The 256,071-nt window shown below is 42.6% G+C and overlaps 18 protein-coding genes and 1 non-coding gene across 34 annotated transcripts; 11 read left to right on the top strand and 8 right to left on the bottom strand.

Moving 5' to 3' along the window:
• Positions 1-14,452: 14,452 nt before the first annotated feature.
• LOC110975837 (uncharacterized) lies at positions 14,453-20,366 on the bottom strand. The gene is made up of 6 exons (XM_022228670.2): positions 20,059-20,366; positions 19,207-19,246; positions 18,571-18,791; positions 17,182-17,337; positions 16,341-16,625; positions 14,453-15,688 (listed from the first exon to the last, which is right to left on the bottom strand). The coding sequence occupies exons 1-6, from the start codon at positions 20,143-20,145 to the stop codon at positions 15,503-15,505; spliced, it is 975 nt and encodes a 324-aa protein (XP_022084362.2). The 5' UTR covers positions 20,146-20,366; the 3' UTR covers positions 14,453-15,502.
• A 4,513-nt stretch (positions 20,367-24,879) lies between these two features.
• Positions 24,880-31,015, bottom strand: LOC110975737 (outer dynein arm-docking complex subunit 3-like). Its single transcript, XM_022228483.2, has 11 exons — positions 30,800-31,015; positions 29,526-29,725; positions 29,055-29,234; positions 28,702-28,929; positions 28,157-28,279; positions 27,546-27,689; positions 27,050-27,210; positions 26,620-26,776; positions 26,237-26,392; positions 25,990-26,074; positions 24,880-25,822 (listed from the first exon to the last, which is right to left on the bottom strand). The coding sequence occupies exons 1-11, from the start codon at positions 30,879-30,881 to the stop codon at positions 25,695-25,697; spliced, it is 1,644 nt and encodes a 547-aa protein (XP_022084175.1). The 5' UTR covers positions 30,882-31,015; the 3' UTR covers positions 24,880-25,694.
• A 105-nt stretch (positions 31,016-31,120) lies between these two features.
• LOC110975738 (uncharacterized) lies at positions 31,121-41,345 on the top strand. Of its 2 annotated transcripts, none has more exons than XM_022228485.2 (7): positions 31,121-31,667; positions 36,630-36,756; positions 37,155-37,364; positions 37,468-37,535; positions 39,242-39,431; positions 39,654-39,819; positions 40,422-41,345. In XM_022228485.2, the coding sequence occupies exons 1-7, from the start codon at positions 31,422-31,424 to the stop codon at positions 40,654-40,656; spliced, it is 1,242 nt and encodes a 413-aa protein (XP_022084177.2). In that variant the 5' UTR covers positions 31,121-31,421; the 3' UTR covers positions 40,657-41,345. The 2 variants fall into 2 exon arrangements, with proteins under 2 accessions (XP_022084177.2, XP_086999301.1); XM_087143175.1 differs by lacking the exon at positions 31,121-31,667 and adding an exon at positions 33,963-34,186.
• Positions 41,346-41,471: 126 nt separating this feature from the next.
• Positions 41,472-61,320, bottom strand: LOC110975743 (DNA repair protein SWI5 homolog). 3 transcript variants are annotated; one of them, XM_022228496.2, is made up of 5 exons: positions 61,188-61,320; positions 45,094-45,169; positions 44,798-44,919; positions 43,839-43,933; positions 41,472-42,432 (listed from the first exon to the last, which is right to left on the bottom strand). In XM_022228496.2, the coding sequence occupies exons 2-5, from the start codon at positions 45,151-45,153 to the stop codon at positions 42,368-42,370; spliced, it is 342 nt and encodes a 113-aa protein (XP_022084188.2). In that variant the 5' UTR covers positions 45,154-45,169; positions 61,188-61,320; the 3' UTR covers positions 41,472-42,367. The 3 variants fall into 3 exon arrangements, with proteins under 3 accessions (XP_022084188.2, XP_086999303.1, XP_022084187.2); XM_087143177.1 differs by lacking the exon at positions 61,188-61,320 and adding an exon at positions 45,685-46,600 and having other exon boundaries at positions 43,839-43,964; XM_022228495.2 differs by lacking the exon at positions 61,188-61,320 and adding an exon at positions 45,685-46,600.
• Positions 46,667-63,028, top strand: LOC110975736 (uncharacterized). 2 transcript variants are annotated; one of them, XM_022228482.2, is made up of 16 exons: positions 46,667-46,859; positions 48,125-48,315; positions 48,682-48,884; positions 49,458-49,637; positions 50,597-50,796; positions 51,409-51,536; positions 51,744-52,755; positions 53,184-53,318; positions 53,672-53,788; positions 53,982-54,049; positions 54,474-54,559; positions 55,457-55,539; positions 57,397-57,491; positions 58,438-58,509; positions 59,106-59,176; positions 61,936-63,028. In XM_022228482.2, exons 1-16 carry the CDS (start codon positions 46,806-46,808, stop codon positions 62,067-62,069), a joined length of 2,829 nt encoding a protein of 942 aa, XP_022084174.2. In that variant the 5' UTR covers positions 46,667-46,805; the 3' UTR covers positions 62,070-63,028. The 2 variants fall into 2 exon arrangements, with proteins under 2 accessions (XP_022084174.2, XP_086999300.1); XM_087143174.1 differs by lacking the exon at positions 53,184-53,318.
• Positions 63,029-65,331: 2,303 nt separating this feature from the next.
• Positions 65,332-66,844, top strand: LOC110975747 (adenosine receptor A2b-like). Its single transcript, XM_022228499.2, has one exon. It carries the CDS (start codon positions 65,513-65,515, stop codon positions 66,842-66,844), a length of 1,332 nt encoding a protein of 443 aa, XP_022084191.2. The 5' UTR covers positions 65,332-65,512.
• Positions 66,845-71,968: 5,124 nt separating this feature from the next.
• Positions 71,969-78,860, bottom strand: c12orf57 (chromosome 12 open reading frame 57). Its single transcript, XM_022228497.2, has 3 exons — positions 78,725-78,860; positions 75,763-75,939; positions 71,969-73,180 (listed from the first exon to the last, which is right to left on the bottom strand). The coding sequence occupies exons 1-3, from the start codon at positions 78,768-78,770 to the stop codon at positions 73,029-73,031; spliced, it is 375 nt and encodes a 124-aa protein (XP_022084189.1). The 5' UTR covers positions 78,771-78,860; the 3' UTR covers positions 71,969-73,028.
• On the bottom strand, positions 78,765-184,364 carry LOC110975742 (phytanoyl-CoA dioxygenase domain-containing protein 1-like). Of its 3 annotated transcripts, none has more exons than XR_015427165.1 (13): positions 183,985-184,364; positions 181,617-181,757; positions 179,912-179,987; positions 179,365-179,468; positions 178,836-178,920; positions 177,685-177,810; positions 177,008-177,127; positions 176,289-176,415; positions 175,591-175,676; positions 169,259-169,349; positions 134,391-134,457; positions 118,737-118,805; positions 78,765-83,015 (listed from the first exon to the last, which is right to left on the bottom strand). XR_015427165.1 is itself a non-coding variant. In XM_022228493.2 (9 exons), exons 1-9 carry the CDS (start codon positions 184,009-184,011, stop codon positions 175,625-175,627), a joined length of 858 nt encoding a protein of 285 aa, XP_022084185.2. In that variant the 5' UTR covers positions 184,012-184,362; the 3' UTR covers positions 173,001-175,624. The 3 variants fall into 3 exon arrangements, 1 of the variants encoding a protein (XP_022084185.2); XR_015427164.1 differs by having other exon boundaries at positions 82,903-83,015; positions 134,391-134,454; XM_022228493.2 differs by lacking the exons at positions 78,765-83,015; positions 118,737-118,805; positions 134,391-134,457; positions 169,259-169,349 and having other exon boundaries at positions 173,001-175,676; positions 183,985-184,362.
• Positions 79,079-85,429, top strand: wdr38 (WD repeat domain 38). 2 transcript variants are annotated; one of them, XM_022228489.2, is made up of 10 exons: positions 79,079-79,219; positions 80,351-80,429; positions 81,005-81,125; positions 81,598-81,714; positions 82,081-82,178; positions 82,298-82,453; positions 82,887-83,018; positions 83,932-84,081; positions 84,259-84,306; positions 84,504-85,429. In XM_022228489.2, exons 2-10 carry the CDS (start codon positions 80,352-80,354, stop codon positions 84,648-84,650), a joined length of 1,047 nt encoding a protein of 348 aa, XP_022084181.2. In that variant the 5' UTR covers positions 79,079-79,219; position 80,351; the 3' UTR covers positions 84,651-85,429. The 2 variants fall into 2 exon arrangements, with proteins under 2 accessions (XP_022084181.2, XP_022084183.1); XM_022228491.2 differs by lacking the exon at positions 82,298-82,453.
• Positions 95,118-95,337, top strand: LOC147797243 (small nucleolar RNA U3). Its single transcript, XR_015427283.1, has one exon. It is a non-coding gene; the product is annotated as a small nucleolar RNA U3 (small nucleolar RNA).
• On the top strand, positions 113,136-173,003 carry LOC110975739 (LIM homeobox transcription factor 1-beta-like). Of its 2 annotated transcripts, none has more exons than XM_087143176.1 (7): positions 113,136-114,219; positions 119,532-119,718; positions 167,900-168,123; positions 168,725-168,846; positions 169,277-169,354; positions 170,484-170,583; positions 170,910-173,003. In XM_087143176.1, exons 1-7 carry the CDS (start codon positions 114,159-114,161, stop codon positions 171,329-171,331), a joined length of 1,194 nt encoding a protein of 397 aa, XP_086999302.1. In that variant the 5' UTR covers positions 113,136-114,158; the 3' UTR covers positions 171,332-173,003. The 2 variants fall into 2 exon arrangements, with proteins under 2 accessions (XP_086999302.1, XP_022084180.1); XM_022228488.2 differs by having other exon boundaries at positions 113,137-114,219; positions 167,900-168,111.
• A 552-nt stretch (positions 184,365-184,916) lies between the features above and the next one.
• Positions 184,917-190,466, bottom strand: LOC110975746 (notch-regulated ankyrin repeat-containing protein-like). Its single transcript, XM_087143539.1, has one exon. It carries the CDS (start codon positions 189,700-189,702, stop codon positions 189,370-189,372), a length of 333 nt encoding a protein of 110 aa, XP_086999665.1. The 5' UTR covers positions 189,703-190,466; the 3' UTR covers positions 184,917-189,369.
• Positions 190,467-194,442: 3,976 nt separating this feature from the next.
• Positions 194,443-203,900, top strand: LOC110975772 (uncharacterized). Its single transcript, XM_022228547.2, has 3 exons — positions 194,443-194,597; positions 198,746-200,795; positions 201,576-203,900. Exons 1-3 carry the CDS (start codon positions 194,493-194,495, stop codon positions 202,388-202,390), a joined length of 2,970 nt encoding a protein of 989 aa, XP_022084239.2. The 5' UTR covers positions 194,443-194,492; the 3' UTR covers positions 202,391-203,900.
• Positions 203,901-203,910: 10 nt separating this feature from the next.
• On the bottom strand, positions 203,911-211,602 carry LOC110975771 (uncharacterized). Its single transcript, XM_022228546.2, has 5 exons — positions 211,173-211,602; positions 209,197-209,316; positions 208,451-208,625; positions 207,888-207,997; positions 203,911-206,973 (listed from the first exon to the last, which is right to left on the bottom strand). The coding sequence occupies exons 1-5, from the start codon at positions 211,581-211,583 to the stop codon at positions 204,676-204,678; spliced, it is 3,114 nt and encodes a 1,037-aa protein (XP_022084238.2). The 5' UTR covers positions 211,584-211,602; the 3' UTR covers positions 203,911-204,675.
• A 123-nt stretch (positions 211,603-211,725) lies between these two features.
• On the top strand, positions 211,726-229,875 carry LOC110975794 (caspase-3-like). Of its 3 annotated transcripts, none has more exons than XM_022228582.2 (8): positions 211,726-211,852; positions 220,838-221,174; positions 221,355-221,480; positions 222,229-222,378; positions 224,020-224,237; positions 224,584-224,671; positions 225,641-225,811; positions 226,008-229,875. In XM_022228582.2, the coding sequence occupies exons 2-8, from the start codon at positions 220,865-220,867 to the stop codon at positions 226,211-226,213; spliced, it is 1,269 nt and encodes a 422-aa protein (XP_022084274.2). In that variant the 5' UTR covers positions 211,726-211,852; positions 220,838-220,864; the 3' UTR covers positions 226,214-229,875. The 3 variants fall into 3 exon arrangements, with proteins under 3 accessions (XP_022084274.2, XP_022084273.2, XP_086999269.1); XM_022228581.2 differs by having other exon boundaries at positions 211,737-211,894; XM_087143143.1 differs by lacking the exon at positions 211,726-211,852 and adding an exon at positions 219,993-220,145.
• LOC147797242 (uncharacterized) lies at positions 213,634-217,448 on the top strand. The gene is made up of 3 exons (XM_087143144.1): positions 213,634-214,620; positions 215,844-215,953; positions 216,181-217,448. The coding sequence occupies exons 1-3, from the start codon at positions 214,509-214,511 to the stop codon at positions 216,301-216,303; spliced, it is 345 nt and encodes a 114-aa protein (XP_086999270.1). The 5' UTR covers positions 213,634-214,508; the 3' UTR covers positions 216,304-217,448.
• A 958-nt stretch (positions 229,876-230,833) lies between the features above and the next one.
• On the top strand, positions 230,834-240,351 carry LOC110975842 (caspase-3-like). Of its 6 annotated transcripts, none has more exons than XM_022228681.2 (8): positions 230,834-231,099; positions 232,585-232,915; positions 233,073-233,171; positions 233,629-233,748; positions 235,215-235,432; positions 235,812-235,899; positions 237,747-237,914; positions 238,641-240,351. In XM_022228681.2, the coding sequence occupies exons 2-8, from the start codon at positions 232,612-232,614 to the stop codon at positions 238,874-238,876; spliced, it is 1,233 nt and encodes a 410-aa protein (XP_022084373.2). In that variant the 5' UTR covers positions 230,834-231,099; positions 232,585-232,611; the 3' UTR covers positions 238,877-240,351. The 6 variants fall into 6 exon arrangements, with proteins under 6 accessions (XP_022084373.2, XP_022084367.2, XP_022084371.2 ...); XM_022228675.2 differs by having other exon boundaries at positions 230,835-231,025; XM_022228679.2 differs by having other exon boundaries at positions 231,015-231,148.
• Positions 240,073-245,488, bottom strand: gtf2b (general transcription factor IIB). The gene is made up of 9 exons (XM_022228577.2): positions 245,332-245,488; positions 244,201-244,311; positions 243,808-243,994; positions 243,290-243,376; positions 242,767-242,896; positions 242,167-242,276; positions 241,936-242,030; positions 241,665-241,741; positions 240,073-241,222 (listed from the first exon to the last, which is right to left on the bottom strand). The coding sequence occupies exons 2-9, from the start codon at positions 244,302-244,304 to the stop codon at positions 241,089-241,091; spliced, it is 924 nt and encodes a 307-aa protein (XP_022084269.1). The 5' UTR covers positions 244,305-244,311; positions 245,332-245,488; the 3' UTR covers positions 240,073-241,088.
• Positions 245,489-245,634: 146 nt separating this feature from the next.
• Positions 245,635-254,676, top strand: LOC110975790 (arylacetamide deacetylase-like). The gene is made up of 6 exons (XM_022228576.2): positions 245,635-245,793; positions 247,970-248,140; positions 248,612-248,846; positions 249,959-250,022; positions 250,403-250,644; positions 252,218-254,676. The coding sequence occupies exons 2-6, from the start codon at positions 247,970-247,972 to the stop codon at positions 252,772-252,774; spliced, it is 1,269 nt and encodes a 422-aa protein (XP_022084268.2). The 5' UTR covers positions 245,635-245,793; the 3' UTR covers positions 252,775-254,676.
• The last annotated feature ends 1,395 nt before the right edge of the window (positions 254,677-256,071 follow it).

Here is a 256,071-nt window from a genome sequence, read left to right as displayed (position 1 = left end):
AAATTCAACTGTGTTGGTTGAGACTTGAACACATAACTTAGAGACAGATTCTGCTAGGATTGAAATGTCAGGTCCTCTGAATTTTTCAATTTAGAGAATATTTCACAATTTTCGGTACTTTGCTAAAAATATTAAAACTTGTCAGCTTTTCTGGATGAGTGGGGGCGCTACTGCTGCGATGTAAATCAGGGAATTGAGGCAGTATTCAGTTCTTTTCTTCCTCTTTCCATTACCATGGTAACGATTAAGCACAGACCATTTACCCAGGGATGTGCAACTTAAGCTCAGAGCTGGTTCAGTGCATGTTAGAGCTGGCACAATATCAAAGCAGAAACTAAGTTTGATTATGTAACACTTTCTCTAATAATAAAACATATATTTCTGTCTACCACTTTGTTTTCTTGTAATATTTTAAGTCAGGGTACACCCTTTCTAAAAATATGCTGCTCAAGATATTTCATCCTATACATTCCGAGAAAAGTGTACTACAAAATTGGGGAATTTTGCCTTAAAAACTTTGTTTCTCCTTGCAATCGATAAAGATTTTTTTTTTCTCGGCATAACCACGGCTGCACTGTACATGCTACAACGCGTGTCGTGGTTGCGAGTTTTATCGAGAAAGTCGAGAGCGCCTGCGGGTGTAATAACAATCCGTAACACGCATGGAACCAAGGTCGCACATGTGTTTGCACTGGGGCCGCTTGCGTTTGCACATCCCTGGCTAAATGGTCCGTGGATTAAGGCAGTGTTCAGTTCTTTTTTTCCTCTTTCCATTACCATCGTGCCATTAAGGCGGTGTTCAGTTCTTGTTTTCCCTTTAATCTTTCCATTACCATTGTGTGATGTAGAAGGTTTCATGGAATGGTAAAAGCGCCCTCTATGGTTGGTCAGCATTTTATAGCGGAACCTCTGATGCAGCAAACACAACGGAAAGTCCTCCTGCCAGGATTGCTTGGAGTAACCAATCAATGTCATCAAGTTCTGTCAATTTTAGTCCAGTGTTGACCCTGAAGTTGCTCGGTTATTTTGTATCATCTCACAGCCGAGATCTTGGCTGTCCCAAGCCCGATTTTTTTCAACACTCGGCGTGCATGTAAAACACTCCTGGAGTTTCAAATCAATCTGACAGACAACTTATAGTAATAGGCCTACATGATCATGGATGAAGGCCTACTGAAAGGTAGACCCGTAAACAGGGCCCGACGTATACTCCTCCGTCATATACTGGGCCCTTTCCCGATTCATAGGAATTTCTTTCGAAAAACTTTATCCGGGATTTCCGAGGGCATAACTAAACATTGATTGACTGTTTTTATGAGCTGAAATTGCACCGGTATCTTCACTTCTTATGGGGTAAACTATCCCCTAGGTTGCTAATTGCAGAAAACTCGCCTTTTCCTTATTTGGAGGAAAAAATGTTGCCTTGTTGTTGATGTTTTCCCACTCTGGACAAATTTTGCCCCACTTGCACAAAACTGACAGCTGTTTCGTCACTTTTGTGTCAGGTCACAGAGTGCGAGCCACGCTACTAATGATTTGCCGCAAGCAGTGTGTGACTGGACAGGGAACCAGCCAAGGGCGTTGTGTATTAGGTGCACATGTCAGTATAGGACTATAATGTGTAAATATAGTGTACAGCAATGTTAGAATTCTGGAAATACTTATATGCCAAAGTTTGTCAGTCTGGCAACAAAGACTAGAATTTTGCCTTCTCATCTGTGGTAATTAATGATACATCCAAGTGCCCGCCCTTCCCTAATTACAAGGCCAGGCATCTCATGCACATGTCAGTAAATTTACATGAACAGTACATGCAATGTTAGAATTCTGGAAATACATCTACTTTAATACATTAAAAAGCTTAGAATGAATGCTAAATTCTAATTCTAAATGCTTAGAATTATGCTAAAGTGTGTTGAAACTAGCTTGGAAGATTTTTATTCATGCTGCAGCCATGTGCCTGGCTTCCAGAGTTGACGAGACCGAGTTGACTTGGGACCAAGTTGACCTGAGATGGAGTTGACTCAGAGTGAGTTCATTCCATTCCAAGTTGGTGACTTCACACTGATTAGTATACAGTGTGTTTACATTGCCATGTTTGGCCAGACCATATCCGAATCTGAGTCTAAGTTGCTCAGACTATTGATCTACATCATCCTGATGCAGTCGCGTCAATTATCATGTCAAAAATTCAAATGTGCGCAGCATGCCAAGTGAAGTTGAGCTAGCATTCTGAAAATTTTATTTTTGATCTGGTTGGGCTTTTATCATGGAATGGCCTAGTGTTACAGCTGCACCTGAGCACATCATCAAACCTAATGACTTGCATGGGAGGGATAAAAAAAATTGCAAGATGTGATCATGGGCCATGCACATGTACTGCAGGCAGTGAGTGTAAGCATGCCTAGTGTTGATGCCTAGTGTTAATCCACTAATATCTCAGTCCCTTAAACTCATCCTGCCGACTACGCCAGCGTAGCGGGAAGAATATTGTTACATACAGTTCGATGCTGCTCAACTGGACTGTAGACATCAACGGGACAACAGACGAACTATTAAGATTAACACTGAAAGGTTTTAATCAATCATCATCATTCACTGTCAGCCATCTCAACATAATTAACATAACATCTGTCAATCCCAGCATGCATTGATAACGGAAGTTGTAAAGTATGGAGTGCCTAATTAACAAAATAATATACATGTACTCTGCCGCTACACCCCCCGGCCGAGACTATATCTGGGGGTAAAGGAAATAAAGGCGCCCCCAAAGTACAACTTAACCCAGAAACTTTTTTTTTTAAGTTGTGTCCTATAGTCTCATCTAAAGGAACAAAACAAAACACTTGTACAGAAAGTAAGGATTAGTCTCTACAATTTTCACTCGTGTCCGGAAAAAGATAATATTTTTTCTTTCTTTCTCGATCCTTACACAGAGAGAAGCATAATATTTAAGTAGTCAAAGCAGAAAAGGTTACCAATAAGACACTTCTAACGTAACATGGCAAGATAAATACTGGCTTTGACATACAAAATATAAAAGGCTGCTGTATGTAACAAACGAATTAAAGTATCAAGGCCACTTCTGCTGTTGGTCTGTACTGCAAAATAAACCAAAAAGAAACCATAATTAATACACATATCGATAAAGTGCACTCATAATGAAAAACAAAAGACTGTGGCCGTCCCAGTTGTCTGGACATTTGCACATACATGTTTACACGTACACACACAAAAGAGACCACATAAAAATGGGCAAAATTAGAAAAAGGTCTTTTTTTAAAAAAAAAATGATCAGTGACAAAAACAGAGTTACATGCTTCCTTAGATAAAATTGGTCGTACAACATACAGGATATACAAACAAAGCAAGATTCTCTTAAGTGCACAGGTCTACAACACTCCAGCACAGCTTGAAAAGTGCAATAAACCTAGACTGCTTAAATCTAACAGTTCAGTAAAGTTCTACTGTGGGACAGGTTTGATTTGATCAATATGCACTACAATCTCTTTGTGGGGTTGGTTAATGTCGGCCAGTTTAAGATTGACCGACGTGAGAAGTTCCTTGACCAAAAAAGATCCTCTCCAGCGGGGTGCCAGTTTCGCACCAAAGTTCTTGCTAGCTTTCGACTGTGGGTCAGTACGAACCATCACCCTATCACCCACGGTCAACAGAAGGCTGTTACGTGATTTGTCGTAGTTCCGCTTCCGTTTATCATGCGCATGTGCACGATGTTTGTCAACGTGATCGGACAACTGCTGTACATGTGATTGTGGATTAGGCAGACAATCAGTTGCAGTGCCGACCCTCCAGGTAAAGACGCCATCTTTCGAGGGCCCAAACCACGGCCAAACATTCTTTCTCAGTCGCGCTGTAGTTCCTTTCCGCACCAGAGAGGGCTCGGCTAGTGTAGGCAATTGTGCGTGGTCCATTTTCCTGTCGTTGAAGGAGGACGGCCCCAAGTCCAACGTCGCTCACATCAGTGTGAATGGAGTACTGCAAGTCAGGAAAGGCAAGAATTGGCCGAGTTGTGAGTGCAAGTCGTAAGCAGTCAAAAGCTTGTTGGCATGCCGTTGACCACACCCAGGCAACTTCCTTCCGGCGTAGCTGGTGTAAGGGTTCAGCAATGTCGGACAGGTGGGGAATAAACTTTTGGTACCACCCGACCATTCCCAAGAATCGTTCAAGTTGCTTGCGAGTCTGGGGAACTGGAAAGTCCTGAACTGCAGCAATCTTGTCTGGATTAGGACGTATGCCCTCCTTACTCACAACATGTCCAAGATAGGACATCTCAGAGCAAGCAAAGTTGCATTTCTCAAAGTTCACCGTAAGCCAGGCTTGTCGCAACTTGGTCAACACTTCAGTAAGTCAGCAAGATGTTGGTCAACAGTCCGCGAGTAGCAAACAATATCATCAAGATACACGTAGCATGTGCGACCAATCAGGTCTCCCAGCACCTCCGACATAAGGCGCTGGAAACTAGCGGGCCCGTTGACTACACCGAAAGGGAGCACTGTGAAATGGAAGAGCCCCTCTTCACAAGTGAAGGCTGTTTTTTCAGCATCCTCGGGTGCAACAGCCAACTGCCAATACCCACTACGGAGATCGAGTGAAATGAATATCATGATCCCATGAAGTGAATCTAATGGGGTGTCGATAGTGGGCATCGAAAAAGCATCGATCTTTGTGACTGAATTTAACTTCCGATAGTCCACACATAGACTGAACTGGCCGTTCTTCTTGGGAACCATCAACACTAGTGATGTCCATGGCGATTTGGACTGCACAATTTTTCCCATTTGGAGTAGTGTGTCCAATTCTTTGCGCAGAGCTTGGCAGCGTTCTGGTGAGAGGCGAACCAGGGGAAAGCATAGAGGTGAGGCATCACCCACGTCAATGTGATGTTGCGCCATGTCCGTCTGCACTGGTTCATCGGACATGACGTCTGGAAAAGCATTCAACAACGTGTCTATGCGATGGACGTCATCACCTGTGAAAACTAGTCGGTCAAGTTTTATGGAAGACCGTGGAGGCATGTCATCATCATTTGTTGTGACAGGCTCTGCGTGATGAGGGGGAGGGACGGGTGTACCCAACATAGGATACTGGACAGTTTGTCTTCGCAGACAATCCATGACGGGGACCGTCCAATAACAATTATTGGCAAAATCCAGTGCCAAATTGACGTTGTGCACAAGGTCCATACCAAGCAAGACAGGGGTCGGTAGGCGGCGGACTCTGTGTAAGTGAAGCATAGTTTTCGCTCCGCCCACACCAACCTTCGTCTCCACCGTTCCAAGTGTGGTTAGTTCAGACCCATCCACCATAACTAATGCCTCTTCAGGTGTTCGGCCAAGTGGGAAGCCCAGTTCATTACAGAGTTCATCTGTGATCAACAAGAGACTGGAACCCGTGTCTATGAGGGACACAACCCTATGGCTATCGTTGATGGTTGCCTCAACTAACGGTCCACCCTGACAAGTTTTGTCTGACTGCAAGAAGTTTACCTTGTTAGGCTTTGGGGGCTTGTCACTGTCTTTAAGCACTGGAGTTTGTAGGTGACTGTGGGTTGACGTCTGGCTTTGGCAGTGGCATCGGGCAGTCTTGTACCCTATGACCAATTTGTTTGCATCTGTAGCACACACTGGTATATTGCCGAGGTCGGTTGGGCCGGGGAGGGAGTGCCGATTTGTTCAGTGCCGGCTTGTTTCCAGACATAGGCGGTTTGTTTGGTGAAGGCACAGTTTTTTCAGGAACCGAAGGTACTGGGTTGTGTCTGAGGCTGTTGTGGGTGGATGGGTTGTTGGCTCGTTGATGGAGCAAATACTCATCTGCAGCTCGTGCGAGTTCGGACACAGTTTTAAATGTGCGTTCTTGCGATTTGAGGCGTAGGGCATCATTTCGCACTGTGGACAGAAGCTGGTCCATCATGATTATGTGGAAACAATGCTTGACTTCTGGAACTTCAGCTGTGGCTTTCTCGGTTTGAAGCCACTTGAAGAAATTGTGCTCAAGCCTGTTCGCATAGTCCTCGAATGTTTCATCACCCTTCATGAAGTCTGACTTGAATTGCATTCGGTAGGCTTCTGGGGTGCGAAAATATTTCCGCTCTATCGCAGCTGTGATCTTGTCAAAATCCTGTTTGTCCTCCTCACTCAACCCGTAGAAAACTTTCTGCCCTCTACCAGTTAAGTAGGGTTCCAGTTGCCTTGGCCATTTCATTTTAGGCTTTTTTGCGGCAGTTGCTAGGCGCTTGAAGGTGGCCAAGTAACACGTGATATCATCATCGCTGCTTAGTTTATGAAAATCCGGGAGCTTAGGGCCCAGCTCAGGTTTCTTAGTCGACTCAGTAACAGCATCGACCAAGGATTTGCACAGTTTTTCTGTCTGTGACTGGCGTGTGTGTTCCATTTCCTGGATGAATTTCACGAGTTCAGGAACTCCAAATCCACTTGGTTGTTTTTGTGGTGTCTCCTCAATCATGTGAGGGAGGTCGCACAGGCTTGCGACTCTTTCTTGCATCGTCCTCACCTCGTTTGTGTCTATGTGATTGAGTTCACAGAGATTGGCAATGTGATCGGCCGTAAATCGATGTAGATAGACCGCTCTATCAGCCATTGTTCATGGTATCCTGATTTATGCAACACAGTTCTATAATTTAGGTGCACATGACTATGATGTTGGCACCATACAACACGATAATCCCACGTGAGCACTGGACGGTACCCAGAAGGGCACCGATAAGAGAGGGAATAGTGTACCCAAAAAACTCTGTAAAATACAGTTCGGCATATATGAAGTTAGTTAAGGGTCACACAACATCCTCTCACTCTGTAAAGTCGATAGTGGATTGTTAGAAAACACAGAATGCGATTCATATCTGATCATGTCGAAACGGTAACGGCGATGGCAAAAAATCACATGGACATGAAACTGAAAAGAGTTTGTCATAATCCACTAATATCTCAGTCCCTTAAACGCATCCTGCCGACTACGCCAGTGTAACGGGAAGAATATTGTTACATACAATTCGATGCTGCTCAACTGGGCTGTAGACATCAACGGGACAACAGACGAACTATTAAGATTAACGCTGAAAGGTTTTAATCAATCATCATTCAGCCATCTTAACATAATCAACATAACATCCTTCAATCCCAGCATGCATTGACAACGGAAGTTGTAAAGTATGGAGTGCCTAATTGACAAATACATGTACATGTATTCTGCCGCTACAGATTGATCCTAGTCCTACATGTCCTGCTGACATGTAGGATTAGTCTCAACATGGTCTTGTCCGTTCTCCATGGCCTCAACATGGAGTGCAGATATTAAAAAAGGGCCTATGAATTTTATTCCTGTATAAAAGTGTGGAATAATAAAAGCAAAATGCATTGTACTTATGCCTACTCTAGCCCAGGTGGACTCTTTACCATACTATCGTAATAAAATGAAGACAACGTCCAACCCGGGCTATGCCTACATCATGTACTCGATTGTAGGTCAACTCGCTCCCTGGCCGACTCGCCCCTTACCAATTCGCCCCCTAGCCAACTCGCCTCCTAGCCAACTCGCCCCCTTACCGACTCGCCCCCTGACCGAGATGCCCCCAAGCCAACTTGCCCGCTAAGTTTGCCAAGCACGTATGGCCGGCCCATTCACCATTTAAAAAAATACAATCAGTCAGAGATGGAATTGGTGATTGCTGCCCTTAAAAACAGGTTGGGGTTTGCAGCGGGCACTCAAAGTTGATAATTATGATAGTTAAAATGTTTAAAGCTTGGTGGATATTCCCTTTCTGTGGAATTTGGGGGGTAACAATATTTTTTTGATATTGGTAAAACTAGTTCAGTATTATTGTGTGTATGGGCCATGGTGCAGCGTTTCCTGTGTATTGTCTATGGGATTTTGTGCGCCACAACACCAACACTCTACCATATTAATTAACTTTGCTGACTATTTCGGATAAAAAAATGGTACATATTAGGCATAACGTCCGGCGACGCAAACCTACGGAAGTGTTAAGTAGACATGATTTATGAAAAAGGGTGTAACGGTCGTTACACACTTTCAGGTTCCGATAACTTCACAGGATGCAATTGTTAGTTCACAATTAACGCTAAATACTGATTTATTCGGCGAGTACAGTCATCAAGGATCCCATTGTTGATCGGCCATATTAAAAAATGTCCAAGCATGCACCGTCGGTGCCATGACGTCATGGAAAAACAGTCATGTCATCTGGTGCACGTTACTAGTAAACAAATTAAAAACACTCTCAAAGACATTCAATTCCAAAAAAGGAAGAAAAATTACGCAAATAAAAAAATTAATAATGGGGGCGTTAAAATTGACATTAGTGTACCACTATGACTTTATACATCACACAAAAAGCATATATCCAAGAACCTAAATCAATTTTTGCAGTATATGTGAGATAAAATCACTCCAAAAAATATTACAAAAATAAATTTAAACATTTTGGGTCGACTCTGCTAGCACTTATCTGAACCGGGTACATAACAACAGAACTGGATATCGGGTCACTACAAGAAGATTAGCCTACTTGTTATCTGGTCCCCTTACTGGTAAATAAATTAAAAACACTCTCAAAGATATTCAATTCCATTGGGCCGGCCATATTTGCTAGACGTTCCTTGGGGGCGAGTCGGTCAGGGGGCGAGTCGGCCAGGGGGCGAGTTGGTAAGAAGTGAGTCGGTCAGGGGGCGAGTATAAGAGGGGGCGAGTATAAGAGGGGCAAGTCGGTCAGGGGGCGAGTTGACCTGACACCATGTACTCCATATCACGTAGGTCAGGCGTTCCATCCAGCGATTCCTTAGAGACTAATTAGTGATTTCTTAGCTTACGTGTTGTCTTGATGACACACAAAGTCGGGAAAATAAACGGATTAAAGCGACCGCCATGCGCTCAGTATACTACCGTCACTCCACGTGCCACCGGAACCGCACCCACGTGTTGTTTGCAGCGTGTCTGTCCGTTGCCGATCCGCCATTGTCCGTGTTCTGTAAATGGGTTTTCGATGCAGCGTGAGTTCTGCGTAGTGACGTCGTGCACATGTATTGTTTAACATGTTACTGCGAATACAGGCCTCGTCCTTCACATAGCGCCCTCTGTTGACTGGCAAAACTTACACGAACACAGCTACAGACAATAACGTTTTGCAACCAAGACCAATACTCCACGGGCTGCGTACGTACGTGCGCATTCCTTCACTAGCCTAGCCTTGGTCGTGTAGAATATAGAAACTGACGCTGATTGGCTATTCAGGAAGAACGTACATGAACGTAAAGTCAGTCGCGTGCGTATTTCAAAAGTTGCGCAAGGCATGGTGGGAACAGCCTTGGAGTGGTTCAGCAGTTATTCGTCAGCAGTTTGTATCTATTAATAATATTCAGTCTCAATCCAGTACAAACTGTTATGGAGTTCCACAGAGATCTATTCTGGGACCACTTTTAATTTTCAGTTTACGTCAATGATTTTGACAAATGATCTGTTTTCTTTTATTCTATTTGCTGATGACAGCAGCTTTTTTGTAGTCATCCGGCTATTTATATACTTTATGGATATGTTAATTTTGAGCTTCAGAAAATCTCCAACTGGGTTAAAGCTAACAGACCATCCGTCAATATTCACAAGACAAGTTTTACGTTTTTCATCAATAAACAATGTTGTAAGTTGGCTCATGTCTTCATTGACAATACACAAATTCTAAAAGCTCAATATGTGAAATTTCTAGGTTTATATGTAGACGAGAGACCCTCATGGGAAAAACACATTAATAATAATTATCTGTGCAATTATTTCGAGAAACATTGGTGTTATACGTAAACTGAAAACATTCTTCCCTTAAGGCACATTGCATATACTTTATAGTACCCTAATACAAGTATTACCTAACTTAACATATGGAGTATTGGCTTGGGGCAACTGTGGAATTCGTCAAACAAACAGAATACTTAAATTACAGAAAAAGGTCATAAGAATAATCAACTGTACCACCTACTTCGTCCTCTTTTTTTATAATTGCAAAGCACTTAAAAAGGATGATATTTATTCTTTTCATCTTGGGACGTTCATGCATCAATCATATAATAATTTGTTTCCTTTTAGGTGTGGATGGAGTGTATGATCACTTCACTGGACAGTACCAAATTTCATCAATCTTTTGCTCATAGGGCCTACCACTGCTACTCAAAATACAGTTGAGCATCAGCGTCCCAAGCTATGGAATTCCCTTAAAGTTTCTGTAAAAGTACATGTATACTGAATTTTCGTTTACTCAAAAGGAAATTTAAGGCTAAATTACGCTCTACTTATGTATACTCTTAATTAGTCTAATTCTTTACATGTCTCACAGGGTTACTGCAGTATACTGGACCTACAGTTTTGGTTTAGTCCTGCGATGTTTATGTGTATTAGGTGTGCTATGTGTTAATATGTGATGTTAATTAATGTACTGGAGGATCCTGCTCGACAAGCTTTCGCTTCTTGCGACCCCCCATCTTTATTTTTATATATTTTTTTCTCTTATATAATCAGGACATATTGTAATTGACAGTTATGTGGTAAAATAAAGAATGAATGAATGACCATGGCGCGGCAAGATCGTTGCAACTTGAACGAGGCTGGGTGTCTTTAGCCGGTTCGTAAGTATGACGTCACTTCAGTTTAAACCACGCCTACTGCACGTGCACTGCACATAGCAATGATCGCCGTTAACGTGGAACCATGGAACCGGAAGTTAACGCACAACTTCAGCGATCGTCCAATGGGCGAGCCTGAAAATCGTGGCGCGTCCGCCTTCGTGACGAAGTCACTTACGAACCGGGTAGGCCCTAAAGTTGCACTACGCCGAATACGCACCCTTAGAAAACAGTGCAAAATCGAAATGAAATGGCACTGCCTGTTGACTCTCGTGAAGAGTTTGGTCTTAAGATTATTCAAGACTATGGCCAGCAGATCACTTTTCGTTTCAATTTTATGGGGGTTAGCCACGAAATACTTTTGTTTCACCTTTTCTGGAAGATACCCCTAATTTAGCGCTAAATCTGTGCGCTCAGCTGTGAAAGTAGCCGCCCGCCTCTATCCAAAACAGGCTCGAAATTTGGGGCTTTTTGTGGAAGAAATACCCCGAACTGGAAACTATCAGTCCCAAATTCGGAATTTATAGAAATATTTCTATGATTCCTCCTGAATGTAATGACGTCATCATTCTGGAAGTTATACCGAATGATAAATCTCCCTTGTTCTTTGACGTCATCATTTGATGTAAATCTTCTTCTTCGGAGATGTTCCACAAATATTGAGATGGTTTACATTTTCATATGACAGGCATCACAATTCTGTCTGCCATCAAACCAGATAATCTATACCTAACCCCCATCTTCTTATGCCTGTAACTAAAACAGACACGTCTCATCTAGCTGTTTGATTGATTTCACATAGCAAATCATTTCATTTACCGTATTATCTGCGCAAGGGTTTCATTCATAACCAACTTAATGAACTAATATTAATATCTTTAGGATGCATATTGTAAGTTCTTCGAGGTCTCATCGGGTAAAAGATTTTCCCTCATGCCCAGTGTCAGCATTTCCGTAAGCGCATGACAACGTGCGCCGTGTGCGTACCTGCCATTTTGTTACCAGAATAGGTTTAGTTCATTCTCCAAACAAAGCTGTAAGGATTTTCTGTACACATGTTCCCAGCCACAAAGATAAATATGACATTCGACTTGCATACAGTTGTAATCGATCCACCTGTCGCATGTACATCATAAGGTGTGGTCTTCAACGCGTGCCATATTGTACTTCTCACCTACCGGTATCACATAAATAACGAGTAGGCAGGCAATGTGTCCATTGAATGTAGCGATAACAAGTTATTCGTTATGATGTGACATAATTTTATATTCGAGGATTTGGCCTTAAGGGTGACCTTTGCATCGAGGACCAAAGGCTTTTCTCAAAGTAAAAACATTAACACAACAAGCACAAATCTGGACGGGTGTTAAACGGTCACCCACTGCTCATCGCCATTTTTAGGAGGCCTAAGCTACGTCTGAATGCTAGAGGACCCGTAGAGAGTAGGCCTACCATCATAGGCCTATATCAAACTAACGGTTGATGGTCAATATATTCTGCCCTCGTTTTTCTTCAGTTTGTATATTATGAACTTGAATGCTAGCTGTTAGAAGTCTAGTTTCTTGAAAATTTTATTTCATTTTCAGTTCATTGTAATTACATTGATCCTACAATTAACCCCACCCATGTTTGAACTCTTATAAGCTTTCGGAGAACTTGTCTCTACAGGGTAACTGGAACACCCATTTCAAGTTTGTGACATCAGAATGTGGAAAAAGAAAGGCAGTTGGTAAGCTAGAAAAACTTCATACAGCCCACTTCCAAAGGCCAACAGAAAGACGCAAAACAGTAAAGTTAAGCACACATAAAAGCAGAACACTTCGTAGTACCGGTACGTATCTTTATCAAAAAGAATCCATCTGATAAAACCCAGTAAATTAATACTTGCGTAATAACTGCGTCAGTTCAAAATTTGTCCTGAACACCATTAATTTAAAGGCGGTGACACTAGCGCCAGTACACGCTTCCTGGACCCCGTTGAACCGTAGACCGTATTCGCGGCGTATTTCAGTCGTATTCCTGAACGTACAGTATAAACTTGAAACCCGTATTTGGATGGTACCAGGTGATTTTGGGGGTCAGAATGAAATCTTATATTGTAGTATGGTTTTTTAATTTAACGTTTTCAAATAAATACACTACGTTAAGGAATCTGACTGAAATAGGATCCCCCGCTAATACGGTCTATTTCAGCGCGTATTAGCAATAGGCCTAAACAGGTCGGGGACCAAACCACAATTTAGCGACTACGCCAGACTATGCATACGCCGCTCGTGTGTGCAATGATAATGTAATTATTCAACTATCTTTAGATCACGGTTCGCAGATGACATCGATCTCTTTATCGGCCCAAAACATCAAAACGAATTCCTCTGATTGATCAAATTTACAGGAAAAATGCTACCCAACAAGATCTAAATGAAACTTTCCTTTCATTTCGTATCTATAAAAGAGGATCGAGGAGATTTTTCGGTCGAATCTTGCATTGGATGTGTCGAAGTCGGTAGGCAGGCGAGTCCAACTCTGCCGATGAAAACGTTTTTGCGAAAAAATGAAGCTTTGCCGAAGTTTACTTTATGCATGAAAATGTTGCCATTAAACATCTCCATCGATTCACCGCGTGTGACAAATTTTATGTTTACCGTGGCGATTTTCCAAAATAGCGATTGGATACAATTTTGCCATAGACTTCAACGGTAACGGCAGCCATGTTGGCCACCCAAAATCGCAAGGGAAAATTACATCATTATCACGTGACCTGATAAAAATGACGTCATTGCCGCTTGAACTAGCGACATGAGCAGAAACTGGGGACGTCACCAGATTGTGATTTGGTCCCCGACCTGCTAAATGCACGTAAAATTCAACAGAGCACTACATACAAAGAACCCATTCATTGCAAAGCTGCCCTAGATTCTGTACCTAGCACACTATCAAATGTTTGCAAAATAGTATAATTCTATCAGGTAAAAATGTAGTTAATGGGTACGAGTTCGCTCACCAGCACCAGTCTCAGACCTCCTGTCGAAGTATTACAGGTTACTACTATTGGCCTCGGGAGGGCGTCCTATTACGAAATCGTCGCCGTTGAGGGCTCTGCCTGATTTTTAACCCCTTGACTTTAAGTTGATAGTTCAGTATTAAAGCAGGTAGTCCCACAGGAACATCTGACTTTTCGCATCTGAGTCAGATACTGACGTATTCCTACCAAATTTGAACACTGAAGGCCTATTACATTCGAGGATTAATTTTAGGGACGGCGGCAAGAACTAGCTAAAATGTACTGAGAAATCGTGCCCACAATGAGTTGGGAGAACAAACAGGTGACGCCTTGTGGCGCACTTCAAAAACTTTGCACAGGAAAAACAACATGCAAAAACCCAAAATTCATATATTTCGGTGCATTTATAAAATGGACTTCCAGAAAAAGCCCTTTTTAAATCACAGATATGTGATTATCATTAGGGATTTTCTTTTTTGTTGAAAAGACGGTCGTTTCAAGCCATGGAAAAATTATCTTCGGTTTCATCCGCGTAAAATAACAGCCATTGATTGGGAGCGAATTCGGACAGTTTCTGTCTCTAATAATTCATACATTTCTTCACGTAGCACTTAATCCTACTCCAAAATGGCTTCAGCCATTACAGAAAGACAACTACATCAAGACTCATCCACGTGACGCGAGTAAAAGGAAAGGAGAAGCTAACAGGACCAACACCATTAATCACCAAAGAACAAACAAAAACAAGCAAACAAAAATACATATACAAAAAAGACAAACAATCAAGTAGGAAATCATGCTCTCACCAAACGTTTTATTATAGAAGTAACACTGCACTTTTAACCTTTATGACACTTGACGGGATGGGCCCTTAATAGCTGCAACCATAATTATGGAGTAATCTGATCTCGTACACTTTAAAATAGCTGCGTAATAAAAATTGCCATTCTTCAGAGGAAGAGATACAACAAACAGGAAATAATCAATTTTAGGAGAACTTTGGATTTTCGGGGACGTAGAATACGTCGACAAATTGAAGCTCTGAAATCAAAATTTGTCAGGATGCATTAATTTAAAATCAGTTCGTTAAATTTAGGGTCAAGTGAAGTTTCAGTTCTGATAGGTTCAATCTAACATAACAGGTGCTTGGATCATTCTACTTTAAACAAGCGGGCAATGTATCTACACTTTCCAACTGATAGACTATAGGACTATGTTTTTTATCATCATTTAATCACTACGAATCATGTTTCATTGTTTCAATGGACAGTTTAAATCTCGCTTGGTTGTGCAATAAAGTAACGGTGGAGACAGCACGTGCGTTTTTTCCGGCAAACAAGGCGAATCTAAGGGTTTGTTGTTAGAGCGGGAACGATATCGACACATGTTAATCCCGCGTTTTAATCTTTCAAAAATAACTGTTTATAAAAACCCTCCACCCACAAAAGTTATCAAACAGTAGAACCCTTTCACCAAACAAACCACATGCATTAATCAATCATACGTGTATTCGTGTGCCCTTCAAACATTTTCACAAGTTAACGGTGCTTATTGTTTTGTACGTGTTTGTGATCACACAATGTATAGAGTGTGTGTGATATCGACTAAAACTTGCACTTCAAAACTTCTACAAGGTTGATGTAGCCACTTCTAAATTAACGTTATTACGAAACTACATACGCTATGAAGCCATTGATTCAATTTGGAAAGTACGCTGAGTATGATACATTTTGTTTGTCTGTTCAGTTGCCTTGTTATTGAAATCGGCCATGTTTGTCATGCGCACTCGAAAACCGGAACACCGAAATGACTTGTTGGGAAGTATCCGAGCCGATTCTTAATAGTATCTTACTTGGTTGGCGTTGAAGAAAAAATTGCCAATATATTTGTTGGCTTCTTCGTCGTATGGCCCTCCCCAGTTGACGACCACGACGTACAGGTTCTCCTTGCTAGTCATGGGATCTGTCAGGACAGTATTGCTCGGGAGTTGGTCGCCATTGTGAGCGATGTTGTTCACACCAACCTGTGTGAGAAAGGCAAGGCATTGACAAGTAATGACTGGATTCACGATTAATAGGCCAGTGTTCAGTCTCCATGATCTAGACAGTGCGTTGTGGCTATTTCGTCTTGACATTTTATTTTTTGCACTGATTCCCAAACCTTTTATTTGTGACAAATATCTTTAGGAAGCACATTCAATTCTTCGCGCACTCATTGAGTAGATTTATCCTCGTCCCCAGTGTCAACACCTCCGTATGTGCGTGATAACAGCTTTTGTCCATTAATTTCTTTCGGCAGTGTTACCTCCCCTCCAGGGTAATGAGGCGGGCTGATAACTTTCCTAGATTTTGCACAGGAAGTACAGAGTTTGCAAACAGTTGGGAGTCGCTCCATTCTTGATCTCGTCAAAATGCATTTATTTAATGCAACGCAGCACGCGAACAAAGCAATGTTAAACTTTAATATCTAACGGTCAATCGAGTTCTGTCTACACTGGGTCCAAAATCTATAGGTCATTCAACATGAAGAAATTGTGCCGCTACCAGAACCCTGTAAACGGCGATAGGAAGGAGCCAGTGTCTGATAGGAAATTCCAGTTACCATCGTCGCTAGAGGGCGTTAGATGCGAGGGTAAAAAAAGAAGGAACCAGTGGCCGGTTCGATTCTGGACTTACGTCGCACGGAAGTGTTTTACACATGTACTGTGCGAAACTACTCTCCCCGTCCACTGATGTGATAGTCGAAGCCACGGCGAAAATGTGCGTCTCTGTGTTGCCACACCAGGTGAAGCTGATGAGAGCCTCCTCCAGGTAGCCAAGGGAGACGGAAGGGAACGTCAACACCGACTCGGTCAGGATCACTGGTTTCCTGGAGAGCTCCTTGACTGATGCACCCAGGTTAGAAGGTGCATGGCGACGCGCTGGTAAATTGGCCTTGACGTAAGAAGCTGCTTCGGTACCCTAAAGATTTAAAGAGGCAAAAAATAATGGTATTTCTGCCACCTGTCACCTTTTGGCGGGGTGTGAGTTTACTGAGAGGCAGCTGTGGTCAAACAGAAATGCTTAAACATGAAAGATAAAAAATGAGTCTGTGCCATAAGACGACAATCCTCGGCTTATTCACAAGTTGAAAAACTTGAATTGAAAGTAAGGCAATCCAAATGTTTTTTTTTTACAAATTTGGGACTGTGGGAACGAAGATGCATGCAAAGGGTGGTAAGATAGATTTCTACCCTCGTGCTCTAAGGGGTAGTTCCAAATTTTGGATAAATTAACACGTCACCCTTTGGGCTGAAATAAAAAAAATATCTTGCAAAGTGAAACAAACCTGCAGTACCACTGCAAGATAATCAGGTAACCGTCTCGTTAGAGTGCTCAATAAATCCAATGGATTCGGGGACCAGGATCTTCAGTGACCACTTCTTGATTAGAAGCCCATGTTAACTTTGAGCCAAGTTGTCATCGCATTAAGAGGTAGGAGAAAACATGGCCTTTCAAAGTGCGCGTTTAAGTTTACCTCATCGTAGAACTCCGCATTCAAGGTGAAGGCGATACCAGACACAGAGCCTGCAGTGGCTATGATAATAATATCATACTTGTTGGGCCAGGATTCGATCAGACAGTTAGGGGTCGCGTAGCCGTTCGAGTCCTTGTTGCTGCACAATACACCTTCCTGCCTCAGCAACAGATATTTTTGATTTGAAAAGATATAAGTATAGATTCAAAGGCACCGTTGGATTTAACCTTTAAAAAAGACAAAAAGATTGCCAAATAAGTCTTTCATAATATGGGGGGAAACGTAAACAAATGTTCACACTGAAGCTGCCAATAGCGGGATTTGAACCTGCGACCCTGTGTTGTGACTTTAAACTTAATACGATAGATGGCTGACGACTGGCGCCCCTTGACAAAGATATAGTGTATGACAAAATGAGAATTATATAACAAAATGTGTGAGTAGTTGAGTTGGTAGACGACCCGTACAGCTTTCGGGAGATCACATGTTCATATCCTGTTCTATTCTTAGGTCGAGTTCGGGCGGTCTGTTCTTGACACGGGTTTCTTGTTCTCGCGCTCGAACGGCGGGAACACGACTCAAGAACACTGATCTCGGAACAGGATCACACACCACCTCCTCGTCAGGGTTTTACAGGAACACACGGAAAAACCAGTGAGATTTGGATTTTTGAACAGCTGCAAAAAGTGGAGAGGTGGCTTCCAAAGCCATAGACCATGTAGACAATGGGAAGTTTTGCAAAATTAACATTAATTATTTTCCCAAACGCAGAAATGAATGTTCCTATTTATATAGAAAAGAATTCAACCCATCCAAACCTTAACTCTCAAGTAACGTACATGGACGCCGCCATGTTGCGTGTTGTTTGTTTCTTCTCGGTGTTCGAGCGGTCGACCCACGAACAACAAATTGAACTGTTCGTGAACATACGGGAACAAGCCGCCTTAGTGTCTTTGCTGATGTCAACAATACCCAAATCAGTAAACAAGGCCGCTTATTCCCTTACAACAACCATCCCCAAAGGAAAGAAAAAAAAAAGACACAAAAATATAAGGCAGGAAAACCCAAACCCAACTAATCAACAAAAGAAAAAAAACAAAAGCAGCCACCGTGAAAACAAACAAATAATTAATAACAAATAACGTTTTAAAGAAGCTAAAACATTTTTTGGGAAAACGCCTATTTGGATTACTTTTAAAAAACAAAGATGACAAAAAAAATCAAGTTGCCATGACGTTTTGTAACAACTTGAGGTTGCTGATTGATGCACCCAATCTGTCATGAAAATAAAACCGTTCTCATTTGACATTATCTTGGATTACTCAGTTAGTAGCTTTACTGTAAGTAGTGGGATGAAGCATTTTAACCGAAATTCGTGGAGGAACTCACCTGATAGTTGGAATCGATAACGAAGTACTCCACCACCCCTTTGACGGGTTCCCAGCCAGGGTTGTTGTTGAGGAGTACAGTGACGTTCACGGCGTCCCCGACCGATTGACCGCAAAGCCGTCCGATGAATACCCTGCTCTCGTCCTGTTGGAAAGTCTGGACATCCACGGTGCTGTACCTGGAGATAGTGGAAACAGCCAGCTGGCTCGAGGTGGCCACAGCTGGAAGCAAAGCACACCTGGGGGCGTTTCAAAGCGTTACTCTCTAAATTATTATTTAAAGAGTGACATGGCAACGATATCGATTGCAGTGAAACCTCGCTAGCTGCCACGAAACTTCCATGGAAATTGACTCAATCAATGTAATATCAAAATTTCACTCAAATTCTCTGCTGGGAGTTGTTCTTTTCAAAACTATTCAATCGAAATGTAGAACAATTTTCAGTGTACATCACATTTCACTCTCTGGAAATCGATAATGTTTTTGCCTTGGTCTTACATTGTGGACACCGATGAGTCTCTGGAGTACCAATCAACCCACCAACAAATACACAATATACGATAAATAGTTTTCTTTATTTTCTGAAATGCGGCCTTAGGAGAAACTAACTTAGAAACTCAGACTGAAGAAACTTACCGCTACCCCCGTGTTTAAGCCGCATCAGATGTTCTTCCCACTAAAAGCAAACAAAATCAATATGCAAATTGTATCCCTCTGAAATATTTATTCCATACTGTATTCTACAACATTAGCCGTAGATTGGGGGCCTGGGAACTGCCTCTCAAGATAGAAAAATAAGTTACGAAATTAATATTAAAACTACAAACCAAAACTTTCTTGTTGAGTTAGCATGAATATGTTAATGTACAAGTACAATCTCAGTGTAGAAAGTGTGAAATAGATGCTACAGAATCAAAATACATGTAATAAAGACATTAATCGTTCAGGCTTTGAATTAAATGAATACGTTGCATTTTAAACGAGAGAAATATTTTCACTGAGCCCGTATCTCAAGTCACAAAACCTGCTTATCTCTGTTGTCTGTAGTAAAACAGACAACACGGTCTACAGTTGGACCATTCCGCTCTAGAGAGCGAGCATTATCAGAGTCGCGTAGTCAGCTAGCAAGTCGCCCTTTCAATATCGCGCGCTTGCGTTCAAAGTTCGCAGTAGTTCGTTTCACTTGCAGATGTTTGTTACGAGCGGTTTGGTGGTGCACGTACCCACGGCCTTTCTAGTGGTAGTTGTGAGTGTCGGTCAGGCTAAATTCACGAAAATATTATGAAATAACGGAAAGCACAGTGGGTAACAGCTTTCAGCTGAGATTCGCGAATATTCCAGTCGCAGTCCTCTGAGAATACGTTCACAGGGACCTAGCCCGCAGAAAATCCCCCCAGATTCCCACATTTGTCATGAGTTTGCCAGTAATCATGTTACTGCTACATTAGCGTATCTTTCATCAATTAAAGAATTTTGCTTTTTTAATACCTGATAGCCACGGAGAGACATTGCAGAGCATGTCACCATCTGACCAAGCAGAAAGCAGCAAGAGGCAAACACAGTCAGCGCATTCATTTTGGCAGTTGTCGGATGGGCTTGTTCGGCGAAAAACGCAGCGTTACCTCGGCGTCATGGAAGCTGGAGCAAGTAGAATGCCCAACCAGCGGAGGGGCCTCGTCGTTTAAAGCTTCGTTCTGGCCCCCACAACTCCGCCTTGAATTTGAATTACTGTACGACAGGCCTGGTTTGCCACTGATCAACAAACGTGACCTGGATGGTGTGATGTTTGAAATTTGGCCAATCACGGACTAAGGGCCAGTAAGGCTATATGAGACAAGAATGGATACCTCAGTGAATCCAAACCACACGTGAAGAGTGTAGGGTCGTAATGGGTTGGCACCGCTACGTCATTTGGGGTTCACGTGACATTGTAAAGAGAGTCTGTACTGAAAATTAACCAATCAGAGTTGTAGTTTGCGAAACAAAAAGTTTCACCGTGGAGAGTAGGCAATCGTAACATGATAAGCAAATAAAACCGTTCTAGTATAAAACGGGCACGGTGTAAATACCAACCACAAAACGATTTAACGAGGACACGCTATTTTGGTTCACCAGTCTTTACTTGGCCAAGCCTCTATGCAACAGAACATCAGCTACTTGGGGCTGGAAATAATATACGCCCCTGTGGACATGCGTGCTATTACATCCTGGCTGTGGCCAGCGATTGGGAAACGCCCCCCGGCCCCATCTCCTCAAAGCTTCAGGTTCTGAATCGCGCATGCGCGATACAAGGCCTCGTCGGTTCAATAAGCCCACAGACATGTCTGTGATTAATTAAGCCCCGCCTGTATGGACTTTTGACCAATCACAGCTGTACTTCAGACAAGCATGTATGCACCAGGTAACAATTACCTGTTCCAGGTGACAAACAAGTCTGGTACTACCACAGTCACGTGTGTGTCGTATACCGAGGAGCACGGTTTATGGCATTGAGACGCCCAAGAGTGGCCCCAATGTGCGCATCGAGCAGGCCTCTTTTTGACCTGCACTTTCGAATGACAAACCACATCTCTAGCTCTACAAGCAAAAACCATGAAGACTTTAGCTTCTGCGGTATACATGTACATGACTGTATATATGTTCAACGCGAATATCTGTAGAAGGAAACTTCAGATTTCCAACTGTTGGAGCACCACGTAACACATACATTTAGGGTTGCATATTTCATTATTTTACATACATACAGTACATAGGGTTACATACATTTCTGCTGCAGAAAATGGGAAAATTCGGTAATACGCCTTTTGGCCTTCAGAGCAGAGGAAGTGAATTTTTTCAATAAGTTGACCTCCAACGCCAGAGGTCAAATAACAGCACACACTGCAAAACCCGGGTGTTAAAATCAACACTTTTGGGTGTTATCAGATGACCACTCCATAGGGTGTTACTTTAACACTGATGATGTTACTTTGCACACCTATGAGTGTTACAGTGCACTAGAAGGTGTTACAAGTAACACCAAATAACACCAAAATTTTACACCAGTGAATAGTGTTGGTGTAGTCTTCTGATAACACCGCGGGTGTTAAATTTAACACCCCAGTTTTTGCAGTGCACTGACCAGCCAGGTACTTTAAGTTCGTGTCCAAAAATCTCCAGGGCCCCATTTCATTAAGTCATCAGAGACACATTTTACTTATGTGAAAGGATGTACATGTATGTGCTAAGCAAACCAGGTAACGGGCCAGACTGTCTGGCATTGGGTATCGTTTCTTTCCCCATGGCTCACTCGCTACACAGTATTCTCTGCCCAAAGATCACTCTCATTAACATGGACGGTTGGCGTTTGCAGAGAAATTACCCATTCGTTGGTTTTGATTTTACCCCAATTTTGTTGGAAATATACAGTCGTCCAATTAATCTTGAGAAGGGTTGTATTTTCATTCAGTAGACCTAATACTTATATCGTTATCTGGTATTGTGGTAGCTACTTTTGGCTTTTGAATTATCCTTTTACTGAAGGACAGCCATAGTTTGAGCAGCCACTTTTGTAGGAAAAACACAACTACGATGTAATCAGAGAAGACCTGTTGAGGTATTTCGGTATTTCAAATTGGTAGGGTATCAAGGGTATCTACGTCTGTAAGCATGCATCCCGATGTTTCGGGGTGCATGCTTACAGACGTAGACAAGGACGGCTGAATGGATGGACAACATAGGGCTCAGTTTGAAAGCTTTTTGGTCACATTTATCCACCGTGGGGAGCTGGGGGTGACGTTTCCGCCCCCTTTGTGGGACATACACCATTGATTGTCGTGTGTGAGAGCATATCGTTCCGTCTAGCCTACAGCATTCACTCTGTGATTGCGTGGACTTGGGAACAATGTCCTTCTCCTATATCTGCAATGTCACGAACATCCATGATTGATTATAGATGTCGCATGGCGCCAGTGAATTGTCAAACATTCATGATTGATTACAGGTGCTGCATGCATGCATGAGATTGATGAATCGTAAGTTCTTGGTGTCTGAAATTTTGTAAGCTTGGTGGGTCTTTTCTTTGCAAAACGGTATTTTTGACGCCTGCGTGGGTGTAGCGACAGACGTACTTGTTCGAAACTGTAAGACTCCAAGAACCGATGAATACATCCTGATTTTCTCTACAAAGGAGACAATTAATAATGGATGCGAAACCTCATTTTGCTAATGACCTACAAACGGTAGAAAGGTAGGGGGGAGTAATCGGTTCAAGGTCAGAAAAGGGTGCGTGACTCTGGTTCTTCCAAATACACTTCATCAGGAGTTGAAGACGGCACCGTTCCCTCCAACGACGAGTGTACATGTACATGTATTTAGGAAAGGCTGAGAGTTGCGGACTGACACCACGGTCAAAAGAAATTCTCAGACACTCTAAACTTTTGGCCGTTAAATAAGTAGGTTTCAGAAACTTTATGAGCCATAAGGGTAAAGTTTATCCGAGGATAAAATGGTAAAAATGCCACATAGAATAGGCATCTTACCTCATGAAGAACATGAGATGACGAACAAGAACAGTTCACAGCTCTGACGATTGGGACACTTGACATCCTGAAAATGCCGCAGAGCTCGGCATAATTACAGTTCAATAATTGTCTTTGTTACAGGCAACAGCAACTTTTCGGTGTTTTTGGCAAATCCATAATTTTATGAACTTGTCAAAACCTTTTTTATTCTAAATGAAGCACTGATGACTTCTGTGGAAGCGTTGTATTAACACACATCTTATAGTTACATATTAAAATACATCTTACAGTTTCCTTTTTGTTTCTAGGATCACAAGGTATGAAAGCATATAGGTCAGCGCATAATGAGGTTTGTCTCCGTAATCCGGCGAGGTTTTAAACACAGGTGCAGACGCATGTACAAACGAACGACATATGCGAACACATTACAGTAAACTGAATTTCTTGCTCTAAACAAAAATTTCCACCACATCGTTGATAATAACAACCAGTTCTTTCTTAAATTTGTTTTAAATGAGAATACGCTAACCAACGACACCTGCGATCGAAGCTTCCCTTTCAAATTATAGCCTAAAACCGACAGAAGACGCCATTTCTTTTCGATCTGATTTGTGTGAATGTTTCCACGAAACAGACATTAAGATTTCACAAAGAGTTAGGAGTGTTCAACCAATGGAAAAGAAAAAAAAGTTTCATTGGCCTTGAATACAAAAATAAAGTTGAAGGGCTGTCGTCAGAGCTGATGAGTGATGACTTCTCCCACAAAAAAGGCTATAACACACTTTCCGTTGTCCCCCAAAAAAACATTCTAGTAAGTGGTTCTAGTCGGCAGATTTCGAACAGAAGGTCGGCAGAAAAGTTTTCTGCCGAGACACTAATACATGTAATTGTTATCGATATACAAGGCCCGGTGTCATAAAAGACAATTTTAAAAATCATTGTGGACTAAAAATAAAAATCAATAGGGAAACTCATTCCTGAGAGCCGCGCATTTTCAGTTGTTGTCATTTTTCCTACAATAAGTTACGGCTGATGGGCCAGGGCGACCCATCACGAGACCAATGAAACTTGCGTCCCATGCGTTATTTAACCTCGCCGAATAAAAGCGTGTACACTGTACATGTACAAAAACGGAAAAAAACCTGGGTTTTTCCACTGTGGACACAGATGTGCGCCTTGTCCGTTTGTAGACCCATTCAAGGAGACGTTTTTCTGCGATGGCGACATGGGCGCGCGTTCTTAAACTTGGCGTTCGTGTGATTACGGCAAGATACAACCACTGCTCTCAATAATTCTAATATAGAGATCAGTTGACACAACATCCTATCCGGTTCGTGACTTCGTCACAAAGGTGGACGCGCCACGACTTGCAGGCTCCCAATGGACGACCGCTTAAATTGCGCGTCAACTCCAGGTTCCACGGTTCCATGTAAACGGCGACCAGTGCATGTAACTCTATATGCAGTGCTTGCGCAGTGGGCGTGGTTTAAACTGAAGTAACGTCACACGAACCGGATTGATCGAACAGGAATGTAACGCGCGCGTACCACCTAAACTGTTCACGTGGATACACATGTTCTTTAATTTTATTACGACTTTCACCATCCAGAACGGCTCGAGTTAACCCTAACCCTCCTCAATCCTCCAACAGGTGAAGGATTGAGGAGGGTTAGGGTTAAACGTACTTTTGTGATGAAAACATCAAGTCTCACAGACCACTGGAAATACATGCAAAATTTCTTTATGTTAAATAAAACAAACTCTGCGTGACTTACATGATGATGACTCGCGAAGTAAAAACATCAGGTCGACAGCAACATATTTTCTTTTATTAAAATCTTTTGAATGTTCAAAGCTGTAGGCTTACGTATGTACATAAACACAGACCTGAATTCTGTCATCGCCATGGACGGATATTGTCACAGCATTCACGCACAAATACATGTACATGCACCTGCATGCAAATGTACGTCCATAACAAACCCTGCTACATCCTGTATGCTTACACCCCAAAACACCCATTTGAAATACATTTATGCTTATTATCGAACGACACTTTCCACGAATTTTTTTCGATATTTACACATTTGGACAAAAGCACTTTCAACTTGTTAGACGCAACTATTTTTATAACAAAATATGGGTGTCACACAATGGGGAACCACGCTTTCGGAGCGTTTTAAGACATACAAATGTTTATGACTGAATGATGTATCCTCTCCTACAACTCCGCCTGTCAAAAAATGTAACACCCAAACCACAGAACTGCGAAATCGTTAGAGAAGACCGACAACAAACCTTCGCGCTGGCAAAACAGCCCGGCAGAAATTCTTGGCTCAAATTTACTTCCCATAAATCTTGGTTTTTTTTTTTTTATAAATGCCACGATTGGGAATAGAACTACACTTTGCAAAGTAAATGTTCTAGTCATGTCTCAATTCTTACAGATTAATAAAATGTACATGTGATCATTTTAACACTACAGTATATACACAATAGAGGCAACAGAACTGGGCAAAACTTTTAATTCCATGGGAGAGAAGCTGAGAGGTGATGGACAAGTCTGGTGCCCTGGTGACTCAATGTCAGTTCTGCTTGGGGAAGGAGCATTCGTTGAGGGCTCTACTTGCCCTTCTTCTTGCGGGCGCGGACCTTGTGTTTCTTGGTCTTGGAGTCCACTAGTGTTTGGGCCTGCTTCTTGAGTTGGCTCCTTGTGATGATGTCTTCATCATCGCCGCTTTCATCATCATCTGCACGTTCAAAAATGTATTGTCAATTTTCGTCTGACAATTCAGTTCATGTAGATGATGCTCTCATTATGTAATATATTGCATTTAAAAGAATGAAAATATATAACTGAGCAAATTGGGTCTTTTGAAATTGGTTGAAGCATTAAAGGCAAGTTAACAGCACCTACCATCATATGCAGTGTCTCTTGAGATGGCAGCAAGCTTGATTCGTGTGTTGTATTGAGGCATTTGGCCCTCGATACCCACATGGAACTGGAAGAAATTGTGTCAAGTCAGAGAAGAGAGTAAGAGAAATGACAGCATTTCTAAAAAAAAACATGGAAGAAAAATCAGATGCTAGATAGTTTGAGGCAACACTGCCCTGCAGATTTCACCAAATTGCCGATAACTGATAAATTGGACAAAACGTTTTACCTCCTCTTCTTCCATTTGCTGGAGAGTCTCGTCCACGTCTTGCCCATCGAGGTCCTCCATCAATTTCAGGAGCTTCTCCTCACAGGTCGACAGGAGGTCCAAGACAAACTCATCAGATGTTGGAGATAGCTGAGCCTGGGGAACGTGACCTTTGCTCTGCGGGAAAAAAATGAACAGATCACAGTCACTGACACGTCATTGGTTGTTTGCAAAGAAAGGCACTGAGTTTGTTGTGACAGAAAAAATTTGTCCTTGAATACTGAGTTTTCTAGGGTATCTGATTGACTGCTCTACAAACAGTTAGCAGAACATTATTTCAATCATTTGAAATCAAACTTAAAACAGATTTGGCAGAATCAAAGAATAGCGAACTATTGACGTACAGCTTTGAGGTGCTGCAGTTTGTCAGCTAGATGCTCCACTCCTGACTTGACGTTGACCAGGATCTTACTGGACTTGTCCAGTTTGTCTTGGGAGGTCGTCCTTCGGTCCTCCTCGTTCTTCAAGTGGGCCTGGAATTGCTCCAGCATCCTCTGTCCACTGTGACAAAAGAAAGAGCCAATTTAATTACAGAATTATCTTTCCCATTGGACAGTGTAAACCAAGTTCTCTTGTAAAGTTTTGAATAGAATTCTATGGGTTCACAGAGTTAGGAATTATCAATTATTTCTTCAAAGTAACAGCCAGTGTACACTTTTTTTGTCAGTTGTTGCAAGTAACGACAGACCGTCATCATTTTTCATGCATACCATGTCGAGTACATTTTGTTACTAACTGTGAACAGTAGAATGGGGGGGGGGGTTGCTAACTCACCTAGATAATCTCGCCTCCCCTGAGTACTTCATCTCCTCAAACTCTCGCTGTAGCTTGGCCTTCTCCTCTTTGAGACGATTCACCTGCTTCTCCCCGCTGTCCTTGAGATCCTCGAGGTGCTTTGTGGTTTCTTCTTGCGACTCGAACCGCAACACAACCTCCTAGTGCAGCAATGAGAGGTTGGCCATCAGTTCAAGTTTTCTTGCATTTCAATTGTGACTCAAACAGGTTCTAAGGTGTCTTTGTTTAAATGTGAAGACTTCTGTCCACATAAGAAATTTGATCTCGCAATTCGAAGCCGATAAAAATCAGCTTCAAATGCCAAGCTGGTACAAGAGTGATTTAGTACATGTATTTGATACAGCCACTTGGATACTGATGTGTTTGAGACTTTGCATTTTATGCCCAGTACAGTAATCGCTAGGTACCCGCTAGGTATGTAGGGATGGTAGAAAGCACCCAGTTGACAGCGTCTGAGGACAATTAAGTGACTAACCTGGAGGTCACTGACCCCTGTTGCATCCTTGATGGCAAGGAAGGCTTCCTCGTAGGAGCCAATCTTCTTCTCCTGTTCCTCTCCACTGATCAACTGCTTCTGCTCAGCAGTGAGCTCATCGTGCTGGATGGAAGCTCGGTGAAGCTGTGGTAAGATGAAAAGACGTTGCAATCAGTGAAAAGCTAACTGGTTTAGGGGCTTTCAATTCCCGGCAACTGGTTTCAGTTCTTGAATTATAATCCTTGAAAGCTAAAGTACTTTTACTCATGCTCTTTGTGAGACAAAAATGGTCATTCTTTGACCTCATGGAATTAATTATTCATGAAAACTTCCAAATACGCATTAACATAATTTCTGATCAATCAGATTGCTGTTTTGGCAGACACTTGATTTATACTTCCAGACTCGTGTGAATTTCATGCCTTGGAAGGCCGAAGGCAGACAGCTTCATTTGGTGCTGATGTCCAAACAATTGATATAGGCGCCGAGTCTGCTGAGATCAAGTTGAAGATGTTCACAAGCCAGGTCACCCTGGACAGTGAGGCTTGCAATTTTATGAAAGCAAAAGATCCTCGAAGACAAGACTAGACTAGACTAGACAAGACACTTACCCGTCTCTCCACTCTCTCAGCGTGGGCTTTTTTCTCTTCGGCTTGCTTCCTGAGGTCAGTCAGGGCTTCCTCTCGTTCTCGTTTCTCACGGTAGACGGTCTCCTCATGCTTGGCGAGCTCGGCCTGCATACAACCAATTAGAGATGGGGACATCTTGAATTAGAACTTGATTGTTCCTTATTACCTTGGTGCTCATATAACCTAAAAATGAGTTGCTCTCCCTGTGTGGTTACTATAAAGTGAATAATTTTACATATTTTGGGAAATTGATGCAGATATGATACATCTCAACCATTAACAGACAGAAAATCTCACACTCAACAGATTACATTTTTCTGGGCAACCTTTGATTCATGACGTATGTTTGATTTCAGGTTTAATTTTTCAAATTAAGGTTATTTTAAGATAGTGAAAGAAAAATTAAAACCTTTACAGATCTAATCCTTACACATTGGTTTAATTTTTAAAAGCTCTTTCGTGATTAGGCTAGAAAGCTGTTGTTGCTAATTATGAAGGGTCTTGCCAGCACTCTGAACATCACTCACCTTGGCTTGGTCACGGGAGATCTGGGCGTCGCGGTTCATAGTCTGCAGGTCTTTCAGCTCTTGCTTCTGCTTCTCGATCTCCGCCTCCATATCATCCAGGTCATTGCCAAAGGTCAGGCTGTCCTTGACCATCTGGTCCTTGATGGCCAGGTAGGTGCGGTTGATGTGCTCCGCCTCGTGTAGCTTCAAGAGGGCCTTGTCCAGACGGTTCTCTAGTGAGCGCAAGGTCTGTTTTTTTTAATGAATGGACAGACAGATGATGAAAACAAACACCTACCATCTCAACGAAGACAGAAGCTACAGGCTCATGAAATTACAAAAAGGTAGGTAAGACATGGGAATCCTCAACTGACCATTGCTTCCTCCGAGGTGCCCGCATCCATGGCCTCTGCATCCGAGGCATCTTTCCTCATCTGGGCCAACTGTGTCTCCAGCTCAGTCAGTTTCTTCTGCATCTTCATTGTCTGGGCATTCTCGTAATTCAATCGCTTCTTGGCCTCGCACACCTTCTGGTCCATGTTGAGTATCGCTTCCTGTTGTGACAGAGATGTTTAAGAAACAATGAAAGCAACTGCTAGGCTTGATGATGCACCATCAAAAATGGAAACACAGTGTTAACTACCCATTTTTTGTAAGCAGGTGCTTTGGTTAGTAGAAAGTAGGCTTGTTGTTTAAACTTGTCAAATGTACCAATAAATCCCCACAAAATGAGTTTGAAGGAATTTTGGCAATTTTTTTTTCCACTGCATTAAAAAAAGTATGTCATTCTAAATTTGAGATTAGATGAATTTAAAACCAATAACTGAGTTTCTGACTTGAATTACCTTTCCTGATTTGCCTCTGAGGGAAGCCCTCTCAACATTGCGGTCCTTGAAGGCTGTGTTGATGACCCTCTCATCCCCAGCCTTGCTGTCGGCTAGACGCTTGTGCAGCATCTTGTTCTCCTTGCGTAGTTTGCTGATGGTCTCTCGGTTTTGGTTGATTGTCCATTGCGAGCTCTCGTAGTATGCTTTACGATCACCATCTGGTTGTGCAAAATAATTAGTTGATGGTCACAGGTGAATAAACTCAGGAAATGAAATTCGTGCAACATTCTTTTTCTAACATATCCAAGAACTTATTTCATTACAAGTTTGTGCAAGTGCTTAGTTTTTCCAACAATGAACTACAGTAATCCTGCTGAAGGTTCTCTCATCGATATACATCTGTTGTAAAACCAAAAATGGATGGGCCTAGGCCTAAGCCTTACTCATTTGACCAGAGGAAACTTTATCTTTGTTCATATTGTATGCAGACCACTTTTTTAAGGAAACTATGAAAAGATGAGTGGGCATAATGGATGAATGAGAATAGCCTTTAAGGCGTAATCTGAAAGTTAACTTGCAGGACTTGGTTCATTCATTTCTTTCTTTCTTTTTCCACATAACTATAGGTATGTACAAAAGATATAACAAGAAGGATGAATGTGGATGGAGTCCCTCAGAAGCAGTGCTTGTCGAGTAGGAAGCCCAATTAGGAATAATACACATCATTACAACAACACAGTGATTACAACATTAAACTAGACACTAAGAAAACAGTAGGACTAGGCTCTAACCCTGTAAGACATACAAACGGAATATAATTAAGCAGAATTTATATAGGCCTAGGGCCTACCCAGTTAATAAGTTAGCCTTATATTTTTGTTTGAATATTTGTAGATTCCATGAGGCTCCTATCCTTTACAGAGACGTGTAGAGAATTCCATAGCTTAGGACCCTCATTAGGCTCATGCTTGATTGTATTTTGTGTAAGAGTGGTGCAGGCAAAGGACACAGTGGGGCGTAGGCCTAGGCCCAATAATTTGTGGAAAACACTTCTGTACGTACAAACATGTTTTATAAATTGACAATGAATAAATTCCAGCCGAGTTACAGGCCAGTCATGGGCACATTGAGTAAAAATGAGATCTACATGTATCTCACACAAGTAAACAGGTAGGTTAATATAACTGGGAGTAAGTCCTACATGTCCTAGGATAGGAAGTACCAAACATTAAATATCAATACGAGCATGACGACAAGGCCTGAATCAGTAAAATGAACAAAATCGTACTCACCCAGCAAAGCTATTTTACGAGTGATTTCTGAAATCTGCTCCGTTATCGGAGCATTACTCTGGTTTTTGCCAGTAACTGGCATTTTGGTTCACTAACCGTCTTCCAAAGTCAATAATTAAGACAGGTTTTGGCGTTCCCAACTCGTGATGAGCAGCAACTCAAGCCACAAAAAATCTTCACGTTCTTTGTGCGCAAAGCAGAAGTTGCCTACTGCGCAAAATCAGAATAGGCGTTTGTTTACGTATACACTTGGTCCATAGCAACTACTGTCAATGTCATTTCCATTAGCTAAGTGAACGAAACGGTTCGATTTTCATCAGTAATCAGTTTGACTTGATTAAAAACCTATTTGCACGCAAAATTTACAATACAAATGTCATTTTTAACATTTTAACAGATTTTCAGAGGAAATCGAGCATTATTCTTCAAGAGGGCGTTTTTCATGTGGACCACACACACGAGGGCGCTGCTCACTAATTATATGCAAAACAGGCATCATTGTTACCGCGCCGAACTGTCAACAAAAGTTTACTTTGAGGATGTAGATGCATAGCGCAACTTCCAAAGAGGACCAAAAAAACCTCTCAAACATCTCCGCGGTGAGTGGATTTTGAGGGAGACAATGACTGAAAAGACCAACAACGAGAAGTCTAGTCCAGTGGAAGCTACAGCAATGGCCAAGCAGATCCGTGAGCAGCACGAGAGCAGCGGGTCCGTGCTGTTCCGGCCGCGGAAGACGGGGAGCGGTGGGTATTTTACCGAGCGCTTGGCCAGCATCTACGAGGTGGACTATTCCCCGAAGACCGTCAAGCCATCACAGCCTCGACCATGCTCCGTCACCAGGAGAAATAACCCACATCCATCTCACGTAAGCTTCTTTCTTAAATAGGCCTACAGTAGGCCTATATGTAAGAATCATGCACTTGTTACACTTGCATGTACACATCGTGCTGGTGCCTACTCCCAGATTAAAGAGTAGGCCTACCGCCGAGGTGATTGATACGAAATCGCGATTCACTTTGTATCAACTAGCTTTATGTTGAAACCAGAAACTTACAAAACTCATGTTTAAGTCACAGTTAACCCACTGTGACCATTATGCTATATTGCAGCTTCATCAGTTCTGAATAGCTTATTATTATATAAATCATCTTTGGTGCAAAAAGCCGATTTCTGCATGCGCGCGTATACATATTTGTTTGTTGTACTGTATTTTGTCCTCGTTCTAACAATTTAAGAATGGAAATGGAATTTCCTCTATGACACTCTTTATTGTAAACGCCAAGAAGGGCCCACTCTTTTCGAAAATGAAACGAAAAAAAAAATTAACAGCTCTACCTGTGACCTCTCACATCATTTTGAACCAAACTAAATAGGATCAACTGGAACCTGCGTTGCGCGCGGAGGTAGGCCTGTAACGTTTTAAAGCCAATGCCAAAGCTAAACTTGATTCCAATGAATTATCAAATTGCAAAAAAGGCTAGAAACGGCTGTGCTCACTTGAGTAAAATGTACGCAGCAACGAGGGGCGTACACGATGCCATGCCGTCCATCCCCAGCCCAGCCATCTGATGCATGGCCAAGTTACAGACATCATACACCACTGTTTACAATGGTTATTTGTTTATTGTCAGATCAGCAGCGTCGTCTTGTGTAAACTCGTGTTCTGTATTACAACCCCTTTAAATATACATTGCATATAATGAATATTTGATTAAACGGATTTACTATGGGGTTAATAGACGGCAATGGCACTGCCTCTTGATTGTGGCCAAGCTGTTTTACGAGATGAAATAAACTTCCTATACTGAAATGCATCTTTGTAGGAGGCAAAGACACTTTTTTTCCATGCAATCCTGATAACATAATACCAGAACCGAATTACTTCAAGGACATGGGACGTATAGTAGGTAACAGATACAGTTTTTCATGGCTATAAAGCAATTTAGGAGGCAAGTCACTTCTCACGTAAATCATGCAAGAATGACGATAATGATGGCGCCATATAACAGGCCGGGGAAGGAGAGGGCTAGGAATCGTGGGGATTATGCAACAAGACTTTTGGAGGATGGCAACGTGACAGCGGGATACGGGACTGGTGTGCAGCAATACTGATTCGTGCATTATCGGTCTCCGTAACAGTGGTCAAAACTTTAGGACACCTGGACTTAATCAAATCCATTCAACTAGATACTCCCGAAAGTTGTACACAAAAAGGACTCAAACTATGTACGTAAAACTCCAGATGCCAGGACGCTTCCAACGAAAACCATCTCAGTCGATATCATGCGACCATGATGCAACCATTTTAAAAGGCCAAGAGTTAACTGACATAAAAACAAATTTGGTCACTGAGTAGGGGGGAGGATCAATTTTGATGCACTCTAAGAAAGAAAACAAAACGTCTTGAAAAATGAACAGATATCTGTACCCTGTATAAAAACCTACAGACGATAAAAACATCCAATCAGAACAACAGTTTCATGACGAAATGAAAAAAAAACCAACATAATAAAACGAAAAAAAAATACAGACATTTCAATACATTCAATGAATGCAGAGCACTATAGTTATCCAATATCGACGCTGATAAAGGCGAATAAACACGAATTTGCAACCCACTGACCAAATCATTATTTTTATTAATATAAGGTTCCTGAAATGTCATTTTATATTTTTGACGAACTGCTCATTAGTTCATTTAAATTGCGTGCAGAAAACGGGCGCGAATATTTTTCTTTTTAGTATACTTGAGATGCGACCAATTTGCATTTTGTAATACCAGTAATAAGAATAAATCTCAAGTTTTACAGTCCTAGCCAATCAATGTACAGGAGTCATAATTTAAAATGCCTTCGATAACTTTTAGGAATAAAAACATTCCGTGACAACGTTTTGAAATTTTAAGTTAAAACATCCAAAGTTACACGGAGCATAATTTTATGCGGGACTGTAGTAAAGTGAGGGGCCACTGACCACCGTAACAAAGAAAAACAAGAATAAGTAGCGAATAAAGAATCACTGAAGTTCGATCGACTGCATCTGCTCGAATTCAAGGATTGTTCCCCTCGCTTCAATGCACCCATGACCCCACGGAGTGCATGCCCTTCATTCACCGCCGACCCGGGCCAACGCACCGTACCCGTACCCCTAGCAACGGGACCACAATTACCCACCGACTCGAACAGCTGGATCACATTGAACGTTACGTACGTGCGCGTGCCTTGATACGACTACATGGTTTAGAGCTTCGAATCAAAAGCTTCAACTAGGTGTGCGAAAAAAGTCCGTTTTTGACACAGAATGTGACCACTTTTGTGGATTTGCTTTTGGACTGAGTGACTGCAAACTTGACTGACGGGTGTAATGGCTACCGCGCCCGAACCGGTAGGTGGTGTAATCTTTGTAGATTACCAAGTTATCAGCTGTTGACCGTGGGGTCGTGTGCTGTCTTCTTTTGGTTGATCATCGATCATCCATCTTGCACGAATTGGGACATGCTAGATATTGAACAAAATTATACTGTTTTTGATGCGTGTGATATATGCATGGGAACATGTTAAAGAAATCAACATTACACCTCGTGATTGATTTATACAAAAGAATTAACGTGTCTTTAAATTGTGACTTCTGTTACCGATGTTCTTTTTGCTAATAAATACAAAATCAGTTTGGGAAAACAGGAAAGTCAAGGTTTTCATCAATAACCCAACTCTGCATGAATTTTCAAGAAACAGGACAATATAATAATAAGTGAAAATCAACAAAAATAAATCACATTTATGCAATTTTAGTTCCTTTCTTGGAAGGCATTTACTACCACAAAAACACACAAACAAAATAAATATCTGACAAAACCCATTTTTGAAACTCAAATTAAAACAAATGTTGACAACAACCGAAGAACATTAAAAAGTACAACATAAATAAAACAAAGCCAAAGCACACAACATGAAGAGGATTTACTGTTCACTGTAAGTCTTCCATTAAAGTCTGGGCGTATTTTGCCAAATACATGTACATTTACAATATATATGCAATCGGATGTTGAAATTAACTCGTAATTTCCATTATTTGTCTTTGATCTACTCCGTCAGGTCGCTAAAACAAGGATGGATATTTAAAATGCACGGTATTCAGTTTTCACGCTTTGATATGATTCTATTGTGCTGTATGAACTTTGCACATTTGCTATCAGATTAATAAATTATAAATGGCAGTGTTGGAAAGGATACATTGATACGGTTTTTGTGAGTGTCAAGTAACACTCATGACGGACAAACCGGTGAAGTGCAACATAACAAAAGATCTGTGAACTTTGGGACTTGAGGTCTTTCTGTTCTGGATAAATCATGTCAATAATTTCCTCAATCCAGCTGAATAAGTGGAGAGGTGTATTTCATTACTTGGAGGGGTTGAGATAGAAACCCTTTTCATTTCCAAACAAAATAATTATGAGCAATGACATCTCTGGTATTGTTTAAGAAAGTGCCCCAAAGAACATGCCGGAGCAGAAATCGTCATTTCATAGATAAAATAAAACAGAGAATTTGCTCCCTCACCCCTTCAAAAAAAAACAAAACAAAAAAAACATATAAAAAAAAACACACAGAGTTTGACATTTCAATAATGTAGGAATCAAAATGGAGAAAAATAGTTGCTGCATTCAATTACAACCTCCAGTCTGTTTATACACAGAGAGAAGAGTGTTCTTTGAGCCTGTAAACCAGACTACGCTTCAAAAGTTGAGTGTAAATATTTGTATGTTTGTACAGACGGGCCCCAGGCGGGGCTCACCTGACAGTCAGGGAGTACACTGTACAAGTAGTCAGCTACCATTGTGATATATAAACAGAATTAAGTGGGTGGGAACCATGACAACTGGTGTACAGTGAACCAGTGGCTTGTTGTGGTCTGGTTCCTAAGACACCGAGTGGACAGAACAATTCAAGGCTAAATAAAACCCCAAAGTTGGGAGGGTTGTGACTAATCAACTCCAATCCAGCCAATACTGCAATGATTTGTTATCAGAATGGTGCAAAATACTGCATCTACATAACATTTTCGCCAAAACGTGTCACAGAATTTGGTTGAAGTCAATCTGACCTGCAATTACATTCCTCAAATACACTTTAATCTGGCAGGCACATACATGTTCCTGAAAAACCTTGACATTTACTGTGAAATTTACTCACAGAAAACTACAAGGATTTGCAGTGAACCAGAATGCTCTCTTTTCATAGTGGCACACAATAGAGTACCGAAGTGTGACGGCACTGTGAACCAGAAAGTGCAGTGCAAACGAATGGAGTACGCGCACGTGTTGGTTCATGCGCTCATGCCTTTTACACACTAAATGTGCGCGTGACGTATTCACCTCGGTACTCTATAGGACTTCAGATCAAATACAAGACAATATTCAACTGATTATCTGGGATTCCAAAAAGGCTGTGAAGTAGCTGAGTAGATGTGGATCATATCCCGTCCCAACCTCAAGTTGTTTGTTTGCTGACAGACTTTTCCTGGGTATGCAACAGGCAAACTGGACAATAGCAGGATTTACTGTCGCTTTCCAAAAGCTGTTTCCGCAGCTGGTACCGATGTAAAGATGTAAATGTACAGCACGGATTATCCCTCTTTTGTTGCTCATGAACTGACAAGCAGAAACCATAATCCATGTCCCTCGCAGGATAAAGTTTACCCACACCGGTATAGACTGGTTCTCTGTCTGCGAGTACATGTACTTACACTACAGGGCTAATGCCTTTTACTTCGAACAAATTTTACAAAGCAACTGTAACTCTGACGTATGACCTTTTCTTTGAACTAGATGTTCATGAACTGGAAGGTACCTACACGTTTAATAGTGGACGATCCTTCCTACCAGCAGCAGCAGGAGAGGCTACTGTTGGACAGCAAGCAGCGCTTCTATGAAGACATCAATGGTGAACGGAAATGTATGTACATGTACCTAAATACATGTAGATACATGTATGCTGTCCAACCTATATTGAACTGTTCACTATAAACATACTTTATTTTAGACGGATTGGGCGATATGATTTAGACAGTACCTTCTAATCTGTCTTCCAATCGATCTTCAAAGTCAACTGGTGAACAATTTAAATTGGTGAAAAATCATTATTCTGCACTAAAGGTTACGTGTTAACACGGCCATTAAATAAAAAAAAAGCAGCCGTGGAGATGCCATTGAGATGTCAGCAATGCAGAACCTCCATTTGACTAATGCAGGATGACACTGATCGGCCAAATCTTCTCCTAGGTTTTTGGCTCCAAATTCATAATTACTCCTATTATGTATCCAAACTCAACTTTTGACATGCATATCTTACAGACACAAGCACCAGCGGCAATGATGTCCTGAAGGAAGTGGGCAAGCTGCGTGGGATGAGCCCGTCCCTCCTGCCGTCTCGTCGGATGGCACGCACCTCCACCACCCACCACGTGCCTCCCTACGGCATGCTCAAACACTCCCGGGAGAAGGACATGGAGGAAGAGTTGAAGCAAGCGTCAGCTGCCGGCAACAAGGCTCCCACACCTGGAGGCGAGTACCTGGAAGATGTGAAAGATGCATGAGACGTTGAATTTTATAGGAGGGATGTTTTCTTTGCATGTTGTAACATTTCTTTGGTTTGTTCCTCAAACAGTTCCCAAGTTACCTGCTGTGCCCCGATCGCCGATGAAACAAGCAGGGAACTCAGACTTCAATACCCAGGTAAATGAAACAAGTCAAATCCCGATTAGATGTAGATGTGGATCATATCCCGTCCCAACCTCAAGTCGTTTGTTTGCTGACAGACTTTTCCTGGGTATGCAACAGGCAAACTGGACAATAGCAGGATTTACTGTCGCTTTCCAAAAGCTGTTTCCGCAGCTGGTACAGCTGGTAAATGAAACAAGTCAAATCCCCATAGAAAACTCGCATTGGACTCAAACCAACCACCTGGGGCCAATTTCATAAAGCTGCTTAAGCTCAGAATTTGCTCAAGCACGAAAAAACCTTGCTTAATAAACGGAAGTTACCAGCTCAAATTTATGTGATTGTCATGCTGACCAAAATACAGGTAAATACCATTCCAAAGCAATATACATGTACATCACAAGGCTGGCAACCTGATTTGTCAAGCAAGGTTTTTCACACTTAAACAATATTTCTTTGCTTAAGCAGTGCCATGAAATTTGCCCGAATGCTGGTTAGTCATGTGTTAGTGAGGGTAGATGCCATATTCACTCAACCAGAGAGGTTGCTTTGTATCTCAAAAAGCACAGGTACATGTAGTGCAATAACTCAATCAGTGACATACAGTGACAAGTTGATTTTGTAACTAGATAACAGCAGCAAACAAGTTATAAATTAAAGGCAAAGCAGAATCTGAAAAGTCTGCCAGGAGCAAAGTCAAGGTCTTTGCTGATTGCAACGTGGGAAGGTGCTGACAAACATACACAGCGGTAACTCTGGGAGCCCATTTACAAAAGGCTTCTTTCAGTATAGGGTACATGTACCATGGTCCAGTGGTTATGGACCCTGAAACATATTAGGTGTGTGGGGGCTTGATCCCGAACAACTTGTAATCCTATGGCTTTGTTCCTGATCTTCTCCATCATGGAATGTAAATGATTATCTTTAATCATTCTAGTTTAATGAAGACTTGCAGGGACAAACAGTGATTCCATTTGATTCTGGTAATTAGTTAGGGAATGAATATGTGCTTGGCTGGACCGGATAAGACCAGCTCGGGAGAATGGACGGGACTCATGCTCCAGGCAGGCGAGGGCATTATCAGCATTCTGTCTCCTGAGCAAGGTCTTAAACGTTAGTCTAAGACTAGTCAAGCACATGTTAATTCCCATTCATAAATACATGTACCTTTTTATTTAGAGAGCCAAAAGAAGTGTTTATATGATGGATTTTGAACGATTTCATTCTACAATTTCACCTTCTTTTTCTTGAACACCCCCATCCATTTTATGATATATTCCTTTTGCAAACTGTCCAATAGAATCTCCTGATGTATTGTTTAGTACGCGCGTGTCACGTTCTGTGTGCTTCGTTGTACGCAGATTCTTGACCAATAGGGATGGAGTAAACTGTCTCGTATCCAGGTGTGAGAACGTTTTTTTTAATGGAGCGAGCATCATCACTTCTCAGCGGGCATTATCAAATGTAAATGCACGCTCAAGTTGCGCGTTGTTAAATATCGAGAGTGTCTGAGGTATTTATGAATTCTGAATAAAATTGGGAAACGGAATATTTTAGAGGACGATGATCTTAACACTGCTGCATATGGCCTGGTTAACAGAAGTAATATTTGTGAATTGATTTGAGACATCTGTATCTTTTTTGGCTTGACTTGTAAGCAAAAGTTTTTCCAGTAGCACAATGTCGAATTTGAAAACTTTTTGTTCCATTCTCTTTTTCAGCTGTCACGTAATCTCAAGCCCAGGGCCCTGCCTGCAGCCCAGAACTGGTTGAAAACGGCTGGGATAAGTGACACTAAGATCATCAGCAATGCCATGACAGCGGCTGACCTGGACAGGACACTTGGCCACACCCTCCAGCCTGACGCCAAGAAGGCTGTGGAGAACTGGCTTCAAACTGCCAATGAGAGAGGTATTTGCCCTTCACTGACATAAATGCATCACACTGGATGCTTTCAGAAAGCTTTCGAGAATGACTGTCTTGGCTCACTTGGGTTGCATTCAAACCCAGGATCCTTTGCATCCTGCATTCGCGAATACTGTATCTGATGTTGATAAATACAAAGTACTCTCTTTTCCAGCACCTTCAACCAAACATGTGTTCATCGCTTGCAAATAACTGCTTTGTTCTCAGATCGAGAGGTGGCCATTGAGTTTTTCGGTTCACTGGCCGGTAGCAAGCTGATGGGCGCTAAGAAAGTGATCTCTGACCACCAGATCCATGCCGATGACAAAGGCCAGGGGACCTGCAAGATCTGTGATGGGACGAGACTACAACAGGTCATGGATGCCCTCAAGAAGTAAGTTAAGTCAGTGCATGTCAGCCCAATTAATCCTCTCTCATAGTCCCTCTAGACACCCTCCCTTATCCAATTAAGTCAAACAGCGAGGGAAGCCTGCTGGTAATGGCACAGAGAGCTGCAAGAAGCAGAACTATTGGCGCTTTTGGGGGTTTTGAGCAATGTTTTGATGGCACAGGTCAAGTAGCAGTGGTTGAAATCTACCTTCCCCAGTCCTACAAAATCTAAATATCCTAGTGACCTTGGAGGGGTCTGAAAGAGTTCAGTTTAAGATCTTAGAACTGTGGAGATTTGATTCAATTTTGATTTGAAGTTACATTAAAAATACATGTAATAAGCTATGTACAAATTTAATTATTTGACTTAAGCAATTCTTGGAAAATGGCAAAAGTGACATGCAAATTAATCAAGTTCTACATGAAAATGTAATGAAATAAAACAGTGCATGTACATATAAGAAACAGGATGTGTCTTGGCAGAGTATAAATTTCTTAGAGAAAAAAAGAATTTCACATACCACAGGACCGTTAACAAAACTACATTTAGGGCCAAATACCGGACAGTTTACTAAATACCCAATTTCTTGTTTCTCTCAATTTTAGAGGGAAACCTGTGGCCTCGGTCACCTTAAAGAAGGACAGCAAGCGGCCAGGTCAGGTAGACCGGCGCCTGCAGCTGCTCACCCCATACACCCGCAGCCACAAGGATGAGTACCAGACCTGGCATCACCTGCCTGTCTTCAAGCACACAGGGCCTGTCTCTAACACCATTGCCTTGTTCACCCGCCCCCATCGACCCATCCCCAGACACTTCACCATCCACCCCGAGTGGGAATAGGGATAGATCTCCATATAATGTTTAGTTTTAAACAGTTTTCATAACCACTTAATAAAAAAATAAATGTTTTACTGCCCGGGAGTAACCTCATCTTTCTAACTGCATGAATTACAAGATATTTTGGGGAATAAAGAAAATTAAATCATTTCATTTGCCATCAAATGCAAGTATGCTAGCTAATGATATAGAATGCTTACAGAAAATCATTTACTCAGTACTCAAAATTATATTTGTGACGGAAACACTGCACTAGGGAAATAATCTGGATGTACTTTTCAACTTTTTACTAACCTTGTTGTAAGAAGAAGACCAGATCGTTTTGGCAGAGGATACTTTTTAAAGGAAACATTACTTTTGTCTATTTTTTAGTCTTGTAGATAGCTGCTGGCATGCTTGTGGTACACATGCTTGTGGGTTTTTGCTATTGCAAGTTCTACAATGATTTTATTTAATTTTCAGCTCTTATATCTCTCTTGCAAAACTTTTTTCCAGTTAATAAAAGAAATAGTGAGATGATTTGTCCCTAAACATGAACTGGCTTATCTCAACATCATCATTCATCACTCCTGTCACGTTTTAGGCCTCTGAAGTGGTTCTGCTTGGGGCAGTTCATTTAGAATTGCCATTTTTTCTGGCTTGTTTTTGAGTTTGTAAAAAAAGCTTCTGCACAATAAATACTTAACCCACTACGCCGTTCTTTGTCTAGTACCCTTGGTCTTTTATTCTGGAAAAAGTACGATTCACAGCCTAACCCTTTCCTTGTACATTTTCTGAGAATTTATTCTGGATGACATTGAACTAATTTTTCACGGCCCATTTCCCTCTACTGTTACTCGGAGCGGATAGTACATCCACTTCTCAAACAATCAGATGTCAGAATTTACCATCTGCTACTGCTCTTGTACTCTTGTCAGCCACTTGTTACTCAATTGTCTCATAGGCTAACCCTGTTAAGCAGTCCCTTTTCTAAATATTTTTAGCTTACTACCTTCTCAAGCATTATGCCCTGTTGAAAAGAATGCTTTCATTTGCCACATCTGCAGTAGTTGTGGCCTTGATAATCTCTGCAAAAACTTGGTGCAGTGTACATGTTCATTCACCTGACATGGCCTCTTTTAGTTAGGTCAAGCGCACAGGTTCATGCGTGTTTTGCACAGGGCGCAATGAGTACGTGAAACCAAGTTACGTGGGAATGTATGGTCTTTGTGTGTCTGCTGGGTGAGCCCACAAGCTCAGTTGAAAACTTCCTACCAGCTTTTCTTACGTCTGTTACCACATAGTTGCCAGGCTCCTTATTTTGTCACTTACTGTGAAAACCAATCTAACTTGATAAATAAGTGGCGAAATTAGGGACCTGGCAATGATATGGTCAGGAACCTTACTTTGTTGTTGAGGGCACATTGCAACTCAGGGCGAACACATGTACATGTATGTGACCATGAAGAAGACATCGGCAGTGTTGTCTATTGACAAGTATGGATGACATTAGTGGATTAACACAACAGCACAGCATAGTCTCTGGGTCCAAGAATGCATTGTGTTCAGCACAACATGACATCATTATGTCATAGGTCTATACTCAAAACCTACATTGAAATTAGGTGATAACAGAATGGCTTTTGGGAACAAAATATTTGCATGATCAGAACTTGGAGTTACAGATGCACATAAGACTCGCACTTACATAACTTTTCCGTGAGCTGCTCCTGGATCAGTCACTGAGATCAAGACTGAACTGCTCGTAGAGATCTTTGGTTGTCACACCTTTGACCAATGCTGCCAAGGACAACAGAACAAGAAACAGTGACAACAGTGAATAAAAAACCCACTTCAGCAGCCTCCCAAAAATCCTCCGAAAGTTCAAGTCAAAATGAAATTTTCAGTGCTTTAAATGATTCAGATAGAAATGGAAATCAATAAGCCTTTTGCGAGTTAACTTTGACCCAAATATGGTACACTGAGTTCTTTAAATTCATGTGAACATAACAACTTGAATTCTCCATACTAAAACCACTGTTGCTATACCTCGTGATTCGGGGCAAGCTTTTGCTTAGTTACATAAGAGACGCCTTGCAACAATACACTGTTCTCAATGGATAAGAAGGGCACAAAGGAACCAGTCCATTCCAGAGATGGTGGTCGCCATGCAAAAGCTTGCCCCGAATCACGAAGTATAGCAACAGTGTCTATAGTCTGGGGAATTCAAATCATTATGTTTACGTGCAGTCAGATAACTCAGTGCACCAGATTTTATTCAAATTTAACTCGCAAATGGCTTATTCCACAGGAAAATGAAACATATTGTAAGGGAGGGGTTAACAATCTACATGTGTTTTCCATAAAAGGTGCAACTGACAAGTACATTGTAGCTTCTAGTCATTATCATTTTAGTCATGAGGCCATAGGAAAACAGCATGCTTTGCATGCTTGTGAAAATAATCAAAGAAAAAAACTGTTGCTACTGATTTGTTGCAGTCAGGTTTAGAATAAAAAAAAAAATAACTTTCTTGAAACAGTGAAATTAGATTTTATCCATTCACTATCATCGCATTAGCCATCGCACAAAGTGCCGTCATGAGGAAAACCAGTTTTACAGGGGAACAGCCAAAATTAATTTTGCAGAGCTGATCAGCATGGAAATTTTGCTTCGCACAAAAGTATCTGCTTGGTGGGAGCAGGTTACTGGCCATAATGTCATGCATAGAAATAAATGCATACTCCTTGTACATGAATTTACTGATGAGCTGAGCTGAATTCAAACTGGTGCCACAGCCAACGGAAAAGCAAAGGGCATACAGAGAACATCACAAATTCAATCTTCAAGTTGAGGAGTCAGACTGGCCAAGTGGTTCACTCCTTGCCTTTTTTTTACCTCTTACCACCCCGGTTCAATGCCTGGCTCGGATGACATGTGGATTGGGTTTTCAGTCCCTACCTGATTCCGTGAGTTTTACCCAGAATATTTATCTGGGGTTTTCCTACCACCTCTAAGACTGGAGCTGGGTCTCAATGTCTCCTCTCCACAGGTTTCTTTAGGCTTACAACCTACATGTACAGTGCCCTGGGCACTAGTGAGGAATCTTTGATTAACCCTAACACTCCTCAGTCCTCCAACAGGTGAAGGATTGAGGAGGGTTAGGGTTAATGAAGAAAAGAAAATGTTATGGACACCAGAGTCATACCTATCTTGCCCAGGAGCATCTGCCCAGTGTCTTTCAGCTCATTGTATTCATGCATCTTCTCAATGTGGGTCTGCAGCTCCTCTTCACGGTAGCCTCTATGGATTGATGTTTGTGTTGGTACGGTAACTAGATCAGGTTACAGCAAACATGGTGGTTACCCACCCCAGCGGGTACATGTGACCTTAAATCAATTCATCGATACTCATACAACAAGCAAGGAGTACACAAGGAACTTCAGAAATTTATATTTCACTGAATAACCCAAGAAATGTTGGTCCTTAGAAAGCCGTTAGATAAACCCACTCACTACAAATGACCAATCTGGTTGTTACATATGAAGCATGATCCACTGCTAGGTACATATATGGTGATCTAGTCAATATCGTGTAACACTTCACTGGCGTTTCTGCCTTGAGCCCAAGCACCCCCTCATTGGTTGAAAAGAGCCATGTTGGTTGGGAGTGTTCATGTTGTTAGAAGCGAAGCAACTGTAACAACTGCATTTCATATTCGTTAGTGAACCAGAGAAGTGCAGAGCCACAAAAGGAACCCCCATTGCCAGGAAAATTGCATCCTCTCTCGGTCCAGCTTGGGGCCATAGGAGAGGGATGGCTATTGTGAATGGCCAATAGCCTGAGGGGTACAATTCATGGGGTCGTCAACTGGTGTTGATTGTGGTGTTCTCTTTTGTTGACAAAGGGTACAATATTTGTTGCCAAAGCTGAGGGGGAGAGGGGCTTAAATCACCCTCCCTGGTGACGCTCACAGGCAACTTGCATGATGACCTCCAATAAAAGCCAAGCCATGGATAAACCTGAGAATTATGAATGAAGGTTAGTTTTTGGCACAATACTTTCTGAAAAGAGGAAAATGTGCTTTAGACAAGATTTCCTCTGCCAATATTTTCACGGAGGTGATGGGTGGCGGAGTTGGGGATGCGGAATACAAAACAGGCTTACTCATTCGTTAGGGCAACAATTTCCACTTGTAGTTCATTTGCGATTTGCTGCAACTGTTCAACTCCTTTTGTCAAACTCTCCACTGTTTCTAGTGGCTGTGTTGATTCCACTTGATTTCTCACCTACCAATGAAAAGAACACAAAATAGACATTTTGGTGGTACATGTACAACTTTAACTTCCATTGATGTACTTTAATTATAACAGAGCTTAACGGCACGTATCTTGTCTTGTGGAAATTTACGTCACTTTGTAATAAACATCAACTTTATGAGAATGTGGCATATAGTGACTTACTGGTGATTTAAAATCGTCATTTCTTGGGCGTTTCCTCGCTGAATGTCTGCCAGAGTGCATGTATCTTGGTTGAATTCTACTTTGAAGAAGTTGAAAAGACTAGCTGCTTTAGTAAAATTCTGTCATCTTGGTCAAATATTGCCATGGTGTAAAAACTGTTACGGAATCCCTAGCTTGCGGAAAATGAGAAATCATGTCCAAAAAATGCATGGTTGACGAGTGACATCCGCACCAGAAGACTACATAGGCTTCAGAAACAAACAAGAACTAGTCACACAATGAAACACATTTTTAAAAAGAGGTTTTTGTGAAAAACCACAAAATACAACATTGGGTCTAAATTCAGTACAGGCATGGAACTTGGACTTTGACAAAAAATGAGCAAATTCAAATCTTTACAAGACAAGTCTCTGTGCAGTGTTTTTCAATTTTCAATCGCATGAATGTGAAGTGAAAAATGAGCAAATCAGCTGATCCGTGGAAAAGTTGCATGCCTTATTCTACTCAATCATGTCAATATGTCCATTTCATATTAGGCCAATTACTTAGCCATGTGAAATTAATTTTAACCTGAAGTTTTTGAATAACTACCTATGAACAGGTGTTGAAAGTAGATTTGTTGATGAAGATGATGACGTCATGCCCATTCCAACATTTGCATCAACAACATCAGCCTGTACCGGCTTTTCACTTTCATGACTTCGATGTCGTTTAAATAATCTACTTCTTTGGCACGTTTGAGCTTTGTGAGCAGGCGTATGAATGGAGTCCGGCTCTGGTTGCTCGTGGGGTTTTTTTCTTGTGCTGGCGGTCTCGCCATGTTCACTTTCTCTTGGAATGTTGGGTTCCTCTTCTGTAACACTAGGATTTTCGTCACTGCAAACTTGCACGTGGTTTTCCTGTTGTTTTGAGCAAATTCCTGGCGAAAGCATGAAAATTTCATTGACTCTTTTTCGTCTAGCTGATCCCAAATAGCGCCTTTTGGTCCCTGTAGCTGGGGTTCGGCTTGTGTTTGCTTCACAAGGCGACGACATTACGGAAAATGGAGCACAAAAAACAGAATATATTTATTTGAGAAAAAGTACAACCTCAGGCCTCCCTCGCTGCACAACCGTAGATACTGCAGCAAATGCTGCAGCAGACGAATTTCCCGCAACGTTACTTCCGGTTGTACTTTGACAACCGCGGCTCAAGTGTTGGGCGATGTTTTCCACAAAATTGGGCGCTTTTTATAATTAATCTTATCAATGTTAAGCTAACAGCGGCATTGGGCGATGAAAATAGCCGCCAGTAACCACAGACGCTGGAAAACCCTCGAGTTCATAGGAATTCGTCATTAATACATTAATGGATTTCTCTCAGTCTGGCTTTCATTAAAAATTGATGTTTTAGACTTACTGAATACAAACATAGTTTTTATGTAAAATGAAAATTCAGTGTTAATTCTCGTCATCAAAGTTAAATTTTACAGAGGGAGTGAAATGATACTGACCCACTCAACTTTATTTTGGGTAACTTAGAGGTTTTCCTGAGTGAAGAGTGAATTGTTAACTAGCTGGAAAGTGCGAAGTATACTATGGGTACGGAATGTCAACAAATGTGACATTTTTAGTGGTTAGAAACCAAGAGATCAGGTTGCGGTGCACCCGTACGGGTGAACATGAAACACTACCCTTGTCTAGATTTTTACCTCCAAGTGAAAGAATCGCAACATGGAAGATGCACTTGCCCAAAAATACGACCGAATTCAACAGTTCGCTACCCGCGTAAGTTCGCTACCTTAGGGGTGCAGACCACTGATTCAAGTGAGAATTTCTGGCCAGGTCATACTATAGCATTAAAAGTGCCCCCTCAGTATCTTTTGAAAAAGGAGATTGTTTGGCCCCCAAAATGGTGAGATTGTGTAAATCGTTGTCAGGATCAACTCCCTGGGTCTTTGAGCTTTCATATGAGAGCAGAATGGATAAAAACTACGGTTGAAAAATGGGCCTGAGTCAGTAAGTGCCCGAGAAAGTTGAGGGTTGCCACTTGAAAAATGGCTGCAATCGGACTTCGGAAAAATCCCTTTTCGGGGGTGATTTTGTTTTGTGGGAATAATTAAAAATGTAATTCGTTAACCCACAAAAAATTGAAAAGAAATTGAAAGATTAGGGACTACACAATAATTTATTTGTGTTTCTGAAATCTCAGGGATGTTGGTATGCATGTTATTTGGCCCTGAACAGTGCTGATTTGACTCTGTTTCCGATGGGGCTTGAATCAGTGAACTGTACCCTTATAGCGGTAGGCAAGTTCCTACCTCTAGACCCCTAGCAGCCTATAATGGGGAAGTAGGCCTACTACTAGGCCTACATCATAGTTGGGAAGCATTCCACATGGATATCACTAATGTTTTTCCTGAGGGCCCATATGATATTGGCCCCCCCCCCCATATATTACATAGCCGTCAGAAACATGTCCAAGGCCAAGGAAGTATTTTTCAAGTGTCAAGTCAAGTGGGCCTAATGAAAGTATGAGTTTCATCGTGCTCATGCTGTAGGCCTAGGCCTATATTGGCCGAAGCAGATCGTCGTACTTTTGTTGTAGGGATTTCTTGACTGGATGTCAAGTGACACTGATCATATTTCATATTGCATGTAGGCTTTTTTCTGAAGTGAAATGGTAATGTTATTCTGGACTAATACCATTCAAGACCTAGCTGGTTCATGAGTGCTTTGTGTACGCCTACATACACCAACCTATTAATCATGTTATTCATTTCAAACCATTCCAAGGATATAGTGCTGGCAGGAGTATCCCAGCCAATGAAAACGTATTCATTTGCATACTAGTTCTCAGCAGGTGACACCACTCAGCCCTCCACAACCACAAAGTAACCGCGTCGAAGAGATGGGTTTGCAAACCACTATGATGAGAAAAAATTCCATCATATCTGCCCACACCCGGCTGTCATCATCAAACTTTTCTCTAGAACTCCAGGCCCCCATCCCATCAATCATGATGTTAATTGTCATTTTCTTTGTGTCTGCAGGACTGGTTAGGACCAAGCAGTGCGTCGTTAGCAAGGTTGGAACGCGTCAAGGCCAATGTGCATAACATCACACCTACGCTGTCCAAAAACCTACGTCCAACCTCCGCCAGCCGCACCCACAAAACATACACCGAGTTGGACACAGCTCCACCTCTTGCATCCAAGGCACTCCATTCCACTGCATCAGCATGGTAAATCAATTAAAATGTTTTGCTGTAATACTAGTGAGAATGGCTAATGTATGAAATGTCTGGTATCCTGATTTTTTTCATTACACTTGCCCATATTCAAATGTGATTTCTCCAAACTAAATACAGTTTTTGCAGTATTGCATGACCAGTACTGCCTGCTTTGATGCTCAACAACCGTCAAATCAGGATTGGTCTGGTGTCGGTGTGCCACCCTAACCCTCACTGAATGACAGGACACCAGTTGTCTCCTACATAATTATTGAAGAACTTGCCACTGGATTATGAGATGGAATCTGATGATTTTGAGACCCTTTAATTCCCAGCACTGAGGAGAACAATCCTAACTCTTTATTTGTTTGAATACAGGGGCAGTGATGCTTCCATTCCAGAGCTCATCAAGCAGCAAGGGGAGAGACAATCCCAGCGGCAGGAGAGCACCAAGGGGCCGCGCCGTCCCTGGAGTGGTCGCAAGGTGCCCTCTAGCCCAACCCAGCGGAGGCCCAGCTCGGAGAGCAGTGCTGCTGAAGCAGAGAACGAGTCTCAGCGTAGGCTGAATGCCTTTATTAATGGTAAGTAAGTGAAGGGGTTGTAAATGACAGAAGACAGGGTGTGGGCACTGTGAGCAAGTGTCCCTCATCAGTGGTTCATGGAACCATTGGGCCAAGTGGCTGACCATCTTATTCCCACTTCAAGAAATTATCCAGAGCTGGAAGATACAATCTATCCAAACTCCCCTGATTTTAAAAACAGTGTGCCCTGAGCCATCAGGCCAGCGTTTATCTCTGGTTTCCTTAGCACAAAAACATATTTCGTCAGCTAATGCCAGTGCCCATGCACACTCCTGGGTGGAGAGAGGCACGCAGGGTTAAAATGACTTGCTCAAAGCCACAAGTTATGGCTAGCAGCTGGATTCCAACTCCTCATCCTCTGATCAGAAGTCCTGAACCGTAACCACTAGGGTATGTACCCTCCAACTCCCAACATATTTACAGAGAATAAATGAGGAAGACCTCAACCCAAATGATGTTGTTGCTAGGAAACTACGTATCACTGGTTGTTGATTACACTTTTATTTATTTCATTTTGATGTCCTCTTATCAACATGATTTTGAAGTTCAAATTTTATTGGTGGACTTTTCCAGTGAAAGGAGCCAAGTATGACCCAAAGAGCCGCCCACCCAGTGGCAGGGGTCCCAGGCAGACCACGGGCACAGCCTTGGCCGAGCTGATGGTGGGCTTGGAGGAACTCAGTCAGCAACAGGTGGAGAGCACTCTTGAGGAGTTCATCAGGCACCAGCCCAGCCCCAGAAGGCATGACCTGGGTAAGTTGGAGGGGTGGTGCTGGCATCTGCACATCATGATATTGAGATCGGAACATTGGGACATTGAGACACCAAGACATCAAAACCTTAAAGGCAGGATGATAAGGGATATGTTTTGTATTATTCATGTATAAACCAGTAAATTGTGATCGACGGAATGATATGTCTCGTGATGTGATACTTGGTTTCTTGGATAAGTACGAGAAAAATACTTTGGGCTCAAACATGTACGGTTGAGCCCCTAGTGTAATTTCTTCCTTGTCTTCGCTTGACGCAATATCCAAATTTTAACTCCAAATTGGAAGAGGACAAGTCAGATACATTATTGTCAGATCTGACTTTAGAATTGGCTGAATACGACGATGAAGATGACACTTCTGAGATTTCACATTCAGCCATTTTGCTCAACCGATTCTGTCAGCGTGCACATGTGGGATCTACATGTACAAGCATAGGATGTTTGCTTGCAGACAAATATGCAGTGCTGCGGCCCAGCTGATTTGTCTGGTGCCCAGGTGTCATTTCGTGTGACTGATTTTCTGTGCCTCTGTTTGTGGCTACGGAATTTAAACTGCAACTGAATCCACAGGGGGGAGGGGAGGGAAATTGGGGGGCCAAATAAACACACAAATAATGAACACAAATTGGTTTTGCTTTTATTTTACATTATACGTATATACATCAGTGTATTTAGTGATTAAAATGGGTTATGACAGATTTTGGTTGCCTGCACCCTTTTAAGTCATCTTGACACTAGTTATATATCAAGGCATTACAATATCATGGCATCAAGATATCAGGACACCAAGAGATTGGGGGTGGCGGAGGGTCCAATGAAATCTGCACTCTCCATCTATTTTTGGATGGATTATAAAGAATTTGGGTGAGGGGGGTGCATGATGTGAAAGATTTTTGTATGATTTTAGTTTCAAGACAATGCATTGGTACTTTTCACTTAGCGCGGCTTTCCGCTATGTATGGTGACCATCCATCACTGGTGGTCCCTCCCCCTGCCCCTCATGGCTCACCCATTCCTGATGAGCAGGTGCCTGGTGAAAATGTTGATGAAGAGATAGCAGTTTCCGAGGACGAGGACAATGCAGTTGAACATGACAGTGATAGTCATGGGACTCCGTACAAGGAGATATCAGTCAAACAGGTGAGAGTGAGGCTATTGTATGCAAATCACCTGGCTAAGGCATGATGGAACATGCGCCTATGGAAGCTTCCAAGCTAACGGCTGTGTGCATTTCCCATTGACTTATGTATTAATTCCAGCCGTAGCCATGTACTTTGGACACTACTTGAGTCTATGGACTGTGTACATTAATGAGTTTTATAGGGGCTTTGCTACTGAGCATGAATGCTCCCTTTGGCTTTCACAACTTGAAGGCCTGCACACATTGGCTGGTGTACGTATGGCAGAGACTACTTGCAGGTAATATTCATCAATCTTCTGATGGGCGTACGGCACACTACTGCAATGGACAAATTTGATCAGCAACCATCTGTCAACAACTGGTTGATTTTGCTTGGTGCCCAGGGTATATTTTTTTCCCACAGGTTACCATGCAAAAAATTGACCAGTGGTTGACAGATTAAACTGAACTTGGCCTATGATGGGCAGGTTTTTGCCCAGCCTACCTCCTTTTTGACAATGAGGGGGTACTTGTTCATGTAATCAAATGCATTCCGAGACTGAGACTTAAAACAGTTTATAGAGTGTCCACACTGAGTTCAAGGCTGGTTTCGTCCATTTGGTTGGTCACAGCCAGCCGTCCCTCAGCTCTTGCGACGTCCCACCCCTGAACCAGTGAGACTGTCCATGACAATACCTGCTGTGGAGGATGATACAAGTGAACCTGAGCAGGAAGTGGATGACTTCATTGATTCTGATGGGTAAGAACAGCTAGGTCATAAATGAAATGCTCTAGTTTGTATTCTACTTTGTAAAGGGGAAGAAATGTGCTCAAATCAACAGACATAATGTAGGGCAAATCAGATTTCTGGGTTTGCTCAACTCGGTCAAAAACATGAATTTCAAGTCTTGTCTTTTGCTGTCTAATGCTGGCTTTGGCCTTCTTTGTTTGGGGCAAATGAATGTAGACCTCAGGAGGAATCATCAGATGGCAAGCAGCCAACAGATCTAGAGCTTCAGAGTGTGACCAGTGAAGTCTTGTCTCAACTTGAGGAACCCTCCAACAGTCCCTCTGAGCTGCCCTACCGTGACCAACCCACATCCTTAAACTCTGAGCAACAGGTCAGGGTGGTTCTTCGGGGCTTGCCAGAAAAAAAGGACAAAGTGGCAGATGGAGAAGTTTTGGTGGGTACCTCCGATCCCGAAGAGGTCATTGAGAAGAAGTCCCAATATAAACCTAAAAGCAAACATTCGGTCCACATCATGGAGGAGCGTAATGTCACAATTGATATAACGCCCCGTGATATCTTGAAACCGTTTGTACCCCACCCGCCGGTTGGAAAGAGACAACCCCAAAGTGCAGCCAATGCAAGTAGGAATGTTACTGAGACAGCATCCAGTGCTCCAGGCTCCAGAGCTACAAGTGTTTCCCCAGCCCAAAAGATACCTGCTAGAGCCAAGACTGCAAGACCCCGATCAGCAAAGGTACCAATTGTTGGAGTGGAGTACGGGGATGATACGGAACAGTCTAAGATGGAAGGTCCACAGTCCAAATCGGATGGTGTTCAGCACAGCAAGACACAGCCGGACGTTGAGACCATGATGTCACGGATGGCTCTATCAGACGAGGAAACTGATGATATTAAGCCGGCAACTGGAGCATCGTCGGTCACCAGACAGATATCCCAAACCTCCTTCAAGAGGAACTACTACGAGTTGTCAAGGGAGTTGACTTACCCCACCCAGGCAGCTGTGCTCACGACTAAGACCATCCAGTTTGGAGACCAAGGGCCCACGGAGGAGAAGTCGGTCTCCGTCATCAGACAGGCGACAGAGCCTTTCCGGTCTGCCTTGCTGAGGCAAGACAAGAGGAAAGACATGGGTGAAGGACTGAGGGGGAGAGCCGGTAGCACAAGCAGTGACGATGCCTCTTGTCGGACGCACAGCATTATCAGGAGACCAACCAAGCCTGCCAATAACGTGAGTATCACGTGCAGCTGCTCTGAGAGGGTGCCCTATAGCCTAACAAGCCTGAAGTAGGCTGGTTTGTTGGCTACATTTTCTTCAAGATTCTGAAAGGAGTATGTAGACTAGGACTCAATCTCACAGCGCTTTCTAGAAGGAAATTTATACAAGCACTTGTTTATGCACTAAGCACAATTCAGCAGGGAACCAGTTACAATATTAGTGCACAGTGTACGACATTCTGGCTGGTGACCTGTTTTTCTAAGCAAATACTTTCAGTGCTCAGTGAATTTCTGTGCTTGAAAGCTCTGAATCGGACCTAGTTGACAAGTGGGAACAATTAAGAATACACATGGTTAATAACAAGCCAAGTATATTTGAGATTCATTCTGAAGGAACCTTTTTGTTATTCATTCGTCCTTGACTCCCAACAAAATGCTCAGGTCGGCATGACAGCTTTGCCCAGACCTGAGTCAAGAATGAGTCACAGACAAGGAGATACCGATATCAGCACAACCCCAGGGGAGATGGAAATGACTGAGCAGTCAGAGCCAGTCACTAATGGCAAAGTATCTCTCGTAAGAAAATAACACAGTTCATGACCCTGTATTTGTACTTTCCATAAACATAAAAATTCCACACAGCAAGACTCGACTTCATCCAGTCTTGAAGACAAATATTTTGTCTATAAGGGATATCAGGGGATCGTTTTAATAGCATTATGTTGCTGAGCCGAAGATGGCAGCAACTGAGACACATGTATCCATACAGAAAACAAAGCTACTCAGTCTGTTTTGTACATTTCAAATTTTCATACATGCACATCAAACGGGTCAAAGTTTGACATGTCACTTTGCATCGAGAATCTGTTGACATTATGGGAGATTGTTCAGACAAACATCAGTGTGCAGCTCTTGTGTCTCATTTCCAGGTGCCAACAAGGCCGGTCTCTGCTCCGAGCAAGGGACATAGTGCAGAGATTGCTTCTGGAAAAAAAAGTCCAGGGAAGATGAGAAGACGTCCGCATTCGGCCAAACCTCCTGCAAATGTATCGTATACGTTGTTACATTTAGCTCTTTGGCCACAGTAACTTTTAAAGTCAACCACATTCAGCCATTTCTTTTGTTATTTCTGAGGATGTTAAGTTTTAATCTCGTTATCGTCTTTTTCTGTCATCTTTGTTTTCAGTTGGTGAATGTTCACAAATTAATATGATGTAATTTACATTAATGATTATACAGATGGGATCTGACGTTTGTAAACTTGCCAGCAAATCTAGCACAGCCATTGTGGTCACACCAAAGAAACGGTGAGTGAAAAAGAAGTTACATACTCTCATTTCCATAAACAAAATTATGAAGCTTACTTTAAAAAAAAGATTAGTTTAACAACATTTTCGTGTTCAACGGAGGAATGTTAATGATTGTTATCATATTTTAATATTTAATATGATACAGTATAATTTCATTTGTAAATGTATTTTTTTAATCATAATACCTGCAAATGGCAGATCTCTGCTGTTGGATATCAAATATTAAATAACTAAACAAAATTAAAATACTAAAGCGACCAGCAGCAAAGGACTTTGTCCCAGAAACTAACGAATATCATGCGGACTTGTTTGCATAACTAGAACATGCAAAGGGACCAAATGACATTTAGAATTGTTGAAGTCAGTCAGACGTTACTTTTTTGAGAAAGTTTATAGATCCTTTTGTGTCCTAATATTGCAGTGCTATTGACTACAAGAGGAATCGAGAGGCAGTGAAAGCATTACGAGAGGGCACCCTCAACAAGGAGAAGAAATACTCCAAGCTGAGTTAGTCCATAGCCGGATATAGAGTTGTGACAACCATGGATTAGAAGCAATTTTGCTGCCAAAGTCTGCACTGTGTGAAACAGTCATTCATCTTTTGATCTGTTCGTCATGTCACCTTGAAGCATCTGCCTAATTGAGCAGAAAGGAGCCGTGTTGGTCGGGAGTGTTCATTTTGCTGGTAGCGACACGACCGTATTATGTGCATTTTATAGTCATCTGTGAATCAGTAAAGTGCAGTTCCGACCAAGGCTGCATCCGAATCTCTTGTCTAGAGCTAGGTCTAGGTCTTCGCTCCAATGGAAATGCGTGGAGACGCGCAGACAATAGACCTAGCCGTAGCTCTGGAAGCCCGTTTTGGACACGGCCTAAAGGAGCCTCCGTTACTTGGAAAATTGTTGGTTGGAAAATTGTGCCCTCCCTTGGTCCAGCTCGGCGCTCATTGTAAAAATGCGGCCATTTTTACATCCGTATCCTGCATACAACAACCCACCAATGAGCAAACAAACTGGCGTCATAGTCATACACCACGATGCATACCATCTCATGTCACAACTCTGTAAGGCTCTTAGTATAGTATGTGCACCAGTAGTCAAATGGTGAAACGTACGGCAAGGTGGAGCCATGAGGGGGCTCGTTGGAGATTCCTGTCACCGCACATTATTTTACAGTTTGAAATGGGAAACCCACAGCATCACGTAGGAGCTCAAAGCCAAATCCACGCATTGGCCTGGATGGGATTTGAACCCAAGTCACAGAAGTGGAAGGTTAGGAAAGAACCATCTTCTCATCCAAAACTCCTGTTGGCTTAGTGAGCACAAAATTGTCCATGACTGCTTTTCATCTTGTCCTGGTGATCACATTTTTTTGCATTGATGGTCTTTTCATGTTTTGCGTCAGTTGTTGCAGCGGACGAGCCCAAGCCAATTATCCGAAGACCAAGGAAACCGGAGTCGGAATCATCCGAAGAAGAGGAGCCACAAGTATGGAATTCATTACCAACCCCACCAATACGAGACTTTTCCTTACAATCAAACATTCTCATGCACTTTTTTCAAATTCGTGTTAACATTACACCCCTAACCTTTCGACCTCAAACAAAATTCTACCTTTTAATAATAATAATAATAATTAAATAAAATAATACAGAATAAATACAGAATTCAGTTCAAGATCCTCCTTCTCACATTCAAGACACTCCACGGCTCTAGTCCCCTTTATCTTGCAAACATGCTGCAACTCCGCTCTGTCAGGCCGGGTCTGAGGTCAACAAGTAATACCCTAGTTGTTCCCCGGACTCGGCTGGCCAGTGCCGGAGACAGGGCTTTTTCTACAATTGCACCACGCTTATGGAACTCACTCCCGGATCATCTAAGACAAGAACATGACATCAAGCAATTTCAGTATCATCTAAAAACATTCTTCTCACAAGCTTATTCACTATGAATGCACAATTGAGTTTTTCATTTTTCCACCTAGACCGGTGCCTCTGAATGCTTTGCAGATATAGTGCACCTTATAAATGCTTTATTATTATTATTGTTACCTTTTCCCGCGGGCAACTTTTCAGTTAAGTCTCACGAGGACATGTCTCTGTGTGCAAACCCAAACTGGCAGATACCAGGACAAGCCAATAGATATTTGGAGTATAACATGACTTCAACAGTTAAACTGCTCTGTAGTAATATGCACTCAAGTTTGACTAGAATTCAGTAAAATTTGACTAGCGCTTCAGGGTCAGCTGGGTGCAAGTGGAAATTAGTCAACCTGACTAGATTTTTCAGTCAGTTCATTGACAGTCCAAAAGGCATCGAATAGGAATCTTGTCAGAAAGCATGATTTGCCAACGTCAGCGCGGCGGATGTTTGACTGAATCTGTAGTCAAGTTTGAACAACTAGGAAAATCACTCAACATTTTGATTTGGTTGTTTTGAGAGTGTGAGTGGTCAGAAGAGGCATTTATTTGTAATTTTGTTTACAGTGAGCCCCACAAACAAACCTTTTCGCGACTGTGGCAGGGCAGAGGACATACTGCGAGCACGGCCGATCAGTGCATTCTTGCAGTAAAGCCAGTAATTCAGTGACCCTACTTAAATCAAATAGTGCTTACTACACTACAGCATTAAGTTTCATTTTACCCTGCGCTGTAAACCGATACCTGTGTACCCCGGTGCCAAAACTAATACGTTTTCACCCTCTAGCATTTGACAGAAAAATTCCTAAGACGGAGGTTGCTGTTAGTGCTGACATTACCTGCCTGGCCCAGAAATTATCGCACTGAAATCAATGTAGCTTCAGTTACGAATTGTGGATCAGCATAAATTTGTGACACTGAAGTTTCTGGATCAAGCTTGTCGATGTGGTGACATACATTTTGTCGGAAGAAGTGAAATTGAGCCAATGAGACAATCCTCCAAGATACATGCCCACCATTTTGAGGGATGGATAGTGTCTAATTTTCACTAGAATCTCGTCCCGTATTATTTCTTACATTGGACAACTTAGCTATCGCTGCAACAGTGAAACACCTTTGCGTATTCCGGTAAGAAATCGTAAGATTCTCGCATGGACGCCTGCTCTTTTCAGTTTAAAAGCAACAAACATGAGATGTTTGGAACTGGACCGAGAAAGCTCCTTAAAAGGCTCCCGGCGTTGCCTTCAGATCTGAAAATATCTCGATATAATTTTCAGCGTGCTGTGCCAAGCCAGTGCAAATCCTTTTCAATGCTGTTTTGCTTGGGACGAAATTCAACTGTGTACGTTAATAATGAACCGGTAAACAGAATGATTGGCTTATTTCTCGTGAATGGATTGTTGTGATTTCCTCGATTTGGTTACAGATCGTCCCATTAAGCGCTCAAGAACAAGAAATGGAAGACATGCATCAACAGCTGCTGGAGAGGGGTGTCAATGTGTCTGCACATACCCTGGCAAGGTGGGATAGTATGATGGTTCCATTATACACCGCAGAAGTGGTTTGGAATACACGACCAGAAATTAGGGGGCCGGGTAACCGGGACCAACTTACAGATTTATACGTAGGAAATTTTCCAAATTGTAAAGAAAAGTTTTGAAAGAGTTTTGTTGTGATATTTTTAAATAAACGGGCCACACAGAATGTTATTTGCACAATAGTGCACTTCCAAGAGTTTGCAACGCACTGGCCAATTATAATGCGCGAAATCTGTCGAGTTTGGAAAGGGTCGACAGATTTCGTACATTGTGATTGGCCAACACGCTGCAAACTCTTGAAGGCGCACTATTATGAATTGCCCGTATTCGTCAACATTTAAAGTAAGGTTGTCATTAGATGTACTGAAATGACATATTAAAGGCACGGTCCCATACTTGCAGCTGTCCATAAAGGAACTAATTGTTGAAAAGCACTGGTTTAAAGATAGCTATGGGAATAAGCTCCCTGTGAAATATTTCTATCAGGCAAGATGTCAAGAAGAAAAAGTGATAGTAGGCAATTTCTAAAGATATGTCTACAGACAAATTTTGGGATATTACTATCAGGAATTTGTTTTTAATTAATGAAGTCCAAGCAAGTGTAAACTTGATTTACACGGTATGTGCAAGCGGTTGCTATAATTCGTGGGGTCAGTGTGCAACATTGCTTAGCTGCAGTCGGCCGAATGAGAGCATATCCCAGACGACGAAGTTTGGCGCAGTTCAAAACATGACTGCAACTTCTAATTTGAAATAGCGATCCCAGAATGTGATTTTTCTCGGAATGTATGGCACTCGCACTTCATGAGGATTTTTGGAAAGCAACATAATGTACGTGTAAAAATAACATGAGCAAATGCACCGGGAACACATTCTCTTATGAAAGTATAATAATGCATTGACGCCAGTTGGCTTTTCTTGCCTGACAGGGGACTTTTACCTCCCACCCAGCGAGGTTATGATGACTGCTTGTTAGAACTTCCAGAAAAATCCTCCCTCGGGTAAGGCCCGTGGCAAACGTGATAATGTGATTGCGTGAACCAAGATTGACAGAGTCCACCCTCTAGGACTCAATGCCCTCGCCTTTCAGACCTCAGGCTCAGCTAAACTGGTTTAAGTCTAGCCTATGTCTCTCACGTGGAAGTGGTCAGACAGCGGTGGGTTGGGATTCTTTTGTCAATGGCTAAAATGCGCCTGCGGAGAGGGTTTGCTGAACACTGGCGTCAGCAGTAACAGAGAGTCCCACGAGGCGTAGGCCCTTCTGTTAATACTTAGGACATAGTTGTGACATTGCACAATAGTAAAAAAAACATGGGCAGTAATAACGAATAATGCTAGTAGCCTTTTTGGAAATAATTTGTTTGTGGAGAAAATCCAGGGCCCAGAGGTTACATTTTAGACGCTCAAATATCGGAAAGGAGTTAGAGCTTTGTAAAAACTGTCAAAATTAAAAGTTTGTTTTTCTATTTTTGCCTGTGGTCCTGAAGTTGATACGTGCAAATTTTATAGTTCATGATGTGTGCCTGCACAGCAGCATTAGCTGTCTGTGGGCGTATTAGTTTTCTTCCTTCTACGTTTCTTTATTTTGATCTTACAGATTGTTGAATCAGCCAGAAGTTTGGCTTGGGAAGCTGTTCCGAAAATACAAATTGGCAGAAAAAGCACTAGGTGAGCAGAATTAATAACAAAGGGCCTATTCATAAACACATGTACCTCAGACATTCTCCCTATTCAACAGCGTGCAACTTAACTGTGCATTAACATTTGATAACGCCCGCTGAGAAGTGACAATACCCGCTGCGTAAATCACGCGCTGGCATCTTGGACACAAGGCAGTTTAATCGATTCTAATTGGTCAAGAGTCTGTGTGCATGCGGCTCGCCACGCACGCGCCAGGTCCATATCAGGAGAGTCTTTTGGACAACTTGCACAGGAAATATACCATAATATGGACAGGGGTGTTCGGGAAACTGGAAGTAAAATTCTAGCAGAAAATCGTGGGAAATCCATCATAATGGACTTCTTTTAACTCGGACTAAAAAGGTATTTATGAATTGGAATGAATCTGTGCAGCGGCTCGGGCATTAGTCACGTCCATTCTCCTGAATTGGTCTTAAACGCACGTTTAGGACCGGCTCATTTAAAGAAAGATAAGGCATTCATAAACAGGTTGCTGTTATTTTTCTGTGGATAAAATGGCTCTTATTTCAAAAGATGCATGTTACAATCAACCATTACAGGCGCATGTTATGCAAGCATTTTAGTAAGCGAATCAGTATTAAAAAATAAGGACATCTCTGACATAATAGAGAAAGAAACAAATCAGAATTTGGAAGTTTTGGGGTTCGAAATTAAAAACTAGAAATGAAATTATCTGCTTCCAAAACGGTGTAATTTGTAAAAGAGACAGGAGTAGATAACACTAGATATCAAATATCCTAACTGAATAAACTTTAACAGGCTGCAGCATCCAACAGTGTCACTGTTGAAATCATCTATGCTTTGCATAGGTCAATTATGCATTTTGTAGCAAGCCAAAGAGTATTTAAGAAAATGGATAACATCTGACCAATAGAAAAGAGCAGTCCTTAAATCAAATTAGACTTCCGCCAATGCAGAGGTTCTATGGCAGGAAACCAAGTCAAAATTCTTCGTTTACCAAGTAGGGATCAATGGTGTCGCAGTTCCAGTTGCATCTCCGTGGGGGAAAAATTGACCTGTACCAAATGAAAAGAGCCCCTGGAGATTTGAGTCCATTCAAATGGCGCATTTCCCTCCTCATATAGCCTCCCCGTTGCCATGCAGGAGACACTTACCGTCGGCCGTTTACGACAAATGGCCCACTGCTGAGTCTTTCATTGGTCTTATTCTCGTTATAGCATCGCCATTTACAAAGATTGTAGGTTCTAGGAATAAATGTAGTTGCAGGTGCACAACTCCTTAATTGCACTGTTACCGAGACTCGCTCTCAAGACAAAAGAGCCCCCTCATCATCCAAATGACATGTTTGCTGTTGAAATTTGTTTTTAATGTCTGTATTCAGTTGAATATAAATTGCATCAAATGGAATTCTGCCACGAAGGATTCATAGAAAAAGGTTTGGATAGAAAAAATAATAAAAAAAACCAAAAAAAGCCTACCACACTTTGTGGTCTCACAGTAATATTCATTGTGTTCTTAAAACTCAAAATATGTAATTTTTTTCTGCATTAACTAGGATTTACATATAGGAGTGATACGCTTGCGATCTGATGTTGTGTTATTGATTTGTTTTGTGAAGTCAAGAATTTAGTGCATTATTTCAAAAGTTGTCCCTGTCAGCTCAAAGGCGCAGACACAACTGTGCTGTTAAGTCAGGGGACCAGATCTCCAAGTTATGTCTTTGAATCTTGGATGGATTATCTTAATTTCCCCTCAGTTACTGGTCAGTCACAATCTTCCTAATGGGTTCAGAATTTATTGCAAAACTGAAGCGATCGGTACATGGAGCTGCATACTGAGCATGAGAAATCCTGTTGCTTCGTGGAAGATATATTTACAAGTTACAGAAAGTCACTGGCTTAATTTCCTGCAAAGTGTGTTTTTTTGGGGGGGGTCAGGAAGGTTCGGGTTGGGTTATCGAGCCATGGGCAAGGTTAGAAGCGGACCAGGATTATGACAAGAGTCCATTAAATCCTACCTGTGAAAAAGATCGACGTGGTCTCCTTAGGTCCGTACTCATCAGCTGTCCGTCTGGATGTGTGCTTTTAGCTCATAGCTCCCGGGGGAATGACAAGATGGACGGAAAGCTAAGCCAGGAGAGGAAATGCAACTACGAGAAGGAGCAAATTTTGTTGACACATTCACTCTGGGGACAAAAAGAGAGAGAAAATGGGGAAAAAAAACTAGTGGTGGCTGGACTGGATGGGTATATTAATACATTTGTTGTAGCTCACATGCTTCAGGAAGCAGGAATTCGTAGATATAGAATTTATCTATGCAGCATCTTGGACACTACACTTTTTTATGTTTGTACATTTTTGATGAACATCTTTTTCTGTCATGGGCAAATTAAAGAAACATGAATGTGTTGGTTCTCAATTTGCCTGGAATTAAATAATGTGTCGATATTGTGTCTTGAAGTGGAAACAAAGGAACTGCATTAGCGCAAAAAATTGAGATCGGATGACCGTAGACCAATCTGACATGTGAATGTTTAATCATTGTTACAACAATCACATTGGGTTGCTGATACAACACAAACGGCTGGGACTGGTTTTCCAAGAAATTTGGCATGTTCGAAGTGAATAAAAATACATGTACATGTACATCAGGACTGCTGACTTAACGTGTCAGCGCCGTGTTAAAGTACGGTTGTGCTCTTTGACGCTGAGAATGGAACATTTTCAAGCCTCATCATTTTTTTTCTATGGGTACCTGTCTTGCAGCGATAGCCAACGAAAGGATGGCCATTCAGGCAGAGGCCGAAGCCAAGCTAGCGGCCAAGGGTCCGGCCAAGAAGAAGAAGAAGAGTGGGGGAAAGAAGAAGTTGAAGCACAAGAGGAGCAACACGGTGACGTGAACAGCGTGACGGACAGTCCCCAGTCACCCCCTGCCACATTATGCAGCAAAACACAGATGTGCAAAACTAATGCCGGGGCTGTATGGGAATCGCCAAATGGATAGGCCACTCGGTCAGTCTTTGTCCGAGATGGTCAGCCCAACTCTGGCACCCTTAAACCTGAGTGCACCACCAGGATTATAGCCTCATAAAGTCATTCTTAAAGGGTGTTTACTTCATAATTATAAAGTGAAGATGTGGCAGTTGGCAGTTTCAAGCCACTTTTTCCCTTTTCTTTGTGGACTTTTTTTTTAAATAATGGGAAGACTTTCTCCGCTCTTAAGAAAGGTCATTAAAAAATGAAATAGAGCTGGGTTTATAGATATGGATTGAACGCATCCATCGTGCGAAGCACTGAGCGAATTTATGTTCATGTGAATTAATTCATTGCTGTGTGAGAGTGTAGTTCAAAACTCCGCTATAGCCAAATGCAAGTCACCTGCCCTGGAGCGGTTCGATGGTCTGGATCTTGCAGATACCAACTAATCTGAAGAGATTTGCTCGAAATTCATGAATTTTGCAAATTAAAAAACAGCGGTACGGGAAGATCATCCGCATATTTGTTTTGTATAAATCGGTGTTTCCACAGCAATCTGTAAATATCACACCACAAAATAACACTGACCTCCTATTATTCATCAGAATGACGAAATGGAAATATCTCGATAAGCTAGAATAGGACAGGTCATCAGCTGGGAAGAGATTCTGCTATGAGAAATGCACACCATCAATGGAAATATCAGATTACTGATTCCCCCCCGGTCTGTGGGTAATTTTGCTGGGTAATCATTTAAGTGCATATAAGATTTACCTCTAACAAGAAATGGCCGCTTGGTCTTAAATAATCCTTAGTTTTTGTGGAGTGTGTCGTAAAAATCATAGGCCTACTGAAAAAAAACTCTCTGAAATTTGAAGAATAATGAATGACTACATTTTTATTCATTCGTGTGTGAGTAATTGTATAAGTGGCGTTTCCTTGTTTGGAATGGAACAGGGAATAGACCTATTCTTACAGTTTCACCCCATCATCAGGGATCAGATGACAAGTCACAGATGGATCCATGCAGTGTAAAAAAGTCTTAAAATGGCTTTTGTCACAGAGCATCCATCATCAGGCTGAAAAATAAACGTGATTGGTCGGCGTGGGGTGCGTGGGCTTTCGATTCTGGTTGGCGAATACTAGCTCGCTGACATTCATGGTCATAGTCGAACAAACTGATGTTCGTGGCAGAGACACCCAAAAATTATCCTTTTCGGGTAAGCTTCGAAATTAGGTTCTTGTATTTAATTGTTTCAAAATCTTCGATGCAACAATATGAAAAGACGTGATTTAGAGCATTTTAAAAAGCCGAACTCGTTATGCGGAGTAAACCTCTGCCTGCGTGGACATACACCAATTATACCAAAGCTCTCGAAAGGGCCGTAAAGGCAGTGGCATAGCCGGTGGAAAGGGGGAACTCCCCCCCCCCCCGCCGAAGAGCCTGGCTACGACACTGTTTGGAGGTAAAACATTCTTGTTTTTTATTATGGCTCGCATCTTAAAGTATTATTATAAGTGAAACTGAATATTGGCAAAGAGATTTAATTAGTGCTTCCATCATCACACACATTTTCGGCTGTTAGTCTGTTCACGAATGGTGGTCTGCGGACGCTTTCGCTGATTGAAATGCTTCTTAACGACGGCACTCAACGATCCCATAATATTTTAACGACCATTTGTCATATTAATTTGGTCCCAAATGACCAAAATTGTCCAACATTAATCTCTCAATGTTTCCAAGCAGCTAAGTAGCAGTCGACATTAATATTAATCCGTCAGAGATATTCTGGAACTAAAATGTGGAAATGTACGGCATTTGATCTTGGCCTAATTGATACTCGAACACTCTGGGGAAAGCATAAGCCACTGGTTTATTAGCTGCCTATATACATTAAGCACGGTGCACCTCGACCGTTTATTCCTTTAGAAGGGCAAATCATGACAATTTTGAACCAACCTAGAAAAGAAAACGATGTCGCCCGCTTGAGAGCAAACATCCTTGCCTTTCTGCATTAGGAACAGGACAAGACCCTCGCTCGTCACACTCGTATAAACGCATAGCTACGGGTGGCCCCCATGGTAAAGTTGACAAGACATTGTAATCGTACATGTCGTGTATGCATTTAAGGGGAAAATGAAATATCCTCAATGACAGAGATGCAAGTATACGCAGAGTTCAAAATAAAACGGGATAAACGTTTAGAACTCAAAAGTTTTTTCAGATTATGAAATCAGGAAGGTCATAGTGACGTCACGGGGGCGTTCGAAGCCTTAATTGGCCGCCTCCCTTGTATGTTAGGAAACGCTGTATGTACGCTGTGATGGCTCCTATACCAATGAGACTTCAGCCAGCAGTTAGTGTCAAAAAGCTTGGCTTGCGTGTTTTGCCTAATCTACCCCTATAGCCTTCAGTTTTCTCATTTTTGGCCCTTAAAAAGAGTTCGTGTATCGAAGTGCACGGACCGACCTAACCCGCATGCGCTTACAGCTAGCTCAAAAATCAGACATTCGCTGCACAAATCTATGGGAATGTCCCATGTCCAATATCAAACTATAACTTTACTGTCATGAGCACACAACCCAGTTCTGCACGGATTGCCTTCCCTGAACAGCATGCACGCAAGGCTGCCCACGACACCATCAGCAAAGTGCGGCTTATACAAACGCTACTCGGAAACGTCGCAAGCGAAGTATTTTTATCAGAAAACGTATTCATCGTATTCATATGCAGCACATCACTTGACGCATATGAATACGTAACGCCACGAAGTTGTGCAAACAACCGAATGCTTTTCCACGCTACGTACAAGCACCAGAGATAATAAAGCATCCGAGACGACACAGAAAGCGGTGTTTTAGTAACTGTCGCTCAGCGAAAACACATTTGCATTATTATCACCGTCAGCATCTCGCCCATCGGCCGTGCGCATGCACTGAACTGACGCATGTCATGCTTCACACTCAAGGAGAAGCATTCGCTGTGCGCGGGCCAGGTGAGTTATTTTCTCCTGAATTCAACCGTAGCTTTTTTGGAACAACTCCTTTTCTTGCAATTGCAACAAGACGCTAACTGTGATGAAGATTCTTCCAACATTTTGAAGGGCTAAAGTCTTGTCCGCATTTGGAAACCACTTCTTATCATTTCCCTCTCAAGACTGCGAGTTTCGGGTGTTGTCTGAGTGAAGAACATACTCTCAACATCTTGACACACGGCACTTCGACACACGACATTTTTTGTGCGTTGCTAATCTCTTATTTGGAGCTCTGACAGGGAGATGTGTTCATTTCTCTCAGGTACATTAAAACTGAATTGGGATTGAAGCAGAACGTCAGAACAAAGCACGGGGCAGCACGAATATCGCTTATGCAACAAACGTGGCCGTTTGGTAGATTGAAATATTCTGAAACCATCTATTGTGGGAACGACAGTCGTGAATACCTCGAAATGGAGACGGAATGCGTTTATACGACAGTGCGTCTTGACGAGAGGGCTATGCCCTGCGGTGTATCTACTGCGAACTCGGAGATCCTGTCTGTACAGAATCACACTCTGTCAGGTTCCACTGAAGACGACCCTGATCTTACCTTCTTCGTGGTGTACGTCTTTGCGATATTGTTGCCTCTGTCGCTCTTCATTGTCACCGGGAATAGTGTGGTTGTTTTCGCCGTCTGTAATTCCAACGCGTCAGTGGTACTACAGAAGGCCACCAACATGTTTGTCGTGAGCCTAGCCGTGTCGGATTGCCTGGTAGGCGTCTCACTCGTACCCGTGTTCTACCTCGGCATCTTCATCGACAGCCTGAAGTCCAGTTTCTACGTCTGCTTGGTCATTACGTCTTTCCTGCACGTGTCGTGCGGAATCTCCATGTTGCACGTGCTGGGCATCGCGGGCGACCGTTTCGTGGCCGTCATGTACCCGCTGTTGTACCACAGTCATATGACCCAGCGTCGGACTGCCATTGCAGTTGCTCTGACCTGGTGCCTAGCTATCGGCGTGGGGCTGACGCCATATTTGGGCTGGAGGAAACCAGCACGCAAACTGGAGTTCTGCTACATCGACCAGGTGCTTCCTTTCAGCTATGTCTTGTTCTCGTTCATTTTGACGTTTGCTGTTCCGCTCTTTGCGATGGCGGTCATATACACAAAGATCACGCTGGCGGCTCGACGGCACGTTCGACGCATCGCAGCGCTTTCAGCTGCACCGTTGAGCCGGTCCGTTGAGTCCGCGTCTCGAAAGGGAGATGGCCAAAGCAGTGTGGTGGTCAAATCGCAGAAGATTTTCTCCGTTGGGGACATGAAGGCCATCACGACGACGGCCATCGTGGTGGGTGTTTTTGTCCTGTGTTGGTTGCCCGCCTACGTCTTCAACTTTGTCATGCACCACCGCAACTCCGTCAGGCCGGCTGGTTCGGAGTTGCTTCGCTCACCCTTAGTCGAAGCAGCTCTCAACACACTGGCCTTCAGCAATTCCGCCGTCAACCCTATCATATACGCCTATCGCTACAAGGAGTTCCGACGGGGAATCAGGAAGGTGTTGGCAAGATTCTGCCGTCGGGTTTGCTTCAGTGTCTGCGCGATAACCGTCGATTCGAGACAGAAAAGACAACCCACAGTGATCAACTTGGAACAAATAACCGTCAACCCGTCGTCGGAGACGATCGGACACAGACAAAACTCTGGATACGCGTTCTCGTAATTAGATTCGAAACCTCTACAAATCTACAACATTTTACTGATTGAAATGGGAAAAATTACATTCACAGTCCGTGGTTTAAGGACAGGTCATACAGTTCAGGCAAATGTGAAAGCGCAACGACTTTGACATCACGAAAACTTTGCAGCAAAATTCCGCTCGACGTTGAGAGGTGCTCAACGTTTGCGAATTCGCAGCACGAATATACAAACTTTTGATCCGACGTCACATATTCGCGTTTGTGTTCGCTTTCGCGTCAAGTACAAACTGGCCCTTTACACTTTCATAATTATTACAAGATGAACATTTCGAATCTGCTTATCATCATTCAATTACTCCCGAATTAGCTTCAACATTACAAGGTAGAGACTGCAACAGAATAACTAATTGCATTCAGGGGCTAAAGTACTGTTATTGAATCAAAGAAGCTCCATGTTCCGTGTTGTGCTGGTGTTCATCTAATCCTTGGGATCTACACTGACTGGTATTGTCCAATATTGACTCTAAGGTTGTTGTTATAAATTTTGGTATTTTTGAATTTGAATTTCAAAGAAGTGAACACGAGTGGCGCAAACGGCTTTTACCGCACACTACACCTTACTCATTAATTACGCATTATGCTGATTATTGTAGTGTATGTATAATTAATTTCTACTCAACCAAAATATATAATAATTGTATTGAAGGAAGGAATTGCAGAAAAGAACAAGGGAAAGACGGATAAAAGGTGAATCAAGTGTAGTGGTAACTTGCCGGGACAGCAGATAAATGAGTGGAGCATGAAATGAAGGTAACTAGGAGATCGATAGTTTAATCTTCATGTCAAGACGAATTTTGTACAGGTGGGAAATGAGATGAGGTGGTATGATGGATTTGAGCGGAACTAGGCACTGATGTGGACTAAATGGCATGGGAATCAGATGGAATGGATGACTTGGCTTGATATGTGAATACGTCGTCGGTCTTTTCATGAACGGACGAATTTTTGATATCACTAGAAAAAGATTTTTCGAGAACTTAAATCGCATTTGAAGTTGGTCTCTATTTTAAACGCTTATTTCCCAATGCTACTACATGAAAGAGTGGATCTTAAATGCCTCAAAATCGCCGAACAATATTTATATAAGTCAATTAAAATTGTTTATTTTGTAAACAAACAAATTCGTCTCTTCGTAAAAACGCTAAAATTCATGCGATTTTTGTCTATTTGTGAAAACGCAAAATGCCGTAAAGCACGTGCCAGGCGCAAAATTGTTATAATTTTGTGTACATTTCCAGAGTAAAATTCGTCTCTTCGTGAAAACGGCGAAACGAGTTTGCCCATGAATTTGCCCTTAAATGCTAACGCTATATATTTGGAAGGAAAATTTGCCTCTTCGTGAAAACGCAAAATGCGGTTTAGTTAAAAATTTGCCCCGGGTAGATCCTCACGTGATTTGGCTGATTTCAATAGACTTGGGGAAAATGATTACACCAAGTTGTAGGAATTGCATAGCTTATTTAATTTTGCCAAAAAAACAGAAATTTGAAAAACTCATGATTTGGGGCCAATGTGTCTCTTCGTGAAAACGGTGACGACATGACATTGTACAGTTTATTATTAGTACGAAGAGTTCGGTCATTGAAGAGACTTCAGGAGCCAAGAAGCTGCTAAGCACAAAAAAATGCTTAGCAAGAATAGGTTACCAGCCAAAATGCCATGCAAAGTGTCTTACTTGTGGTGGCTCATTTTGCTCAGAACAGAAATTAGCTCAGCAACATTTCCTGCTTGGTACCTCCATGGCATTTGGCCCAGGCATGGGCACGGAGAGTGGGTGCTGCTCCCCAAAGAAAATGTCAAAAAAGGGGGAAACGTTGAAAACTCAAAAGCCAAAGAGATGACACGGGGATGAATATCACCAATTAATTTGCTTGAAAAAATACCGAGATTGACCCTTTCGATCTACTGTTAATCGTTTATCAGTTCCTTGCTGGAGTGCTTCCAACATCCAGGAAAACGTGCTTTGCTATCCCCCTAGAAAAATCCTGGCGACACCATGGACCGGGGGCGTTTCATGGTTTGTGCCAAGCACTCAATATGCAAGAAGCACCGAAACTGTTCACCAGCGACATAAGCCAAACACACTGTTATGCTTTACATGAATATGCTTTCGCGTCAGCTTTCTTGCAACTGTACAATAATTTCTATAGGCACAAATGATATTTCTGTGCTCATGAGCGCTCTGTGTAGAACTCTATCTCTGACTTTCACAACGGGAATTCAACGGCGGTATAAGCTACTATAGAGAAAAGTGGTTGGATGGTTAGATCAAAAAATTACACGGATGGTGGCGGATGAAGAAGAGTGGTGAAATCGAGTGACAAGGAGCAAAGAAGGGCCTGTTCTCACGGGAAGGCAAAAATGGCGTTGGCAGGACGACTTACCTAGGAGAGCGGAAACCAGCTTGGTAATGAGATTATAAAGGTAGATGCTGTATGTCATAATTAGTGGAGTGGCAATGTGAATGCGTCGTGGGATTGAGTTTGAGAGAATATGTTGCAAAGAGGAGAAAACTTAAAAGGTGATGAATTTAATACATAAACAGGCCCACAAAGGTTATAAGCGCCATTCTAGTCTGAATAAACGATTTCAAGCTTTCCACAAATAATTCAAGATCATCTTATTGAAGGATTCACCTTCTATTTAGAGCGACAAAGCTACCAACAATACGAAAATTCAAGAGTCATGCATCGGCAACTCAATATTAAAATTCCTTTCGAGTGACCCTATCTGCTGACCCAATGCGCGTTTGGAAAGGGTCGACAGATTTTGCGCATTGTGATTAGCCAACGCGTTGCAAACTCTTGGAGGCGCGCCCGTATTGACTCGGATATCAAGAATTGGTGTACACGTGTGCTTCGTTATGTCCCACACAATGCCGTTTTAAGGAGGGGGTTTTCTGTTCAAATTAACGCTAAGCCGCGCATTGCACCTGCACCAAGCCTTTAACTTCTGAATATTAGATGGTCTATTCAAGAACACATCTACAGCAGGGAGGGGGCGTATGCTTTTTCCTAGGAAGGTTAGGGGTAATTAACATATACGGTCGTGGTTAACAGCAAATGGACACTGAGAAACTTAAGTGCTAAGGTAAACGTCGGGCTTTACTTTCCTATTATAAAAACATCCTCCAACCAAATTAAAAAAAAAAAAACTACATGTAGACTCGAACCCTCGGCTTGTTGGATCTACGTATAGAGGGATTTCACATTAGCGCCGTCTGCGCATATCTGCATCGAAACCGAGGCTCTCTGTGTTGAACTTCGTCGCGCGCGCGCCCGCGGAGTCCACAAAATACATGGAGTCTCCGGTTCGTAAGTGTGACGCCACTTCAGTTTAAACCACGCCCACTGCACAAGATACACGACCATCGCAAGTACGTTAGTTCGCGGTCAATTGTCGTTATTTTTTCTTTTGAGTTTACGTGTCGAGTCATCCACAAAAATTTTCAGCCTGAAAAGTCTGAATTTAACATACCTTTATGCATTTTGTGTTTTGAGTCCTTACTTTCAATCGTCTGATCGTATTAAAAATTGAAGCCGACACATAGGCCCTCCAGCCTCGTTTTCAAACGCGGCAGTGCGCAGGTCGACTCTAAAAGCGTCGTATTGGGATCCCTTCATTATGCTCTTCTAAACAGAGCTACCACGCAAGTCGGCAAGAAAGGCAATTTTTTTGTGTCTTATACTTAAAAATTCGTGTCCACCATTTGTGATCATGGGCGTCAATGGGGGGCCTTGTCCCCCCCCCCCCCCACTTTTCCACGTGGGGGGATACTATATCAGTTGTCCCCCCCTCCACTTTTCCCAAAACCTAAATGAAAATGTATAGCTTGCCAAAGCATTTGTTAAAAAAATAGCTAAAGTATAGCCAAAAATCGTCTCAGATCACCCCACACAGAGCACCTGTATTCCAAAATCTTCTGGGGCCCTAGAGCGGGCCATAAAATCTTTGGGGTCGCGGCCGTAAAAGGGAGGTTGGGTACAAACCGGGAGCATAGGTATTTTTTTTACACCTTTGTCACATTTATGGGTCTGACTTTGCCCCTTTTTTTCTTCCCCCACTTGTTTTTCCTCTCTCTCTATTGATTAATTTTTTTGGTGAAAAAAGCGGACCGTGAGCCCCCACGGCCCCCCAGATCCGCTGCTGGTGATTTCAAAAGGGGACCGGGGGCGGGGGTCAATCTGCTGCTCTGACACACAAAAAAAGGATAAAATGAAAAAAATAACGACATCCCGTACGAGTTAACATTTGTAAATAAGTAATTGATTGATTGATTGAAGGCTCATAAAAACATGAGGATAAAGAGCGCTGTGTCTTTTTTAAGAGAAGGGAAAACATCCAGATCCATCAATATTTCAGAGGATGACATGTGGCCCACGGAAACGCTAAATGGGTCTTAACTCTGACTCAAGCGAGGCACTCAAAGGATAAGGTCTAATGAAATCCTCGCCGGACAGATTACAAAATAATGATGTACTCCGAATGGACCCGCTCATCTTAGCTGTGCGCGTGGGTCGACATCCTTTTGTGGCAAGTGTGACCCGACGGCTGGTGGATTTTTCTACTTCATCATGACGTCTCCAGATGACACTTACTGGGAGAGCTAACTTTATGCTTCTATTACGCCTCGGGCTACGGCTGAATCTGCTATCTGAGTATGTCTGGGTTCTCGCGTATTAGAAATACGCGGGACACACTGACAATAGACGTTAAACCGTACAGCTCTATCGGACTTGACCAAAGTCTGGAAAGGAGTGGCGTAACCGGGGTACATCTTGCAGGGGGACACTTGTGGGCATTCAATTTCTAGACGGGGCATTCAGTGGGTTCAGTCACAGTTAAAACACTGATAAAGACGGACTACCAACAGATCTTTTCCTTTGTCTAATATCTGCGCGGGAGGGGGCGGGCCTCGTGCGGGGGAGGGCCTGCTCCCTTCCCCCTAAGTTATACCACTGCTGGCACGGCAAATTTGCCTACAATCTGTTACGAGAAAAATACAATATTCACTGTACTATCTTCATTTACCCAGACAAATCTCAGGCAACATCGAGCTGATGTGGAGTTTCACACCACACTGCACATTTCTATAAAAGCTGAACATCATTATCACCTTTGAGATTTATTGTAAAATCTACAACATGTATTAATTCAAAACTCACGAACGAGGAAAAACTCACTCCAGATGAGGTGACTCCGTTTACATTTGTATATTGGACACATGCAATATCCACGTGGTAACTTTGGATCAAGTGAAATCGGAGAATACTATTAACAGTTTTTCATTTTGACAATAAAACATTTTGAAAATCTCAAAATAAAACAAACCGGACCCAACAGCCCCAAAGAGAAGTTATAAAAAGTGCGAAATGCAGTGTTCTTTAAACGTTTGAAAAAATGCATAGAAAGACTTGCCGTTTGGGACGACGAACACCGGAAGTAAAAACTATACTTGGACACTGCTTCTCACAGTTGATTAAATACCAATTAGAGTCCAGTTAATTATCCTAAATTTGCTATAATTTTCCTTTGAAGTTTAAATACAAATGTATTCACATATTTTAAGCCACTAGTGTGCATATTTGTGAATATGTTTGCATACATTATGCTTCAAAGTACTCAGGTTTTAACTTTTGTAATTTGTTTCTTTTAGGGGGGAATGCTTTTAAATCACAATTGACCCCCGTGCAACAAAGTAACTATACTAAATATTTCCCAAAATTGCACTTTCTGGGATTTCCAATATCCTCCCAGATTCGAAACTCCACCTGCTAGTTAAAAAGGGTGGTCTTGCATAAATTGGCAAGTATTTGAGGAGCTGCGAGTTGCAAAGGAGTTATTCAGAAAATTAAAATAACAGACGAGTGCCAACGTCAACAAAGGAACTGAAAGTTGAGCCCTAGCAGGCTCTCATCAGGGCTTAGAATGCTTAGATATATGTGAAAATTTCCACACTGAAACTACAAAGGGCTAGTGGTCCTGAACATACACCCCAGTTTCTCAATGGCATTCAAATGCCAATTTGGTAAACCCTGACAATCTGATCCGGAAAGCCATTTTTTGGACAGGCTGCTACCAGAAACCGCGGACAGCCTTTTTGGTCATTCGGCAGGATAGGGTTGCCTTTCGATTTCTTTGTAATGATCACGAGGAAGATGCTACCGACGCTTGGCTTTGTGTGGGCACAGGGGGCGGCAATGGGGGCAAAAATATGGCCTTGAGTTGGGCGGAGAGATCAGCTACGGTGCTGTCCATTGTCTCGTAATGTCGGATGAGCTGGGCAAACTTTACTGCACCTGAGAAAGAAAGAATTGAGAACCACCAGAAGTATCAGAAATGATGCTGGTGATTTACTTGAGGAAAACACCTACCACGACTATAGACAACTCAGGTGACCATTCTAACACCATCACTGGTTATTTACAGTGGCCCCCTTTAATGGTGGTAAGCATTGTGGCAGCTATTGTATAAAACCACCGTTTCGTGCCAGTCACTACTACAAAACCCAGCGCAAGGCTAACCGCCCTTCATGGGGGCCATCAGGGGTACTCCATTGAAACGTCAGTGGATTTGTCTATTACTCCAGTAACGGCAACATCCAACCCAACTTAGCTGCCCGAACCAATCTGACCCGAATCAACCTGATCTGACCCAACCCGATCTGCAGTGAAATTTTATTTTATTGTTTCTGTTGCTACTCTCAACATTCAAAAATGAAGATTAGCCTCACATCCAATTTCAAGAAGGCCGAACTATGACTAAAATGTATTGTTCTGCTACCACTTGGTCACTATCGTGACGTTTAACACAGAAGGCACACAGAGGTATTCACGTGTTCTGCGCAGCAGGACACGAAACTGATAAGAGCATGGCTAAGAGAAGGTTGTACAGAAATAACTATGATTTCAGTACCTTGGGGATATTATACCTATCCTCTTTATATGCATATGAGGACAGGCATCCAGTCTATTGCACAGGGGATGTGCCTGTTCATTGTAAGTCGACTCTACCATTTTGACCTGAGAGTTCAGGTGTATAGGAAGTTCACAGATTCGTATATGTATGGCACCTTGTTAATGAGAGGTCCTTGGGACTTGTCAGATTACCTTGTTATAACAGGAACCCTGTATTATCAGGAATACAAACAATGAAAAAAGTACAGATTGGGACCTAAAATGTCCTTGTTATGAGCAGAATCTTGTATTAATGGTGCTCTTATTAACAAGGTTAGACTGTTTATTGCAAAGAAAGCCTGGAGGATATGCATCCCTGATGCACTTGCTAAAACCATTTATGTTTGTGGACATCCTGCTAAAGCTCCAGGTTGCTTTATTCCTAGTATGCAATGTACATGCATTCTGTGCGGATCTACTTGTGGACAGACCTGTTAGCACTACCTGCACGGGAGGAAGCTCAGGTTGCCAGTTAAAAAGCAAATGGGTTCATTTGAGGTTAACGGCTTATGGAGTCAACTGCAACAGTACAAATAATGCAGTTCCCAATGAACGGCGCACACCGGCTAATATGTCAGGTTCTGGCAAACGACCGGACTCGAAGGACTTGAGGAGCATATTAAACGTGCCTTGTGTCATTTACTACTTGTGATAGAAATGGACAAATAAACTTCTTCAGAAGTTTCACAAAGAGTGTAAAATGTCATCTCCTTTTGCTAAGCTCTTAGTTTTCCCAGTCCTCTCCGAGGTGCACAGGAACTTTTTGATGGCATATTAAACGGACACTTGTGTTTAAAAAAGGGGGTTTGGCAGATGGATGTTAAAAGACACCTCTCCCTAATTATCTGGTGGAGGATACACGTGGCCATAGAGTCCAGGGCAATTATGGTTGTGGCATGGTGGTGAAATGAAAGAATGTCAAGTTCCGGAGGTACTAGGTGTGGGATATGGGGGGGGGGGCCAAAAATGCTCTTATGGGAATTGATTCTGCAAACTGCACAAGGTGGAAACGGGTCCGGATGACTGCAACATGCGAATATTGAAATTAACAAAATGCTGAGGCTCGATCAAAATGAAAAGAGCACTGGTTGAGTTTTAGAAGACCTAAAAACCTCCTGCCAATGACAATTCAATTGACCATAATTCCAAAACATGCATCAGTTTGATATTGTGGTCGTTTATAGTTTGATGATCATTTGATATTGAATATTTCTCTTCATAAAGAAAAAAATAAAACAAAAAGTTAATAAGGTCTACCCTTCCTGTTTTTCTAAAGCCTATAATTTCTGTTGACATTTAAAGCAATTGCTCTGGTTGTGCCTTTCAAATGTAAATAGTAAATCCACCAAATTTGCCCTGGCAACAGTTCAAGGTACAAAAGTACCATCTAGTGCGTGGGATGAGGCCACACAAAAACAGGTTAGGTTACCTAACCCAACCTTGCAAAGTCATATATTTTTCTATTTGAAAATCAGAAAATACTTTCCTGTACTTTTTACAGTTTTAATATCAGTTCCAAGCCATTCTGCTTGAAGACAGTGGCTGGCTCTTGTGCATTTGTACCCCACACCTCTGCTTCGGAATTCAGCCAGTCTTTAACCACTCAACCAATGAACATACAGAGCCGCTTTAAGCATGTACTGTATAGTATAATATTTGTTAATCACTTATTGAAAAAAAAAATTAACCATCATCCCACTGATAACAATTTTTCCACTTAACTTTTTTAGAATCAAAAGAGGGTCCTCTCACTCTTCACCAGTGCATGTATATTTCAAGCCATAATATTCACCATTCAGTTTGTATTTTATATTAGTGAAGTTCATCTTACATGTATCTTACATATGTATTTCAGTATCAAAGGAAACACAATTCATTTCTAACATGGCCTGATGCATTTTTATCAAGTGAAAGTTTAAACCTACCTTCACCATCTGCCGAGAAGCCGTATTTCTGTATCACTTCCATCTGGATTTGCGTTGCCACGGGAAACACGACCTGCATCATCTTCATCATGTCATTGCCCGCCGCATCCTTTACCTCCTCCATACGAGTCTTGTTCTCCGGGGTCAGAAACGCTTCCAAGACCTTCTGCAGGACGGCTGGAGAGGGCAAAACAAGAGTTGCTTTGACATGTTGTGTTACCTGATACATGTACGCAGTGATTGTTGAAAACTCAGCACTTCGACATAAGATATACCTCCATGTCATCCAATCCAATGATTTCACCAAGAAGGTTTAAAGTGACAAGTCCTGAGGGGCCAAGAACCTCTAAAATTTAAAGAGATGTTCAAGAGATGCTTTCTAAGTTTTCACACTGAGGAGGCCAACTACAACCTCAGGTTTTGAAGTCAATAGTGGTTTGTGTTTAGAAGCTTACCCTGGGTTCCTGATGAAAACCTTCAACCTTACCAAAAGGAAATTGGAAAAAACAGCTTGCAGCATTGATTTGTACACATTCTGATGAATGTTCTAGAAAGTCTTAGAGACCTCCAAATACAGGTCAAGGTAATCTCTTTTTATCCAGTGCCTGGTGTGGTGCATTTGAAGTGCATTGTCTGCTCCAGGAATGAATGTGCCATTTTTGTTAAGTGTGTTTGAGATGACGTTAAATAATCAGTCTAAAAGTTCAAACCATTGGTGACACGTATGTCTTATACGTCATCCCAGCTTCAAGTGATGAATTTCCCCATGCAATGAGCCAAAGAGCTGGAGTTTCCAGCTTGACTGACCAATTAACTGTGTCAGTTGTAGCCCTCTCAGTAAGAGTTTATATGCACTTGTTGCAGTACTGTAGTTTATTAGCCATCAGAGAGTGATACGATTTCCTCAAAAACAAAGTTAGCACTGAACTATTCACTGAGAAAACATAGTTTTGCAGACCAGACTCGTAAGGTGTCTAAAGATGTCCCCATAGGGAACTCTTTTCCCCGTTATATAAAGGTCCCCTTCACCAGTTATCGAGTCTAGTTACGGCAGTAGGCCTACACAAAACAAAATACATGTCGTTACTGTACACCTACATGTACATGTCATTCACATGCTGGAGCAAAAATGTAATGTAAAAAAAGAAAGAAAACTTTGTGAATAAAGACTTTCTTTTAACTAGCCCATATTGTGTTACTGTTGGGTGCAGTCTTCCAATATGTGCAATTGCCCCATTTTTGCGTGATCGGTCCATCTTACTGCAAGATTTGTCCATAACTGCACTATCAGCCAATTGCCCTTTCTTTGCGATTTACTGTTGTGGAAGATTATTTCAAAAACGGAAGTGACGGAGATTGGGCGACCGATTGTGTAGATCTACCGATTGCGCCCAACATCAAAGATCACGGAGCACCGCATAGCGGCGCAAGGTGGGGAACTCTGCCAAAAAGTGTAATCACCACGGGTGCCATTCAAGCAAAGAATACGCAGGCCTGCACAGTACATGTTAATGCAAAGGTGCAGGCACCAGGCATGCACACCAGGGATGGATGTCCCTCCTAATGTTATGGCTTACATCTGGATACTTTGTCCACACTTTGCTTGCTCAACATGCTCAAATGGCACCCTGGCGACTTGCTTTTTACACATATTCGCGGAGAAGTTCTCCATCTTGTGCCGCTACACGGCGCAAATTGATCTTTGACCAACATATCGTTGCCAGGTTGAAGCGCTTAAAAAATACCCTACAGTTTCTTTTGAAAAGATGTTCGTGTGGCACAAGCAATTGTGGGATTGTGTAAATGTGACCAAGGATCAACTGCCTAGATTCAAGGGCTCCCATCTGGGGGCAAAGCAGACAAAACTTTTATTAAAAAATTGCCAGATGAGCTTGAGAAAGTTGAGGGATGTCATCTAAAAAATGGCTGCTGACAGACTAGGGAACATTCACTTCTTTGGGTGGGGGGTGAGTTTGTTTTAGGTGGACAATTGGTTAAGCATGTGGTGTTCATTACCTTTAGCACCCTGTTCCTTTAATAAAGAAACAAAGTGCACTTTCTCTAACTAACATTTTGACCTTAACGAAACATTACTCAATCCTGATATGCCTAGTTTTAGGTTTTCCCTTAAAAACCAAAGCCCTGTTCTTTTTCTTTCTGATATGACACAGGACATCAACAACTTGTTTAGATAAGTTGTGTCGAAAAAGTAGAATTTGTTCCCCTTATTCAAGGAACAGGGTGCTAAAGGTAATGAACACCAGGCACGTTAAGCCTAACCTAGGCCTAGGAGTAAAATTTGAAAATTAAATAAATGAAATCTGACATTTCTGAAGGACCTGACAATACATTGTTTTTGGTTTGACAGGCCTCAGGGACTTTAGTTGTCCACTTTGGGGCTCCGAACTTTGATTGATTTTGTTACGCCCCAACTATAGCGTCTGTACCAACTTCAGTTGGGACAGTCCCAACTGTTTAGTAGTAGAAAATTTCTCATCCTTACCCAAGTTTATACATCTCACACTTGACACAATTCATCTGAAAATGGCACTTCATAACATGGCATTGTATATAACGGCTTTGCCCTTACCCAACGTATATTAATAAACACTGTATCTCCCCAATGCAAAAAAAATACATTTTGAAAATGGCATTGTATATAATTATTGTAAGCCACATGACTTTGGCACATGGTGGGCACATGCACACTGGACCTCTGTGTTGAAGTTGGGCCGGCCCAACTGTAGCACTCTAGTTGGGATGGGCCCAACTATTGTTGGGACTGACGCTACGGTTGGGGAGTAACAATTTTACACTGTTTTCTACAATCAATGGGACTTGAATTGCACCCCGCACTGGCACACAATATGACAGCGTCCTCTAGCGTCAGACGTGGCCTACCTCCATGGTTATGTGAAGAGAATGATACAAACATTACAAACAGTTCTAAAGGTTTTTTTACCTTTCGCATCTTCCAGTGACAATCTGGACTGTGTATCTTGCGCCATTACTGCGAGCCGCAATATCTCCTTCCAAGAAACTGCGAAGTGTTTAGATAACGAGTCACAAAAGCCGTGATCAAACAGCGCAGAACACTGCAGAAAGTAACAGCGCCGACACGAGTTCAACTCTTTTCATTGAGCTGTCAGGAACTCAGACGACGTTGAAATAAACGCAAACGGTGCACGAATTAGGAAGCCCGACTACTAAGTGCGGAAGTGATTGATAGTCTGTGTGCATCTCAGAGCATGAACGTGATCACGAAATACGTAGAGGCGGACTCCAGACCGTGTTGCTACAGACGCTCAAGATTGGTTGATCGATCGTGTCGAAAACTAACTAGGCCCTACCTTTATTTCCTGGGAAGTGTACGATGTTGACTTAAAACGAAGTTACGTTCGGCAAGGAACGCCATCGAGTGAAGGGCAGATTAGGCCTACCTGCCTGCTACCAGAACGTGAGTGACAGAAAATGACATAAATTCCAGTCGTAGTCGTCAGCATTGAACATGCATGGACAACAAGGCCGAATTGAAGGGCAAAGACTAGGAAATACTCAAATAGGATAGGCTCAGTGCATTCAGCGTAACTAAATTAAATCACCAAGAACAGCCACCAAGGCACCAGCAATGCATAATCCCCGTTCTGAATGGAAAAGAACCTCAGGCTTATAGCGTTACCTCATGGTCATAGGTTATGACTGTAGTGCTACAGTTGGGCTGGCCCAACTATATTGTTGACCAATTTCTGTGGAAAATTTCTTAACCTTATCCAAGTTTATGCATCTCACGCTTGACTCAATTCATCTAAAATATGGCACTTCATCTGTGACAAGACATTTTAACACTTTATGAATATGACTTTGGCACATGCTGGGCACATGCACACTGGACCTCTGTGCTGTAATAGGGCTAGCTAAGTTTTATTGAGAATGATATGTTTGGACGATCGACGCAATGCGCAGGCTTGTGTGATGTGTCCTGATGGACATTTATTTGCCAGCTCCACTATACAGATAGCACTCTAGTTGGAATGTTGGGATGGGCCCAGCTGTAGCTTGAACTGATGCCATAGTTGGCACTGATGCTATAGTTGGGACTGATGCTATACATGTAGTTGGGACTGATGCTATAGTTGGGACTGATGCTAGAGTTGGGACTGATGCTAGAGTTGGGACTGATGCTATAGTTGGGACTGATGCTAGAGTTGGGACTGATGCTATAGTTGGGACTGATGCTATAGTTGGGACTGATGTTATAGTTGCATAACAGTTACAAAGTCCCCGGCCTCATATTTGACTCGTCAGGAAAGACGAAATAATAATGCCTCTAAATTAACCAGAAACATTGAAGACTCAAAATAAGTTACATTGTAACTGATAACAGGACATGTTAAAATGGCTGAAATTAAAATTTGGTGAGGAAAAAGGAATAATCAGAGGCATCACTGTATATGCTGGTTTGTTAATAAGAGGCAATATTTGGGGGATGTCAGTCACCTGAGCCTAGCAGGAAAAATCTAACTTCATTGCTCAGAATTTAAAGAGTTGGTTTCTGGTAACAGGTTAAGTAATGTCTCTCTTTGCTCAGAATGTTGTCAGCTCAACTTGAGCTTGATGGAACTTTTGACCACGCCCGCAAGAAAGAATACAGCAAACACAAAGATGAGGTGGGTTATCAGTGAACAGTAAAAGTCTGTGCACAAAAACGTCTCTAGACCCTGAGAATATTTGCTTGGAACCTTTTGAAATCCCCGGATATTGACCATAACACAGAAATCCGGTGGGATCAAGTTCCACAGTGGCTGAGTGCTACCATGCTAACCTCCTTCAAAGTTCTTGAAAACCTTCAATTATGGAAAGTTCTGGAAAGACTAGGATTAAAATTAAACTTCTTCCAATGACACTCATCTGATTTAAAACCAAGTTAAACAAAGCCATCTGTGTCTACACTTGTCCGATCTCTGAACTTGGTGAAGATCAAGAAATAACCTCCGAGTTATGAATGAAGTGGCATAGTGTACATGTAGTTCTAGGTTTATCAATATTTCAATGACTTCTGTGTTTTTAAGGATTCCTGTCGGCCTACAAATCCTATGTGCTGCAAATTGAAGCCTTAACCTTGAACTGCAACATTTTCCAATGCCAAAGGTGACTTGACGGTTTTATGTGGTCAACATAGTTCGTGTCACCACAAACCTTGGTCCTACTCTCCATTCTGATTGAATCTTTTGTTGTATGGCAGGTGAATTGTTGTGCCTTTTCTCCTGATCTGGAGATGATGGTGACAGGTGCGGATGATGGCAGAGTCCGAGTGTTCAACAGACTAAGCGGCCAACTGGTCTGCAGGCTGATTGAGCACAAAGGTCGGGTCATTAGCCATGCTTGTAATCCCAAAATAGCAGTAATTTTCCAGGTGTGACTGGAAAAAAGGAACATTTGCTGTTACTTCTTGACTTGATAGCCAAAAAAGATTCACTCAGTGGTACAGGTCCAGTGGAGTCATGTCATCAGGTATTGAAAGCATCTGTTCATCCGTACAAATTTTCATTGGTTGCCATGTGTTATCATCCGGTACTCCAGACTCCAGATGCATTCAGTTTCAAGGACAAAGGTCTGGGAACTAGATATGGAAATTAAAGAAGTTCCTGCATGCCCATGCCATGATGTGTTGATGTGACAGCTCCCTATGGATGGACTTCTCAGAAATTGGTTGCTATCGTTAAAGTCTCTAATTAATAATGTTAATTTGATGGAAGTCCTTCAATTTTGTCAGATTGCCACGGAATTTCTGCAAATTCAGCTCTTTCAATATCAAGTTCTGCTCTTAATTAACAGGTGCAATCAAGAGTGTTGCAGTTTCATCTGACAGCAAATTCATTGCCAGTGCATCTTATGACTCAACTGTCATCGTTTGGAGGACTGCTAATGCATCTGTTGTGTACAGGTTGACAGGTAAGGGATGTACATGAAGTCTGTTTCCAAGTTGAATGACTTTGGACATATCACACAGTAAGAGACAGCTCAAAAATCTGGTCCGAGAGGGCACAAGACTTGCTTTTGCCAAGTGAAATAATGACACTCAGTCTTGGGCATTCAAATTCAGTTTGCAGAGATGCAACTGGAAAGAGCTCAGGATATTGGCCAGAACTGTGGAAGTGTGACATCCAATTTGTATTAGAAATCGTCATTCATTCAAGTCGATTGATCTTCGTGAGTGGTGATATTCTGTGGTTTGGTTTTCAAGCAAATTAAGATGTGTGAGCAAGTAAAATGTGGGGTTAATGTTTTAAATATTCGTTGTTGGTTTTTTCTTTTTAGGTCACAGTAGAAGTGTAGAGACCGTTGCTTTCTCTCATGATAGTCGGCTGCTATGCTCGGGATCCTGGGACAACACCGCCCTCGTCTGGAACCTTAAAGTAAGGGCCCGTTGCTGAAGAGATGCAGTTGCATTGCACATGCACTCAGACAAAGCAATCATATTTGGCATTTTCAGCAGTAGTTGAAAAGTTACTGATATAGGGGTTTTCGCTTTCAGACTGGCACGGCTAAGAATGTTCTCACTGGCCACAAGAATGTCGTGCAGTGCTGTGCTTTTTCTCTCAACGACACGTTCCTGGTGAGTAGTATGAAGTACAAGAAGTGCTCTGCACAACATAAATACAGTGTTCCAGTCGAGTACACTTCAACGATTGTGAGTAAAGGAAGAAAGTACAAGTACTGTAACACTATTTATAGCTCTAGTCGAGTACATTTCTATAGGATTGAGTACAAGAATGGAAAAAAGACTCGAGTATGAGTCCCTAACATGGCAGGTGTTGTCCAGTACATTTACATGTACATGAGTCTGAGAAAAAGCACACAAATAAAGCACATGTACTCACTCATGAATATTACAATACTGTAGCTGTCTTAGAGTACATATCTGTGAGTACTCTAGTAAAATATGAGTACAGGTTGAGTACACTGTGTGAATGTACCCACTTAACGGTGGAAGTACTCAAACTAACTGATACAAGAAAGAGATGCCTTGTACACAGTGCATGTAAAGATACCAAAAGTCCTACCTGAATGGAAGCTGACTCTCTTATCAAATGCTACTCTACTCTCTGTTGCATATCTTTCAGGCAACTGGTTCTTGGGACCACACTGTACGTCTGTGGTTGATGATCCGAGATCCTCGTGTGGAGCAGTGTAGAATCCTTAACGGACACACAGGCAATGTCTACGCTGTCGCCTTCTCAAGCTTGGGCATGCTGGTAAGAATGGAGAAAAAAAATTGTAGATTATTTGATGTGCATTGTGAGATTGAAATGCTGTGTCTTATGCACTGCTGAAGCTGGGAGTATGGCTCATGGAGGTAGGGTGGTAGAGTGGTTGTTCCAGGCTTTCCATCTCTGTGATCCAGGTTCAAATCCCACTCAGGCAAACATGTGGATTGGTTTTAACTGTGGATCTGCTGAAAGGATAGCTCTGGGCAGAATAAGTTTGGCATAGGAGGCAGGAAATAATGCCCTCTTTATTTGATTTCCTACAAGCACTGATAAAATGGATTCCTCCAAATCGACACTTTCCCTCTGAATTGCAAGCTTTAAGAAACAGAAACAAGAAGACAATAAAAAAATGACCTGTTTAGAGAAAGAGGTGCAGACCAAGGATGTTTACTCTCAGAAAACCCACAAAAATTTCAGGATGTGAAAGGCTCATTACTCATGCTGTACTCGATGGAATCTCACGTGGTGTTTCCAGTGCAATATTCTGAGGTTCCAAAGTTCATTGATGTTTCCTGCTCCATTCTCAGGCAGTATTTCGAGTGCAATATTCTGAGGTTCCAAATTGTAGAGATTTTCCCTAACCTGTCCTAATGCAGTGTTTCGAGTGCAATGTTCTGAGGTTCCAAATTGTAGAGATTTTCCCTAACCTGTCCTAATGCAGTGTTTCTAGTGCAATATTCTGAGGTTCCAAATTTTAGAGATATTCCCTAACCTGTCCTAATGCAGTGTTTCGTGTGCAATATTCTGATTGTCCCAAGTTTTAAGATGTTCCCTTCAACCTGGTTCCAACCCTTTGGCTGGCCGCGACCACACACAGTTCAATTGTCACATGCTCACAGCCAGTCCTACAGCACCATAGAGCAGTAGTCAGCAGGTTACTTGTTTGTACCCTTGGTAGGCCTCAGGCTCGTGGGACAAAACTATCCGGTTATGGCGGCCTCGAGACGGCAGCCTGCTCTTCATTCTGGACGACCACAGTGGATGGGTGAGGGCGCTAGCATTCTCACCAGATGGGACTATACTGGCCAGTGCCAGCGATGATGAATCGGTAAGATATCAGCATTCGCAATGGTCTCCATGTGTGAATGAGAAAGATGGCTGCATTCCCTTTTAAAGAACACAGAGTTCCTTGTTACATGACCTACTTCATCTTATCCAATTCAACCATCTTGCCGAAAGATCTTGGGTATTGTATACAGTGATGTGTTTATCTTTGGATTTGCAGGTCAAAATTTGGGATACACTATCAGGAGAGTGTGCAAAGACGCTGCAGGTGAGAAGGAGACCAAAAGCTGCAGAGCTTGTACTTTTGCCATTGCACCATGCCAGCCTACTGTTTCACCATTAGTTCACAGCTATAAACACAAGATGACAACAGCTTGCTTGCTTTCCCAGTAATGAGTTTTTTGTGCCGAAAGTTTAGGCTCAACGTCAATTACCAGATGCCCTGTTTTCAATCGCTGGTTTCAGGGCAATATGGAGCAGCTGCAGACCTGTATCTTCTCAACAGAGGGCGCCCTCCTAGCATCTGGTGCCGCCACCATGCCCAACCTGACATTCAAGACCTCAGCAGCTGACAACAAGGCACCCTGTGCAACAAATCTCAGTTTGGAGTAGTCGACAGATGGCGCCCTTCTGCTCCTCCGTAAATCTGGAGATTTTTTTCTTATTCAGTCCTGAATGATTCTAAGGGATCAAACAACTGTGGGAACTGTAGGCTACTAATGTAGCTCGATGCCCCTCAAAGAGAACAAAGAATATGCAACTGGATTTCTGTACCGTACTGTGATTGATTGCTGAGGATTTGGGAAAGTTCTAAGCAAAAATACACAGGATTTTAGAATTTTTTTCAAACGCACAGAAATCTGCTGTCCATTGTTAACCCGCCTCATCTTCGCGTTTGCTCTTCTCTTTCTTGCGTCCGTGGACAAAGGTTCCTGCAAAGGTGACAACTTTCAAAGCAATGAAAGAAAATACTTCATCTCCACATTAGTAGCGGTTACTGCTCCTGCGCGCAAAATGTTGAAAATGATGGAAGTAGAGTGAAAGCCCGTTGAACATTGGTGCTTTTGCTCTGATGACAGAAATGTGACAAATCTCCTCAGTTTTTTTCGGCTGTGTATCATGCTGGTCCACAGGGTATTGTCAAATAATATTAATTTCTACTTTCTCATGATGATGGGCATATCTACAGATTGTAAGATTCATATATGTTGGAAAATTGACAGAAACTGCATGCAATATAGTACTGTTTCAATGTCGAACAGACCTCTGTGTGCTTAATGAAAAAAATTCTGAGAGATTGGGATTGGTTATACTTTATTTACATGTTGATTGGTGTGTTAAATATTGTTGAACAATGCGATTTTGTAAATAAAACAATGTTATAAGATTAATTTGACTGGTCAGATCAAATGTCTTTGTTATTCTTGTTAGTTCTTAAAGTAATGTTTCAAGGATTAGCACAGCTGTTAAAGTAGACAGCTCCGAGACAAATAGAGAAAAATGAGGAATTTCTGTCCGGATCGACTTTATGCAGAAAGAATGTTAACACAAAATACCAGAACAAGGACAACGGAGTAGAAACGATAAGTTCAAGTGATCACCGCACTGCATGTGTTATGGGCAGTGTTCAGCCTATGACGACTTGGGGCACTATTTCCCGCTGCGCTAATTCTGTGTTGACACTGGCCCAGTAATCTCCTGGCTTTTGAACAAAGGGCCCCCACCCCATAAGAGAGAGAGAGAGAGACAAACTCAAATCACACCGGCTGTTCCATCTTTTGTTGTCTGATGTAGATATGTATCTCTTACTGTTTGTGTACTTGTGGTGTGGGCGCGCGGTATCGGCCAAGTGTGTTTACACCGGGAATGAACGCCATGCGGGCCACTAGAAAGACTGCGTTATACTGCAATTCAAATTTGGAGTGGTTGGGAAGGTGGATTTATGCAAATGAACATTCCGGATACATTCGACAAAGATTCGGCAGTTTTTGACTCGGATTATTTCCATGGTAGATCGACCATAAGAAAAAATCTCACTCTTCTGAAGCGCAAGGGTAATTATCAACTACAGTGTTTCCTTCAAGCAGACGCTACGTTCTTGTCGTTACCTGAATACTGAGTAATGGACGGTCGACAAAAGACACGTTGATATCAAGCAATACTGCGCTGTAATTGGAAAGGGGAAATAGTTTTTGTATACATTGTTCTTCGGTGTTTTGGTAGGCCTGGGTCCATTCCTAATTTGTATGCGAGAAAAGGGACATTATGTAAAAAGAATAGAGCAAGTTTCCTTGCTCTATCATGGTATGGTAAAAGCCGCTCACAGTCCTTGAAAAATGATATTATTTCTGAAACGAGTACATGGAAGGTGACAAAGAGCTTACAGATTGGCTTCCTGAGATGTCGTATTGGCTGAGCGTGCGGCCGGCTTGCGCTGTGATTGTTTGTCAGTCACGCGCGGTGGAGCGAGCCAAACACCGAGCCGAGTGCCTCGTCTCGGGTTGCCCGCCGCTGGAGTGCCAATATCCCCGGTGGAGAGAGCCGATGTGGGGCCGGCTGGGGTATGGGACCCGGGCTTCCGGTCCATCGGATCGCCGAAGTTGAGACTATCTAGAGACAACGCTGGGCCGGATTCGGATGACCGGCGACCGTGGAGGGCCGGGTTGGGATGACGGGGAACGAGAGAGTCTGGGGCTGGTTGAGACTTTTCTTATTATTTTGGAGGACAGGCAGACGAGGATACGGCTCCATGGTGACGATGAATAATACGAGGAGATGCTCGACTCTGAAATATTTGGCAACAAGGGTGCTAGTACAATTGAGGGGAATGGGTCGTGTTGGAGATGTACAGAAATCTCTCTGCCAGGCATTTGCATGCAGTTGTGAGCTTGACCTAGCAACTTGGAACCCTAGCCCAACTCGAGTTGCTGGTGTTATAATATCAGCTAGTCGTGATGCTAAGTTAGCCCAAACACAAAGATCCCGTAGTTGGCAGATCAATGTTAGTTTCTTGCTCTTTGGTGACACTGACTCTACTTCTGAAGGGGATTGTGATCCGTAGGGAATGTTTGCTTGAAAAGGAAACTCCTTGAAATTTCCGACGGAATAACAAACATGCATGACATTCGAATTGAAATGCCCCATTGTAAAATACGATTCCATTAAGGCCTGTTCCACAGCCCAAGTGGGAATTACAAATGAGACCCCCCCCTCGCCCTTTGAATGGGCGTAGGCCTAAATATGTCATCGCCTTAATATTGTCGGGGCAGTCCAATGCAATATATCACTCATCGCGCCTCAGAGTCGCAGGAGAAAGTGTACAGTCGACGGTGCGGACGACCAAGCGACGTATCGACACGCTATGTACCACCACTGGGCACGGGTTGTGCACAATGCGCGCAGAGCGTGAAGCAGAACGGACACCCAAGCTGGCGAGGGGAGACACGGTATATCCAATCCGGATGTTGAGCCAATTAATTAAAAACTGGAGCGGGACGTTAAAGGGATGCAGAGTCGAATTCACTTCTGATAGTAATGGTTTGTCTATTTTCTTTGTTTTCTATCTGAATCCTGGCCTCACGCTATTTTAAGATAAACTTTTGGAGGTTGACCATGATTTCGGTGGTTTCATTATTCAAGAGTTTCCAACTTCATTTGGAACTTTTCCTACCGTTTTATTTATCCTTTGTCTATTACATCGCTCAAATTTTCTTTTCCTAATCAATTCCTCTCAGTTGGCGTGTCTGACCGGCTATAGTCTTCCCTGACGACCCCCTCTGTCCGGACCGACCCCTTTCAGCCCCCCCCCACCCACTGAAGACCCGTGCATGCCATGCATGCCCGATGCACATCCGTCAAGATCTCAGCGTTCATGATCCATGTTGAGCCGGAAGCGTTCACCGCTCGGCCAACCTCATCCACGCCATTATCTTCGATCACGACGCGCGTCTTACCAACAATATCCATCCTTTTGAAACAGAAAGCAGACCCCTGCTCGCAGGACACACTCACCACTAAATCTCTGTCGAATTCGGACTAAAACTTCCCGTTGAAATGGGATACATGCGGGCAGCTAAACCTGATATCCAGGATCCAGGTTTATATAGGCCTATACCAGATCCGCGTAACTAAAGAAGGATACCACTGACGGAGAGAGAGAAAAAAAATCGCTGTTTGACGAGCACTTGTGACCGTGCCGGGCCAGGTGGCGCTACGGGGCTTGAGTGACAATATGCCGGCATATGGTTCCGGTCCGACTCGCTGCAACTCGAGTCCCGCGTCCCTGATGATATTACCTCCAGAGGGGAGGATTCATACGATCGAGCCCTCCTGACTGATGCGTCTCTGTGGTAACAGAGGAGGGGGGAGACAACACGTCATATTTTTGCCAGTTAGAGAGTCCCCGAGATGCTTCTAGTGAAGCTCTACAGGCGTCTGACGCTTCTCTGAATTTGGAGGGACCTTTCGACTAGCAGTACCTAAATTATGTCCCATGAAAACGAGGGAAAGGGGAGCTGGGAGTAGACGGGACTTTTTTTTACTCGATTTGATGACTGGATTACACGAAACGGAGACAGCAGATTGAGTTTGACTTTTAAGGCGCACGTCCACTCATCTGGGACTTCAGTAACAGACGCTGCATGTATGAATTAACCAAAATCCATTGTACACTACATTCATAACGCACATAAATCCTTCTACAGTAGAGTAGACATCGCTGTCACATGACTTTTTAACGCAAACGTTATTCAGAGAAATCGTCTGTACTAAAAAACGTAGAAAGTGAAATATTGGTCGGTCAATTTAAGCTTTATATTCCACGTTAATTGTATGCATTCTCTATGAAAATCGCAACATAACGTTACATAAAAAGAAAAGAAATCACCGAGCGTTCGATAACTTGTTCTGTTGAAGGTGTTTAATTCTTACGAAGTAAATGAAACTTGAAAATAGTTGTCAATTCTTTGGTTAATCATTAATCAAACGGTGAAACAAACAGAACACTCATGTGAAAAGGTATCAATGGCCCAACGTCTTCAAAGTTCGGGTGTGTGCGTTGTTGTCAAAGGTTGAAACAACAATAGGATTGCTGTACCTTGTTTACAGCGATATAATTTCCCGAGCGGAGTATGTTTCCCCTGACAAAGGGCGAGGGTGAGTGTATAAAGGGCTTGCCGCGTGTGAGCCGGTCGGTAAGGCGGGATTAAGGGTCGCAGTCTCGGCCCGTTTGATCTCCCAGACGGAACCGACACCCTGGTCGGTTTTCGGAACATTCCTGAGGTCGGCTACATAGAGCTTGGCCGCCGCAGGTTTGCAAGGAGAACTTGTCGGCGGCAAAACTACTAGAACACGCTCAAATTCATTTTCCCGTAGTGCTCACGAGAGATTGGGCGTTCACTTGTTAACATGATCGATTTGTGAATCCAGAATTTAAATGGTTTAAATATCACTAAATTTGGAAAAATCTTGTTAGTATGAAATGTTTGCCAGCCGCCTCATTTGAATCATTAAAAACTTTTATTCTTGACAATCTTAAAGCCCAAATTAATTGCACATGGTAAACAACTTCTCAGCTGCAGCAATGAAATTTTTATCATTCAAAAGGCCCAATAATGTTATCTCGACTGCACGCGGTAAATTCTTCCATAATGACAATGGGTTGATTTCTACTGAACGGTGTTGGGAGAAAACCAAATTCATTTTTTTCCCTTTCCTTCTTTGTGACCAAACAACCTTGACATTTCACCAGAGGACTGGCAAAACACTAACGCAAAACAGTCGTCGGGAAGACAAGTGAAACATCAGGCTTGAACTTGAATTGGGCGACGGCTCTTACCGAACGAGATCACCTGCTTCTTAGTTACCGTCTAGACTCACCGTTGCCCCGACTGGAACTTTTTCGTCAGGTGAAAAATACAGCCAGCCCGATGACGGGTCCCAACAAGAGACTTAATCTCTCTACTGACAAGCACTTTGTTTAAGACCTTATCCCAACATTCGCTATACGTGTTTCGCGGAGCCGTACGCCACACTATTCTGTAATGATTCTTTAATATTCAGATAAACGGATTTCATCGATTAGAAGAATAAGCTAGCTTGATAGTGTTAAAAGCCGACACATGTAACCACAAACAAAATTCTTCCAAATATGTAACTGTTGTCACGTAGATCCTAATTCCATCATTGTTAACTCCATCAGTGTGTGCTCGAGGCAATGCAGAATGAATTGGTATCATTTTTTTATTTGAAAAATTTGTAACAATGTTTTCATGTTATAAGACATTAAAACATAATCTAGGAACATCAACTGATTTTTATGAATTTGTTTCGTCTGTACAACTGCTTATCATTTATCCCTTTATAAATCGTTTTAAAATGAATTAATCTTACAAATATAAGAAAGTACTGGAAACGTTCGTCTTATATTTCGTTCGAACCTATCACCAGAATTGCACAAGCTCTGTTCGTTGTGATGTTTGCTATGATCGGGGGAGGGGGGTTCGTACAAACTTTTCGTCAGGCGGCGACGTGGACCGCGTCAGTGCTGACGGGGGCGGACGGGATCCAGTGCAGCTAGCTCGGACCTACTCCCCCACGCACGCTCCGCAGAGTGGCTGTTTGCCAACACCCGAAGATTACTCGCAGGCAGGACCACTTCTGCCAACTTCCAACAAACACTAGCCGGGGGAAGGCCAAGACAGCCCGCCCGGCAGAACGAACTTTGACACGGTGGATGTGAGGCGCGAAATCGGCGGAACGCATCGCCCACTGATTGGGGAGAACTTGCTCGATCGAAGACAGACGCAGCAGTTCTTTTGTTTGTTTGTTTCAATACTTCGAAATAAAACCTGTTAATCCATCGTCTATAGGATATCGTGGGGAGTGTGTTCGTAAATTGCGAGTTACATCTGTCAATCAAGAACACATTTTGTGCTGACCAATGACGAAAGGTAAGTTGAAACAGAAACTTACGATTTTTTTAAACTTAGAAATGCTATGGCTAAATCTTTCAAATAACTTTTCAAATAACTTATGAATGAAGACATTTTTTTAGATCATGGAGAAATAGGGTTTCAAATAGCGAAGTAGTTTTCTCTTAATGTGTTCCGCCCTGTGTACTTCTGATTATTGCAAGTTCTGTGGGTTGCATGTTGGATCAAACCATTAAATAAAACACTGGGATGCAAAATTTGTTGGAAGGTATTTCGTGTCACTGAAAGTTGACCTGTCGTTATAAGGCTGTTTAATCAAAGTTAAATTACTTACATGAATGTTGGATGTGCTTTAAATAAACTATTGGGATGACATGACAGAAACTCTGCGACAAAACCCAACAGTCGTGATCAGAGAGTAAAGAGGCGATGTCACAACAAAAACAGCAAGGAACCCGATCATTATGGCTTGTCACGAACTTCATACGCCCGCACAAAGACATGCGAATAATGGTGTGATTTTCCCCGATTCTCTGAGAAATCCTTATACCCCAAGAGTCCAAGAAATGGGCTAACATTTTGCTGAAAATTGACATCGTGACATTCGGCGAGATGCAGCTTAATTGTGATTGCTTGAAGGCACGGCATGCGACGAACGTTGTTTGGATTGCCTGGTTTGTTAACTGCTGCATGCATGCATTTTGCCATTTCTTTTTCGGAGCGTCAATTACACGCATACGGGTAAGTCCGAGAGAATGGATATGACCGCTGTGTCACACAGCGAGTGCATTAAGTCTATTTTTCGTATTGTACCTGAGACACCTTAGAATTTATGTTACTCTAACAAAACACTAATACTACTTTTGAAGCGGTGTTACATTAACACTTCAGTATACATGTAGCTGTAACCAAACAGTTGTCCTATGTGAATACCCAATTTGTTCAATTCACATTACAGTTTTTGACAGTGAATTCACCGATCAGTTGTTTTCCCTTCCTTTCCACCCCCGCGGGGAACGGGCCACTTTTTCAAGCCCCAGGGTGAGGATTTTTTGTTAACTACTCTTGCACTAGATGACACAGCAATCAGTCAAGTGAGTCACATGTCGGAGATCGTTGCTGAAGTTTGGCCGCAGGTGTAAGGATTTTCGTGTCACTTCAGATATGACAATCCCCATGTTGTGGGTGGAGCAACTTAGGAAAATAGTGGGGGAACAATTCACAGGAGAATTAGTCTCTGGTAGCAAAAAAAACCTTAGATTTAAAACTGTAAAAAAGGCAACGGTTTGTATGCCCTTTCACCTTGAAAAAAGACTATGGATTATTGGAATTGTTTAAAATAGTTTCTATGCCATATCAATTAACGCCACAGGTTTAGCGGTGCGTCTTGCCCAAAACATAAACATGTATCAGTCACAATATGTGGATACATTTCTTCGTCTTTGGGAAAAACAAGTGCCCATCACTAGTACAAGTTCCAAACTCGGGGCACAACAACATGTTTCTGACGTTATTGAGATCAACATGACATGGACATCAACAGACAAAATGACGTAAATACTGCACACGTGAGTGGGTGTAGACAATTAATAAAATAACATTAACGCTGACAAATATCAGGCTCTCTGATGTCAGATGTCACAACAAAAGTCGAAAACATGTCCGTAATACATGAATCGTCCATTTTAAAACGAATGGAGATATTCTTAAAGATAGTTTTAAGAATAGGTGTAGGCTTACCGGATTACAAAACCGACAGCATACGACCTAAACATTCAAGGATTTCGGAACATCATTCCTATTTGAAATAATGAGCTTAATACGGGCATTTCACAATAGTGCGCCTCCTTCTTAACGCGAAATGTGTACTATGAAGAGATATACTGAACAGCTCGATCTGTGGATTTTAATGAAAATACAACACAAGGATGTAATTGCAATGATTAGTCTTAAAATTTTCAAAATCCTTACAGGCCAATTTCTGTTAATTTCAGCACTGTACTAAGTTTATGCCATTAGAAAATGGCAGGCACGCGAACAAAAAAGCACTTACGACACAACTAACTCCACAAAACCAAACCAAACTAAAAAAAAGAAAACAAAAACTACCGGTAGGCCCTAAACATTACAAGCTACTTCATAGCGTATTTTTAAATTTTTATGTTCTGAGCTTTTTTAGGAACTTGCGTGTGCTGTTTTTTCTTTCTTTTCTACTCAAACATTAAAGCGACTATTTAAGCATTCCCAACATTTGGAGACTGGGCAATGTTTGCCATCTATCATCCTGACCCTAAATGGGAATTCCCTAGCGGACACTCGCTAGTTCACGGTGCAGTGGCGCTCTCGATCATCCTGATGGCTCGCCAATTCTCGGTCGGGGACGAAAACAGGAACTGAGGAGACTGAAGACTGAACTCTTGCCACCGTGTCCCTTCACGAAGGCCGTGTGTTGGAGAGGTCGGTATGCTGAATTACGACCTACCGCCCAGGAAGAACTAATAGCATGACAAGGAAAACAAGGCAACAGAGTAACAAAACGTAGAAAGCGACTAGCCACTGCAGCAAACACAGCGTACATCACTCACCGTCCGGGCCAGGTCAATACAAAGTTGTGTTACGCATGAAAAAGCGTGTGCACATTTCATGTTCGCTTTATGTTCAAGACAGGACTGTCTTTTCCCCGACTGATTAATAATGCTGCAGGGAAAATGTGATCTGTCCCAGTATTATATTTCCAAGTTGCAGTCTTGAGAAATGGTTAACAAAATACCGGTCTTAACTTGAACTGTTTTTGAACCACTAGACTGGGTGTCGCAGAGGGCAGCACAGGGTCGAGCGGGTTTAATATGAATTAGGTGCGGTTTCGTGTGACTGGGTGGCACCGCGGCTCATGCATCCAAAGGAATTGGGAGCCGTCGGAATACTTTCGTGTTTTAATTGTTGCTTATTTTTTTAGTCGTTTTTTTGGTAATCTGGCTGTTTGGCTGTAGGGTGTGTTGTTTCTTACCTTCTTTCATTTATGGTTTTTATTATTGAGACAGATGAAACCATGATTTCAAATTATAACACAATGCATTACTTATAAAGCAGAGTTTACAAAAAGGACTGTACGTAGGCCTATTCAAGTAATGTCTTACGACCGATCCACCCTTTGGGAATAGAATACCGGAAAATAATCACTCGCCACAGAACTCAATGAAATAAATTCATTCAATTCCACTTAAAGAGGAATGCTTATCACAGCTTCTCCATTTATTGTATTTAATAACATTCCTAATTGAAAATCGTATGATTGATACGCTATTCAAGTCTGGTTAACCTTCAAGCCCTAGAAAAAAGAAATTTACAGTGGAAATCACAGGTCAAATTCCGTTGCACTGTCGTCTATACGGTGTCCTTTACGAACACGATACACTATACAAAGACAAGAAACAACGCGTTTACATTGCACATGTACATGTACAGTACATTACCGGGTGAACAGTATTCATGCACTGTACATGTGCAGTACATGTGCAGTGGTATACATGTACAGTACTTAATTATACAGGAACTACTGTATATGTACATGTACAATGTACGTTCAGTGTGAAAACATGCGCGTACGTACATGTACAAGTACTGTACATGTACAGAATACATGTACGTGCATGTGCAGGTACACGTATTATTCCCACCTGCACAATAAAGCACAACGCATGTACATGTACTGTACTCAGTGTACAGTTCTTGTACACTGTACATGTTCAGTACATGTACTGTACATGTACATGTAGAGTACATGTAGAGTACAAGTATACGTAGCTTTTCATGCATGACAGACCCTTTTCAAAACGAGCGCCAACGTTTTAGGGGCGGGCGTTCTCTCATCTGATTAACCTTTGACCAGTGACGCATAGCGCTTGGCGCTCCACAAAGGACCAAATCTCGGATAAGAATTGCTGATTCAAGCTCCTAAATACTAAATACGAAAACACAATCGGATTAATTATGTAGAGTTTCAAGTCGAATTCAGCGTTTAATAGAAGCAAAGGATTAGATATAGAAAACACGCATAATATTTATAATTTAAAAGTATCACAGACCACACCGTGACAGCAAATCTAGTAAGCCCGTTACAAGTACTACATTAATACTCACCTATTTCAAGATCATACTTTTAGGGATCATTTCTATAGTATGTATCTCCTTTCGCGATCGTACACTTGTACGGTGCGACCGTAACCACGATGACGAGCTACAGTGCTCCCCTCTGAGCGCGAAGCGGGTCTCGGGTGTTACCCTCGGGTTTCCAGCCCTTGACCATTGATGAACGTTCCTCCTCCCCTTAAGTGGGAGTAGGAGGAGGGGAACACATTCTGAGTGGTTAGAAACTTTTTAACACCAAGTAAAGATAGAGCAGAAGTAATATACAACCAATCAACTATGTGTGTGTCTTCTCTTGATGGGTGTGTTTATATTGATTGCTGGAATGATGCAACTAATTTATGGGAATGAAGTCTAGAGACCTTGAATAATAATGTTCACCATGAAGCTGAAAGCCACATTTGAAAGAAAATTTAACAAAACGAGAGAAATCAAACCTATACTAATCCCTACAATAACATTAATAGGCAGTCAGTGGAGTAGGAGCTCGAATTTTACTCACAAAAATGGGCAGCGTCCACAATGAACATTCAGTTTCGCATCTGAAAGTTCTTATCTTCTGGCATTGTGTATCATAACAAAGAACTAAAGCGCGAGGGCTGCGATTCTGGTGACGGCAGTGCAACAATACAGTAACCATATCGGGTACTTTCAACACATAAGGCCTATATTTTTCGAACTCTGATGGGTTCAAGGCAACCTGGCTGGAATTGTTTGCGGTAATTACTAGACATGTAGGAAATATTAGGTTTGTACGGGTAGTGCTTCGTCCTGAGAAGGTTGTCTTTGTCATTATTGAGCGTAAATTAAACGTTGCGCAGAAACTTTTAATTTTAAACACACTGCAAAAAAACCCAGTGTTATCAGAGGACCATGCCAACACTTTTCACCAGTGTTACAATGATTGATGTTATTTCAACACTGTTGGTGTTACTTTGAATAACTTCCAGTGCATGGTAACACTTATAGGTGTACAAAGTAACAACAGTGGTGTTAAAGTAACAAATTTGGTGTAGTCATCTGAAAATACCAAGAAGTATTTTTTTGAACATCAAGAGTTTTTGCAATGCAGTATCTTCAATGTACTAAACATTCAGAGGAATGGTGTACCCAAGACATTGCATAGGTTGAAACAAAAGCCTCGGTGCCTATGCAAGGTATGCGACATTTGTATTTCCCAAGCGGTGTATACTGGGTTCATAACGGGTCCCAGGCCCGCAGAGGTTCCACGCAAGAGGGACCATCGTGCCACCGGGGGGTTGCAGAGGACCCAGCCGAATGACGCGCCACCGACCCGGGGCCACCACCCTTAGCACACACCACCCCAACCCCGGGCGTGAAAGCGGTATTCGCGGTATTCCCGCCGAGTACCGAAGAAGGTTCGGAAATAAATTACGCTGGTGGGAACTGAAGTCGAATTTGTAATTTATTTGTGCTGGGTTCGAATTCGGCGAGGGGTAAGGGATAACTTGGCTCCCCCGAAAGATGAACTCGGTTCCAAGAGGTCATCTTTATGGGTGATTTATTTTGCAGGCTCGTCTTTCAAGTTACTTTGAAACGGGACATCTGTGACTTCTAAAAACATTAACTGAAAAAGTGCAGTATGAACGGTCAGGGTCAAAGGTCGGGCGTGGGTTTCAATTTTGTTGTGGCGACAAACCTAACACTTTGATAACGAGCCAACCTATGGCTACGGCTGATTACCGCGGTTGAAAAATCCAAAGTTATTGGCTGCTGCAATCGTTACGGGCACAGGGGATCATCGTGATTGGCTGTCGAGAATTGTAACTGGCACAGGGGATCAATGTGATTGGGCGTCGAGAGTTGTAACCGGCACGATGCATCAATGTGATTGGCTATCAAGAAGTTTAACTGGCACAAGGGATCATCGTGATTGGCTGTCAAGAATTGTAACCGGAACGGTAATTCGACGTGACAATGATAAAGCCCATTGAAAGGAGAAAAATGTTCAGAGTTAGAGCTTGAAGAAAAACACTAAATGAAAAGACACAAAGATTGAAATTCTAGAAAAAAAATGTACCAAAACAGGCAGGGGCTCAAAACTCAAATCCACATATTGGCCTGAGTTGGATTCGAACCCCAGTCACAGAGAGTATGGAATTAAACACCACGTCTCAAAGGTAGAGTACACCATTGATAAAAAAACAGAACTTTCAAATGCTTACAAAGTCTCTTTACCGATTGGAAGTTAAAACGACTCCAAACCAACCTGCAAAAATTTCCACTGTTGCTCTTCCATTTTGAAAAAGCCATTTTTTGGCTTTTTTTTTTCAAAATTGGGAAAAACGTAAATTGGAACCATGAAGCAGAGAGCAGCTACGAGGTAGAGTCCTCGCAGGGTATGGTGGAACCACGCTGGCACGTCAGACACTCCAGAGTAACAACCTCATCTGTCAATTAGGGCCAGCCTAACGAGATAATGAGGCGTTAATTGCTCGGCGATTACGGGACCACAGTACCGCGGCAAGCCGGTCGTGTCCTCCGAAGGACACGACGTTGGGCCCCCTGCCGGCGAGGAGGGAAACGGGACGGCCCATCGCCTGCAACCTTGGAGGATTGCCGGGCCAGCAGGGAGGGGAGGGAACCTGATGGGGAACATCTGATCACCAGACGGTAGGACCGAGGGGCTGGAATCCACGGTCTGTACATCTCTCGTCATAAAATAAAATTGTTATCTGGTAGCGAGTTCTCTGGTCGGCATGGCCAACTAGAAACCTTCACGCTCAAACCTAAAGACGATCTGTCTTCTTCCTCTAACATATTCTTCCTTTAAACCCTCGCCGACTTCAGCATGACAAAGTGGAACAACAGCAACATTTATACCACCGATGCCAACGTGCTGTTTGCAAAGCGTACTAGTGGTAGAGTAAAACACAGGAATGATGAATCCCTATGTAGTATGTGAACCCGCGATGTCTTCTCAACGTTGGACTCGCGGCTCTGCAAGTTGTATTGGGAAATTGGAGTTTGTTTGTACACTGGAACTTCACAAGTTACACAAGTTGGGACAATGTGTGACTTTCCCACTCCACTGTAGACAACGAACGATGAGGACGGCACAAAGACATATAAAGTGTATTCCTTTTGAATAGCTGCAAATGCTGAAGTAAAAAAAAAAGATGCGGACAGCGAGTTTATAAGATCAGCAAGAAAAAAAAAGTATGAGTGATATTATCTTACAGTACACTGACAAACAGAGGGGAGAAATTTTAGTGTCATTTTAGGCATGGGCCTAAAGCTTTCCAAGCAGGAATATGCACAATAATAATGCAATACGGTGACACATTTCAGCCCCAGGGGACGCATACGCCTGGTCATCACCGGTCAACGCGTGTGGACCATCTTCCCAGCCCATCCCTGACGGGGGACCTGCCACGGCCCGGGGCTAACCCCAAAGGGTGGTCTTGCCCGGTCAATGGAAGTCTGTGAAAGGGGGGGGGGGCGCATCCGCTCGCGCAACGTGGGCATACATGGATCGAAGGCTGAGCTTGAGACGAGGCTGTTGGCGGGGTCCTTGAGGGTGTGTGTGTGTGACGTGCGCGCCCCTAGTTTGTCTCTGTGGCTCCTTCCTGTGGTCGTGGGAGAGAAATGCTGGACAGCTCCCCGAGAGGTCACTGTGTCCCCTTTGGGGTGTCCTGTAGTGTTGGCCTAAGCAGGAATTGCCACTCTGAATAGCTCTTTTGTTTCATCATAAATATCAGAATTTATACAGAAAATCTCTTTACACATGCTATATCCCTATTCCATAAATGATTAAACAAGCCGATGTGCAAGACCGATGCAAATATAATTTTCCCCAACAGATCATGGAAACATGCCAGTCCAAAATAAACCGCGTTCACAAACACACGCAGACTGACAAATGTCACGTACGTGGATTCTGGGGGAAGAAAAACAAGGGCGTTAGGTAGAGCAAAGGTCAGTCTGTTCAACTGTCTATGGTGTTTGGATTGGAAAAAAAATGTTGACATTGGTCATCCTTTTCAGGATTGACACTGCCGGACGTCTCGATACAATGATCTCAGTAGCGTGGGCGCGTGTTCTGTGCCGAGATTTGGTCAAGGCGCGTGTATGGCATTAACATATCTTTCGCTTTGGACATAATTATTTTGACAACCAAGATACTAAAAATAACATGTGAGTAAGACAGACACGACACTTTGGAAAATGACAACAGAGTGATGTCACTGCTTAAAAAGAAACTGTCACGATGTTTGCAGAAATGTAAGAAGTCCGATTGAATAATACTCTAAAATCGAGAAGCTAATCACAAAAGTGAGCAAAGTGGGCAACCTATCAGCAATACATGACATTTTGTACACAGCATACCACATTCTGTGGGTAAATGCTTTCGTTAAGCTAGTTTTAGCACCGTTTTTTCGTACAGATGTTCGCAGTGCTCCATTATCGGCCTGATAACTTCCTATTTTAAACAGGGAGAAATGTGACGTGTGGAAAATACAGTAGGGCCTAGGGAGAATTGTCTCCATGCACGAAGCATCTTTATGGAAAAAGCTGTGTCTGTATTTAATTACCGTAATGTGTAAAGCCGAGTCCCAAACGGGCTTCAGTGCTAGGGCTACGTCTATTGCAAGCACTGTCGTGTCTTTGACAGCCATAGTCCCTGATTCACTTTTTGGCAGCGGCTTTGTGGAGTAAAGCAACTGACGGCTGTGTCCACGTGTCAAGTTCAATGTCGTAGAGCTATAACATCAACAGCGCCATCTCTTGTCGAGATTCCATAATTAGCTATACAACAGTGATTTCTTATACCAGTTAAACAAAACGCCGATAAACAATTTCACAACGAGGTAACAATGGTTTTGGTATGCACAAGGAAATAAAAGCACAACATTTCACAGACAAACAGTGCTGTTTATTAAGAAAGTGTTGCGACTGTTGTATAGCATTCCAGTATTTCCTTGCACCAAAATGCAGTTGGCACAGACCTATACGAAAGCCCTAAGAAAGAATGTAACCTGGGAAACGTCACACCAACTTGCAGAAAGGACACAAAGCGAAGCAGTTACAGTTTCAGAGCTGGGGGAAAAACCCAGAGGAGGATTCTGGGTAAAACTCACAAAATCAGGCTGGAACTGAAAAACCCAATCGAACCCGGACCGCAGAGGTGGAAGGCGAGGAAAGAACCACTACGCCAACACGAAGCTGCAAGACCCAAAACTCCCGTTCATTAATCTCAAACAAATTCATGGGTAGAAAGTAGGTCTATTTTGATCATAAAAACGCCGTGGTAAGGTTAACTAAATGCTGTTAAACTTCTGCTCCGTAGAATGGGCAAGTACTCTACGAATCACCTCATGCCGACGGGCGAGAGATTCGAACCCGATACATTTTTGGTGAGGCCCTACAGCAAACGTACGGGAGTCGGGCAATACAGCTTTCAATCGAGGAGTTGCACGCTTTTTAAACCTCGACTCAACTGTGAACACAAAATTACTACATGGACTTGAAACTTCCCACTTCAGTTGACATGTGTCTGTAGATATCCCAAAACTGAAGGTTACAGTTTAAGGGATACTATTGTTCTGACACATTTTTGCAAGGAATTTAGAGACACCTTTTTGGTACATCAGGCTTGCCATGAGAGATCTTTTGTGTACAGAGCAGTGCAAGTCTCACCTTGAAAAAAGTTCGCCCACAACATGAGAGTGACAGGTTTTATGTTGGGAGATATTGAATAATACGCAATGACGGGAGGGAGCAAAATAGCCGTCAAAGCTGTGCATCCCATTACGCATCGCCCGTAGGGAGTTACAAACGCCGAGCAGAAAAAAACACAGGGCCCTTTCTGGAAAAATATCATTCCGCTAAAATATCCACACCTTTTCCCTCCCCTGCACAAAATCGTTACAGCTGCACCGCCCGCGGTCAAACGGGGCGCTAAAATGTTTTCGGCGGCACGCACGGGCTGCTCGGGGCCGGTAGAAACTGCTCATCCCGTCCCACTGCGAAGATCGCAGCAAGTATGGCCGGTGAACCGGCAAGTTCCCATCCCGCTCCGGCAAAGACAGAGAGAGAGAGACTGAATCAAGAAAAAACAAATTCATCACCAACAAACGGTATATGAAAATACTACCGCCGAGGTATAGATCGGCGCATCCACGCATGGCTGGATGGGTCCGGATCACTTGTTATTTTCCAATTTCGCCACGATAATGCGTCAATTAGGATGACAAAAATCGGAGGATTTATAACCAAAAATCGGCAGTCGGGCGTGTGGCGTTGCAGGCGGTGATGGGCTCGCCAGCCGTGAGAAATGAACTCGCATGATAGTGCTGGCCATGCCATGCGGGCAAGCGAACAAACCCATTCCAGGGGTCTCGTCAAGCTGCTCTTCGCCCAGGTTATTTTTCTTCTCCTTCCTTTCTTGAAGGCGGGATAAGTTCTGAGTTGCGTGTGTAAATTGCGTGTCAGCTTTATTATTTTTTCTTACAGCGCTCATCGATTGATTTGCTTTCCGGCGGCTCACAAACTCTCCCTCCAAAATGACAACCATGTGCCGAGTGCATGAAGCTGAGAAATGCATGAATGAATCCCAAATTCATCCTCAGTATCCGAGAGACTGACAAGATACAAACAACAGCTAAAACAGGCATTTGTGCAGCAGTAAAAATTAATGATTCAAACAGCGTAATGCTCTCGGGTCGTTGAACCGAATGGATAAAATTAATAGAAATATACCGGCATTGAGCTGCTCAAAGCAACTTTTCGTTTGTTTCAGAAACATCTTGACGGCATGCGCTCGCTTAATTCAAACTATTTTAAGCCTATCCCACGTAGCCCAAGCGGCAAAGATATAACGCAGTAACGTATGCAAACTGACGTTATTAACTTACTGAAATTTTTCTCGCGGCAATCGCTTCAGGAAAAGAGCCTTCATAAACTTGAAGATGGATTGATAAGAGAAGCAAAAACAATAACTAAAAAAAATATGAGGACGAAAGCGGAAGAGTATGAGATGCGACCGCTGGACATGTCCACACACAATCACACACACTTTGGCAATCCCTCCAGCGCAATGTGGTGAGATTCAAACGACGCCCAACTGCAATATGACCCGCTTCATTTTGGCGCGCTTTCTTCTTCAGTCCCCGGGTTTGGGCGCGAAATTGAACTGTATCGAGGTTCGGGGGGAAATTGGAATGCGTTGATAGCATCTCGAGTTTTTCGTTATCTCGGTATTGTTTTATCGTGCTTGTCGCTAGTGGCCGGAGGGTAAAATATCGCGTTATGAGAACCAGCCATGCCATTGCACGTACAGACTATGCTTCAAAGGAAACTGATTCAAATTACATTGGGCCTTCAATATGTCACAAAGCTGTGGTAAAAAAACTGTGAATTTAAGCCTTTTGCAATGAAAAACAGTGGCGTCGACAGCTTCGTATCCTCACATCCACTGCACTTTACATCACATCCGCCACCGTCTTCTTACATTCCGCCATCTTTGAAGTCGGTGCATTTCGTGGCTATGACTTCAGTTGCTGCCATCTCACCGAACAGCCGTAGCTGTAGACGTTAATGCTCCTTTCTGGACATAGCTTTACTACGTACATAATTGTGGAGCCTTCAAAGCAAACGATCTGTCACTGTGCATAGGTGATTGGTTCACAGTTGAGTCCACGTGGTGTTTACACCTAATTTTTTTTAAGTGTAGAAGAGGAGTCGTCTCGGATAACGCACATAGGAGAATTTGCGAGGCAAAAACACACAGCATCAAATTCATTCTGGTATATTACACATGTACGCTGATGGATTCACGGGTTATCGTCTATAGAGTGAGAGTACGAACCTTGCTTGGGGATCTTGAGTCGAAAGAAACGCGGGTACCAGACGACATTGTCGGCCTGATATTGTGTGACGGCATGACCAACTGGCTGAATTTGAACCCATGTTCTCATGTCACATGGGCCAAGTCGCATGAGAACAATAAGATGCACATCGATAACAGTTATTAGTCATGCGCAGTAATTGCTACATTGCGCCCTCTACTGTCTCGAAGCAGTGAAAGAAATGTTCGCAATCTTCCAGGATAAAATTGGCTCGTACAATGAAACTAATCACTCAAATTTATTCTTCGTGTGTGAAAGAGGGTTTATCCGTTTCGGCCGCTTGATAATCTGATTTTGTCCCAGTCTCTGTGCTCAGTTTTCCTAGCGATTCTCGGGTTGTTTGCCCTCCCCCCCCGGCAGCGGTGAGGTTCTTCAGATTACCACCGTAACAAGGACGGCTGGCTGGCCCCGAGGTACCGCCTCAACAGCCCGAAGCATGCATGCCTCCCATGCAAGCCGAGCACAGCGTGCGTGCAAGCCGCGCACAGCCCATCGTGGAAAGTAGACACCTTGCCCTTACGTCTGGCCGCGCCTTGCCTACCTCGGGCAACGTTTTTTCCCTTTTTCTTTTTTAACCCTTCTTCCTTTTTCTAAACCTTTCTTTTTTTAAACCCCTTTTCTTTTTTTAACCCTTCTCTCTTTTTTAACCCTTTTTTCTCTTCTGTTCATCTTGCTGCGGTGTTGTTCAAGAATAGATCGCAACGGTTGATCATCTCTGCAGCTTCGTCCGGGTATGTGTCTGGTTTTAATGAAGCATCGCCAACAAAATAACAAGACGACTGACAAAGAACCTCGCGACCTTTATACATTTCTGTCCCTAAGAGTTGGGTGATAATAAACACAATTCTCCTTATTTTCTTGAGTTTTGATCGTTTTTCATTACCTAGATAATTATACTACTTCAAACTTCCAATTTATTTCTTTTCTTGCTGTGCACAAATTTTGCAAACTTACAACACGCCAACACTTGCTTATTCTCATAATCATTGAAATTCATGCCAAAACTCGGATAATATTTCAACAAACGTTCACCCTATCATTTTACAAAAAGGCTGCTTTATATTTTTTGTCTTTCTATACTAAAAAAAACACAAAAGAAAAAAAAGGCACCGCGTTTCTGCAAACATTCAGCCCAGCCTTTAAGAGCTCGGGGCAGGTATTATGGCTCCAAACAACCGACTTCCGCTCGTGGAAAAACCCTCACAGCACGGCCTGGCTCTACAGATCCCGGAACCGAATTCTGCCTAGCAGACCGCGCGTTCCCACCCCGGCTTAATGCATCCGCGCCGCTCTCCATTCGCGCTCTGTTTTTTTCGTGGAGACCTGCAGCGGGCATCAAAGGAGCCAGTCAGACGGAATGTAATGCGACCCCACTCCCCCCCCCCTCAGCCCGCTCCAACAATCCCTGGCCCCCTTTGCTTCGCTCCACAACCTAGGGGGTCGTGTTCCTCTCGGATTGGTCCGATCATCGCCTGATCAGTCTGATCATCATCAGCGATGACAGAATAACCGGCCGTGGTCCACAAGCGCTTTAGACACTACTGTAGGGAAAATGCGAAGTAGCATCGAGCGCGCATCAAACAAAGCAGCCGAATCACTGGCACACCCTGTACAAAGATAACAACATAAATTATTGTGAACAAAAAAAAAAGAAAATGTATTCCTTAGGCACGAAAAGTTAACCGTCGCGTTGGTCATCCTGACCGAAATCATGATGTACTCGGATACAGTAAATTAATATGCAAGTACGTACATAATAAATACATTTCGATATTTGTATTGAAGTAAGTACACGCTGCTCCAAATTACCGTGCTAGCGTAACAAGGGGACATCACCTGGGTTATCATACCAGTCCATTATGATATATTACATTAAATTCATCCCGTGGCTTTTGTAGAGTGGTTGGCTATAGAGACGTACTGTTTCCATGGCGCCGACAGTTAGAACTGCGCCCCCTCGTGTTTTTCAGCGTATTCCTCACTTACTTCCATCGCCATAGTTGAAACCGCATCTGTAAAAGGGCATAATGACAGCCCCAATCTTACATGGGTGGTCACTCGGGAAAAAAAATGCCCTGTAAGTTTAACATGTAAGCTACATTTCATCTGAGAGCCAATAACAACACCATAAATGGACATGTATAAACATGGTGATGTTTTTCGTTGGTAGTCTGTTTCTGCTATTAAAGCACAAACCAGTGGGCTTAGCAAACCAGTGAAACGGACCCGCGATGTGTCGCGCGGACTGAGCACTATGACCGATACAGAATCGACTTCAAAAGCCGCGTGAATTTCAGCAAGATCTTACCCCTACGCATTACAGAAGGTTGCCGCGACTTACAAATGCACGCTCCTATTTGCACAGCGTAAGAGATGCCATCTCTACGTTGGGTGCCGCAACACCCTCTCGCTGATGACACGCAGTAACGCTCTATTAGCAAAAAAGGAGGAGGTTGTTTGCTTATGACCGGGCTAGCGTACTAGGGATGCATGGCCTGCCCGGTACTCGGGCACCATTTTGCAGGGGACATGCATGTAGAGTGGACCACGAGAACGGGAAGGTGTTTAAGTGTCCGAGATGGGAAGGGACGGGAGAGGGAGATAGAGAGAGCAGGTCAGAGGAGTGTCGGTGACAGAGCATAGCACGCTGAGGACCCTTGGCTGTCCTGAGTCACGGTCTCCTTGCTATAGGATGGGGGTGCTCGCTGCATGAGGATTCCTTGATAGGTCGGAGAGTGTTTGCTCGTCTGCTCCTTGTCAGAGAGATGGAGGTGAATGGGGCTAGTAAAAGGTGCCAGGAAAAGGAAGTCCAAGTTGCGCTGATGGCGCATGTCTTTGTAGAATAGACCGTGCAGCTCGTTTTTGATCTTGGGTTTGGATTGAAGTTTCTACATGAGTTTTAGCACTTTGTATTAACGAACACTTCTAAGGAAAACACTTTTTTCCGAGCTTATCTGTTCCAATAAATATGGAAGCATCTAAATCGAATGCAGTGTTATTTGTTTTCAAAGCTCAACTATAACAAGCTTAAAAGGGCTTTTTTCTGTTCATGCCAAAATGCGAATTCTGTATGTAGATTGCGTCATTCAGACAAAACAGAGAAAACGAGGGGAACCCTCGCCCTGTGTTCGTAGTGGATAAACCCGTGCATGCCACACAACGGCTACAAACAATGGCCAATGTTTAAGTTGCCAATTTAAATTGAAGTTGTAGTTTAACCATTACTTCGCATGATACTGACTGAAACGTAAAGCAGGAACTTAGCCGTTTTTCAGAACAGAAATTCTAGGTTGACAGTCTAGCTTGTCTAAATGCAGATAATTTTACGGGTCAACCGTACAAGGACAACACAAATTCCAAGCGCTTCGGCAGAGGAATATCATGCAGAGCTGGTCCACGTATTTGCATCTCCTGCAAATTTCCGCCCGCCTTAAGACGACTTTGCAATCGACCAACAAAATGACAACAGACAGTGCCCGGGGCCGGTCCCCATCTCCCGCGTAGCTCCCCCCCCCAAATGTAACAACAGAGGAAGGTGCTGCCAAACCGCCGCGAAGCCAGAAAACAAGGAGCATCCTCTTGAAACACGACACCGCGTGCCGAGCCGCACCGCTCGATCCACGCTCCACAACTCCCCGAGGGAGCCAGCAGATCCCCCCTCTGGTCGGCCAGGCTCAAGCTCGGGACACAAACTATAGCCCCCGGTGCTCAGATCCACATTGCTTTAAAAAAAATCTCAGAAGGAGATGGAAGAAGGGGAAAAGACATGCCAAAAGATGGGTCATTTCGAATTCCCCGTCCGGCAAATCCGAAAGACTACACCGAGAAACGCTCAGGAAAATGTTACTCATTTTGTCCAGGGCCGTGCACCACCGAACGGCAGTGACGGGACTTTAGGCAGCACCGCCGGGGCCAAAGCACAGTACACCTCCCGCATCCATCGAGTCCTGGCAGTGCTCACCTCTGCGTGCCATTTACAATTCATTGCCACTTCAGGCTTTTTTCCCTTACCGTTCTGTCTCTCTCCTGCGAGGCTCTTGAATAATCGCTCCAATTCAACCCGTAATTCGGGAATTAGCGACAGCGTGCCCGCTACCTGAGACACAATTTTCCATAATTATACCAGAAAAATTGGTAAGATTACCAGAAGGCAGGAATGGATCCGGATACGAATGCAATCCGCTCAGAGGTTGAATCCATATCCCGACTCTACATTTATAAGAGCAAAGCGTCAACAAGTGCAGAATGTGCACATGAACTTCAGGAAATCGCAAAGACGTGCTCATCCGACCGTGATTTTATGCTACATTGTAAATGCAGCGCACTTAATTTGAGAAGCAATAGAATCGGAAATATTAAAAAAAACTGTTTAAATGCCAACCTGAATCAGAATGTTAATGAATGAAAGCTGGTTAGCAATCTTTCACGACCTTTTCCCTTGGAGTTAAAACCTTGATTTTAATACACTTTGCAATGATGCACATAAATCGACGTTTTGCTTGTTTTACCTGAAGTCTAAGGGTTAAGTGTTAACTTCGCGTTTTTTCGGTGACTATAAACAGCTGTTGCTTTAGGAACCGCCGTGTAATAGGCCTGTGTTAACATCTTTCTGTTGGTATCGTTCTGGCAGTAGATTCTGCGCAGATTCCCTCATGTCACAACCTCGCAGTGCACGGAATGCTGTGAAATCACGGGCACCAGACTATTTTTGCAACACGTCTCGTTCTACATTCCATTTTGCTTTGGCAGGATGGCAGAAGCTGTTTTCCAGAATCTGTTGCAGAATCGATTTTCAATTGTTATTCTTCTGATAAAAACCTACGACTGAACAGAAATCGTCAGAGTGTGACTTTATCTAAAACAAACGTTGCTGATCATGTAGGGTTGGAGGGCGGGAACCAGTGAGACTCTGAAGCCAATCGAAAGGTGTCCAAGGGAAAAAAAAAAATCGGTCGCTGGTTGACTGACAGGGTGGAGAGGGAAATGGAGAGGATTGTCCTCGTGCTTGTATATAGGCTTTCTGCCAAGACGAGTGCGCGCTGATTGAATCAGCGGCGCGCTTGTGTGTGTGTGGGGGGGTCAAACCGAAAAATCCACCGCCACTCTTGCGATGGAGCTGACAGCCAGTCACGGTGCCGCGTGGAGGAAAGATTACGGAGACAGAGGGACAGTTGTCGAGTTCTGCAAGAGTGACAGAGGGGATTGTGCAGGTCCCCCCAGCCGAGACTCGTAGAGACTACTTGAGGCTTGATCGAAGAGGCGCAAAAACGTGCAGTTGTCGATTCCCATCCTCTTGTTTCCCCCTATAGTGATATCGAACTTTTTTGGGGGGGGGAGGGTTCCGGCAGTGACAACAATTTGGTCAAGTAGGCTACGCCTCGGGATGTATGGGGGATTATTCTCCGGTTAAAGACACATTTTGTACATCGGGAAAGAGATTTCCATCAAGAGTGATAGGGATGAGACAGCACGGGTTGCCGATTCACGTGCACTAAGTCTACAAGTCCTACACCAAGAAAAACGCAGCCTATCCGCTTCGAGCAGAAGCACCCCCTCGTTGGTTTAAAAGAGCCATATGAGCTTCGAGCTGGACCAAGAAAGAGCGCAATTTTCTTAGCAACAGAGGCTCCATTGGTTGGAACTGAACTTCGCTAGTTCACGAACATCTATGAAATGCACACGTAGATATGATCGCGCTGCTACATACAAAATGAACACTCCCCACCAATATGTCTCTTTTGAACCGATGAGGGGGTGCATCTGCTCGAGGGGATTGGACGGGAGTGTTCATTTTGTTGGTAGCGATGCGACTGTAACGCGTGCATTTCATAGTCGTTCATGAACCAGAGAAGTTAAGTTCCGACCAAAGGAGCCTCCGTCGCTAAGAGAAATGCTCCCTCTCTTGGTCCAGCTCGAGGCGCCTATACACGTTTTTATTACGCTTTGTCACAGCAAACCCACGTTCATCAAAACCGCAGCATTAGAAGTTAAATTCGCCTAGTCCTAAGCCTTGTGATGGTGAAGTCATGAAAGTTGCCCAGTACTGCGCAAAATAATCATCCATTCAAAACGAGCATCACAGCACCAGAGTGGGGCATAGGGCTTAGTGCTTAGTCTTTGTAGCTTCTGATCAAAGGGTCTGGGGTTCGAATCCAGCTGATGGCAGCATGTTGTGATCTTGGGCAAGTCACTTGATCCCCATGTGCCTCTCTCCATCTAGGAGTAAATGGGTACCTGCGAGGGCAGATATGGTTATCATCTTCAGCCATTTGTACCTGATATGGCAGCATCTGACCAGTATACTCCACGGGAGCTGAGATGCTTTATTATAATGATAAACCAGCGCACAGAGACTTCATAGTTTCAAGCACTTTATGTTTATTGACGTAAATTACAGGATCACGGATGACATTTCAATAAAGAAATTCTTATGGGCGTTTCACACACTGCGGGCGAATGCGACAGGGAGACGAATTTGACGTCACGAAAAATTTCCAGCGAAATTTTAGCTGCGTTCAACTTTTACGAATTCGCAAAGCGAACCTTTGATCTGACGTCACAAATTAGCGTTCGTATTTGCTTCCAAGCTAAGTACGAACTGGCCTTTATACGTCCAAATCTTCTTCTGAGCGGGTTTTCAACGCCCCATAGTGATTTCGTCCCACAGTCATGAGCGACAGCCTAATATAGCGGTTCAAGAGATGCCCTATTGAATATATCATCGCCAGCGCTGGAACCAATCAATACAAATACGTGTATAATAAAACCATGTCTTCATCTCGCTGGGAAAAAAAGACTACAGAGAGAGTGGCATTGTATACCGATATGATCTACCGGGCTATACTGGGACTCGGTGGGCGAGAGATGTTATACCAGCCCCGGTAGATGGACCCCCCCAGCAGATCAATGCGAAACCATAACGATTGCAGGCTCATGTTTAGACGGTGCTGGGACGGAGGGATATAGGGATAGGAAGAAAGAACAGGAAAGAGAAGGAGAGATGGTCGACAACATATCGATTCCTGGCGATCGATTGCACAGGCTGAGCCGGCTGAAAATGTGTACAGGCCGATTCTGGGCTCGTGCCCCATTAAGAACACTGGTAGTTACTACTCGAAATCACATCAAAATATGCAGATCCCCTCAACTTTTTTAAACGCATTCTGAAAGGAAAGATCTGGTACCAGTCTAGTTGTCAGAGGAGGCAAGCAAAATAGCAGTGATAGCAACGATCAGCTGCTGCTAGCTGTTCAATTTTGTTACTTTTTGTTCAATGACAAGCCACAGAACCAGGGTAAAGACGTCCATGTCAAAGTTCGTCTTCAGCTGAGGCAATCGAATAAGGGAAACCCCGGAAAACGTCAACGAAAACTGTCTTGATCGTGGAGATTCTATACCATCTCATTTAACATCTGCGGTTTCATCTTCCGTTTTCCGAAGTGGTGAATCTGTAAAGCACACTGAGAAAAATGCCGAGTCTTCCAGCAACTCTTAACAATACTACAAATAAATGACACAAACAAATGCGCTTGACAAGTGATTACGATCAAACCAGAGCCTGCGCCGGCCGAGCCCCTTCATTATTTCCTATCTGACGTTTCGGCGTACCACGTGACTTAAGGTTGTCCTGGCAACCGTCAAAGGGGCACCTGTGCCAACAAACACTTGTCTCCCCCTTGCCATTCCCCCAAACGGGCCACGTGGCTCCCGTTCCAGCACCTCACTTCGCCCGGGATTTGTTTACCATGGCAGTGTATAACTCGTGCCGGTTACTGGGCCCGTGTGGAGACGGGTGAATTGTTGTCCAAGAGGCCGTGCAGAGGGGCGGGAAAGACAATTGACACAAAATCGGGGGGAAGATATTTTCTCCTCTTGCTTGGGCGTGCACTTTTTCCCCTCCAGTGTTTGAAGTGGAGTGGAGTGTATCGAGTAGGGTGGTTGGAGAGGGCGTGTACCGCGGTGAGGCTGTAGCTTGGACCGCCGCGCCGGTCTCGCGCGTTCCGGTATCTGGACGCAGTCAAACTTCTGGTAGAATATAGAAAAGAGAAGGAGTCGGTGCGTCTAGGCAGACTCTTGAAGACTCGGGCATACAGCATCGACACCATCCGAGGATTATGGGATGTGAATTGAAGATCATCAATCCATTTCCACATAATGAGTATATCAAACGTTTATCACAGACTTTCGTGACTGAAGCAGCCGGCCTTGCTGTGTCGGCCCCTGTGCGAGTCATTTCCCAGTCAGCCATACTTACGTCACATTAAGCCTTGACGAAGATCAACAGAAGTTGGAAGGAGATGAATCTCAATGCCGAGGGCAAAGCACATAGTCAGATTTTGATTTTACAATCTCACCAATACCAGCAACGTTAACTGAGGTTAGGTGATCAGTGCCCTAAATTTGTTAACTAGCCCCCTTTTCCTCAAACTCGAGAGTAAACTGCAATGAAGCCAGTTGATCAGTCTGCAATGCAGAGGTATCGATTGCCAAATGCGGGTCCCCCCTTTTTTTCTGAAACGAGAGTAGCCATTGCCCCGGCGGACGTATTGCAAGGCCCCTCCCGGCTCCACACCCGGCCAAGCTTCAACTTCTCCCCGCCGTTTGGGGCCCGTCCTGCCCGCAGCGAAGCAGCTGCCACGCCGGACAATAGACGCCGCGCGCTAGGCAGTGGTGCCCCAGGCCGCCGAGAGACAAAGAAGGGGGTGTACGCGTCCGCAAACCGCGGCTGCTGCACGGTTCGCGGACAGTGGTCTAGCGAGCTTGGCACAGGGGCCTCAGCAGTAAAACAGCTACTTTGGCTGTACTTTTTTTTCTAGGGGAGGGGGGCTGTTTGCAGTGTAACCGGTGTTTGTTTGGATACATCGTAAAGAGATTGTTGTCAACGTTTACGTGGGATGCATTTTAATTCATGTATAGACGATGTATGTTTGTTTCGATGAGAGATGACGCCAATTAAAAGTAAATTAATTCACTACACTTGCTCCAAACTCTTTCGGCATGCAGTAGAAACCTTCCTGGACCCTGCAAAATAGAGACCTTCAAGTTGTTCCAAAGAATTCTGGAGAAGCGAGGTTAACATTAACAGTCGAAGTAGAAAGAAGGTTACACGAAAAATGCCACTTTTAGGTTAGGGAGGTGATTTCTCACAGATGACCCTTGTCATGGCGCAACCCATGACAAAATCGAACCTATAACTCCAATATCGAAAGAGAAAAACTGACCCACACCGGCGTACACATCACTGACGCATTGTAAGTCAATAACAAAAGACGAGAAAATAACTTTTTTTTACTGCTGTTGTTTTATATTGGCTTCCTATTGGAATGATTTTTTAACTTGCGATTACAACTCATTATGATTACAGTAAATGCAAAGAGTACAGTGTGCTGCTCGTCTCTCACAGACAGAAAAGGTCAATACAAAATCGACATCCCACAGCTGTGAATCTTCGCCCATTGTTCAAGGTGTGTGTAAACCGTTTCCTGCCAAGGCCTCTGTACGAGAGTAACTTCCGAACCGGGTTAAGAAAAACATCTACAGAAGCAGAGCCTAATACGAAGCATTCCGCAAACATGTCAACAGAAAGAAAAGCAAATGCAGGTGTTACGGTAGCCGACTCTGCGTGATTCGCGGTACATCGACAAAATTCTCTCCCTTGTTCCCGGTCGGTGCAATATCGCGGCGCAGACGGTTTTGGTCCGATTACCCAAATAGTGTTCGTGCGTCACTGGTATATAGAAAATTAGTCTTTGCACACTTGGCGTTTACAAGGGAAAGATAGACTAGTGACATGCGCAATACTATCTTGCTTTTTATCGGAAATCGTGGAGGGAGAGCATTTATTTTTCTTCCCACTCCACTGTCGCCACGACCGAAAATCGGGAACTGATGCTTTTGGGCATCAGAACACGTCACAGTAACTGTCATGCGTACAGAACCAATTGGCCCCCGCGTGGCAGTGATGAATAATTCATTAAAAAAGTGGTGAGGAAGGGACCTACTCTGCAGGCTGCGGTCCAGGGTGATTCAGCGCGGCAGTGACGTCATCCCACTGGCTGCGCAAAATGAGACGAGGCGAGAGTAGCACCGCGCAACTGCACTGTGTCCTTTTTTTCTTTCTGGATGCACGAGGGAGCAAGCCCGCATCATGGAGCGGTTAGTGATGTTGGCAGTGGTGGTATAGAGAGGACAGTGGACTACGCAGCTCAGCCTTAAAAAAACTGGGGTATAAAATATCTGACGAAAGCACCGGGAGGAAGGGGTGGACTTTGATTTGGTAAGGTTCCCGTCCTCTCCTCGTCACAGTTACTGGTATTTACTAGACGGAGCAAGACCTACTCAGATATCAGTCTGGTTGGATTAATTAATGACGAACGGAGCGTGTGAGGCAAGACGATCACAACGCGTCCACGGTGCAGGAGGATAACAGGTGGAAACCGATAGCAGTTTCGGGGACTAACAGAGGGAACAAGAGAATTGTTGTAATTCTTAAAGATTCTGACCGTTCTTCGGCGGGGACTCTGACCTGACTAGATCAGGCTAGCTATCATTATCTGTTGTACAGTCGGATAGACAAGGCTGCCGGCCGGCAGGGGTGGAGGCACGGTTTGTCACACACTTCCAGCGAGGCGTCAACCACACTATTACCTTACACCGGCCCAACCACCAGTTGAAAGTGAGAGCGCGGCTTACGGTTGAGATAATAACAGGTGTCCAGCCCGTCACGGGCCAGTCTCACTGCTGCATCAGGGCTGGTGACACATACTCGAGGTATCCAGCGTGCCGCATCACTAGGATACACACATGCAATCCAACCAACCAACTAGGACCTAACTATACAAGGTGGACTCCATATCAGTCTTGGTATCTTCGCAGCTGACCAAGCCGCAGAAGACTTGTCATCATCGATCTACTTGTTTGGTCACACAACCACTCTTTGACATCTGCTCAGCCGTGTCGTCGAGAAACCGTGAACGCCGTCGGGTTACATAAATAAAAATTTGTGAGGGGCTTATTATCACCTGAACCAGTCGTCGCAAGTGCATTTTTGACTCCAATTTCTTCATCTTCATGCCCCTCCCCTTTTGGTCAGACTCTCCCGTCACTGTCATCTTCGACACCATCAGCAGCCGCAGCGGAGTCGGTGCTGTCTCAAAGGAGAAGACCACAGAATGGACATGAAGTTGGAGCAGGCAATAATCACGGGACCGGAGTGCAAACACCTGCCGATGGGTAAGACGCCCGGGCTCCAACCGCCCGCTGCTTTGATTTTCAAAAACCAAATTTCTGTTCAGAGTTGATCATCTCGTGCACCTGATTTTTCTCAAGAGACTCTGACCCGTGCACATTTCATTTTCACCAATGAAGCCGGGGTTTGATTAAATCATTACTGACATGTTACACTGTAAAAACTGCGGTGTTTAATTGTTGTTAATTTAACACACTGAGTCAGAGGACTACACCCAGTCTAGTGCAGTCCTCTGATAACATCAAGGGTGTTAAATTAACACCAACGTGTTTGCAGTACCGTCCAAACCATGAACCTATTGCCGCTTTTTAGTAACACATTTGAAAATCGGGTGACATCACAGCGTGATCAAAAGAAAAAACATGTAAAAAGAAAACAAAAACTAAACAAACTCGCACTCAGTGTCCGGGTAAAAATAAAGAGCATTGAATCAGTATAAACATACAAACCAATAAACCACAAATTCCAAGATTTAAGACAATGTCAGGATAAAAGGATAATTCCGACTTTATCATAAGCCCCAGTGTGAAATGAACGACTAGTAGCACCGTTTTAAGAAAGCCAACAAATGAGAAAATTAAACTTGGACTTGTTAATTTCTCGGCATGACATGACTTGTGAGCAACATCCATCCAATCATACAAAATGAAATCATCAGTATGAAAAGAGAGTTTTATCCATCAACGCAGACTCAAAAATGCTTCATTCTGTGGATGTTTAAGACAATTCTATGTACTGTACTTTAATTCCACATGATATTTAAAGCGCTTTGGCCACGTGGAATAATCGTGTCAGACATTTCAACAGTCATTGTCGGTGAATCTGATTAAGAACTACGAATCCAAAAGGAGCAGAGGGAATAAAGCCCCAGGACAGATGCACATAGAATAATTAAAAACATGAAAATCAATGCCGATGTATGCAGCCATTGTGGATGTTCCGAGGGTAACATACGGTTCACGTACGGTACGTCATGATACGCCAGCCGGACCACGCCGCGCGGCCCTAGTGCTACCTCGCTTCGTGTCCTTGTCGTGTCGGACAGGGTTGTAATCCTAATTATACCAAAAGATCCCAATGCAATTTGCAGCTAAACGCTCCCAGCGGGGAACGCAGCTTGCTTCTGGACAGCGCTTAGTCCCAAGATTGAATACGAATTGGACGGCCCATTTCGAGAAGGGGTTGGGCACCTAATGATACACGTGGAGAGTATTTTTCGGCGGTCATTGCATTTATTGTCGTCCTTCAGCTTTAAAACGTTTATCACCTTCGTACGAGTGTGACCTTTTTTTTTACACAAACTCATTTCGGTACCTAGCTTTCAAGAATATGATTAAAAAATCTCTTTGCAGCAATCATTTCTCGGTTTAATGATTGAGTTCCGCGAACAGACGACCAACGATGAGCTCGGGGAAACATTCATTTAAGATGTCCAAAGTTAAAAAGTGGATAATAACACAGTTAATGAATATCATGGTACACAACATTCACGTTGATACAGCGCGGGTTGAGCAACAACGGAGGATGTTGCCATGTCATTTTAACATTGTAATGATAATGCAGAGAACGTAAACGTTTTCTCATATTTCAGATGATCGTGTGTGATTTTGTTTTTAACTGAATATTTTGTTATAAATAGATGAAGAAAAAAAAGCCGCAGGGTATTTAAAGTTATCTAACTCGCTGTATGTAATAAACGACTGTTTAGACATGGCGGTGACAATCAACTCATTGAGGTCCTGGCTATTAATTAATCCCAAACAATGATTCATATCTGCAATCCAAAATATTATATTAGATAATTATGTTACCACTTTACTTTATAAAACATTGTGCGGGCGAACGAGCCCCACTACTCCAAAACCAAAGCGTGCAATGCACTTCTGAGTAAACATCAATTAACTTGAGGCCAAATTCTCGCGCGAAACATTCGCATATTTTTATTGAGGGCAAAACTGTACATTGATTAATTGTTTCACAGAAAAGAATGGTACCCACCACTCCCAATACGACACGTACTTTCACCACTTTTGGTGTGCATGTGTCCTTACCCTTGCTCGAGGCGGGCAATAGGCCTACAGATAAAATGTCCACAGGAACACTCTGCTTTCTTCACTGTCCACACAATAATCCCCCCCCCATAAAAAAATTGTTACCGATATTTTCGTGGCTTAGGCATGCCCCAACGCGCACCAGCGCTAAAGTGGACCAGTCTGGTTTTTTTTTTCAAGGAGAGCAGACAGACGGGAGATTAAGAAGGATTAGGATGATAGAAATGCGGAAACGGGACAGTTTGCCAGTATAGAAGGGATTATATTTTGGTAGCAGGTGTACCTCGAAATCAAATGGATGTAAAATGGCAGGATAATGCAGAGAAGACCGGGTGCCCTGCGCTTTGTATACTGGTACTTGACGCCAAAACAACTATAAAACGCTCACTGACTAGTGTGTCTAGATTCTGCAGACTGTATTTTTTGCCAACGGACGGCTACATGGTTAAGTTGGGGATGTGGATCCAAATTGGTAAGCACTCAAATTCCAAGGAATGCAGCAAATCTCATCAGGCCAATACACCGAGAAATTTATGGAGTCTAGAATCCAACCTACATTCTGGCAGAAAACGAAAGAAAGTAACTAATGATATTTATCATTTAAAAAAAAATGGGGATTTTCGGTGGAAAATATAACAAAAAGATTTCAATGCTGATATGATATTGTTGTGCAGATTAGCCAAGGAACGGTATGAAATTATTTCTTAGCATATCTCGTGACTCATTCTGTTCATCTGCACAGCGTGCCTTCCGTAAATATTTGATCTTTTTTTCTTTCCTTTCAATAAATTTCGGATGTAAAATATTCCTTGCATTGATTTCATACTGCCTGTCCGGTGCGTATGTATGATTTGAGAGCAAGCTGCAGACCTATTCAGTTTCCAACCCGTGTCGTCCAAAATTCGTCTTGCCGCCTCAGACTTTCAACCACGGAGGAAAAAATAATAGTCGGGTTCCGCAAAGTAAACACAGCATCTCATTAAAACTCATCCGGCGTTTGGCATACATTGCCCGATAACATCGCAGTAAAAGACATGCACGATTTTTTTCCTTTTCTTTTCTGTGGCTCTCTTTCTCTGCCGAAGTATCGTGCACTGTGGGTTTAAGGGTCGATGTGGTACACAAGACCGGGGTGGATTTCTGTATAACAGCGCCACGCGAGCGCGCCGGTATAGATGATGGAGGCCGCCGTGTATAGGCGAGCCTCTCCGTTGCCGTTCCCGCCGCGGCCCGCCGCATCCGGGACGCGCGCCGCCCCGTCTCCCGCATCTCCTAAGGGATGTAAGAGAAACTGGCACGTCTCGTACCTCGCCACCTGAGTACACAAAGCCCACCAGAGGCCCACAGATCTGCGTCGTAGGAACCGATGCACTCGTCGTTTTCGGAGCGCTCCAAGGCGAGATTTTACCTCCCAACCTCCTCTCTAGTTCTCATTCTGTCCGGGGCCACGCAATGCACGATTATAACGGACACGTGCTCAGCAAGTTATCGCAAGGTCTCATGGGAAATCGGAGCCTTGCCCTTCGTGGGCTGATTCAGTAATTGCCAATATTGAGTGCGCAAGGTTAAGAAGACTGTTTACAAAAACCGACCAAATTGTTTTCATTTTTGAGATGACCGGTATGAAAACAACCATGTGTTACCAAATGTAGACAATTTTTCAATCTGTAGCGTAGTTTTCCCACACCAGTACACACCGTATCACACAATGAACTTCACTAGAGCAAAACGTCCCTATACTCGTGCTACACATGTTTGGACACTGCTCGAATACCATAGTGAATGGTGCTTATGGAACGCTCAATCAGTTTGCCAACAAACACGTGGAGGGTCCCCTAGTCAAACAGGCTGTTATCACTTTTATACCAAGACACTGGTAAAAAAGAAGTTCAATAACCACAGTTTAACGCCGAGAAACCACTTTCCCACACAACCACCGAAGATCCAATTGATGGCGGTCGGGAAGAGGGCCAGGACCCAGCCGCTGATAGGTAGGAAAACTCGCCCTTTCCTCAGCCGGTCTCAGGGTACCATCCCATTGTTGGAAAACTAGATCCCGGGTATGAGCGCAAACACGCGCATATAGACTGCGGTGTATGCCGTGTACGCGCGATCCGGCGCGGACGGGCCTTGCCGCGGCGCTCTCTTCAAACAATAACCCACCTATCAAACGCTGGGTAAACATCGATAGCGACTGGCGGCTGTCACAACATGGCAATATTAGGACTCATATTAGAATGTCTAGGCCCGGCCTCTCTGTGCATCGCTCCTGCGTTGACCAGACTATGATTGGTTGGATCTGCTAAAATGAACAGTCCCTTACGATCATGTCATTCTGACTTACCCTTGTTTACGAAGATTTTAATCCTCCTTGCCCCCGACTATATAAATTTGCCAATGTTGAGAGTATTCTCCATTAAATCCTGATATGGCAGAAGTATCATACTCACAGAAATTTGTGTTCTACACTTGCGAATCGACATCGGCGGGTCTTACTGTTTTACCCCTTCTGGTTTGACCTATAAATAAAAAACATCAGCAAAACACGATTTTTAAAATAAAAATGGCATTGAATTCGAAATTGGTCTTTCTATAATATCATCACCGACACCACGACCTGGCACTTACCTGCAAGTGAGTGTCACAATACAGCATGAAGAAAAATGCTTCGAAAAGTTTGACATGAACCTAATCCATCAGTATACTTGGAGCACTGCACCAAACCTCTTTGAAACGTCGTTTCAACTGGTGAAATTACGATTGGTATCAGTTCATGAAAACGAAAATGCACGGAGTGCGCGTTAGAAGTGCTGCACTGCATATGGCCGGGTGCCAGTTCGTAAAAACGAAAATAACTCGGTTCTCTAAAAGACGAACAAATTAATGAGATCACCCCACGCACAACTAGGTGTCAGTTCGTGGTGCTGGTGACGACATACCGAAAAGAGTCACCCTGAATAAATGAAACATTATATATCTTGTTTCTTCGACCAACAATCACACAAAATGTACACAAAGGAAATTACAATATACTATATTATATATTTTATATTATTTTGGCTATGAAAACATTTGTGATCTGTAGCGTATTCGTATCAAGCTATCATGTTACCAACGCACAGGCTACCAGCTGACACGTCATGTAACATACATGGGTTCTATTATAGTTACCAAATCCCCAGGTGGTTTATATTTGGCCGATAAAAACCTGTTCAACGAGGCTCTCCCATTCCTCAATTCAACAGGTATCGGCCGGACATCGAAGGAGGTGTGTGCTGGGTGTGCCCGGCCCATCGAGGACCGCTACCTGATGAAGGTGATGGACCACTGTTGGCATGAGCACTGTCTACAGTGCTGCGTCTGCCATTCCCCACTCTCTCATTCCTGTTTCGCCCGGGACCGGAAACTCTACTGTAAACTCGACTACGAAAAGTAAGTCCGCTCTTTGAACTTAACCTCAATTGTCCGAAGGCTAAAATGTGACCTATAACCCCAAACCTGTAGGCTGCAGTGAAGTGGATGAATAGGTTTATGACCGCTTCCAATCAATGAAAGCTACACATTTTTAAATTAGTTCTTGAAACTTACACCAAAGGTTCCTTTTTGCAAAGCTTATGACGGCTATGAATTATGGTACAAACCTGTGCCGATTGAGTGCTGTAATTCAACCATTCAAATGCGTTTCTGCCTCCTCAATTAGAAATGGTGGTTCAAAGTTTCTTCTTTTGATCCGAGAAGGGTCAACGCCAGTTTGCTTTGTCCAACATGAGAGCTTGAACAAAGTTCTTTTGTCTGGAAATGCTCCACTGAATATAACGAATTGCAGTGACGTCCGCAATGTCACAATTCATGTTTAAAACCTGTTTTGTGGTGTTACATAATAGACATAGAATGTTGCCCACGCAACAATCTATTCATACTACCCCATTACTGCAGCTTTTCTGGTCTTTTTGTGGGTTTGAAATCAGGGATTGGTGGATTTTTATTTACTATTTAGTTTATTAAATTATGCGGATGATTTATGTTACTGTGATACTGTCTTTTCCTGTATTGACGTTCGGATAGTGTACATACAGATGCAACGATTTTTTTTAGACACAGTTTTTCATTCATAATTCATTCATTCATAATGGTGTATTTAAAACATTCAAATCTCGCGGCACTAGGCCGAAGTACATTTGAACTTACATAAAAGTGGACACGTTTAGTATTACATGTATAAAAAACATATATGTATATATGTATATATTTATGTATACATATATAAAAACCATTCGTCATATTAAAACTGCAGGGGGTTGTTCAACCTACGTACACAATAAAGAACGTTAAAAGGATTAGAAAAAACACCTCTACTGGAACTCTGCATCATCTGCCTTCATCAATGTATGGCATACATCGAAGTGTGCACTTTTTAAACATTTAAAATTTTCCGTGCTTTCATTTATGACTGAAGGCGCTGTTGCTGTGATGTCATCCAGGGAAGGTATGGTTCAGTGATAGGTGCTACTGCTCAAATTCTGATTCAAGAATTTGCTGACTGAAAAGATCTCAAAGAAAAACAGTAGTCCAAGAAAATCTGAAAAAATGCAGAAGTACTTTTTGGTACAAGCAAAATGTAATTTTGAGTCTTTCTTCCATGAGATGACATCACAGTCTGGCTTATGAATATGGAAATATTCATTAGCATACCTCCCAAAAGAAAATTGGCCTCTGAAAGAGGGAAATAAACATTGAAAATGAGGTTAAATGAGACAAAAGGTTCATTTTGAGGTTTGTATTTTATAAATTCCACTGCAGCTTTATAAAGTTTATAATATGTGAGCACGGTGAGTCATCGTTTATAAATGATGTTTATAGTCCACATATAGCTTTATATGCTAACTTTAATTAAGCGCCGTACAAAGTGTTTTTTCTATAAATTGTTCTCATCTCTTGAAATTTATGGGGCCTGTGGAAACTCAAGGTAAGTTGTCCCAATCGAATAACGTTCATGGAAACCATTCTACTAGACTTAGCGTGTACTCTCATCTCCACCATACGGAATCCATATCAAACTGGTCAAGCGCGTCTCACGAGCGCATGAGCACATCAAGGACGTTGCCAAACGCAACCGTCTCAGTTTACCTAGAAACTGAAATATTGCTTCACCGACTACGCTTTGATCACCACATTAAAACCTAACACTGCAATGACTGGAGTCCACAGGAGAAGGAAAACGCACGCACAATTTGTACCTTCCATTTCGAGGGGAAAAAAAACACTGCTCCACAAAGTGGCAACTTGTCGATTAAACTGACAGTGTGCACCATTACAGCATGGCCCTGCATTGAAACGCCGAAACCGGAATGTTTTTCTTGCAACGTGATATACAGGAATACAAGAACGGCACTCAAAGAGATAACGATATAGATGCCGAAAATGAATTACCTCTAGCCGGCGGTGCCATGCAATATAGGAAAACATATACGAGAGTGTTGCATTGTGGAAGTCGTCGGGTTTTAATGTACAGTAGATTTTTTTATTAATAACAGTCGTGTCCCACCTGACTACGCGAGTATGTATGAATTTCTTCACTGCTTTGAATTGAGATACGTCCTGGAAATACCCGGTTCTTGATGTAGATTTCGAGTCACGGTACAGATTTGGGACAAATTTAGCGGACGCACCAAAAATTATGCTTGCCAAGACACAGACCAGCAGCCAAATACTGTCAAGCATGCACATAATAAAATGAGCTGATGAATTCGCAAAACGGTAAGTGTATTTTTCACGCAGGAACGATCACGCAAACATTTTACAAATATACAATTCGTTAATACTGCAAAACATATCTTACAAAAATAAACCCATAAAAATCATGAATATTACAACTCATACACACAGTCAAACAAAAATCACCATAATCTGGAATGATACATCCCAGATCTCGGGGTATACTCGTCTCCGTCTCACCAGAAACATCCATTTATAACTCATCAATTTGTCCAAAAAGTGACAAAAACTGATGGCTCTATGACGGACGTTAAAAGCTAGCGATGGAAGTAAATCAGGCTTGTTACACTCTGTCTGTGTTTTCTCTAAAAAGAAAAAAAGAGAAAATTTCCAGCGCTCCCCACAGGCTAACTGAGCTATTAAGCCCAGCGCCTAGCGTACCACTTCTGGCACGGGACCCGTCTATTTTGTTTGTTTTCCCGCGAGCGAGTGACTTAGAAGTAAAGCCCGGACCTTTGGGAGCATTTTGCGGGGAGCTTCGAGCCGGGGCTCTACGCTATAATGCAGAAAACTACAATAAGGAGGGACGGCGGAGATTTTTTTCCCCTCTTTTCATCGAGGTGAATTATCTTTAAAGAACCGCGCGGCTGCTAAACGCTAACTTGTATCCTAGGCCTGTATAAACACAAGGGATTATAAAAAGACAGATTGAACGTGTTACACCCAGAACGTGGGTCACTGTGCTTTTTTCTCTCCCTTTTCTTGTCTTTATTGGTTTATCACTGTGGCCGTTTTTTGATATTAGGCCCAGCCTTCATCATTTCATGCCGGCTTATCGTTCAAGTCTGTCTTTGCGTGGCCGATATTGGCCGGCCAGACTCGACAGCGCCGACCGATATTGGATGTTATTATTTCATATTTCACTCGTGTGGGTAACAAGAGGGAAGTCAGCGCTTGGCATTGGACGAGAGCGGGTATTATGTAAGATCGTTTTAAGGCGAGTTGTGCATTTTTATTAATCTGTTAATATGCGAATATAACGAAGCGGGAGCGTGTTTGGTCGAGACGCGCCAGCCAAAGTTCCCGCTAACATAAATACATGTAGGCCTATACCTTTGACAAAGAATTGCAAAATGTGACAAAATAATCATCGATCGATCCATTTTCATTTTCGAATACATTTATGAGCCTTGACAAAGATTTGGGAAAAACCTTTTTTGTGGTGGTATTAAGCCACTCAGAAGTATATAAACCCAGCAATTAATCGCTTCATATAATTTTGAATATTACACAGACGGTTTTGGGGATGTAAACATACACGGCAAATATAATTAACCATGTCAAAAAAAGACATTATTCATAACTATATTCAAGGCCTAATCAAAAATATGACAGTACTTACCAAAAAATGACCCCCCCCTTGGAGAAGTAAGGAAACTTAAAATTCACGCAGTTTCTATGAGAGGACACGGAGCAATTTTTATCAGTTACATCGATATATATATACCATTCCTGCTAAAAGCCTTAAAATTCACTTACAATATTATCAGAAGAATTCGTTGATGCATAATCATAAATAATTATGGTGATGTCGACTTGTCTATTGCACACTGTCATGTCTGAGTCAAAATGGCAGACGAGCGTAAATACACACCAGTGAAAATAGAAGCTATGACATATGAGATACAACGTGAATAATAAATAACTGATATATTATATAGGAATATTATATACTATATTATATTAGAATATATTTTACCCAAGAAGAAGTATACTGTAATGAAAACAAAGCTACCTAATGTTAGAAGTTGTATTGACAGTCAGTATCCCATGTCAGGTACGACTTTGCAGCAATGTTCGTTTTATTTTGAGTTATTGACAATGCTGCTAGGATTTAACGTCGAGTGCCAATGACCGTTACCGGCCATCCGAGACGGGCCTTCATCCGCAGTTTTATTGGTCACTGTCAATAACAAATAACAGCCGAGGATACACTTAATGGAGAAAGATGAAATTGGCTTCTGGCTATCGGGCGATCCGTCATTTTTCCCCCCGTGCGCAGACAAACGCGCTTATCACCGCCACGCGCATAGCTACGAGCGGCAGTCTGCAATCTGGGACGCCGCGCTGGATGATAATGAAGACGATTCTGGCCCCCTCCTCGTGCCGACTCGGAACGTGAGGAGAACAGAAGAAATCTGGGGCAATTTTCCCGGCCACCGATATGCGGGCTGAATGAAATGGAACAGTCAATGTTTGGTTTCTCCTTGTGCAGGAATTGTTACAGTGTTACAAGCCGACCATGCCCTTGCTTGAGTGTAAAGCGTGAATTATTCAGAGGGCAGAAAAGGCGGGGGACATTCGATACCGATCCGGTACCGCCGCGAGTGGCGAGCCGGCGCGACCGGCGAAAAACTTGAATAAATAGCGCTGAAAGGGGTCCTCTCTTTTTCAGGTTTAGTCTGAACCGGGAGGATAAGGAGACAGGGAGATAATTCAATTACGTAATATCGGTTTACTGCTGTGTTTGCACAGACCTGAGGTAGGCTGCATTTGGCTAATTAATGGGTTTCGCCCTGCGAATAATGTAGTCAGTGTCGTGAATTCAGCATTGTCATATCACGCATGAATCTGTACTTTCAGCAGACTTCAGTTCAGATTTCCGTCAAATATCGATCTGTTCCAATTATGATTTAGTATCGTCCTTTCACATTTTACAGTATGGAATTACGCCACTGCCCGGCATTAATTTTACACCACTGTATTCTTAGATTTATTTATTTAGATATCTATTAATGCTAAGGCATGTGAGTGTTATTTTCAATGGCATTTAACACCGAGCTTAAATATTTTTCGTTATCTTTTCAGCAAATGAAACATGAACGTAGTTTTTAGGCGAATAGAGTTCGCTTCGAATATCAACATTCAACAATGTTTCTAAATCTGTGTATCTGTGTTAAGGCAATTTTTTGAGATGGGAAAGTTTCATGATTTGGATTACTCTGTCTAAAGTATAATCATTGATTCCACTCATTTCGTCAAGAATTCAAGTTTAGAAAAAAAATACACTGTGTTCAGTAGTCCTCATACGATGACTCTGCACAATGACTCCGTTGACAAACACGGAGTGATAAAGACAAATGGGTAGCGGCCCCATCATGAATATTAGCCAGCGGAAGCCCTCTTCTCGGGCTGGCCCCGCACGTGGGCCCGTAGTTCCGGTAAGGAACGGTTAGCCGCGTTTATAGTCAGCTCCGGTCCCCAAGGAAGAGCCGACTCTCCCGGGCCCAGGCTTAGTCAAGATGGATGGCCCGCTGAACGGTGATTATCGCTTGTCCTTCGGACCAACGCTTCCCTCTGCTCGCTTTTTATTAACACATTTCTTTCAATTATGCGGGCGGCACTGCTGCAGCTCGCTGCGTTCCATTTTGTAAAGAAAGAGAAAGAGAGAGAGAGAGCGAAAAAGTAACAGAAAATAGAAATTTTTATTGATGGGTTGGCATCGAAGAACTGTTTTTATGGTTTGTTTCCCGGTGTTCAGTTGATGGGAAAATGTGGGACAATAAGAGCGGGCTGTGTTCAAGGGACACGCGTATTACGGTTAAACAATTAAAGAGTTCATTCATCATTTTAAACTACAAAGCGCTCAGTCGTAAAAAAGGTGGTCCACGTACGTGGGTTCAATGTACATGTACATGTACGTTCAATAATAATATGCTTCGCAAATAGGGGTATGTGACAACGAGATATTACGCTGATGCTGTGTATAGGGCTCTCGCTATATAACAGTCTAATGACTGTCTATACACAAAGACTGTACTTTTGTTCTTGAATACTGGATCATTCCTTTGCAAATGGAAATTCAAGCACGTATTCACTCGACTGATGAATCAACAGATGTAAAAATGGGTCTGAAATCAAAGCATGGTTTCAATCACTTTCGACACTGAGAATCTCAGGTATTCAGTGAGTGTTCTGTGGTCGAATGGGAATATTTACAGACCACAACGCAAACCTCAAGACAATACGGAAAAGGGGGCCTATATTTTGGAAATCAATGTTAATATTACTCCCATCCAAACAAAATTCTTTTCAGCGATTACCAGAGTCGTAAATTCTCCTTTATATCATCAAGATGTTCCTGTCTACCTTTTTTTCAAAAAGGTTTTGTGTGTGTGCGCGTGGTAATGTGAGGCATTAGGCCGACTGTCATTGATATCTTATAACAGGCCAAGGAAAACGAGTCGTGCTATGTTTGATGGTTGCAGGGAATCTGGTTTTATGGGTGCAGACTGTGTGTAAAGTGATACTAGAGAACACTCCAGCGGTTCACTGCGTGTCTCTCCAAGTGCTGGTTTTTATTTCAGACACACGACTTATATGATAATGATAAAAGAAAAAAAGGAGCGAGTGAATTTTGTTTGCGGAGGTTGTCGAGCTGATCTGAGTGTGCACAGAGACGGTGCCGCGTGCAAAGCGAAAGGTGTGTTTTCTCCCCGACACGGGAGATCGGAATACCGCTCCGGGCCCGCTCCGCGTGTGAGCGAGGGGACGGTCCCGGGATATCCGTAACAGCGCGCCCGCTCCCGGCAACAAGTTCAGCGTGCAGGTGTCAGCGAGCAGCCCCGTTTCCTTTCTGAAAAGCCGCCGACTTTCACCCTCCAGAGTCCCCTCCTCAACCCCTTCGAGGCAAAATCGACAATGTTTAGGGCCGTGGCCCGTCTTGTCTTTCCCTCTTTTGAAAACGCGGTATCGATCGGTTTTGCAGTTATGGCGAAAGGAGAGGTAGAGAAAAGAGGGGAGAATGAAAGAAAAAATCCAGTATTTGTGGAAGCCTCCAATTATTACGCATGAATAGGATTATGCCACAGTGTTTTGACAAGCTCCAATGGTGCAAGCTTTTAAACCCCTCTGTTCCAAGGCCTCAGAAGGCCCGTCTCAGGGAGCGACCGGGCACTCCAGTTCTTTACGGGGCTAACCACTAAGCCTCCCCTTACTTGTATGGATTCCCTCACCGCAAAGCCCACCGCGCCACGCGAGCGATCGACCGGCGGGGACAATGAAGGTCCACGCGACCCGCACGAGCGGGCCGGACAGCAACCTTTTGTCTGGGCCGAGCCTGCCTCGATAGGCCCCCCTCCGCTTGGCCGATTTCGGATCCGCAACTTCCAGTGTGCCGTGTAATCCCCGCACAATGCGGCCAACTTGCACGCCGTCCCGGGCAACAAGTTTGCACTCAACCCGTATTCTGCCGTGTCTTTCTGGCAACCTGTTGGCGGCCGGCCCAGCAGGATGTTGTGTTGCAGAGAAGAAAAGAACACAACACCACCACTTTCTTCTATTGAAGGGGAAAGCTACCGCGAGGAACTCGAGGCCTTTCAGGATGGTTGTTCAGACATCCTTCATCCAATGAAGCGAGAAGCACCAGGGCACACAAAGAATCCAATTGTAACACGGCAACTTGACGAGTTGTCAATAAACCCTTAATAAAATACATCTATGTATGTACAAGTCGCAGCACATCATACACAACAGCCTATGAAAAGCACTTTTGTACCAAAGACACCTCGCAACTTCAGCTTGAGCTGCATGGAGTATTTCTACATCTGATTTGTTAACCACTAATCTTATATCAACTTATCTCTGTAACCTGAAAAAATGAAAGACATTGACATAGATAACTTGAGCTTACGTGTGGATGTCCGACACATTATGTTAATATTATGTGTTATATTTCTTTGCAATATTTCAATGAGGCTCTTTTTGCAGAGAGTATCATTCTGAAATCCATTCAGAGAGGAAACGGTGGTTATGGTTGCAATCGACATCAGATTGAAGTGAAGCAGAAGAAGAAAACAAACTAGATTGACCAGTCTGTTGCCTTCGGACCAGGCGGTACAAGCCAGTAAGTTAAGAATGGTTGTGACAGACAGTTTTCACATCTACCATCAGATGTCAGAGCACGTCCGATTGAACACTTACAAAGAGGACAATACTCACGCTACATCTGGAGCCATTCGAAAACACACTCCGTTTTTGTCATGTAAATTTTTCAGGAGATCGATTCGAACCCTCTTTGTTTAAAACTGGCCTCTGATTGCCTTTGTTTAATATCGGGCTGGTCCCACGAGGCTGGGTTTATTGTACGCACAACCATGCCAACATTTTGTTACTTAAAACAGTCCATGTCTCCAATCAACAAACATGCAAACACACTGATAAAATGTTTGTCGGTCAGCATAGTTTTTGGTACCGCATGTGCCATATCAGGAGCAGGAGGGAACAACATGTGACTTGAATATTAATACACACTCGTCTCATTTGCATAACATTCCACCAGGAACCGGTAAATTGGCTCCCGTGCGCCTGTTGCCCCTTTACGCGCGCTCCCGCCTCACAATACTGTATTAACACAAAATGCTCATTTTCAAAGCCGCCCAATCGTGCAATTATAATAATCGATGAAATGAGAATTCCTTTTATAAAATATGCACAAATTCCGGCACTTTGGAACTCGATAATGCCGCTCACACACGGCACTGGTATTTACTCACATTTTCTTTCATTAGCCAATAACTGAACCCGTAAATTTTTGATCATTTGTTTGTCTTCAAACACGTCAGTGGGCACAGTGGTTGACGTGATGGTCTTGGCCGGTATACCGTTCCCGAGGACGGGAGAGTCCAGTCGATGGGTTATATCGACTTATTGACCCATCTACTGGCAATATGGATGCCGCAAACAATGCGGGGCAAGGCGGTGCGGATTTCTGTTCAAATTAGGACCAGACAGGCTGGCGAAGGGGGCGTTACGGGGGGGGGTGTTCGCCGAGGCGCAAATGGCGCAGGGGGGCTCTTGGTCGTTTCTCGGTAGACGAACTGACGACATCTTCATTTGTTTGCCTGTCACATAGACCCGCACCTGAATAAAGAAAGACAAGAGCGACACCCTTCCAACACGGACAAGGAGATAGTAGGAAAGAGGTGCACGTACGCCTGCATAATACGTTTGTGAATACAAACATTGCGGATTGTCCACTGTAGAGACGGCAGAAAAATATGGGAAAATCATGCAACAGCCGTCGAGTCATAAATAAAACACAAAATAAAGTGCCTTCAATCAACAACTAAGCAGTTTCATCTACACGGTATTAACATTTAAAGCAGACCTAACATTAAATGCACAACTGGCAGAAACTAACGTGACAGGCAATGATAGAATCTGGGCCACAGGTCATATCCGAAACCGGCTTCCAGCTATGTGTAGAGTCAGCGTTTGCCAACACATTTACAACCACGGATGACCTAGATCAAGCTCTAAATAGACACAAGATTCAGGAGCAGCTTTAGTCAGCTTCACCCGAGATGATGAATTAAGTCTTATTTGGTAGGCTAGATTTCAGAAGATTGAGAGTAATCTTGATGCAGACTTCGTCTACATCTATGTGCTACGTACATTCAAACTGTTACACTTGTCTTATGCTCCGGGGCGCCATTTTGCACGTTAAGGTGTCTCCGAATAGTCACCATTTAAGCTTAAACCGATTTTTACCGAGTACCATTTACTGTGATGTTAATGGATGGTGCAAATGTTAGTCATGTAATTCTACTGACCTCAGGGCGAACCAGTTCTGAAAGCTCAGTTTTAGAGTTTGTTCTAGAATGCACCTGCAACACTGCGCTTCACTTTGCCGAGTAGATATTGGATGAAAGACAGATGTTAGGAATTTATGCTTGCGCGTGACAAGCTTACCTAATAACTTCCATATTATAGCCAGTGTGAATACTATTTTGTACCAATCAACATTTTTCCTCCCGTGAATAAAAGACGAAAACAGGGCCATGGACGCGGAGCGAGCTATCAGGAGCGTTTAGAGGCTATTGAGAGAGCAGTCACCTCTGTCCGCGTTCACCTCCGAGACACAGACCTCTTGAGGAGGGGAATATCAGAAGGCCGACACACTGTTGCAGTTTTCTTGAAGAGACAGAGGGGGCCGATGGTGTCCCGCCGGTGGAGCAACACTTGGCCCACTCAGCCCGCCGCGGACAAGTACTGGTGGGCTCCAACACTTTGGGACGCTGTTTCAGCGAGGGCCCGCCGTACCGCCGGCGCAGGAAGGTCTCCGTTTCAAGAGAGCGGCCGAGTGCGGAAGATGAGGATAGGGTGACTCGGTCCGGGAGTTATGGGATGTGTGTCAGCCGAGAGAAAGGAAAAAAGGAGAAAGAAAGGAGTTCGCTGGACCGACTTGTCTCGAGCGCCGAGCTGTGAGGTGAGGTGACTTTCAATGGATATCCTAGATCGCAGTAGGTAGATCAGGTCTGACTCTGTGATGAGGCAGTCTTCTTGCTTGGAAACCCCTCATGGGCAGAAAACAAGCACAGGTCCCAGCAAGAGGCTGCCCGACAATGTGGTGCAGCAAGCCTATGATAATGCATTACAACCCTGCATAGAGTATCACCGCTTCTGGTTAAAAACATTAACATTCACAGACTCCTGAAACTCGAAGTACAGTCCTGTGCGTCCCCGCATGGCATGGCTTGAGAAATCACCCAATGCCAACTTGGAGGGCGAGTGACTGAGAGACTAAACTCTTAACCGTGGCGTCGCTTTCGTTCCTCGTCCGTCTTCCACGCACCACGCTACTTTTTTTTCTTGTTCCTCGGTTTTGTTCACTTCAGCTATCCTCTGTGTCCCGTCCGTCTATGCTCGTGACGCTGAATGTGCGGAAATCAAATATTTAGGTACAATGTTGTACCTTGACTAACTCGTTGCCTGTCAACAATAATTTGGTGCCACGGGTTTTACAGACCTCAGGTAACCTTTTTGGTAACTTTTTTTAAATCCAGTTCGTAAGTGTGACGTCACTTCAGTTTAAACCACGCCCACTGCACATGCACTGCACATAGAGTTACATGCACTGATCGCCGTTTACATGTACATGGAACCGGAAGTTAACGCGCAACTTCAGCAATCGTCCTATGGGAGCCTGCAAATCGTGGCGCGTCCGCGTGTATGACGAAGTCACTTAATACGAACCGGATTACTAAAGGCCATGACCAAACAGACGGTTTTTAAAGAAGATTCAAGTTCAAGAAAGGAATCTGCATAATATGAAATCCACTGGTTCTTTATAAGTGTAATGAATGAGTGAGACATTGCGTGGAAGAGTGTTTTGGGCACCTGCACCAAGTCAAGCTGAATCTGGAGACCTTCCTACATTCTGCAGGAGTTGGTTTCATAGTATTGGGAGAGTGTTTGGCCTTTGAACGACACCCACAAACGAGGTACAAGGCGGATTTGGATCCGGTTCATTGAGTCACACGAACTCTGTGTGGTTCCAGATGTCAAGGCAATAGAATGAGAGGAATCGCCACGGCCGGGCCGTTTATAGATCTCCATATTCTGACGACTGAATTCGATTCCGCTTGCCGGCTGATCCCGGTTCCAGATGGCGAGAGATGGTGAGTTTACCCACGGAAAGCCCAACGGCTCAGCTATCGCCCGCTCTAATGAAGCACTGACATAATATGTGAAAACCACAGAACCGTGTACGAATAATTACCCAGAGAGTAATACCGATTTCTCTGCATTTCAATAGCAAATGTAGGTACCTAATGTGATATAACGTGATGGCATGAAAGAAAGTTCGACGGTACTAACTGCGCATAAACTCATGCATGACTTGTGCATAAAATCCCATTTCATACATCTCTTCGACTGTGCCTTCGTGTTTGTCGTTGGCACAAATTACCAAATTAATATGAAACTTTGTGGCAGAATGATTGTATATTACTTCTGACAAAAAAAGGCATTGCACTGAAGATGTTAGTTTTCAATGCACGTAATTAACATACCATTCTGTTTTACGTGTAAGATCCATTAAATGTGTAACCACATTTAGTAGAATACTTACAGGCCCCCTATTGTGTAATTATATTTTCACGTACGATTTGGAAGACCAAAATAAAATTTCGTACTCGATATATCACATCTTTATTTTCAAGTGTTCAGTTCAAAAATTTCTAAACCACGACCTTGCTCACCTCACTGCAAGTGGACAAGTGGTAGTCAATAAAAACACGTTAATTAGCCAAAAGTAAACGTAGTTTGACGATGCCGCCAAGTGCCCCCAAATGATAATTTATGATTGTTGCGCGGTGTGTGTCTATTTAGCACAGCTGCTACATGAAATTACCATGTTGAATAAATTGACTCGGGGAACAGATGTGGCGGGAAACAACTCAAAACACATCAACAGCTTGGTTGCACCATCTCCTGGTGGACAAATCCAGCTCCTTCTTCGTGTGTGCTTGAATGCGTGTGGCGCATGGGCACGTGCTATTACAAATCGCCAGGTACAGTTTTATAGTCTTGACTAAAGCCGACAAATGCAAATACAGTTACAATCATTGGGCGAATTTAATCCTGATTTTTGTTCTGTGAGATTTCGAATGCAAAACGTGATACGATGTAATCGTAATTATATCCAGGGAGACGAAACGATAATTGCTGGACGGTGCAGCGATTTTCCAGATGAGCTCAAACAGGTTTAGTAACTGGCATTCTTGACGATAAATTTTGGAGACTAAAAGATGTGGCGGGAAAACAGTTCAACGGCCAGACCATACTGGGTCCAAGATTATTACGACTAGCCAATGCAAGAAATTAGAACGAAACATTCACATTATACTGTGCTTATTAATTGCGTAAACCTAATTTTAATGACTGACGTATTTGACTGCTGTGACGACCGAATCACCCACAGATCTCCGAGTCTTGCGATAGATTGGTACTTTTGAACCTCCAAATTAAACCATGACGCTTTGCAGGGGACCAGACAAAATGGCCACCGCATTTTAAAAATCGTAAATCGCCCTGATCATCTGTTTACTGATGTGAAACGGAACCCCACGAAAGAATCTTGGGGCCTGAAAAGAAAGACCCACCAATTTTGCGCCAGCTTCATTCGCCTTACACCTTATCAAGGGTGCTCAAGGCAGCCTTGCCACCCATGTCGTACACGTCCATAATTACATTCAATTACCCGGTGCGACATCACCTTTGACCTTGGCAGAATAACAACATATTTCATTGAGAGACATTTCGGGTCGGCCTTTTACAAGTGAATTTTTCTCTTCAAGTGGGCCCTGACTGGTTGCCAGGGAGCGGCGCGTAGTCTGGTGTACTGAATGTTAGTAAACGTTTCGATTTATTGTGTGGGTGCGCGGGGGAGGAAACTTCACGGGGGCCACGTGCCACGCACAATACGCGACTTTCATTGAGCTCTTTTTTGGCGGGAAGGATTTTGTAGCGAGCGAAACCTCTGCAAAATGTTGCGGGTAATAGTTTTACCCCGTAACTGCGTTCTTTTTTAACGGGACGTTAAGAAAGTTTATAGGCGTGTGGATCGGTGAAAGGGCTGTACGTCGGGGCTTGGTTGCGGTGTGGCCTGGGCAAACACAAAGCGGTGTCTCGGATCCTGGGATACAAGAGACGCGCACGCGATCGCTTGTATAAATGGGGGTTGACTTAGGGAGAGGGTTCCGGCCCGATGTTGTCTTGGTGTATCTGTCACGGGGGGACCTGGACTTTACTACCGCGTATGCGGTAAAAGCGGACGGATGGATGGACGAGGCTGTTGCAGGTGCATGGGTCGATCGAATAGACCTCGCCGAGGTAGGAATTCGGAGGGGGTGTCACTCAAGATAGGGCCCTTTATAAGTGGTGAGAATCCGTTTCAAAACCTCATACAGACTTGGATGGAAAAGAAGTCTGTCGCATACCGTCATTAAACCATACCTATAACGTCATTAACCATACGTATATCAGTCAATATATGTCTTGGCCTATTGGCGGATGATACCCTCCATCGAGTTTACCATGAAGTCCGAAAATATGGCAGGCGGCAAAGATACTCAGACAAATGTGAGTTCATGTCTTACGAAAGACAAAAAGCTTGCTTGATGTCTACAAGCAAGAACTATTGAATCTGATGCAAGTACATGTAGCTGAAGTACATTTTGCTGCATGAACAGCTTATGCAAATTTTATGCAAATTTACCGTAAGCTCATTGCCAAACTAAAAGCTCCATTTACAAAACGTACATTCAGCTAAAATGAGATTAAAACAACATAAACCTGATTGCTTCATCCTGTCCTGCTTATTTGGTTGTCTTAAGTTCGAAGTTACGACCGCTTGGGATCGAATCCACATACTGTGAGAGTTAAAGGTCTAAGCGTACGCTACTGGATAAGGTAAATATGCATATTCATATGGCTGAATGCTCATTGGACGAAACTTCGACTGGGGCGTGGTAACAGATCCTAGATTTGTTTCACCGGTCGTAAATACTGAAAAAATACAGATTACATGTATAATGAAGACTCACCTCTTGGCAAGGGGTACGGGTAGCCTGATATATAGTCCAAACTTTAGAGTTCAAACTTTCACGACTACTGAAAATAAAAGCAAAAGTGAAAGTAGTTAGATCGTCCTATGGGAAGTACATGTAAATAGTCTATAAACAATTTATTATTTTTTCCTTTGTTGGTGATTTGGGTCTCTTCCACTAACGAGGGAAGTAAATAGCCAATTGATAAAGTCGGCTTCTCAATAAATTGAGAATATCCACACGTGGACGACCACATGCACAGTACTGTCAATCATGGAAAGACTTCTCAGTGTCTCTTCATGTGTGCTGCTTGATGTGATTGCTGTTTTTCGGTCTTTCTATATTAGATATGGCGTTAACATTGGACAGTGCTTATTGATCGGTTTACTAACGCGGCAGTTTTAGGGAGACCTTTCATTAAAGTCGACGACCCAAAAATTTGCGTCATATTTTAATTCGATCCTGGATTGTGGTTTCTTTTTCCTCTCATTCTTTTCTCTTCAACCCAGGAATGAAATCCCGATGTACTTTTTCTTCTGGATCGTGAATGCTCCAGTGCAGACTTGTCAGGCTTGCTCGGTCGGTCGTGCGTACTGACCCTAGCAACCGCTGAGGAGCTTCTTGATCTTACTGGCAGCCTAGCCTTGCATGGCAAGAGTTTTATTTATTTGTTGTTTTTTTCGCGCTTTATCTTGGCGGGAAAAAATTGCGGTCAGCCGAATTGTAAATCAACGACAGGATGGGCGCTGACAGGGATTTATGGGGAAAAGAGAAGCCTGGGAAAGCTGTGATCGGGGAGGAGAGGGAACTACGTTCAGTTTGCATATTTCTTCTATGAAGATTGAGTATGACTACACCGCGTTGTCCACAAGGTTTCCACAATAGATATAACATTAAGAAATGTCTCCAACCATTTGGATTCTACATGTGTGGTCACATTCGGTTGACGTTGCACTTAACGCACACACACGACCTGCGCATATAAACGTGGTACCATTCCACTTTAGTTTTGGATACTCCTTAATGTCTTTTTCCCTAAAACTTTGCCACTACCGTTTCATGTAAATTGGGGGGGGGACTTTACAGCACAATCGCTGACAGGAAGAATGACCCAAATTTCTAACTCAAGCAATAAAGGTCGTACAGGCTTGAGACCCATACTCATCGATTAAAAAACACACACACAGAACACTGCTTCAACAAAATGGGTCAAGGATTATACTGGTGTTAAAGTAATGACGTCATATCAGGGGGACAGACGCTGTCTTCTGGAGCTTACAGCCAACTATTTGGGTAACTAGAGTAAAGTTTCCCTGTCGGCTGAGTTCCTAGCCACTTATCTAAATGGTAACGTTTTGACTGATGTTCACTGCAGGTGTACCAACAATGTGTAGAGTAAAGCTGAAAGTGTCCTCAAAGCCAAAAACAAAGACCCAGTGGTTGAGGCTAATAATATCTATCGGTCCGAGATAAGGAATTGCAATTACCCTCAACACTCACACGTACACCCCCCCACGAAAAAATCAAATCAAAATATGAAATTAAAATGAGGTCTCTGGAACGTGATTATACATTGTGGGTTGGTGTAGTGTATACGTTCGATAATCCACTCGACACCGCATGGGCCCAAGTCGGCGATTACGGGGCCCGTAATCAAGTCAGGCAGTGAGCGGTGGAGTGGCCGGCCCTCGACTCGCCCGGCAATTGCGCGAGTTGCAATAAGCCGTCGTTCTGTCGGTCCGCACACCGTGTTTGCCAAGGACTCGAAGCCGCTGGAACGCGGGACTAGCGCGATGATTAGTTGGTTGGGTATACGGGGAGGGCTGGGTGGTTTTTGTTTCTCGTTCCCCGGACGGATCTCAAATGTCGTGAACTCCCTTCCAACAGTATACTCTTCCCGTCTGAATGACGGGAATGAACCCGTCATGACGGGAATGAACCGGTCATATCAAAATCTTGTGTTATACTGGCTTCAAGTCAATGTACGCAAAACGGTAGCTTCCAATTTTAGGATGATTTTTATGATGAAATCCAAATTCGCTAGCTACGCTGACAAAACTTTGGTGTTTATCTAACAACGCGTAATATCTATATTCGACAAAATGATGAATGTACCGAGCGCTGTGGTACATGTATATATACAAATTGTGGTGTCTGTACCGAATTCAATGTATTTTGGGCAACAAACCTGTAAGCCTTTTTTCCAGCTCATTTGAAAGCTCGCCGAAGTTTTGAAACTGTCGAGAGGATCTACAGAATACGTTACGTTACGCAATAAGACAGTGTCCCTTGTTTGTATTTCCATCTGAATTTCCAGTAGTTCTCTCTTTGACTTTTCAGTCTGCACGAACATGAAGTGCAGAGAACGAGACGTTTTGCATTCTATTTAGATACATGTACTTTCTTGCAAGAGCCAGAGTTTAGTCTTCTCCCCTCTTAAGGTTCAAAATCAGAGCTGGACCAACAGTTTCCAGGTTCAATGGCATCAGTCTAGTTAATAACAGCATGACACACCGAGTTGTCGGTCATAATTGACCAATAATTATCGAGTATGTAAATAGCTCAAGCGGAGCTCTGTGTACCAAATCGCGGGCACAGAAGACAGGGGACGTCGAGAAAAAAAACCTTTATTCAAGCTCACCAAAATGATGGCATGAACTAGGCAGTTAATTGGTGCGTGCATGGTCCGTGTTATAAGTAAGCTTAGCCAATCTAACAGTGACTAATAACACACATTACAGAGCGATTAATGTCTATTAAATTGGCAGTGTTGTAGTACGTTATTGGATTCGCGTGAAGTGAGGGGTACTGACAATTAGGCGGGAAACGGAGAAACATCACTGCACGTGGTCGAGTTTCTTCAACTACATGTAATGTACTACTTATCTCGGCTCCTGTCAAACTGTACATTACACAGTTGAGGCCAGTAAAATCAACGTGGCGGTCATGTCTTATCATTCACCATAAGACATAAAGGTAGAGCGGCGTTACAGAGGTTTATGTACGAACGATCAACAATAAGGATGTTGACTGTCTCCCCAACAACTTCATTCTTAACAGCGGGAAGCATCGACTCCGACCCAGACCCGCTGCGGTTTATGCAAACACGAGAAGCCGGATCACAGTACTGATGACTGTCATATTTCAACATCACTCACACAATTACCCGTCCGTGAGTCGACGGATCTTTTGGACCCGAGCGAGCGATATTACTTTCTACAGCGAACCGGTAATGACACCCGGAATCCACTGGTTCAACATGTCCTTTGTGACAGACCCGATCCTAACGACCAACTAAACCTCAATTACAATACTACCTCCAAAACAAGAGCAAAGGAGAACAACCGTTTCTTCATAAAAACAAGAGTTCAAAGGGAAGCATCAACAAGAAGACAACCAGGAAGGAATTTTCTTTTTTTAAAAGAAGCATTTGAACTTTAGACGAGGAACGAGATCTGCTCGGCCACAACAGCTAGGCCATTTAAGAAGATTAATCAAACAGTTCGGATCTCCCTCTCGTCTCTCCTGGTCTCTTTGCCCCTCATCAGCTGTTACACAACTCGCCAGAGTCTCATTACCCGTGTAGACCTTGCCACTCTTGATTACCAAATGTATGCACGATGCACCCGCGTAATTGAGATTATATGAGGAGATGTCAGAGCCCGTTCACGGGCCCGTTTGTAATACTTCCCTCGATGTTATTACTGCCATGGCCTGATTTTTATTTACTTTTAAACCAAAAAAAAGTCGCGGGGAGGGAGAATCTTGACAGCATAATTCCTGGATACTTTACACTTGAGACTAGCAATCAGTCAGTGCAACCTTTCAGGTAGATTCAAAATTTGGAATTTGGAACTCAAAGCTGTCAGGAGAGTCAAAAAGACTTTTCGGGTGACGTGGACTGTGGAATATCGCATGGTGCATCTCCTTATACAGCTATACCTAGCGGTAAGACCGTGACGACTTGTTTATAAACGCCAAGCCACGAGTACCCAAAGAATGTGAAGGATCCCAGACGTGGGGAGAAAGTGCCACGCTTTGGTAAAATGTCTACACCAAGACAAGTCTACATTATGACAAAAAAATCAACGGAAGATTTCTCACAGTGTAAGGAGATCCCCTTTGAACGATTTTTTTCCAAATGCGAAAAAAACCAATATTTACCCGGCCGGGCCATATTTATTCAAAGATATCCTTTGTAGATAAAATAGCCCGAACTGTTCGAATACTAGGCATTGACCGAGATGTTAGAATGAGGGAAAACTGCATAGCTTTGGTAAAAAATATGAAACCGAATATGCTGGTAATCTAATCCGTTGGTTTCCATGCCGGAGTAAAGGATGTATGGCACAAGTAGTAAAAAAAAGTCTACCCCTTTTTGGAGTGAATTCACGGTCTTTCCTGCCGAACACGGCGAGATATCAGGCCAGACTTTGATAGCTGAGTCAACAAGAACCGACGGGCAAGGGGGGGGGTCGAGTCAGAAACCGGAGCGGCTCTTGCTTTCTCAACGGCAGAGAAATCTGACAGCGGATGGAAGGGGGGAAAAGGAGGCACCGATCAAACTGTGTTATTCCAGCGCCCGGGCTCTGACAAGAGAAGAGCAACTCCCGCAGAAAATTCTCTCGGCGGTGAGGGTTTTCTTGTGAGTGTGGACATTTTTTGGAAGGCAGGTTTCATACGGTTGAGCTGGTTCTGATCCGCTTATTAAAGTCCTAATTTGACGAAGAGGAAGTCGGGCGAGGGAGCTCGGACACGGAGAGGTCGTGAACCCCGTCTCATAAACGGTCTTTAAGTCTCTCCACGTTGTTTCTTTACATTTCCTCGAGGATTGGTGTGAAGTTGACACGAGGTCACTGTAGTCTTACTCGTCGATGATGGAAATGCGTCTGATAACTAGGAATCTCTTCTGACTGACTACGAGAAGTGATTTTTAGAGTAACTTTCCGTCATTACACAGTTTATTTCAAGAGGCATGATACAGAGCATCACACATGATAGGTTTTTCCGGGCCAAAGTGCACCATCGTTTCGAATTTCTATATCACTGGCATTTTTTTGAAAAGTTGAGGTACGTCCCATCGACTAAAGTTTTGCAAGATCAGACTGCTTGAAATCAGAAAGCCGTGTTTCTCTGTATTAATGTTTTGCTCGAAGTTCATGTAATAAAGTATTCTCTGAACTTTTCTCTAAATAGCTGCAAATAATCTTCGCCGTCTCCGTTTGCGGTCGGCTGGAGGTCACTTTGTACGCAGGCAGGCGCGAACCGTGCACACCACGGTTCAAGTGCACGCCGACTCGACTCGATTCTGAACTGCAGTCTGGCTCCCGTCAACAGAACCCCCAGACAAACGGCATTTAATTAAAAAATCGCCTGCTCTTTTTCTCCCTTTTTTTCTGCGAGGAGCAGGGATTAGCTCATAAAAACAAACCGCGACCACTGAAGAACAGCGGAGCGGAGAGCCGTTTAGCGTCAGCGGGCATCCACGCTAGAGACGGGGTACATGCTCGTCGCGCGTGACAGGGATGTCTCGGTCACGGGTTGTTGAGGGTCTGGTATGATGATGAACGCCGTCCCTTGGTTGGGGGGGGAAGGAGCTTCTTCTTCTTCTTAGGGTGTGGGAGGACATCTCAAGAAGCTGACGAGGCTGAACCACCGGACCATCTGGCCGCCAAGGACCCGCCACTCGTCATCTCCAAGCTGTGCCCAGCCTAGTGTGGATAATTAAAGAGTGCCCGGTGACAAGGGGAGATATAGGGAAGATCGGGGAGGATAGACCGGGGGCTGGTTGGATGGATGGGTGGTCAAGGGGGGAAAGAGAGAACGATGGCTTTCTTGGTGCCTACCAAACCGCGTGCTCACGGTAGAGAGAGCAGCGGGATCGACTTACACGCCGCCTCGACATGCGCCATAAACCTCAATGATTCAAGCAGAGCGAGGCGCACTGCTGGGGGAACTCTTCTGAGATAAAGGGAATGCACGGGCCCTCCTTGTTTTAATGGACACGCTGTGTACATCACCACAAGGCTGTTGGGAATTACCCAAAATTAAATCGCCGTTTAGGCCGACGCCGTAGCAACAACGTGCGTATTTTCAACTCTCCCCGTCATTTTAATAGGTGTCACATTCTCGGCTGCGTAAGGGATAACCGGATCAGACAGACTGACAGCCGTCGGGGAATCTGGGAGTTCCTGCATGCCAGCCTGCACTTTAATGTTTGATGTTCTAAAACAGCAAGTGTCATTTGGCTTAATACGGACGTCAGACTTCTCGATACGGACACTGAAGCTTCGGCTATATCTTACCAATCCTTTTTAATAACTCCTTGATCTTACTGCATACATTACACTTTAAAGGCAGCAGTCTCTTGGACTGGGTGCTGTAGGCCAACATAGTTGATTTATGTTTATGTTGTTCGCTCCATTCCCCGAGCTCAACCCAAAGCGTGATAACTATCACGGTTCAGATGGATCGGAATATACAACAATCCGTTTTCAAGCGGTTTCCTCGAAAAAAATATAATTTGCGCCGACAGCCTAACTGCATCGGCCTTGCACGGCCGATGACCGACCTTCCGAACCCGACTGAAGACGGCGAAGTTCAGAATTTATGCAAATCTGGAGAAAGCCCCCCCCCCTGCCCGCTGTATAGTGCAGGCCGGCCGTGTCAGATCTCAGAGCAGACCGCGTCTCAGGGGCTGACATGCAGCCTCTCATTGCGGCACTGGACTCGGCCCGCTCTTGGTCTTTAAACCAAAAATCCTCCCGCAAATCCACCAAAACTTTCCAGATTGAGGACTCAAGTAAGAGAAATCAGATGGACCACCCACCTCCACCTGCAGGGGATCTGCATTCATTACTTGCTGGGACAGCAAACGGCTTAATATTGGAAATCAATACAAAGTTTTTTGTTCCCCTCTCTGTCTTTCTCCCTTTTTGGGGGGGGTCGTTTTATATCTCCCCTTCGCTTTTTTTTATTCATAAATTTGAAACCCAAGACTGTCGAGAGTCTACCGTTAAGGCCGTTTGCTCTGGCAATTTATGACAAGTCGTATTAGCGGCCGAATGTAATTGTCGTCAGCATGTTGGGTAGCACCGAGATTGTAAATCAAAAACGCGACACACTGAATGCGATGGGAACGGCGCTTCACTGGCGAAAGATATCGCGCCTCTTTTGTGTTTTACGGTTAATTTATTGCATCCCGGGTGACTCGTTTTTTTCAGTTTGGATACAAGGGCCGCCAAATCAAAAGTGTGAAGGATATCTTTATTCTCCACTCGCTCCATGTGATTTGATCACGTGTGTCGGTCTGTAATGACAACTAATTCACTTGCCCCTGCCGAAGAAAACAATTCATATCTTGGCTAGGATTTTCTAAGATGCGGACTTAATTTTCATCTCTTCATCAATGAAATTTTAAATTGAACTATAATTCCTGTGACCTGTTGACATTTCAATTCTGCGGCAAAATTCACAGAACTCGAGATTTAAGATACGTCTATGCTTCCTTTGTTAGTATTCACCCCTGAGCAAAAAACACCACCCTCCCCCAAAACCCCTACACTGTTAAAATGACATACCATCATTAGGCCTACTAAATCACGCGTCAAACTATCAATACCACACCCTTTCAATATCGATACCAGCAAGTATTAAATCTACAAGCGCAGTTTTGGTCAGCAAAGTGAAAAAATAATGAGAGAAACCTCACACAAAAAGTCAAACATCACAAAATGACACATTTATTGAATGCCTAGGAGCAGATGTTGGGCTGAATCCGCTTGTATATTTTTGACATTTTCCTGAATAGAAGGATTAGGACAAATCGCCCACCTTTTGTCGTCCCCCGATGGATTCAATCTTAATACAATAATGAAAAACACGTATCATGAAACGCATTGAAACCTGGGTAGAGAGAATTAAGCACATTGTAATACCGTGAAACAAATTATCATGCCCAAACCCTAGTGCGGATCATTGCCGACCAAAATGTGGTTCCGCGGGCGTTCTTTGTGGTCGGTTCACCGCGTGCAGCACGAGAACCCCTCGGGGTGATGCCCATTGCTCACGGCAGTACCACTAAAGCGCAGCACTGCTCACAAGCCCCAGTCCACGCAAATTAAACAAAGCCTCCCCCATGCACACACACACATTTTTCCTCAAAATAAAATTCCCATCACAAAACATCTCACACGCGGTTTGTTTTCAGTTTCCTCCCATCATTCTACCTTTCCCCCCGCTCTCTCTGACCCCCGTTCTCTCCACTTCTTCTCCAAAGCCAACTATCGGTACACGCTTCAGCGCAAATATTGTTTTCTGTAGCCCGGAAATTACCCACGGAGCACGGCATAAAAAAAAATCGCCAATCTGACGGGCACGAAAAGGCAAAGCCGGCAGCTATATAACACAGTCAGTTTCAGTCACTGGCTTCGGGAAGAAAGGGGGAAAAAAGACTATGCCTTCCAAGGCAGTCAGTCCCTTTTACTTTTCCCTTTCTCTCAGCGAGCAGCGAACTGTGCTTGATGCGAGCTGCATCCGGCCACTTTCGGTCAATTTCGTCCGAATGATGGCTTCCGAAAGCGCGCGCACCGTCTACAAGAAACGGCGCATTCACTGGCATCCGTCCAGCACTAACACCCACCACGCCGTAAAATACAGACGGGGTTTATGGGTTGGTAAGCTCAAAAGAACGGAGAGGGGAAAAAGGAAAAAAGAAAAGACTCCTATCTGCGGTTTCCTCGGTGAAGAGGAAAGAAAAGACGAGATCGTTGGACAGTTAGAAAGGTTGGTAATAGCCAAGAAGTCGGTTGAAGCCAAGATGCTGGCGGTACGGTGTTGTAGAGTATAGCTTCATCAGGAGATAATTGATCAAAGATGCGGCGGCTTGGCTCGGCCGCCAACTACAGTGCGGAGTAATGCCACTCAGTTTGACTACATCCCGCAGAAAGCGGTCCGGTCTCGGCCTTAAAGCGGCAGTCTTGCAATCTCCTTTCCCAAATCAAAGATAATCCTCATATTCCGCCTTATCACAGACACACAGCTTTTCAAAAATGTAGAAGAAAAAAAAAAGCATCGAAGTCGGAGAGTCTGTTCCAGTGATGATGGTATGCCTGATTGGTTCTGATATGTTATGCCTTGCTTCCACTCAGGAAAAAGCCACGATAAAAGAATAATCTAAAATGGAATTTTACGGTTGAGCAATTTCTGATTTAGACCCATGCATAAAAACACCACAACAAAAAGCCTGGAAGCAGGTGACACGACAACACTGGCTCACGAAGGAATTGTCAGGTTAGTTGAACCAACAGCTCTATCCCCGAGTGAGTTGCACCATCATGTGGTCCGTTTGCAATGTCACCATTTCTCTACGAATCTCTTCAATTCACCATCTTAGAGGTCAGGCTGTGTCCGAAATGAGCACTTTCCTTGCTGGCTGTGGATGGTCGTATGCCATGGTAGGATAGCTGAACCAATTCCAAGCCACAAACTACCAGATTCGACCCACGACATCATAGCAGTAATGACGGACCGAAATGGGTCTATGGAAGACGACACACTAAACACGCCATATGCTGCAAAGCATAAGGGTTATGGTGCATTTTCATACAACCTTGTTTGGCAAGCATGTTGTTGGAAAATTTTTCATATTCGTTGCAAGGAGAGTGCTCCTTTAAGTGGGACCTCACTACTTTGGTTTGGTGTTAATGAATCACCGGCAGAGAGTAGGCTTTAAAGCGGCATCCGCTCTCACCCATCACCGAGAATCGGTAGTGATTAACGCCCGAGCGTGCTGGCAGCCTGGATAATAAAATAAAAGGTTGTGTCGTTAAAAGTTATGGCGCTCTGTCAGGACATATTACCCAGTGATCGGCTCTTCGTCGGAAGAGCTCGGTCACTTTCGGAAATGCTCGCGTATACCCGCGTGCCACGTCTACACTGACTGAAGGCCTACTAAATAGCTAATTTAAAACTGTGCAGAAGCCTGCTCAAGCTAAAATCAATTTGGCATAACTACATTCAGAATATCACTAGGTTCGCCGTGAATTGCTTTTTTCTTTAACACGTATACAAAACTGCACCTAACAATCAACAAGAAAAATTAAGGTTCTTTTACACGATGAAGTAATGCCGCTCATAGTCTTCGTGTCTGGCGTAACACTTATAAATTAATGTTCAGATACAAATCAACTTCCCTTCATGATGGCACAACTGCCTGCTATGCATAGTAAAAAACCCAATTATTAACATAAAGGTGACAATAACCCCGTGAAAATCAAGAAGTAGTTACCAATTAGTGTTAGACACCATTTGCAACGTGAATGTTACGCCATCAGGTAAACCATTTAATTTGGAGTAGCCTAAAATGAAAATTGAAAGATATATGACGCACTGCAACCTCCGAAACATATGCATTTGGCTATTGTCTGTTCATACTCTGGACAGCAAGACAGCAGAGCGGGCTCGTTCAACCCTCCCCCTAAACAATCCCCACCCCCTGGGGCTGCCTGCACTACCCCTAAGTTCATCACTCCGGTTCTTGAACCTGCACACAACCACCACCCCCTCAAAAAAGTTGTACTTTTTGTGTCCGATTTGACGCGGACAATCAAAAAGCTGCTTGTAAATCCGGATTACCGTGCTGGGGGCGTCAGTAGGAACACGTGGCCCTAGTCAGTGTCCCACAATTAATATCCAATCGACCGCGAAAACATCCCGGGAACAACACCCGATCATCGGACAATGCCCCAACAATTTCAAAACATTTTTTCCCCAGTTTTTTGTTTTCTTTTGAGAGGGAAGGTTTGCATGAAAAGCCTGGGCCGATCTCTCCCAGACGTAGATCGCTAACACGCGAAAACAATGTGCCGTGTTATGCCAAGCAAACAGGCTTTTCAACCTTTAAAATTACACACACACACATATATACACACACACACATCTGAAACCATTTACAATTGAATTTTGTAAAAATCGGTCTGAGAACCCCACGTAAATTCTGCAGAGGATAATGAAATGAACGTCGTATCAAAGAAAACAAACAACCATGAAAGAAAAACAAATCACAAAACCAACTAAATGAACAGAACGTAACTCACTATGTGAGAAATCAAACCCATAAACTGAGAATGTTTTTTCACGTGACGTCACATGATGGGCAAAGGCATTTCAGGAAGCGTACCGCGACAGTGGAGGCACCTGCATTTTCGAATCTGTGTGTATCTGTTGGCAGTTTCATAATATGCCAGAGTGTTGATTAGAATGCGCGTGTGTGCGCACATCTGTGTAAATTGAACGCTGACCGTCAAAAATCACCGACTGAAAATCCTCTATAGCTTGGCCTAACGGCAAAGAGGTATTTTAAAATTTATTTTAGTTTTATTTGGGAATAAGACTGCGACATGACTTTCTCAAACTTACAAAATGCACTTGCTGGCCGAGTACTTTGAAACTCTCGGACAAATTTTCATACGAGAACAACCAGGCAGGAACATTTAAGTCTCCATGCACTGTTTGACTGTTTGGGCGAAACAGTCCTGAGGACTAAAATGTTCCCGAGCGGCGCACTACACCATCACTATGTTCCATATCAACCCTGAACATACCGGATCTCTGCTCGCTCCCACCGTACACGGCTCGCCGTCAGACTGCCGGCCCTATCAATTTCAGCTTCCGAACGGCCAGCGTGGATGCAAGGCCATTGTTCATGCCCAGGCACCGTGAGATTGAGCTCTATTGTTAGCCTAGCCCGTAATTTAATTACAGGTCAGGATTAGACGCAGGGAGCTGTGGGATCGACGCAAGGCGCGCGTGGAAGTCACATCTAATAACCATCAAACTTTCATGAAATTTTGACCGGGAGAGAGTGGTCTGTAATAAGCGCTATACCCGAGGGACGAGTGAAGTCATACAATTATTTTAAGAAACAACCCATTTAAGAATATTACAGGATCATTTGAAACCTAAATGTGGAGTGTCTCTGACGGACGTAATTTGACAAGCTTGTGTGAACAAACCAAAAAATGTTGCTATGTACATTAACAACCGACTGCCAAAGTCATTTGAAGTGTGAATACTGCCCAGTAATTCACGATTTTTTACATGGACGAACTACCAAACGAAATGGTAGTGTTAGCAGCCACCGATTATGTAAATACATGAGGTTCAATTCATGAACTTGATCGCGTTAAGTTTTTTTCACGCTCGAAACTGCACGCCAAGTTTCCAGATTCCTTCTTTCTTACGGTCCAGCGGTCCCGCCAGTATGTGGTTCCATTTAGTTATGGTATAATGTTACCATATGGCAAGCAATATGGGGGGGTATTTTTCTTGCCCGACTTCGTCAGAACCAAAAATAACAACAGTTGCCAATGCTGGGCGACTCCGGGCGCGCGACAAATCGGATTGCGCCGGCAACATTTGGTTGAACGATCGCAGACGATGGCCCGACAAATCAAATTGAAAATTCAACAGATACACCACATTACGCTGCGTAATTCCATAACATCCCTGAAAGATTCATACATGCAAACGTGTAAGTTACACGGCAGGTGGACAGCGCAGGGATGCGGAGGTAGAGGCGATCAGGCCAATATTGCCCGGCAATTACTGCGCGCGTGTGGTTCGTGAGTCCTGCGCGTGGTGCGCCTGTACTTTGTGAGACAAGTCATACCAGTGACCCAAGTGATGTTGTGCAAGAGAGGTTCAACTGGGCAGTGACATCGGGGAACTCAACATTACGTTTGAGCAAGCGCCTTGGCTTGCTGAAGCGCCCTCTGGTGGCATCAGTCAGGAAAAAATTCGGGATTAGGTGCATTTCTACAACAGCGCTCGTATCACTATCTGCTGACAACAGTGACGATTGCTGAGATGACGTAATTCTACCTAGAACATTTACGTGGCAATTGACCGGCTCCCGTTTATACATGTATTACAACCAAATTACTTCAGTGAGAAGATCTTGTCACACATCTGGCCACACTCACATAATAAACATTCATGGTGCTATACCAACACCCTTGATATGACTACAATAAATGAAAAATAAGACCACAGCCAGGTTGACATTTTGCATAACAAACAGCGTGAATAGTTATGATACAAACTGTGACTTTGTATCACCGATAGCGTATAAGCGGTTCAAAGTGTGTCAAAGTGTTGACGACTATAAGTTACCAGATTCTCACACCGAAGGTGTGTTTTTGTTGCCCGTTTTTGTTCGCCACTGTAGCGGTGTCACAATGTAATCTCCATTTTTAAGTACAGTCAATTGTGAATTCGAATGTACACTGGAATAGTTGGATTAAATCGCCGACGTTTTGGTTCTTTCATGTGAATTTAACCGACTGATTTGTGCTTTACAGCTTTTTAGGTGGGATCAGCGAACAGTCCAGATTGGGAAATGAAGTAAATGATAAGTTAAACATGGGAATGACGTGGGGTAGTGAATTTTTATCAAATCTGCGATAGTCCGTGGTAATCTGTGACAGCATAGACACAGTGGAACTCAAGACGTATTTCCTTGTGTAAAACGATTAGACCTGCATAAAACATGGAGGTCAGCACATACTGCCACAGATTGTGACTGTTCCCTTCACAGCGACAGACGACGTCAAGACTCGGCAGTAATTAAATTCTGGTCACAGTCGACCAAGTCTCCATCTCTCTGCAAGTCGATGTTCTCGCCAAACATGCTTCTAAAATCCCGGCTCAATTTGTTCTGTTTGGACTGTTCCAGAGGTCATTTGCACGCATGCCAAAGAGGGAATAGATCCAATAATGAGGGGGGTATCACGTCACACAGACATCTTGGTAGCTCGTCTCTGAGCTCTGAACAGAAATGCCCCTCTGTGCGTTACACGGAGGCACTTGTGCAGAAGTGGTCTTAATGAAATTAACGCGGCCAATGTTGACGCCGACTTACCGGATCAAACTGGCCCAGTTATTAGAGACATTATCGAAATAAGCTGGGTATTTATCATTTTTTTTCGTCGTCTGTATTTTTTTTTTTTTTGAGGACGAAGGTCCTCCCCTCGGTAATATGCCATCCCCCGTTGAGGGGATTTTAATGTAGGCACGACCGTTCTTGTTATTGCTACATTAAACACGATCAATGCGGGGGCCTCGGGCGAAACACGAAGTTCACACCGGCAAAGCCTTGGCTCGGCATTGACACGAGGCAAGGCGAGCAGCGGACCGGAAAATTGGGTCATACACATGCTGCATGTGGTAGGCCGGTCCCCCCCCCCCCTTCACTGTTTTCCATGGCAGAGGCCTTCCCCCCTCCCTTCCCGCTTCCTCTCATCTCTTCTGCCTCTCTCTCTCTCTCTGCCTGTATCTCGGGGGCTGGGTCTGGAGTGCGCTGTTAAGGCGAGCCTTGCCTTGCTATCTACTTTGGGGGGAGGGAAGGAGGTCGGTTGGCTGGTTGGGAGGAAGGAAGGGGGGCTCTTTTTCCTACTCTTTCGCTCCACTGACCAAACTCTAAAGGTTTGGCGCACGGGGCTGAAAACTGATCAGGAAGGGACGCTCTGCGGTGCAGGGGGGGGGGGGGTTGAGGCCAATGCACCAATCAGGTCGCAGCGACTAATTTTCAGCCTGGAGGTTTTTTTCTTGTGGTCTCGGTCTGGGTGCCTTGTGGGCTATTGCAAAGGTGATGAGAGGATCTTTTCATACCAAAATACGGCTCTTGTAAACAAACAAGCCAGGAACTTCTTCAAAAGGAACCCCTTTCATATTGATTGAGCACCTTGATAGTAGGTTCGTTTGGTTTGCAGTGAATAAAATAGTTTAGTTTCTGTTCGATTAAGACAAATATGCCTCTTTCAAAAATCAGCATTACTTCACCTTTTCACATGTAGTTTTACTTGACAACATCCACTAACCCCGAAAATGCACAATCATCGATGTCACAAACGACAGCAAACTTTATGGGTCTCCTGGCAAAAACATTGCATCGTTTCTCCACAAAGAGCAGTCCTCCAAAATAATGACAATTCGCCCCTAAATTCTGATGTTTACAAGACAAGCTGCTCTTACACGCACCGAGACAGCAGATCTATACTCCAAAACCCGCAGTCAGGGCAAAATTTATTGATATTTTTGGTTGTCCTAATCACAACGATAAATAACCCCGTTGTTTGTCAAGCGATACACGGTGACAGCGGCATCACCCAGCAACCGTAGTGACTAGCAATCTCCTGGCATGCCTTCTGCTCTTAAGAAGAATAACAGAGAGCGGGAGCTGAGAGACGAGAGGGAGGCAGGCACCAGACTGAGACCGAGATGTGCCTCCGTGGACACCTGCTTTTAACTAGCCCCGTCAAAAAATATGGCCCCAATACACCGATCCATCAAAGCTGTCTCCAAGACGGGTACAAATCACTCGTGATATTGCCCTCCCTCTTTGATAACAATAAATAAACACAAACTAAATATGAATAGAATCGTCTATTCTATTGCCCAATTAACGATCAATCTTCCACAAGTTTGAGTCAAGTTCCATCCGCATCAGTGACACAATACTGGTTGTTAGTGTGGCTGCTGTAACCCAGGGACTAAATTGGTGAACAAAAGGGCAACCAAGTTTGTACTGTATCAACACAACAAAGCCAATCAAAACGATTGTTGTAACAGTTTTCACAAAGGTGTTTTCCACTTTTAGGAAATGAACCACACCACTATAACCAATGAAATACAGCGCTCAATACAATCCATAACCAGAAATATATATGGACAGGATAATTTACTGTCAAACGTGCAGAAATCTGGAGCGAATAACAATTAAGAGATAGGTTTGCCAGTTAAGCGGGACATCATAACCGAGTGGAAACCGATACTGAAGAAAACCAGGTAAAGATCTGGGTCGACCGGACCCTGGCTGTAATGGAAGGTCTGCCTAATGGGGCTTGAAGGAATTATTAAAATCGAAGGGTCTTCTCGTTAAGAAGAGGCTGTGATGCGCTTCAGGATCGAGTTTAAAAAAAATAACGAGTCGAGAAAAATATACAAACTTGAGGATTATAGCTGGAGTGAACTGTTGAATATCTGTTGCCTGTCACAGGCAAGAAAAGGTTGTAACATAAGTAATGATAACTCTCATTCATGCACTAAGTTTCATGTGATTTTAGTGACTTGGTAGGTCGTGTAATGTGTAGTTACATGTTAAATGTAACTTGCAGCGAGAATGAGAGACAAAAGAAATAGGTTGAGTGTAAAATGAGTAACAATGCTATGCTGCAAGTGTAACAGTGTTTCTATTACGTAATGGGTCTGTGTATTATGCAAGTTGATAATGTCGTTAGTCATTACACTAAATGAAGTATGCGCCGCAGCTTTATGCACGCAAGCTCTCATAATGCTGAATGAGGAATCATTGATTTGCTGTGTTGTTGACGATCAACAACGTGAAATGTTTCGGGTTTTTTTCCGGTTGGTGCATTGCTGAGTCAGAACTGCTCTGGGATCCAAGCTTCTTTATGAGTAAACATTATGAAAAATTTCAAGTACAGGGTTGAAAACTAATGGAAATGTTGGTAAGAAAAGTTTTCTGGTTGCAATGTTGTTTGACACGTCAGTACATTTATGCGAACAACACGAATCTAGAACACTGACTTTTTGCTGAATTTCTGAAGAGGTCAAGTAAGGAAATAAAAACCAACTTCAATTGTTTTTCCTTTTAGGCAATAAGCGATGAAAAATGGATTTTATTTTAAAACCTCGAATTTGAGGCTAATTTACTTCTTTCGCCCGACCACCATCGCAAGCTAACCAGGTTGTCCAAGAGGAGAGGCGCCGTGCTTAATCCGTGGCAATAAACAGATTTATTGTTGACCAGCCATACAAAAAAAGAGAGAAAAAAAAAGAAAATTGCCTTTGTCACCGACCCCAAATGACTACATGACTGGTTAAGCTCATGAGGGGGACAATGCCAGTCGTGTGTGGGAATTAAAAAGGGGTGATTTTTAGTGGGAAGGGAGTAGATGGAGAGTATGCCACAGGGCAAACTGTGTCAGATTCCCCCTTTCCTTACCCTTTTTGGGTTCCTGTCTGTTGCCAGTGAAGGGAAGTTAGTTAATGGATTCTCAGTCACGGCGCTCCTGAAAAGTGGAGTGAGAGCGGTCCCGGTCTATTGAAATTCATGTGGCTAGTAAAAATGTCATTTTTTCTTTGGGCGCCAGTCCATCATTCGGCTGTTGCTGTGATCCCCCAACGTGTGCTTGGTAACTGTGCAATAAGTCCCTTACCTTGGGGGGCCTGGGGAAAGGGGAAGGCCATAAATATCGGCCCCAAAAATGTAGACGCCAACATGCAATATGGATACAATAAAGACGTCTTCCGGTGACTACAGTGGAGGTTGGCGAATGAAACAAGAAGGGTGTGGGTAGGTTAGTGTCAACCAGCAGGTTGAGGAGCTGGACACTTCAACCACGATCTGTAAACTTTTCTAATGAGACCAGAGGAGTCTCTATAACTCCTGCAACTTCCAGTAAAAGAGTGATACTGTGGTTGCTATTTTACCTGTTGTAACCTACGTAAAGAGTTTCCATATCTTGCAACTTCCTGAAAGGAAAGACTTACATTGCCCGTTGTAACCTGTTCTTGCAGCTTCCAGAAGGGAAAGAATATTACCCTGTTGTAACATGTGTGAAGAGTTTCCATTATCTTGCAACTTCCAGAAGGGAAAGAATATTACCCTGTTGTAACATGTGTGAAGAGTTTCCATTATCTTGCAACTTCCAGAAGGGAAAAACACTGTGGGTCACAATACTGCCCGCTATTACCCAGACGAAAAATTTCAATGTACTGTTACTTCCAAAAGGAAGAGAATTTTGTCCATTGTAACCTGAAAAAAGCACAACTAAAGAAGAAAAAAACACAAATATGAGCAAAGATCCTTGACAGAGAGAACACCATTTGAGCAAAAGAAGCAAAGAAAGTCAAATCCTTTCTCTGCATCAAAGCACACAAGACAAACCAAGACAGAAAAAAAATGTTTATACATACAACTCCAAAAGAACCATGCAAAAGAATAATTTTTTACGCTCTCTACTTTTCACAAAAAAAGAGAAAGGAATGTAAATGGATGGGGCGAGACGAGACAAGAAACGAACAGGAAGGTGCCGAGCGAGTGAGGGCCCAGAGAAAGAAAAGAGCCAAATGCAAATATTGAAATAAGATTATGGGCTCGTATTGTGCTGATATTGTAGGGGGCAGCTTATAAGCCCCTGGCGTGCGGCCATGAATGGATGGGCCAACGAGGGACGGTATTTGCCGAGCCCGTGTTGACTGTGTCAACAGACCGGGGCCAGCCCAACAGTAGCGGGGTGAGAGTGTAGAACAAAAGCAACAATGGACACCCCCCTCGTCGAAAAAAAAGGAGAGAGTTCAAAAAAGAATTCCCTGATGAAGACAATTCGCGAGGTTGGCCTGCCATACATAAGCAAGCACGGCTTTGACAGGGGGACAACCAAAATCAGCAAGGGTAGTCCCTCTCCTGCCTTGTTAGCCTCAAAATACGCCACGCTCATCCAACCAATCTACGTAGAAAGGGAGGGAAGGGGAGGGAAGAGACAAGAATGGAACAAAAAAGTTTCCTGAGGGTGAAATATCAAAGCAAATAATCAATCCTTGTCTGATATTTTACCCCCTCCTTTTTTTTAAGGCAATGAGGTGGAGCCATCCACTCGGCACACAGTGTGAATTTTGTGACCGAGGGATAAGGGTTTGCGAACACCTTGTGGTGCATGGATTCTATATGGGCTCTACTTTGGTTCATTGAGAATGAATCACACTAGGAGGGCATTTGTGTGTAAACAGTCAATCTCAGCTGAATGGATGTAGTCACACCCTACAGACCATTCCAACACTGTGGCTAGCTGTCTTACAAATTATCTATCAAGAACCTCAGCTATGCTCATGTCGATTTACTTTCTTTAATCCTGTACCCAGTACAGTATATGATATTGGAAGGCATCTCATAAATTGGTGCACATGTAGACAATAGTTTAGTTTGTGGGTGTCATAATTATTATAATTATGATCTTTCTGTAGTTATGAGAAGTGGCAGCTTAACATTTGAAACAGTACTGTGCTCTCTTTGTCAAAGGTACCAAATGTTTGAGGCTGTTTTACATTCTATAAAGACCCTTGGTTTAGACCAAGATACTGACATCTTGCCAACCAATGACAAGCTTGGCTTAGCAAACCATGGTTACCTGGCCAAATGATGTGGACTAGCTAGTTGTAAGGAGTTACCATCATGCTGCATCTGGTTCCTGCTTAGTTTGGGAGACTCAAACAAGGAAAAACACGAATTTCATTATAAGACAGTCAAGTATTGCAGATTCTGTTACGATTACGAAAATCAAGGTCACGTCCGTTTATGACTAACAAATCTCATGGGATGGCATCTGAAGTGAGCCCTGCCCACATACTGATGAGGCCTTAAACAGCATAACAATTGACCTTAATCATGGGGCAGCCATTTTTATCTTGTTCCTTGAATTATCACATTCAGTGTACTGTTAAATGGCCACTGTGGAGCCAGACTATTTTGAGTTCCAAACCTCACTTTTTAAAATGTGGCTTAACACATTCAGATAAAAATCATCACAAATTTGAAACTGTTCTAGACAAAAATTGGCATGAATTTGTACTGGACATTTATTTTATGACTGATCGACTTAAGACTGATCAAGTAACTTTGCTTTAACTGTTTAACACCACACATGAAGGTTGAACGATCTTCAAACATATGCCACACATCAAATTAATACCCAACAGTCAACAAATTTATGACCACGCAGAAACTGTGTCGGCAATACCAAAGTCTTCCTGGAACTGCTTAATGGCAAGGGGGGGGGAGTGTTTTGTTTCACTGACAGAATGCCAAGAGAGAAGTTCACACAATAACTGCACCAGATGTTCCTGCTACACCTGAGGCATCCATGGGCAAGACTCCATATGGTGTCATCCTTGGATGTTTCCGCTCCAATGATTTCCTGACAACAACTTGCCCCTGACCTGCTGACTGTGGCTGACCATGTTACTAAACTGGCCACAAACCAGGGGGGCTGAGCAGGCCGGATGTTTGGGCCAAATTGCCTCTGACAGGGATGGACTAGAACAGTTTGGTTGATATTACAGTCCAACTGTGGAGCGTAGGGCTTGGTTTCTCAAGAATGGAATGAGTTTATAATGATCTGCGATATTACAACATAACTATGAGCCCTGTATGAGGTTCCCTGTTGTGGGAGGGGGTAAGGTGGTAGGGGTAATGATAACAGAACCATAACACAACACTGCCTAGGTCCCTCCTTGACCGACCAGCTTTCCCTAGTCACAACTGTAAACATGCAGGTTTACAGTGCGAGTTGGTTTTGGCATTACATTATGTGAACAGAAAAATATGGGCTATGGGTCCCTTGTGGAGTCTACAGGTAATTTTGATTGTTTTCAAACATGGAGAATTTCAGAAAACCTTGGAAACAGTGATGACTTCTCGGCCTGTATGGAAGACACGCCCACATTGGCGGTACATAAAGGACTACAAATGCATGAGAAAATCTATACACGGCATGTCTCCGCGCTGTGCATGTGCCGCAACCACAGCAAACAAAAGGCAAATTTGTCTTTAAATGCAGGGACCTTGTGGTGGAAATAAAGTAATTATTCACGCGTGTGATGAGGTTAGTGTAAGTAGGCAGAGACCTATGCTACAAGGACGAGGTTGCATGCGTCTGTGACGACACAAAATACTGTCCATGGCTGTACGCAAATGTGGAAAAACACTGGAGGCTTGTCCTTTATCACTGCAACTCTTGCATAAATATCGGCGTCATAATTATGGTCTAATTGAGCCTCAAATTGCTAGAAAGGAAACATTTGGTGTTTTGTCGGGGATGAAAAAAATGTGGGTTCACTGCTGAAAGATACTTGAGGGAATATGAGGGTATTGAAACACAATGTACACATTTCCAGGTGTACAACTTCTCTAGGAGCTACTATTGATGACGTTCTGCTGATGTTGTTTATGACTTTGAAGTGTTGTGATGATTCCCGAAAAGTGTATGATAACCCAATTACTAGCCCAGACTGGTTGACAGCTGATGAGAGAGGAGTTCAAAACTAGCGCTTGAATCATGGAACATGCATGGCAGCCAAAATGCACCTACATACATCAACTTTGGAAGGAATTTCCCCTCTCGCTGCTGGACTGTGGGGGGGGGAGAGTGATGCAGAAGAACCCGGGTCCTCTTGTTAAAGTGTTATCACTGAGAACCAGTTCCTTCATTTGCGCTGGTCTCGCCTCAAGGCGCTATCATTATTCTCCGCAGGTTATCTTACCATTGCCATTTTCCCTCCCCCTCCTTTGACAACTGGGCTCTACCCAGTGCAACATGCACACTGACAAAAAAGGCACACGGGCCCAGATCAGTTGTGGCCAAAAAGAGGAGCGAGTCTCTCCTTCCCTTACTGAGGACCAGACAACAATGAGGCCGTCCAACCCGCTCATCCCCCACACATCAACTCGACTCACTAGTGATTGAAAACAAGAACAAGAGCACAGTGCACCCTGTAAGGTCCCTTAAATTAGCACTCTGCAGAAAGAGGGAAAGATCTGTTTGGCATGTCGATGCATCCGTTCCCTGCAACCAAAGTACAGTATTGCATTTCACAGCCAGCTCTTGACAGCTTTGTATTGCACTCTACATTCTGTGAGTGGACCAACACACCACAAAAAGAGAGACAGAGAAGGAGAGAGAGTGAAAAAAAATAAAAAGATGGCTGCCTTGATCACGACTCATTCAAGAAACAAAGGGATGAGGTTGCCATGGGAATGGACCACAAGTATATTTTGGGGGGGGAGGCTTTTCTCCTCCCTTTCGGGCAAGCGACTGAGTAAACATGGCCGAGCAACCGAGCGGTGTTTACCTAGAAACCTTGGGCGACGGAACGGTGTGCCGTCCACAAAAAATGTAACAAAAGCTGGGGTAAAAATGATATAGATACCACTACGCCCCCCTGGCGAGTCACACAATAACTGCGTATCGTGGCACGGGAGGAGCGGGCTGAACGGACAGAAAGAGAAATGGGACTGTATTATGACTCAATGGTTAGGCAATTGAACATAGATCGCTATCAGTTGGGTAACAAAAAGCTGCACGAGATGCTCACAATGGCCCTTTGCACTTCAATTTGCCTGGTGTTGAAATGAGTCAGTTCCCAGATTTTCCTTGGCTTCGTTGTGTTGGTCAATGCGGTGCTTCCAGGCATACTGTGGGAGTACAGAGCCAGACCGTTGTCAACACTGGCCATTATAATACAGGCTCGTAATGAACAGGACTATGTTTTTTCCCTTGTCACAGGTACAAAGGACACATCAGATGTATACATCGAAAACAAAGATGCCAGTCTAGAATTCTTGAAATCAGCAAAAACTGAAATGAAACAAGCCAGAACCCTGGGGTGTAGTCAGGAAAAGAGTAATACAGTGTGAAATTAAAATAATCTTCTTAGACAACAACAGGATGTAATACACATTCAACCCACACAGCATTATTTATAAGCTAGACATGGAAACTGTTTTAAGGACTCTTTCAAATATTAAACAGAAATCAACTACACCTCTGTCCTAAAAACATAAGCACAACTGAGCCTTACCCACATGTGAGCAAAAGCCTTGCTCTCTCACCAGACAAGACAAATTGGTTTAAAATGTTCAGCATGAGTAACTACATGTGCATTGTTTCTTGTTTTGCCATCTTTTCGATTTGCAAATTTCATGAAGACTTAAAAAAATACCCAAAGTCCAATTCGTTATTCCTGCTCTCTCCTGCTATTTGCGTAGACAACCAGAACGTGAGCCACATGAAATGCCGGACAGCCCCTTGGAAATGATCTATGGCCAAAACGCTCAATATCTCTGGGAAGGGTTCCCACTGTAAATCTGTTTGAACAGAGGACTCAGTTTCCCCCTCTTTCTCCCCGCGGTCTTGAAGATTTAAGAGGTGTCGTCGGCTTTTCATTTGTTGGTCCATCGTCAGTGGGTAGTTGTTTGGTTCTTTTCTTTCTGTTTTTTTCCCACAGTCTTTATGCCTAGAGGAAAAATATCAAGCTCTGACTCAACTAGAATGTTCAAAAAATTTGGGAACAAAAAAAATATGTCAAGATTGAGATTCAACAGAGTCTTTATTTTTCCCCCTTATTTATAAATCACCGAGGAAAGCTGAAATGCGGCTTTGCTGCTGTCATGGCAGTGAACCATTTCAAGAACTGGAGCAGTGTCTGAAATTCGGACAGACACAGTCATCGCTTGTAATGTGAGAATTAGGTCTGGGTTTCTACAATACTCGACAGGCCATTTGTAAATTATCCCCGTAACAGACCTTATCTAGAGATGAGTTATTTGGGTTTCATACACAAAGAGAGGAAAGGTATACGTTCACGTGTTGGTAGAGTTGCTTTATCCCTAGGTAGACTTTCCCATCAAATGGAAACATATGTCCCGATCACTTGGCAAACTATATATACTTCATTGACGGTAAATCGCTCAGGTTGTGACAACGAGGAATAATTTACTTTCAACGTTAGACGTGGTTTAGACTAAATGCGACAATTATTCAATATGAGCTAACATTCATACATTATTCAGCATTTATACTTAGAAGAATTCAAACATTAGCAATTAACTGGGTCACTATAGCTGTTAACAAAACCTAGATAGATTTTTTGGGGCTTCATCAGGGAGACACCAGTTTAATGTACACTTATTTTTGCATCTACTAGAGATACTACAAGCAGTTAGTGTAGTCACCTACTGTACGTCAGAATAGAACTTCCTATGATTTTTGGTATACATCCCATTTCTGGTCCTAATCCCACCATCCTTGATTAGACTTGAATCAAGAACTCACAAGACCTATTTATCTGAATCACATGTTCAAGTGGGACTTTTTCCTCAGTTCTGGAGCTTCAATTGACTCCTTTTGTGCACTTAATAATGCCCCGAACAAAAGCACTGATAAACCAGTATCGACTTGGTGGTGGAGAGAAAAACCACAGACTCAAAATTGCACCAATAATACTGAAGCAGAGGAAAGAAAAAAAAAAAAAACAATCACTCCTAAATCTAATCTCCGAGCATTACACAAAGGAACTCTACCGGCAGTGCGGTATAGATGGAGCAGATTTAATAGTCCACAATAGCATAACTAGCACTGACATCTGCCCTACGAACTAGTCAATATCAGGCAGACGGGCATCTCTGAGGGAAAAAGGAGAGAGAGAAAAAAAAAGCGCAAATTTACGGCAAAATGCTTCTGATTTTAGTCGCGCCCTGGGCTACCATTATTTCGGAGCTGGGTCCCCGTAGGGACGTATTTGGACTGTCTTGGGAGGTTAGTGTTATTCCTCGGTTCTCCCCTCGCGCCGTTTCCTTTTAAGATGCCGACCGGGCCGATTCTGATACAATTCTGCGTGGAAACAATCTGTGGGGGGGGGACTCACTGCCCCCAGGCTCAACTGTCCTTTTATTTGCATGTGTGAGTGTTCATTTCTCCCCTGGTCCTTCTCCGTCTCTTCTTCTGTTCTTGTCTTTCTTTTCTATCCTCTCTTTTCTCCTCCCCCCCTCCATGCGGCAAAGGTACACGTAGATGTGCTATAAAATACTAAGTACTTCTCTTCAAATAGCTGGGTAATTCTGACTTGATTGTGGTAATGGATGGGATGATGACAAGCCGGTATGCACCACGAATTATTGCTGGATTGCCAACACTGAACTGACATCCACACGTTAGCACTGCTTGCACTACGTGACTTTGCAACCGAGAACAATTGTATAAATGAATAACACAACGTGCCTAGTAGATGCGTTTACTGAAAAGGACAAGAACAATCTCAATTCCTTTGGTTTTTAGCAAGAATTTTCTCTTTCCTCCAACATCCAACACAGTCAGTGAATAGACGGTAACTTATTGGTACTTAAAATGTGGGCATCAAGTTCCCTAATTATAGTGAATAGTGACTAGATTTTGCTGTTGGCATTACAAAAGCTGGGGCTGATTTTGTAGAGCAGCTAAGCACAGGATTTGCTACGCATGAAAAATAATTTGCTTCGCGACAATGGGTTACCAGCCAACAAGTCACGGTATGTATATTGTTTGCTGTTGGTGCTCTGTTTAACATTGCTTGCTCCATAAATTTTCTCCTGGACAAACAAATTGAATCCAGTGAAACTGAGTGTTGACTTCAGGGTAGCACACTGAAGTCTATAACCTATATGTGGGCCTTTCAATGACAGCTAACTGAAATTCCTATTTCGCTTTCCCAAAAGGTACAAGCCGTTTGAAAAAGCTACTAATCAGTAAAATTTTTGTCTTTAGGAGGCTCCTGAGCAAACACTCCAATTTTTGCAGTTTTCTTCTTTCCTATTGGCTGGCTTTCCCTAATTTTCTGCTCAAAACATTTGGGTCTATCGGTACCTTAAAAATACTGCTGGTTGGAGCAGTGAGTGCAGCGCCTGTGAACAAATTGGTTCCATAATGCAGCCATGTCCTTAGGCTAAGGTAAAGTGCGGTCAAGTCAGCCGTGCAAAATGGCGGGGGGGGGGGCTCTGAAGAGGAGGGGAAAAAAGTGGCCACAGCTAAGCCCAAGTACGGGCGAGGTGATGCTTTTAAACCACTCTCTCCTCCTCCTCTGAAATGCAGCCTGGCTGGGGTGTGAGAAGGCTCTCGGCTCGAGACAAATTGAGCTTAAAATGGGCTCAGACCACAAGGCAAACACAAGACGCGGCCCTCTAATAGGGCTGCTGAGATGGCTGATCGGCGTTTAAGTGCTCGCTGCATCATCGCCTGCACAACTGGATTTTGAGATCCAAAAATCTGCTCAGCAGAAGAATACTGGGCTTAGCAGGTTTCCATGGTAACCATTCACGGATCGGAAACTGGGGAGGGGGACATGGTTGATAGATTTTTTAGATTTACTTTGCCAACCAAGCATTACTGCAAACTCCTCTCCATTTAAAAGGTCAAGCCTGACCTTGCCATATGCATATTGCTTTCCAAGGCCAATGATCAGCAACGACACATCTGCATTTCATACAGGAACGGCTACCATTGGCACTATGTAGATGGGATGAAAACTGCAGGCATATAATAACACACATATCAGTGATCTAAATCATACAATAAAACATCAATGATGAATGGAACTGGAAGCCGGAAAAAGAGGAAGTTTCAAACTGTATAAGAATTTCATGTTTTTAAATTTGTAACAGCATAAATGAAAACCATACAAGACAATTATCTTATTGGAGAAAAAATTCTAAAACACTAAATATGTAATGTTTATGAATATTCAAGCATTTTCCAAACGGTACAAATAGGGAGAAGACTTTTGCTTGGACTTGAGCAGGGATCGGCATTCCTACCTCATGACTAAACACTCCACAATAACGCTGTTTGGGAAAAGGCCTTTTTTTTGGTTGCTTCATGAGATCAGTTGATAAATGGACTGGATCTAGGTTGTGCTATGTCACGGTCTGGTCTGTGGCACCGGCATCACGGCTTGTAAACAACCGATGCCTTTCATCCCACGGAACGGAAGACAATGCAGCGGCCCAAGTGACAAATGTCAACACCAACCAAACAGCGGACAGCTACAATCGGTCTTCACCACACGCCACACCAACTCTCACCCTCCCCCCCAGGAGGACGGGGAGGGGGGGGACTTCCTCCTGTTGCTGCAGTCCAAACTCTATCTCTCTTTTTCCCCCCTTCCTCTGTTCTGGTGCTGTGACGTGACTTCCAGGGGTAAACTCCGGGCTGTCGCTGCGAGACGAACCCGACTCGGTCGCAATTTCCTGTTCCAGCCGACCCCTGTTTGCCCGGAAGACACTCTAATTAATCCGCTCTCTTGTACTTTTTTTGTGTGTCAACCGTCACTGAAATATAACCCCCCAACTCCCACTGCAGTCGGTCCCGGTGAAAACATTTGATCATCGTCGGCCAGCAACAGCGCGGAGTCCCTACTGTGACATTTTTTCTTTCCACCATGAAAACTTCTCGGAGACCAGAGGGAGGCAAAAATCCGACAGGACGGGCACGCTGGATGTTAAATTCCCAAGCGGGTTCAGGGCGAGTTTTCTTTTACAAACGGGGACTGTTCAATAGGATGTGTTAAATGTAAGGTGATATTTTGGGACCACAGCAGAGGTGTTGATGCGATTTCTTTTAAACAGTGAAGACGAGTAGGGGAAATTGGGTGAAATCGCTGGAGGAATGGAGAGCTTTCTGGGATGAATGAGGGGAAAAAGAAATAAAAGCTGAGATTGAGGAAGAAGGGGGACAGAATGATGACAGAGACACAAAAGATGGGAGAAGGGGAGTTCACCAGGGAATCAAACACTAAGTTCGGGTAAAAGTTTGGAACGGGCAGACAGAATTGGCTTACACAGAGAGAGGAAACATGGATGAATACAAGACAAGGGCCGGGGGCAGAAATTCTCAAAGGAATTGTCGAGACTAGTGCAATTGAACAAAGTAAACTTGATTGTGAAGAAAAAAAAAACACGCTGACCCAACTGCGTTATTATTCTACCTAGTGCTAAGAAGTAGCAAAGCCACAATTGAATTTCCAATATATACTCAAGTTTTCAGTCAAAAATTCTGTAATCCAACAAAATCCTGAGGACTCACAGCCACAGATGACCAACATGATCAAACTGGCAAGCCTTCCTAAAGGCTTATATATTAAAAATGACATGTGCTATATGCTGGAATATATAGTAGAGGGCATTACAAAACAAAGGCCAAAAAATCAATTCCCGTCTTTTCTGTCCCCTGCAGAAAAATATAGGAATTTGGGAAGTGGCTCCTTCTCTTGATTTGCTATTTGCTAAGATTAATGACGTATGTAAACTGATTAATTAACTGATATAGGCAAGAAGGCAAGATGTCCACAAAGGCGACCGAGATAGAGAGTGTACAGCACGCCGGGCAGTAAGAAATCACTGCCTACTTTTATGAACACCAAAATGTTGCATGAATTAGCAAGCGGTTGCCTCTACAGTGTGCCTGCATTTCACACTTGTCTTCAGAATTCTGGTTTGGATTGCTTTTTTTTTTTGGTAGCTGAAGATTTTCACGTTGTTAACACTGCTCTTCTGGGGTTTGTATTGAAAGATGCCTCTGTTTAATTGGAATTTGATAGTTTAGTGAGTTGTTAGAATGTCTCTCCTGCCCGGGTATTTCAACTACGATTGCAACTTGACAACAAATTGGATGAAGAGTGTGAAAATATTTGAATTTTCATCTTCCATTATTGACTCTCTCTCACAGGAAAATGAGAAGTAAAGCTGTGCAAACAGGTTTCAGGATATAAAGCAGTTTTTAACAGACTCTGGTTGAGAAAATGCTCTGAGACGCATCAAGATTAATTGATGAAAGAGAGGCCGAAAAAATTTGAACAAGTCCCACAAAACTGCTTTTCGGTGAGGTTTTATGGGCCCAACCAAATAAATGAGTGATTTTTTTTTCATATATACAGGTATATGCATTACATCTAAATCTTTGGTCTGGCTCTGAGTGGTTGGTACACATTTTCTTAATGGGGTAGTAAGATTCCGTCCTGCCTTTGCAAGAGGCAGTTAAGAGCAGCTAAGTGTTTCATAATAGTGCTAGTGTTATACCAGCTTGTCCAGATGCAACGCTTCAGAGCTCTCCACGACAAACGCGTAGCGCCTTGGTTGTGTTTTCAGTTCCCCCAGCTAGCTCTCTTGGATCACACCTTGAGAGCGCCGCACCGGTTTCTGATTGGCCGATACTCTCCCCAGCCGCTTTTTCAATTTCTCCCCCCCCCCCTTCAGTTGTTCACTGCCGAGTGCCCCTCTCTGTCGAGGCGTTGGAATAGTGGACTTCACCCTCACACCTGGTTGGCGGGGGTGGTTTGTTGTGTTAAGTCCGCCGTGCGGATCTGCGGACTATTGAGTTGCAGAGCATCCAGAAACCCCCCCCCCCTCTGCCGCCGCCTCGTCGATCGGATGTGTGATTTCATAGGGGAAGAATCTGGTACACAATAGACACGTGTTGCATACGTGTGCGGTCGGTGTGTGTATGAGTGTGTTGGGGGGGTATTGCTGTGGGTTCTGGGTTCTTACTGCCCGCCGCGGTCGACCACACAACACAGGATTAATTAAGATAGATGAGGAGGCAACGCAGGCCTGTGCCTCAATGTACAGAGCGTGAGGCTGCATAAATCAAACGAGATATTTCCTCTGGATAGTTATGTAGGAATCTGAGCAACCACAAACTGTAGAATCTCAAAAGGCTTCCATGCATGCTTGCCAACTGTGTATTTTATTGGGGGGGGGAGAGGTATTCTATTTAATTACATGTAAGAGTAGCCGACAGGCATAACAGTAAATTTCTTATGAGTTTTACGTCAGCACTGAAAACTACGATGTAGGCTAAGAATAACACACAGGAAGTGGTATTATTCTACTGATCATTTCAATGTCATGTCGTATCTTTTGTCAACGCGGCCAGTCGCTGTACAACAAAGCAGCCACTAAGATAAGAGACAGATCAGCAGAAACAAAGAGAAGCCAATGGGTTGCTATGACCAAGTCCAGTAGCGGATCGAGAAGATGTAAGGCTGGGGAACAGGGAACTTGACGGTTACCACTTATCAAAGCAGTAGAACCTGTACTGCCGAGACGCCTGAGCGATCAATCAACCCATGCCATCCACACATTATAGCCAAATCAATTGGCGGGCTAATCATATCCTTTTAAGCTGATAGAATTGAGTTTGTCAGCAAACTGAGGGAACATCACTGGGTCTAAGGCAAGCACTCGTTTTCATAACAATCAGAACTACAGAAGAAATGGAACAAAAAATACAAATGGGTGAAAACCGGCTTAAAATACGATTATCTAGAGAGGTAATAGATACAATAGAAAGTCCAATGGCAAACACTGAAATCCACAAAGCAACCAAATCAATAAACCCTCAGAAACCTTTCTCCAATTTCAAACAGCAACTTCAACCACTGGGCAAATGTTTTGATCAAAAAAATACTCAGAAGAACTGTGATTAAAGAAGCATCTAGGAATATCATCTTTCTCCGCCAAGAAATTTCAAATAACAAGTGCCCCTACATTCATGGAACACAGCAAACTACTCAGCCGATAGACTAAATTACATTCCTTATTGCCAATTTTAGCACCTTGCCTCGTGTTCTGTTGCCTTTAACACCACAATTTTTTTTTTACTATTTGAGCAGTCTCTTCTCCAAGCACTCCCCATAAATTCCCAAGCGCATGTTATTAGCATGGCAATATTGCCGATACCTTTGAGGGGGAGGGGGTTCGGCAAAGCACAGGGAGAAAGATGTGTTGCCGTGACAACGACCTCTGTGTCATTTCCTGCCACATGTAAGGTGTTCAGCAAGTGATGAAGGGGGGAAAAAGAGAAGTGCCATGCCACCAAGTGTAATTATTAGCAAGTTTTTTTTCCATCTCTGCTGGAAAAACATCCCAATCTTGACAAGCTGTCAGCTGACAGTGGGATGAAAAACAACGATTTTTATAATTCGGAACACCACAACTTTTTCTGCCTATGATTCTTCACTGTTACACAACCTCTTAAAGTGAATAAATTCTATCAAAAAGATTAGTGCAAGTTGACAGTGTCTTGCACAATTCGCAGCAGATTCACTTTATCCTTACAGTTTATGGGAAGAATCTCAACAATGAAAAAACCTGTGCAATTACTGGACAGCCCATCAAATTTCTTTCCAAATTGTGTATTTTTTCTGGCCCAAATATATTTCAGACAAGATATATCGAATTGACGAGGCTGTATGCATGCATCAGTGTTTTATTGCTGAAACTTCTTTATTAAAAACACTGCACTATGCTTGCTGACAAATCTTCACCCCCCCAAAATACCCACATAACTCCCTCGTCTTTTTTCACCAGGTGAATACTTCAACACCTGACAGCTTTTAAGTTTGACCAAAAATACATGCCTACTTTTGGCAGTATACAATGATATAACTAAACCTTGTGACAAGGGGATGATTCACTGTAAATTTGTTGTCATCCGGCGGAGTGAACCCAGATAGAACGTTTCTTTTTGGTAATAATTGGCCAATTTACAACCAATCACTGGTAAAGCTGGATACAGGATTCCTGCAATAGATAATTGAGGTTTGGATAAAAAAGCACCCCCCAATCAATATGAAGCAGTACAATGTTATAAATCCAGTGGTGACTTCCCCTAATTGAACAATTGTTCCCAGGACTTGCTCTCTGGCATGATGTGCATCAAGTGTTGCCATGGCGGCGAGAATGAAAGCAAGACAAACCTACATCCCATCATGCTTGTTTGACAACAAGAGAAGGGGCCTATAATCAAAAGATGCTTAATTACTAATTTGCGCTGGGTTATGTCAGTGTTGCGGTTTAACAATGCCCCTGTGCACTGGCAAGGGCTCCAACCCCTACATCTTGGCAATTTGGCCGGCCATGTCATAAGACACTGAACCCGCCGTGAATGCTAATTCAAGCGTGCAGCCTTTTCCGACACCGCCAATAAAGAAAGCCAGAGAAAACAGAACGGTCCAGAGAGTGATTGCTCGACGGGAGAATGAAGCGGCAGGACCGCTGGTTTCACAATGCCAGCCTAATTGCATGAACAATGGCTCAGCCCTGCTAGCCGGCCGATGCCATGAATGGTGCTAATCACAGGGATTTAAGACATTGTACCCTGCCACGTGACCGCCGTGTCTTGATAGCCTCCACTGATCCTACAGGAAGTGGACACAGAGGTTCTCAAGGCAGGGGTCTGAATGACGTCCCGGTGAGGGGATTTATAAAATCTTCCCATCACTATGAAGGCAGAACGACAGTGTTTAACCACACTCTTTTTTCACATGTATGCTCTATTTGGATATCACTTACGGGGGAACAATGAAAAATTCAGGCTGTTTAAGTAGGGCAAGAAGAATGTAGCATGGCTTTTTGTTGAGCTGTTGCTGCATGAACAAAAATCTTAAGGCCTGAGGAAGCGAGAAAAAGGATGTTCAGTTTGACCAGCTTTAGCTGAGGCTATTTTTAAATCACCTCAGTGAACTGTTTGAATACAGATCACAAGAATCATTTTTCCATTGTCTGTTACTGTATCACTTTGAAGCATTAAAATCAAAAATCAAAATGGATTTGACTACACACTATGTAGCATGCTTAATTTTGAATCCTATTTGAGTTTTCTCTGCTTCAAATGAAATATAAAGTCATCTTTTTGGAAGCACTTCCAAAGTTCAATGTTTCTAGTGGCAATGCTCTTGATAGATTGACATATAAAATACTGACAAGTGGAAAAAAAATCAGTTCACCTCAAAAAAAAAAAAAAAAAAAAAAATGGAAACAGTCCCCATCTTTGTTTCAGGCCGGTGCTTGGCCATGCCTCCATGAATGTGTAGCTGGCCTCTCTTGATGTATTCATGCTCACGATCAAGACATCCTGAAGGCCCATGAGTAAATGACGGCTATAAGCCGGTGTTGGGTGGCCCTTCCTCCCCTCTGGCTAGCCTGAATGCTACGCTGGCATTGTTTGAAACATCCAGCTTTCCATATGTCTTTTTCGGCTGGAGGGAGAGAGGGGGCGAGGGAACTGAAAATCCTCTTGGTTTAGAGATAAATGTGAATGTTTTTTTCTTGGTTGGCGCGGGGGTTAAAATTGGCTATGATTTGCCATGTGACAAATCTTTTGTTTTCTGTGCGACATTCCATGGAAAATGAAGCTTACATGTCCCTGTATTGTATTAGTAATAAGGAAATTAAAAATTTAGCATTTACATGTAGGTAGCAATGCATGAAATACTTTCAATGTTTCTGTCCTCAGTACTTATGTACTTTTACAATCCAGTGTTCATACATTAAAAAAATAAAAATTCCCATGATGCAAAATATTTGTTAAAATTTCTATACAAACACAAGTTCACGCGAGTCTGCTGTAGGAAAAATCACGCCAGCGTGGTTGGGGGCAGCTTTGGTTAACTACTAACATTTCAGTATTTTTCCAGCAAAGTCAGATACGTGGATGGCCATTTATCCAGTGCTACAATAAACAATGCGAGTGATGTACAGGGAATTGAAATGAACTCGATTATCAGAGAGGATAAACAAGAGGAACTGGATACAAGATGATTGGGCTCCCCAATGGGAATTCCAAGTACAGGCCTCCATCGCAACTGACAACCTTGCCAGAAAGTACTCCTAATGATGATGCAGACTGACATTAGGGACTTTATGAGAGACTCCAGCCAAGATTAACTCAAGGGACAACCAAAGCTGACACGATACAACAGCATACCGAGTCAATGCTTGCATCTCCAACCGCAGTTAGCGAACCAAAGAATTTGTTCTTAATGAAAATCACCACAACCAGACATCCCCCCAATCGTCTGTTCTTATTTGTCCCTCCCTCGTTTGCTCTCCCCCGCAGGTTGTTTGGAACAAAGTGCAATAGCTGTCTGCAGTCCATCCCATCCAGCGAGCTGGTGATGCGGGCGCTGAGCAACGTCTACCATCTGAGATGCTTCACTTGTGTCATCTGCCGGCAGCAACTAAAGAAGGGTGATGAGTTTGTGCTGAAAGAGAACCGGCTCTACTGCAAGGACGACTACACCAAGGAGCAGAGTACCATTGAACAGAAAGGTATGCTGCCAGGTACGACGGCGATTCTTGCTTCGATACAACAAATCGAATCAAGCAAAAAATAGATGCTCTCTTGGCACAATGGCATCATTACACGGCGCACTTTGGTTTGTGAATCCATTTTACTAATGATTAACCCACGGATGCTTACGACGGCCAAGTTCAGGCTAGGCAGATAATTTTACTTAGCATACTTTTTTACTTGGTAAAAATAAGCTGGGAATCACTGACCAGAATACATAACACAGTGGCAAATTTTGGCCGGTACCCCGCTAAGTGGTTATGTTCCATGATAAGTAGCCTCTTCTCCAAAAAGAATCATTCCACCAATCAGAATCGTTGACAGAGTTCTGAATGGATTTTTACGAGGAATTAAAAGCATGAAATTACCAAGGACAAAAGTCATCGGGTCACACCTGCTGCTGCATGCATGCATGTATTAGCACAGTCACAGTAACACACATGGAAATCAGACAACAGTAAACTCCCTGCCACAAGAATTTAAAGCTAGCTATTATTGAAAAAAAATGTTTAACAATTAAGTCAAAGAGCAGCTGCATGTGCATGTATACTTCAAGTCTATTTAATTCCTTGACATTTTTGCTTCTTGTAGTGTCACGTAAAGAGACTTCAGATGGGCGGAAAGGGCCCAAGAGACCTCGAACAATCTTGACCACTCAGCAGAGACGAGCCTTCAAGGCATCCTTCGAAGTCTCCTCCAAACCTTGTCGAAAGGTAAGACTACCTACCTATTTGCCTGTGGTCTATGATTCTCTGCGACCGAGTCTGATACACATGGCTGAAAAAGCAGGCTATCAACGAAACAGCCTTCAGCTACGCAAGAAACACAACCAACCTCTGCAACCTTTTCTTTTCCTGTGGCAAACAGTTTCGAATTTCTCAAGTGGTGTTGTAAACAAAAACATTTCTTGAAATGTTACAAGTTTCCCTTTTGACTGAGACAATAGAGGGCAGCAAACACATCTACAGAGCCTAGAGTGTTCTGGACAAGTACCTACATACTTCCACCAGAGTGCCTGGTTTATCCACATCAAACTTGCCCTCAGTCATGTTTTACATGGATTGTAACAGTGAACGAAACTTTACAGAATGGTGTAAAACGAATGTATATTCAAATCATTCTTACTTTCTTCCATTTTCCAAGGTGCGAGAGTCCCTAGCTGCTGAGACAGGACTGAGTGTCCGTGTGGTTCAAGTCTGGTTCCAGAACCAAAGAGCTAAGGTGAGAGGAGAGACAGGAGACATCCTGAATACAAAAAGTAATTTTCCACAACTTAATTCATGCTTTTAACCAGAAAAAGAAAAAAAGAAAAGAAAACCAAAGGATAAGAAAAAAAAGAAATGAGGCAGGTTGCCAGTCGATATTGTGGTGGTGCCATGCAGTATGAATCAAGCTCACAACTGAGGACACACAGCAAGTCAACACCTCGACCAAGTAAAGATAGAAGCTTCTAACTCATGCCTTATCAAGCTAGCTCAACAATCAATTTGACATTTGGTCATTAAATACCAAACTGGTGAAAAGGAGAGCCGAGTTACAGTTCAGAACAGCCAATCAGCACCCGGAACCAAAGACCAGTTCTGCATTTCAAACCAAAGCGCTGCCTCTACATGTACATGTAAGATGCTTCAAATCTCCCTCCCCCATTTTCAAGTGCCCCTCCCCCTTGATGGGGCTCCCCACTAGATGCCGGCGCAGTATATGCCATGTTTTGAAACAAAACCTAATCACTGGCTACAACAAAACAGTATTTTGCCAACGAAACCCTGTTTCAAAGACAATATCTCCACACCACATTGCTGTCTGGATGCCTGCCTTGTTTAGGAATCGGCCATGTGACTTTCTCCTTCCTTGGATGTTTCTCCACAATATCTGTGCTATATGCACCCCTGGAAACTGTTGATTTCTAACTTAAACAGAAAATCCTACATTTGTGATAAATTATATTACATGATCCCAAACCAGGCTGGCAATTCCATGGTGACTAAAGTGGTGCATTATTTCCTTGAGAATTTTTTAGCTTGAGACATTTGAAAAAGTTATTGGCTAAACATTTTAGGAAGGAAGTACCAGTATTTTTGGCTTTTGGTAAGAGAGTGCAAGTTAGAGATGACAAATTCTGTGAAAGTATCAAAGCCTTCAAGTCACTATCTTCTGAGGACTACAAACTTTGGCCAGCTGTGGCAAGACTCCAATCTATTGAAGTTTAAGACTTTCCTGAAAGAAATATGTCTATCAAATTTTTGTACTCTCTCACTGTTCCCAAGATTAAAGAGAAAATTATGACCTCAAAGTCCTCCTTGTTCTTCTCAGTGGTAAAGACATCTTGCAAATTGGCTTTTCTCCACAGATGAAAAAACTGGCCAGGAAGAATATGACAGAGCAAGAGGCGGCAGCTCAGAGGCGAAGTGGTCAGAACAGGCACCGTAGGAACAAGGACAAGAATGATGGTGAGACATCAGGAAATAATACATCATAAAACTTTCTTTGCCCTTGCATGAGGATGCTCTTTACCTACCTATCCATTATTGCATGAAAAGCTGGCAGCAGTGGGATACAAACCCCATGTCATTTCAGTACATGTACCTCTACGGGCTGCATTTTCAAGTTGATCAAACGTTTATGCAACTGCAACTGCTTGAACAATATAACCAATGCTACAGCATTCGTTTTAACTGATGAAACTTTACTTTTAACCAAGGTTGTCTGGAATGAAGGATTCTAAATGCTGGGTTTTCAGTTGCTGTGATGCCTCATGCAGTTTCTTGTCTTACAGATTCTGATAGTGATGACAGTACGTGCGTCAAGATGGACGATGACGATGATGATTTCTCCTTTGACGATCTTAGCAACCACGAATTCGACATGGGCCACAGCGTGACACCGCACATGACGCCACCCACGGCAGACCCTCCACCGTACCCGGAGTCCTCCATGTCCCTCTCCGTCCCCCCACCACAGGGGATGGCTTCCACCTCCCCTATGTACACCCACGATCACATGTTCTTGGCAGACGGCCCCCCACCCATAGACAGCGGTATTGATGATGACCTGGTGTCGACGAGTCAGGGAACCTCTCTTCATAGTAGTGGGAGCGAGTGTGAGGGGAACGGCCTGGTGCATCATAGTATCTCCATCAGCAATCCGATCGACAAGTTGTATTCAATGCAGGACTCGTACTTCAATGCAATTGAATGACTAGAAAATGTGTGAATCAACGCAGTGACTGTAACAATCAAACCCAAGGCAAGGGGGCTGCCATTTTGAATATCTTCCATACAGACCCAACAGCATGGCTCATGTCATCGGCTGGTGCCTTCAGAACAGCTCATGAAGACAGCTATCATTTGGGTTTATTTTAGAGACCAGACAGCAATGTACCAGATAGCAAACAATATTGTCTGCACTGCAAGAAATTTGGTGTCTCAACAATATATGTGGACCAATGGACTGCGTGTACAAATGATCCCCTCGACATCAACAAAGTGAGCGACAGAAACAGACACTTCAACAACACTGCCGCCATACACCAGGCAACCACAGCAAAACACTTCTGGTTGTAGACATTCTGACGAAAACTGGCCAAGCGTACTGTGCACCACACACTCAAGCCACTGGGTCTAGAATTCCTGTATGAGATCACACAAGAAAGGGCTGGTTCCTAAGTTATCAACTTCACTTATGATGGAAACACATGTACAGTCGAGGAATAAGACCAAGATGGCCGCCTTGATATTCACACAGAATGTGACCACCTCATCCACCAAATCACACAGTGATTTCACTCATGGCTACATTATAGTTACAGAACTCATTGCAATGTGTTAATGAAACCTTTGTAAATATAAACTCTTAGTTTTACATGCAATCCAATAGGCCAACCGCTGAGTCAACTCACACATCTTCATTGTTCGCTTTACCCAAAACCCTTAAATACCGACTTAATGATTCTCTCTAATCTCCTGTGAGAACTAGGTTCTGCAGAACCACCAAGTACATGTACTTGAGGATGGTCTTGGGTCTGCTGCAGAATCAACATGTGAGGGCGCCTTACACAGAACACAGAAACTCAAGCAGACGAGGCAACAGATGTGCAGCCAACAAATGTTTGCAACACATAACAGAATGTCTGTCTCTACAAAATTGTGGGATGATGCTGTGCTGCCATCCCATTCTAGTGAAAAAGCCCCGCCCCCCTTAATTTTGCCAGAAATCTAAACCACCCATCAGTGGCCTAAAATTGAAAGACTGGTAGACAAGTCCCCGGACTGGTCTGAGCTAGCATCGTTTTCATCTTCTCATCAAGTCAACACACATACATGTTTTGTGTGTAAACGTACAGGCCTATGCAATGTGTACCTGATTTTTTTGATCAACCTATCTATAAAAAAAGTGCAGGCCAAATACTTACTGAGTGCAAATTACAACCACATATATTTGCTCCAAATTTGTTAGTTCCAATTTATTTTTGTTCATGTTGTCTTTAGAACTTTACTGTCTGAACGTAGTTAATTGTACACTGTGTGCTACATGAAAGATGGCTTTTTCATGGTTCAAACAAAATGAAATGCTATCACTTTGTCAATGTGTTCAGTTAAGCCCAGATTAAACACCTTGTTTTATATGATGAAGTGACCTCTTTCCTGACTCCATAAGGTGCTGCATAAATGACAGAATCTGGTGAAGGTATGATTAGTGTAACTCAGTGCTGTGGCATAGCCAATCTTTCTTTGCCAGGCTAGGGGGTACACATGCATGTATATACCGTTTCTGCCGCCTCGAGAAGTCCACTGATCCCAACTCACATCTAACACAAACAAAAGCACTGAGCATAGACTTTACCAGAAAATGTGGCAGAATAAGAAACTTACGGTGTCTCTACACTGTAAACCAGAAGTCTGTTTATTCCAACTCTAATTTCCTTCCTAACAATCACTTTTACTGGGGTAGAGGGGACAGATAACCACCACAGCTGTTTTCTAAGGAGAGGTATAACGGACCTATTTATTGTTAAGAAGGCACAATAGCCATTTATACAGAGATTATCCTTATACTGTACATAGTAACTGTTTTTCTGTGTTTTCTCTTCACGTACTTATTTATTGACTAATATCCAGCTAAATATGAAGCAATCGCTTTTGTCTTTGAGTATTTAGCCAGTGAGCTTGGAACAATTTTTAACGTAGGACTAAATATAGATTTGTATATTTACAAGTATGTACTTCTCTGCCTGTTCGTTGATTAAAACACAAATAATTGGCAGGTTTTTATTTATTGTTTTATGGGAAAAGTAAAGCTACTGGTTTGTTGAAGAAAGGAAAACAGTAACACGCTCGCTGAACACAAAGATTGAGTACTAGATTAAAAGTACCACATTTGAACTCTACTTTCCTCTTTCAAAAATTGCAGCATCTGATGAAAACAAACACGAATAAAAGACGGAAATGTCACTCGTTGAGAAATTGACTGGGAGCTCACCTGCATGAATCTGTCATTTAAACATTCACTTCACCATCAACACCAACTTCTGCCCGATTTATCATACGATATGCTAGGAGATTGTAAGATGTTGATGGACCATTTAGACTGACCTGCAGCATGGTTACACCGGTGACCCAAGCAATTACCATGTGCAAATGGTATCATACTACTGTCCATCCCTATGTACATGCGTCATGCACTAAACAACATGACTCTTGACTGTCTAAGTGAAGGATGACTGGGAGAAGCAGGTGCTCAATACCCAACTCAAAATGCCAGGTGCCCATTTTTACTTTCCGGCTGTGTTAGCTTAGACCTTTGTGAATTCCAAAAATGGCTTCCTAAAATAGCATCTGGTTTACTTCACTCTGTCGAGTGTAGACGGGCAGCAATTCCTTGCTGTCAAAATGCTCTGCTTCTTGCCTGAGATTTTTAATATCACTGCAAATCAGTGGGTACTTGATTGTATGAAAAACAGAACTCAATTCCAAGCAAACCACTGAAGGCACACCCTGTAATAAAAGCTCTGGGAAAGCTGAAACTCTCCAGAAGAGAGATCTAATATACATCAAATTTTCAAGAACATTCCCTTCCACCAATATACAGTAAATTTGCTGAAGTAATGCCTCAGTTCCTACTGGCATAAAGGGATAAAAATTCAAGGTGGCTGCATTTCTGTTTTGCACTATGGGTCTTTTACATCACTTAACATTCAGCTAACCCTGACTGCCAATGCATTTGTCATCAGTCACAAGGTTTGTGGGAGCAACATGTAGGTGATTCATTTGTGAGTTGTACACGGTTCTGGGATAAGAAGCTTCCCCAGGCTTCTTCAGGTCCTAACATCCTCCCCTTTCCCCGTTTCTGTCCATTCAAAGCCAGCATACTGTTGAACCTTCAACCTTCTGAGCGAGGACACAGCATACTGTCTGGAAAGTTCCATCCAACTGTCCTTTTCAGAACCTCACTGACTATGCCCTACAAGATGCGGCAGTCATTCATGACAGGTCTCCACCTTCCTCCATCTTCCAAAATCCTAGAGCACCTCCTGGTAGATTTTGAAAGGTCTTGGAATGTTACATTTATACCTCACAAACACCACATACTGAATTTATAGACGACGTGAAATCATGTGGCTGTTTAGCCTACACGTAGCTTACATGGGCCCCAGATATCAAGCAGCTGTACTTAACCCGCTGTTTGGTCATGACATGTGCGAGTGTACAGTTTCCTCTACTGCCACCAGACACTAGAGGGCAGCATCTAAACTTACATGTAGGATCAATATCATTATATTTCTACAGACTGTAAGGAATACAAATACATGAACAGGGTGCATACCGTACACAAGAAACATGGGGTGTAATATTTTAGGCCAAGAGAGGAATTTACATTTGGAAAACTTTGACTCTACGGTACCGTGAGACAGTTATACAAATGTCTTTCCGTACTAGCTGCATTCCAGGTAATTAAAAATATATGTATATACATATACATACTGCACAAATGTTAAATTTGCAAGAGCCACAATTTAAAACTGAAACATTAAAATAACAATGAGTAAACTTGTAATATCAAACAAATAAAGAGTTACATGTGCATCAATGAATTAATGATATTAATACTGAACAATTAATACAACAAATGAATGAGTGAAAAATGTAACAATTTCAAAAACGATCAACAATGTCACACCTGGTGTGAATTTGTCCATTGAAAAAAAAATAAAAATTTCGATTTTGGATTTCCAAAATATTGTACAAATCTCAGAAGACAATGCTGGTTCTAATGTAATTTCAACACCAGATATGTAATCATTTCCAATGTTGAACCATGACCGAAATACAGTTTGACGGAGATGAATGTTCATGCTCTTCATGTGTTGCAAACTCAACGAGTGTGGCACTGTTGCAATGAGACAGCAAACTGCAACTCGGAACTCAACTCAACGCCTTTTCGTGCATGCAAGTACTCACTCCACCAAGTGCTACTTGAGATTGGTCGGAGAGTTCAGGAGGAGGTGTAGAGTTCGGGAAAGGGCATTTCTTTGCTGGGTTGGAGCCTGGAAAGATAAACGTGCATAGGTTAGCAAATGGTAGAATCTTTATGCTGTTATATCACAAAAGTAAAGTACAGCCAGTTTCAAACGTCGATGTCATCTTAAGCTTCAACCTCATAATGTCCCAGAATCCCTAAGGGTTTAAATTTCGGAACCGAGCAAGAACACTCAAATTTAAACCTCAATCCCAAATAAAAAATCTGATGTTTCCTCTGCTTAGCTAGGATTAGAGGAAGCCACTTGCAAGGTGTATCCAAACATGGCTGTGGCTGAGAATAACATGTGTGCCTATGGAAGCCACTGGCTAAAGGCTACAGCCACTCCCCAAAGACGTGTTTCTCTTAGCTGTAGCCAGCTGATTCAGACGAGGCCTGCAAATGGATTCTAAGTGCTCAACGCAGAAAGCCAAGAAATTCGGAATCCATAAATCAGGACCTAAAAACCTGCGCAGCTGGACCTCAGTGGAGCTTGAGCATGAACAAAACCAAAGTTTTGGGGAAAAAGGCCTGGTAGATCAGGGTTTTAGTGTTGATCTATCCCAGAGAGCAACCTTGTAATTTGTTCAGAATCTGGACCCAACTGCTTTTGTCAAAAGTTTTCCAAGAAACTTCCTACCAGTTTCCTTCATGCCACTTGCTGTCCAAGGATTCAGCAATGTGGAAGGTGTAGATGTGCCTGGACCTGTCTGAACGGTTCTCCTCACTCTTGTGAATGACTTGGCCGTGAATGAGTATGCAGGTTCCTGGGTCAAAATATAAACAAACCAGTCAGACGGAGGCTCTCCCCCAAGTGAGTCATTGTTGGGGGTTGCATTAACTTCCAGGTTTTGCCTTTAATAAATTTGATGTTACGATCACTGTATGCTCAGTTTTTTCTAAGCACTTGTAACTCATTGATAAGCTGACTTGGGTGGGATTCTAACATAGGACCTCCTCCGTAGTAATGCAGATCTTTCACTGTTCAACCAAAAGGGCTTGCTGGTGTTGATTGGTTGGTTGGGTATGGTGAGGAATTGCCATCAGTGCTTTTAAGAGCTTTTTCAGATAAGTAGTCAACTACAGGGTTGGATTAATGTATAACATTCCATGCTTTCAAGGGAATTTAAGAAAAGCAATCATGAGTGTACTTAGAAAAACGTAATACATAAGCAGGTGCTTTGAGTGCTAGTCCTACCCAAGTTGGCAAGTTGCGTTTTTTATGTAAACCCCCAGGAAGCATGAAGTGCTGGGGTCTTGTCCTAACAAATCAAAATCACACCCTTGGGATGAATGCAATATATACACCTTGGTATAGTGGCTCCACTGCTTGTAAATAGTTGGTCACAGCAAGCCTACCTGGTTCAACCTCTTCTGGAACAAAGAGGTTGGGATCCATGTCCAGGTTACGGTCACCAGTGAAAATGAGAGATGGTTCATCCCCATCGGGATTTCGAATCATGCGAGTCTTCACCTCCACTAAAGAAGATTGGGGGAAAAATAGACATAAGACTGTATGTTGTTGGAGAGGTGTTTGGCTAACATTTGAAGGTCAATGCAACAGGCCATCGAGTATTCATGCAAAGACCTATGGGTATGTGCACATTCTGATGAAAATTTTCAGTGCATACTGCGGACTGTGTGTGTACAAGCCAAGTGTAGTCAATCAATCTCAAGGTTGAATCTATACTTTCTGCCTGGGTTCAGGGAATACCCCTTTTGGGAGTTAGGTCCTAACTCATCAGGATTGACAAACAAAACTCTCATATAAACCAACTGGAACTCCACATAGTGAATATACAACTAGGATGTCAGAAAAAACAGCTAAGGAGATATCAAGCTACTTTGGAATTGAAAGTCCAGGAAATTTGCTCATCCTTGGAAAGCTGTAGGTCTGAGAGATGCTTGAGTTATTTTGATCTATGCCAAAGCTGACCCGCGTCCACAGTAGAATTGGGTTGCTTTCCAACACAAGATATAATGGCACGAGTTTGTGGGTTCCTACATTTAGCTGTTGTGGGGTGATTTCCACTTACTGCCTTGGGAACCAGGAATGAACTGGAGGCAGGCATTTTCCAGCGTGCATTTCTCAAGGGCTATCCAGAAGCCCATCAGTTTGAGTGGCTCGTTGCACAGGAAGCTAGCATCCATGTGTGGGGGCACTGCCAGGGAACATAATTAAACAGTTGGTGAATCAACAGCTCTTCCAAAACAACAGTGAGCTAGGATGAGCATCACACATCATACTACAAGCTAGTCCTTCCTGATGTAAGGAATACAAGACTATTTGATGTGACATTTTGTACATCTCAAAATTCAAAGCTGTGGATTGGTTGATGGTAGTCACCTGACTCTACAGCACTGACAGACGCTCGCTGACCAGCTTCAATCTAGAGGTCAGGATGCGCTTGTCTTGCTTCAATCACTACACTGCCAATGAGCCAGTACAGTACTGCACATGGGCAAGGTCTTTCGGGAACAGAGCATGTACGAGTGGACATTTGACTGCACTGACAGGAGAGATTAGTGCACACATATGTACGTGCTACTGGTCCCAAATAGCCTCAGATGTGCTAATACATGTGAGTCATTCCATGAGGTTGGGCACAATTTGTGACAGTGCCCTTGTTACATGGGTAACTTTTACCACCCGTCATGACCTATAGAGTAGGTCATTTACTCTGTAAAAATAACACACACCTCTGTATTCAGCCTTGCAAGATGTATCATTTGGAATCCACATGCAGGGAAATAGCTGTTCATTTTTACGGAACCCACGAAACAATGGACACCGTCACAAATTGTGCCCCAACCTTATGGAATGACCCATGTAAGTTTGAGTATGGGCAGTTGGAATACCGATGTGACTTATTTCCTAAACTGTGGGGTTGGGGAACTTTAACATGTAGCTATTTCTGAAACAGGCATTCAGAGCTTCGGCTATGTCTCAAGTCTCTGGTATTTGCAACCAGCAAGGACCTAGACATAACCCTAGATAAAAGATTCAAACACAGCTTATTGAAAGTTGACTGGACAAACCAGAAGAGCCAACTTTATTTAGAGGAAAAGTAATGAACTGGCTTCATCCAAAGGTTCAAAAGATGGGCATTCAATGGGGACTACCAATGTTCAAGATTAATCTGGAAAGTGCAAATGAGAAAAGAAAACTTTTTGTACAAATCTTTACCTTCTCCACCGAACTTGGGCTGCTTGAAGATGTACATGCTCTGCACAATCACAGGCTTAATGTAGCCAAGTTTCCTGGCAACATCCTAGACAAGGAGAGGATGACCAACTGCAGAATCAGGTCAAGTGTTGCTGAGCAAATGGATGAGCCATGCAAACTGAGCTGAAATCCTGTCTCATTATTGGTTTTTGGTCAACCATTTGGAGCAGAATATGGCCATGCTGAGCACCGTTGTAAAGACAGTGATGTTGGAAAACAGCCACTGTTTACACATACATGTAGCAAGGCCCAAGCTTTCCAATTGTCATGTATTTCATGCAGAATTACTTTTTATTTGCCAAGTTCAGTTTTCCATTTTATACTTCAAATTTCAAAGGAAATCTCTTAAGATGGAAGGACACCGCCAGTGAAAAAACAGCACCAGAGTTTAGGTTCTTACAACCTTCACATGAGAGAGAAGATTCCGTCCCATTGTTTCAGTGTGTCAACTACAGAATTACCCATTTCAATGCCCCACTCCCCAACTCACCTGGACATTGGGGTTATGGGTGACCTTCTTGAACTCAAGGACGAGTTCATGCAGGGCATGGCCAATTTTATTGAGAGACAAGTGCTTATCAATGGTCAGCTCCCCTGCAGAGTGTTGAGGACACAAAATCAAGTTTTTACATAATTTCACCAAACAGGAGCAAATATCAAACAAGAACTTGATCCATTATCAGATAAATCAACCTTGGATATTTGTAAGCCGCTATCTTGTGCATATGGCCCGGTACCAATCCAACTGGGGAAGAAAATTTTAAAACAATAACAAAATTAAGCATAGAAAACTACCTTGGTGGTTTTTACTTTAGGTAGTTCTGGTTCATCAGTTTAAAGAAAATGCAAATCTTCACTTTTTGTGGGAATGTACATTTACGTTACAGAAATAATTAAAATAATTTCCATAAGTAATTTGTATACAAATGCTTTAATTAAACACTGTACATCATCTGACTGTTGGTGCTAAGCTTGTTCAAAGCTGACAAAAACGAGGAATCACTTCTAATGCTACGACTCGAAACATAATTTGTTACCATTGTCACTGACAGCTCCTTTCTCAAAGAAGAATCGAATTTTATCCCCACTGGTCAGGAAGTAATCGTCTCTAGTCTGTCATCCAAAGAATATAAATTGAAGATGAAGTTTGTCATAACCTCCATGTAGTTCACATTTTCTCACTTGACAAAGTCTAAGGTTGACGCGTAAGGGGCTATCCATAAAGTACGTACACATGAAGGGGGGGGGGTTGGTGCCATTGTGTACACCAAACATACATGTACAGAGAGAAAGGGGGGTTCTAACCAGTGCATATCGTACGCAAACCGAAAATTTACCTTTAATGAATCTTCATCCCATCAATACACTTTCTCATACAAACAAATTCCACTATCTTCAAGCAAACTTACATTCTTAGTTCTGATCGGCTGATCCATGGCACCATCAGTGTGATATCTAACCGTATTGCACGGTTCGTATCAAGCCCTACGGACGTGTATGTGTAATGCACTGTTCTAACTTAACGCACTGCGCTATTTTAATGCTAAAAGCAAATGCACATCTGCATGACTGTAAATTAAAAGTGGTGTGATTGCCCGTGTTGATCGTCACATGTGTTTAAATGCATGTAGAAGTCTAACAATTTTCTTTCTTAGAAGGGTACATGTACATCAGTGTTACTGTTCTTGCTGTGTGCCGTATTGATATCTTTTGTCTTATTTTTTTATGTAAAGCACGCATAGGCCCTTTTACTTTCTTTACTGCGCGTCAAGTTTGTTTGAAGATAAGTTCGTTATCACCCTCATGCTCGTACCGGTATAACAAGCGGCCTCGTGGCATACGGGACACAGACGCACTACATTATTCCGTGTTCCACTGCCGCTTCTGTGATAACTAATAAAATCAGCTTTTGTGCATTGAAAAACAATTCAAACACAGTATCCTCCACTATCAACCTCACCATTAATCCTCTTATGCCAACGCCCATTATCAGTAAACCGTAACATTACTCATAACACAAAGATTGGCAGCGCCTTCCAGAAACGTACAGACCTATGCCCTTTACGTGCTTAATAGAAAAAAGGCACCGGGATTATTTTTGTTTTTATTCAACAACATCTTTTTTTAAACCGCAGAGTAAATATTTTCTAGGGCCGTTAATAAAGAGATACCGATATAAAAACCAGTGATTACTTCGGTCATTTATTTAAGAATTGGAAGCAACGTGCGAATAACAGTACTACAGTAGATGTACAACTCAATGTGAAATTCAGTGATGCTAAAGCAAGTCAAAAGATATGTGGAACGTGTACGCGTACGGGGAAGGGGGGGTTGGAGCCACTGTGTACGCCATACAGGGGGAGGGGTCTGAAAAGTCGGCATTTGTACGTACGTACTTTACGGACAGTCTCAACCCCTAATGAGGATAATGAAACCTATCAGTGCCCAGTCTGTCTTTCTAACCCTTCTCTATACCACCAGACTACTGAACGATCAGTCTTTCCAAAAAAGTACGAGAAATACCCGCTGAGTCTCAGGTTTCAATTTGAAATTGCTTGACTTCACTCTGTAATGGAAAATGTGGCAGAAAAGTCGGTAATGTTTGAAAGCTGAATTGAGACCTCACAATTGACAGTTGAAGTACTGAAGACCTTGTTTGGCTCACGAAAATGTTGGGAGCATTTTGACAGCTGACAAAGTTGGTGATACTGTTTTGAAAGTTTCGGTCTGTGTAAGTCATACCTGGTTTCGGCAGTCAAAAACTGTCATTGTGTGATCCTTAGGGTTCATGTCTGTCACGATGTCACAGCAACTCCTTTTCAGCGAGTCGACCTCTTCAGGGGTCAGAAAGTCCTTGATAACAACATACCCATCCTTGTGAAACTGAGGTGTGAAAACAAAATTATTTTAATAAATCATCATCAAAGAAAATGATAATAAACCTGCTGTGTTCTTGTGTAGGTCTATAAACTTTTATGGAATTGAAGAACAATTTGATGTTTAAGTTGTCTCTTTTCTTATTTTTAGTATTTTAGAATTCTGCATTGGACCAGTGAAACAATTTTGTGTCCTAAACATCAACACGTTTACATGTTCATTTCAAAGCCTGGGCATGAATTTGAAGGGAACGCCTGCTTATTTCAACGGCAGAGGGTTCAGTATCTCGGAAGACAGGTTTAAAAATACTTCAATACGCCTGTGCAGTTGTCGGTCACTTTGCCCTATTCTCCACTTTCGTACCTTGCCACGCCGCCACTTTGTCCATCATGTCCATGTCCACTTTGCCCCAATCATTTCCCAGAGACTTTGTACATAACCAAAAGCGTGAAAATGTGGACTCTAGTCACAAAAACACTATTTCCATCCATTTTTGTTTCCCACTGGCATAAGAGAAATGCGATTCTGAAAAGCTAAAGTGACCAAGGAACGATGTAACTATGAAACGATGCTCAAGCGACGCTTGAAGATGAACATGCATCACACTCCACTTCTAAATATATTTTGTTGATGTACCCTAATGTCCAGAGCTTTCTGCATTGCGGAAAATCCACAAAAATTGCTGATTTGGGGTTAGAAAGCGGAAAAGGCAATTCTTGGTAAAAAAAAAGAATTAATAAAACAAACGAATATTTCTGATCGTTTCTGCACAATTAATCAAATAAATATGAACCCAAATTAGGAATGACAACTCATATTCATTGTTTAATTCACTTTGAAAATAACATTTGGTAGCATTTCCCTCCTGTTTTTCCTTTGCAATATCACGGAAATTGATATTGATTTCCTCCGGCTCCGCACCCTGGAGATCACACAGGTCCCCTGTTCCCTACATACGTGTAGTGCCCAGACGTCTCACAGCTTATGAATAAATCAATAGGGACGGGGACCAGTCCAAGATGACAGTGGCATGGTGCGTGTAGGCCCTACATGTATCATTATGCCAAAGATACCTGTAGATGTACGGTAAATGTAGGCCTACAGTACATACAATGTATGTACATGTACAGTCGCAATTCATTAACAATCTACATGTATACGCATGTGTACACACATGTTCGTCTAGCATGCACGCGTACTCGCACATGCGCGAAATGCATAGTAACCGAGTGTCCCTTACGCATGCGCAGAAGAGCCGTGGGCGTCAAGAAGTCCCAGATACGGCCATGTCCAAACGGGCTTCCAAAGATACCGCTAGGTCTATTTGCCTGCGCATCTCCACGTATTTCTGATGTAGCGAAGACCTAGACCTAGCTCTAGACAACATGCATAACTGATAGAATGTGAGCCGAGCTTGGAGGCCATTTCACACATGCCCAAATGTGTACTACGGCAGGAACATAGATCGTTTATGAATTGCGACAGAAAGCGTGGAGTTTTGCAACATTTTCTGCAAAATACGTTGTCCGTGGGCATATTTAGTAATTTCATCACAGCATTTATGGAATTCGGGATACCAGGCAATAGTGAACGACTTTTTGAGCTGTCTTTGTCGGGTAAAAATGTGAGAAAAACTGTTGAAAATATTTCGCATAGTAGCAGGACTTTTATACCCTGGACGTTATTTTAGTCGCAACGCAATATAGGGCCCGTCGTCCAACCTGGGCTAGGCTTGAAGGTGCTCCAGTGAAATTCCTTGAGTCATACATCAAATGAAAGAGTGTTTTAAGCTTTACAAGATAATGACACCATTGTTCCAAACCCGGTTGATTCTCGCGAGATATTCGGCTTAGACGAGACCAGACTATGTACGTCAACAAACAAAGATGGCCGCACACAGTTGTTGACGTATAGTATAACTATAACTTGGCTCCGATCTTACATTAATTTCATCATACAATACACCCAAAACTCGATGTAAACAGACATAATAAATGGTACTAACACAAATTTCACTTCTTTTTCAACACAACTGCTTTTTAAAATATGGAATTTGACGCACAAAAAGGGCACAAAAATCATTAAATGAAAACAAACACTTATACACGCTTTCGGATATAAAATGTAGAAGTGCCGTTTCGCTGGACCTTGGTGAACCATGGGTGAACAGGCGACGTGACACCGAGCTGAAAGTTTAGAAATTTCATGAATTTGACAAAAATGAGAAACAAACCTTTGCAATGTCATCTTCTGTGGCCATGGTTCCCCTTCAAAATCGTTGAATTTGATAGAGGTATTTAAAATACTCCTGGCTGAATATTTCGCGTACGCCAGCCAGGATTCAGTACTTCTCCGTGTCACACTGTCATGAAATTGACGTCTGCCAGATTACATAATGCGCGCGAAACGTCATTCCATTTTCTGAACTTCGGCTTTGTGTTATATTGTGTTATATGGATCTAGATTTCAAGAATTTGGACTCTGAAAGTGCGATTTCAGCTAGATGTAGCTCAAAACTTTTCCACAGTAACATTAAATAAATAAATACTGGCAAAATGTTTAGGTATTTATATTCGTTCCGATTAGAAACCGTTAGAAAATGCGCCCCCTATGGAGGAATCCGTGATTCCTAATACGGCACGACCGGACCACGCGCTTTGCCCCCAAGAAATCGCCAACAAAGAGGACGTGCTTCAACCATAACGTACGGGAGACACAGAGTTCGCCCGTAGACGACTCACTGGCCCCCTCCCTAAAGGAGTGCTTCTTGGTCGCATCATTCATTTAAACTGCACGAGCACCTTGTCTATATTGGGCAGGGACTTACATGTATAACACTTCGCACGGGCGTCACCAGGATTTTCAGGGGGATTTTTTTTTGGGGGGGAGGGGGCAGACTGATGAATCGGGTGTTTTTCATCCCCTTTCTTCGCTCTGTGTTTTTGTTTGTTTGTTTGTTTTTGTTTTGTTTTGTTTTCCTTTTGTTTCAGAGGGAGCATCTGTCCTTCCTCACTGACGGCCATGATAGTAGTGCGCATGTTTCTGTGAGGGGAAAAATTTTCGCATAACGGAAAAGGGGACTCTGTCTTCTCAACTTGGGCAACCCAAACAGAGATATGTTTACTCCCAAAATTTATGGTCAACTCAGGAAAACATCGTTTCGAACGTGTCGAATAAGCAGCGTTTATTTTTTGCCACTGATTTGCAGCATGGCGTACAATAATCTTTTATAACATGTATTGCGACTTCTCCAATTTCAGCTCCTAACAAATCTACATTTGAAGTTTATAACGAATGAAAATATACTTGTGATGATAAACCACAATTTAACTGCATGACTAAATACTCATGTTATATTTAAAAAGGCAGTGTTATAAAAGTGAATATAATTTTGTGCGATGAATAATGTTAAAACAATACTGGTACAGGCTATAGAAAAAAATGAGTCTAACGCTGCTCATTTTCACTGGCCACAGAAAGACTGAATACTCCGAGTTCCATTGTTTTTACAGTTTCTACAAACATTAAATATTCCCATAAATAACTATAGTCGTCATGCCAGATGATGATCCAGAACAAAAGCATCTGTTACAAAAATCTGTGAAGAGATAAGTTTTTACAATTTCACACTTTAAATATGGGCGTTTCACAATAGTGCGCCTCCAAGAGTTTGCAATGCGTTTGACCAATCACATTGTGCGAACATTTGGAAAGGGCTGACAAATTTCTCGCATTGTGATTGGTCAACGCGTTACAAACTCTTGGAGGCGCACAAAAATGGCGACAGTGAACTAAGATTCAGCAGGCTTTTACAGTCTCCAGTCCTAATCGATTCTCCTACTTTTTGATGATGTTTCCAAATTACCTCAAATTTCAACTGCTGTATAAATTTAAGGTGAGGGCAAGTCACGGTTGCGTGAGTAGCTGAATACCTAAGCTTTATTGCATGCTGTACTGCTGTAAGTAGTTGAGAAACTCGTAAAGAAACAGTCTTTGAATTTTGAATGTGCCACAAAATCTCCATGGAACTTACAAACCGTTTTGAATTTATCTTGGCCGATGAGTGTTGAAAAGTCAGGCTAATATTGAACACAAAAGATGGAGAAGTAAAATGCATCTTATCCCATACTAAATGCAAAAAACCCAAAAAAAAAAACACCAAAAAACACCAAAACGCGGTGCTCACAGACCGCAACCGCAACACAAGTCCTCCGTTATTGTCATAACACATTTTGAAAAGGGCAAGGAATCTTTGGCTTCGGTTCTGTGACCCAGAAGTGGCCTTGCAACTTATTTTACGTCCCCCAATCCAAGCAGAAGCGAAAATAGCGAAGAAAGGCTTGGGCAAACAGTCAGGGCTCCGGAGGGCCCCTAGCTAGCGGGGCACAGGGACCCCGTTAACCCGTGAATCGCTAGATAAACAACGGCACCCTTTTCTGTCACCGCACGCTTCCTTGCACCCAAACGCGAGCCAGCCTTTTTCAAAAGAAATCCCTGCATTTTTTCCCCTGGTGGCATGACTTGACAAACACACGCACAAATGGTTGTTGAACAATGCAAGGTGACCATGGACCTGGTGTTGCCGATCTGTTCTCCCTTCTACATGGGTATTCAAGAAAAGCCAACTCACAATCAATGTCAACATACCACAAGGACATAGCGAATGGCAAAGCAATAGCGCGGGGTGTAATGAAATCGTTAAATTGCAAACAATAATTATTTTCCGATAAAAACTTATAATTTTAACACTCCTTAACAGATGTCTAGTACCTTAACAGATGTCGAGTGCCTTAACGGATGTCGAGTGTTAAGTGGTGTGTAATAAGTACTGAATTCAACAGATTTCTCGGGTTGAGTTGGAACTCACGACCTACACTTAACCACCTGACTACTGAGTTGGCTGGAGCTCTATATACTAATCCGACAAAGCACAGGCAGCCTGGCCAAATTTATCACCCCTCAAATTCAAAATAATGTGGTTCAGCTACTTGAACCTCTAACCGTCGTCTCAGCTCGAAACAATCATTTTAGACGATTCAGTCTGCAACCTTGAAGTACCCCAGTTCATAGGTCAGGTGTCCTCATATGCATGCATGGCAGGCCTGGTTCACATCGTCACACCACTGGTGCCCATGCAAATAACCTGAGGTAACTTCAGCTGATACTGATGCCACAGAAAAAAAACCCTGCTTATCATAAAAATATCTTCTTATGAAAAAAGTCGCGGTCACTATCAAATATGTCACGCAGTACACATTTCTTGTGACTTGTTCTCTGTTGATTTGTTCCTCAACAAATAAATATGTTGAGCAATATTTTGCTTCTAAGCAGCTGTATCAAATAATGCCAAGATGGACTGAAGGCTGCCTACTGTTAGAAGGGGAGTTCCTGTCATCAATTATTGCTACTCAACGAACAACAGATTTTCAAGTTTTTACAATCGATGCGGTTAAGACTGGTTCTCTCTGCACAATCCCATAGACGGATCAGGGAACCAGTACACAGCTTCTTATGCATTGATCGGATTACAAACACCAACGAACCACCCACATTGTTTTCATGAAGATCAGTGGTATGGTGCATCATAATATTCGATACATTACATGCCACATGAGGTTCACTGTTAAGCTTCGAAACAGCAAGCACCGCTTCTTTTATGGTCAGTATGCAGAGAGTAACAGTAATCTTATTATGGGGAAAGCAGCATTGTCACTGCATGTAAATTTTTAAAAAAAGCTCAGTCTACTGAATTCATGTAGGCCTACTCAGTACGCGTCAAATTATGGGAGTTTATAGCACCGAAATCGATATCATTCAAAAATATATGTTTACCTAGACGAAAACATTTTGAAAACTGGTTAATACTGAACTTTTTGTCGTGATACTTTGTACCCTTCGTCGATAAGGCGTCTATTACGACTACAGAAGGCTACAGAAATTTCGATGACACTACAAAACTTAGTTACTAAGGGGCTGGGCCATGGAAACCCCATATTCACCCCTTCCTCTCTCTCAGTCTGGCCCACTGAGAGATCATAGATTATGCTGATCGGATCAAAATTCCAGGTCAAGATTAGAACCCCCCCCCCTTTCTGGATAGGACTTTTGTTCGGTTGGACTGATCCAAGTCACCGAAGGAAAATTCGCAATGACCCCTAGGTGGCTTCCCAGCAAAATCGATATTTGTTTCCATTTTGAAGTTTTTTCGATGCAAGAAAGGTTTAGGTTGACAAGATACACTCACAATCCGTGTTCAGGTAACTTTACGAGTGCTCACCCACAGTTTATCCCGCGCCTTGGTTGACGCAATCCACTGACGAAAACACGGGCTTCGTTCCAGTGCAAAACATTCGAGTGACCACCTTGGCGCATAATACTTTACACAACATCGACGAGAATATAATATCAAATCAGTGCTCTGAATTGATATTATGAAATTATGATATTATGATTATGATTTTACCGGAAGCTCGACAATGGCATATTTCAGAGCACTGATTTGATATTATATTCTCGTCGATATTCCGATCACGGTGCTACGCAGCCCTTCCATATTTCTCTGATATACTTAACACAACCATGGTTTAGAAAACTGCAGTTGTCTCGTCCAAGTAATTTGAAAACAACTTCATCTTACTCATTTTGATAAAAACAAGTAGATTAGACGACACCGTGTTTTTCCCCATGGCATTATACGAATAACGTTCTCCTCTTTTTCACTGGAGAATATTGACGATGACAGAGGTTAATGTTCCAGTCACAAAAAAAAAAGATTCAAACAAGCAGTTCATAATATTATTGTGCTGTTCTATTAAAACATGATACGTACTGAACTAATGTGATTCGCATCGTGCATCACGTGGTCTCCTTTTCAATATTTCTCGAAAACAATGTTTTCCAATGTACACTGTGGAAATCATTGTGTAAATTAAACACCCTTGGTGTCGTCAGAAGACTGGGTGTACTCCTCTGATAAAATCCAGGGTGTAAGATTAACACAAATTTAACACCACAGCTTTTGAAGTGTACAGCCTTAAGAGAAAGCGACATATTGAATATGAACTAACGGATTCCCCGAATGACCTTATAGGAATAATTTCCTTTACATTGTGCCATCCATTCTGTAACCAACAACTGCTATTTTTTGCCCCGCCCCTACAACGGGGACACAGTTTGTCCAGGGTACGGGTCCATTTTGCCGGCACAACAATAATCTTTGAGTCTTTTCCGTCCTCACAACGCTTTCGCTCCGGAAGCATTTTTTCCAACATGACTAGCAGGAACGGGATGCAGCCAAGTCGACACTTACATCACATTGGCGAAGTTGTGTCGTTGAAATCGAAAGTTCAGCCGCTGTCATTAGGTACTTGACTTCCCTGGACGCTGTGGACCTCGTCGCATGGGTCATCATGAGGGGTTTTCCCGGTGAGATATGGTGGAGAATCTTTAGCTCCGTTGAGCATGGTTTTAACGGTGCAGGTCCAAACGACAGCCGGGTGCAAAATTTATCAAGCAAACGCCGAATGTTAAGCGAGAAGAACCGTCGTGGGAGGGATCTTTAAAAAGTAGATATGAGCTACGTCTATCCGTGTTATGATACAGGATGCAACTCCTGCCGTCATCGTTTCCGATCGCCCCCGCATCGCCTGCGGATGAGGTAGAGAACGATATCGTCGTGGCCCCCGTAAGCGGCGATGTGCAGGGCGTTCCAACCATCCCGGTTGGCTAGTCGCACGTCGGCGCCGAATTGTACCAGCAGTTTGACGAGCTCCAAGTTGCCGACCAAGACGCTCTGATGCAGCGGCGTCTGGCCCTCTCCATCGAAGACGTTAACATTGACCGCACCGCTGATGGAGCCCCTGAGCAGGCGGGCTAACTCCTTGGGATCCCCCCTCCGCACAGCTTCGTGAAAATTGCGTTGCTGGTTCGAGTGGAAAGAAGTTGAGGACATGTTACATCCACAGACAGACGGACAAGTTTCAAAAACTGACTGCACCTTTATAAGAGAATCCGAACGAACCCCTTCCAAACGTACAACTGTTGGTTTCTCATGGATTATGCCTTGCTCGTGGAGATACAATACGGCGAAGCGATCCCAGGCATGTGGCCTCACTAACGCCGCGCCAGTCCACGGAGGAGGGAAAAAAAACGACGTCCACTTGCATTCTGCTCACTCAATTATCCAGCCTAATGTTATGAGCTGCTAAGCGCACCACAATGTACAGCTCCGCAAGCCGTGGCCCGCAAAGAATTATTTAAGCTCTGACGAAAGGTCGTCAATATTACCATGATAAAAGGCATTCTTCCCTCTCTGGGCTGATCGACATCCGCAGGGTCCCAAACTGGTGTTAAGTCCACGGTCCCCGTTTACCTTTTACCGTCGTCAAGCACGTGCAACGCCCACTAGCCGTCGGTGTATCTCCGAAGCAGATAGCTTTTTAAATTAGACATGACTGTTCTTCCATTTACGAGCGGGGATCTGCAACCGCGTGCCGTCACGTGTGGAACGCTGACACCCATGTCCTCGACTTACCAGCCCTTTTGCTATGAGCGTGGGAAAAAACGCTAGCTAGTGTCTCCGAAAGCACCCCTTTGAAAACTTTCTACAGATTTTCGCCCATGGAAGGATTAACTTTGTATTACCGCGGAACAATGCGTGTGCGACGGTGGAACCTCCTACTTGCACAAGATCGGAACGTGTGCAAGGCATGAACAATTCCGTCCGTCCTAGCTGCTATTAAAACAGGAAAGTCCCCCAGATGCAGTGATGTGTAACTCGGGGCGGAAATAATAACCTATTTAGCAAGCCAAAAATACCCACTGAATTTAACGGCCCATCGACTATAAATCTGGTGTAAATCAAATCCCAAACAAGATCACATAATTTGTTTTTGAATGGTCTGTTTACCACAAACGAATTTGGGATGTTTTTTAATATTTTGTTATACTGTTTGTTGTGAATTCGCCTGCACAATTTAGTGCTTTTTTAGTTCACTGGTGGTTTATGTCATTCGTCAAAGAACGTACAGATCTGGTCATCCACTTTTCCAATTTAGGCATGACAGATGGAAGAAAGGTTGGAGCTATGCATTGAGGAAGTAAAAACAGGAAGATCAACCTCAGTCCCAAGTCATGTGTTTTATTTCCTTGAGCAGGAAGAGTAGGTCGTTTTCTTTACACCAGTATTCGATAAGGTCATTATAATCATCCTGTAGTCATTTTCTTCTTCATTTTTAATCAACCCCACAATGGCAGCGTCATCTGCATATTTCAGTTTACAGACGGGACATCGCAGATGCCAGTCAATCGTTACAAAAACAGTTGCAGATAGAACGCAGCCTTGTGGACTCCTGGTACTAGTAGTGATTTCATTGGAAAGGGTACTGTTGACCCTCACTTTTTGTGTCCACTGGTGAAGAGAGTCGTGAATCCATACCGCAATGGCTGGTGGGACAGTTAAGTTGAGTAGTTTCCGAAGAAGCTTGTAGGGCTCAGTTGTATTGAACACCGCGGAAAAGTCGACGAAAAGTGCCCGGGCATAACACCTAGGCTTGCCCAGGTGTTCATAGCATATTCGTCAGCATGAGAACCGCATCGGTGACAGATCGTTGGGCTTGATACGCGAACTGGTTTCATTTGTGAAGGGACGAACTAGACCAGTGAGCCGTGAGCTGAGCACCGGTCTTTCTAAACTGTGTCATCTCCACGGACGTCAACGCTATGGGACTGTGGCTTTGTGTTAATCGAAGAATTAATGGCTATTGTTTGCACAAAAACCTTTTCACAATTTGTGATCTAAACCTCGGGTAAATCTCAGCTTAGATCAAATAAAGGGAAGTTGACCGAAGTATCAAGCCGCGCTATCAAGTCTCTGTGCTAATGGACTTAACATTTTAAAGCGATAATCGACAGTGCCTTCAGAAATTTTTTTAGATGCCAAAAGCTTGAATTAATTCAGGTAGCAGTATTGCATTCCCTCTGAAGAGGCTTGCGGTTAAAAAAGTAACTGCACTAGAGACGTAGAAACGATTCCTGAATTTAAACGTAAGTTTCTCAGCCTTTGAGCCCATTTAATTAGGACTGAAATTTATACAAGGCTATAATGGATGGGGGAATGCAACCAGAGAGAGAGAGAGAGAGAGAGAGAGGAGTAGAGGAGAAAAATTATAAAATCTCAATCTGACCTGATGAACTTAGTGTTACATCATGGAAATTGACGTTGAGCAGATGATTTCACAGAAAGACTGATTGACCTTAAAATTAAAAAGTTTCCCGGAACAGTTTCATGTATCGGAGATGAGATAAATTGCCTCCTCTGTATTGAGAAGAACCGGCATCTCGGCCCTGTAGTGGCACACTCGGGGGGGGGGCTGGTGCGCGCATTTTACATGCTTCTTCAACCAATCACCTATCGTGGTTTGCTAATATATTGTATTCATGTGCAGGCAAGTCTTGAATTGAAAACGAAGGAAAACTTCTCGTTTTTCGAACATGAAAGTTGAAATAAATGTGACGAAATATAAGTTCAATACAAATTCACGCCAAGTTTTGTTTTGAATAATTCAAAATTTATGACAAATTGTATCTACATGTTTTAAGCTACATTTTTTGAGAAAGAAAAGTGAAAGTGAGGTTTAGAACGCGAACCAACACAACCCCATGAAAACAGCTCCGCTGTGAAAGTAGTCAATTGCATGCGCGCGTCAAGCTTAGGATGGTGTGAGTGCGGCGTCATGGCGCTTTTTCGAATAAGTGGTTTGCACACTCAAGGTCTGCAAATCTTTAGGGTGCAAACCACGAACATAATTGCTGCGTGTGAGCTCATATGCATGACAGTTTGTGATCCAACGAGTTATAATAATTGGAGGTGCAAATGAGGAGTCACCACCGATTATAGAAACAACTCAATCATTGGAGGACTGCTGACTTCCGAGTCGGGGGATTTTATCCACAAAAGCCCGAAATTTGTGGGTCTTTTTGAATGACGGGCGGCCCGGCTACTTTCAGACTTTGGCCCGAAGATTGATTGCTTTTCAAGGGTGCATGTCGGGGGGGGGGGTGTGTAAAAAACATGACGTCGCTAGCACTCATAAAATTAACTTAACGTTGTTCCACCGGTTATGATATTAATTCCCGGGTAGCACACTTTGCTGCTCGATTCCACAGTGTCAAAATGTGGCGCTATTTCTGTTTCCTACTGGTGCGAAAAGGATGCAGGCCAGTAATAAATAGGCCGAAAAATCAGTACGTGCCCGGACCAAATCACAATTTGTCTGCATTCACATTCTCGACGAAATAGAGCATTTTGTGGCCCGTGAACTTGATGATTTGTAGAAAAGAAAGGTTTAGGCGGGCAAAGAGAATACCAGCTTGTGTCTGAGTGAAATTTGGAAGACATCGGGGCCTGAAAACAGTCCACTTTTCGAGAAGTGTAGGCATCGACATTTCAAAATGGCGAGGGGCTTCACAGCTGCGTTTTAGGGTTGGCTTTCCTTAGAAATAAATATCTTCAAAAGTCATTCGTTAATGAATGGAAATTTGAAAAGAAAATGGAAAATCATACTAGGCTTTTATTTGATGAGCGTTTCGAACGCCTGAGAAATTCGAGAGTATTTTTCTTGATTTTTTAAAGTTCGGGTATCACTGGCTATGGCAGTTTATTTTCAATTGCAAGAGGGCATATCCCATATCAATATGTCTGGAAATGATCTGGAAATGTATCATCCTGACTGTAAAAGTTAATAAAATGGAAAATAATTTTTCTTTTTTGGATCATGTCCGATTTTGATGCTTTTGTCGGATTGTGATTCATGCAATCAGTAAACAGGGTTTCGTAATAAATTAATCACGTACATACACCGGAGAACTTTGTTTTCGGACAGGACTGGCACTCACCCAAGTTGAGAAACCGGTCAAAAGTATCTTTTCTCATGCACGTGTAATGTTATTAATTAGGAATCTACTATTTTACTCTAAAAAACGTATAATTATTGATGAAATTCCTTTTTTTTTTCAAGTTAGCACTATATGTAGTAACTTGAGAAAAATTTCATCTCCATGCCTCAAGACTGATGGAGGGGGAAATAACCACTCCCCTGCCTGAAAACTTGTGAGGAATTCAAATATTTTGACTTGGGGATGTAATGATGTGGTATTACTGAAAGATAGGAGAGTGGCAGTCTGCTTGCCCAAATTTTGAAACTCAATGTCTGAGTCTGAGTTTCAAAACATGAGTAGCTGTACTGCGCCCCCCCATCAAGGGTAAACCCTGTGTGCGAATTTCGAACCTACAGTTGGCCAAATCTAACCCTAATTAACAGTAATCAACAGAAATTAACCCTAGTTTGCAGTCACAAGCGATTATTTCCAGCAGTTGAGAGTTGCGTACATGTACATGGGCGAATGACAGTATCAGCCTTACTCAGGGTCATAGGCCCATAACTGGGATGAGAGACAACCTTTTCCAATTTTTCACCTCAACTCGATTTTGGAACCTCTTTTCCATCTGTTTCACACGTTTGGGGGGAATTTGTAAAAACTGGGGTTAACTAAAATCTGCATTGCCCTCCTGCTGGCCACCACCTTGAGATGAACACTGAGCTCTATAAAAAAAAAAAAAAGAGAAAAAAAACAGAGCTCTATGGAGATGGTGAAAAACGCCCTCTAGCGTGCTTGTTTTGAGAATGACGCTGTGAGGCATTTGGTATACACTGTACATGTACATCATACATGTAAATAAAAATGGCGTTTTGTGAAGAGGACGTAATCGAAATACTCAGTTCAGACGAGGATATCCTCGCATCAGACAAGCCACAAGCGACAGATGGACGTCATTTATTAGATGAGGTATATCCAGTTTCCGTCTTGTCACAATCCTGGAAAGAATTCCATACACAGAGACACTTTATGTGCCCAGTCACTGACAATGCAAACCTTCCTGAACTGATATCCGCATTCGATTTCACGATGGCGTAGCTAGGCTTAACTCAACTTAGGCAGGCCATAGAGCAAGGAATGGCAGGCCTACGTCACATTTTATTGTGTAAGTTGCGCAGAGAAATATTATGACTCATTGCAAGAAAGTTACGTACTGCATAAGTCTGCGACTTGTGCTACAAATATTTTGCAACTTACACAATCATGTTAGGCATGTTACACGTTAGCCCCCGGCCATGCCGGCGCTAGTCAGCTAGTGTGGCATGGACTCTCACTCCCGATCCATCCTTAGCCACACATCCGTATATGCAATTTCGTGTCGGCGTACTGAAAATTTTTGGCGCACCCACCTACATGTATCATTATGGGCACAATTTCTTTTGCACACAGAGATGATCCTGAGCCTCTCCGCTTTCTTAGTGCCATTTATTGAATGATTTCACTCACGCTGTTCCGGTATTTTCCAGTCTTTTTGCCTTCATTCATTCAATCTCACGGACTCGCTCTCACAGTCGCCGTCTCTAAAATAAGGTCATTGAACATTACGTCACTTGACCCCTTATCGTCTCGACGGCTATTCCATGTCAAGACATATCTAATACACGGACTGAGCGATAAGATACTACATGTACCAAACTTGGGCAGCAGATTAAATGTCTTGACATGGAACAGCCGAAAATGTTCAGTACACCGACAGGAAATTGTGTATACGGAAGTGTGGCTAAGGATGGAGCGGGAGTGAGAGTCCGTGCCACACCAGTGGGGCTAGTTACACGTAGGGCCTAGGTGGATTGTCATGATTGTACACTAAGTCAATGGGCAAAGGCTAACCAGCTAACTAAATGGGATCTAACGTGGGAATGAACATGATGAAAAGGTCAGTGAATGGAGGATGAATGAATCATGGGGCTAGTGGAAAAAAATTATAAGTCCAAACCAAGTACCCTGTTGCTGGCTATGATGTCGCCAATGCGTTGGTCCGAAAACAAGGCAAGGATGAACGAATGGGGAAGGCTGAATAAATTGTAAGGCCAAACCAAGTCTCCCGTATATCTGGCTGCGGTGTTGCCAATGCATTGGTCCAAAAACGAGACCTGTGCATGCATGTATGTGTGAGCAGTCAAGCGTGACATAGTAACTGGCTACGATATGGGAGGGGTGAGTGGTGGGATATTCTACCCCCAGAACTGTGGGGACCGACGTCTGCTTCTCTCCCACGAACCCCACAGAAAAAGAGCCTTTTTCGCCATAGGCTATGCATGATTTTTAACAGGGCACGAAAAGTAATTCCATTCGAGTTGTGTACCCATAGAAATGTTGCTTCATTAGAGTTTTATGTAAGAAAGATTACATATCTTTGTTTTGAGTACCAAGAAAGAAAAGGGCCAAAACCATGCCGTTTTCCAAAAACAGGTGTAATTATTTCCTGATCAGTGTCTGAGAGTCACGCGGTTCACATGTGTACTTGCGAAGACGAGGCGAGACCAAATGGTTGACTATGGCTGCGATCGATGCACAAGACATGGAAATTGGCTACCCCCACTTTCCGTATGTGTATGTGCAATTCTTAGTTGGCTGCGGTGCGCTGAGGTCACACTGACCAATCACAGGGCCCCTCATTATTTATGCCCAAATTGAAGGAAGACAACCAACAGCTGTTGGGTGCACAAAGTTGCTCAACAGGAAGTGTTCACTGTGCGACAGCGCTCACCTGCACTGGTATCCAAGGGCTGTTACTTGTCTTCCCCTGGCAAACTCGACTCCTGACCAAGTCGCCCCCTCAGAGGAGAGTCTGCTGGTTTGGACCATTAACTACATTTCCAAAGGGATCATAGGCCTAAGTGCCCTGGCACAAGGCGGGATATTGAAGAATTCACCTTAAAGGGATTTTTGAGAATTATTCAATAAACTTACGTTCGGTTGATTGTAAAGCACGCTTATCAGAATTCATTATTTGGCATGCATACCTCAACCTATGGGTAGGCTATGCAACTGATTTTGTGAAATCTCACTTTAAATTATATTTAAATACACGTACATGTAAAATGTTCTTTACTCTCAACTTTAAGCTGTGTTGGTCTTGTTTTTATTATAACCATTACGACCATCATCATTATTTTTCTGAAATTTTTTTTAAGAACTTTCTGTGCTGATATCATGGCGATGTACATCAGGGGCCAAGCCAAAAACAATGACAACTTGATGTTAAGAAGTTAAATCTTTCTGCAAGGACGTTTAGAAATGTAGTTAATGGTAATCCAAACCAGCGGACTCTCCTCTGAGGGGGCAACTTGGTCAGAAAGTGAATTTGCTAGGGGGCGAGTTGGCAAAGGGGGGAAATTTTAATGCTTTCAGATGGCTAATAGGTCACAAAAGAGAAAATAAGCAGTATTCGTGTAGAGAGTTCATTTACAATGTAGGTTACTCAAGCACTTTGAGGAATTCCTGGTGTGGCTAGTTACTTCTGCATGTAGCTACTGGTAACATAATGTTTTAGTCCAAAGTTAGGCCCCAGTCCTACCATTGCTGTAAGCCTACAGCGCCCTCGCTGTTTTTGATTTTCAGTAACCTCTTGGGAATCTCGTAGAAATGAGGGCGTGGGTATTCTTTGTAAGTTATGCAGTTGGTGTATTTAAATCATTAACCCTAACCCTCTAGGCTCCTGCACTAGAGAGCATACTGAACCTCACAAAATCCAACAGGTTCACGTACTTGTCTATGTACTTGTACATGCAGATTACTGTACCAAACCTGATAAACTCCAACAGAATGAGCCCGTTGGAGTTTGAGTGATGAGGTATGGATGGGTCTATGCAGTATAGGATGACTTGCACTGAACAGTACCAAACCTGACAAAATCAAGCATAGTCCAACAATTGGTACAGCATGCCAGACACTGCACACAGTGACCCGTGTGTGTCCCAACTCGCACAGAATCCAACACCATCTCCCTGGGCCTTTCATCCCAAGTCTCACAAAATTCAACAACAAGTTCCTCAGGTACGGTACCAAACCCGCCAAAACCTCACAAAACCTGCTGTTGGAGTATGGCAGGTTTTGGGCAGTTACGGTTAATATAACATCTTTGAAGAAACACGACAAATGATGGCTTCCCGTTTGATGCTAGTGGTCTTAAGAGCATCACTGTATTGCATCTTACATGTATTAGTGTGTTTGATCACCAAACTACACAGATGAATTCTTCACATAGCCTGTATGTTAACTACTAACACACGACTGACAATAGAGGGTTTGCATGGCTGCCATCTTGCAGGCCAGTGCTTTTGTTCCACAGGCTATGCACGGATGAGGTTTCCCTGTGGAATAAAAGAACTGCCCTGCATGGTGGCTACCACGCACTGATTGGTTCCCTGCAAATGCCCAGGGGAAAGAGAAAGTTAAAATGCCTACTACAAGACTTCCAAGATTGTAGTGCAGGCAATTGTGGAGTTGTTAGAGGTTGATCTTTTTTTTAGGCACTATCGTCTTGGAGTCAAGACCACAAGTACATTGTACAGGTATATCTGTTACATGAATTGTAAATTAAACTGATTTCCATTCGAACTTGAAAAATGCTGCAAGTGAAATGATCCTTTAAACCAAAAAAGTGTTCAGGAACATGGGAGAAACAGAGGGTGTAGGTGTACAGGTATGTACATGTTTTCCTAAACCATGTGCAGTCAACTCTTGTTACAGGGACAAGCCAAATTACTTTTGTTTATGTCCAGAACTTTGCCATAGAAGGAACGGAGGAATAAAAAGAACACAACAGTGCAAAAATTTAGGATTCTCAGAATGTGTTCTTTGTAACAGTGTCTCAATGCGTGCAGCCATCTCGTGGCAGATTGCAAGTTATTTCTTTGTAACGAATTATGGAGGATTGCGAAGTTCTAAAGCAAATCCAGCTATATTGCTGGTATGTTTCTGTAGCTTGCATGCCCATGCAGGTACCTGCAACTCAAAACTGAAAACTTGTGAGCCATTTGTGCCACTTACGCTGGCATCTGATTTGCAGATGTGCACAATTTATTTCTTGTTTGGGTTATTCCTCTTACCAGTTCATCAAAGTGTGCCAGCCACTTCTCAAGTCCAACCAACAAAAGGCTGTCAGCAAGCTTCTCAGAGACAAGTTCAACGAGGCAAAGGAGTCGTACACACAATCAGAATGCTTCAGACACTTCGTAAGGCAACGGATCTCCGACTTGCAGACCACAAAGAAATCTGTTTATGTTCACATTCAGGAAGTGAAAACTTTGCTGATACGCGAGTCCAACACACGCAGAGTCGAGTTAACGGTGGTAAAAATTGAGAAGACAGAGGAAGCGAAACCAGCAATAAAGAAGGTAGTCGAGGAGAAAGTGGATCCACAGACAAATGAGGAGTGTGCCAAGAGTAAAAGAGATGATGAACAGGATGTAAACAAGGTTCCACCGGTAGAATTCCAGTCTGAGAGTCTTTTGATGACCTGCGAGACGGTCAGTAGTGGTGAATATGCTGCAGACAAGAAAGATCCAACTGAGAGGAGGACTGGAGGAGAGCCAGGGAGGAGCGACCATGAAGATGGAGCTGGACCTTCCTCAAGTCTCCCTGGCCCTGCAAGCAATTCCGTTGGGACACCTGATGCCGAAGCCGGTTCAATCAAGTCACCGCCGGCTGAAGAGGGGAAGGGGCAGAGCAAAGGCAAAGGCTCTAGGAAACAGATTCAGAGATTGGAGAATTTGCTCCACAAATTGGACAAGGCAATCAAGAAACTGCAAGAAAGAGAACTAACATTGGACGAGATGGATGAGAGTGACTCCACCCACATTCAGGAATACCAACTCAGGAAACGTTTTGTCAAGGTGTACAACATGCTGTGTAAATTGAACGGTTGTGCCATGGACACAGGACGTGTCATAGAGCAGAGAATCCGATACAAAGGAACGCGCTTCCCTGAGATCAACAGGAGGTTGGAGAGACTAGTCAACAAGAGGGACTTCTTTCCAGACTTCCATGATGTGTACATTGCTGTCCAAAAGACCAATGTGAAGAAGGACTTGGGGCTGGATAAGAACAAGGTCAAGAGCATTGCCCAGGAGGCCTTCGAGGACCTCGGCGGCAAGCTGCAGAAACGACGCCAGCAGGACTTCCTCCTCAATTTCAGTGCCCACTCCACACTTGACTTCATCAAAGCCAGAGACGAAGTCGGCGGGGACCCTGAGCTAAAGAGAAAGCTGATGGAGAACAGAGAGCTTGCCAAACAGAAGATCAAGCAGGTGGAGGATGCCTTTGTCAGGCGACAGGAGGAGTGTGAGAAGAGCGGAGTAAATCTGGAGGCATCAGAGCACTCGGAATCGAACGCATCATCTGAAGGACCCTCTGAGGCGGAAGAAGATAAGAATGCACCTGTCTTGAAAAAAGCCAGGCTTGAACTGGATGAAGATCGTAATGGGAATGAAGAAAATGGAGGCAAGGAAAATGGACAAGAGGATTTGATGAGTGAAACCAAAGAAGATGAAACAGGGGGCCAAGATGACAATGGTCATGGAAGGGATGGCTCAACGAGTCCACCCGCTCAAATGCAGCAGCAACTTCAAACCCAAGTGCCAACTAACAAAAACACTCTCCTAAGAAATGTGCCTCATGCTGCCTTCCATAAGGAGCTGTTCAGTACAAACCTTAACGCTTCCTATATTGCACATAATGGCAGCTCTGAAACAGGTTTTAACGAAAATGGTGTGGATCAAAAGATTCATTCCGTTGGTGAAAAGACACACGGTCTTGTATGTAATCCGGCACCTACCTCTAACATCGGGACTGGCACACAACTGGCGCCAGTGCCGCAGTGCCCCCAGTCGCCGCAGCTGTGTTTCGACACCCCAGAGCAAGCTGTTGAATGCTTAGGCCTCACACCATCCCAGCCGGCAATGCCGTCGTCCACCATGCCCCTTGTCATCACCAATGTCTGCAGTCTCTCTGATGACCCTGGGTTTTTTAATGGGTCAGGCAAAACGGCTTGGGACGAGGGAAAAGCGACCATTGCAAAGGTGGTCGATGACGGGAGTGGCAGCATTGTGATTGAACCACCAACCCAGCAAAGAATCATGGTAGTCCAGTCAGGAAAAAGAGGTAAGAAGATCAATCAAAATTGATTGATTGATTGATTCAGGATTGCAAAACCCAGTCCATCATTGGAGTCCAGTCCATCACAAGTCCAGCTCCAAGCCCTTTCTTAACCACTTTCATGCCGGGGCATTTTTCAATGTTGATGATGGTGGGCCGGCATGACTATCGTTTTTTTCCGTTTTCAAAATCCCTCCAAAATTCATCATTTCATTTAACGGTCCTTTATAGCCGCACGAAGTAATCTTTAGGCACTGCTCTAAGTTGGCAGGTGACCTTCATTAACGCCCGAGTATTTCAGCCAGGCATGCAGCCTTGTAAACAGAGCCCAGATTGTGGGGTGTTGTATAACTGTCTTTTGTTCACGAACCTGGCTCAGTGCACTGCTGACCTCTTTTCAGTAGGGGCCAGATTAGCGTGCAGCAGTGCTGTGTGGCTCATCGCTGCGGTGGTGGAGTGCTTTTGTCCCCGGCAGTAATCCGCTTGCTCTCAATGCCCCAAACCCTGGTATACGGTTTCAAAACAAGGCTGGATTATCACCACTTTTTAGAGTGAAAAATGTCGGTAATGCCCAGCAGCCTGGTCTTTTGTTCAGAGTATGGTCTTTTGTTACAGGACCCTGTTTCCTTTGTCCGAGTTCAGAGACCCTGGCCACGCATATAAACCATACGTCTCCGATTCCGGAGTCCCCGGCAAGAAGTGGTTAAAACCAGTCAATAAGTAACCTGATAAATTATGACAACATTGAGCTAACATGCTTTTACCTTTTTTTGGTTGCTTCTTCAGTCAAGCTTAAGACATCGACACCAATCACGCTGAGCTTCGAGGATGCTGAGACCAACTCCAACACGCAGCTAAGCAAAGCGAAGTCTGACCCCAGTCCCTCCCATCCCTCCCCCCCGCCGTCCGTCAGCAGCACCCAGCCTGAGTTGGACACCAGCCCTGATGTGGAAGAGGTGGTGGAGATAGCGGCCAAGAGCTTGGCCCCAACCCAGAGGGAGAAGCTGCTGGAGAGTGCATCTAGTACCGGCACAGCCACTAGGCAGGCCCCCTGTGCCCAGCAACGAAACAGGACCGGGATCAAATGTACCAAGGAGGTTGTAGTCTCTGAATCCAGCAGCTACGTCCGCTGCAACAGCTGTATGCAGATGTGTGCAGAAGCCAAGTGGCACAACCACTCCTGCCCACAATCTGCTCATGGCAGTCGCAAAGGCATGCTGTGCAGTCCACGCAGAGCTAACTCGTGTGTTCGACAAAGATCGGCACCGGCAGTAGTTCCCTCAAGAGCCTTTACAAACACCTCAGGTCCTTGTCATGACCGTAATACCGCTTTCAAATCACTGACTGCTCAGGGGAGGGTTTTCAGCCTAAAGCCAGGGAAGAATTTAACCCAATATAAGACCTCCCCAAAATGGCAGGCAGGACCTCAACAGAGGAACTCGAGGTTTGGAAAACCGTCAAGGCAAGTGAATAGCACCACCAACAAGGATGATGAGGACTCTGATGTGGTCATCATCAGTGATTCCGAACAGGGAACCAGTGAACAGACTGGGGACCAGTCAGAATCGCCTGAAGTCATTTGCATTTCGGACTCGGATTAGCACTGGCAGCTTTTGGGCCAGGCAGACTAAACGCTATATACAGAAACACAAAACCTTAAAAAAAAGCTTAAAATAAGGGTGAAAGCCGGGTTAACAGATTAACTAAGCAGCGTTTTCTCTTTTGCATATTCCTCTGAGATTTTGATGACTGCTTGCTTGAGATTTGACACACACATAGTGTTTATAGACAGTACATGATGTCTCCGTAACGTATACATGTACGTGTAGACAGGTATTCATTACTTTAGTACTGTACAGGACATTTTGCATGACCTTTGAACAAGCTCAGTGACATTGATTTGAGAAAACAGCCAATTTCACCTGCCTCATTTTTTTAAAACTGATTTTTGGTTTTAGCAGTCATTTAAAAATGTAATCGCACAATCAGGAAGAATTTTTTATATTTTTTTGAACTGTCTTGTAGATTATTTTGAGACCAATCCAATCAGACTTTGATTCATTCATTTAAAAAGATCTTGTCACATACACGTGTACTTTGTATCGAACTGTAAAGTTTTCCCTTTGGCCTGTACTTGTTAATGAATGTTCGATTCTTTAAAACTGTGAAACTTCTTCAGACGATTGCAAACTTGTCTTGCTGCAGAAGTGAGCTCTGAAAAATGAAATGTGAACTAAAAGAGCGGAAGAAAAAAAAAACAGTATTGAAAATACATATTTAACCTTTTTGTACCCGAAACGTGTCACAAAATGTGAATTACTAATTTGCTTTGAGCTCCAACTTCACGGACAAACAGTATAGCAATTCTCAATACAATTGGTCTATGCAGAGAGCAAGTGAGATCTTAAGTCTACTAGCCCTACAGCCTTGATGAGGGAATGTAAGTTCTTTGTATTGGGTGAAGGGCCTGATGTCCAAGATTGTGTAAATACTGCATTGAATAGGTAAAGTGCATCCTGAAACTTTGTTGCTTCCAAATTCAAATCTTCATTTGCCCTCAGAGTATGATATGAAGTTACCCCATTTGAGGGGGGATCACCCTTCCACAAAGCAATGGGTCCGACCCTCTGATGTGAAAGAGTAAACGCCACTTTTGGAGAGTTTTTTTTGAGATTTTGGTGGTTTTGCATTTGAATTCACTGATGCTCAAGAGCACTGTTGAAGTGAACATAGCATTGAAGTTTTTACAGGTTTAAAAAACAAAACAAAACTACAATTGTGCAGAGTGGTTGGCTGCACGGTCTTGTTACTATGCCAACACATCACCATCATCGCAATCATGTGATCACGTTGATGGCAACTAATTGTCATTGCTAACTTCAAATAACATTCCATTCTTATTTGCCCTTAAAACCTTGAAATATACATGCCTTATTTTATCAAGAGCTCTATTGGGGCTTTATAAAAAGTCGTTGGGGGGGGGACTTAGAAGTTGTAGAATTTTTCATTTTATTCAGTTGTTTTGTTAATCATTTTGATCAAAGCATTTAAAAAGTCTTGAGTTTTAATTGTTAAATAAATTTTCTACAGACATGGACATATATTACAACACTTCCTTGCCTTCTCTTTGCAAGAATTTCAATTTAATTGACAGGGTTTCTTTTAACACTGAATCATGCTACCATGTATAATGAACTATTTACACTGACAAGGAGTAAATTTGACAACCAGAACACATAAAAATATTACATCAAAGATCACATTTCTTTTAACAAGTGCCCTTCCTACCCTGACCCTGTTGAATTCATGCAGGATTCCTGTTTATAGCAATACCTCCTTTGTGGAAAAACATGGGTCTTTTTGCAAATCTTTGCTTTGTCTCTCTCTGTGGCACAAAATGGATTAGTGCTGAACTAACTTAACTTCAAGTTGAACTTACAACTTCAGTATGAGACAAAAACACGGCAGGGATTTGAAACAAACCCAAAGTTGGCCTGCTTTCTCTAAGTGTGCAATCCAAACTTCAATGGTGGAGGGCCAGGGGTCTATGTACAGTTTTATAGTGGTGAGTACACCATACGTCAGTGGTTGGCATGTTCCAAAATACTGATTTTTCTGAAACCAGAACTTCTGTCAAGAACACATGCATATGAAGGGAAATTGGGACCTAGATGTGGGTAAATCCTCTTATCCCTATGTTCCTGGCTCCAAATAACTACAATAAATGCAGTGCCTTCACAACAACAGAGCAGGTGGGCATGACCCTACAGAGCAGAAAATGTGTGAGATATCCAAGAAACTTTCTCAGGACTCAGAATACAGACTGAATGGTCTGCACCAGATCTGCAGCAATACTTGGGCATAAGACTGCAGATGGGAATCTCCTTCACCAGTATGAGCTGGACACACACTCCAGAGAAACTTGTCCTGGCTGCTGCTGTTGCTGTTCTTGATGTTGCTGCTGCTGGTCATGAGCCGGCTGCATCTGGGGAGGAGGTTGCTGCGGAGGGGGGTTCGGTTTTAACCTCTTGATGGAGGGTAGGGCCTTCTGCATGTAGTGGTCGTGGGTCACCCGTCGTTGCAGCTTGGTCACCATATGGCTCAGGACCTCCTCAGTCTCTGTGATGAGCTGTGGATCACAGATGTCCGTTATCAGGTCCATCCCCCGCTTGAAGATATTCATGATCTTGGCCTGCTTGTCAGGATTGGGCTCAAAGTCCTGAGCACTGCTACTGCCCTCATCAAGGTCCGGGATCGAGATCAAGTTCACTGGGATGGGGTTTGGCATACTGGCAGCAAAGCTGGCTCCTGCATCTGAGGTAGTTGCTACCGTGACTGTCTCAGTTGGGCAAGCCTCTGCACCAGAGATTGTCACTTGGATTTCAAGTGGCTGGAAGTCCTGGGGGACTCCTGCCCCGTCGGCCGGTGGATCCTGAAAGACACCTGTGTCTCTGGTCAGGAAAACGCTGTTGATGTACAGGTCGGGCAGCCGATTGAAACCCCACTCGTAAAAGTGCTGGAAGATGGCAAAGAAATGCTTGCAGGGGAAGCGGTACTTCCTCCAGTGACTGCATGTGCAGCTGGGACCCAGGAAGCTGGCAATGTGGAACCCCTTCTTGGACCTGACGTTGAACACCCCGTGTGTGGCATCTATCAGCTGAACATCGATGTTGCTGTACCTGGCAGCTTCACTCTGGCTCAGCAAGCACTCCCGCACAAAATGTGCCGGTCGGTCCCGTAAATCAGGCGGCACATTCTGGGCCTGTGCGGGAAATCGGCTGTACTTCCAGACATTGTTCTTCTTCCGGTACTTGTTGAAGCTGTCCGGAAGGTAAGACTCAACAATGAGAGTCACAATGCCACCCACCCCTTTCTCCCTGGACTTGGGGATACTCGTGAAGCGAAGAAAGCGCTCCATGGCAACCTCACCATTGTTGACGTTGATGAGGTTGTCTATGGCATAGTCGCGGTATGCATGGGCCCACATCTCTGGGCAGGAGAACCACTCCGACTGCAGGTAATCCTGGAACTCTTCATTCTCTGTGACCATCTTGCTGCTGAGAAGCTCCTTCTTGGCACTGCTGTACAGTGTCTGGTTCTGCTCCGAGGCAATCTTGTCCATCTGCACTGTCACCATCTTCTGCTGCTCTGCGTCCAGTCCCGATTCCTTCCTTCCGATCCATCTCGCCAGAGCCTGCCTCCTGTGGTAGTCGCTGATGTAAATGCGCACGTTGGGCAGGACCTCTTTGACAGCAGTGATTTCCGTGCTACACTTGTCCACCATGAAAGAACTTGGACTCCACCAGGGATTCCAGGTGCGGATGATGCCTAGAGCCTCCCTGATGTTGGCGACTGTCTCTTTCTCCACAACAAACACGGCCACCACAATGAAGTTGACGTTGGTGTGGATGCAAAGGCTGTACAGTGGTGTTGCCATGGTCAACACCGTGTTAGACTTGGAGGTGGCATCCAGCATGACTAGATCACTGCCGTAACGCTCCATCAGCCGCTGCTGCCACTTTTCTTGATGGACGAACAGGAAAGACTGCTCCGAGTCGGCCTTATGGGGACGGTACATAAACCTGCCTGTGCCCTTGGCCTGCCACTCTTTGATCTTTTCAGCCAAGACATCAGCATTCTCTACTGTGTTGGACAGCGCAGCTGCGATTTGCCTTTGCAGGTCTGCTGGGGATGGATAGAATTTCCGATTGTTTGGCTTGGGCTTCTTCTCAAGTGGGTTATGTTTGAAGAGGACATCATCCACATAGTGCTTTAGGCACTTCTTGATTTCATTGATGTTGGTCACGTTGTTGGCAATTAACTGCTTAAGCTTCTGCGAGACCCGGTAGTCCATGGTTTGGTTAACGGAGGAATTCTCACCGACCGGATGAAGGGAGGAGTGGACTCGGACATACGGCAGCTTGATGTACAGCCTGCGGACTGTTGTTACCTCTTTCCCGTTGCCTTCATCTTCGCGGATCTTCTTCAGGATGCGCTGCTTCTCCCAGCGCAGCTTGCTGACGTTCTTGAACTCCTTCTTGTCCACAAAGTAGCACTCGTTGGTGTACATGCTGATCTCGCGGACCTGGATAGAGGCTGGGCATTCTAGCTTTTTATTCGTCGTTTTCCTAGGGCGCCCTCGACGACCGGATTTGGGTGGTTTGGGCTCCTTGGTGCGTAGGTCCTGTAAACAAGCAGGGAGAAATCTGTTAGCCTAGTGAGTGGGTATTGTGATGGTTTACTGGGCAAAGCCTACTGAAGCGTAATCCCCTTACTGGATAGTACTCCTCCAGAAAACACTCTCATGTCATCAAATAAAGGCTTCTTTCCATATGTACATATTTTGGGTTCAATGCGCACATGATGTGTTCATGCGTTTTACTTTCAGTAACACAAAAATCGACTCCAATAATGTAACACACGTATGTGTCACGTTCGACCGTCAAAATCGCCCAGTGTTTAAATTAAGGCAGTGAAATCCCCATCTGTAAATCAAGTTCGGTGTTATCATTTAGTGATGTGACACTGCAGCAAATTTTACTGTTGTATGCCATTACTGGATCCACTCGATTCGGTTCGTAAGTGTGACGTCACTTCAGTTTAAACCACGCCCGCTGCACATCCACTGCACATAGAGTTGCAGGCACTGATCGCTGTTGCCATGGAACTGGAAGTTAATGTGCAACTTCAGCGACCATCCAATGGGAGCCTGCAAATCACGGCGTGTCCACCGTTGTGACAAAGTCACTTGAGAACCAGATATTTGGGGTTTCATCTGGGATTAATATATCTTCCAGTCTGTTCTCATGGACTGCGTGGCCTGTACACTCTCAGCAAAATACACTTATACCCCTTGGTGCTATCTGGGCCTATTTCCATAGAACCAGGTGCTTTGAATAGAATCACAAAGACCTTAAAAGAACTGTGAAATACATGCGAATGGGGGATCTGAAACTTGTTTACAGGCAACCACTGCCTGTCATGAATAATCTTTACCTGTCCACAGCAAAAGTGGAGAAAGGCTTGGTAAGACACTGTCTGTACTTCAAAGTTCTTTTATTCCTGCCATGCAACCATATCGTGAACCAAATTTCTTACCCTCTTGGGCCCATGTAGGCAGTGCAGATACATGGAGCTCTCGATTTTGAATGGTGAACCGCAGAATTCAATCGGCAGGGTGCCCCCCTTGGCTTCCCATCGTATACGACCTGCACATTCAAAATGAGAATCCTAAAAGATGGTCCATCTATTTCTTGTTTTTAGTCGAGTTTCAAGTCCCTGCAAGTCCATCACAAATTACTCAGTCTCCATGAACTGTGACAAAAGCATTCCTTTGTCAAAGTTCACCACTACTCATGACTGGTCTCATGAAAGAACTTGGGATAGACGAAACTCCAACACTGCCTTTCCATTCATTAGTTGTCCATTCAAATGTTTTCAGTGATACTGTCAAAATCTTCAGTTAAATCCTGACTGGCCTCTGAAGGAATGGATGGGCTTGGGTTAGCAAACAGAAAAGATGTCTGTGACCTTGATCATGATGTCAAACAACCAAAAGACATACATGTAAACCTCTTGTTATCATTTCAAGATAAGTCACATCTACTTTGACTGTATGGCAAAGTGTACCGCAGTGTCTGTGAACTGTGCTCCGAACTGACCTTCACAGTTGCCATAGTAACGCGACTGCCGCTGCTGGCCAGTGGAAGGCATCGTCCGGCTCCTATTGCTCACGGCAACAAAGGATGTCCCCGTCACACAGAAATACTTGCTGAGGAACTCCTCAAAGCTGATACCTGGCCCCTCATGAAAGCCTCGCAGGTAGTCCTTGTCAACCTTGTATTTTTTTAAAGAAAAACAAGAGCGTAAGATAATGTCATCTTACATTTGAATTTAATGCAAACGAAGATGAGTAGTGACAATTTTGAAGCAAACCATTTATCTTCAATGGCCAAACACCACTGATTTAAACTTGCTGTATTTTACTTAAACCCATTAACATTCAAATTTCAAAAGTGGACTACAAAAATTACTGTACACATAACATTTGCATGATCTTGATTTCCATGAATTTTCACGACCTTTCTCTGGGATTTTTCCATGACTGTGGAAACTCTGTCATTCTGATTTGCAACTAGCCTGCACATTTATGCAAATTAATCTCATTAATAGATGTACATGTAAAAATTTAAGAGTGTGCAAATTAACATGCACACATGTACATCCTGTGTTGTGAATATCTCAATATCTAAAATTCTCGAAAAAGGCAGACATGGATGCCTGGTTAATTTCTCAATTCATATGATGTTCATGGAATGAAAAAAATGAGGGAAGTGTGAAAAAATGAGCAAAATCGACATGCCTAATTTTTCAACCCGGGTATGGAGATTCGCTCGATCTTTCTTACCTCCTTGACATCGCTGAGGTATTTCTTGCACAGCTTTGTGACATTCTCATCAATGCTCTGAATGTCTACTTCTGTAGCCTCCTGGACCACCTCCAGAGGAGTTACCGGGCCAATGGACTCCTTAACAGGAAGAAGATTATTGGTAAAAAAACTCTGGAGAGAATGTTGCATCCTACCTCCACTTTTTTGTCACGTATCATCTCAATAAAGGTCAGTCATTGCAGAAATGCTGAACAGACACAAATCTGGGACCACCATTGATTACCAATTTTGTATGTCATGTTTAGGAGATTTCCTTGACTCCCATAGACTTTGTGCACAACAGCTAAAGTGGAGTCAGGATGCAACATTCTTCCCAACTTCTTTGATAAAAACACCATGCAAATGTGTATGGCTCTCTGCAGTCAGTGTTTGAGGCATTTGATTTGTCCAAAAATTTGGCAAATCATACATTTCTCCTGTACAAATCTGGAAAGACTTCCACATACTAGTACATGCGAGTTCATCACAAATTCCTTGTTTAACAAACACCAAGAACACGACATACATCGTAACATAAGCAGTAAGTGGCGGGTAACTGCTGTTGGTCATCAGAAATAAATAAACAAACTTAACAAGAGCTGCAAATGTTAATTTAGACAGGATCTGAATTTGGTAGAAGTAGGCTGGATGGGAATACCTGGAGGAATAGGTTTAAGGAGAACTGTAGGCACGGTAGATTAAACTTGCTCGTGTTTTTGGCACTCAATATCGGTGATGGACTGAGTGATACCATGGAGCAAGGAACAGTGATACGGAATTCTTTACCATGTTTACCCGCATCTACTGACATGTAACCTGAGCTGAACAGTTCCCCAAGGACTAGGCCCCTAGGCATAGGCTAGTATAGGACTGGATAGCTTATGGACATGATGGACATGATAGAAGTACATGTAGATGGACATGATTGACAGATGGACATGACAATGATCAAGTCAGGCATGACAGGCAGGGCTAGCCTAGGTTCCAGCGAGACCCACAAATAGGGCTGTGGTGGCTCTCTTTTACAATCTGCCTCTTATCTGTCGCCACCACAGCCCTACTTCAAGGCATGTCTTTAATGCCTGAAACCCAAACTGCAGGATTGTCAAAAACTTTGAATCCTAATATCTTCTGATATGAGAATGACTCGACAATTTTACTTACGACGTATTTCTCAGAATTTGGACTTTTATATGAGCACCCTAAAGCTTTCCAATATCGTATGTTTTCCGATGTATGGCACCTTGAAAAAAACGGCCTGTGGTATTACATGCTGACCACGGGTGGTGCCATTTTGAAAAATGAAAGCAGCACTTCTTGCCTTGGATTTCAGGCGCTCTGGTATATGTTGTACCATACAAAACTGGTTCCCCGTAATACCCTGTGTGACAGACGAACAAGGAACCAGTAAAATTGAATTTGAATAACATTAATATGCATGTAACTGTATCATGCTCCACACACGTGCTGTGGGCGTACTGTACACTAGCAAAGTGGGCGCGCAACGTATTACTAAGCAATACTATAACAACATGAATTATGCATCTATGGCACCTGTCGGGTGCCCTGACTTCCGACGAATGAAGCGCTGCCTTCGTTTTTCAAAATGGCGATGCTCGTGGTCAGCATATAATACTGCAGGCTGGTTTTTTTCAAGGTGCCATACATTGGAAAATTTACGATTTTAGAAAGCTTTAGGGTGCTCATATGAAAGTCCAAACTCTGAGAAATACGCCGGTGTGAGTAAAATTGTTGAGTCATTCTCATTTCATAAGATTATTAGGATTCAAAATTTGTGACAATCCTGCAGTTTGGATTTAAGGCATTTAAGATATGCCTTGAAGTAGGGCTGTGGTGGCGACAGATAAGAGACAGATTGTAAAAGAGAGCCATGACAGCCCTATTTGTGGGGCTTGGCAAAGTTGGTTCCAGCATGACTGATGACCAGTGCGTACTTGTAAAAACCTCCCTCCAATTCCTTGCTGCATTGCTTCATCATTTGTCTGCTCACTGGGACACGTTATTGGCACCGTCTGCACGTCCATGCCAGTGACTTCATGCATCTCGACAGTCAAGGTTGTCGGGTCCTGAGGCGCAGCGGCCCCGACCACTGCCCCGTCTTGCACCCGCTGCTGCCCGGCTGTCTCCACGCCTTGTTGTTGGAGTTCCTGCAACGCGGAGGCTGGGTGTTGCTGCACGATAATCTCGCCATCTGACTGCACCATGATCTGGTTTTCCACTTGGCCGTCCCCTGGGCACTCAGCCTGGGCCACGACATGCAGAATCGTAGATTCTGGGTCATGTTCTGAGTCTGTTTGTTGCATTGCCATAATGGCAGCCGCCACTAAATCGCCGTCTCCCTCCATTTTGTTTTTGCGGCTTTCATCCAGTTGGCGCGCCTCGTGCATGTGGTGGCGCCCTTCCATAGGCCACTTTGAGCTCTGTTCAAATTACTGGCTGCGGCTAGCTGGACGTTACACGCGTAGGCTATTGAAAGTGGCTGTAGCCATTATATAAATCGTATATCCCGCGCTTAGCGGTCGCATTACTGCGATGATGCGGCCGGAACCAGGGAGCTCATTATGTAGTGGAAATCCCCTTTATTTGTTTCTGGACATCAAAAGAAAAGCTACACGTGAGTGCAATATTATTGCATAATACCAGCACATTTGTGAATGTAAGTGAACAATCTTAGGTTGGTATTGTAAGAACATTAAGCCAATTTCAGTTTTAAAGCTCTGCACGGGCCGGCATGGCCGGGCATGACAGTGAGCTAGCCCAGGTTGGCATGGATATGGATGACGTCTACATGTACATTGCGTTAGTCGCAATGCAATGTAGACATCCAACCATGCTAACCTGGGCTGGCACTGTGAGCGAGTACGGTCAGCATGGCTGGTGTCTGTGAACACGGTGTCTGTGAACACAGTGTCTGTAAAGACTGGTGTTGAATCATCTCGAAGTAGTCTTTGTCTGTTTGTACGATGTGATACATCATTACATGTACATGTACGACTTCCCTAGAAATGCCTTGCTTTGCAGTACTAATCTAACAACCTTTATCTGAGAATTCTGAACCCCACTTTACATAGCCCCACTAGTGTCGCACGGACTCTCACTCCCAATCCATCCGACAGAAATCGTTATTTAATACATACGCTCACATTTGCTTCACAGCTCGCAAAAAGTTGTAAGTTGTAACCTTTAATTAAAGCATTGTTAAGTGTAGCCCACTAGTGTGGCACGGACTCTCATTCCCGATCCATCCTTAGCCACACATCCGTATATGCAATTTCGTGTCGGCGTATTGAACATTTTCGGCGCACCCACTTATCGTTGTGGGAGCAATTTCTTTTGCACACGGACATGATTCTTGACCTTTCCGCTTTCTTAAAACCATTTATTGAATGATTTCACACACGTTATTTAGGTATTTTCCAGTCTTTTTGTCTTTATCCCTTTCAATCTAACGGGCTCGCTCTCACAGTCACCATCTTTGAAATAGGGTCGTTAAACATTACGTCACTTGACCCCCCCTCATCGTTTCGACGGCTGTTCCATGTCAAGACTTTTAAACTGCTGCCAAAGTTTTGGAAGAGCCCATTGGTACATGTAGTATCTTATCGCTCAGTCCGTGTAATACATATGTCTTTTTACTTGATCATTGCTTGAAAGCTATGCTTAAAATACTTGTACATGTACATATTTAATGAAGAAATTGAGTTGGAGATGAGATGGGACTTGGAGATGGAAGGGATGATGAGGTGGGGGGTGAAATGCTTTAATACGCCTTTGAGGTATTGAAAATAAATTGCGATTCACATGAAGCAGCCGAGCCGTTGGGGCTTTGCCGTTCTAGTTGCTAGATTTGTCATGATCAGATCATCATGTCCAAATTATATTTAAAATGTCAAAGCAGTTACTTTTAAAACCAAACTTGGCCTGAGGGTTTAAAAAGAAATAAAAGTTAGCGGGCCTACATGTATGTAGCATATTGTATATTTTTGTTGATGCGCTTTTTATTAAGTCGTATAACGATCCTTTGACAGCTGTCAGTTTGGTACAGTTTCTAAGTTTTATGTTAATATAAATTTGCATATTTTAAGTATGATGTCGTCTAAGGAAGAAACCTACAAGTAGGCATAGTGCTACATGAACAACCATATTCTCTGCGCAAAGATTTGACAGAATTTTGAATATTTTTCTGGCTTTTTTTGGTGATTATTAGAGTATAGACAGTGAACAAACCTCTTTTGCAAATAATTTATAGGTTTCATGATCATGTATTTGGTTCACAATTTGAATAGAAAACTGAACCCAAGGACCATTTCCTTTGTCATGAATATGTATGTTTCTGATGTAAAAAAGGATCCTTATGAATTATAAATTGTTTGGTATTGACCAATTGCAAATGGTCTACACTGTAAAAACGTTGGGTAAAAAATGTTGGGGTTTACAGCACATACTAATAATTGGTATAGGTTTCTAGCAAACGTTGGTCAATTTTTCCTGACATTTGTTCCAGATGTTGGGTTGTCAGCGTTGACCTAAATGATTGGTAAGAAATACCTTATCGCATGGGATTCCAACGTGTAGTCACTACGTTGGACAAATTTTGCTCTAAGATTAGGTAATGTCATTAGAATTTGTGTGAGTGCACAATATTTTGGGTTTGCCGACTGTTTCTACGCTCAATCGTTTCTTTACTGGTTGGTGCCTTGAGTCAAATCATGTTGTTGAAACTAAATCGGTTTTGACTGTAACCGTCCACGCGAATTTCTAGAGTGAGACTAATAGAAATTATTATCCTCGAAACAACTTCGGCCTATACACGCTGGCTTCTCTGATATCATGTTCCAGCAATAAAACTGATTGCTAGGTACGTGAAATAATGATTGCTTGAGCACACACTTGAAAATGAAGCACAGACGAACTTTGACATAGGCCTATTTAGCCAAGATGTGTGAACGTTTCATCTCTCAACAAAATGGGCGAAAATCATCATCAAATGGGCATTATTTATCAAAGAAGTTTGTAAATTACAAAAGATTTGTTGACATTACCAAATAAATTAGTAACAATGCGAGTGTTTTCAAAATAGTTGGCATTATTTCAATCAACAAGCAGCGCGTAGTTTTGCGTTTTCCCAGAAGATAGGAAAAAAGCACGTGTGTAATTGGACTCGGAGCGCGGCATGCGATGTGCACACGACGCCGCGCCGCCGCAGTCATACGTATTTTCACGCGCATGTACATTGTATACGTCGAGTCAACAGCGACTGGTGACAAGAGATGGAGTTGCTTGAAGATTTGGCAGAAGGGGGCAGTCCTATCCCTGATTATTCAAGCATACATGGTTTTCTGAGGAAGTGGGGAGTTGAGCAGCTGCTTGGGTTGTTTGAAGGTAAGCTGCAAGTTTTCAAATTAACACACAATGCGTGGGACACAACACACTAAACTTGAGTTTGAATGTGTCCCACTGAGAATGCTTGGGTCATGTATGTGTGGACTATATACGTGTACGTGTGCGTAGGCCTTCATGTGTGTACGTGTATATAAACCTTCCACGGCCACAGCTTTGGTCTCGAGTCAACTCAGTCCCCGTGAACGTGTTTTTATTTAGAAGATAAGCCATGGGAATAATCCAATTACCCCCATGCGAAAAAGTATGCCGGAAAGTAGGCCCCTAACAGTCATGACATAGGCATGGTTTACAGGGGACTAGCTGCTCACTCAAAGTTGTATATCGTGCGTAATTGGCTTCGCTTTTCCCATGATAGGCCAGTCTATGATTTGTTGATGGGAAGTTGACTTGGGACCAAGTTGACCTGGGACCGATTTGACCATGTTGATAGGGGAAGTTGCATTGGGACTGAAAAAAGCATGGGACCTACGTAATTTGGGTCCATGTGGACTGGGAACCAAGCTGGTTTGGGACCGAGTTGGCTGGGAATAAATGTAATAGAAGCAAGATACATGTACATCCTTCAAAAATTGTTCGAATTTGTTAGCCTGTAAATGGTTAAAAAATACCACTATTAAGATAGTGTTTATAAGCAAGATAGGCAAATTTGAGTGCTGGGATGGTTTAATTCCAAAAATTGGAAAGAAAAGGAGAATGAGTGGTATTGCCTTAGCCAGGTGCATTGCACTGCAAAACATATCATTTGAAAGTTTCAAGAGAAAAGATGTTTAATAATGGTGACCTGTATAATTTTGTTAAATCTTATACATAAGACATAATGAATGCCACCACTAGTGTAAGTATGTCTATTTTTTAACAAAATAAAAAAAGGTAAATTTACATCAATAAGAAACAGAAATGAACCTTGTAAAGGCTTATAGCAGTAGCATGTACATATTCATGTACATGTACCTGCATGCAATGTACGTCGTATATAGCCTTTGCCACAATTATTAATAAAGAAGTAAGCACAAAAACGAGGTGAATCCAAGTCTTTTATTTAACAAGATGTTCTTCATGGTCTTCAATTTTTCAGGGTTTTTGTTGGGGTTCTTTACAATCATCTTTTAGTGTTATCATGGACAGTTATCCACTACCTTTCAGTTGTTGGTATTTGTTTTATGCCCTTTAATTTCTGTTGAATTTTATTCCTTTGAATGCAGAACACAAAATTGATCTGGAAGTGCTACCCCTTTTGGATGAGCAGACAGTTACAGAACTAATTCCTCAGATAGGTGTTCGCATGAAGTTCCTTAATGGCTGGAGAAGAGAAGTAAGTTTGAACTGTTGACATATTGGCACAAAACCCTCTGCATCAGCCATGAACTACACATGCTTTAAGTGCTTAGCCATTGTTGATGGTGGAATCAAACATTTATTCAAGCACTTCCAACCCAGTCGTTCTTAATCATTGAACGTAAGGCCATCGAGATGCCATCACTCCTCAAGACAGTGGACCTGGCCTTCAAATCTCACTATGTCTTCAATGTTACCTATCAGCCACAGGTGCAAAATGTTTGGGATTTCCTGCAGTGTGTGGTCTATGAGTTGCCTGGTCTAGCTCGCCCCATTGTAAGAGACATGAGGGCATTTCTGAGGCGACAACTGTCAACACAGGCTTAAAAAGAGCTCTTCTCTGGGTTTCGCAAGTCCAGGGTTTTTTCAAAACTACAGTTTATGAAACGTCCTCCAGTGTTTTTGATACTGCATTACAGCTTTTATATCACTAGTTCAATGCCATTAGTTTCTTATTTACCTTTATTTTTGTGGTCATCAGTGGTTTTTCGTGCAGACACATAAAAGGACCACAAGCAACATTTTAATTTTTGGCAGTTTGTTATCTTGACAGCAAGTTATTCTCTTCTCTGCTTGGACGACAGAAGAAACCCTGTAGTAGTGATTTTGACAAATGTGTTTTTTCAAAAGAATATTGATCTGTTGTCGTAATTAAAATGATTTGTTGTTGATTTTATGAGCTACACATACCAAAATTGATACTTTTTCTCAATGATTACACTATATCCTCATTTCACAATTTGCCTGTACCAATATTTCCAATAGTAAAAAAATATGTAATTATGTTAAAGTTTATTGAGGGAACTGTGTGTTTAAGCTACAAATTTTCTGTATATTTTTGTTCTTTGAACAAAGACAACAAAAAAAGCCTTGTTTAGTCGTGATTTGAAAAACAAGTTTTATTGTTCAAAATTTACTAATCTCTTCTCATAATCACAGTAATTTAATTGTTTCTTCATTTATAGCATCAAACCTGTTTCACAATTTGTGTTATTATTCCTGACTGTCAAAACAATTATTAATGGGTCCTGCAGAGAAGCCAAGTGTTAAAGCCAGATACATAGCAGTAGTTTATAACCAAGTACATGTACATGTTTACATAAATGAATCTCATCTGATGTGTCTTCTGACACTTTTTGATTGGTTATTTCTTGCGTGCACAAAATATCAACGGACCATTTCTCAAGAAATAAGAGCAAATCAAATCAGCCGTAGCGGGAATTAAGCCCATGACCATTAACTTTGATATTTATATTGAAGACTTCATATTTCTTTCCACTAAGATGGGCAAAAACCAGGGCAACATCATTTTTGTGCCATGTAGTAAAGGACTTATATTGGGTTGTGATTTGCTAAAACTCAAGTTAAAGACGTTATGTAATGTTTTATTGTAAAAGTTCAAGTTAAGACCTTGTTTACAATAAATTGTTTTTTATTGTTTAACAATAAATGCTTGTTACAGTAATGTGTAAGATTTAGTCTCCATGCATTCTGTTTTTCTTTGTATCAGACAATTTGCCAGAAAATGGTGATGTGATGAAACAACCATGCATTGTTGGAAATTGAACAGCTTTTATGCAATCAATTGCAATTACAATGCTTCTACCAATAAGAAAGTAATTTTAAAGATTTCCCCTGCAGTTGGGCAAATACAATTGATCATTAATTGGGTACGTTCAATTTCAACAATAACAGAGCAAAACATTTTGACAACTAATTGGGTAAACGAAATTGACCAATTATTGGACAACGTGATAGCGACCAATAAATGGGAAGCAAAAATTTGACCAATATTTGGGTACATGAAATTTGACCAAATATTAGGTAAAACGGGTTTGACCAATTATTACATAAATAAATTTTACCAACAAAAACATAAATAAAATTAACCAATTTTAGGTAGAAAACAAATTACCAACCATTGGTAAAATTGTTTTCCTCATTTAATGTGTAATAACCATTACTCATCTTGGGTTGGTAAACTTAGCCCAATAATGTTTGCAGTTGGTATTTTGACCAACGTTGGGTGAAATATTGGTAAATTATTGACCAATTTTTTTAAGAGTGTATAACAAAAGGATAAGTGGACAACACAGAAAAGTGGATTCTGTACCGTAGAAAAATTTCACCTTTTGTGACAGATTTTCATTTTTCGTGCTCACGTTTTGTTTTTGCAAGCCTACATGTATCCCCCCAAAACTATCACTATAAAGATGAGCCATAAGAATGACACCATGGCTAAATGTTTCTGTGTTCGCTACTTCGCTTAGTAAGAGATCTGGGTCCTCTGAACACACAAACCACACCCACAAAATTACTAGGCCTGCAGTATCACACATTAAAACTCCAACAGCACTTTGCAGTTATTATCTTGTAACGAAAAACTATACATGAGGCGTAAAACATCATTCCCGAACATTACTTCAGGTTTCATATGGGTGAAAAGTACCACTGAATATTACTTACCACTTACCAGTATTTAGGAGAAGAATCATATATTCCAAATTCTATTTACAGATTTCTGCCAGTAATGAGGGCTAATTATTTAGTGGTCATGTTCTGGTAGAAAGCAAAGAGATTGTTTGGCTGTTCAGTTTCACCACTTTTGATACAGAGTGTTGGGCATTTAACCCCTGTATGATGGGAATTTCTTTCCGTAAGCCGAGTCCAAGAATTCCAGCCTCGATTGGCCACGAAGGCCACTTGCCAAACCGCAAATTCTTGGTTTTCGGCCCTGCGTGCTCTGCACGGTTTTAATTACACGGTGAAAAGGTTGATTGTTCGGTGGCATTTGGCTCTACTCACGCTTCCACATTCCCGTTGCCTCTTTTAAAAGTGGGGACTATTGTGAAGCTGGTGATTATGATGCAAATTCGGTCTTTTCATTTCTGGTCTACACAAAGGCCAATTACCATATATACAAGAGCCAGGGTCTGCCTTCTTTCACCATGTTTGCTCGAGCATGGGCCGAGAATAAAAGCTGGAAAGCGGGCTGAGGATCTCAATTTTTACAGCGTGTCTTGCCGCGTCCCAGTGCGAAGGGGTTAAAAATGTGGAGTTGAGAAGTTTTAGAACCTACGTGTAGGTTTACTCGTTTTTTTAGTACTCCAAATTCCTCACAGATGCAGTGGATGTCATGGTACATGAACATCATCAAATCAGCCTGTCTCTCTAACATCATTATTACCGTATGTATCAACATACAGTACAGTATCAATTGCATTTGGGACAGTATTAAACTCTACCTGTGAAAGATTTGTCAAAGGTCTTCCTCCAAGCCTTCCTGTGGCTTGCAGTGTTCAAACTTCCTGTGGCCTGCTGTTTTACCAAGAATCTGCCTGACTATTCCCTCAGCTGGCAGCTAAACCTCAACACATTGAATGACAATAATCTGTAAAAACCTGATCTGCGATTTAGAATGATCTTGGGTTTGTTATGGCTCATGTACATGTACATGTGTATGCAGGTCACATACGTATGTGACTTACTCTGTCAAAATGAGTAATAATAAGCCACCAAAGTCAGTTTTGAGTTTAAAGGCCTTTTATTTAATTATGCACTATAGAAATCAGAAGGAACTCTCCACAACATTTATTCACACAGTGATCCTGTTTGTCAGGATGCCAAAACGAGTAATACCAAGTACATCAACACGAAATGCTTGGCTTGCTCTTCCCAATGCAAAGCCAAACAAAATTACTGACAAAACTGATATTACACTGTATGTCTCATTACTGCAGAGTAGGTCATGTATTTCAAGAAACTTTTGAACAATACCCGTCACTTTTATTGCCTGCTTTCACTTTCCTGGCACTGGGCCAGAGGAAATTTTTGCTTGGGCTATTTTTGTCAGGGGGGCGCATGTCTTCTTATGGGACAGGGAAGGAAGGAAGTACATTAAGGATGGAGGTTGGATAGTTTTTGCAGTAATTTGAGGAAAAAACCCAGCTCCATTTCCTGACAAGCGACAAGACCTAGGACATTGGGAAATCTCTCTCTGTGTGATTGCGCTTTTCCTAGCAGAGAATACTACAGAAATAGAAATGATTATATCAGAGGTGCATCTGATTAAATTACCAGTTTTTCTGAAACACCTACAGGGCAAAAAGTGTGCAATTTGATTTCATTTTTTGACAAAGACCAGGTTGTGGTTTGGAAGGATTGTACAGGTAAATTGTTCACTGTCAGTGTAATGTCATGATTTTTTGTAACTTGCATGTATTGTGAAAATCACCTTTGTCATTGACACCATAGGCATCTACTCATGGTTATCAGGTTGTAGGCAGTGTTTGTTCCACATGCATCTGGATCATGGTGAGCGATGTGTTGTTGGTTTACGGACACCAAAATCCACACAGTGGATGGTGCGAACCAGCGTTAGGATCACTGATCGAGATCACATGGATCTGGATCATGATTAGCGACCTGTCGTTGGTTTACAGACACCAAAACCTGCATAGTGTATGGTGTGAACCAGCGTTAGGATCACTGATCGAGATCACATGGATCTGGATCATGATTAGCGATGCGTTATTGGTTTATGGACACCGAAATCCACACAGTGGATGGTGCGAACCAGCATTAGGATCACTGATCGAGATCACATGGATCAGGATCATGATTAGCGACCCGTGGTTGGTTTACGGACACCAAAACCCGCATAGTGTATGGTGTGAACCAGCGTTAGGATCACTGATGGAGATCCATATCCGCGTGAAACAAACAGGCCCTTAATCGGTAAACTTGTGGCCAATCTGACGTAGTGTGTAGAATTTGACTGATTTATGCAGGAAAATGCAGAGTAGCTTTCATTTTGTTAGAGTTTTTGCTTTAAAATTTCTGGCACTCGTTATACATGTAGGTCATTCTGATCAGAGGACACTGAAAGATGGCTGCAAGACCTATGAAAAGAGGAATTCCAACTGCGCACACTGAGTTACTTTATGAATTGGGCAAACAACTACTAGGGGATCAGTTTGAAGAGATGAAGGAGATGGTTAAGGCAGAGGAATTTGGTAACCTGAAGCCGGGGGAGCTGGAAAAGATCAAGACTCCGGCCGAGTTGTTTCAGAAGTTGCAGCATAAAAACATTATCAGAGTTGGCGACTACAGAAAGCTGAGGCTTCTTGGTAAAAAGCTTGGTATCCAGGATTTGATCGATCTCATAGAGGATGCAGAAAGAGCATTGAGAAAGGAAGGTAGGTCCAGCTTAGGAAGTCATTAATTGATAAACTGCCACAGTAGCACAGTCCCAAACTGTACACTCGTGAAAAAAGTTGGCCATTTTGAATGTCGTGCATAGAAAATAAGCAACACTGAATGCGTGTGAATTCTAAAAAGGGCTGATGAAAACTTTGAAACTCTTTTACAACTCGTAGGTTACCAGATCAAGCGTGATTATGATTATGCCGAATCAGCATCATCTGTGGTCTCTATGGAAACGGGAAGCGTTCCACCGTCCAGGAATAACAATAACACCAGGCTGATATCGACAAGCAGCATAGGTAAGAGGTTATACTAAGATTTGAGCCTCTATTCCTTTTGAAAAATCATATGTGTTTAATAGAGACTAGTGGTGTTGTCTTGATGTTCATGTATGTACGTACACTTGGAATGCCATGTTTTGTACATGTACATGTAAAGTGTGCATGTGCACCTCTGCTCAAAAAAAGTCCATACGATGCAGGGTACAATGGTGTGTGGACTCACCCACGTCCACACAATGTTTTGCCCCCTCTGAAAACAGTTTAAGAGGCATTTTGGGGTCAGGCTTATCCATGGCATCATGAAGAGGAACAGTCCAGGAAATCATCGAAATTCCAGCTCGAAGGAGTTATCCTAGTTGGAGAAAAAGGAGTATTTTCCTCAAGTTTCCTTATCCACAGGAGAACAAAGGAATGTTCACACTTTGTATGCGTGGGTGTGTGTGTGTACATGTACAGTACGTAAGCAAACATTCGCATGTGGGAAAATTCTGCAGACTTGCTGGCTTCCAAGCAAGCAAAACGTTCAGTGCTTGTACCCCATTCCAATTGGTAGTTCTCTCTCAACTTCTCTGCTACCCTGTTGAGTTTCCACTTTGAAAAAGTTGGCTTTTGAGTTCGGCTTGAGTAATGCTATGAAAGTCGGCTTTTACATGTACTCCCTGTATTTTATCCGCCATCTGGAGGGATCGAACTGCTTCCGTGATGAGAGTTCGCCTGTTTGAGGTTAAAGTGATGTATTTTTGCAATTTTACCTTGTATTTCAAAGATGATGCATTTCCAAGTGATGTTCCAATGGATGATGTGGACCACACACGGCACCATGATGACCGACCTCGTTATCCAGATGGCCGAGGTTATGTACTGTTCATCAATGAATTTGTGGAGCATGCACATGATGATGGATACCTCCGTGTAGGTGAGACAGTCCTGGGCTTTTCTAACTATTGGCCTTGTGCATGAGTGCACAAGGGCGCTCTGTTGCCTAGCTACATGTATAAACCTAGTTACATTTACTTGTTGCTACTGCCTTTACAGTGATTGGCTGATCTCATGGGGCTGCTTGATACACTTTCCTGGGCCGAATTTAGTTGAACTACCGGTAGCATAGATTGACACTTCCATGCTGAATTTAGATCTGTGTACATTTATTAACCCTCTTAATATGCTGAAGTCACTCTTTGGGTCACTTGGTAAACACCTCAAAGAAGCACAGCTGTGTCGTGTTGTGCACTGCACCAACATGCAAGAGAGTGACCTTGGGCACTTGTGCACATTTGTGATGAGATCCATCCCAGCACCCTGTACAGTGGCGAAATGAGCAAAACTGGCACAAGCAATTGTTGTCAGTGTCATTGTGAGTTTGTGCACTGTGGCCATGATGTTCAAATGTTGGCCTGGCCTCTCTGTTTATGACCAGCGAGGGCATACTTCGTCATGTGCCTCGGGGGGGGGGAAGGCATTTGTTCTATGCACATAACTCATATGTCAACAGTTTGCTTAGTATGTCCTTCAGCCAGGCAGCAGACGATTTGTGCACAGCCTTTATGCTTTATGTACAGCACATGTACAGTAAACTCGGACTAAGTCAACATCACGTAACCCGTCATATCGTTCAAGTCTGCCGTTTGATAAAAGTCCCGATCGTCTGTAATGCATTTCCATTGAAAATTTCATTTCTAAATCGGCATTTATAAGTCGTCATTTTGTATATGTCGGCATGTTTTTCTCGGTCCCTTTTCCACCAAACCACAAAAATTTCTTCGGTATCAGTTTCCTTCGCCGCGGTTGCCAAGAAGTGTCAAGTGACAAGTCCCATGCGCGCGTGGCCAGCGTGAGTACATCAATACCAGTAACCTTTCTAGTGCTACATGCATGCGCTCTGTCCATTTTGGGGTCGCCTTCTTGAATGTAGACTGGTACCCTGACCAAAGATCCCCGGACGACCATTGATAATGATTCGTCTGGTAGTGAAAATCATCGGGTCTGGTATCCAGACTATATGGAACGAACTTTACCAATGCGCGTGTGTGGATGGGTGTATGTTTTCTGTACCATGACTGTATCATGTACAGTACATGTACCGGTACATATGTCGTACACTGTTGAGTTGTGATGTGATATGCATGTGGCTTGTTGTCCTTGCTTCGTCTTTAGAGGCACATGATCAATTATTGAATTTGCAGGATAATAATAGAGAACAAATTTGCTGGGATCGACCATGGAGGTAGAAATAAACCAGGGTAAATCAAAGCCATTGTATTAGCTCAAGGAATCATAATGTACATAGGCAATACGTGTGTACGTGTAAGTCGGCAAAATGGTGACTAACAACACAAGCTGGCATTCGCGTCCCGAGAGTGCTGACTTAGCCGGAGTTTACTGTAGTTGGTTCCCACTACATTTCCAACAAGAGGCGTATCTACAAGAACAAATGCCCACTCTTCTGTGATTTATGAGAAAATTTGGGAGAAAACAGCTCTATGAAAAACACCTCCATTGTCGTGGGGATTGTTTATTTCTTGACCATGTTTCTATTTTTATCTGCACCCATTTCAAGGCTGTGACAAAGACAAGGAGAATATTGAGAAGTTGTGCGATGAAACAATGAAGTATAAATTTGACAAGTACGAAGACTTGAAGAGGCCCAAACTTCTGAAAGTGTTAGAAGATACGAAGGAGAAACTTAAAAGGGGGAACTACACCAAATTCATTCTGATCATTTGCAGCCACGGCTTGCAGGTTGTTCAGGAAAAGAACAACCAGAAACTGACCCAGGTATGCGTTTGACTGGTCCTGTTCTTTTTTTCTTCACTATGTTCACTCGTTATGCACTAATTCTTGTTAATGGTGACTGGTTCCCTGTCTCCAATCTTGGCTTGCTCGGAAGTGCTTGTAGGCATTGAAATGACAGAAACAAATGGAGAGATTCCAACTTGAGTGTGGCTCTGTAAGATTGAATTTGCTCATTATGAACAAAAGGAATTGCATCAGACCCAGTTATTCTGAGGTTTTTCCTCACTTTGAATCGGCCACTCAATAAGCACAAATAAAAAAGCTTCATTAATTTTTTTTGGAAAATTTAATTTGTCCATTTTTTAAAATAAATGCTTTATTCCCATAGGAAAGTATTTTTACAGTGGACGGAAAAAGCATAACAGAGGAAGAGCTGACTGGGCCGTTCTTGGGAGACAAATTTAAAGAGTTCGCAGGTTGGTGGAATTGTCAAATCTCTTTGATTTATTTCCATTTATCACTGCAATTGTAAAGAAGTAATTGAATAGCATAAAGACATAGGGTGATGTATTGAGGATGCCTACATGTACCAGAAGCAAAAGCATATATGACGCCTGGTTCCTTTCACAAAAAAATTGTATGTCACTTTCTTACAGTAACTTGATTTAAGAAAGGAAGTTTGAGAAAGGAAATGCCATGTAACAGGAATAAAAACTGACCAACAGAAATTATGAAATACATTTGCCATTGATTCATAAAAACTGATATGGCATTGGAACCTTACGCAGGAAGTTACTGGTATTTACTATATCTTTCAGGAAGTTTTTCTTTTCTTAAAAGGTCATTTCCCATCAATCTATGTTGCAACAAGTTTCAGAACCAACGTGGCATTATTTGGGTTGTTTATGTAACACTTGTACTCTTAACCCTAACCCCCAGGTCCTTTTTACTAGTAACCCTCCTTAATCCTCCAATTTGGGGTGTGAAAAAATTGGATTCTCCCTCAATCCTCCAAAATCCTCCAAAATTTCTCGAAAATGGTACTTGGAGGTGTGCCTACTGCCGCAATCCTTCAAAATCCGCCGGGAATTCATTATGTTGAGGTAGTGCGAAGGGCATTCTTGCACAGTGTGGTTGATTCAAAAGAAATATGGGGCTGAACCCACGATCTTCACGTGTGATATCCTTTGCAATCAGCCATGCACTTTTACCATTCACCCTCAATCATCCAAAATCCTCCAAAACCACCTGTAGGATATTGGAAGATTGAGGAGGGTGAGGGTTTATGAATTCTTCAGACATGAGCCAACCCAAGCAGGTGCATGTATATTTGTTCAAGTGTTCTAGGTGTGGCTTTGAACACTACAACGTCTGCAGTGCTGACGTACTCGGTGTAAAGATTGTTGGGCTGCTTACCTATTAAGTTTACCTGGTTCCCTTTACAGGTAAACCCAAAGTCTTTATCATCCAGGCGTGCAGGGCACCGCAGCCAGACTTCTCCGACGACATGACGGGAGATCAGCGGAAGCGTGCCCACCCAGACGGTGAACTGGGTCCTCCCACCCTCACGCGCCCTGTCAACGCCGACGTCCTGGTCTCCTACGCCACAACAAAGGGTGATTGAACTTGATCTGCATTGTTCTTGAAGATTGCATTCTGTCAATGTTTTGATGCCTCTGTATGTTTTTAAAGAGAGCCAGTAATTAATGAAACACGGCTATGTTTCTGTAACTGATTTTGTCCATCTTCAAAGTTTGGGTTTCTGTTCCTGAAAAGCGATGCCATTCCCTGCGCTGTCTCCCATTGTTTTAGGCACCAAGGCTTGGCGGAATGAAGAGGACGGCTCCTGGTTCATCTATCACTTCTGCAACGTCATTCGACAGCGCCATCAGAAGGAACACTTGATGGATCTCCTGGTGAGGGTCAACGACGAGGTGTCCAAGATGGAGTCCACCGAGAAGGGAGCCAAGCAGATGCCTTGCCAGATCACCACGCTGACCAAGCACATCTGGCTTTGAACTGCTCCTCATCGCCATACAGAGATTCATCGTGCGGTAGTTAGCCTCAATCCATTTCTAAATTTGTAGGACTGTGCTTGGGATGGTTGTATTTTGTTTACCAAATAACTAATGAATTGCATTTGAAGTAAAATTGTAAAATACTAATTGAAAAATTTCTTATAAAAAACGGATGCATGAGTCATTGTCTTAGCATTGCGAGAAATAATTTCTTTTAATAATCTCTGATACTTTTGATCAGATGTATTGTGAATGTGGGTAAATGCCAGTGAAATTGACTGCCACAGCAGTGGATTTCGTGTTGAAATATTACTTACTGGAGAAAGGTCCAAAACTGTTAGCATTAAAATATCAGTATTGAGTGAAGTTGGGTAGTTAGTTAATTTGTGAGGAAAGATCTTTTTGTGGATTGCCACTGCTTATTCTAAAATTGGACTACAAGAATGGTTTTATTTATTTGGCCAAGGTTGTTACATTTTGTAATATTGATAAAAGAAAAATCATGTTGAAATTGGAAGACGTAACCCTGAGAGGGCTAATGTGTCATTTGTAACTTAACACAGGAAATGGGCCAAAATATGGCTATTTTGCTGGTATAAGTTACAAACAACCCCCCCCCCAGTGTTTGATAGTGAATTTTGAATTTTACCGAGTTAAAAAAAAATTTTTTTAAAGCAACACAAAATAAAAGGAAATATTAATGTTGACTTCAGTGGGAAAATTTCTCACTTGGTTTACCCTAAATTAGAGCTGGTGTAAACTCCTTTCTGCAGAACTGATTTTGGCTGCCACGTTATGCACCCCTTACTGCTTTAGCTGTTGATGGTAACAGATCCTTGTCATCAACCACCAACTTCCTCCATGTTTGTGCAGTGGAAAAATGTTGGAGAGGGCTATGCGGCTCAGTTTAATACTCGGATATTTGATTCTTGATCGAAAAATCAAATTGGTATTTTCAAATTTGATTTATTGGCGGTGAAGTCAATGAAATAAAGAAGGAAAGAATTCAATTATTGGAGTACAAAGTTGCATTCTGAAGGTGTAACTTAAAGGCACATGATTACACATAGTCAACAATAAGGCTAAAAAGACCTATAAATTTTACTTTTTTGTAAAAATGAATTGATTTTGTTTCTGCTTTTGTGGGAATTTTGTACAAGTTTATAATCAATATTTGACTGAATGGAAGGTCAAAGATTCATAGATTCAAATTGACACAGCCTTACTATTGAAAATGGTTTGGATTGCTTACAGAAGATTTGAAATTTCCAAATGATTGTGTCACCTCATTTCAACAGGAAGAGGAAGTCATTTACTTGTGTCAACTTGCAACCAAACCACAAGTACATTATATCTGTTTTTGCAACACCACATTGATGTTAAAAATACATGTACACATGCACATGTAGCTCCATCAGGGAAATGAAGACGTGTACTGAGTCGACACAGCCTTACTATTGAAAATGGTTTGGATCGCTTACAGAAGATTTGAAATTTCCAAATGATTGTGTCACCTCATTTCAACAGGAAGAGGAAGTCATTTACTTGTGTCAACTTGCAACCAAACCACAAGTACATTATACCTGTTTTTGCAACATCACATTGATGTTAAAAATACATGTACACATGCACATGTAGCTCCATCAGGGAAATGAAGACGTGTACTGAGTCGTGTCACATTGCAAAATCTCATATCCTGTGCATTTTGCACACAGAGTGCATGCACCATATGACCTATGCCATCAGATGCATTGTGCTTTGTTAGGTCAGTGTTTCATCGTTTGGTTTTGTAGGGGGGGTGGTACATGTAAAGGGTTTTTTCTTTCTCTCTTGAGGAATTGCATATTGGCATGAGACCATCAGAATCTTAAACCTGTGTTGGAGTTGGCAGTCTTGCCGTAGACAACAAACAGGATGACTGAAGTTTCGGATGTACATGTACATAATATATAGCCCTGCCATTACTTTCTCCTACAGTGTGATATTTTAGCCCGAACCCTGCTAGAGGCAGCACGGTGCACGTGGTGTAAAAGTCTGGTGCAGTTTGTTGCACTGGGCAGTCAACAGCAGCCAAGGAAAAATTGCCCATGTTAAGACAAAGGAGGAGATATTCGATGTAATAGAGGGACACTGCCTTAAATAGGTCAGTTGTTAAATAGTAGGATAATTCATATGATCTTGTAGCCATGTATGGTTAGACTGTCACTCACACCTTCACCTCCTCCGGCCCATCCCTGACTCCACCCCTCCCCTCCCCCTACAAATGGCAGCCTGGATGTGCCGCTGTAGAGGGACCGCACATGGCTCAAAAGAAACTCCAAACAAAATCTCTGATCTTAACGTCAGTTCAAGACTAACCGCTGTGTGACCTTTGACCTGAGGTTTGAAGCCTTGATTGCCGTCATTTGGCCCCACAATTTGTAATAAAATGATTAACACTCGTAAAGCTGTGACTTGAAGATATTCTAAAGTATTGCAATGAAATCCTTTTTATAGAGACATTCATATATGCCTGTATATGTGCATCATGTGTCAGATGGATGACAAATATTCTATTTGAACTTAGTAATTGTGTAATTAGAACAAGAAAGCATTTTAATTGCAGTTGGATTAATGTCAGTTGGTAGCAGGTTTTTGGGAGCCTTAAAAAATCCTGTAATTTTAAACAGCTGAAAGTACTTTTAAACTGTGCCTGAAACTTTGCTTTGAAGCAGCATGTTGTATTTTATTAAAGTGGTAGCTAGCGCATTGTGCCAAAAATACTAGGACTGATTTTAGAGCCAATACATTTGATTTGCCAAAACCTGATTTGAAATCTGAATCTCATCTGAAATGTAACCGTTGCTTTGGTAACAGAAGTAGCTATATAAAGCAACCACAACATTTTCAACTCCGGTGTTGTTTTTAATTGCCTTCTCACTTTTTAACAAAAATTAACACCGAAAGGTACTGTGAAAAAATTGTGGGCCTGCAGTATTGTGCGAAAGGAAAATTATGAGAGATTACCAAAGGGTAAACATTCGAAAAAATTGAAGTGTTAAATGTATATACATGTACTTAAGGAAGGCTACCTTTCCAAATTCTATTTTATTAATTGCTGAACCAATGTTTGTGTGAAATGAACAAGATACTATGATGACAAATTTGGATTGGAATAAAAGGGGAATCTCTTTCATTCTGATTTACATTGATAGATTTTACAAAAGAACCAAATCACATATTGCTATAGGGTAAAATCTGCAAAGTGTTGCATGTTGCTCATTGGCCAGAGGTTAAAGTTTGGCCTTTAGTTTAAATGTCAGAAACTGTTTCTGTTCCATGAACTGGTGAATGCCAGAACATCACAATAACTTAGTAATTGCTGTGCTGGAAATACTCTGCTGGAACTGTGTAGAGGGTGCTAGTGAAGCTTTGAGGTATGCTGAAAGGATTCACAACAGTAGATACGCTAGTTTTGGTTCTAGAACTGATTTCTGCAATTTCATGGAAAAATTGTAGTCTTGCCAGTTGATAAAAAGTAGCACTGCATGCTTGCAAGAGAAAGGCTAAAATTAGCTTTAAAAGCCATATATTTTCAAGTACTGATGTAGTTTTCTTTACAAATTGTATACATTCCTGTCATGAAATGACAAAAATCTTATGATACGTTCTCCTTTGAAAGGCATACGTTCTCCTTTGAAAGGCCAAAAAGGATAAAAGGTGTCTGTGAAAATCAATGTGTTAAATGCTGTTGTTCATATTTTTCTGATTTTTTCGTGTTTACTTAGATTTTTAAGCTTTCTGCTTTCTGTAGTTTGCTGTTTTCCTTGCAAGTAACTTTACAGCAGTTGTTTATTGTACTCAGATTAAAAAAATATATGTTAGTTTTTGTACACATATAGTTTCAAGTGCTCGTATTCGTTGGTGATGAGTTTGCAACAGCTCTTGTTTAATTGGAGGTGTGATAGTTGGTAACTTTAATTTTGACTTTTCTAAATTAAGAATCTTTGTCTGTGATTAGGTGTAATTTGAGTCTAACTCGAGCCTGAATAGAAAGATTGCATCTATAGTGGATATCAACCCCAAAACAGTGTGTGTTTTGAGTTTGTTTAGAAACAATGCAGATAAGTTACAGTATAGGCCTAGTACCGAGCACATCAGTAGTCTGAGTACGGTACCTACTGTCGGCTTTATTTTTGGTAAATGATACCATGGAGCTAGCTCCATTGTGATACTTGTGAAAAAACTGTGCCTTTGGTGGTGTGTTGATATTTAATATCCACTATAGGTCACGTGAATAGCGGGCTTAATCTGTCTGTTCTTTTTTTTCCTGAAATATTAAAACTCCCAATGTCATGTGTGTTGATGTTTTGGAGGAAAATAAAAATAGAAAAACCGATTCAGAAAGAGAGTGGGACATTGAATTCACAAATATAAGTTTTGAAAAAAACCGTTGAAATGATCACGAAGAAATAACACCTCAAGCAAAATCCCTTCTGCAGGCGGGGGGGGGGGGGCCCCAGCCTACGCCCCTTGTATATAATTAGTGGCGGCCGCCAGATGATTGTGTCAAAAATGTATACGCGCAGTCAGGAGAAAAGTGCGCATGCTATCCGGCCTCCGTAGCAAATTGGCTCGGCTTGGCTGCAGGATAGGTGTTTCCCCGCCTGGCGAAGAGCGTGCGCGCGGTGAGTGTGGGCTGGGGTGGTCGGGTACCAGTACCAAACGGGAAGTTAATGACGGAAAATCTTCATTACGGTAAAATTTCCTAGTTCGGTCGTCGACGTAAAAAGCTGGAGCTAGTGCAGAGTGAAAGGCCAAGGCATTTTGGAGGTGAGTGAACAGTGAACATACTCTGCGGCGGAAGAGGAGGCGGGAGGGAAAGTCCGAAGGCCTGTCACTGGCCTGTAAGTTTCCACATGCGATGTGTGGTATGTTTGGATCATTTTGCGTTAGGTACGAGAGGCTGGTGAGTTTGGCATATAGTGGTTCTTTCATCGCCTTGCACCTCTGCGGTCCGGGTTCGAATCCCGGCTTAGTCCACATGACGATTGGGTTTTCAGTCCCTACCTGATCCTGTGGGTTTTACCCTGAATAATGATCTCGGCTTTCCCTCCCAGCTCCAAAACTGCAATTGCTTCTCACTGTCTCTTCGATCTACAGGTTTCGTCAGTTTGAGGAATCCATGGTGATTACCAGAAATAATGTAAATCGTAATAAAAACCTCAGATTTTTTTTCAAGAAATAGTCAGTCACATGGTTTTAAAACCATAGATGAGGAGAATGAAAGACACACACCATTTTCGACTGCTTTGGGGGGAAAATTTGCCAAAGTGGAGTTTTTTAAAACAAATGTAGGAGCCTACCTCGATTTGAACTACATTATATGCTGCATTCAAAAGCCCATGATGATATGAACCCATAAAATTGATTTGATACAGTAAGCTATATAATGTGAACTTTTGAAAGAAACAGTGTCATTCCTTTTAACAACTTTCCTTAAAGTTTCCCCTGTCTTCTAATGTTTCCCGCTCATTTTCTCTTCTGTTTTAGTTGTGTCAATGTTGAGCAATTCTGAATATGTTTCCAATCTGACTTGGCTTTTGAAGACATGTCTTCCTGTTACTTTGTTCACTTTCCTTGCACTGAGACAGGAATCACTTTTTAAAACTCTGCATGTTTCATTTTTTATGAACAATGTAATGTCTGTAAACCTCCTGAATTTTATGGGAATAGCAAGGAAAAGTAATAAGTATTGACTCCGGCCTATGTATGTAATGTACATGTGTGTATTGCAGTTATTTTGGGGAAAAGCCAGGCAAACTTGATTCAGGTCTTTAACTTGCATGTAGGTTTTGTGAACCCTCAATATGATTTCTCTTTTCCAAGTAGAGTAGAACTCATTGAGGAAGACATGATGTCACAGCTACGTGAGTAATTTTAACTGCATTCCCAGATATTTCCTGATAATTAGGGCATACAGTGTACCGTTTTACTTTGACAAAGTTGATGTTCACTGTTACCTGTACTTGTGACTTGTTTTGAAAATGATTTGTGGAGCTTGTGTTAAATTTATCAGATCCCAAAATCACATTCATCATGTAGGGTTCTTGGAAAGAATTCCATATACGAATTCCAAAACTCCACATTTCTGTCCTATGATGTTCAGCTCTTCAATGCCTTTTGGAATCGTCTTCATTCAGCGATCAAAGTAAGGATACTTTTGTAGTAATTACGCGATATTACAGTGAACTTCGTATATGGAATTCTTCCCGGGTTCTTAGTTTAATTAACTAAAAAAAAGAAGAAGCAATTGTTTGGAGTGTGGTAAGATATGGATTGTTTTATTTTGTGTTAGTTTTGTTTCATTTTTGTGGATTGTGCTGTTTTAGGTCTTTCAGAACAAAGAGTACTGAAAAATGTCGGCACGAAGAAAAACTCCGACTGCACACATGGATTTACTGATTGAGTTGGATAAATGCATCCTGAAAGAGCAATTTGGGATGATGAAGCAGATGGTGAAGGCAGAGGAATTTGGTAACCTGAAGCCCGGGGAGCTGGAAAAGATTAAAACTCCGGACCAGTTGTTCCAGAAATTGGAGCATAAAAACATCATCAAGGTTGGCGACTACAGAAAGCTAAGGCATCTCTTTGAAAGAAAGCTTGAATTTCACCATCTGATTGCTCCCATAAATGCGGCAGAAGATGCCTTAGAAAGAGAAGGTGAGTCCAACATCAGAAGTCAGCAATTTGACTGCCATTGTGCTGTAGGCCTAAGCTGTTAAACTAAAAAGTTTGTGAAAGAAACTAAAACATTTTGTCACAGAACTACAACCGATTACATGTATATTGACATTTCTTAAACTGTTGGAAAATGTAGGTCACCCTGTCATGCGTGAACCAGCTTCCAGTGAGGAAACTGCATTGCTGCCTCCGTCAAGTGATAACAAAACCAGACAGAGAACAGCAAGAAGCCTAGGTGAGAGGTCATTAAAACTTTCTGACCTCGTTTGAGAAGCTGCATGTTTCTGATTGAAACAATCATGTTTGCAACCAGTTGAAAAGAGCAGGTCTTAAATGAGAGTTTGTATTTGTGCAGATAAGTCTGGGTAAACATTCCAATTTGGGTAAGCATAAACCTGAAGCTGTTTTGAAGTCCTTAATGGTACCCACACCTGTTCCCAGTTCTGAATTGTGGTATTCTACTGCCTATTTGAGAAGAGGGCATGTATTTGTGTAACAAAATGTCAGTGCTAAGAATGGGAATTTGCATTTTAAATTCACTTGAAATTCACAGTTCCTGTTTTATCTCTTGTCGTATTAAAAAGAGACATCTGTTGTACAGTTCAGGTTTTGTTTTCAAGATGGTCCCTGAAGCATTTACACAAGTTGAATTTTGGCTATCATTTGACCGACAATCACCTTTGTTGTTCAAGGTGATGCAATTCCAACTGAATTTCCAGTGGACGATCGACCCCAGTACCCAGATGGCCGAGGTTACGTGCTTTTTATCAATGAATTTGTGGGGCAGGGACATGGCAAATATCGCCGTAAAGGTGAGTGTATCTTCAACTTTCCTTACCATTCTTAATTTTGTGTGTGACTGAGTGTTACCTAGTTGCCATTTTACCTTGTTACCACCGGCGCTGGAAAATTAAGTGCTGAGGTTCATGGTTCCTCAGGCAGCATGATGTGGTTTCTCCGATCTGAGCCCTTTATTGGATAGAAATCATTTCATTCGTAGCATTGGTCAATATTTTCACATAAGCAGTAAGCGTTACACAGTGCTTTGTATGTTGGTAATTAATTGGGATGTTCTTCCTTTTGTGTTGTGAAATTTTGATAGGAACTGTCCACTAAAGTGCCTAAGGTGTTTGGACATATGGAACTGGGACTCTGTGATCGCTCTTGGTATTGGCATGGCAAACAAGTTCAGACTCTATTAGTTTTCACACGAGTGCGAGTGGAACACGGAATAATGTGACATTATTCCTTGTTCCACGAGCGTGAGTTTGATAACGAATTTATCAAGTAAACTTGACACACAGTAAAGATAGTAAAGGGGCCTATGCGCACTTCACAGTAGCACCGTATGCTGTATGTACTACAGTTCTCAGTTGAGACCACTTAAGACCTTAACAAGACCAACTCAAGACCTCCGGTCTGAATTGAAGTCACAAGCTACATGTATTCAAATGAACTGCAACAAAAACATATACATTCCTTAGCCATTGTTCACCCTGTTACTTGTGCATGGTCTTGTGCATGGTCTTGTGCATGGTCTTGTGCATGGTCTTGTGCATGGTCTTGTGCATGGTCTTGTGTCTGGTCTTGTGCATGGTCTTGTGTCTGGTCTTGTGCCTGGTCTTGTGTCTGGTCTTGTGCCTGGTCTTGTGCATGGTCTTGTGCCTGGTCTTGTGCATGGTCTTGTGCCTGGTCTTGTGCCTGGTCTTGTGCCTGGTCTTGTGGATGGTCTTGACTACAGTGTACAACACTGACAGTTCTGCAGTTTTATCATGGAAGCATTGGAATTGTGTTTGAGCTCATTTCAATAACAGTAACAACAGGGCTTATGCTAATAATAGAAATTGTTAGAATTGTATGTGCATTTAACCACATTTGATTAGCAGCACGGGCAAACGCCACTTTTTAATTTTCAATCATTTAGATGTGCGTTTGCTTTTAGTGTAAAAATAGCGCAATGCGTTGAGTTAGAACGGCGCTTTACATGGGGGTGTGATATGAACCGTGCAATACAGTTATATATCACACTGTTTGTTACCATGGACCAAGCGACCAATCACAATTGAGAATTCAAGTTTGCTTGAAGATAAAGGGCTGAAGTCACACACTGGGCACCATATTTGGACACTGACTGTTTCATGAGTGTGGTGGAGTCTGATCATGAGACTTGAGATCTCAGTCAAAGTGGGCTCTTCTTCAAAGACGTGTATGACTCCACATTGTTTGCCCATTTGTTCATGCCTTTACAACTGTGAATTTTATTTTCCTCCACTTACAGGTGGTAATGTAGACGAGGAGAATATTAAGAAGTTATTTAGTATCTCCCAGAACTACCACCTTGATAAGTACGAAGATTTGACCAAACCTGACCTGGTGAAAGTGTTGGAGGATACAAAGGAGAAACTGAAAAAGGGAAACTACGCAAAATTTATTCTGATCATCTGCAGCCATGGCCGGCGAGTTGTTCAGGACAAGAACAATCCGAACCTACCCCAGGTATGCACTGTACTGGTTGTAGAGATGGCTGTGTCTCTGACATGAAACTCTGTTAACCCCCCCTCCCTCCCCCATTCCCCGCCCCTTTTACTGAAGACAAAATTAGACAGAAAGGCTCCAGTTGGTAGCGCGCAGCCAGGACGGGCTTGGCCTTGTATCATGAAAACTTGAGGCTGACGGCCGGGAGGCATGGACAAGTAAAACGGAATATGTGGAAAAATGGCCACATTGAAATCTGTGGCTTTATTGACATGCTGCCGAAGCCCACTGTGTTTATCAACACTTAGTGTTCAAAAATTCATTATTCCAGTCCTCTGTTTTTTGAATTTGCATTACATACATTTTTTCTAATTATTCCTTTTTACTTTTGAAACATCAGGATTGCATTGCAACTGTTGATCATTGTCAAGTAACAGAAGAGGAGTTGACTGAACCATTTTTTGGAGACGAGTTTAAGGAGTTTGCTGGTTAGTTGAATCATAGAACCTTTTAGCCGCAAGTCAGTGACCATTGACCAATCAACGGGACCTTTCAATTCCCATAAAATATGCAAATTTGATAGGCTCATGCAGGCTACTACCTCTGGTTGGCAGGCGCAGCCGTCAAGACTATTAGGAGAACTGCTATCCCTACTAAAAATGGCCTATTCAAACCAATTGATTTTTGAATTGGATTTAATTGGAATGAATTGGTTTCAATTGGCAATCAATTGGTGCTCAATTGGTCTCGGTTGGTATATGGTTTCTCTCCCATTTGTTTTCCCCCATGAATTGGAGATTTCAAATGGGACGCAGTTGGTTTCAATTGGCATTTTTTTCTTTGCTGTTTATTTTCCTCAATCAATTGGAATTTCAAATGGGAATCAAATGGTTCCAATTGGTATGCTTTCTCTCTATTTGTTTCCCCTCAATCAATTGGAAATTTAAAATGGATGCAACTGGTTCCAATTGGTTTGCTTTCAGCTTGTTTTCCCCATCAAATGAATTTTTCAAATGGGACTCAGTTGGTTTGACATGGTCTAACTGAGAAGGGGTCTGAATTTACTATTCACACCAATTGAACCCAATTGGATTCCAATTGATTTCAAGCAATTGGTTATTGAATTGGTAAGTGAATTGGATCCAATTGGTATGGGAGTTGGATCCAGTGGGTAAGTGAATTGGATCCAATGGGTAAGTGAATTGGATCCAATGGGTAAGTGAATTGGATCCAATGGATACATGAATTGGTCTCAATAGGTAAATGAATTGGACACTTTCAGAAGGGGTAACCATAACCTGGCGTGTTAAAAGTCAATCAACACTGTTTTACAGCTTTTCCAATACTTCAGCACACCTTTCTTGAAAGGTTGGAAGTAACAATTCCTTGTCATTAAGTTTGGTATTCATGTCAAACTATACTAGGTACAGAAACGGTTCACGTGTGCTTATACTTGCACGCACATGGAGATTTGTGTTATTACATCATATATTTAAACAACTTTGCCAACCAGTGGTAGTAATGTGCGTGTGCCTGCCTTATTTTCATTCTATAAGTTACTGGTGTAATTTTTTTCATGCCCCTTTAACATCTGAAATATGATTTTGTAAGTTCACAACACATTCTCTAACTTTCACAATGCAAACAACCTGCCAAACAAATGGAAATGGTTTGAAATCAATTTCAGTGATATTTCCATGTCACATTACACGGGCCAGGTGTAATAGGGACATAAAAATGTCACACATTTGGACCCTGAATTCATAGAATGACCCAGGTGCCAACAAGTTGCAACTAAATTATAAAAATGGAGTGACAGTATATCGCTAGTCAAGTGTATGGATTGTGTGGGCGGAGCCTAAGTCATGGCACACTTACCAATAAAAGAGCACCACACCACCCACAGGTTATATTGTTTGATTGAAGAACTCTCTGCTGAGTGATTGCCCACATTGATTTTCAGGTCCCCAGGACCCCAAACTATTTGTAAATGCTAACTCAGCCCACTGGCACCTTATAGTCAATGTACATGTAAGAACAACATGCGGTCCAGACTTCCAGTATTCAGTATTTTTTTGCAAAAAATGATGTGTCCTAATCAACACAATCACAAGTATCATATACAAGTGTTTTTACATTCATTGATCTCCTTTGTCAATGAGCACAGAGTGAAGAATTTTTTCTGCACGTCTGAGTTCATAATTTAGGCTGCGTCCAAATTAAGTTACAGCTCTATTGGCCGCACATCTCCACGTATTTCCAATGGAGTAAAGACCTAGCTCTAAGCAACTGATTCGGATGCAGCTTAAGTTTTTGCCTGGTTCACCCTTTGTAGGTAAACCCAAAGTCTTCATCATTCAGGCATGCAGGAAACCAGCTGACTCACCCGATGACATGATGGAAGATCAGAGCAGGCGCTCACTTGCTGACAGTGAGCTAGGTCCATCTCGCCACACACGTCCCAAAAATGCTGATGTGCTGATATCCTACGCCACAACGAAAGGTACAACGTAGGGTTTGTATTTATGTCCAGTATGCTGCATTCATCAGACAGTCTCTCAGACAGTCTTGGGTCCAGGAGCTGATATACATGTAAACAAGAATATAAGATTAAATCAGTGCTCTGAAATATATGATTACCGAGCTTTCGGTAACTGAGTACCTTCGTCAGGGCAAGCAGATTCAAGGAACTGAACTGAATCTGCTTGCCCTGAAGAAGGTAGTCAGTTACCGAAAGCTCGGCAATCATATATTTCAGAGCACTGATTTAATCTTGTATTCTTGTTGATATTCTGATCACGGTGCTTCCATATTTCGCTGATATACATGTATCTTACACCTACAATGTATACCAGGATGCAGGTGTAATCATACAGACAGATTCTGCTATATTTGGTTGGTTTTCTGCTGTTACCCACATTGTCATTGGAAAGAAACTTGCAAAAAGTTCCAACCATTTGGGATGGAAATGAAATTGGTTTCTTGCTTGAAAAACAGTTTTCTTGGGCTCTTTTTCATATTTAGCCTGCATGATAGTTCACACTTGAAGCAGGTCGTGGGTTGGGTTCAGTGTTTACACGCTGAAGTGCTAAGGCCATTAGCATTTATGTGGACAAAACGATTGGTCAGGGAAAGTCATGCTTATTGAATTCTGCATTAAGCATTTCATTTCTTTTGCATTTCATTTAAAAGCCTGTTTCTGAAGAAGCTGTTCTTCTGCCTTTTTTAGGCACCAAGGCGTGGCGGAATGAAGAGAAAGGCTCCTGGTTCATCCATCACTTCTGCAAAGTCGTCCAAAAGTGGCACGAGACGGAATACCTGACAGATCTTCTGCTGAGGGTCAATGACAAAATATCTCGGATGGAGTTCACAGAAGAGCAGAGCGATGCCCCAGCAGGGGAAAGTGATCCCATAAAGCAGATGCCTTGTCAGATCTGCACCCTGACCAAACACGTCAAACTGTGAACCTCTAATCTTAACCAGCATTGGGATTTATCAAGGTAGCTTGGTTTAGAATTGAATAGCTTGGTCAGCAGTATATTTGGATGAAAGGGAAGCTCAGAGGAATTTATCTCCTTCATGTTCGTTGTAGTCCTTACGGATAGATAGGTTACCAAAGTGTGACGTCATTTGAAACAAGGAAATGTACGTAGTGCAAACAAAAGGAGTTTGTGTGCAAGTCGGTTCACACGGTGGTTCTCTTGCTAATGCCTTTAACACACAATTGTGCATGTTAGGTATTCACTTTGGTACTCTGTAGACAGACCCACTGACGTTTCACTGGGCATTCCTGGAGGCCCCCTTAAATGGCAATAAGCACTGTGTTTGGATTTGTACCAAGCAACTGTCAGGGCACTGTGGTTCCAGACAATGGCTGTCACAATGCTCGACGCCATTAAAGGGGGCCACAGTAAATAAGCAGTAATATGGTACTATCATGTTCACCAGAATTGTCTGTATAGAAGATAGAACTAATTGTGTCACCTCTGACCCGAGATTTGAAGCCCCAGATAGATCCATGATGTCCACAGATATTAATCTTAGACGCGTACATTATTGCTGAAATGTAGTGCTCCAAAATTATCTTTGTATTCAAATACATGTAATGTCACCTGCTTGAAAGCTTGAAAGATAACACTATGCATATTGAATTTAAACAAATGAAGATTTGGAGCGAAATCACAGAAGTTGCCACCTTAGCTGTTTACTTTCACTGAAAGTGTCCTCAGCTGTAAATATGCTTGTTCTGATTTAGTTTTTGGCAAATTTTGAACGTTCCTACACTGCATTACAAAATGACTTAAAAGTCTCACATATATTTTTTCATAGAAAGTGCTTTAAAAGCAGTATATTTTTCTGGACTCTACAGTTTTTTAAATTGTGTGTTCCTGTCATGAAATGACAGTGCTTATGTATTTTTTTTAGAAAAAAAGAAAAAAATCTCCTCTTGAAAGTTAATTTGTTTATGTAAAAAAGTCCCTACTTGCAGTTTATGTTATGTTCGTATTTTCTAGTTTCTAAAGTTTCTGACAAAACCCATTGCCAAGTACATGTATATGCACTGTGCTTTAAACCCGAGGTAGGATGCAAGTATTGACAAAGAACAAAAGAGACAAAGGAAACTCAAAGACAAGGATGAGTAGACAGAGATCAATGAGATGTTCACTTCATAAATATGTAAGTTTTATTGTACATGTACCAGCCAAAGGATAGTGACAAATGACCGACTACTGGCATTATCAGTTACTTTAATTAGAACAAAGAGTATATTAATCACTGTACCATTTGGAGATTTGGTGGACCAAAAATCTTTTACCTTTCATTGTGTAGTGTGAGAAAGTTTCTTTCTGTATGAGGGACTGAAGCGTGTCATAGCATCTTACATGTACTCAGATTCAAGCAGCTGTATTCAATAAATTTTGGATTGTTCTGTGTAGAAATGCTGATTCAGCATGGGGCTTTGTGACTTGGTGTGAGGATTTAGGAAAGTTAAGTTTTCTTTGCAAACTGAAGTTGATTTGCCACAACACCTGAACTCCAGAATGTACATGATGTAGTCGAATGCTGTGAGTGAAACAGAACATGACGGACCTTTAAGCTGTTCTGGAGGTCTTAATTGCATCTCCAATATAATTTTATATTGAGACATTACATGTACATCCACATTTTAGGAACTATACATGTATATAGCATTACAACTGCCGCATTGAGAGTGCACTCAATATCAGGTTTTTTTTAAAATCATGTTGGTTTTGGTGGCATGTCCCACATTAAATGGGTTGCCTAAGATTAGTCTTTGTCAAAGTAGGTCCACCTCGTGATCTAGTCATTCTGGGCAGTTATATCTTAATCACTGCTTTACTACTTCACTTGCGTACAGGTGCGGTACATAACCAACAGAAAATCATTTCCGGTGATGCATAACTAATACATGTTGCTGGAAATTCCATAACAAAGTATTTGGTAAAAAATGACTTTCAAAAGGGGAGCAACTAGGCAAAAGATATCTACTGGACCGAGTTCTAGCATTCCAGTATAACATTGGTCATGTACGTGAAATGTTCTTAAATTCAGGCTTGTGAATGAATGCTGGGTGGATCTACAAGCTGTCCCTTAATGAAGTTCCTCTTTGGAGGAGGGTCTTGGATTAACAAGGGAGGCGGGATGGACATTTCAACTACGGTAGGGGTAGGTCTTCGACCCTTGTAACAAACTTGAAATCCTCTGGGAACAGGTCCATGGCTCTGGGGTACATCAGACGGTAGGACTGCTTGATTGTGATTTCTGCTACACCAGCAATGTCTCCGATTTCTGCACAAAAGAAGATTGTCATCACATCATCATGATCTTGCTATTTGAAACACTGCCAACACTTCCTGATTTGGGGTCAGAATCTTCAGAATTTGGAGGGCAGTGCATCCAAAATTAGAGGTGTGTACCTTGCAACTGTCTTAACATGCTGTCTTGGCCATGTATCACTAAGGCCAAAAGCATTATGTGGGACTGTGGCTACAGCTGTTACATTACATGCATGTAGAGTGATATTGTTACCCACAATGCTTTGCTCCTCAACAACTTCAACCTGGGATAAGAATAACATGCATGCTTTCATGGAAGAAGTATAGAAGTCAATGGGATCATTTCTCCTCCAAAGCGTGCCATTTTCTGCTCAGGAGACTCAAACGCTCCAGTCATGATAAGAGACCGAGAATGAACTTTTAGACAATGTATCCATTTCAAGACTGACACAAACCTTTCTGAGTGCGTTTCTCTTTAGATGCCTGGGATGCCATGTAAATGGCTGCTGCTGCCACTGAGATGGGACTCCGTCTACACAGGAATGGAAATGTACATGTGAACTCTGGGTTCAAGACGTGAGCTTTCCGTTTGTAAAGTAAAGCCAAATTCAGGTAAGTGCCATATATTTCAGAGATGCTTCACAGATGAGTTTCTTAGGAATGTCTCTTATGTGTGTTGAACTTGTTTGCTTGCTCTGGCGATGATAAGCATTGTTAACCTCTTACCCAGGGACAAGATCCAACTCCACAGCCTTGTTAGCCACATATGTAGCTGCCTTCTGAACAGAGGTTGGGAGGCTCAAGTTAGCACAGAAACGTGACTGCAAAAGAAATGTTATTTCAATCAAAACAATGCTATGAAGCATTACTATATTTACAATGCTGATTTTTCTACTTGAAGTGGACAAAATCGTCATGTGAAAAGTGGAACAGTAAAGAGTTGTTTCAGGAGCATACCATGAAGTCTCCGCTGTTGATGAGGCTGACATTGGCTTCTATTGCTCGGATGATGAGCTTAAAGCAGCGACCAATTTCCTTCTTACTGACTCGGGACACAGCACAGATTTCTAGAGAGGAATGATTGATGAAGGTGAAACATGATGCAAAGTCAAACAAAAAGGGAAATAGAAAGAAATCACTGCCAAGACACATGGGGGAGAAATACTCATTTAAAAAAATTTATGAAATTGAAGACTTGACCCATTCGATAATAAACGCTGCACAGGCAAATTTTCACATCTTATGCCATTAATAATTATTACATGGCACAAAAATGGAACAAAAAACCATTGCAGATTCTTTGCTCAAATGCAAAAAATCTTAAATGCAAAATGGCCACTGAATAATGGTCCATGATCTCATTTCCAGACTGGTTCCTTCTCCAACTTATCATCACAATAATGTTTGATGCCTTGATCGGGCTCCCTGCATGAATGCCCAATATACATCAATAGTATCCATATTCTTATTATGAATGTCAGAAAAAGGACTCGAAACCGGCTTCAATCACTAGCCTGTAACATACACACAGATCAACAATGAAGTCGAACAATTTGCCTTTGAATGTCCTAGGCACGCCCTCTTGTCGGCAAGCTATATACAGACAGGCAGCAGCTATTGCATCATTGCTCCGCCCCCTCAAGCTTCGCTGTTCATGAACTTGCTTGAAGAGCCCGTTGGTACGATCCTGTGAAGGATTCAAACGCATCAGTTGAGTTCGTACTTTGAAAAAACTTTGTCTTCACTTAACACTTGGTAAGACACCTGTTTAAATGTGAAATTATTCTCAGTAGCAAGCAAACGGCATGTCAAAAGTCAGCAAGACTGGTCGGCTTGTGTCATCAAGACTTCATCCAAAATGTGGGTACTGCAAATTTTTAACCCAAGTCAATACAATGATGAACCCCGAGCCGGACTAAGTGAGGGCACAATTTTCCTACCAATGGTGGTTCCTTTGGTTTTCAAATGACTTTGAATGCATGCGTAATGAGCGCATCACTACCAGCAAAATGAACACTCCCGACCAACAAGTGTGATATTATCAGTACAAAGGTCTGTTCCTGACTGGAACTGTACTCACCACTATCGTTCTCGGCAAGTTGATACGATCAGACATGTGTGAGATTTCTCGAAATGCACTCAGTAATGCCCTGTCTGAACTACTGACCTGGGAAAGCGGTTGAGGGCAGGAAAGAACATTACAGATTCATTCTGTGAGTATTCAAATGTGAACTTCATTCCGTAATTCAAAAACAAAGATCTACCTTAACGTTAAGTAAAGAGAATAATTACGAAGTAGGAAGGATCCTTTTAAAAATTAACCCAAGGCGCAATCACTACCAAAGGCTACCAAACCTGCACGTAGGAACGAGCTACACTGGCAGCTATATATTGACCACGGGCCGATTTTTCCCTGAATCCAGGACATATTTTATGCAAAGGTTAGCAGGCAAATCAATCACTGGATCACTGGTTGACAAGTGGTCACAAAATCAACTTGGCAAAGGATAAAAAATATACAGCGAGGTAGCCTTGAAGTTTCTGGAACCTAGATGTTGGTTTTTTACCAGGATGGTAGTTGAGAGTGGGATTTACTACCTGTTTTCTGTTTTGGTATTTGGCCTGTCCATCTTCGCCGTAGCCTGAAGAGCCCGAGGGCTTGCCTATGATGGTGGATAGGTCCCCGCCGCTCAGCAAGGGGTTCTCGGCCGCACCCACACGTGACGGGTCGCTGGTAGCCTTGTCGTTGCTGAATGTGCGCCACTCTGAGCCAACATCAATGCATCTAAGGAAACAAACGGTTGATTGAGAGGCTGACGCTATAAAGTAAGACCAGACTGAGGTTATGATTATGAATGGAGAAATGCATGTACATGCTAAACAGAATTAGGTCAATTTTCCTTTCATCCTAGATCGAACGACACTGGACAGCATGGCCAACAGATCATGCACAATGTTGATTAAGCCAAATACAATGTATTATTTCATTACCTATCAACAACCACCAGACCGCATTCTGGACAGATCATATCTCCTGCATGGTAATCCTCAACCAAATTGGCTTCAGGATGTTGTGGACAACTCACACGATTCATGGTGAACCTGAAATCAAATTCAATAAATTTCAGTAAACATCGATATCACCAGATGAATAATTCATCAGTCACAAAGATGATTGACCATGTTGACCATTCCAGTGGTAACATTACCGGGGCTCATTGCCTTTTCTTTTTTTTGTCCTTATGTTTGACATAACCTTCCATTTAGGATATACAACATCGATGTGTTTGAAATATAGAAGACCTGACCCAGTTGTAATGTTAGGCAAACATGGTCGATTGTAGTGATGAGCATACTAAAATGAAATGATTGAGGATGGCAATTTATGTTTCATTTGCAAAACATTTAGAAAACTTTCCCATCCTGTCTAAACGTGTAAACCCTCCACCCTTACCACGGTGTCATTGAAAAATTGAAACGCAACAAATTGTATACAATGTAAAGAGTTGACACAAATTTCCGATGGTGAATTCATGGTAGTCCTTTGATGTGACCAAGCAAGTGTTCTAAAAATCAGATGACATTTTACAGACATCGTTTACAATAAAAATGAATGCCAGATGGCATCAATCAAAACGTCAAACCTCTACAAGGGACAGTTCTGTTTAAACGTTTAGAAAAATCTGTAAACAAATTTGGAACTTTTTTAGTTTAAACATGTAAATGTCCCACCCTTAGAAACAATGGTGATACAAGGCCTAAATGAAAAAAATAATGAATACATGATATAGGCCTACATCATCAACATCACATCAAAAGATCAACATGACCAAGCGCAAGCACTGGTGGTGCTGAACTTCTGTCTCTGTTATGTCCAGGGAACATTGCTCCTTTTTCCTTCCCACAATGCCTTTCTACCATTGTGCAAAATCACCCATGCAGTATTTGCGATAAGGCTTATTTCTGTCCTGGTGTGAGATAGGCCAAGACCTGCCGCCTGTTACCCCAAGCCTAGGCCTAGAACTTTGTAGAAGCAGAACAAAACAAAAACAAAGATTCAACAGAAAAAATAAGATCCTTTAACATATTTAAGACTGTGCTAAACTCATCCCCGATACTTACGATCACGTCGACAAAACAATGATTGGATCAGTTGTCGCTTACAACATAGAGATTACGATAACACCTTAAAAAAGTCTTAACTCCTCGCTGTGTGGTGCAATTCACGCATTGACAAGACCTGATCGGACATTTTCCACTACACTGTACATGAATTTGTAACAAAGAGTAGGTCACCAGACTTTAATATAGTGCTATGCAGGGTAAATGTCGGCGTGAAACCCAGGCTTCATCACTACTACAGCATTATGTCTGGTCTCCTTCTTCGCTAGTGCGATTTAAGCACAGTTTTCCTTCATTGGGCAATCTATCTTCAATTTTTCACTGCTGAGCTGCGTATACTAAAAGATAAGGGTCTTTCCATGCTAGGAGGAAGTAAGAAATGTGCAGTGACGTTAGGCCTAACGTCAGGAAACACCCGGAAGTAGGGGTTTATGTCCATTTCTCATGCTGTGAGCACAAGAGGTAAGAACTTTGCTAAAAATTCTCCTGTTCTAGCATGCTAGCTGTCTGCTGTAGACTAATGTCTGCATGCTAGCCCAGGCATTGCCAGGTACGGTGGACCCCCTGACCGTCAGACCACGGAGGAAGGAAAACCGTACGGAGGTAGAATGGTAGTAACTACTACCAAGTCGTAATGAAATGAAGACAACGTTCAACCTGCATGACCTGGGCTAGTCTGCATGTCAAGTTATTTGCCCCGAGAATTGTTGGTTGTGTCCTTCCTCCTTGGTTCATCATGTTCATGTAACCAGTGGCAACCGAACCGGCTACGCTCCATCACTCACTAGGCCTATATCTAGCATAACCGGCCCCAGAACTGTCATGACCATGACCACGAACAAAAATAACCATGGTAACATGACTAGCATGATTAAATTATTTAGGCCGTGTCAGGCATGTAATTGTAAGCATGCTTAGGCCAATGAACGAATGCTGGTCAAGTTGCATGGGTGCCAACTCGTACGCTGACCACCTCGTACACCAAATTGAAGGTATATGAGCATGCTGTTGCCCTTGCCACGTACGTGGGAGCGGGGTGGACGTTGGACCCCATGGTTCTGAGGGCAGCCCTTGTCCTCAGTGGCGTAACTATTGGGGGGCGTGCACAGGGAGCATGTCCTGCCCACCCATGCCCCCGGGTGCCCTGTGCCCCCCACCCCATTTCAATTCTATGAATAATCTTCTTTGAGTTTATATGCATGTAGCTATGCAGCTGCAGCTCATTTCCTTGTGAAGTTGTGGTGTCCCCCTGAAAAGAAAGTGTGCACCCGGGATGCCCCGCTCAAAGCACTAATATTGGATGCCCGGACATTCAGTCAGATATGCCACTTCTTGCCATGTAGGATTTCCCCCCCAACTTGACATTGACCCAGTCTGGTAGAAAATTGTGTCCTGTTGTGTGTACTGATGCTATTAACCACTTGCTGCCAGGAGGTTTGAATAATGCAGTGCACATAATCGGGACTTTTCAAGATTTTCAGTTTTCAAAATTCTTCAAAAATTCATCATTTCAATTAATGGACGTTTTTACCCACACAAATTACTGTCTGGTGGCCACTCTAGTCTGACAGACAAAATCTATTGACGCCCAGTATTGCAGCCAGGCCTGCGGCCTTGTAAAAAGAGCTCAGATTGTGCAGTGATATGTAACATTCTTTTGTTCATGAACCTGGCATAGTGCGCTGCTGACCTTTTTTCAATAGGGGCCTGATTGGCGTGCAGCAGTGCTGTGTGGTTTATCAATACGGTGGAGTGCTTTTGTCCCCAGTGGTAATCCGCTCGCACTAAATGCCCCAAACCGTGGTATACTGTTTCAAAACAAGGCTGGATTATCTCCACTATTGAGAGTGAAAAAATGTTGGTAATGCCCAGCAGCCTGGTCTTTTGTTCCGAGTACGGTCTTTTGTTACAAGGCCCAGTTCCCTTTGTCTGATTTCGGAGACCCCGGCCACGCGTATAAAACACATGGTGCCCAAAACTGGGCTCCCCGGCAGGAAATGGTTAATGATGAAACTTCTCAGTGGCAAGCCACCATTGTAAAATAAGTGCCTTAACCTTGTATTTACATTTCTGACTACTGTACATTGTATTTGTGAATTTCAGTGATGTCATTCTTTGAAAGCAGCTTAGTTTTCTTTTCTCAATTTACAGTTCTGAAAAGAGTAGTCATTGACTCTAGAGTTCCGACTAGTAAACTTACAGTTTGTCACATTGCGGCACACAAGTTAGTCGGCGCATGACTTGGTCGGCCAATCCACATTCGAGTTGGTCAGTGTACAAATTGGCACGTGTGTGAGTTGACCTGTTCCCAAACAAATCACCATGACCACTGCCAACTCAAGTTCAACGGCTGAGCCGTTCCCCGTACCACATTAACCCTAACAAGCCTTTTTGTTTTGTTTTGGCTGGGATACACCCTCAATCCTTCTAAATCCTCCAACTGGCCCCATGAAAAAACTGGATACAGCCTCAGTCCTCCAAAATCCTCTGATATTTCTTGAATATGTGTTTATTCCCATGGAAGGGTGCCGGCTTCCCTGCGAGGGTTTATGCCAAATAAACTTTTTTATAAAGTATTATTATCACTATTAGAAGCTGCCATGAGAAACCATAACAACCGATGACTGTGGTCTTTCAGATGAGATTAACTACACCCATGGACACCACAGTGGCTGTAGTCTGCCTTCTTGTCCTTATCTGTCTATTGGGATTGATGTGGTATCATCTCTATACGCCGGTGCCATCAGCTATCAAACAGAAATGGACATTCCGCTTGGTGTTCATCATGTTCAAGGTCAACCGCAGCGTGGTGAGTAGAAACTCTGGGGGTTAGGGGAATTAAAATCTATGAGCTTATCTGTGCTTGGGGTTGTTATGGGGAGGGAGGTACCACCCTCGCTTTTATTTTTTGCCCAAGTTTGATTGAGAACTTTTAGACAATTATCAGTAATTTTTGCGTGGTACCCAGGGCATATTTTGCAAATGAATTATGTAAGTTAACGGGCAAAATCAATCACTCTGTGGAAGTAGTCACAAGTTGCCAAAGCGACTTTGGAATTGAATGTTTTAAAAAGAATCTTCCACATTGTACATGTACATTGTAAACCCACAGCTGTTATCCAGATAATGTCCATTTTCATGCCCTTCGCATGTTTAACTGTACAGTGTCCATCTGTAATGCTACAGAGTCTTTTAAAAGCAAGATCAGAGCTACTTCATTTGTGGTGAGAAAGTTAGATTTTCCTTTGAAAAGAAAAAGAATTTGTCTGCCTTGCAACAGGCCTGGATCTTGACCCTGTTCCGAGTCTTTGGCAAGACTCTGGAGGAGAACATGGCTGGCTTCACTGACTGGTGGCTCCCTGACTGTGCCATGGATGACAAACATGTCAGCACAACGCTGAGGGACTTTGACAGTGTGCCTGTCCGGATCCACCGGCCCAAGTTCCCCCATGAGGCGGGGCTTCTGCCGGCACTGATTTACTTCCATGGGGGAGGATTTGTCTATGGAAGCTCAGGTTGGCATTCGCAGCATTGCAAATACTTCTGTTGTGATTGACCTTAATCCTAACCTTGCAAGACTCCTCAAAATCCACAAGAGGGTTGTGGAAGATTTTGAAGGTTGAGGAAAAGCAAAGCCCATAGAGCCAATGCAAACTCGAAGTTTGACCCTACAAGTTGGTTCATAGTCAGCGCCAAGGCCAAATGGGACTTTGTGGTGGCAGATTGCATTTTTAACTGAGTGAATCCAACTGCAAATGTTCCATGACATCAAATTGGCTTCACTTGTGCATTGACCAATGAACAGGTATGAAACGGCCTTGACTCTCTGTCATTGTTGCTAGAAACCTTCCTGAACCCTAACAGTCCTGAATCTTCCAATTTTAATGTGATTTTGCACATACCCTAGGGAGTTAAGGTCAATCCTTCAAAATCCCTTACTTTGAAGAAAACCAATGACTCATCTTCTGCATTTTTTACTTTGACCCTGAAGAAACCCAAGGCCCCATGTTCGGGTCATATTGGCTGGGTTCTACCTTGCTGAATCCTACAAAATCTTCTTTTTGCAGGATCTGGTAGGATTAGGGCTGTTTCCCTCCACAGAAATGTTTCGAAATGGCTGTTTAGAAATGGCTTTTGTTGCAGCTTGAACTATTAACCCTAACCACTCAAGGGTTGCTGGAGCTAACCTTCCCCAATCACACAAACTTCAACATCTTGGAAAATTTCTCTTACCTCACAGTACCTAATCCCACAAATGCCAACAGGTCTTTACCTGTGTAATTTTGTTTGATTGGGTACAGCAGGCCCACTGCATAGTAGGCTACATAGAGTATGGACAGGCGGTACCTATTCAAACAAACTCACACACCATCATGCTAAATATCCATCCTCAACTTCAGGGATAAAGTGAGAGGACCACAGTACCCATTCAGTCCAAATTCAACAGGGTATGTGGAGGCCCACAGCACCCATTCACACAAAATGAAACACCAGATAGTAAGCTACCAGTACCCAATGCCACAAACTCACACACTTATTTTGAATTCTGTGTGTTAGAGAAGGTTAGGGCAAAAGAATCCAAGTTTATAGAAGTGTTCTTTTCTTGATTGGTTTTTTCTTTCAATAGCCTCCTATCATCCTTTTACAAGACGTTTATGCGAGTCACTGCAGATCGTTGTCGTGTCAGTTGAGTAAGTTTTTAGTTCTGCTTGTCCGGTTATGTGTTGATTTGCAGCACTGCATCACCCCCTTTCAGATTTTCTCAAGTCACTCAGCTTTGTTTAACAGAAACCAGCAACATGGGACCAGATTTGATTTAAGTATGACATTGTTTTGGAAAAACGAGCTTTAATGACGTCAGCCACGCAAAGATGCTAATAGGGTTGTTGTTTTGCAGAAGCTTTATGGAAAGCTTTGCTCTGCTTATGGGAAATATTTTTCCTACTTGGAAACATATGTTGAAAGAAAACTACGCATGATTTGTTGAGTTAAATGAGGCATCAGCAGCAGTACTTGATAACTGGCTACTGTCTTCAATTCGTTGGTCTTTGGTTCCTTTTGTTTATATCAGTTATCGCCTGGCACCCGTTCATTTATTCCCTGCTGCCTATGAGGATTGCGTCACAGCCACCAAGTGGCTTCTTCTGAATGGCCCCACCATCAACGTTGACCCGCACCGCATCGCAGTGGCCGGTGACAGTGCCGGAAGTCAGCTGACTGCCGGGGTGGTCAAGAAGATCCATGACGACCCCTTGGTGCCTGACCCCAAGCTGCACGCCCTGTTTAACCCAGCCTTGCAGTTTTTCAACCTCAGTAAGTGTCATGGGTGATTAAGCTTGACCCTAACCCTACCAAGAACCTTGTTAAATCCCAGCAGGCATTTTTAAATGGTTTTGCACTGTCGAGGACTCAAGGGGCTAGATGCTCCAAAATAATTTGAGTGCACAGAATATGTCAAAACTCTCATGCGTTGTGGTGGAGTTTGGAGCATTTAGGAAGATTCTTACCCCTTCAAGAAAATGAGGGATCAAGGGGAAAAAATTCAGTGCCTACGAATATTTAGTGCTCACGTGTGTAAAGAAACTGCAGATGATTGTGTGTGGCTGTGCAGGTGCAAAGGGAGGGTCAGTATGGGGTATGGAATGAGGGCCCCAGTTTGCAAATGAATGTGCACAAATTGTGGAAAATATCTGTCTTTAATGTGTTTGTTAGTAAAGCTGTGTCCAAGTCGTCAACTGGCTGCAGCTAGGAATAATGCATCTGTTTGATGCGGTTGCAGCTGGTAGCCAGTGACTTTTGTGTTGTTTCCAGTGGCAGCCTTGGGCAACTTCTATCAAGAACCACTGGTTACGTAGTGGCTGGTTTGTGACGTACATGTACCTGGTGTGTGTGCAGTGAAGTTGAAGTGCAAACGACCCTAGTCAACCGTTAGGTACTTACTTCGGTCATTAGACCAAAGGGGAGAAAAGGTGGCGGCAGAAAGGGAAAAATAGCAAAAATAAAAGTGACAGTGGTCGTTTACCAGTGACATACCTTTTTTGGGGGGGGGCATTTTTCTTATAGCATGGTCCTCTCTGCACTGTGCTATTAAGAACAGTTTATGGTGACCATGGATGCAACTAACCTAGATAGGCTGGTCACGAATAGTTGTCCAGACTAGTCCAACCATCGTCGACTAGTCTGTGGTCGATCAGAGTTAGTCCAACTATGGTTAACTATGGTCCTTGATCCAACTTGGCTGTTGAGACATGACTATAATAATGCTTTTTAGGTTACTTTTTTATTTCTAGGGACTTAGTCATGTGGTTTGTGGTTGATTATCATCGAGAGCTGAAGTGCACAGCGATTTACAGTGAATTAGTTTTATAAATATGCATACATGTATAACACTTGAAATCTATGCACATGTAAAAAGAACACAACACGTGCCAAAAAAATCGAGTAAAAATCTAAAACACCAAAGGGACTAAAAAGACTGACAAGGTAAAATTCATATGTGGCTATTGACAAGTCTGGTGAGGTAAGGCACAGAGCTATTTTCTAAATCTTATGGTTGAACTGGCATATTCTAATCTGGCCGATCTAAGATTTATAGAATGTATTTCCTTTGATTTACGGAACCACTCATTAAATCTACCCGATTTAAAGGAGCTTAAAGCAAATTTTGTGTACGGATTGATCCTTCTTTTACTCGGATGAAGAAGATGCAAAATAGTCCGTTATTAAATAGCACTTTAAGGTAACCAATTTAAATATTAAGAGTTGTATTGAGATTTTTGTGGGGGGGGGATATGCTGCAGTCCATGACAGTTACAGAATTTTGTTTTGCCATAGTGAGCATCTCAGCTATATCGTGTTACTTGTATTTACTCTTTGCTCTATGCAGGCTCCCCATCGCATGTCTTGTACGATTCTGTCTTCAACACCCGTGGTGGCATGCTGACCTGTCGCGAAGCTGTCACTTACTTATCCACATATCTCTTTGGCAAAAGTCTAGAATGTTCAGCCTTCATTGAGTGGGTGGTGTCTAACAATGTCGTCACGACCGAATATCGGAAGCAGAATCCTCGCTATCTGAGCCACGTGGCTGATGAGCTCGTCCCAGAGAATCTACGAGCTGGTCTTGGTGTCAAGCCGGAGAAACCAAATGACCCGGCGATGTGGGCGAAGTACGGCCACTATTTTGAAGATCCTCGCATTAGCCCTGTCATGGCGGACAACATGGAGGGGCTCCCCATGGCCTACATCGCCACAGGGAACTATGATTGTCTCCGCGACGATGGCATATTCTATGCCCGGCGATTGGAGGAGGCAGGAGTCCCTGTCCGATGGGTCAACTACGAAGATGGCTTTCATGGCATGTTAAACATCGTCTTTGACTTCTTCGATGTAAGCAGGAGAGTGGAGAAGGATTTCATAGAGTTTGTAAGAGGATACCTTTGAGGGTTGCAGAAACTTAGGAAAATGTATGCAAATCTTTTGTAATTTATTTACAATCTGTCTATTAAATTTTTCACGCTGGGATACTTCGCACATGTCCCAGAAGTGTATAGAGGTGGACAGTGTGTTAGAATTGGCTGCAATACATGAACTCTTGTTTGCAGCAATTATGGCATAATGACAGAGATTGGAAGTGATGAAGATTTTGTGTTTGCGGTAAGAAATGTTGCACAGATGCCTCTTAAGGGTAAGCATTTTAGGGCATTTGGCTGTTTTTCAAGTGGGTCGATATATTTTGCCTTTAAATAACTGTTGGGATTTCAGCTGAAATACTGTACATGTATTAAGGTTCAGAAGTGGTTATCGTCAGGTGTACATGTAACAAGCTGCCTTATTGAGTGTCAGGTGCATCAGGGGTAACCCTCAACCCGCGGCTTCTACATGTGCATACATGTAAAGCACCTCACTGAATTCTCCACATTCTCCACTGCCTAGGAAAAACAACCTGCCTGGAGAACTTGTTAAAAAGCAATAAAATCTGCAAATCAATTTCATCGCTTTTTAGTAGTTAGAATTGACCAAAACTGACTCAGAACAAACTTCTTTTGCCGTTATACATGAGCATGTGACCAATTACCGTTTGCTTTTGATTTGCTAAATGTGATTTATCCAAGGCAGATGTGAACGTGGAAACCAATTAGAAAGATTAAGAGAGATTAAAGCCATCTAGTCTAGGGTGTAATGTGGTGTCCTCAGGAAGCATTACATGTTATACCATGATATTTATATATGATGTATTATTTGGTATAATGATATTGGATTGATCTTTCATCACCATTTATCATGCTTACTACCCCAGAGTCTGTGGGAATCGGGTGCATCTTACTGTAAGCCTAAATGAGGCAGTGCTCATAAAGTAATCCATTTATTATCACCGAGCAATGTTGAAAATTTTATTTGACCTTGCATTTTGTTTGTAGGAGCTAATTTTTTTTAGTTTGAGGGTAGATGGTTTTGATTACATTTTGAGACCATCTGTGCTTTTCTTACAGATTCTGTTTCATGTGTGCCGAGTGTTTTGTGGTTTTCTACTAAGTTCATTGGGTGACAAGGATTGGAAAATATTGTATGAAATAACAGAATAATTTACAAATGCCAAAACGTAAAGGTAGTTTTGAACAGATAATCTTTTATGTAGCCCTATTTAAATACTTTTGGACAAGTTCTTATCTCATTATCCTAATATGCAAGATGGAAAAATACCTCAAAATATACTGTGCTGAGAACAGCAAATTTTTGCCAAATTTTAATCATGCATTTTATACAGTATTTTACAAATATTTTTGATATAAAGACATTTTTCATTTCTTTAATGAGAAACACAGATTAATTTATTATTTATAATTGCCACTGGTATCATTTTAGACATTTGTGTGTGTTTGTAACACCTATGAAGTTATTTGAAACGAATTAAATCATGTATGTAGCTAGTGATAACTTGTCTCTCACTGAAAACTAGAAACTATATTTTGATACTTTTTTACATGTATGCAGTTGAAAATGTAACTGTGAATTGTTGAAACATATAATTTAAAGGGGTGTGTAATATGAACATGTAAAAATGGGGCAAAAGGTATCTTATCATTGCCAGAATATCTTCATTTGAAACTGGGGGACAGATCATGCAGGAACTCACGTGAAGTACATGTGTGTGTAATTGAACAGAATTGTTCAGGATCCAGTCGTTTGGATGAACTACTAAGACCAATTCTTGGTTGTTATCTTTTCAATCAGTTTGAATTTGTTCATTCAACCAAGGTCAGTGATGACTTAATACTGTGCATTCATTCTTGGTAATGTTGCCTAAAGCTTTGTGCTGAAATAAAAAAGTAGTTAACTTTCGTACGTTCTGAATGATTACAAGTGAATCAGTTTGATGGGATGATACAACCCCTTGAATTGAATAAATGGCAAACTTCAATTTCCAATAAAAATATAAATAATCTGCATTTTGCTCATTTTGTATAAAATGCCAGTGCTCAACCCTTCCAAATTGAGTTTCTGATCAAAATCTTTTCATCAAAATTACTTTTTCAAAATCAAAAAGTTTTCATGTTGGTCAATTTTAAATGAACGAATTGAATTTTAAAATGTTTATTTCAGTAATTTTTTTTTAATTAGCAAAACTAACCCCTTATGTGTTGTATTTGGGATGAAAAACTGTAAAATCTTGAAAATCTTCGTTTTGATTTCTTTTAGAAGAAATGGCAAGACTTACCCCTTAAAAATTGAATTGCTGATGAAAATCTGGAAAATTTTCATTTTTGCTCATTTCAATAAAAATGGCAAAACTAACCCCTTATAAATTAAATTTCTCACAAAAATCTTGAAAACCTTCATTTTTTATCATATTAATAAAAATGGCAAGACTAACCCCTTACAAATTTAATCTCTGACGAAAATCTTAAAAATCATATTTTTGATTCATTTTAGTATAAATGGCAAGGCTAACCCCTTACAAATTTAATTGCTGATGAAAATCTGGAAAATTTTCATTTTAGCTCATTTTAATAAAAATGGCAAGACTAACCCCTTACGTATCTCATTTCTGCTGAAAATCTGAAAAATCTTCATTTTCTCTCATTTTATTAACAATGGCAAGGCCAACCCCTTACAAATATCATTTCTGATTAAATTGGGAAAATCTTCATTTTTTGATCATTTTTAAAAAAATGGCAAGACTAGCCCCTTACAAATGTAATTTCTGACGAAAATTTTTAAAATCTTCGTTTTGATTCATTTTAGAAGAAATGGCAAGGCTAACCCCTTAAAAATTAAATTGCTGATGAAAATCTGAAAAATTTTCATTTTGGCTCATTTCAATACAAATGGCAAATTAAATAAAATTAAATTTCTCACAAAAATCTTGAAAACCTTCATTTTTTATCATATTAATAAAAATGGCAAGACTAACCCCTTACAAATTTAATCACTGACGAAAATCTTAAAAATCATATTTTTGATTCATTTTAAGATAAATGGCAATGCTAACCCCTTAAAAATTAAATTGCTGATGAAAATCTGGAAAATTTTCATTTTGGCTCATTTTAATAAAAATGGCAAGACTAACCCCTTACAAATCTCATTTCTGCTGAAAATCTGAAAAATCTTCATTTTCTCTAATTTTGATAAAAATGGCAAGACTAACCCCTTACAAATTAAATTTCTGATGAAAATCTGGAAAATCTTCATTTTGGCTTATTTTAATAAAAATGGCAAGACTAACCCCTTACAAATTTA

This window comes from Acanthaster planci, linkage group LG11, assembly GCF_054643075.1.
Source record: "Acanthaster planci isolate LZ-2023a linkage group LG11, COTS_SCS, whole genome shotgun sequence".
In the NCBI taxonomy this organism is placed as follows: Eukaryota; Metazoa; Echinodermata; class Asteroidea; order Valvatida; family Acanthasteridae; genus Acanthaster; species Acanthaster planci.
Note: the sequence above shows the minus strand (reverse complement) of the source record. Positions and strands in the feature narration are given on the sequence as shown.

What these genes read in the sequence shown, in the direction of transcription:
- LOC110975837 (XM_022228670.2), bottom strand. Translation starts at nt 20,145, where the DNA reads ATGAATGCGCTGACTGTGTTTGCCTCTTGCTGCTTTCTGCTTGGTCAG. An exon ending in GCTTAAACACGGGGGTAGCG is followed by an intron (nt 18,792 to 19,206) that starts GTAAGTTTCTTC and finishes CTTTGCTTCCAG; the next exon opens with CTGTGGCCACCTCGAGCCAG. An exon ending in ATGCGGAGTTCTACGATGAG is followed by an intron (nt 16,626 to 17,181) that starts GTAAACTTAAAC and finishes TTAAATCTTTAG; the next exon opens with GGTACCGAAGCAGCTTCTTA.
- LOC110975737 (XM_022228483.2), bottom strand. Translation starts at nt 30,881, where the DNA reads ATGCCAGTTACTGGCAAAAACCAGAGTAATGCTCCGATAACGGAGCAG. An exon ending in TCGTAAAATAGCTTTGCTGG is followed by an intron (nt 29,726 to 30,799) that starts GTGAGTACGATT and finishes TTGCACAACCAG; the next exon opens with ATGGTGATCGTAAAGCATAC. An exon ending in TCTCCCGTGACCAAGCCAAG is followed by an intron (nt 28,280 to 28,701) that starts GTGAGTGATGTT and finishes GGTTGTATGCAG; the next exon opens with GCCGAGCTCGCCAAGCATGA.
- LOC110975738 (XM_022228485.2), top strand. Translation starts at nt 31,422, where the DNA reads ATGACTGAAAAGACCAACAACGAGAAGTCTAGTCCAGTGGAAGCTACA. An exon ending in CATCAATGGTGAACGGAAAT is followed by an intron (nt 36,757 to 37,154) that starts GTATGTACATGT and finishes CATATCTTACAG; the next exon opens with ACACAAGCACCAGCGGCAAT. An exon ending in CAAGGCTCCCACACCTGGAG is followed by an intron (nt 37,365 to 37,467) that starts GCGAGTACCTGG and finishes TTCCTCAAACAG; the next exon opens with TTCCCAAGTTACCTGCTGTG.
- LOC110975743 (XM_022228495.2), bottom strand. Translation starts at nt 46,127, where the DNA reads ATGTCGTCGCCTTGTGAAGCAAACACAAGCCGAACCCCAGCTACAGGG. An exon ending in CTTTCAACACCTGTTCATAG is followed by an intron (nt 45,170 to 45,684) that starts GTAGTTATTCAA and finishes TCTTCAAAGTAG; the next exon opens with AATTCAACCAAGATACATGC. An exon ending in GATGCTCCTGGGCAAGATAG is followed by an intron (nt 42,433 to 43,838) that starts GTATGACTCTGG and finishes TGTCCTTGGCAG; the next exon opens with CATTGGTCAAAGGTGTGACA.
- LOC110975736 (XM_022228482.2), top strand. Translation starts at nt 46,806, where the DNA reads ATGGAAGATGCACTTGCCCAAAAATACGACCGAATTCAACAGTTCGCT. An exon ending in TTCAACAGTTCGCTACCCGC is followed by an intron (nt 46,860 to 48,124) that starts GTAAGTTCGCTA and finishes TTGTGTCTGCAG; the next exon opens with GACTGGTTAGGACCAAGCAG. An exon ending in CCCCAGAAGGCATGACCTGG is followed by an intron (nt 49,638 to 50,596) that starts GTAAGTTGGAGG and finishes CTTTTCACTTAG; the next exon opens with CGCGGCTTTCCGCTATGTAT.
- LOC110975747 (XM_022228499.2), top strand. Translation starts at nt 65,513, where the DNA reads ATGCAACAAACGTGGCCGTTTGGTAGATTGAAATATTCTGAAACCATC.
- c12orf57 (XM_022228497.2), bottom strand. Translation starts at nt 78,770, where the DNA reads ATGGCGCAAGATACACAGTCCAGATTGTCACTGGAAGATGCGAAAG. An exon ending in GTCACTGGAAGATGCGAAAG is followed by an intron (nt 75,940 to 78,724) that starts GTAAAAAAACCT and finishes TGCCCTCTCCAG; the next exon opens with CCGTCCTGCAGAAGGTCTTG. An exon ending in CTTCTCGGCAGATGGTGAAG is followed by an intron (nt 73,181 to 75,762) that starts GTAGGTTTAAAC and finishes TTTCTTTCTCAG; the next exon opens with GTGCAGTAAAGTTTGCCCAG.
- wdr38 (XM_022228489.2), top strand. Translation starts at nt 80,352, where the DNA reads ATGTTGTCAGCTCAACTTGAGCTTGATGGAACTTTTGACCACGCCCGC. An exon ending in TGTTGTGTACAGGTTGACAG is followed by an intron (nt 81,715 to 82,080) that starts GTAAGGGATGTA and finishes TTTTCTTTTTAG; the next exon opens with GTCACAGTAGAAGTGTAGAG. An exon ending in CCCTCGTCTGGAACCTTAAA is followed by an intron (nt 82,179 to 82,297) that starts GTAAGGGCCCGT and finishes TTTCGCTTTCAG; the next exon opens with ACTGGCACGGCTAAGAATGT.
- LOC110975739 (XM_087143176.1), top strand. Translation starts at nt 114,159, where the DNA reads ATGGACATGAAGTTGGAGCAGGCAATAATCACGGGACCGGAGTGCAAA. An exon ending in GTGCAAACACCTGCCGATGG is followed by an intron (nt 114,220 to 119,531) that starts GTAAGACGCCCG and finishes TCAATTCAACAG; the next exon opens with GTATCGGCCGGACATCGAAG. An exon ending in GAACAAGGACAAGAATGATG is followed by an intron (nt 170,584 to 170,909) that starts GTGAGACATCAG and finishes CTTGTCTTACAG; the next exon opens with ATTCTGATAGTGATGACAGT.
- LOC110975742 (XM_022228493.2), bottom strand. Translation starts at nt 184,011, where the DNA reads ATGGCCACAGAAGATGACATTGCAAAG. An exon ending in TTTTTGACTGCCGAAACCAG is followed by an intron (nt 179,988 to 181,616) that starts GTATGACTTACA and finishes TTTGGATGACAG; the next exon opens with ACTAGAGACGATTACTTCCT. An exon ending in CATTCCTGGTTCCCAAGGCA is followed by an intron (nt 177,128 to 177,684) that starts GTAAGTGGAAAT and finishes AATCTTCTTTAG; the next exon opens with TGGAGGTGAAGACTCGCATG.
- LOC110975746 (XM_087143539.1), bottom strand. Translation starts at nt 189,702, where the DNA reads ATGTCCTCAACTTCTTTCCACTCGAACCAGCAACGCAATTTTCACGAA.
- LOC110975772 (XM_022228547.2), top strand. Translation starts at nt 194,493, where the DNA reads ATGGCGTTTTGTGAAGAGGACGTAATCGAAATACTCAGTTCAGACGAG. An exon ending in GACGTCATTTATTAGATGAG is followed by an intron (nt 194,598 to 198,745) that starts GTATATCCAGTT and finishes TCCTCTTACCAG; the next exon opens with TTCATCAAAGTGTGCCAGCC. An exon ending in AGTCCAGTCAGGAAAAAGAG is followed by an intron (nt 200,796 to 201,575) that starts GTAAGAAGATCA and finishes TTGCTTCTTCAG; the next exon opens with TCAAGCTTAAGACATCGACA.
- LOC110975771 (XM_022228546.2), bottom strand. Translation starts at nt 211,583, where the DNA reads ATGGAGGGAGACGGCGATTTAGTGGCGGCTGCCATTATGGCAATGCAA. An exon ending in TTACTATGGCAACTGTGAAG is followed by an intron (nt 207,998 to 208,450) that starts GTCAGTTCGGAG and finishes TTGAATGTGCAG; the next exon opens with GTCGTATACGATGGGAAGCC. An exon ending in GCCTACATGGGCCCAAGAGG is followed by an intron (nt 206,974 to 207,887) that starts GTAAGAAATTTG and finishes GCTTGTTTACAG; the next exon opens with GACCTACGCACCAAGGAGCC.
- LOC147797242 (XM_087143144.1), top strand. Translation starts at nt 214,509, where the DNA reads ATGGAGTTGCTTGAAGATTTGGCAGAAGGGGGCAGTCCTATCCCTGAT. An exon ending in GCTGCTTGGGTTGTTTGAAG is followed by an intron (nt 214,621 to 215,843) that starts GTAAGCTGCAAG and finishes CTTTGAATGCAG; the next exon opens with AACACAAAATTGATCTGGAA. An exon ending in TTAATGGCTGGAGAAGAGAA is followed by an intron (nt 215,954 to 216,180) that starts GTAAGTTTGAAC and finishes GTTACCTATCAG; the next exon opens with CCACAGGTGCAAAATGTTTG.
- LOC110975794 (XM_022228582.2), top strand. Translation starts at nt 220,865, where the DNA reads ATGGCTGCAAGACCTATGAAAAGAGGAATTCCAACTGCGCACACTGAG. An exon ending in AAGAGCATTGAGAAAGGAAG is followed by an intron (nt 221,175 to 221,354) that starts GTAGGTCCAGCT and finishes TACAACTCGTAG; the next exon opens with GTTACCAGATCAAGCGTGAT. An exon ending in TGATGGATACCTCCGTGTAG is followed by an intron (nt 222,379 to 224,019) that starts GTGAGACAGTCC and finishes ACCCATTTCAAG; the next exon opens with GCTGTGACAAAGACAAGGAG.
- LOC110975842 (XM_022228681.2), top strand. Translation starts at nt 232,612, where the DNA reads ATGTCGGCACGAAGAAAAACTCCGACTGCACACATGGATTTACTGATT. An exon ending in AGATGCCTTAGAAAGAGAAG is followed by an intron (nt 232,916 to 233,072) that starts GTGAGTCCAACA and finishes TGGAAAATGTAG; the next exon opens with GTCACCCTGTCATGCGTGAA. An exon ending in ACAATCCGAACCTACCCCAG is followed by an intron (nt 235,433 to 235,811) that starts GTATGCACTGTA and finishes TTGAAACATCAG; the next exon opens with GATTGCATTGCAACTGTTGA.
- gtf2b (XM_022228577.2), bottom strand. Translation starts at nt 244,304, where the DNA reads ATGAATCGTGTGAGTTGTCCACAACATCCTGAAGCCAATTTGGTTGAG. An exon ending in GGTCTGGTGGTTGTTGATAG is followed by an intron (nt 243,995 to 244,200) that starts GTAATGAAATAA and finishes TTGTTTCCTTAG; the next exon opens with ATGCATTGATGTTGGCTCAG. An exon ending in AATACCAAAACAGAAAACAG is followed by an intron (nt 243,377 to 243,807) that starts GTAGTAAATCCC and finishes CCGCTTTCCCAG; the next exon opens with GTCAGTAGTTCAGACAGGGC.
- LOC110975790 (XM_022228576.2), top strand. Translation starts at nt 247,970, where the DNA reads ATGAGATTAACTACACCCATGGACACCACAGTGGCTGTAGTCTGCCTT. An exon ending in ATTTGTCTATGGAAGCTCAG is followed by an intron (nt 248,847 to 249,958) that starts GTTGGCATTCGC and finishes TTCTTTCAATAG; the next exon opens with CCTCCTATCATCCTTTTACA. An exon ending in ATCGTTGTCGTGTCAGTTGA is followed by an intron (nt 250,023 to 250,402) that starts GTAAGTTTTTAG and finishes TGTTTATATCAG; the next exon opens with TTATCGCCTGGCACCCGTTC.